This window comes from Bombina bombina, chromosome 1, assembly GCF_027579735.1.
Source record: "Bombina bombina isolate aBomBom1 chromosome 1, aBomBom1.pri, whole genome shotgun sequence".
NCBI classification, from domain to species: Eukaryota; Metazoa; Chordata; class Amphibia; order Anura; family Bombinatoridae; genus Bombina; species Bombina bombina.
The window spans coordinates 353,513,919-353,802,276 of NC_069499.1; the positions used below are offsets into that span (position 1 = coordinate 353,513,919).

Sequence of the window (288,358 nt, forward strand, 5' to 3'; positions counted from 1 at the left end):
GGGAAGAACTGAATAGTCTCTCAGTTAGTAAGTAAACACTTTGTGAGTGACCAAAACCATTGTAAAAAATGTATAGAATGAGTTTTCAGGACTATATGGAAGCCAAACCAACTGGTGGAGCTGGCTTTCCAACAAATCTCAGATACCTTAAAGGGACATGAAAACCATTTTTTTCTTTCTTTCAGGATTCAAATAGAACATATGATTTTAAAACAACTTTCCAATTTTCTTCTATTATCAAATGTGCTTCATTCTCCTGGTACACTATGTAGAATGAGCAGCAATGCACCACTGAGAGCTAGCTGAACACATCTGGTGAGCCAATGATGAGGCATGTGTGTAGCAAATATATAGCAGCTATCTCCCAGTAGCTTTTCAACAAAGAATATCAAGAGAAATACATGTAATAGAAGTAAATTGTAAGTTTTGTTTTGACTTTACAGTCCCTTTAAGCAATGACTTTCTTCAATAAACATGTATTCATTAAAATTTATGGTGGAGATTAAAGCATGAGATTAAAATCCTCCATTTCATAAAAGTAAAACAACAGAATTATCGCACAGGCAATTAGCACATCTAGGCAAATATCCACAGTTGCCTTTACCCAGAAATACCCCGTATACTATGTTAACAGTACACCAGAGGTTTCTGGGTAAGATATGCAAATTAGATATGCAACATTTCAGTCTTTTTGCTTATGATAATGTGTCAAAACACAGCAATCCTCTATTGTGGTAAGGCAGCAAAAACAAAACCACTTCTTGACAGCTGTTTCGTTCTCATTAGAACTCTTCAGAAGATAGGTTTTTGTGTTGATGCTAAGTAAAATGTGGTTCCAGGGCAAAAGCAATATTTTTGCTGCACTTTCTACAATAGGGAATTGTTGTGTTTTAACACAATATCAGAAACAAAATTCCTGAGATGTTGCATATCTAATTTGCAAATATTACCCAGAATCTTCTGGTGCATTGGTAACAGTGTATAACAAGGTATTTCTTGGTAAATGCAAGGGATACTTGCCTAGATGTGCTAATTGGCTGTTCAATAATTCTGTTGCTTCAATAAACATGCAAATTATGTGTTCTTTTAAAGTATCCTATCCTTAGATCAGAAACAAATAGAATGTTGCAGACATACCAAAGTGGTCATTTAAGTCATCTGAAGTGGGTGTTACATGTTTCCTGTTTAATCGGCCTGATCTTTCAAGACCAAATAAGCTAAATAAATACAAGTTAGCTCCTGAACGTAAGCAAGGTAAATCAATTACACATAGAATAAGCAGAGATCTGTTCCTGTATCTAGATATAGTGCCTTTGATTATTATTTTTTTCTTTCTAAAAACAGGGTCAGGTCTGGATAAATGGGTTTAATCTCGGGCGTTACTGGCCAGCCAGAGGACCACAGATCACACTTTATGTGCCAGAAGGTCTCCTTAGTTCAACAACCTACAACAATATCACTGTGCTGGAATTAGAAGGAGCCCCAGCTATGTCTGTAGTGCAATTTATAGACAAACCCATTCTGAATGGGACAGTTCGAGGGGTATAGGCGATCGTAATCCATATTATCAGCAACATTGGAAGGAGATGTAACCAGTTCAATTCTAAACAATGAAAAGGACATTAAGTTCAAGCTCATAAGATAAATAAACCTACAACAGAAGTCATACTGGACAGTCAAAGCTTTTGTATCTTAAACATTTGGTGGTCTGACTTGGTTCCAAAAGGTACTCACAAATCCTCACTCTCACAGTTAATAGTAGCAGAACAAATTCATAAGTAACCATCTATAGCAGTGATGGTAAACCTTGGCACTCCAGATGTTTCAGAAATACATTTTCCATGATGCTCAACTGGACTTCAGAGTGCCTAAGCATCATGGGAAATGTAGTTCTGAAACATCTGGAGTGCCAAGGTTCGCCATCACTGATCTATAGGAACCAACGCCCAAACATGTTCTTAATTATTAAATTCCTTCAAGTTAAAAGATTGAAATCATATTAAAGAATACTAGTATTCAAATTGAGTTTGTGACCTTAAAGGGACAGTATACATTCATTTTCATATAACTGCATGTAATAGACACTACTATAAAGAACAAGATGCCCAGATACTGATATAAAAATCCATGATAAAACGGTTTAAATACTTACTTAGAAGCTCTAGTTTAGTTCTGTTGAAAAGTTATTTGGAAAGCCCACTGCAAGTGGGAAATAAGACACTCCCCCCTCCCCCTTCTTTTGCATATGAAAAGACCCTTTACACAAACAGGAGCAAGCTGGAGAAGGTAGCCGACGGTATTCACATCAAACTTTGGGGCTTGTTTAGGAGTCTGAAAATTAGAGCAATGTTATTAAAAAATAAGCAACAATATACATTTTTTAGAAAATCAAACTTTATGGGCTATATAAATAGATCATCTACAAAACATATATGCAAAGAAAAAAAATGAGTGTATAATGTCCCTTTAAAAAGGAAAATTAAATCAATATTGGTGGCTGCATCTGCAGAAACACAAAACCAAACAGTAATGTTAAAATGATCTTAACCCCTTAATGACCACAATGTACCCTGTATGTCACTGGTCGTTAAGGGTTTTTTCAGGACATAATAGCACAAGTCTAGAAAGAACACGCTATTAATGCCCTCCCTCCAGCAGGCTTTGTGGAATAGAGCAGTCTCAACGCTGGTGGAAAGACCGCGCTATAAAACAATCAAGTCCCAAAAAAAGGCCAGTGACATACAGGGTATGTCGCTGGTCCTTAAGGGGTTAAATACAACAAAAATACTTTAATGTTTCTAAGCCAGGATTTCCCAATTCCAGTTCTTGGGACACATAAACAGGCCACAGTTTAGGAAGCCTTAAATGGACAGTCAAGTAAAAAAAAAAAAATGTAAAAAAATTTTAAACAACTTTCCAATTTACTTTTATCAACAATTTTGCTTTGTTCTCTTGGTATTCTTAGTTAAAAGCTAAACCAAGGAGGTTCATATGCTAATTCCTTAGACCTTGAAGGCCGCCTCTAATCTAAATGCATTTTTACAGTTTTTCACCACTAGAGGGCGTTAGTTCATGTGTTTCATATAGATAACATTGAGCTCATGCACGTGAATTTACCAAGGAGTGAGTACTGATTGGCTAAAATGTAAGTCTGTCAAAAGAACTGAAATAAGGGTTAGTCTGCAGTGGCTTAGATACAAGGTAATTACAGAGGTAAAAATGTGTATTATTATAAATGTGATGGTTATGCAAAACTGGGTAATGGGTAATTAAGGTATTATGTATCTTTTAAATCAACAAACATTCTGGTGCTGATTGTCCCTTTAAGCACAGATGATAAAGTAGCTGCTCAGTAAATGTGATTATCCATGAAAAGTGTATATAGGAGCGCCTACAGGCTAAGGTATATCACAGGGCTAGAAATAGGTCAAAGATTGATAGAAAAATAGAAAAAACAACTAGAAAAGTAAACCAATTCTGACCAAATGTTACGTTTGAAATCGTTTTAATCAATAAGGTAATAAACAATTATCTCATGTATACCGATGATACTTAAAAATGTAGACAAATTAAAATAAAATAAAATACAAAATAAAATACAATAAAAATATAATTTAGTGAAATACTCGATACGGTATAGATATGGATTCCATATCTATACCGTATCGAGTATTTCACTAAATTGTATTTTTATTGTATTTTATTTTGTATTTTATTTTATTTTAATTTGTCTACATTTTTAAGTATCATCGGTATACATGAGATAATTGTGTATTACCTTATTGATTAAAACGATTTCAAACGTAACATTTGGTCAGAATTGGTTTACTATTCTAGTTGTTTTTTCTATTTTTCTATCAATCTTTGACCTATTTCTAGCCCTGTGATATACCTTAGCCTGTAGGCGCTCCTATATACACTTTTCATAGTAACTACCCACCAGATCTGATAGGGGATCTTCCTTATAGTGAAGCAGGTATCAGTTTTTTAGGCGCTGGATACTTAATCTTTGTTGTTTAAAATGTGGTTATCCAACCTGTTCCTATCCAGGATAATCAAGAAAACAGTCCTGTTATGTTCCAGTTTTCAGGACCCACTTTTAATCTCTGTTGACCAGAAATCAGAATTAATGTCAAGAAAAAGTTAATAAAGTTAATTTAAAATGGACATTATTTTTTTTAATTTATGAATCGGAACTTATTCACTGCATTGCAACAGATCTGCACGATAAATAAACGTTCTGAAAGCATTTAAATTTTATTTTGTTACAAATACAACATTGTTTATTTTACTTTCCTTAGCTATGGCCAATTAGGGACAGATATAAATAAGCTACAGCACATATCAACCAATGACTGAGTAGCATGTAGCATGGTCATGGTTCTGCATTCCACAGAATACACTCTAGCCTCTCTATATAAGAAAAGAAGCTATGATATAAAAACAACACTTAAAGTATGACAGGTTGCACCAGAGCTAAAGAAATTGCTTTTATTTTTGTGTGTATATCACGTGTGCACTTCTAGATGTTTCAGATTAATTACATATACCAATAATACTGTGTATCAACCTAGCAGATTGCAACAAAGTATCAACAGATAACAGTAATTGCTGCTAGTAAGAACAAGGTAAAAGCTTGAAACGCATTCATATACCTAAACACAGAGGGCTAGAATAATTGCTACAGAGAGCACATAATGCCACTGCACGCTCTCAAAGTAGCAAACATATCAGTCCACAAAGAACGGAAAAAAAAACAAAATTTATGCTTACCTGATAAATGTATTTATTTCCGGATATGGTGACGTCATCAATTACTGTTGGGAATATCACTTTTGGCCAGCAAGAGGAGGCAAAGAGCACCACAGCAAAGCTGTTAAGTATCATTCCCCTTCCCACAAACCCCAGTCATTCGACCAAAGGGAAACGGAAAAAGGAATAACACAAAGGTGAAGAGGTGCCTGAGGTTTAGACACAAATAATTGTCTTAAAAAAAAGGGGTGGGGTCGTGGACTCACCACATCCGTAAAGAAATACATTTATCAGGTAAGCATACATTTTGTTTTCTTTCCTAAGATATGGTGAGTCCACAACGTCATCAATTACTGTTGGGAATCAATACCCAAGCTAGAGAACACAAATGACTAGGGAGGGAAAACATTACAGGCAGACCTAAACAGAAGGCACCACAGCTTGAAGAACCTTTCTCCCAAAAGAAGCCTCAGCCGAGGCAAAAGTATCAAATTTGCAAAAAGTATGCAGGGAGGACCAAGTAGCAGTAGCCTTCTGACCTTTACGCTTTCCAGACAAACAAACAAACAGGGCAGAAGACTGGCAAAAATCCTTAGTCGCCTGTAGATAAAAATTTTAAAAATGCACAACATCCAACTTGTGCAACAAACGTTCCTTAGGAGAAGGAGGATTAGGACATAGTGAAGGAACAACAATTTCCTGATTAATATTTCTATCCAAAACCAGACGCTAGTGTAACAAAATAGATAATGCAGAAATCTGACCCTTCAGAGTACTGACTGATAAACCCTGGAGAAAAGACAGAATCCTAGGAATCCTTACTCTACTCCAAGAGTAGCCCTTGGATTCACACCAATAAAGGTATTTACGCCATACCTTATGGTAAATCTTTCTAGTAACAGGCTTGCAAGCCTGAATCATGATCTCAATGATTGACTCAGAAAAACCACGCTTAGACAGAACTTAGCGTTTAATCTCCAAGCAGTCAGCTTCAGAGAAATGAGATTTAGATGAAGGAAAGGACCATGAGTTAGAAGGTCCTTCCTCAGAGGCAACGTCCAAGGTGGAAGAGATGACATCTTCACTAGGTCTGCATGCCAGATCCTGCAAGGCCATGCAGGAGCTATTAGAATTACCGATGCTCTCTCCTGTTTGATACAAGCAATGACACGTGGAAGGAGAGCAAACGGATGAAACAGGTATGCTAGACACTGTACCTTGGAAGCTTGGCGTTCCGCCAAGACACCATCAGATCCAACTCCGGCATCCCCCATTTGAGTGTTAACCTGGAGAACACTTCCCGGATGGAGAGCTCACTCCCCGTGATAAAATGGATGTCTGCTCAGGAAGTCCGCTTCCCAGTTGTCTACTCCTGGAATGTGGATGGCAGACAGCAACTGTGAGCTTCCGCCCACTGAACAATCCGAGCCACCTCCTTCATGGCTAAAGGAACTCAGAGTTCCTCTCTGGTGGTTGATGTAAGCCACTGAGGTGATATTGTCTGACTGGAACCTGATAAACGGGGCTAAGGACAACTTAGGCCAAGCCATCAGAGCATTGTAAATCGCTCTCAACTCCAAGATATTTATGGGGAGAGCAGACTCCTCCTGAGTCCATAGTCCCTGCACCTTCAACAAGTCCCAGACTGCTCCCCAGCAGGCTGACATCCGTGATCATAATCACCCAGGAAGGTCTCCGGGAAGCATGTGCCCTGAGACAGATGCTCCTGCGAAAGCCACCACGGAAGAGAGTCTCTTGTCACCTGATCTAGATCTAACCTCTGAGACAGATCTGACTGGTCCCCGTTCCATTGTTTGAGCATGCATTACTGCAGAGCTCTCAAATGGAATTGAGCAAAGGGAATGATGTCCATGGAAGTGACCATCAGACCGATTACCTCCATTTATTGAGCCACTGATGGTCGAACAGTCGACTGCAGAGAGAGGCAAGAGGAAAGAATTTGGGATTTTCTGACCTCTGTCAGAAATATTTTCATAGATAGGGAATCTATTATGGTCCCTAAGAAAACTACCCTTGTAGCTGGAACACGGGAACTCTTTTCCAGATTCACCTTCTATCCATTAGAACGTAGAAAAGACAACAAGATCTCCATATGAGAGGTTGCTTGTTGAAAATATGGAGCCTGAACCAATATGTCATCCAGGTAAGGTGCCACTGCAATTCCCCAAGACCTGACCACTGCCAAGAGAGCCCCCAGTACCTTTGAAAAAATTCTAGGAGCTGTGGCAAGGCCAAAAGGAAGAGCCACAAACTGAAAGTGTTTGTCTAGAAAGGCAAATTTCAGGAATTTGTGATGATCCCGATGGATGGGAACATGAAGATACGCGTCCTTCAGGTCAATGGTCCCCATGAACTGACCCCCCTTGGACCAAACGAAGAATGGAACAAATGATTTCCATTTTGAAGGACAGTACTCTGAGAAACTTGTTGAGACATTTTAGGTCTAGAATAGGACGAAAAGTTCCCTCTTTTTTGGGAACTACAAACAGGTTGGAATAGAATCCTAGACACTGTTCCCTTACAGGAACTGGAACTATCACTCCCAGGAAGGAAAGATCCTGAACACATTTCAAGGACGCCTCTCTTAACTGAGAAAGTCTGCCCACCACTTGATCCGATCCCGGATCTGGGGCAAACCCTTCATGCTGACTTAGACTCCGCTGCAGTTTCTTTGATTGCTTCCCCTTGTTACAAGACTGATTGGGTTTCCAACAAGACTTGGACTTTTCCTGGTTGGAAGAGGACGGGGAGGACTTTCCTCTGAAGTTAAGAAAGGAACGAAAATTACTCTGACGTCCTTGTCTTTCTTGTCTTGTGGTAGAAAAGACCCTTTTCCACCAATAATATCAGAAATTATTTCTGCCAAACCAGGTCCAAACAAGGTCTTACCCTTGTAATGAATCGCCAGAGGCTTGGACTTAAAGGGAACATTGGCTGACCAAGATTTCGGCCACAATGCTCTGTGCACTAGCACAGCAAAGCCAGATTATCTTGGCTCCCAGTTTAATAACCTGCATTGAAGCATCAGTTATAAAGGAATTGGCTATCTTAAGAGCCTTAATCCTGTCTTGAACCTCCTCTAAGGGAGTCTCTACCTGAAGAGAATCAGACAGGGCGTCGAACCAATAAGCTGCAGCACTTGTCACAGGGGCAATACACACTACAGGTTGCCATTGGAGACCTTGATGAACATACATTTTCTTCTAATAAGTCTCCAGCTTTTTATCCATTGGATCCTTAAAGGAGCAGCTAACCTCAATAGGAATAGTAGTTCTCTTAGCCAGAGTAGAAATGGCCCCTTCAACTTTAGGCACCATTTGCCATGACTCTTTAATGGAGTCAGCTACAGGAAACATCTTCTTAAAGACAGGAGACAGGGAAAAAGGAATCCCAAACTTCTCCCATTACTGTGCTATAATCTCCATAGCATGGTCTGGCAAGGAAAAACCTCCACAGAGGAAGGAACATCAAAGTATTTATTAAGTTTACTAGACTTCTTAGGGTTGACAACGACAGGAGTATCTGAGTCGTCCAAAGTAGCCAAAACCTCCTTTAACAGTAAAACGGGGGTGATCAAGCTTAAATCTGAAGGAAACAACTTCAGCATCAGAAGAAGGAATTATACTGTCTGAATCTGAGATTTCACCCTCAGAAGCTACCGGCGTATCCTCCTCATCAGAATTATGAGGAAGGTCAACATGGGTAGCAGAAGCTGGAGCAGAAACCTTACTTTCTTAATCTCTAAATTTTCCTCTTGCGTTTCCCCTGTAGTATGGGAGTGGCAGCTAATGCCGCAGAGGATACATGGGCAGCAATTTCTGCTTGCAAATAAACTCCTCCAGGAGATTGAGAGGAACCGCAGGGCACTGCATGTGACACCATTAAAGGGACAGTTCACCCAAAAACTTTCTCCCCTTTAAATTATTCCCAATGATCCTTTTTACCTGCTAGAGTGTATTAAATTGGTTGCAAGTAGCTCCTTTACCCCTCTTTTGGCATTTGAAATAGCTGATTTAGCTTGTGGTTTCCCAACCTATACTGAAAGTTTTGATACTGGCGTATACGCTATTGACAAGCCTAAGTAAACACAGCCAGCAGAAGAAGTTACACTCTGTGGGATACAGGATAGTTAAGTAATAAAATGATAATTTCCCATTGTTCTCTCTATGTATTGAGCTTTGGTGTTCCAGACAATTATAAGATAAGGAAGCCAGTCTGTGTACATAAAAGTGATAACATAATGATATTACCTTAAAGGACCAGTCAACAAATTAGATTTGCATAATCAACAAATGCAAGATAACAAGACAATGCAATAGCACTTAGTCTGAACTTCAAATTAGTAGTAGATTTTTTTATAACAGATGTCAAAGTTATTTATATTTCCACTCCCCTTGTACCATGTGATAGCAATCAGCCAATCACAAATGCATATACGTATAGTCTGTGAATTCTTGCACATGCTCAGTAGGATCTGGTGACTCAAAAAGTGTAAATATAAAAGACTGTGCACATTTTTTTTAATGGAAGTAAATTGGAAAGTTGTTTAAAATGACATGCTGTATCTGAATCATGAACATTTAATTTAACCTGCGTGTCCCTTTAAGTTCAACCCCTTGTAATAGGCTGTGGTTTAAAAGCACAAAACCAGCTACTTCATATACACAAATAAACCTGAAAATGCAATTTTTCAAATATTTTATACTCTGCAGCTGGTATAACAAGTCATTGCAAATACATTAATGGAAAATTTTTTTACAGTGTACTGTCCCTTTAAGGCTTGGGACGGTTGAAGAGAAAGCTGTGGCAATGACTGAACAGCATCATCCTGAGAGACGTTTGGCTCAGAGACAAATAGTTTATCTTTATGTTTTAAAGTCCTATCTATACATGAGGAACAAAATTGCAAGGGTGGCACAATTGGATTCTCTAAACAAAGCAGGCACCTGTCCATAGGAACAGGATCCTGTTCCATTATGCAGAAAACTTGGTTAGCAAAATAAAAAATAAAAAAAAACACGGTAGTGTCTTGATCTAGAAAAAACAAACCACGTACACCAATATACAGAGTTAATGCTTTATCTTATGATTTAAAGACAATCACTCAAATATTTTGCCCTTTATAAGTCTATTACTGAGGTGCCTACCTGCCCCCTCGTTGCGATCGAGCGCAAGGATAGATCCGACACAGCCAGAGAAGCAGTCGCAACCGCTCCGTATGTCTCCAAAGATCGAAACTCAGAGGTCACGTGACCGGCCTGTAAAGCTGCGCCACTACTCTAAAGCGCATTTCAAGCCAGAAAAGGAGCGTAATAAAATGAAGCCATTTCCTGTAGCTCATAACTAAGTCTAAGACGGCTTAAAGATAATAATAATAATAATCAAAGTGCCCCAAAACACCACGCATAAACTCATGAGCCAAAATAAGTGGTTAACTCCTTCCTTTCCATAAAGAGGTTAACCCATGTCTCCAGGTTACATGCACAAAGTGCCTGCCTGGTGCCATAAATAACCCTGTACAGAGGATTCTAGTCCCAAGTATATTGCAGTCTTAAGGTTAACCCCTTCAGTGCCAGCCTCCTAGCCCCAGAAGACAAAAGGCACTTACCTGCACATCTAGCTGTCCGGCAGGACGACAGCTCACATGGTATGAAAGGACACCACTCCTTACAGACCAACCTGTGGAAAAAAGAAAGAACAGAGTAAACCTACTCTGGCTTTCTATACAAGAGCAGCAAATATGTTAGGAAAACACAGCGAGGCCCACCTCACAAGTTCCTAACTGCTTTTAAGCCACCACTACCCTAGTGAAGAGATTAACGTGGAGTACGGCTAGACCCAAAAACTTGATTAAAGCGAAGGAAATTAAATTTTCTTCAGACACCAAAACTTCACCTCCTCCATGCATCAAGGCAAAGAAAATGACTGGGGTTTGTGGGAAGGGGAGTGATACTTAACAGCTTTGCTGTGGTGCTCTTTGCCTCCTCCAGCTGACCAGGAGTGATATTCCCAACAGTAATTAATAACGTTGTGGACTCACCATATCTTAGTAAAAAAAAAAGGGAAAGTTTGCTTATCTATTAATGCTATTCAATAATATACAAAATATTAGTAAGGTGCTGCCCGGAAACGATTTATATATAGAGATTGTATAAAGAAATGTGGATGGACCAAAATAAGGGGCATCCAAAAGACCAGGGGTATAGCACACCGACTATGTAATCATGAATATAAAAATTGTAAGAGGCATATATACAAAAACATCAAGACAGACAAACAAACAAACAAAACATATGGGCCCCTCACAAAAGAGCATAACTAGCCGGCATAGAGAGTTTCATATGGTGCACCATAGTAATTAGAGTTCAGCAAGCAAGCTGTTAGTAGCATTAGCATTTAGCACTCAAATCAAGCGAGTAAGTACTCAAAATGTAAGCTCCGTTAGTATAGACCAGACAAAAAGTGTCCACATGAGCACCAAGGGAGACCAACAGGATAATGTCAGGCAGACCACTGTTGACAACGCCAACTCCACCGGTCAGACCGCTGTCAGCACATAGCCAACTCCACCGGTCTAGGATGAAATACCTGTTCCTTCACTTATATCTGGTGTCCCAAGGTATCACCGCTCACTCCACTTCAACACGGTCACCAATTATGGATCTGGAGACAGTAAGGGGACCGACAGAATAAGAGCTGCACACCTACGCGTCCTTTAGCTCGTTTCGCTCCTTTCAAATTGCAGCTGGGAGCTTGCTTTGAGTGCTAAATGCTACTAGCATCCAGCTTGCTTGCTGAACTCTAATTACTATGGTGCACCATATGAAACTCTCTAAGCCGGCTTGTTTTGCTCTTTTGTGAGGGGCCCATGTGTTTTGTCTGTCTTGATGTTTTTGTATATATGCATGTTCCAATTTTTATATTCATGATTACATTAAGTATATGAGGGATATCTATCAAGCCGTCAACCGCAAATACGCTGGAATCTTGCAGCGTAATTGTGGCGTGCTTGATTCAACCTATTTATCAAAGCCTACAGACCACCAAAATTTGAAATCTGTGACTTAACATACGATCTGCCGGTCTCAATCCGACACAGATCAATGCTTACGTCATTACAGATGTTCCGAATACACATTTGGCACTATTTTACACTTTTTAAAAGTTATCAAATAGTTAACCGGTATGCTCGCGGAGGTGATTTTCAGTCGGCTACCCTGGAGGCCGCAGATGCCATAGGAATAAATGGGAGTCTGAAAGCAGCGAAAGCTTATGTTCGATGCTGCCAGATATCCCATTGATTTCTATGGTAGAAAACCAGTAATGTTTACACCTAACACCCTAACATAAGCCCCGAGTCTAAACACCCCTAATCTGCCGCCCCGACATCGCAACCTAAATAAAGTTATTAACCCCTATCCCGCCGCTCCCGGACCCTGCCGCAACTAAATAAATGTATTAACCCCTAAACCCCTGGCCTCCCACATCACTACCACTAACTAAACCTATTAACCCCTAAACCGCCAGCCCCCCACATCGCCATAAACTAAATTAAGCTATTAACCCCTAAACCTAACAACCCGCTAACTTTACATTAAAATTACAACATCCCTATTTTATAATAAATTAAAACTTACCTGTAGAATTAAATAAAACTATATTAAACTATTAATTAACCTACCCTAACTATTATACTAAAATTACATTAAACTACCAATTAAATTAAACTATATTACATATAAAAAAACCTCTAACCCTACTCAAATTATTTAAATATACTATTAAAAATTACTAAGTTACAAAAAACAAACAAACACTAAGTTACAAAAAAAACAACACAGTATCAAAAATAAAAATTAATTACACCTAATCTAATAGCCCTATCAAAATAAACCGCCCCCCCAAAATAACAAAACCACTAGCCTACAATAAACTACCAATGGCCCTTAAAGGACCTTTTGCAGGGCATTGCCACAAAGAAATCAGCTCTTTTACCTGTAAAAAAAAATACAAACACCCTCAACAGTAAAACCCACCACCCAACCAACCAACCCCCCCCCCAAATAAAAAACCCTATCTAAAAAAACTCCCCATTGCCCTGAAAAGGGCATTTGTATGGGAATTGCCCTTAAAAGGGCATTTAGCTCTTTTACATTCCCAGACCCTACTCTAAAAATAAAACCCACCCAAAAAACCCTTAAATAAACCTAACACTAACCCCCGAGGATCCACTTACAGTTTTTGAAGTTCCGCTTGAAAAAACCATCCAGCCAGCAAGAAGTCTTCATCCGGGCGGCAAGAAGTCTTCATCTGGGCGGCCTCTTCCATCTTCATCCAGCCGGAGAAGTCTTCATCCATGTGGCCTCTTCTATCTTCATCCATCCAGCGTGGAGTGGGTCCATCCTAAAGACATCCGGCGCAGAGCGGGTCCATCCTGAAGACATCCGGCGAGGAGCTCCCCTTCAATACGGTCTCTGTCGTAAACTGGATCTTGAATGCAAGTGACGTCATCCAAGATGGCATCCCTTGCATTCCTATTGGCAGAAAGGTTCCAATCAGCCAATAGGATTAGACCGGCTAAAATCCGATTGGCTGTTCCAATCAGCCAATAGGATATGAGCAGCTCTAATCCTATTGGCTGTTCCAATCAGCCAATAGGATTGAGCTCTCATCCTTGAGAGCTCACCATTGAGCTGCAAGGCTTTGATGAAACCTACAAGGAGCTGCACACACAGATAAGTGATTCAGGCATAACTGGCAGGGATGAAAACATCAACCGTATGGTCAGTGATTATAAGGTATCCTGTTCTCATGACAGCGGATGAGCTGTAAGCATACAAGATGAAGCAGCATTGTCTGCATTGTTTTGTAAAAGAAAGGAAAGTCCTGTTTACACTGACTCTTTAAAGTTGCAGTAACCCTGTGAAACTGGATAAGCATTTGCCTGCTTGCATTGCCACAGTTTTGGAGGATTCTGGAGCATGTTGTTAAAACTAAGTGCCCAGTGACTCTGAGTGGACTGATATGTTTGCTACTTTGAGAGCGTGCTGTGTCATACCTGTGTCATACTTTATGCATTGATTTTATATCATAGCTTCTTTTCTTGTATAATAATTTTTAATAGTATTTATTTTAATACATAAAGTGCTTGTCGCTGTTGCATATGCAAACATGTTATACAGTCCAGCACAATGTGATACGAGTGGTGGTGCAAATCTTGCTCATATCTCAATCCAAGATTTGCAATGTCCCAAAACCCAGCAGCACTCACCAATTTTCAACATAAGATTTATTTTTATAATTCCAAGGTACATGCAGATGACAGATCTTCTGCATGTTCCTTGGGATTGTGAAAGCAAAACTTGTTGTTATGTTTGAACTTTGGAGAGCGATACTGGGTTTTGAGATATCGCATATACATTCACTGACAGATGGCAGAAAACGGAAGTATGATTACTAGACCTTTTCTATAGGTTTCTTTAGATTTAACTACAGGTAAATTCCAGAATTCCAAACTCATTCTAAAATCCTAACATTATTTATTTATTTTTTAATATAATTTTTATTGAGGTTTTATGCTTTGGCATACAAACAAGGTATTACAGAGAAAAATACAGTCATATTTTGCATGTTGAACAAGCTGTTATCAATAATATAGACAAGGAACAATAGTAAATAATTTCAACGAAACAGAAAGACATGCCAATAAAGCTATGGACCTTCCCACCCACTCATGAGGCCACTTTTGGACCTTATAATATATAGAATCAATAAGAACTATAGAAGGTATGTTGATATAAAGGAGACCACTCATGGTCTCAAATTATCTGTTTTTTTGTTGTTGTTTTTTTAAGTGTGATATTGTTAAATATCCCCATTAGATTATTGGCATTAGTATTATAAGAAATCCCTACCACGAAAAGAAGTGGAAATAACATTTTGCAGTGTCTGAGTAAAATTAAGATAAAGAGAAAAAAAATAAAACAAACTGTTGCGCGACATTAGCACACTTGACTACTACCTCAGAGAAAACAAGCATTCTTACTTAAGTTACTTAGACCTAACATTTTTTGAGATGCAGGTTATGGGTATTAAAATGGGAGGGTAAGGTTGATAGGGTCAAACAGTTATAACTCCTCTATACAGCTTATAATGCTTAATGGGCTGGAGGAAATGTCAAGAGATCACCATAATTGTCTTGTATCTTTCAGTAAAGCTGCTTTAATAATAAGAAATGTAAATGTGCTAAAGTAGTTAAGTAGTGAATTGGATGTGTCAGTTGGATACTAAACCCATAAGTTATGGACATCTTGTATACAGGAAACCATCGTTCTGAAAGTCAGAGTGAACACAATCTATGGTAGCAAAACATTTTGATATTAGACAGACATTGAGTTACCTAGGTACAGTGTTATACAATTATAAACAGAAAGGATCCCCATATTGTAAATACAGGTGACCCTCGTTTTACAACGGTTCAATTTACACCGTTTCAGAATAACAACCTTTTTTTCCAGTCATGTGACTGCTATTGAAAAGCATTGAGAAGCAGTGCATTTATTAAAATAGCCAGTAGGTGGAGCTGTCAGCTTGTGTTGCAGCAAAGCCAAGTAAGCTGAAATTAATCAGTTTAACCAGACCTGAGCTATCGAGCAGATTTCAAAAGGAACAAGATCTTCCTGTCTATAAATCAGTACAGATTGGAATGCATAGAAAGAACTGTTTGCAGAAAAATGCAAATGAAGTCTATGTTGTGTGATTATTTTATTAGGTTTATAATGCTGTTTAGCAAATGTTTTTGTTCATTTAACTTAGTTTAATTATATATTCTGTGTTGTGTGATTATTTTATTAGGTTTATAATGCTGTTTAGCATTTAAAGTCTTAATTTCAAAGCTTTAAAAATAATGTATTAGGTGTTACTTATGACAATTGTGAGAGGGGACTGGAACCTATCTCCCTCACTTCCCATTGACTTACATTATAAACTGGGTTTCAATTTAAAACGGTTTTGATTTACAACCATTCCTTCTGGAACCTAACCCCGGCGTAAACTGAGGGCTACCTGTACAATTAAAGTACGCTGCTCCGGCTGCAAGCAGCGCTGCTCCAAAACTAATGGGAAAGAGAGATAATCTCTATCTAGTATGTGATTTATGCGGAGCACAGTTACTTGTATTACTATGTAGTGACAGTAATATCACACAGATAGTTGTATTAGTGGTAGAAGGCAACTCTAATGTGTGCAGATGATATGTAGTGACTTGCAGATCTCCCATGATGTCCTTAATGGGCAGTATTGTCTAAAAATATAGAAGGAATCAAATAATATGGGAGTGGAAGTGTTAAGACAATGTTACTTCTATGGTACTCAAAATGTTTGCAGGAGCTAATAGCTGCAAGGGAGAAAAGGGAAAAGAAGAAAAAAAAGAAAAAAAAGTGTTCCAAGCTAGTGTCACTGTCTATAATGTAATTGTTAAGTGAAAATGAAAACTATAGCAGAGATACATATAATAAAGTGAGAGTGACCATTATAATGGGAGACATAGACACTAACACAATAACAGTCCTCATATAGAGTTCCCACAAGTACATTCACATATAATTATGATGATAAAGCAATGATAATTACAATTGTTTTGTCTGTATGGAACGTTTAGATAACTATGCCATATACAAAGCAGCCATTGGAACTAATAGGGCTACTAATAAAGGTTTGAATATGTACTGACATAGGTCCTTCACGGAAAGTATAGCAAGTCTCTCAGACTATTCCTAGACATTGGGAAATGCTACCTGCTGTATTGTGTGCAGTTATGCCGATCTCCATGTACACAGGAAAGCAGACCTGAGAGAGGGTATCTTGGTGGTGGAGAATCGCATCGCTATTAGACATTGGCCATTTTTGCATCTGTCTTCTGGGCGTTGTCACAAACGGCCTTCGTTGTTCTGGAAAATCTGGCTCATCAAGGAACAGAGCAAGGTGCTGGAGCTGCATGTTCGCTGCAAGATCTTTTCCTCTATTGTGAATTGCAGCAACTGGACACTACGTTAAAGAAACTGGCTCTGTCAGGGCGTCATCCAGGAGCGAGGTGAAGTGTAGATGGGTTTTTGCACTAACATAGCAGACACGATTTTTACATCCAAGAACTCCATTACACTCGTGCGATGGGAGGTAAGCACTGGGTGAAGCCCTCCATTGCTTGTATCGGTAGCCACATCCGGTGCTCCCTTTATTGCTGAAAAAAAACCCTGACCCCACATACATAACTTTCTGGAGTTTTGTTAGGGTTCCATCCAATGTTTTAACTTCGCTATCATCATATTGATTACGCTCAGGAACAGTCAGATAATTGCTCATGGAGGAAACATCTAAGGCAGTTTGAAATGCTTCTCTAAGGGTATCTGAGAAGGCCTTTCGGTAATCTTAGAGCAAACTGCTTATTTCACTCAGCAAGTGAACAGCTTCCATAGTGGGTATGTCCGTATCGGGGATACTCAGCTTGTAATGTATGTTATGAAGTTTCTGCAGTGATTTGCAAGATAACACTGCAGCTTAACGACAGACACAATGGTGTTCTCAGCCGGGGGGTTATGCAAAGGCAGGAGACCCAAAGTTTCCGGAAGGCTCAAATCTACATCAAACTTGAGATGAGTAGCTTCATTAGAGAGCGTTTTCTTCACTGTTAATAATATAATACAAGTCTGCCTTTGATGGGATATAAAATAGTAGATTTTCTGTAGATTAATGTTAAGGTCTGAAGCAGCTAGCTGTCTTGCGACCTGTCATGGCCGCCGCATGGAAGTTCCCCCCGAAATCCAAACTTTTTTAATTGATATTTTTTTTAAAAATCAAAATTACTTTTTTTTTTTTTACACCAAAAACATGTAAGTCACAATCTTCTCTGCCTGTGTCTTTGGTTTAATTTTGTGATCTAAAATGCAAATAATAGTCTATATTTATTTAAAACAACAACTATTACCTATCTGATTAGAGTTTTGTATACAAAAGTATTACAAATGATATAAAACTACCTTTAGGTTACATGTTTAGGCTGTATGATGACGACATGTAAATATTGCCTAATGACATGTTTTTTATGCTTGCTTCCATCTCCTCTCCAAAGTGTCCCATTTTACAAATATTACGAAATGCAAATCTTTTCCATTCCCAAGCAGTTTGGATAAAAGGTTTCTACTTGTACTAAGCAATAAATTGGATTATTTACACTCAAATGGCGACATATTCAGGCACTAGTGGGGTCTATACTAAAGTATATAAAGGATAAGGTGGAACAAAAAGTAAAAAATCGGCAAGCCCTGCCTTCCTAAAGCTGTCACTGAAGATGCAAGTGAATTGAAAGATACAACTAGAGAGAGTATGCAGTTATTCTTGAATTAATGTTCTGAGAATTTATCCAACTTTGGAAGATGAATAGTGTTATCTTGATAAAAATTCAGATAAGGTACAGAAAGTTGCACACAGAGGTCTGATGCACATCTTGCTGAAGAACAAGTTATCAGCAAAAAGGTCTTAAAAGGTCACCGGTCAAATACACCCTGAAAAACAGGTTCAAAAGAAAGGCAACAGTAAAGTTCAGTAGGCAGGTCAGACAGCCTGAGGTATAGTAGATCAGACTAGCAGGATTAAGTGACTTAGGCAGGTTGTACTCACAGGCAGTTAAGGGGTTACTCCAGCAGGCAGGACTGACAAAGGTTGCAGAGTTCAGACAGGCAGAGGTTAAATAGTTTAGGCAGGTTGGTACTCATTGGCAGTTAAGGGGTTACTCCAGCAGGCAGGACAAAGGTTGCAGAGTTCAGGCAGGCAGAGGTTAAGTAGTTTAGGCAGGTTGGTACTCACAGGCAGTTTAGGGGTTACTCCAGCAGGTAGGATTGGCAGAGAATGGTTGCAGAGTTCAGGCAGGCAAGACTGAGGTACTCACAGGCAGAGAGAGGGTAGGTCAGCTAGTAGATTTGGAAGGAGCCACAGAGTAGTCAGCAACAAGCAGGCAACAAGGATCCACCGGCCTGAGAGTAATAAGACTACCTGACATCACCAGAGTGGCCAGTGAAAGACATATGTCAAGTTGCCTAGCAACATGATACTGTGCAATGGCCGCACGGAGTGGCGGATGACACCTTGGCCAACTTGGATAAGTGTTTTTGGTTATTGTCATGCTGAAATTCCTTTTCATCTTTTTGACAGAGACCAGCAGGTTTTTTGCCATAATATCTTGATATTTGGAGCTACTTATTATCCCATCTATCTTGACAAAAGCCCCATACCCAGCTGAAGAGAAGCAGCCCCAAAGCATGATGCGATCACCACTATGCTTCAAAGTGGTTATGGTGTTCCTTTGATGATGAGCTTTATTTAGCTTTGCAACAAACATACCTTTATTTTTAATTTAGGCTGAAAGGTTTACCCTTTGCAAAGATCAGGACAACCCTCCAAAGTTGATGCCAGGACGAGCAGAAAACTTATCAAGAAGTCAATGTCTCTGTGTTACATTTTCTCCACTTATTTAATGAAGGTTTTGACAGTGTTCCATAGAACATACAGTTTCCTTTGATATTCTTTTATATCCCTCTCATGGTTGGTACTTTTTAACCATTAGCTCTTGCAGTTTCTTTGGCAACTCATTGCAGACCATGGCTCTCCTGGTAGTATGCAACCCCAAACATTCACGCAAATCTTACAGTTGACTTTAATATGGGATAATCTGAATCAATTGGGTTAATCTGAATAAGTTTCATTGGTGGAAAGTGTATACTATTTTCCTACAGTCATGATTTAGAATGTGACTGGTTAAAGTTATTGTAAATTTTAATGAATTAAAGCCCCTTTTCTCTTGTTAAGTGTATCCAGTCCACGGATCATCCATTACTTATGGGATATTAACTCCTCCCCAACAGGAAGTGCAAGAGGATTCACCCAGCAGAGCTGCTATATAGCTCCTCCCCTAACTGCCATTACCAGTCATTCTCTTGCACCCAACGAATAGATAGGATGTGTGAGAGGACTGTGGTGATTATACTTAGTTTCATACCTTCAATCAAAAGTTTGTTATTTTATAATAGCACCGGAGTGTGTTATTCCTTCTCTGGTAGAATTTGAAGAAGAATCTACCTGAGTTTTTCTATGATTTTAGCCGGAGTAGTTAAGATCATATTGCTGTTTCTCGGCCATCTGAGGAGAGGTAAACTTCAGATCAGGGGACAGCGGGCAGATTAATCTGCAAAGAGGTATGTAGCAGCTTATTATTTTCTGACAATGGAATTGATGAGAAAATTCTGCCATACCGATATAATGTAAATTCAGCCTTAAATGCAGTAGCAGCAACTGGTATCAGGCTGTCATGTATGTATATTTTACAATTCAGTATTCTGGGGAATGGCACTTCACTGGAATTATACTGTATGCATAAAACTTTAGCCTAATTTGCAGGGACTAGCAACAGGCTTTTTAATAACACTCAATTTATTAATGTTAAACGTTTTTTGCTGGCATGTAAAATCGTTTAATTTTCTGAGGTACTGGGTGAAAAAATGTTTTGGGCACTATTTTTTTCCACTTGGCAGTCGTTTTATTTAATTTATGACAGTTTACTGATCTCTCTCACTGTTATGTGTGAGGGGGAGGGACCTTTTTTGGTGCTTTTGCTACGCATCAAAAAATTCAGTCAGAAGTTTATTGTCTTCCCTGCATGATCCGGTTCATCTCTACAGAACTCAGGGGTCTTCAAAACTTGTTTTGAGGGAGGTAATCACTCACAGCAGAGCTGTGAGATTGTAGTTGACTGTGATAAAAAAACGTTTATTTCTGTATTTTTTTTTTTTTTTTCTGCTATCAGGGTTAGTTATCCTTTGCTAATGGGAGCAATCCTTTGCTAAAATTGTGTTTTTTACAAAGATTTGATGCTATAACTTTTCAGTTTATTAATTTTCAACTGTCATAACTTTTTCTGTGCTTCTTATAGGCACAGTACGTTTTCATATTATAGTAAATTACTTGAAAAGTATTTCCAAGTTGCTAGTTTATTTGCTAGTGTGTTAAACATGTCTGATTCAGAGAAAGATATCTGTGCTATATGTGCTAAAGCCAAAGTGGAGCCCAATAGAAATTTATGTACTAGCTGTATTGATGCTACTTTAAATAAAAGTCAATCTGTACAAATTGAACATATTTCACCAAACAACGAGGGGAGAGTTATGCCGACTAACTCGCCTCACGTGTCAGTACCTGCATCTCCCGCTCGGGAGGTGCGTGATATTGTAGCGCCGAGTACATCTGGGCGGCCATTACAAATCACATTACAGGATATGGCTACTGTTATGACTGAAGTTTTGGCTAAATTACCAGAACTAAGAGGTAAGCGTGATCACTCTGGGGTGAGAACAGAGTGCGCTGATAATATTAGGGCCATGTCAGACACTGCGTCACAATTTGCAGAACATGAGGACGGAGAGCTTCATTCTGCGGGTGACGGTTCTGATCCAAACAAACTGGATTCAGATATTTCAAATTTTAAATTTAAGCTGGAAAACCTCCGTGTATTACTAGGGGAGGTGTTAGCGGCTCTGAATGATTGTAACACAGTTGCAATACCAGAGAAAATGTGTAGGTTGGATAAATATTTTGCGGTACCGGCGAGTACTGACGTTTTTCCTATACCTAAGAGACTTACTGAAATTGTTACTAAGGAGTGGGATAGACCCGGTGTGCCGTTCTCACCCCCTCCGATATTTAGAAAGATGTTTCCAATAGACGCCACCACACAGGACTTATGGCAAACGGTCCCTAAGGTGGAGGGAGCAGTTTCTACTTTAGCTAAGCGTACCACTATCCCGGTGGAGGATAGCTGTGCCTTTTCAGATCCAATGGATAAAAAGTTAGAGGGTTACCTTAAGAAAATGTTTGTTCAACAAGGTTTTATATTGCAACCTCTTGCATGCATTGCGCCTGTCACGGCTGCAGCAGCATTTTGGTTTGAGTCTCTGGAAGAGACACTTGAATCAGCTCCATTAGATGAGATTACACACAAGCTTAAAGCCCTTAAGTTAGCTAACTCATTTATTTCAGATGCCGTAGTACATTTAACTAAACTTACGGCTAAGAATTCCGGATTCACCATTCAGGCACGCAGAGCACTGTGGCTAAAATCCTGGTCAGCTGACGTTACTTCTAAATCTAAATTGCTTAATATACTTTTCAAAGGGCAGACCTTATTCGGGCCCGGGTTGAAAGAAATTATCGCTGACATTACAGGAGGTAAAGGCCATGCCCTGCCTCAAGACAGAGCCAAACCTAAGGCTAGACAGTCTAATTTTCGTTCCTTTCGTAATTTCAAAGCAGGAGCAGCATCAACTTCCTCTGCACCAAAACAGGAAGGAGCTGTTGCTCGCTACAGACAAGGCTGGAGACCTAACCAGTCCTGGAACAAGGGCAAGCAGGCCAGGAAACCTGCTGCTGCCCCTAAGACAGCATGAATCGAGGGCCCCCGATCCGGGAATGGATCTAGTGGGGGGCAGACTTTCTCTCTTCGCCCAGGCTTGGGCAAGAGATGTCCAGGATCCCTGGGCGTTAGAGATCATATCTCAGGGATACCTTCTAGACTTCAAATTCTCTCCCCCAAGAGCGAGATTTCATCTGTCAAGGTTGTCAACAAACCAAATAAAGAAAGAGGCGTTTCTACGCTGCGTACAAGATCTTTTATTAATGGGAGTGATCCATCCGGTTCCGCGGTCGGAACAAGGACAAGGGTTTTACTCAAATCTGTTTGTGGTTCCCAAAAAAGAGGGAACTTTCAGGCCAATCTTGGATTTAAAGATCCTAAACAAATTCCTAAGAGTTCCATCGTTCAAAATGGAAACTATTCGGACAATTTTACCCATGATCCAAAAGGGTCAGTACATGACCACAGTGGATTTAAAGGATGCTTACCTTCACATACCGATTCACAAAGATCATTACCGGTATCTAAGGTTTGCCTTTCTAGACAGGCATTACCAGTTTGTAGCTCTTCCATTCGGATTGGCTACGGCTCCGAGAATCTTCACAAAGGTTCTGGGTGCTCTTCTGGCGGTACTAAGACCGCGAGGAATTGCGGTAGCTCCGTACCTAGACGACATTCTGATACAAGCTTCAAGCTTTCAAACTGCCAAGTCTCATACAGAGTTAGTACTGGCATTTCTAAGGTCGCATGGATGGAAGGTGAACGAAAAGAAGAGTTCTCTCTTTCCACTCACAAGAGTTCCCTTCTTGGGGACTCTTATAGATTCTGTAGAAATGAAGATTTACCTGACAGAAGACAGGTTAACAAAGCTTCAAAATGCATGCCGTGTCCTTCATTCCATTCAACACCCGTCAGTAGCTCAATGCATGGAGGTGATCGGCTTAATGGTAGCAGCAATGGACATAGTACCCTTTGCACGTCTACATCTCAGACCGCTGCAATTGTGCATGCTAAGTCAGTGGAATGGGGATTACTCAGACTTGTCCCCTACTCTGAATCTGGATCAAGAGACCAGAAATTCTCTTCTATGGTGGCTTTCTCGGCCACATCTGTCCAGGGGGATGCCATTCAGCAGGCCGGACTGGACAATTGTAACAACAGACGCCAGCCTACTAGGTTGGGGCGCTGTCTGGAATTCTCTGAAGGCTCAGGGACAATGGAATCAGGAGGAGAGTCTCCTACCAATAAACATTCTGGAATTGAGAGCAGTTCTCAATGCCCTTTTGGCTTGGCCCCAGTTAACAACTCGGGGGTTCATCAGGTTTCAGTCGGACAACATCACGACTGTAGCTTACATCAACCATCAGGGAGGGACAAGAAGCTCCCTAGCAATGATGAAAGTATCAAAGATAATTCGCTGGGCAGAGTCTCACTCTTGCCACCTGTCAGCAATCCACATCCCGGGAGTGGAGAACTGGGAGGCGGATTTCTTAAGTCGTCAGACTTTTCATCCGGGGGAGTGGGAACTTCATCCGGAGGTCTTTGCCCAAATACTTCGACGTTGGGGCAAACCAGAGATAGATCTCATGGCGTCTCGACAGAACGCCAAGCTTCCTCGTTACGGGTCCAGATCCAGGGATCCGGGAGCGGTTCTGATAGATGCTTTGACAGCACCTTGGACCTTCGGGATGGCTTATGTGTTTCCACCCTTCCCGATGCTTCCTCGATTGATTGCCAGAATCAAACAGGAGAGAGCATCAGTGATTCTAATAACGCCTGCATGGCCACGCAGGACTTGGTATGCAGATCTAGTGGACATGTCATCCTGTCCACCTTGGTCGCTACCTCTGAAACAGGACCTTCTGATCCAGGGTCCCTTCAAACATCAAAATCTAATTTCTCTGAAGCTGACTGCTTGGAAATTGAACGCTTGATTTTATCAAAACGTGGTTTTTCTGAGTCCGTTATTGATACCTTAATACAGGCTAGGAAGCCTGTTACCAGAAAGATTTACCATAAGATATGGCGCAAATACTTATATTGGTGCGAATCCAAGAGTTACTCATGGAGTAAGGTTAGGATTCCGAGGATATTGTCTTTTCTACAAGAAGGTTTAGAAAAGGGTTTATCCGCTAGTTCCTTAAAGGGACAGATTTCAGCTCTGTCCATTCTTTTACACAAACGTCTGTCAGAAGTTCCGGACGTTCAAGCTTTTTGTCAGGCTTTAGCTAGGATCAAGCCTGTGTTTAAAACTGTTGCTCCACCATGGAGTTTGAACTTAGTTCTTAATGTTTTACAGGGGGTTCCGTTTGAACCCCTTCATTCCATTGATATCAAGTTGTTATCTTGGAAAGTTCTGTTTTTAATGGCGATTTCCTCGGCTCGAAGAGTCTCTGAGTTATCTGCCTTACATTGTGATTCTCCTTATCTGATTTTTCATTCAGACAAGGTAGTTCTGCGTACTAAACTTGGGTTCCTACCTAAGGTGGTCACTAACAGGAATATCAATCAAGAGATTGTGGTTACATCTTTGTGTCCTAATCCTTCTTCGAAAAAGGAACGTCTGCTACACAATCTAGATGTAGTCCGTGCCCTGAAATTTTATCTACAGGCAACTAAGGATTTTCGACAAACGTCTTCCCTGTTTGTCGTTTATTCTGGTCAGAGGAGAGGTCAAAAAGCTTCGGCTACCTCTCTCTCCTTTTGGCTTCGTAGCATAATACGGTTAGCCTATGAGACTGCTGGACAGCAGCCTCCTGAAAGAATTACAGCACATTCTACTAGAGCTGTGGCTTCCACTTGGGCCTTTAAGAATGAGGCTTCTGTTGAACAGATTTGCAAGGCTGCAACTTGGTCTTCTCTTCATACTTTTTCCAAATTTTACAAATTTGACACTTTTGCTTCTTCGGAGGCTGTTTTTGGGAGAAAGGTTCTTCAGGCAGTGGTTCCTTCCGTATAAAGAGCCTGCCTGTCCCTCCCGTCATCCGTGTACTTTAGCTTTGGTATTGGTATCCCATAAGTAATGGATGATCCGTGGACTGGATACACTTAACAAGAGAAAACATAATTTATGCTTACCTGATAAATTTATTTCTCTTGTAGTGTATCCAGTCCACGGCCCGCCCTGTCACTTTAAGGCAGGTAATTTTTCCATTAAACTACAGTCACCACTGTACCCTATGGTTTTCCTTTCTCTGCATGTTTTCGGTCGAATGACTGGTAATGGCAGTTAGGGGAGGAGCTATATAGCAGCTCTGCTGGGTGAATCCTCTTGCACTTCCTGTTGGGGAGGAGTTAATATCCCATAAGTAATGGATGATCCGTGGACTGGATACACTACAAGAGAAATAAATTTATCAGGTAAGCATAAATTATGTTTTTAGCATCCAGTTAGAGGAAGCCAGATTTATCATCCATATCCTAAAGAAAGCAGGAGATGTGGGCGGAGGATCAGCGTTATGGTTACCATAACGCAAAGGTAAGTATTTTTAAAAATAAGCTTCTTTGTAAACTTTAAAGTGCTCCTGTTTAAGATTATTTTTTGATCCTGGGCTTTAATTCATTAAAGTTTACAATCACTTTAACAGTGAACACATCTAGAGCCCTCATACTGAAAGGGTGTGCTGACTTATGCAATCAGGGCATTTTATTTTATTTGTATTTAAAATGTTCCTAATCATTAACTATTTGGTTTTTTTCCCCCCTCTGATTTTTTTTGTGTGTAGACTTTTTATATCCACTGTAAATGACTAATATTTCTGGCCCACTATATAGGCATATCAATTACTTCTGGGATATGCCAGCATGAAGTATCATCTTCTGCTTAGTTCATTAGATCTTCTGAACAACACAGGGAAACAGAGGCATTCAAGGGAAAATGTAAGCCAGATTGGAAAAAAAACCCTATATAAGGAATAGGGAAAACAAAGAATGTTCTTGTTGGGATCCCCTATATTGGGGTAGAGAAACTGTTTTGTTAGGGTCGTAGTCCCCTTCCCATCCTTCCCCCCCATATCTTGAGCAACAATATAATTAAGGCTAAATTAGTTCTATAATAATCATCAACAACAGAGTGCAAATTAAAAAAAGAACGGATGCCCCTGACGCAGCCGCGTCTCACTTTATGCTTCCTCAGCGGGGTCCCTGAGGAAGCGTAAAGTGAAACACGACTGCGTCAGAGGCATCCGTTCTACTTTTTAACTGCACACCGTTATTGAAGACTATTATTATAGAATAAAATTAGCTTTAATTTAATTGTTGTGCAAGATATGGGGGGGGGGGGGGAAGGATGGGAAGGGGACTACGACCCTAACAAAACAGTTACTCTACCCCAATATAGGAGATACAGGACACTGATCCCAACTAGAGGCTCTTTCTATTACAAAACTTTAAAACCGCATCTTTCCTAAATCAAATATAATATCCCATTATACCTATTTAGGGCTCTGCAACAATGTAATTTCTTGCTCACACTTATTGCAACAAGTCTTTTTCAACAGCGCTGTGTTTTTAAAAGTTTTCTTTCTGGCACACCTAAATAATCAATTCCCACATTATTATTAAAGCTGTCATTTTATTCAAACATTAGTAAAAGTTATATTTTAACCTTTGTTAACAAATTTAAGTGCCAAAAGAACATTCTTTGTTTTCCCTATTCCTTATATAGGTTTTTTTTCTGAGTACATTAATTAGTAAATGCTCAAGGCACACTTCTGACTGCTAACCTCCTTAAATACATTCAAACAAGGTCAGTCAGGAGACAACCTCTTTTCTCTCTCTCATAGGACCATTGCTTGTTTTCTGTTGTAAGCCAGATTGAGTCAACAAGGTATTACTGTTGGATCTAAAGCAAATACATAAGCCCAGAGGATTAGCATTTTTTAGCAATAAAGTATTTTTTAATTAAAAGGTACAGTATCTCACAAAAGTGAGTACACCGCTCACATTTTTGTAAATATTTTATTTTATCTTTTCATGTGACAACACTAAAGAAATGACACTTTCTACAATGTAAATTAGTGAGTGTACAGCCTGTATAACAGTGTAAATTTGCTGTCTCTTCAAAATAACTCAACACACAGACATTAATGTCTAAACCGTTGGCAACAAAAGTGAGTACATCACTAAGTGGAAATTTTCCCTCCCCGGTGTCATGTGACTCGTTAAGTGTTACAAGGTCTCAGATGTGAATAGGGAGCAGGTGTGTTAAATTTGGTGTTATCGCTCTCACACTCTCTCATACGGGTAACTGGAAGTTCAACATGGCACCTCATGGCAAAGAACTCTCTGAGGATCTGAAGAAAATAGTTGTTGCTCTACATAAAGATGGCCTAGGCTATAAGAAGATTGCCAAGACCCTGAAACCGAGATGCAGCACGGTGGGCCAGATCATACAGCAGTTTCACAGGACAGGTTCCACTCAGCACAGGCCTCGCCATGGTCGACCAAAGAAGTTGAGTGCCCGTGCTCAGCATCATCCAAAAAAACATAATTTATGTAAGAACTTACCTGATAAATTCATTTCTTTCATATTAGCAAGAGTCCATGAGCTAGTGACGTATGGGATATACATTCCTACCAGGAGGGGCAAAGTTTCCCAAACCTCAAAATGCCTATAAATACACCCCTCACCACACCCACAATTCAGTTTAACGAATAGCCAAGAAGTGGGGTGATAAGAAAAAAGTGCGAAAGCATAAAAAATAAGGAATTGGAATAATTGTGCTTTATACAAAAAAATCATAACCACCACAAAAAAGGGCGGGCCTCATAGAAATGAATTTATCAGGTAAGTTCTTACATAAATTATGTTTTCTTTCATGTAATTAGCAAGAGTCCATGAGCTAGTGACGTATGGGATAATGATTACCCAAGATGTGGATCTTTCCACGCAAGAGTCACTAGAGAGGGAGGGATAAAATAAAGACAGCCAATTCCTGCTGAAAATAATCCACACCCAAAATAAAGTTTAATGAAAAACATAAACAGAAGATTCAAACTGAAACCGCTGCCTGAAGTACTTTTCTACCAAAAACTGCTTCAGAAGAAGAAAATACTTCAAAATGGTAGAATTTAGTAAAAGTATGCAAAGAGGACCAAGTTGCTGCTTTGCAAATCTGATCAATCGAAGCTTCATTCCTAAACGCCCAGGAAGTAGAAACTGACCTAGTAGAATGAGCTGTAATCCTTTGAGGCGGAGTTTTACCCGACTCGACATAGGCAAGATGAATTAAAGATTTCAACCAAGATGCCAAAGAAATGGCAGAAGCTTTCTGGCCTTTTCTAGAACCGGAAAAGATAACAAATAGACTAGAAGTCTTTCGGAAAGACTTAGTAGCTTCAACATAATATTTCAAAGCTCTAACAACATCCAAAGAATGCAACGATTTCTCCTTAGAATTCTTAGGATTAGGACATAATGAAGGAACCACAATTTCTCTACTAATGTTGTTGGAATTCACAACTTTAGGTAAAAATTCAAAAGAAGTTCGCAACACCGCCTTATCCCGATGAAAAATCAGAAAAGGAGACTCACAAGAAAGAGCAGATAATTCAGAGACTCTTCTGGCAGAAGAGATCACCAAAAGGAACAAAACTTTCCAAGAAAGTAATTTAATGTCCAATGAATGCATAGGTTCAAACGGAGGAGCTTGAAGAGCCCCCAGAACCAAATTCAAACTCCAAGGAGGAGAAATTGACTTAATGACAGGTTTTATACGAACCAAAGCTTGTACAAAACAATGAATATCAGGAAGATTAGCAATCTTTCTGTGAAAAAGAACAGAAAGAGCAGAGATTTGTCCTTTCAAAGAACTTGCGGATAAACCTTTATCTAAACCATCCTGAAGAAACTGTAAAATTCTCGGAATTCTAAAAGAATGCCAAGAAAAATGATGAGAAAGACGCCAAGAAATATAAGTCTTCCAGACTCTATAATATATCTCTCTGGATACAGATTTACGAGTCTGTAACATAGTATTAATCACAGAGTCAGAGAAACCTCTTTGACCAAGAATAAAGCGTTCAATCTCCATACCTTTAAATTTAAGGATTTGAGATGCTGATGGAAAAAAGGACCTTGCGACAGAAGGTCTGGTCTTAGCGGAAGAGTCCACGGATGGCAAGAGGCCATCCGGACAAGATCCGCATACCAAAACCTGTGAGGCCATGCCGGAGCTACTAGCAGAACAAACGAGCATTCCTTCAGAATCTTGGAGATTACTCTTGGAAGAAGAACTAGAGGCGGAAAGATATAGGCAGGATGATACTTCCAAGGAAGTGATAATGCATCCACTGCTTCCGCCTGAGGATCCCGGAATCTGGACAGATACCTGGGAAGTTTCTTGTTTAGATGAGACGCCATCAGATCTATTTCTGGAAGCTCCCACATTTGAACAATCTGAAGAAATACCTCTGGGTGAAGAGACCATTCGCCCGGATGCAACGTTTGGCGACTGAGATAATCCGCTTCCCAATTGTCTATACCTGGGATATGAACCGCAGAGATTAGACAGGAGCTGGATTCCACCCAAACCAAAATTCGAGATACTTCTTTCATAGCCAGAGGACTGTGAGTCCCTCCTTGATGATTGATGTATGCCACAGTTGTGACATTGTCTGTCTGAAAACAAATGAACGATTCTCTCTTCAGAAGAGGCCAAGACTGAAGAGCTCTGAAAATTGCACGGAGTTCCAAAATATTGATCGGTAATCTCACCTCCTGAGATTCCCAAACTCCTTGTGCCGTCAGAGATCCCCACACAGCTCCCCAACCTGTGAGACTTGCATCTGTTGAAATTACAGTCCAGGTCGGAAGCACAAAAGAAGCCCCCTGAATTAAACGATGGTGATCTGTCCACCACGTCAGAGAGTGTCGTACAATCGGTTTTAAAGATATTAATTGAGATATCTTTGTGTAATCCTTGCACCATTGATTCAGCATACAGAGCTGAAGAGGTCGCATGTGAAAACGAGCAAAGGGGATCGCGTCCGATGCAGCAGTCATAAGACCTAGAATTTCCATGCATAAGGCTACCGAAGGGAATGATTGTGACTGAAGGTTTCGACAAGCTGAAATCAATTTTAGACGTCTCTTGTCTGTTAAAGACAGAGTCATGGACACTGAATCTATCTGGAAACCCAGAAAGGTTACCCTTGTCTGAGGAATCAATAAACTTTTTGGTGAATTGATCCTCCAACCATGATCTTGAAGAAACAACACAAGTCGATTCGTATGAGATTCTGCTAAATGTAAAGACTGAGCAAGTACCAAGATATCGTCCAAATAAGGAAATACCACAATACCCTGTTCTCTGATTACAGACAGAAGGGCACCGAGAACCTTTGTAAAAATTCCTGGAGCTGTAGCTAGGCCAAACGGCAGAGCCACAAACTGGTAATGCTTGTCCAGAAAAGAGAATCTCAGGAACCGATAATGATCTGGATGAATCGGAATATGCAGATATGCATCCTGTAAATCTATTGTGGACATATAATGCCCTTGCTGAACAAAAGGCAAAATAGTCCTTACAGTTACCATTTTGAACGTTGGTATCCTTACATAACTATTCAATATTTTTAGATCCAGAACTGGTCTGAAGGAATTCTCCTTCTTTGGTACAATGAAGAGATTTGAATAAAACCCCATCCCCTGTTCCAGAACTGGAACTGGCATAATTACTCCAGCCAACTCTAGATCTGAAACACAATTCAGAAATGCTTGAGCTTTCACTTGATTTACTGGGACACGGGAAAGAAAAAATCTCTTTGCAGGAGGTCTCATCTTGAAACCAATTCTGTACCCTTCTGAAACAATGTTCTGAATCCAAAGATTGTGAACAGAATTGATCCAAATTTCTTTGAAAAAACGTAACCTGCCCCCTACCAGCTGAGCTGGAATGAGGGCCGCACCTTCATGTGGACTTAGAAGCTGGCTTTGCCTTTCTAGAAGGCTTGGATTTATTCCAGACTGGAGATGGTTTCCAAACTGAAACTGCTCCTGAGGATGAAGGATCAGGCTTTTGTTCTTTGTTGAAACGAAAGGAACGAAAACGATTATTAGCCCTGTTTTTACCCTTAGATTTTTTATCCTGTGGTAAAAAAGTTCCTTTCCCACCAGTAACAGTTGAGATAATAGAATCCAACTGAGAACCAAATAATTTGTTACCCTGGAAAGAAATGAAAAGTAGAGTTGATTTAGAAGCCATATCAGCATTCCAAGTTTTAAGCCATAAAGCTCTTCTAGCTAAAATAGCTAGAGACATAAACCTGACATCAACTCTGATAATATCAAAAATGGCATCACAGATAAAATTATTATGAGAATCATGATCTGTTACTTGTTGCGCTAAAGTTTCCAACCAAAAAGTTGAAGCTGCAGCAACATCAGCCAATGATATAGCAGGTCTAAGAAGATTACCTGAACACAGATAAGCTTTTCTTAGAAAGGATTAAATTTTCCTATCTAAAGGATCCTTAAACGAAGTACCATCTGACGTAGGAATAGTAGTACGTTTAGCAAGGGTAGAAATAGCCCCATCAACTCTAGGGATTTTGTCCCAAAATTCTAATCTGTCAGACGGCACAGGATATAATTGCTTAAAACGTTTAGAAGGAGTAAATGAATTACCCAATTTATCCCATTCTCTGGAAATTACTTCAGGAATAGCATTAGGAACAGGAAAAACTTCTGGAATAACCACAGGAGATTTAAAGACCTTATCTAAACGTTTAGAATTAGTATCAAGAGGACCAGAATCCTCAATTTCTAAAGAAATTAGTACTTCTTTAAGTAAAGAACGAATAAATTCCATTTTAAATAAATATGAAGATTTATCAGCATCAATCTCTGAGACAGAATCCTCTGAACCAGAAGAGTCATCAGAATCAGAATGATGATGTTCATTTAAAAATTCATCTGTAGAAAGAGAAGTTTTAAAAGATTTTTTATGTTTACTAGAAGGAGGAATAACAGACATAGCCTTCTTGATGGATTCAGAAACAAAATCTCTTATGGTCTCAGGAACATTCTGAACCTTAGATGTTGAAGGAACTGCAACAGGCAATGGTACATTACTAAAGGAAATATTATCTGCATTAACAAGTTTGTCATGACAATTAATACAAACAACAGCTGGAGGAATAGCTACCAAAAGTTTACAGCAGATACACTTAGCTTTGGTAGTTCCAGCACTAGACAGCGATTTTCCTGAAGTATCTTCTGACTCAGATGCAACGTGAGACATCTTGCAATATGTAAGAGAAAAAACAACATATAAAGCAAAATTGATCAAATTCCTTAAATGACAGTTTCAGGAATGGGAAAAAATGCCAATAAACAAGCTTCTAGCAACCAGAAGCAAAGAAAAAATGAGACTGAAATAATGTGGAGACAAAAGCGACGCCCATATTTTTTAGCGCCAAATAAGACGCCCACATTATTTGGCGCCAAAAATGACGCCACATCCGGAACGCCGACATCTTTGGCGCAAAAGGACGTCAAAAATGACGCAACTTCCGGCGACACGTATGACGCCGGAAACAGAAAAGATTTTTTGCGCCAAAAAAGTCCGCGCCAAGAATGACGCAATAAAATGAAGGATTTTCAGCCCCCGCGAGCCTAACAGCCCACAGGGAAAAAGAGTCAAATTTTTAAGGTAAGAAAAAATGATTGATTCAAATGCATTATCCCAAATATGAAACTGACTGTCTGAAAATAAGGAATGTTGAACATCCTGAGTCAAGGCAAATAAATGTTTGAATACATATATTTAGAACTTTATAAACAAAGTGCCCAACCATAGCTTAGAGTGTCACAGAAAATAAGACTTACTTACCCCAGGACACTCATCTACATGTTTGTAGAAAGCCAAACCAGTACTGAAACGAAAATCAGCAGAGGTAATGGTATATAAATAAGAGTATATCGTCGATCTGAAAAGGGAGGTAAGAGATGAATCTCTACGACCGATAACAGAGAACCTATGAAATAGACCCCGTAGAAGGAGATCACTGCATTCAAAATAGGCAATACTCTCCTCACATCCCTCTGACATTCACTGCATGCTGAGAGGAAAACCGGGCTCCAACCTGCTGCGGAGCGCATATCAACGTAGAATCTAGCACAAACTTACTTCACCACCTCCATAGGAGGCAAAGTTTGTAAAACTGAATTGTGGGTGTGGTGAGGGGTGTATTTATAGGCATTTTGAGGTTTGGGAAACTTTGCCCCTCCTGGTAGGAATGTATATCCCATACGTCACTAGCTCATGGACTCTTGCTAATTACATGAAAGAAATACGTATGACTGTTGCCAGCATTGCTGCAGAGGTTGAAGGGGTGGGGGGGTCAGCCTGTCAGTGCTCAGACCATACGCCGCACACTGCATTAAATTGGTCTGCATGGCTGTCGTTTTAGAAGGAAGCCTCTTCTAAAGATGATGCACAAGAAAGCCCGCAGTTTCCTGAAGACCAGCAGGCATGGAACCATGTCCTCTGGTCCAATGAGGCCAAGATAAACTTATTTGGTTCAGATGGTGTCAAGCGTGTGTGGCAGCAACCAGGTGAGTAGTACAGACAAGTGTGTCTTGCCTACAGTCAAGCATGGTGGTGATGGGTGTCATGGTCTGGGCCTGCATGAGTGCTGCCGGCACTGGGGAGCTACAATTCATTGAGGGAACCATGAATGCCAACATGTACTGTGACATACTGAAGCAGAGCATGATCCTCTCCCTTCGGAGACTGGGCCGCAGGGCAGTATTCCAACATGATAATGACCCAAAACACACCTCCAAGACTACCACTGCCTTGCTAAAGAAGCTGAGGGTAAAGGTGATGATGGACTAGCCAAGCATGTCTCCAGACCTAAACCCTATTGAGCATCTGTGGGGCATCCTCAAACAGAAGGTGGGAGAGCGCAAGATCTCTAACATCCACCAGTTCCGTTATGTCGTCATGGAGGATGGAAGAGGACTCCAGTGGCAAACTGTGAAGCTCTGGTGAACTCCATGCCCAAGACGGTTAAGGCAGTGATGGAAAATAATGGTGGCCACACAAAATATTGACACTTTGGGCCCAATGTGGACATTTCCACTTAGGGGTGTACTCACTTTTGTTGCCAACAGTTTAGACATTAATGGCTGTGTGTGGAGTTATTTTGAGGCAACAGCAAATTTACACTGTTATACAGGCTGTACACTCACTACTTTACATTGTAGCAAAGTGTCATTTCTTCAGTGTTGTCACATGAAAAAACATAAATTATGCTTACCTGATAATTTTCTTTTCTTCTGACAGGAAGAGTCCACAGCTGCATTAATTACTTTTGGGAATATAGAACCTGGCCACCAGCAGGAGGCAAAGACACCCCAGCCAAAGGCTTCAAATACCTCCCCCACTTCCCTCACCCCCAGTCATTCTGCCAAGGGAACAAGGAACAGTAGGAGAAATATCAGGGTGAAAAAGGTGCCAGAACAAAAATTTACTGCCGCCTCAGACAAAATGCAGGTGGGAGATGTGGACTCTTCCCACAAAAAAATTAATCAGGTAAGCATAATTTATGTTTTTCTTCTTAAACGGGAAGAGTCCACAGCTGCATTAATTACTTTTGGGAAAACAATACCCAAGCTAGAGGACGCTGAATGCAAACAAAAGGGTGGGTACAAAAAAGGCGGCCCCTTCGAAAAGCCAACATAGCCTGAGATTACCCGACACCCTATACAAAATTATAAATGACACGGGTAAAAAAAAAAACAGTTACATAACCTGCAAAGCCGTGCTAGAGACCAGTCAGACCCAGAGTCTGCTAAGCACAAAAGCCTCCGAGGAGCCAGCCCTGCGGCTCGACTCCCACGAAAAGTACCCCCCGACCTAAATGTCAAGAACCTCTATCTACCCCCGAGAGGGAGAATAGATAACCCCATAAGAGATCCAAAGGACCATCCAACACGGGCTCAAAACAAACTTAGAGCAACTAGGGAGACGAACTCCCTAGAAACACAAGGACCAGAAAAGAAGTCCATACTCAGGATACAAACATCACTAAGATGACCCAAGGGCCACCCTCATATCCCTGACACAGCACCATACCACATAAGGTGCTCCAGAAAACCGCAAGTTCCCTGTTGCATCATAGTCAAGTCGAAAACCGACAGGCTAGACAAGCATAGACAGCAGAGAAAGGACAACTATCCCAGCAGCTAACAAAGAGCTCTCCAAGAGAACACCAAGCCACCTGAAACAAGAACTCGCAATGACCAGCCTCCAGGCAGCAAAGCTGACCCTAAGCCACCGTGGGACTCAACCCACCGAGTAACGCTCAAAAAACTCAACAGGTAAAAATTAGCTACCAATTTTTACCTTTTTAAAATAAAGTAAGTTTGCTATACTAACCACTTGCTGCCATACATCATCTTTATTTGACCATCAATATTTCCTGGATTGCTGGGAATTCCTGTGTCGATTATCAGTCTACTTGGCGACTGTGTGATCCCAGTTCGGTTCTAATGCACCAAGGAAGGTGCTCCAACAAATGTGAGTGTAATTTTACCACACTACACCTCTCCTGTTTAAACAATACTAGGCCATATTGGCACCCTTGTTGTTTTTTGTTCACACCACCTACAGATTAATAAACATCTACCAGAGGTCAGTCTGCTGGGTGACTGAATTAGATCCCAGCCTACTCCATCTGCACCACTAGGGGTGCTTCACCTAATGTGAGTGTATCCTTTACACATAAATTCATTATTGTATCAAACAATATTGGGCCATGTGGCGCTTCTGTCTTTTTATGTTATCTACAGATTAATGATCCTGGATCGTGGCCTTGATCCCCATACAGACAGCTGCCTTGACCTGAACCAATTACCATTTATGGTAACATCTCCATTAATTATTGGGACATTATTATTGCTCTCTCTATACTATTACAGTATTTGATTTGTATAGTTGAACCTGTTTAATTTGTTTAGCTGAACTTGTTTCTGTTTAATGAGATAGTACTGTTGTGATACATTTTGTGAGACATATGATACTCAGCTCTCTATTAGAATCTAGGTAAAGGTACTCATTGTATCATATGTTAATACATCTGACTTTTAGCTATATAGCACATATATTTTTATTTGATATACCAAGGGCGCCCCTATATACATTTCTATTTTGTCACCAAAAGAGAGATTGACATCAAAAGTCCTTCCAGGGAGGACAGAGTCAAGAAAAGAAAACGGTCAACACTGCATAGAGCAAAGAGTTACCCGACCTTCCCTCCAGGGTAAATGGTCTCATCCCAAAAGCTAGTTAAAGACCGAAGACAAGAGTGTCCCAGACCTCTGGAAGAAAAAGGATGGATCTACAAGGAAGCAAAACCCCCAAGAAGAACTCTGACCGCTACTAAAACCGGCATGCTACCGTGAGTCACGACAGGAACTTCATGCTCAGGTTTGAGAAACCCTACACTGCTGTCTTCCATAAAGAGAAAAACTTCCCAAGGGAAGAGAGTACTCAGACCCCCAGCATCCAAATACCAGAATCCAGCAGATAACAGGAGCCTTACCTGGGTTCAAACCCACAACCTCCTGCTTCAGGGACGGTGGAGCCAACCACTACTCCCCAACTCCCTATTACAAGATTCTGAGTATGCAAGTAAGGGAAAAACCACTACAAGGCAAGAAAAACCAAGGACCCACTGGTCGTCAAAGATACTGAGGTATCTCCAAATCAAGAAGAACACACAATAACCCATCCCCCACCCTAGGTGAGAAAAGAGGAACTAAGCAATGGAAACCACCCTACCAATAGAGGCGAGACCCTTCGGCCAATATCGCCAACCCAGTTGAAACGACACCTGGAGTCTACAAGGAAGCATCAGATGCCCCAGAAGACCAGTAGGGACCCGTCAGAGAGACCTTAAACTTAAGCCTCAAGCAGATATGAATCTCCCATGAGAGACAGAAACCCTGCCCCCTTCAAAGGGACACGCAGGAATCCAAACCCTATGTTTAAGCAGAACCGTCCATGCCCAATCCAAGGAAGAGTCATGGTCCTAAAGCCAGAGTCCTCGGAAAACGGAGTAGGAGCGCACCCAAGAGTCTGAAAGAACTCCTGACCAGTTTAAAGGGACACTCAGGCTTTATTAAATTTTCATGATTCAGATAGGGCATGCAATTTTAAACAACTTTCCAATTTACTTCCATTAAAAAAAATGTGCACAGTCTTTTATATTTACACTTTTTTTGAGTCACCAGCTCCTTCTGAGCATGTGCAAGAACTCAGACTATACGTATATGCATTTGTGATTGGCTGATTGCTATCACATGGTACAGGGGGAGTGGAAATATACATAACTTTAAAATGTGTTAGAAAAGAATCTACTACTCATTTGAAATTCAGAGTAAATGCTATTGTATGGTCTTGTTATCTTGCATTTGTTGATTATGCAAATCTGCTGTGTTTACTGGTCCTTTAAGAATTAGGCACCCAGTACCCCTGGATCGCAAGGTAAACCCTTGTAGACAAGGGTAACTACCTGATCCACATGCTGGTGAGGATAAATGGTCATCTTCCTGACCCCAGAAAGGGGAAAGACCGTAACCGACCTCGGACCTCCACTCTCAAACCCGAAGGCAAGATCTGAAACGAGGTCGAAGGGCAACACCCTAGCGTCGAAAGACCAAGGTATGACCAAGGGTAGATCCTATATGGAGGAGAAGAAGACAGTCTACAGAGATCCTTGCAGGATCGGTCTCCCGAAAAACCTTTCACAGGGCAAAGGCTGGGAGCCTCACAGCTCCTCGCAGAAAGGCACGATAACCCCTGCACTCCACATACTAGAGCAAACGCAACGCTGAGCAAAGGAAGAACATGCTCACACTTCCAGAACAGATGACCCAAACCAAGACGGGAAGGAAAGACTCCGCAACCGCAAAAGTAATGCTATTAGGCTAAAAGCGTCAACCTCCTGAAGAAACCGCAAGTGAGGACGCAAATAGTTCACTACTCAGAAAACTAGACCACGGAGGTCATTCACCTCTCCCAACTCCAGAGGAATGGAACTACGGTTCCAGGTTCCCAGGGACCTTTAAGAACCATGACGACGTTTGAAAAAGTCAGACCGGTATCCCAAACGAATAGCCAGAAAAGGCCAACTTAGATCAGAACTTACAACCCTCCGTCCAGAAGTGTTAGAGCTACACACTGGGACCCATACTTCGAAGTAGGATCCGAGCCCGGAGTCCACCAATAGGCCAAAGTGACATTCAGAATCCGCATGATTCAATCAGCACCACGAGGGTGACATGAACCCAAGTAACAGCAGAAAGCGCCCGACCAGTACCTGACTGGTATAAGGACACTCCAGAACTGTCTAAGGTTCAAGAAAAATCGACCCGAAGGTTCGATAATATGAACTAGAAAACATAACTTTGTTATTCAAAAGTACGCAACTTCCGGGGAAGTGTCCATGTGACCACAAAATCGCAAGTATCGGTTCCAGAGAAAGAACGTTCCCAAAACGGAATTATATCAGACGTGAGCTTATTAAAACAAATCAAGCACATCCTATACGGATCAAAATAAAAGTAAGGTAGCACCCGCGGGTGAACGCCCAAGGTGAATGAATATGCCAACGGAACCAGCCGATCAGAGGCCCCATTCACCGAAGCTCAGAACTGGAACCGAAACATAAAAGAAAGAAAAATGGAGAAGTCAAAGAGATTAGCTTCATCCCCAACGTCTAATCCAGCATCTAAGGCCTCAGATCCCTCGGCCCACTAGGACTGGAATCCTCTAGCACCACCAAAACATGCCTTAAAAGGACACGAATACGTGCCAGCCTATAATAGAAGGCAAAAATCATCCCTCGCCGGATCAATCAACAACCCTGGCCCCAAGGTTGGGGCCCCTGAAGCCTCAGAGGCCAACGCTTCCCCATGAGGCCGAACTGAATCAGGCGATCCCACGCCCGACGGGCCCTTGTTAACAGAACACTGACAGTATCTTAAAAATATTTTACTTGGAACATATAAATGAGCCAGCGCCATTGAAATGGCCATGTGGAATCGTGCCGTAACCTCTGGAGGAAACAAGCCACCTTCCGGAGAAGGAGTAAAGGCCATAGGGACACGTGCTTGCATAGCAAAGGTAGGTTCTGGGGAACGCTCCTCATGGGACATGGAATACTCGGAGGCGGATGGCTCAACGCACGCTAAGGTCCCTGAATCGGGAGAAGAGAGTACGCTAGAACGGCAATTGGAACAAAACTGATGGGCATGGATAACCCGGGCCATTTCATATTCATCACAAGACATTTTCCGTATCGGAGACATCCGTGTCTAAAAAATCCTAACTGCCACTCTTTTTACACACCCAATGGCTGGGGCACTCACCACCTCCTGTGAACCAAACAACCAACGAGCAGACTCTGTCGCCACACAGTCAGCATACGGAAGAGAAAAACAACGTAATCGCTCCCGGTCACGAGGTGCACCATGGCAGTCACAAAAACATAAATTTATGTAAGAACTTACCTGATAAATTCATTTCTTTCATATTAGCAAGAGTCCATGAGCTAGTGACGTATGGGATATACATTCCTACCAGGAGGGGCAAAGTTTCCCAAACCTTAAAATGCCTATAAATACACCCCTCACCACACCCACAATTCAGTTTAACGAATAGCCAAGAAGTGGGGTTATAAGAAAGGAGCGAAAGCATAAAAAAAATAAGGAATTGGAATAATTGTGCTTTATACAAAAAAATCATAACCACCACAAAAAAAGGGTGGGCCTCATGGACTCTTGCTAATATGAAAGAAATGAATTTATCAGGTAAGTTCTTACATAAATTATGTTTTCTTTCATGTAATTAGCAAGAGTCCATGAGCTAGTGACGTATGGGATAATAAATACCCAATATGTGGAACTTCCACGCAAGAGTCACTAGAGAGGGAGGGATAAAATAAAGACAGCCAATTCCGCTGAAAAAATAATCCACAACCCAAATCAAAAATGTTTCAATTTTTATAATGAAAAAAACTGAAATTATAAGCAGAAGAATCAAACTGAAACAGCTGCCTGAAGTACCATTCTACCAAAACTGCTTCTAAAGAAGAGAAAACATCAAAATGGTAGAACATAGTAAAAATATGCAAAGAAGACCAAGTCTTTGCTTTGCAAATCTGATCAACAGAAGCTTCATTCTTAAAAAGCCCAGGAAGTAGAAACTTACCTAGTAGAATGAGCCATAATCCTCCGAGACGGGAATCCACCCGACTCCAAATAAGCATGATAAATCAAAAGTTTAAGCAAGATGCCAAATAAATGGCAGAAGCCTCTTGACCTTCCTAACACCAGAAAAGATAACAAATAGACTAGAAGACTATCTGAAATCTGAATAGCTTCAACATAAGATTTCAAAACTCTTACAATATCCAAAGAATGTAAGAATCTTACCAAAGAAGTCTTAGTAAAAGACAATAATTCCTCCCTAATGTTGATAGAAATCACAACTTTAGGTAAAAAATGAAATGAGGATAGCAAAAACCACCTTATCCTGATGAAAAAGAGAAAAAGGAGACTCACAAGAAAGAACAGATAATAAAAAATTGTTCTAGCTGAAGAGATGTCTAAAAAGAACAATACTTTCCATGAAAGTAAATAATGTCTAGAGAAAACATATGCTCATATAGAAGAGCCTGTAAAGCCTTTAGAACCAAATTAAAACTCCAAGGAGGAGAAATTGGCTTAATGACAGGTTTGATAAGAACCAAAGCCTGAACAAAATAATGAATAACAGGAAGGAATACTGCCTTACCCTGATGAAAAATCAGAAAAGGAGATCCACAAGAAAGAGCAGAAAACTCAGAAACTCCTCGAGCAGAAGAGATAACCAAAAGGAACAATACTTTCCAAGAAAGTAATTTTAATGTCCAGAGAACGCAAAGGTTCAAACGGAGGAGCCTGTAAAGCCCTCATTACCAAATTGAGACTCCAAGGAGGAGATATTGACTTAATGACAGGCTTGATACAAACCAAAGCCTGCACAAAACAATGAATATCAGAATGAATAGCAATCTTTCTGTGAAAAAGAACAGAAAGAGTAGAGATTTGTCTTTTCAAATAACTTGCAGACAAAACCAACCTGAAAAATTGTAAAATTCTAGGAATTCTAAAAGAATGCCAAAAGAATTTATGAGAAGAACACCAAGAAATGAAAGTCTTCCAAACTCGATAATAAATATTTCTAGAGACAGATTTACAAACCTGTAACATAGTATTAATCACTGAGTCAGAGAAGCCTCTATGACTTAAGAATCAAACGTTCAATCTCCATATCTTCAAATTAAATGATTTGAGATCCTGATGGAAAAATGGGCCTTGAAATAAAAGGACTGGTCTTAACAGAAATGTCCAAGGTTGGCAACTGGCCATCCGAATGAGATCCGCATACCAAAACCTGTGAGGCCATGCTGGAACCACCAGCAGCACAAACGAATGCTCCATTAGAATTTTGAAGAACTAGAGGCGGAAGATATAGACAGAATGATAATTCCAAGGAAGTGTCAAAGCATACGCTACTTCCGCCTGAGGATCCCCGGACCTGAAATAGGCCCCTGGGAAATTCCTTGTTAAGACGAGGCCAACAGATCTATTTCTGGAAACCCTTACATCTGAAAAATTGAAAAACATATCTGGGTAAAGACCATTCTACCGGATGTAAAGCTTGAATAACAGAGATAATCCGCTTCCCAAACGTCTATACCTGGGAAAAGGACCCCAGAATTTAGATAGGAGCTGGATTTAGCCCAAGCAAATATCTGAGATACTTTGTCACAGTCTAAAGACTGATAGTCACACCCTGATGATTGACATACACCACAGATGTGATATTGTCTGAAAAACAATAAACGTCTCTTCCTCAAAAGAAACTAACTGAAAAACTCTGAGAAAACACGGAGTTCTAAAATATCAAATGGTAATCTCGCCTCCTGAGATTTCCAAACCCCTTGTGCTGACAGAGATCCTCAGACAGCCTCCCAACCAAAAAGACTCACATCTGTAGAGATCATGGTCCAGGTTGAACTAAATGATGGTGATCTTAACCACCAAATCAAGAGAGATAAATATTAGGATTTGAAGATTTAAAATGCGAAATCCTAGAATCCCTGCACCATAATTCAGCATAAAAGACTGGAAAGGTTCTTTCTATTGAAAATGAGCAAAGGGAATTGAATCCAATGCTGTGGCCATAAGACCTAAAACTTCTATGCATATATAGCAACTGAAGGAAATAATAGAGACTAAAGGTACCGTCAGACGGAACCCAATAAAATTGTCCCTTGTCTGATAGAGACAAAGACAGAGACACAAACTATCTGGAAACCCAAAAAAAAGGTGACCCTTGTGAGAGGAATCAAGAGCTTTTGAAAGAAAGATCCTCTAACTATGTCCTGAAGAACAAAGTGAATCATATGAGATTCCGCATCCTCAGAAAATAATCTGAATGAATACAGAAAAAATATGCATTTATTGTATCTAAAGAAAACAAATAATGCTATCACTGACCAAAAAAAGGCAGAATAGTCTGAATAAAAACTCAAACTCAGTTCCTAAAAATGGAACTGGAAGAAATACCCCAGAAGATTCCAGGTCTGAGCAGCGCTTGAACCCCACGGGTGACTAGCCATGCTCCAACAGTACCCAAAATAAATAGGACCGAAACACACTTAAAGAAAGTGTTAGCCTTACTGGAATAAAATCAAAGAAATTTGGACCTGAAAAGAACCAAATAAATTTCAAAAAAGTCTTAACCTGCCCCTTGCCAGCCAAGCTGGAATACGGCACATACATCGCAATTTAAGGGAGCTGATTTTGAACGGAAAAAAATTCCAATTAAAAACATGTTACTTGGGAAAGAATTCAGGAATTCATTCCATAATAAGAACAACCAAACTAATGTAAGCTTAAAGTTTTAGTCTTAGAACTCAATCTTGAAGCCCAGAGTAACAGTTAAGAATTGAATCCAATCATAAAACAAATAATTGATTATCTTAGAACAAAAGAAATATGGATTTTTAGAAATCACAAAATTTTTCTAGCTCAAACAGCTAAAGACATAGATTAAACCTCATTTGCGAAAATATTCAATAAAAAGAAGACACAAATGAAATTATTAGCATGATAGTCCAGTTAAAGGACCAGACAATACAGTGGACTTGCATAATCAATAAATGCAAAACAACAAGACAAATGCAACAGCACCTAGTCTAGTAAATTGTGTCCCTTTAACAATGCTAAAATAAATCATAATCTGATACTTGAACTTAAAGTAAACAGAAAAAAAGAAGCAATTGCAACATCCAAATAAATCATAGGTCCAAGAAAAGTACCTGAAACTAAATAATTTTCCATAAATAAGATACAACCATCTAAAGGAAAATAAACACTATTTTGCTATAGAAATAATAGCATAATTAGTAGGAGTAGAGATAGCCCCAATAAATTGGAGAACCATCCAAATTGAATTAAACTGCCGGCAAAGAGTATAGTTTAAAACCTTTGAAGAAGAAATAAAAGAAAATTCTCAGCCTATTCCATTCCCTAGTATAAGGAATTGGAAAAAAACCTCTGAAAACACAGAAGAATAAATAAGCAGAAATAGTGTTAGCTAGTCTAGAAAAAGAACTAGTTACCTTAATGTAAAATAATCAACACCTTTTCAACAAAGAACAAATGTACTTTAATAAAAAAGTAGATTTGTTAGAGTCAATATCTGATGAAGAAAATTCTGAATGAGAAAAAAACATAATCAGAGAAGGATAAATCAGTATGTTGTTGGTCATTTGAAACTTCAATAATTAAAAGAGAAGTTGAAAAAGACCTACATTTTTTTATTAGAAGGCACAAAGTCAGACAAAGCCTTTAAAATAGAATCAGAAAAATATTTCTTAAAAATCTTCTAAATATTTCTTGTACATAAGATGTAAAAAGAATGGCAATATATAAAGCATAAATACTAATGGATTCTGCATGTAAAAGTTTATCATGATAACCTATTACAAACCATAGCTAAAGATAAACATTCATAACATTTAAAATAAATGAACTTAGCTTTGGTAGGACTGAACTCAGTCAAGCGTTTTTCCAGAAGTAGCTTCTGATCCAGGGAAAACAACGTATAAAGCAAAATCTATCAAATTCCTTAAATGACAGTTTCAGGAATGGGAAAAAAAATGCCAATGAACAAGCTTCTAGCAACCAGAAGCAAATAAACAATGAGACTTAAATAATGTGGAGACAATAATGACGCCCATATTTTTTAGCGCCAAAAAAGACGCCCACATTATTAGGCGCCTAAATGCTTTTGGCGCCAAGAATGACGCCACATCCGGCGACGCCGAAATTTTTGCCGCAAAACGTCAAAAAAATGACGCAAACACAAACAACTTCCGGCGACAAGTACGACCCCGGAAATGACAAAGAAAATTTTTTGCGCCAAAAAAATCCGCGCCAAGAATAACGCAATAAAATGAAGCATTTTCAGCCCCTGCGAGCCTAACAGCCCACAGGAAAAAGTCAAATTTAAGGAAAGAAAAAATGTATTATTCAAATGCATTATCCCAAATAATGAAACTGACTGTCTGAAATAAGGAATATTGAACATCCTGAATCAAGGCAAATAAATGTTTAAACATATATATTTAGAACTTTATATAAAAGTGCCCAACCATTGCTTAGAGTGTCACAGAAAATAAGACTTACTTACCCCAGGACACTCATCTACATGTAGTAGAAAGCCAAACCAGTACTGAAACGAGAATCAGTAGAGGAAATGGTATATATAAGAGTATATCGTCGATCTGAAAAGGGAGGTAAGAGATGAATCTCTACGACCGATAACAGAGAACCTATGAAATAGACCCCGTAGAAGGAGATCATTGAATTCAAATAGGCAATACTCTCTTCACATCACTCTGACATTCACTGCACGCTGAGAGGAAAACCGGGCTCCAGCCTGCTGTGAAACGCATATCAACGTAGAATCTAGCACAAACTTACTTCACCACCTCCATGGGAGGCAAAGTTTGTAAAACTGAATTGTGGGTGTGGTGAGGGGTGTATTTATAGGCATTTTAAGGTTTGGGAAACTTTGCCCCTCCTGGTAGGAATGTATATCCCCTACGTCACTAGCTCATGGACTCTTGCTAATTACATGAAAGAAAAGAGCGCGCAATCTCAAGAGATCGCACCAATTGATGATAAGGCCGTTATGTTCAGAAAAGCCATGAGCCTAAGTATTACTACACATTAGCAGATAGAACCATATAACAAACATGATTAAAGTCCCGCTTGTTCAATAACCCCCCTCAGGAGATATTAACCTGTGATTCCTATTTTAAGATAAAAGGAGTCCCACTGGGACCCTACCCTCTCTCGTTAACATCACATTCACATAATGAAATAAAATGAAACGATCTTACAGGAATAAACGCTGTGGAACAGGAACGCGGCCCTTCAAGTGTGACAGATAGTAGCCTCACTTCTGACATGGACTTGAGTGATTAAAGGCAGGCAGCAAAACTCGTCAAAGCTAATTGCCAAGGAGCTGTTAATATGAGTCGGGATGGTTTCGCAGAAAGACTCTCCCTGCATCTCTGGACTCTAACCTTCATCCGTGCTCTCACTGAGAGGCTGACAGGATTACTTAAAACTCCAGTCCCATTTCAAATAGTACTACCCTCCATAAGAGACTATCTCAAACTTCTGACACTTCTCTGCCAACCTCCTGTGACGAAAGGCAAAGAATGACTGGGGGATGAGGGAAGTGGGGGAGGTATTTGAAGCCTTTGGCTAGGGTGTCTTTGCCTCCTCCTGGTGGCCAGGTTCTGAATTCCCAAAAGTAATGAATGCAGCTGTGGACTCTTCCCATTTAAGAAGACAAATATAATAAAATATTTACAAAAATGTGAGGGGTGTACTCACTTTTGTGAGATACTGTATGGGTTTACCTTAAATGTAAACCCAAAAATAAAGAACTTACAGCCTCATTTTGAGAGGGTTGTGGCTGGAGCAGACACATTACAGTTCATCCATCCCCTGTGGGTATCAAATGCTCTTGCATGCCAGCCTACAAGAAGCCCTGCCTGAGGTCAGGAGGAGACTGGAGACCTGCAGTGGGGACCATGCTATTCCTTTTTTATGCAAAACAACAAAGTCTACAACTGCTCTTGCTCTACCTATCTTTTTTTGGAAACAAAAAACAGGTATATATTGAAGGAGGTGTAATGAAGTCTTCTAAGGTTAGCACCTACTCAATAACAATCAACAATGCACTATAACCCACTAGTAAATATATGGTCACCACAAGAGTGCAAGGAAAATACAACAATTTCAGACTAATAAACAGACCAATGAATGCCTCGCTGTACAGAGCAACCAGACCTAGAAATATTACACTTGCAAAGACGTGCTGGATGAGTCGAAGCTGTAAGATATGGCTGTGTTGATGACAGAACTTTATTTAAGCAGCTCTTAGTCTAGCCCCTGTAGAAACTATTGGTATCATACAAAAATATACTTCAATAGTAATGAAAACAGTGCTTTAATGACCACACACTATTAATGTACAAGGTTATAATTGCTTAGTATTGCTTCAAACTAATTTTAGGTTGTGAAACATAAGAGATTAAAAATACACAGCACTCATTTTTAAAATTGTGGATCCTCAAGGTGTCTGCAGAGCTGGCTCTTTTATCAGATGATATAGAACGAGGAAATGAGCAACAATTTGTTATATTGTCCAATAAGTAAATCTTCTACACATGGATGTTATGGAACTGCTAACAAACCTTTGTCCAAACCAAGTGTATACACCTCTACTTAAGGTTAGATTCCACACATAGCTCCATTTGTTATTAAGATTTTGCAGCATTGGTCCTACGGTGATCCTGTAAACAGCGGGTAGTGCAGAATGAAAAGTTAAAGTATTCAAATGGTACTTTTCCTGAAAGAGATTCCCCACACTGCCAACAACGTCTACTATAATAAAAAAAAAAAAAAAAGAATAAAAAAAAAAGAATTAAACAAAATAATAAAATTAACAGCCACTACACAATGTTTTAGCACAAATCTTTTGAGACTATAAAGATACTTCATTTGATTTAATGGTTTGTTTCACTGCTGAAGTTGAGAGCTATATATTTTTTGTGACCTGTTTTACCTGACATTGCCTTCCATCTCTATGATGTGGTCCCGCTGAGCAGCTAGTCTGCGCTCTGCAGCAACAGCTCTCTAGATGCATTAAAGACAGAAAAGGAAAATGGTAAGAAGCCTAAGCCTTGCATGGACACAAAATAAAGATGGGAATTAAGAGCAACTAAAGTGAAGGGATATTAGGAAGTTGGAAAAAACAAGAGTGTTGGTATGGCGAGGAGTAAAGTAAAAGCTTTTAAGACCACTTGTGTGCAATTTTTTTTTCTCTGTATGATGTATATTTTTGAACATTAGGTGAGTGCACTTTTTAAACCCTCATGAGTGCTGGTTTACCAATACAACACCACTATCCAAAGGCTAAGGCAAACCAGAAGCCATACTACTAGCCACACTGGCTAATTGCAGGGAGCCCTCAGCAAAATCTGACATTTAGCACATACACTATAGCCTCAGTAGACCTATCACAAACATGAAAGTAACCTGCGAATCACATGACAGCTGAAGTATCACTATATACTAGTGCAATATGTGCAAGAATATGATGCTGAGAAGCCCAAACAAAACAAAACTAAAAACATTTTCCTTGTTCCGACACGAGGGAGCAAACGGCAAGCACCACAATTATGTTATACACAACACTATGGCTCACATTAGATATTATTCTACTTTGCGTACAAATGAGTTGTATCACATGTGAGCCATAGTGCTGTACAAACAATTTAGGTTTCCCTCTTGAGCTTAGAATAATAATAATAAAATAAAAAAACACACAAACACATAACAAGTATTCTAGCAAAGACATAAGAACTAGTAAGTATTAAATCTCAAGCTTTCTTGGGTCTCACCGTTTACTTTCTTGTTTGTGACAGGTCTATCAGGCTACAAAGCTAAATGACAGACTGATGCATCTATAGTAGGAATGCTCCCTGCTCTTTGTCAGTGAGACTGGTGTACAGCTTCTGAGTGTCTGTAATGCTGGTCAACATTATAAAAACTACCTAAGCTATGGATCAACCATCCTGTACATGGAAACTGGCACCCATGTAGTTAAAAAATGCATTCACCTTTACCTTGTGCAGTGCAATGTACAAAATACATATATATAAAAAAAAAACAGTGGCCAAATCTAAGATTCAGTGACCATGATAATGTATCCTTAAAAGGAATGGAATTCATGTCTTATTTCTTTGTATTGATTTTGTAAAAGATTCCCAACTGACAACAGAAATATCAAATTATTAGATATCACAAAAATGTTACAAACTCATAAATGTAACTTGATATTTCTCAGAATAAAAAGAAATCTTGTAAGATAAATAAAATCCTTTTCTATGTCCCCACTCAAGTGCAAATGATTTTATCTATACATGCAAATAATACAAATGCATTTGGAGTTATGATAAACAGTCAAAAAAAACATTGTAAAGTAAGTAATTGCAATATTAAACTAACAAACTACTGTATACATTTCCATTCTAACCAGAGGGAAAAAGGAATACTAACACTATCTTTCTCACTCCCCTTTTTATTTCATTAAATATCTGACATAGGGGTTACTTACAATTTATTGGCTCCCGAAAATGATTTTTTCATATTGGCCGAATTTGGAGATGAGTTTCTTGAGTGATCACAATACAACATTGTATCGTTAGTTAAAAACTCTATGCTGCTAATAAGCTTTCAACCGAAAAGACACAAAGAGACAGCTTGTCAGTCCTCGCTAGGTATGCACATAAAGCACTCTAGGCCCTGACTATAGGGCAGTGAAATTCCAAAACAGCTTTTATTAAAATTTTACTTTTATTAATCACGAAATAAAAATACATAACACACCAATTAAAAAACGTCACAGACAATGGTTACGACTCTAGATAAATAAAAGTAAACTTAGGGATAAAAGTATAAGCTTATCAGGCCTCTAAATAACTTAAATGAATGTTATCCCTCAGTATTTGTAATAAAGTAGCTCTCTAACAGATAAATGGATCACCCAATCTGGGTATATAAATCAACCACTATAGTGTGCTTAATAGGTTAATAGTGTTCTATCAATGTGTCACTCAGGGTCCCTATAATCTTAATGTGACCCACTCATCTGCATAAAGATCACTGGCAGCTTAACTACTGATGATACACTAGGCGATAGGACACCAAAAATAATAATAGCATTAAAAATTCAGATATATTAATCCAAGGTGTAATATATACACCCTTATCTACTATCTTATGGATTTATAAACTGTGTAGTACCCTCAGTTTAAATTCTATAGGGTCCCCAACCAACCTCTGTGCAGTATAACATAGTAGTTTAAAATAACATGAGCGTAAACTCGCTCACAGCTCTCCCCTTAGGGGAGAGTTTACGCTCATGTTATTTTAAATTGCCAGACTCTGGTTATTTTTTCATTTGCTCTCTGACATGCCACTAGAGTTAACTATGTTACACAGTCTGGGTTGTGCCAGACTTACAAAGTGTAACGAGTCACTCCTTAGTAGTCCTGCACGTAAAAGTATAATCACATGTAACGGTCACTTTGTTACCTAATCCAATACAAGTTGCTTCTTTGGTTGGAGGTTTACAGCAAGCAGGGTCTGTTATATAAATGGCCCTAGTATACATATGTAATTACAAGCAAACTGTACTACTTTGAACCTATTTGACCAAGGAATGTCTGGGTCAGGAGTTATTTGTGCTTTTTTATAGAGGGGCAATAGGGATTCTACTACAACAAGGGTTGGATGTCAATATAGAGAATGGATGCATCTCATATCCCTCTGCTGCAAATCAGTTACTAACTGTTTCAGTGTATCATTGTGTAGCACTAGCTACATATATTTTCGTGCAAAATTCAGTCTCCAGTTACAATACAAAATTTGCTATAGCAACACGGGAATACGTACTGATTCAGCGATTAATGCTATTAATAGTTGCTAGTGTCTAACATATATTATCTGTCCAGCATTTTTTACGCACATATGCGAGACTTGCTGTACATTGAACAAGTGATTGCAGTATAAAATGAACTTGACTATAGCAATACAGGAGTCAGTACTGATTAAAGCCCTCTAGAGGTATCATTAAATCCGACTCAGAGTAAACTTATGAATTCCTGTTATGACAAGTGACTTTAATTCTTACCAACCTGATGTATAATATCACTGACCATAAGAAATAAAGTCAGAATAATGGAATATACATTCTTTATGACTAATACTAAGTTCAGGTTATAACTTGAAGCTTTATTACTGGAGAATCATCAGTACTGATGAATAAACTACTATGTTATACTGCACAGAGGTTGGTTGGGGACCCTATAGAATTTAAATTGAGGGTACTACACAGTTTATAAATCCATAAGATAGTAGATAAGGGTGTATATATTACACATTGGATTAATATAGCTGAATTTTTCATTCTATTATTATTTTAGTGTCCTATCGCCTAGTGTATCATCAGTAGTTAAGCTGCCAGTGATCTTTATGCAGATGAGTGGGTCACATTAAGATTAGAGGGACCCTGAGTGACACATTGATAGCATGTGATAGTATGTGTTTCTGGGACCCTACATGTGAGAAATAAAGGTTTTTTATTGATTGTGGGGGCTGGAATCTTTTTTGAATTTTGTGGCTATTGAAGTGGACCTGGTAAGTCTAGTATTCCGTGCCCCATACAGAGAAGAAAGGTGTGCTGTTTTCCACGATTTTTGGGAAGTCAATTGACACATTGATAGTACACTATTAACTTATTAAGCACACTAGTGGTTGATTTATATACCCAGATTGGGTGATCCATTTATCTGTTAGAGAGCTACTTTATTAAGAATAAAGATGGATAACATTCATTTAAGTTATTTAGAGGCCTGATAAGCTTATACTGTTATCCCTAAGTTTACTGCAGTCAATTCAAGAAATAGCAGCACCTTAATGCATAACGTAGCTTTTATTGCAGACACAAAATTGCAACGTTTCGGGGGGTCAGCCCCTTAATCATGCATATAAATACATCAAATCCTGTATGCCTTAAATAGCCAACTGACTAGGTCTAAAGACACTCCCATTCACCTGTGCACACCTGAGTATGCTACCCCCTAGTGGCTATTATTATGTATAACATAATCAAAAAGTAAACCAAAATAAATACATAGATAAAGTGACATAATGGAGCAGCTTTCCACTTTCAATAAATCAGAATGTGATATCCTCCTTACACAATCCAACAGAAGATATATTCCTGTTACACCACACAGTATGTTATACAAATTCAGAGAAAAATAAAATGGATCTATTTTAGTAAAATACTGAACAATCGATCTCTTTATTCATGCCTTTTGGTGACAGTGTATCTAATTTAAAGATCCAAAATGCATCTTTTTGCTTAAGTCTCAAGTCCCTATTCCCACCCCTTCGAGATCTCTCAATATGGTCAATAATTTGAAAACGCAGCTGACTGATTGTATGTCCTGCGTCTAAAAAATGGCTAACAGGAGATGTTATAACCTTACGTCTGATGTTGCTTTTGTGTTCTACAATCCTTTCTCTGACCATCCTTGTGGTCTCGCCGGCGTAGCCCCGCCCACATGGGCATTTAATGAGATTTATAGCGTATTTCAAATTACATGTGTAATACCCTTTTATGTTAAATTTCTTCCCAGTGAGGGTGTGTGAGAATTGGGACCCCTTGATCATAGAATTACAATTTGAACATTTTAAGCATGGAAAACATCCTTTCTTTACCTCAGAATAATAATTTGTGTGATAAGCTTATCAGAGCAGACTTACTTTTCAGTTTGTATGCAGGCATGGGCATGTTAGTAAATTCCATAATACCTGGATTGCATTTCTTTAAAACAGGCCAATGCCTACGTACAATTTTTTGTATTTCCAAACTTTGTTTGGAATATTGTGATACAAAGATAATTCTTTCATTTTTCGTTTTTGGCTTATCATGCTGTATACATAAAGCACTCCTTGGAATCATCAACACCTTCTCCATCTCACCTGATATAAAATCCCTAGGGTAACCCCTATCAATAAATTTCTGGCTCATCTCAAGTAGTCTAAATTTAGCTCTATTCTCATCAGTGACTATTCGCCTAACTCGCAAAAATTGACTCCTTGGGAGGGATTTAATCAGTGTGGGATTATGAGCACTGGTATAGTGTAACAAATTATTTCTATCTGTATCTTTGCGGTATAGATCCGTGGTCAGTATATTCCCATTCTTAAGAACCGTTGTATCCAAGAAATTAATCTTATGTTCACTCCAAGTAAATTTTATGTGATTGGTCATTCTGTTAAGATCAGTCACCAAGTCTGTCAGGGTTCCAATGTCGCCCAACCAAATACCAAAAATATCGTCAATATAGCGCCACCAAGTGGCGCCATACCGAAGATACAATGGATGTTCAAATACAAATTTCTCTTCAAAAACACTCATGTATAAGTTCGCATAATAGGGGGCGACATTGGAACCCATAGCAGTACCCAGTAACAGCACATAGGAGTCTTCAAACAAAAAGAAATTGTTATATAGAATTAGTTCCAACAATTGTAGAACAAAATGGATTTGAGGCATATCAAGTTTGTTATCTGAATATAAGACAGATTTGATTGCAGCTAGACCACTCTCATGTGTTATTGAGGTATACAAACTTGTGACATCAAGACTAAATAATACATATTTGTCATTTTGAAATTGTAAACATTCCAATTTAGATAGAAAAATATGGGCACATGAATTTTGCAATGTAACTAATGTAAATAATGAGAGCTATGATCCATTTAATATTAAAACATTGGGTTTACGTAATAAGAGTAATTTTTGCCCCTCTAATGTAAATGCGAGTGTAAATACATTTGAAAAATTAGTACTTGCTGATATATCTACTTTACAGTCGAAAGTGTATAAAGGTACGAGGTCTCTTGGTATACAAGATGTTAACTACACTAGAAGAGATGGAGAGGCATTAAAAAGCTTAGCATCTAGACATGATTTGATATTGAAACAAGCCGACAAGGGCGGAGCAACAGTGATTCTTAATAAGGATTACTATAAAGAGGAAATAATTCAACAGCTATCTGACCGCAATGTATACAGAAAAGTGAATTTTAATCCCTTGTTTAATATTCTTAAAGAAGTTGATAAAATTCTAATGTTTGTCAAATTTCGAGGTATAATAGATGCTAATACAGCAACATTTTTGTTGGTAGAGGATAGTGTAATTCCAGTCTTTTATACCTTACCAAAAATACACAAGTCTCTTTATTCTCCTCCGGGACGCCCTATTGTGGCAAGTACTAACTCTGTCTTTTCTAATATTGCTGTGTATTTAGATAAAATTTTACGACCTCTTGTAACACTCTCAAGCAGTTATCTTAAGGATACAGGGGATTTTCTATCTAAATTGGAATGTTTACAATTTCAAAATGACAAATATGTATTATTTAGTCTTGATGTCACCAGTTTGAATACCTCAATAACACATGAGAGTGGTCTAGCTGCGATCAAATCTGTCTTATATTCAGATAACAAACTTGATATGTCTCAAATCCATTTTGTTCTACAATTGTTGGAAGTAATTCTATATAACAAATTCTTTTTGTTTGAAGACTCCTATGTGCAGTTACGGAGTACTGCTATGGGTTCCAATGTCGCCCCCAATTATGTGAACTTATACATTTTTTTTGAAGAGAAAACATAATTTATGCTTACCTGATAAATTTATTTCTCTTGTGGTGTATCCAGTCCACGGATCATCCATTACTTGTGGGATATTCTCCTCCCCAACAGGGAGCTGCAAGAGGATCACCCACAGCAGAGCTGTCTATATAGCTCCTCCCCCAACTGCCACTCCCCAGTCATTCGAGCGAAGACAAGCGAGAGAAAGGAGAAACTATAGGGTGCAGTGGTGACTGTAGTTTAAAAATAAAAAACACCTGCCTTGAAATGACAGGGCGGGCCGTGGACTGGATACACCACAAGAGAAATACATTTATCAGGTAAGCATAAATTATGTTTTCTCTTGTAAGGTGTATCCAGTCCACTGATCATCCATTACTTGTGGGATACCAATACCAAAGCTATAGGACACGGATGAAGGGAGGGACAAGGCAGGCGCTTAAACAGAAGGCACCACTGCCTGTAAGACCTTTCTCCCAAAAATAGCCTCCGAAGAAGCAAAAGTATCAAATTTATAGAATTTAGAAAAAGTATGAAGCGAATACCAAGTCGCCGCCTTACAAATCTGTACAACAGAAGCCTCATTCTTAAAAGCCCCTGTGGAAGCTACCGCTCTAGTAGAATGAGCCGTAATTCTTTCAGGAGGCTGCTGGCCAGCAGTCTCATAAGCTAAGCGGATTATACTTCTTAGCCAAAAAGAGAGAGAAGTTGCCGAAGCCTTTTGGCCTCTCCTCTGTCCAGAGTAGACAACAAACAATGCAGATGTTTGACGAAAATCTTTAGTAGCTTGTAAATAAAACTTTAAAGCAAGAACCACGTCAAGATTGTGTAATAGACATTCCTTCTTCGAAGGAGGATTAGGACACAGTGACGGAACAACAATCTCCTGATTGATATTCTTATTAGATACCATCTAAGGTAGAAAACCAGGTTTGGTACGTAACACTACCTTATCTGCATGGAAAATGAGATAAGGGGAATCACATTGTAAAGCAGATAACTCCGAAACTCTTCGAGCTGAGGAGATAGCTACTAAAAACAGAACTTTCCAAGATAAGAGCTTAATATCTATGGAATGCAAAGGTTCAAACGGAACCCCTTGAAGAACTTTAAGAACTAAATTTAAACTCCATGGTGGAGCAATAGGTTTAAACACAGGCTTGATTCTAACCAGAGCCTGACAAAACGCCTGAACATCTGGAACCTCAGCCAGACGTTTGTGCAAAAGGATAGACAGAGCAGAAATCTGTCCCTTTAAGGAACTAGCTGATAAGCCCTTCTCCAATCCTTCTTGGAGAAAGGATAATATCCTAGAAAACCTGACTTTACTCCATGAGTAACCCTTGGATTCACACCAATGAAGATATTTACACCATATCCTGGTGACAGGCTTTCGCGCCTGTATAAAGGTATCAATGACCGACTCGGAGAAACCACGCTTTGACAAAATCAAGCGTTCAATCTCCAAGCAGTCAGACGCAGAGAAATCAGATTTGGTTGGTTGAAAGGACCCGGAAGTAGAAGGTCCTGTCTCAGCGGCAGAGTCCATGGTGGAAAGGATGACATGTCCACCAGATCTGCATACCAAGTCCTGCGTGGCCACGCAGGTGCTATCAAAATCACTGAAGCTCTCTTCTGCTTGATCTTGGCAATCAGACGAGGGAGCAGAGGAAACGGTGGAAACACATAAGCCAGGTTGAAGGACCAAGGCGCTGCTAGAGCATCTATCAGTGCTGCCTTGGGATCCCTGGACCTGGATCCGTAACAAGGAAGCTTGGCGTTCTGACGAGACGCCATGAGATCCAGTTCTGGTTTGCCCCAAAGTTGAATCAACTTTGTCAACACCTCTGGATGGAGCTCCCACTCCCCCGGATGAAAGGTTTGTCGACTTAGAAAATCCGCCTCCCAGTTCTCTACTCCTGGGATATGGATAGCTGATAGATGGCAAGAGTGAATCTCTGCCCATCGAATTATCTTTGAAACCTCCAACATTGCTAGGGAACTCCTTGTTCCCCCTTGATGGTTGATGTAAGCTACAGTCGTGATGTTGTCCGACTGAAATCTGATGAACCTGACCGCAGCTAGCTGAGGCCAAGCCTGAAGAGCATTGAATATCGCTCTTAGTTCCAGAATGTTTATCGGAAGGAGTGCCTCCTCCTGAGTCCACGATCCCTGAGCCTTCAGGGAGTTCCAGACTGCACCCCAGCCCAGAAGGCTGGAATCTGTTGTTACTATTGTCCAATCTGGCCTGTGGAAGGTCATACCTTTGGACAGATGGACCCGAGATAGCCACTAGAGAAGAGAATCCCTGGTCTCTTGATCCAGATTTAGTAGAGGGGACAAATATGTGTAATCCCCATTCCACTGACCGAGCATGCAGAGTTGCAGCGGTCTGAGATGTAGGCGGGCAAATGGCACGATGTCCATTGCCGCTACCATTAAGCCGATTACTTCCATACACTGAGCCACTGTATGGGAGAAGTAGAATAAAGAACACGGCAGGAATTTAGAAGTTTTGACAACCTGGCCTCTGACAGGTAAATCTTAATTTCTACAGAATCTATCAGAGTTCCCAGGAAGGAAACTCTTGTGAGAGGGGACAGAGAACTCTTTTCTTCGTTCACTTTCCACCCATGAGACCTCAGAAATGCCAGAACAATGTCCGTATGCGACTTGGCAATTTGAAAATTCGATGCCTGTATCAGAATGTCGTCTAGGTAAGGGGCTACTGCTATACCCCGCGGCCTTAGGACCGCCAGAAGTGACCCCAGAACCTTTGTAAAGATTCTTGGTGCCGTAGCTAACCCGAAGGGAAGAGCTACAAACTGGTAATGCCTGTCTAGGAAGGCGAACCTGAGAAACCGATGATGATCTCTGTGTATCGGAATGTGAAGATAAGTATCCTTTAAGTCCACGGTAGTCATATATTGACCCTCCTGGATCATAGGTAGGATGGTTCGAATAGTCTCCATTTTGAAGGATGGGACCCTGAGAAATTTGTTTAGGCTCTTGAGATCTAAGATTGGTCTGAAGGTTCCCTCTTTCTTGGGAACCACAAACAGATTTGAATAGAATCCTTGCCCCTGTTCCTCCCTTGGAACTGGGTGGATCACTCCCATAACTAGGAGGTCTTGAACACAATGTAAGAATGCCTCTCTCTTTATCTGGTTTGCAGATAATTGTGAGAGGTGAAATCTTCCTTTTGGGGAAGAAGCTTTGAAGTCCAGAAGATACCCCTGGGACACAATTCCCAACACCCAGGGATCCTGGACATCTCTTGCCCAAGCCTGGGCAAAGAGAAAAAAAAGTCTGCCCCCTACTAGATCCGTTACCGGATCGGGGGCTAATCCTTCATGCTGTCTTAGAGGCAGCAGCAGGCTTTTTGGCCTGCCTTCCTTTGTTCCAAGCCTGGTTAGGTCTCCAGACCGGCTTGGACTGGGCAAAATTTCCCTCTTGTTTAGTATTAGAGGAAGTTGATGCTGCGCCAGTCTTGAAGTTTCGAAAGGCACGAAAATTAGTCTGTTTGGTCCTTAATTTGTTGGACCTATCCTGAGGAAGGGCGTGACCTTTTCCTCCAGTAATATCAGAAATTATCTCCTTCAGTCCGGGCCCGAATAGGGTCTGTCCCTTGAAGGGAATATTGAGAAGCTTAGACTTTGAAGTAACGTCAGCTGACCAGGATTTAAGCCATAACGCCCTACGCGCTTGAATAGCAAAACCTGAGTTCTTAGCCGTTAGTTTGGTTAAATGAACAACGGCGTCAGAAACAAATGAATTGGCTAGCTTAAGAGCTTTAAGCTTGTCAAGTATATCATCCAATGGGGTTTCTACCTGTAGAGCCTCTTCCAGAGACTCAAACCAGAAGGCCGCAGCAGCAGTGACAGGGGCAATGCATGCAAGAGGCTGGAGAATAAAACCCTGTTGAATAAACCCTCTAACTTTTTATCCATTGGATCTAGGAAAGCACAACTGTCCTCGACTGGGATAGTTGTACGCTTCGCTAGGGTAGAGACTGCTCCCTCCACCTTATGGACCGTTTGCCATAAGTCCCATGTAGTGGCATCTATGGGAAACATCTTTTTAAAAACAGGAGGAGCACGGTACACCTGGTCTATCCCATTCCTTAGTAATAATTTCTGAAAACCTCTTTGGTATTGGAAAAACATCAGTGTAAACAGGCACTGCATAGTATTTATCCAATCTACACAATTTCTCTGGGACCATAATGGTGTCACAGTCATTCAGAGCAGCTAAAACCTCCCTGAACAACACGCGGAGGTGTTCAAGCTTAAATTTAAATGTAGACATATCAGAATCAGGTTGAATTATCTTCCCTGAGTCATAAAAATCACCCACAGATAGAAGCTCTCCTTCCTCAGCTTCTGCATATTGTGAGGGAATTTCAGACATAGCTACTAAAGCGTCAGAGTGCTCTGTATTTTTCCTAGTCCCAGAGCTGTCTCGCTTTCCTTGTAACCCTGGTAGTTTGGACAATACCGCTGTAAGGGTATGATCCATAACTGCCGCCATGTCTTGTAAGATAAACGCTATGGGCGCGCTAGATGTACTTGGCGCCTCTAGAGCGGGTGTCCCTTGAGCGGGAGTCATAGGTTCTGACACGTGGGGAGAGTTAGTCGGCATAACTTCCCCCTTGTCAGTTTCCTCTGGTGATAAATCTTTTAAAGCCAGAATATGATCTTTATAGCTTATAATAAAATCAGTGCATTTGGTACACATTCTAAGAGGGGGTTCCACAATGGCTTCTAAACATAATGAACAATGAGTTTTCTCTATGTCAGACATGTTTAAACAGACTAGTAATGAGACCAGCAAGCTTGTAAAACACTTAAATAACTGAACAAGCAAAAAATAAAAATGGTACTGTGACTTTAAGAGAAAAAACCAATCACAGAAACTGCAAAACAGTGAAAAAAGCAGTACATTTTACAAAATGTTTACAGTGTGTATAATAGACTTAAATAGCATTGCACCCACTTGCAAATGGATGATTAACCCCTTAGTTTCAAAACCGGATCAAAAAAACGATATAAACGTTTTTAAACAGTCACAACCAACTGCCACAGCTCTGCTGTGGCCCTACCTTCCCATACGACGACTTTGGAAGGCACAAAAACCCTTTAGAGAGGTCCTATATGTTCAGTGGACTCCTTCAGGGAAGCTGGAAGTCTCAAGCTGCAAAAACTACTGCACAATTTAGGCCTGAAATTAGGCCCCTCCCAACCTTTACTCACAGTGAGAGGGCCATAAAAAACTATCCCTAGGCAAAATCTAGTCAGCCATGTGGAAAAACTGGGCCCCAGAATAAAGTTTTATCACCATTTGTAATAAACGTTTATATACATCAAGCAAACGTTATATCTATTCAGTAATGAGAGTAAATAACAAAAATATTACCCTTTACAGCAAGCATGATACCAGTCGTTATTAAATCACTGTAATCAGGCTTACCTTAAATAAATCAGGTACTGTCAGCATTTTCTAGCTTATCCTCTCTCTAGAAATTTTTTTAACTGCACATACCTCAGAGCAGGAGACCCTGCACGCCATTCCCCCAGCTGAAGATACTCATCTCTTCAGTTATGTGTGAGAACAGCAGTGGATCTTAGTTACAAACTGCTAAGATCATCAAAAACCTCAGGCAGACTCTTCTTCAACTTTCTGCCTGAGGCTAAAATAGTACAACTCCGGTACCATTTGAAAATAATAAACTTTTGATTGAAGATAAACTACATTAATGCACCACATCTCTCTAGCAACTACCCATGTCGAGAGCTGCAAGAGAATGACTGGGGAGTGGCAGTTGGGGGAGGAGCTATATAGACAGCTCTGCTGTGGGTGATCCTCTTGCAGCTAGCTCCCTGTTGGGGAGGAGAATATCCCACAAGTAATGGATGATCTGTGGACTGGATACACCTTACAAGATAAATTTGTATTTGAACATCCATTGTATCTTGGGTATGGCGCCACTTGGTGGCGCTATATCGACAATATTTTTGGTATTTGGTTGGGCGACATTGGAACCCTGACAGACTTCGTGACTGATCTTAACAGAATGACCAATCACATAAAATTTACTTGGAGTGAACATAAGATTAATTTCTTGGATACTACGGTTCTTAAGAATGGGAATATACTGACCACGGATCTATACCGCAAAGATACAGATAGAAATAATTTGTTACACTATACCAGTGCTCATAATCCCACACTGATTAAATCCCTCCCAAGGAGTCAATTTTTGTGAGTTAGACGAATAGTCACTGATGAGAATAGAGCTAAATTTAGACTACTTGAGATGAGCCAGAAATTTATTGATAGGGGTTACCCTAGGGATTTTACATCAGGTGAGATGGAGAAGGTGTTTATGATTCCAAGGAGTGCTTTATGTGTACAGCATGATAAGCCAAAAAAGAAAAATGAAAGAATTATTTTTATATCACAATATTCCAAACAATGTTTGGAAATACAAAAGATTGTACGTAGGCATTGGCCTGTTTTTAAGAAATGCAATCCAGGTATTATGGAATTTACTAACATGCCCATGCCTGCATACAAACGGAATAATAATTTGCGTGATAAGCTTATCAGAGCAGACTGATTCCTCAATATCTTCAAGACAAACTTACATTTCAGAGGTAAAGAAAGGATGTTTTCCATGCTTACAATGTTCAAATTGTAATTCTATGATCAAGGGGTCCCAATTCTCACACACCCTCACTGGGAAGAAATTTAACATAAAAGGGTATTACACATGTAATTTGAAATACGCTATAAATCTCATTAAATGCCCATGTGGGCGGGGCTACGCCGGCGAGACCACAAGGATGGTCAGAGAAAGGATTGTAGAACACAAAAGCAACATCAGACGTAAGGTTATAACATCTCCTGTTAGCCATTTTTTAGACGCAGGACATACAATCAGTCAGCTGCGTTTTCAAATTATTCACCATATTGAGAGATCTCGAAGGGGTGGGAATAGGGACTTGAGACTTAAGCAAAAAGATGCATTTTGGATCTTTAAATTAGATACACTGTCACCAAAAGGCATGAATAAAGAGATCGATTGTTCAGTATTTTACTAAAATAGATCCATTTTATTTTTCTCTGAATTTGTATAACATACTGTGTGGTGTAACAGGAATATATCTTCTGTTGGATTGTGTAAGGAGGATATCACATTCTGATTTATTGAAAGTGGAAAGCTGCTCCATTATGTCACTTTATCTATGTATTTATTTTGGTTTACTTTTTGATTATGTTATACATAATAATAGCCACTAAGGGGTAGCATACTCAGGTGTGCACAGGTGAATGGGAGTGTCTTTAGACCTAGTCAGTTGGCTATTTAAGGCATACAGGATGTGATGTATTTATATGCATGATTAAGGGGCTGTCCTCCCCGAAACGTTGCAATTTTGTCTCTGCAATAAAAGCTACGTTATGAATTAAGGTGCTGCTATTTCTTGAATTGGCTGCAGTATTAAAGGAGTTGGCCAGTGGCTCCTTTTAGCCTGCACCTTTTGATTAATTGGCTGCCGGACCTATCGAGTGTTTGCTGATCCCTAAGTTTACTATTATTTATCTATAGTCGTAACTAGCATCTGTGACGTTTTTAATTGGTGTGTTATATATTTTTATTTCGTGATTAATAAAAGTTACATTTTAATAAAAGCCGTTTTGGAATTTCACTGCCCTATAGTCAGGGCCTAGAGTGCTTTATGTGCATACCTAGCGAGGACTGACACGCTGTCTCTTTGTGTCATTCCTCTTTTGTGTCTATATTATTTATTGATGCACTAGCACCATTTTCTCTTTAATATTTGGGGGATCTATTACTAATACTCCCACACATACATTATTTATTGAGAAAAAGCCAGAGTAGTGCCATTGTTCTTGTGTTGTAACGTATTCAACCAAAAAGGAGTTTGAGCATTAACTGCCTGTTTTTGTTTGTTTTTTAAACACCACTTAAAGGGACAGTCTACACAAGAACTTTTATTGTTTAAAAAGATAGATAATCCCTTTATTACCCATTCCCCAGTTTTGGATAACCAACACAGTTATATTAATATTTGTTTTACCTCTGTGATTACCTTGTATCTAAGCCTCTGCAGACTGCCCCCTTATTTCAGTGCTTTTGACTGACATGCAGATTAGCCAATCAGTGCAGACTCCTAAATAACTCCACGGGAGTGAGCATGATGTTTATCTATACGACACACGAACTAGTACTGTCTAACTGTGAAAAACTTTCACAATGCTCTGAGCTAAGAGGCGGTTTTCAACGGTTTTGAAATCAGTTTGAGCCTTCCTAGGATAAGCTTTTCAAAAATACTATAAAGGGAGCAAAGCTAATTTAATGATAAAAGTCAATTGGAAAGTTGTTTAAAATTTCCTGCCCTATCTGAATCATGAAAGTTTAATTCTGGCTAGAGTGTCCCTTTAAGGTTACAGAAACGGCTCATTGTTCACCTGTTGTCAAAAGACACCCTTAACACTCAGTATGCCACTCATCCATATGTATATATGCAGGATGAACTTCTACAGACACATCTACAAATGGCGTGATTTTATATTTCATATCTGAATGTATTTCTACCTTACAGCGGCGTGATTGTCACAAACAGTGACATGCGTTATTAAAATTGTTTTTACAGGAAATCGCATAATCGTGACTTTCAGAGTTAACTATTGCAATCCTTTTCCATCTGCACCACTGCTACCTCATCTAAATGCATCTATTATTAGGTTGCTTGTATGAGCAGACTGTGCACTGTTTATCAATTGCTATATGGGAGTTAAAAAACAAACAAACAAGCTTATTTTACAACTTTCACAAGCATTGTTTTTAGTTTGTTAAAGACCAAATTCCATTTTGGTGTGACCTGTACACAACATGGCAACTGCGAGTTTCTATGTAAAAAAAACCCAAAATGTACACACACTTAGTGTGCATGGATATTTATTCTCTCTCTCACTCTCTCTCTACAAGATAGGACTTAGTGTGCATGGATGCTCGCCCTCTATAAAAAGAAAATTCATGATTGCCCAATCTCGTTTATGAGTCTCTCAGAAATATAATAAGCAGCAAGTGGTCGAGATTAATAGTTTCAAAGTGAAAATCTTGTAACAAAAAACCCCATAATTTATACTTACGTGATAAATTCTTTCCTTTCCTGGCATGGAGAGTCCACAAATTCATTCAATTACTAGTGGGAATTCAACTCCTGGCCACCAGGTGGAGGCAAAGAACACCCCAGCAAAGCTTCAAGTATCCTCTCACTACCCACAATCCCCAGTCATTCAGCCGAGGAATTATGGAAAGAGAAGAAGACACAAAGGGTATAGAGGTGCCTGAGGTTTAGAAAAATGACAAAAGCCATCTTAAAAATAAGGGCTGGTTGTGGACTCTCCATGCCAGGAAAGAAAATAATTTATCAGGTAAGTATAAATTCTGTTTTCTTTCCAATGGCATGGAGAGTCCACAAATCCATTTAATTACTAGTGGGAACCAATTCCAAAGCAAGAGTCCACAGAATGGAAGGGAGGAATACACAAGACAGGCAAACCTAAACAGAAGGCACCACCACTTGAACTTTCCTCCCAAAAGAAGCCTCAGTTGAGGCAAAAACATCAAATTTGGGAAAAGTATGCAATGATGACCAAGTGGCCGCCTTGAAACGCTGTTCCATAGAAGCATCATTCTTAAAGGCCCAAGAGGAAGCGTCAGCCCTAGTGGAGTGAGCCGTAATTTTCTATGGAGGCTGGTGTCCAGTTGTCTCATAAGCCAATCGAATAACACATCTCAACCAAAAGGAGAGAGTAGAAGAAGTGGCCTTCTGACCTCTCAGTTTACCAGAAAAGACAACAAAAAGAGCAGAAGATTGACTAAAATCTTTCGAAGCCTATAAATAGAACCTTAAAGCATGCACAACCTCCAGATTAGGCAATAAACGCTCCTTCTTAGAGGAAGGTTTAAGACAAAATGGGGAAACAACAATTTCTTGGTTAATATTGCGTTGCAAGACCACCTAAGGTAGAAATCCTAATTCAGTACGGAGAACCTCCTTATCCGCACGAAGAATAAGATAAAGAGAATCACACTGTAGAGCTGAAAGCTCCGAAACTCTACGGGCAGAGGAAATTGCCAGCAGAAACAAAACCTTCCAGGACAATAACTTGATATCAACAGAATACATAGGCTAAAATTGAGCCTGCTGCAGAACTTTAAGAACCAGATTAAGACTCCAAGGAGAAGCAATTGACGTAAACACAGGCCTGATTCTAACCAAAGCCTGGACAAAGAAGGCTTGACAGAACCGAAATCTGACCCTTTAGGGTACTGACTGATAAACCCTTCTCCAGGCCCTCCTGAAGAAAGGACAGAATACGGGAAATTCTCACCTGACTCCAAGAAAAAACCCTAAATCTGCACCAATGAAGGTATATACCTCATAGTAAATCTTGCGAGCAGCAGGCATACAAGCCTGAATCATAGTCTCAATAAATTTCACAGAAAAACCTCGTTTGGACAAGACTAAGGCCCCAATTTATCAAAGTCTGGCAGACCTGATCCGACAGTGCGGATCAGGTCCGCCAGACCTCGCTAAATACGGAGAGCAATACGCTCTCCGTATTCAGCATTGCACCAGCAGCTCACAAGAGCTGCTGGTGCAATGCCGCTCCCTGCAGACTCGCGGCCAATCGGCCGCCAGCAGGGAGGCGTCAATCAACCCGATCGGGTTGAATTGCGGCGATGTCTGTTTGCCTGCTCAGAGCAGACGGACAGGTTATGGAGCAGCAGTCTTTAGACCGCTGCTTCATAACTGGTGTTTCTAGCGAGCCTGCAGGCTCGCCAGAAACACGGGGCTTCAAGCTCCATTTGGAGCTTGATAGATAGGCCCCTGTGTGTTCAATCTCAGAGCAGTCAGCTTCAGAGAGACTAAGTTCGGATGGAGGAAGGGACCTTGAAGTAGAAGATCCTTCCTCAGAGGCAATTTCCACGGAGGAAATGACAACATCCCTCACTAGGTCCGCAAATCAAGTTCTGCGAGGCCATGCTGGAGCTATTAGAATCACCGAAGCCTGCTCCTGATTAATAGGAGCTATCACCCGAGGAAGGAGGGCAGCCGGAGGAAATAGATAAATTAGACCGAAACACCATGACACTGCCAGGGCGTCTACGAGAGCTGCTTGAGGATTTCTTGAACTTGCTCCTTATCTTGGAAGCTTGGCGTTTAGACGAGATGCCATCAGATCCAGCTCCAAAACTCCCCACTTGAGGTTTATTATTGAGAAAACTTCCGGATGGAGAGCCCATTCCCCTGGATGAAACGTCTGCCTGGTCACATAATCCGCTTCCCACTTGTCCACCCCTGGGATATGAATGGCAGAGAGATGACAATTGTGAGACTCTGCCCACTAAAGAATGCGAGTCACCTCCTTCATAGCCAACAAGCTCTGAGTTCCTCCTTGGTGATTGATATACGCCACCGAAATGATGTTGTCCAATTGAAATCTGATAAACCGAACTAAACTCAGTTGAGGCCAATGAATTATCCCAGGTGGGGATAAAAAAAGCGCGCTGAAAAAAAGTGTAAAGCATAAAACATATCTTAGCAAACAAAGTCACTGTGCAACTCTACCGTAAAACCGGTTAGTGATTATGTCCTTGATAGAAAAGGGATTCCTGTAAGTTCGTTTCAATATTTTTCTCCCCTTTCAGAAAAAACGATGGTAGATGTGTTTCTTCTGAGATGAAATGGTAGCGTGAATGCAGGCAGCTCCTCTTGGTCCCAGAGAGTGGGGAATATACTAGTGCAGGAAGGAAAATTGAGAGGGCGCCCAATAGCGTAATATTGTCTGGTATTGTGAGCAAACATATATAGACAAATGGTGTGCTTACCAGAACAAGAGGCACTGTGCTGTGACCAGTGCGTGATAGCTTGCTAGCACTTAACAGTGGCTAGTACACTGGATGGATAGCGTTCCTTGGAGTCTTTGCTGGTACCCCCTAGGCAACCTTTTTCTTAGTACTGGTGATTTCAACTGGAATATGGAATTTGGTGTGTTGTTGTATGGTATTGGAATACCACAAGGCTTAGACAACTTCTTGTAATAAAAAGCTTTAATATGACGCGTTTCTCAACCCCAACTGGGTCGTTTCCTCAGATAAAAGCTTTTATCTGAGGAAACGACCCAGTTGGGGTTGAGAAACGCGCCACAGATCTTGTGCTGAATCAGCTACAGTAAACATCTTTTTAAACACAGGAGACGGGTTAAAAGGAACACCCAGCTTCTCCCATTCCTGAGATATGTCAGACATGTGATCTGGAACAGGAAAAGCCTCCACAGATTTAGGTTTGATATCAAATACTCTATTCAGTTTATTAGCCCTTTTTAGGAGCCTCTGCAACAGTTTCAAAGTCATCCAAAGTAGCTAAAACCTCCTTCAAAATTAAACTGAGATGCTCCAGTTTAAATCTAAAATTAACCTCCTCAGAACCTATTGTACTAGGAACTGCAGATTCTGAATCAGATCTTGCCCTCAGAAGCTGCAGATGAATGATCCCTGCTAGATAACTGAGAAAGACTAACCAAATCAGTCTTGGCAGAATCAGAATCCATAGAAATATTTTTAGATTTCCTCTTTCCTTTACCAGTACTAGGTAAAGCACTTAGGGCTGCAGAAATCAACTGTGCAGCAAAATCTTTAGGCAAACAAACACTCCCAGAAACTGTCTGAGAGGAACCGCAGAGCACTGCATGTGAATCTGTCAAAGACTGGGACATGTTAGAAGAAGGCTGAGACAACCCCTGAACAGCATTATCCTGAGAAAAAGAAGGCTCCGATAAGGAATCCTTATACTTCGATAATAAAACCTTATTAAGGCAAGGGGAACAAAATTGCACATGAGGTATAACCTGGGCATCTGCACAATAAAGACATTTATCAAATGACAGAGAAAGCTTGGGATCAGATTCCATAGTAAATAAAATAGCCTTTTATTTCCCTTATACTCTAATTTCAATATAAAAAATTAGAATAAAATTCTAAGCATAGATAAATAATTATTAAAACCGGCACCTCTACACCCCAGCCATGTTGGAGAGACTCACCCAACCGGTAACCAGGAATACAATCCACACCAGCAGAAAAATCCTGTTCAAAACGGCAGATCCTAGAAAGCTACAAACATCAGAGAGAAGAGACAGGCAGGAAAAACAACACAGGCAAAGAATGACTGGGGATTGTGGGTAGTGGGAGGATACTTGAAGCTTTGCTGGGGTGTTCTTTGCCGCCACCTGGTGGCCAGGAGTTGAATTCCCACTAGTAATTGAATGGATTTGTGGACTCTCCATACCATTGGAAAGAAATATATATTTTAAGCGTTTTACATAGAAACTTGCAGTCGCCATTTTATGTACAGTTTACTCCAAAATGGAACTAGGCCTGTAACAAACTGTAGGAAAAAAAATAAATCTTCTTTAAAAACAATTGTTGTGAAAGTTGTCAAACGCCAATATAGTGCACAATCCCCATACCAGCAACCTAATAGCATTTAGATAAGTTAACAGTGGTGCAGATGGAAATGGATTGCAATAGTTAACTAATTATGCAATTTCCTGTAAAATAACATGCGATCTCCTGTAAAAAAAAAAAACAACACAATTTTAAATAACGCCTGTACTCTTTGTGACATTCATGAAAGTGAGATTGAGAAATACAAATCAGATGTGAATTATAGAATCACACCATTTGTAGATGTTGGTGTCCTGAAGTGAGCTGTACATATCACGTAGCCACCACATGTACATATGTATACATGCCTATACATATAAATGTGTATCCTTTTGACTGTATATAGCCTCTCCAATATAGATTAATGAAGGTTTAATTAATGGAAACCATGTATGTTACAAAAACCTCTAGAATGTCTTTAGTAACCATTTTTAACACAGGTGCAATGTAAAGGACTGTTTGAAAATAGCTGTAAAAAAAGAGATGGCCAAAAAACCTTCCAAGGACTTATCAAGGTGTTGAATGCGAAAAGCCAAAAATGGTCTTGAAAAGTAGTTGAAAAGTGAGCTGAAAACATATTGTGATCGTATTTCTGCTCTATACTGTAAATAGGGACTTTTCAAGCAGGTGAAAATCCATTTGAGAGTGTGAGTTAGTCAAAATCATACTAAATCAAAAAAGGAAATTTATGCTTACCTGATAAATTTGTTTCTTTTTAGATACGATGAGTCCACGGATTTCATCCTTACTTGTGGGATATCGCCTCCTGGTCAGCAGGAGGAGGCAAAGAGCACCACAGCAGAGCTGTATATATAGCTCCTCCCTTCCCTCCCACTCCAGTCATTCGACCGAAGTTAGGAAGAGAAAGGAAAAGCCAAGGTGCAGAGGTGACTGAAGTTTAACAAAAATAAGACCTGTCTCATAAAACAGGGTGGGCCGTGGACTCATCGTATCTAAAAAGAAACAAATTTATCAGGTAAGCATACATTTCCTTTTCTTTTTAAAGATACGAGGAGTCCAAGGATTTCATCCTTACTTGTGGGATACAATACCAAAGCTATAGTAAACGGATGAAAAGGGAGGGACAAGACAGGGACCTAAACGGAAGGCACCACTGCTTGAAGAACTTTCCTCCCAAAATCAGCTTCACCCGAGGCAAAGGTATCAAATTTCGAAAATTTGGAAAAAGTGTGAAGAGGCGACCAAGTCGCAGCTTTGCAAATCTGTTCAACAGAAGCATCATTTTTGAATGTCCATGAGGAAGCCACAGCCCTAGTGGAATGAGCCGTAATTTGTTCAGGAGGCTGCTGTCCAGCAGTCTCATATGCAAAACGGATGATACTCCTCAGCCAAAAAGAAAGAGGTAGCCGTAGCTTACTGACCCCTACGTTTCCATGAAAAAACAACAAACAAGGAAGACGATTGACGAAAATCCCTGGTCGCCTGTAAGTAGAACTTCAAAGCATGGACCACGTCCAAATTATGTAACAGACGCTCCTTCGTAGAAGGATTAGGACACAAGGAAGGAACAACAAATTTCCCGATTAATATTTTTATTGGAAACAACCTTAGGAAGAAAACCAGGTTTGGTTCGTAATACCACCTTATCCGAATGGAAAATAAGATAAGGAGAATCACATTGTAATGCCGAAAGCTCAGATACTCTTCGAGCAGAAGAAATAGCAACCAAAAATAAAACTTTCCAAGATAATAACTTAATATCTATGGAATGCATAGGTTCAAACGGAACCCCTTGAAGAACTTTAAGAACTAAATTCAAACTCCAAGGAGGAGCAATTGGTCTAAATACAGGCCTGATTCTAGTCAGAGCCTGATAAAAAGATTGTACATCTGGAACATTTGCCAGTCGCTTGTGTAACAAAATAGATAAAGCAGAAATCTGCCCTTTTAAAAGGAACTTGCTGACAACCCTTTCTTCAATCCCTCTTGGAGAAAAGACAAAATCCTGGGAATCCCAACCCTACTCCATGAGTAGCCCTTGGATTCACACCAATAAAGATATTTACGCCATATCTTATGGTAAATTTTCCTAGTAACAGGCTCACGTGCCTGAATCAAGGTATCTATGACCGAATCAGAAAACCCTCGCTTAGATAAAATTAAGTGTTCAATCTCCAAGCAGTCAGCTGCAGAGAAACTAGATTCGGATGATGGAAGGGACCCTGAATGAGAAGGTCTTTCCTCAATGGGAGCTTCCACAGTGGCTGAGACGACATGTCCAACAGATTGGCATACCAAATCCTGCGAGGCCACGCAGGTGCGATGAGGATCACCAATGCCCTCTCCTGTTTGACTCGAGCAATCACCCGGGGAAGGAGAGCAAATGGAGGGAATACATAAGCTAGGCTGAAAGACTAAGGCACTGCCAAGACATCTATCAGTTCGGCCTGGGGATCCCTGGACCTGGACCCGTATCTCGTAAGCTTGGCAACGAGATGCCATGAGATCCAACTCCGGCCTGCCCCATCTGAGAATCAGGCTGGAAAACACCTCCAGATGGAGTTCCCATTCTCCCAGATGAAACGTCTGTCTGCTCAGAAAATCTGCTTCCCAGTTTTCCACCCCTAGTATGTGGATTGCTGACAGATGGCAAGAGTGAGACTCCGCCCACTGTATTATCCTGGCTACTTCTGTCATCGCCAAGGAACTCCTTGTTCCTCCCTGATGATTGATGTAAGCTACAGTCGTTATGTTGTCCGACTGGAACCTGATGAATTGGACCGAAGCCAACTGAGGCCAAGCCTGAAGCGCATTGATGTTGCTCTCAACTCTAGGATATTGATGGGAAGGAAAGACTCTGCCTGAGTCCATACACCCTGAGCCCTTAGGGAGTCCCAGACTGCTCCCCATCCTAACAGGCTGGCATCCGTCGTCACGATCACCCATGAGGGTCTGTGGAAGCAAGTCCCCTGGGATAGATGATCCAGCGACAACCACCATAGAAGAGAGTCTCTTGTCTCTTGATCCAGATTTATTTGAGGAGACAAATCTGAATAATCTCCATTCCACTGCCTGAGCATGCTTATTTGCAGAGGCCTGAGATGAAAACGAGCAAACGGAACGATGTCCATTGCCGCCACCATCAATCCGATTACCTCCATGCACTGAGCCACTGACAGACGAGGATTGGACTGAATGAGTCAACAGGCACTCAGACTTTTCTGACCTCCGTCAGAAAAATCTTCATTGAGATAGAGTCGATTAGAGTTCCCAGAAAGGGTACTCTTGTCTGAGGAACCAATGAACTCTTTTCCAGATTTACCTTCCACCCGTGGGTTCTTAGGAAGGAAAGCACAATGTCGGTATGGGACCTTGCCAGTTGAAATGAGGACGCCTGGATCAGTATATCATCCAGATAAGGCACCACCGCGATGCCCCGCGGTCTTAGAACCGCCAATAAAGACCCCAGAACTTTTGTGAAAATTCTGGGCACCGTGGCCAGACCGAAAGGGAGAGCCACAAACTGATAATGCTTGTCCAGAAAGGCAAACCTCAGGAACTTGTGATGATCTCTGTGGATAGGAACATGAAGGTACGCATTCTTCAGTTCCACCGTTGACATAAACTGACCTTCCTGGATCAATGGAAGAATGGTACGAATGGTTTCAAATATTGAAATATGGAACCCTGAGAAACTTGTTTAGACTCTTGAGATCTAAGATAGGTCTGAAGGTTCCCTCCTTTTTGGGAACTACGAACAGATTTGAATAAAACCCCTGTCCTTGTTCCTGAACTTGAACGGGACAGATGACTCCCATGGAGGAGAGGTCTCTTACCCAGCGTAAGAACGCCTCTCTTTTTATCTGGTCTACAGACAATCAAGAAAGAAGAAACCTTCCTCTGGGGGAAGAATTTCTGAATTCCAGCTTGTATCCCTGAGACACTATCTCTAATGCCCAGGGATCCTGAACATCTCTCATCCAAGCCTGGATGAAGAAAGACAGTCTGCCCCCTACTAGATCCAGTCCCGGATCGGGGGCCAACCCTTCATGCTGACTTGGGAGCAGCAGCAGGCTTCTTGGATTGTTTACCTTTGTTCCAAGACTGATTGGGTCTCCAAGAAGACTTGGTTTGTGAATAGTTACCTTCCTGTTTAGAGGAAGAGGAAGGGTGGATTCCCTTGAAGTTTCGAAAGGAACGAAAATTACCCTGTCAACCTCTCTGTTTCGATTTCTTATCCTGAGGGAGGAGATGACCCTTGCCTCCCGTGAAATAATTTCCTTCAAGTTAGGTCCAAACAGGGTCTTCCCCTTGTAAGGAATAGCCAAAAGCTTAGACTTAGATGACACATCTGCAGACCAAGATTTCAACCATAAGGCTCTGCGTGCTAAGATGGAAAATCCCAAACTCTTAACCGCCAATTTGGAAATCTGCAAAGAAGCATCTGTAATAAATGAATTAGCTAATTTAAGAGCTTTAATCCTATCCTGTATTTCTTCCAAAGAAGTCTCAGTTTTAAGAGATTCTTCCAAAGACAAACCAATAAGCAGCCGCAGTCGTAACCATAACAATGCAGGCCGCCGGTTGCAATAGCAACCCCTGATGAACATATATCTTTTTAAGGAGACCCTCCAATTTCTTATACATAGGGTCTTTGAAAGCACAACTATCCTCGATAGGGATAGTAGTTCATTTAGCCAAGGTGGAAATAGCTCCCTCCACCTTAGGGTACGTCTGCCAAGAGTCCCTAATGGCGTCAGCTATAGGGTACATTTTCTTGAAAACAGGAGAAGGGGAGAATGGAATACCCGGTCTTTCTCATTCTTTAGCAATAATTTCTGAAGTCCTCTTAGGAACTGGAAAAACATCAGAATAAGAAGGGACCTCTAAATATCTGTCCAACTTACTCAATTTCTCTGGGAGGAACCACAATTGAATCACAGTCGTCCAGAGTCACCAAAACCTCCATTAGCAACAGGCGGAGGTGTTCAAGCTTAAACCTGAAAGACACCACATCTGAATCCGTCAGAGGTAAGACACTTACTGAGGCAGAAAGTTCACCCTCGGATAGTACCTCCATACCCTCCAATTCAGAGCCCTGGGAGGGTATATCTGAGATCGCCATCAAAGCATCAGAAGATGTATGGACCATGTGGTTATCCTTCCTACTGCGTTTGCCTTGAAGTACTGGAAAGGCAGATAACGCTTCTGAAAGTGTAGATGACATAACTGCAGCAATGTCCTGCAGTGTGATCGCAGCAGAAGCTGTCGAGGAACTTAGCGCGGCTTGAGCGGGCGTTAAGGGCTGTGACGCTTGGGAAGAAAGGTGCGGCATACTCTGAATCTCCTCAGCAGAACCCTGAGAAGCATCCGCTTTTGACAAACTTTTATTAAAGAAAATTTGCTCTCTAAACTGTAATGCCCTCTCAGTGAATGAGGGACAAAAAGTAACAGGGGGTTCCACATTGGCATTCAAACATAAGGAACATGTAATGCTCTGAAGATCCTCCATGACAATAAAGAAGCAAAAACAAAATTTATGCTTACCTGATAAATTCATTTCTCCTGTAGTGTGGTCAGTCCACGGGTCATCATTACTTCTGGGATATTATCTCCTCCCCTACAGGAAGTGCAAGAGGATTCACCCAGCAGAGCTGCTATATAGCTCCTCCCCTCTACGTCACCTCCAGTCATTCGACCAAAGGACCAACGAGAAAGGAGAAGCCCAAGGGTGTAGTGGTGACTGGAGTATAATCCAAAAAATTTTTTAGCCTGCCATAAAAAACAGGGCGGGCCGTGGACTGACCACACTACAGGAGAAATGAATTTATCAGGTAAGCATAAATTTTGTTTTCTCCTGTTAAGTGTGGTCAGTCCACGGGTCATCATTACTTCTGGGATACCAATACCAAAGCAAAAGTACACGGATGACGGGAGGGACAGGCAGGCTCTTATACGGAGGGAACCACTGCCTGAAGAACCTTTCTCCCAAAAACAGCCTCCGAAGAAGCAAAAGTGTCAAATTTGTAAAATTTGGAAAAAGTATGAAGAGAAGACCAAGTTGCAGCCTTGCAAATCTGTTCAACAGAAGCCTCATTCTTAAAGGCCCAAGTGGAAGCCACAGCTCTAGTAGAATGAGCTGTAATTCTTTCAGGAGGCTGCTGTCGAGCAGTCTCATAGGCTAATCGTATTATGCTACGAAGCCAAAAAGAGAGAGAGGTAGCCGAAGCTTTTTGACCTCTCCTCTGGCCAGAATAAACGACAAACAGGGAAGATGTTTGACGAAACTCCTTAGTTGCCTGTAGATAAAATTTCAGGGCACGGACTACATCTAGATTGTGTAGCAGACGTTCCTTCTTCGAGGAAGGATTGGGACACAAGGATGGAACAACAATCTCTTGATTGATAATCCTGTTAGTGACCACCTTAGGTAGGAACCCAGGTTTAGTACGCAGAACTACCTTGTCTGAATGAAAAATCAGATAAGGAGAATCACAATGTAAGGCAGATAACTCAGAGACTCTTCGAGCCGAGGAAATAGCCATTAAAAACAGAACTTTCCAAGATAACAACTTGATATCAATGGAATGAAGGGGTTCAAACGGAACACCCTGTAAAACATTAAGAACTAAGTTCAAACTCCATGGCGGAGCAACAGTTTTAAACACAGGCTTGATCCTAGCTAAAGCCTGACAAAAAGCTTGAACGTCCGGAACTTCTGACAGACGTTTGTGTAAAAGAATGGACAGAGCTGAAATCTGTCCCTTTAAAGAACTAGCGGATAACCCCTTTTCTAAACCTTCTTGTAGAAAAGACAATATCCTTGGAATCCTAACCTTACTCCATGAGTAACTCTTGGATTCGCACCAATATAAGTATTTACGCCATATTTTATGGTAAATCCTTCTGGTAACAGGCTTCCTAGCCTGTATTAAGGTATCAATAACTGTCTCAGAAAACCCACGTTTTGATAAAATCAAGCGTTCAATTTCCAAGCAGTCAGCTTCAGAGAAGTTAGATTTTGATGTTTGAATGGACCCTGGATCAGAAGGTCCTGTTTCAGAGGTAGAGACCAAGGCGGACAGGATGACATGTCCACTAGATCTGCATACCAAGTCCTGCGTGGCCATGCAGGTGCTATTAGAATCACTGATGCTCTCTCCTGTTTGATTCTGGCAATCAATCGAGGAAGCATCGGGAAGGGTGGAAACACATAAGCCATCCCGAAGGTCCAAGGTGCTGTCAAAGCATCTATCAGAACCGCTCCCGGATCCCTGGATCTGGACCCGTAGCGAGGAAGTTTGGCGTTCCGACGAGACGCCATGAGATCTCTCTCTGGTTTGCCCCAACGTCGAAGTATCTGGGCAAAGACCTCCGGATGAAGTTCCCACTCCCCCGGATGAAAAGTCTGACGACTTAAGAAATCCGCCTCCCAGTTCTCCACTCCCGGGATGTGGATTGCAGACAGGTGGCAAGAGTGAGACTCTGCCCAGCGAATTATCTTTGATACTTCCATCATTGCTAGGGAGCTTCTTGTCCCTCCCTGATGGTTGATGTAAGCTACAGTCGTGATGTTGTCCGACTGAAACCTGATGAACCCCTGAGTTGTTAACTGGGGCCAAGCCAGAAGGGCATTGAGAACTGCTCTCAATTCCAGAATGTTTATTGGAAGGAGACTCTCCTCCTGATTCCATAGTCCCTGAGCCTTCAGAGAATTCCAGACAGCGCCCCAACCTAGTAGGCTGGCGTCTGTTGTTACAATTGTCCAGTCTGGCCTGCTGAATGGCATCCCCCTGGACAGGTGTGGCCGATAAAGCCACCATAGAAGAGAATTTCTGGTCTCTTGATTCAGATTCAGAGTGGGGGACAAATCTGAGTAATCCCCATTCCACTGACTTAGCATGCACAATTGCAGCGGTCTGAGATGTAGGCGTGCAAAAGGTACTACGTCCATTGCCCCTACCATTAAGCCGATCACCTCCATGCATTGAGCTACCGACGGGTGTTGAATGGAATGAAGGACACGGCATGCATTTTGAAGCTTTGTTAACCTGTCTTCTGTCAGGTAAATCTTCATTTCTACAGAATCTATCAGAGTCCCCAAGAAGGGAACTCTTGTGAGTGGAAAGAGAGAACTCTTCTTTTCGTTCACCTTCCATCCATGCGACCTTAGAAATGCCAGTACTAACTCTGTATGAGACTTGGCAGTTTGAAAGCTTGAAGCTTGTATCAGAATGTTGTCTAGGTATGGAGCTACCGAAATTCCTCGCGGTCTTAGTACCACCAGAAGAGTACCCAGAACCTTTGTGAAGATTCTTGGAGCCGTAGCCAGTCCGAATGGAAGAGCTACAAACTGGTAATGCCTGTCTAGAAAGGCAAACCTTAGATACCGGTAATGATTTCTGTGAATCGGTATGTGAAGGTAAGCATCCTTTAAATCCACTGTGGTCATGTACTGACCCTCTTGGATCATGGGCAGAATTGTTCGAATCGTTTCCATCTTGAACGATGGAACTCTTAGGAATTTGTTTAGGATCTTTAAATCCAAGATTGGCCTGAAAGTTCCCTCTTTTTTGGGAACTACAAACAGATTTGAGTAAAACCCTTGTCCTTGTTCCGACCGCGGAACTGGATGGATCACTCCCATTAATAAAAGATCTTGTACGCAGCGTAGGAATGCTTCTTTCTTTATTTGGTTTGTTGATAACCTTGACAGATGAAATCTCCCTCTTGGGGGAGAGGATTTGAAGTCCAGAAGGTATCCCTGAGATATGATCTCTAATGCCCAGGGATCCTGAACATCTCTTGCCCAAGCCTGGGCGAAGAGAGAAAGTCTGCCCCCTACTAGATCCGGTCCCGGATCGGGGGCCCTCGATTCATGCTGTCTTAGGGGCAGCAGCAGGTTTCCTGGCCTGCTTGCCCTTGTTCCAGGACTGGTTAGGTTTCCAGCCTTGTCTGTAGCGAGCAACAGCTCCTTCCTGTTTTGGTGCAGAGGAGGTTGATGCTGTTCCTGCTTTGAAATTACGAAAGGAACGAAAATTAGACTGTCTAGCCCTAGGTTTGGCTTTGTCCTGAGGCAGGGCATGGCCTTTACCTCCTGTAATGTCAGCGATAATCTCCTTCAACCCGGGCCCGAACAAGGTTTGCCCTTTGAAAGGTATATTAAGCAATTTAGATTTAGAAGTAACATCAGCTGACCAGGATTTTAGCCACAGTGCTCTGCGTGCCTGAATGGCAAATCCGGAATTCTTAGCCGTAAGTTTAGTTAAATGTACTACGGCATCTGAAATAAATGAGTTAGCTAACTTAAGGGCTTTAAGTTTGTCTGTAATCTCATCTAGTGTAGATGATTGAAGTGTCTCTTCCAGAGACTCAAACCAAAATGCTGCTGCAGCCGTGACAGGCGCAATACATGCAAGAGGTTGCAATATAAAACCTTGTTGAACAAACATTTTCTTAAGGTAACCCTCTAATTTTTTATCCATTGGATCTGAAAAGGCACAGCTATCCTCCACCGGGATAGTGGTACGCTTAGCTAAAGTAGAAACTGCTCCCTCCACCTTAGGGACCGTTTGCCATAAGTCCCGTGTGGTGGCGTCTATTGGAAACATTTTTCTAAATATCGGAGGGGGTGAGAACGGTACACCGGGCCTATCCCACTCCTTAGTAACAATTTCAGTAAGTCTCTTAGGTATAGGAAAAACATCAGTACTCGCCGGTACCGCAAAATATTTATCCAACCTACACATTTTCTCTGGTATTGCAACTGTGTTACAATCATTCAGAGCCGCTAACACCTCCCCTAGTAATACACGGAGGTTTTCCAGCCTAAATTTAAAATTTGAAATATCTGAATCCAATCTATTTGGATCAGAACCGTCACCCACAGAATGAAGTTCTCCGTCCTCATGTTCTGCCACCTGTGACGCAGTGTCTGACATGGCCCTAATATTATCAGCGCACTCTGTTCTCACCCCAGAGTGATCACGCTTGCCTCTAAGTTCTGGTAATTTAGCCAAAACTTCAGTCATAACAGTAGCCATATCCTGTAATGTGATTTGAAATGGCCGCCCAGATGTACTCGGCGCTACAATATCACGCACCTCCCGAGAGGGAGATGTAGGTACTGACACGTGAGGCGAGTTAGTCGGCATAACTCTCCCCTCGTTGTCTGGTGAAATATGTTCAATTTGTACAGATAGACTTTTATTTAAAGTAGCATCAATACAGTTAGTACATAAACTTCTATTGGGCTCCACTTTGGCATTAGCACATATAGTACATGTATCTTCCTCTGAATCAGACATGTTTAACACACTAGCAATTAACTAGCAACTTGGAAATGCTTTTTTAAGTAATTTACAATAATCTGAAAACGAACTGTGCCTATAAGAAGCACAGAAAAAATTATGACAGTTGAAAATAATTAAGTTATAGCATCAATCTTTGTCAGAAATATACAATTTTAGCAAAGGATTGTTCCCATTAGCAAAGGATAATTAACCCAGGCAGCAGAAAAAATACACAAATAAACGTTTTTTATCACAGTCAACTACAATCTTCACAGCTCTGCTGTGATGATTACCTCCCTCAAAAAAGGCTTTGGAGATCCCTGAGTTCTGTAGAGATGAACCGGATCATGCAGGAAGAAAATTAACCTCTGACTGAGTTTTTTGATGCGTAGTAAAAGCGCCAAAAATGGCCCCTCCCCCTCACACATAACAGTGAGAGAGATCAGTGAGCTGCTTTAATTTAACCAAAAACTATTGCCAAGTGGAAAAAATAGTGCCCAAAACATTTTTTTCACCCAGTACCTCAGAGAAATAAACGTTTTTACATGCCAGCAAAAAAACGTTTAACCTCAATAAATTAATTGTTATTTAAAACCTATTGCAAGTCCCTGCAAATTTGGTAAAATCTATGCATACAGTATAAATCCAGTGAAGTACCATTCCCCAGAATACTGAAGTATAAAATATACATACATGACAGCCTGATACCAGCTACATCTACTGCATTTAAGGCTGAGTTTACATAACGGTATGGCAGGATTTTCTCATCAATTCCATGTCAGAAAATAACAAACTGCTACATACCTCTTTGCAGATTAATCTGCCCGCTGTCCCCTGATCTGAAGTTTACCTCTCCTCAGATGGCCGAGAAACAGCAATATGATCTTAACTACTCCGGCTAAAATCATAGAAAAAAACTCAGGTAGATTCTTCTTCAAATTCTACCAGAGAATGAATAACACACTCCGGTGCTATTATAAAATAACAAACTTTTGATTGAAGGTAATAAACTAATTAAATCACCACAGTCCTCTCACACATCCTATCTATTCGTTGGGTGCAAGAGAATGACTGGAGGTGACGTAGAGGGGAGGAGCTATATAGCAGCTCTGCTGGGTGAATCCTCTTGCACTTCCTGTAGGGGAGGAGATAATATCCCAGAAGTAATGATGACCCGTGGACTGACCACACTTAACAGGAGAAAACTATTTTGATTGTGGCACTGTTAAATATCAAATGTATTTAAACCCTCAAAAATATGAATACAGCCTAATTTGACTGTTGACAAAATCTAAGAAAACATAGTGGAACTGAGTCTTTAAGTATAAAATACCCAAATTTTACTGCCCCAAATAAAGAGAAACTGTGATTGCAATAATAATAACAATTCACTTTAAAAGACTTAAACAAACAGTCCACCTCCTCGCCACAGCTCTGCTGCGGCGCTTACCTGCCCATACGGTATACCGACCACTGCCTGCTAGTCTCCTGAACGCCTAAGACCGCCTGCTTTAAACTTCAACCATGCGGTCTTAGTGAACGTCTTGAAGTGCCAAAATCCTCTGCCGGGTGTCAGACGTCGGAAAACAAATGCGCAGCTTCTAGACACATCCGTTCTAAAGCGCACGAAGCTAACCCCGCCCTTCATTGGCGGTAAGACAGTGATCCTCCGGCTAAGAAATTAATATGCGATCACCAGGAAAAAACAAATAAATTTACCACGTTGCTGGATTGTGAACCCTGCTTAATAAACAAGCCCGTCACAGAAAACCTTCACAGCCCTATATCGGAGCCTTCCTAGCTCCGTAACAAGTGTCCCCAGCGTCTTCACAGCACCATAAGAAATAAAGTCAGTAGTCACAGTAGGAGCCTAATTTAACAAAGTCCCTAGTCGTGACATACACCCACTACATGTCCAAGTGTCCCCTTGAGCCGAGTGGTACATAGTACTAAGGGTAGCCCTTGCTCCAGAAGGTCTATATCCCCGACTATTCAAAAGGCAACAGCTACAGCCTTTTCTGAGTTAATTAATGTCCCAGAATATAAAAGCTGCCCATATCTTTAAGCTGAGCGACAGCATGATCAGTCCCACATTCAAGAGGTCGTCCTTTCCTCCTGTAGTTCTGTGGAGACATACAGGGTCTTAGTTAATATTTGCCAAGACCATCATCTGAAGGGCAGCACTCAGTATGGGAGGAGCAGTGAGAAGTGAATCCCACCAGTTCCCATTGCTTTAAAGCCACCTGTAGCTCTACTCTAGAGGCTGACAAGGAATACGGCTACACCCTAAATAAAATAGCACTCACTGGTACCAGTTTAAAAAAAAACAAAAAAAAAACTCTTGATTGAAGAATCTAAACTAACACCTCACTTTACCTCTTCCTATCACTAACACAGGCAAAGAGAATGACTGGAGTGGGAGGGAAGGGAGGAGCTATATATACAGCTCTGCTGTGGTGCTCTTTGCCTCCTCCTGCTGACCAGGAGGCGATATCCCACAAGTAAGGATGAAATCCGTAGACTCATCGTATCTTTAAAAAGAAAGTAGCCTTTTTTCAAAAACAGACGAAAAATGAAGCTCTGAATAGATTGTGATCAAGGCCATACTACGATTGTTCCTCAAAAATATATTGTGAATTTCTAATCAATATATTATCTGTTTATGTAAATTCCTGGTTGTATTTGAATAAAAAACATTCCCAATTTGCGGGGGGGTGGAGCCAACTTCCAAATCGGCAGGACGCGTCTCATTGAAGCTCCTGGCCTTAAACTTATTTTACCTCGGGTATTAATACAATTATCCAGCCAACTGTACTTCATCAAGTGAGGATATCTATAGCTATATTCTAGCAAGATCCTGGAGCTGATTTTCGACTGCAACCCTGACCTATGCTCTTTGGAAAGCCACGCGGACCTGCATTTGCCTAGATCCTGAAGCTTTGAGTACTACATTCAGTCTACCGCGTGTCTGGGGCTACCGGATGAAACACCCCCCAGGGTCTGGGTTACAAGGTAGTTCATAACTACCACATCTGAGACCTTCCTATTTCAGCACAGAGGGAACCATCTATCCTGAAAACAAGCGTTAACACTTTCGAGCCGATTAAAACCTGCTCAAAATATAAAGGCTCTGGACAATTGGGAAAGATGATACAGCTAATAGAAAACCATTATAAAAGTCTAAAACTTGAGTTAGGCAACTTACTCCTAAAACAAAGGCCTATACATATCGTTAGATCAACAAAGACGAGCGAGCCGATGAAGGAATATCATGATAGCTCTTTGCTGACAATGATGGCACACCAGAGAGCAGATCTGACGCCAATGGGAGCCCTGACAAATGGACAAAAATCTGATGCCGATCGGGAGCTAATCATACATCAAAGTGGCATTGCGGTGAAGTCCTCCCCTAACAATCTGGAAGAGAATTTTCTCATTTGTGACTCCTACCCTACCACAACACCTGACACCAGGAATCGGAAAAGGGTTCCTATTAAAACCTATGCCCTGATGTTACGCAGTCTAAAGAATAGGACTGGTCTTGCTTACCAGAATCTTCCTTTTCTGGACACTCGTAAAACGAAAGGCGATGGGCTATACCACGCTCCTAGGATGCAGAGATAGGTGTATGTAGGCGGACCCCTGGTGACTCTTAGCAGGCAGAGTTATCATAAAGAGCAAAGCAATCCAGCTAATGCCCACCTGCTTCCACAACTTGGGGTGGGATAGAACCAGCTGCCCTTCACCAATGGAGACGGTTACTCTATGCACTGTGAGATCTATTTGTCTACAACTGACACCGGAGGAATAGGCTCCATACCTTAGAGAGAAAATGAGCGTCACGAAGTGCAAAGGGTGAGATGCGAGTTCTATTATTCAGGACTCATAGTCGGAAATGCTCAACTTGAGCAAAGCCAGCGCAAGCTCCTACTATTATTTAAAATAGAACTTGGTGCGAGTGACTACACTAATATGTTCATGATGACTCTGTCTGAGACATAGATAATAGATTTAGATCACTCCAGATATCCACCTAGACATTTTGTCCCCATGCATTACTTGTACCTCTTGGCTTCAGCGGACTTAAGTGCATTTTGTCATCCACATGCTTTTTCTTTTTTTTTTTTCTACTCTCATTGTTTGTGATTAAGTTTGTTGAAATATATTTATAATGCTATCTGTTCCCCAAGTCCTTACAAATGACTTCATACCCATATATAAGCAAAAACATAATTTATGCTTACCTGATAAATTCCTTTCTTCTGTTGTGTGATCAGTCCACGGGTCATCATTACTTCTGGGATATAACTCCTCCCCAACAGGAAATGCAAGAGGATTCACCCAGCAGAGCTGCATATAGCTCCTCCCCTCTACGTCAGTCCCAGTCATTCGACCAAGAATCAACGAGAAAGGAGTAACCAAGGGTGAAGTGGTGACTGGAGTATAATTTAAAAGATATTTACCTGCCTTAAAACAGGGCGGGCCGTGGACTGATCACACAACAGAAGAAAGGAATTTATCAGGTAAGCATAAATTATGTTTTCTTCTGTTATGTGTGATCAGTCCACGGGTCATCATTACTTCTGGGATACCAATACCAAAGCAAAAGTACACGGATGACGGGAGGGATAGGCAGGCTCATTACACAGAAGGAACCACTGCCTGAAGAACCTTTCTCCCAAAAATAGCCTCCGAAGAAGCAAAAGTGTCAAATTTGTAAAATTTGGAAAAAGTATGAAGCGAAGACCAAGTTGCAGCCTTGCAAATCTGTTCAACAGAGGCCTCATTCTTAAAGGCCCAAGTGGAAGCCACAGCTCTAGTGGAGTGAGCTGTAATTCTTTCAGGAGGCTGCTGTCCAGCAGTCTCATAGGCTAAACGTATTATGCTACGAAGCCAAAAAGAGAGAGAGGTAGCAGAAGCTTTTTGACCTCTCCTCTGTCCAGAATAAACGACAAACAGGGAAGAAGTTTGGCGAAAATCTTTAGTTGCCTGCAAGTAGAACTTGAGGGCACGAACTACATCCAGATTGTGTAGAAGACGTTCCTTCTTTGAAGAAGGATTTGGACACAAGGATGGAACAACAATCTCTTGATTGATATTCCTGTTAGTGACTACCTTAGGTAAGAACCCAGGTTTAGTACGCAGAACTACCTTGTCTGAGTGAAAAATCAGATAAGGAGAATCACAATGTAAGGCTGATAACTCAGAGACTCTTCGAGCCGAGGAAATAGCCATTAAAAACAGAACTTTCCAAGATAACAATTTTATATCAATGGAATGAAGGGGTTCAAACGGAACACCCTGTAAAACGTTAAGAACTAAGTTTAAACTCCATGGCGGAGCAACAGCTTTAAACACAGGCTTGATCCTAGCTAAAGCCTGACAAAAGGCCTGGACGTCTGGATTTTCTGACAGACGCCTGTGTAACAAGATGGACAGAGCTGAAATCTGTCCCTTTAATGAACTAGCTGATAAACCCTTTTCTAAACCTTCTTGTAGAAAGGACAATATCCTAGCGATCCTAACCTTACTCCAGGAGTAACCTTTGGATTCGCACCAGTATAGGTATTTACGCCATATTTTATGGTAAATCCTTCTGGTAACAGGCTTCCTAGCCTGTATCAGGGTATCAATAACCGACTCAGAAAAACCACGTTTTGATAAAATCAAGCGTTCAATTTCCAAGCAGTCAGCTTCAGAGAAGTTAGATTTTGATGTTTGAATGGACCCTGTATCAGAAGGTCCTGTCTTAGAGGTAGAGACCAAGGCGGACAGGATGACATGTCCACTAGATCTGCATACCAAGTCCTGCGTGGCCATGCAGGCGCTATTAGAATCACTGATGCTCTCTCCTGTTTGATTTTGGCAATCAATCGAGGAAGCAGCGGGAAGGGTGGAAACACATAAGCCATCCCGAAGTTCCAAGGTGCTGTCAAAGCATCTATCAGAACCGCTCCCGGATCCCTGGATCTGGACCCGTAGTGAGGAAGTTTGGCGTTCTGGCGAGACGCCATGAGATCTATCTCTGGTTTGCCCCAACGTCGAAGTATTTGGGCAAAGACCTCCGGATGAAGTTCCCACTCCCCCGGATGAAAAGTCTGGCGACTCAAGAAATCCGCCTCCCAGTTCTCCACTCCCGGGATGTGGATTGCTGACAGGTGGCAAGAGTGAGACTCTGCCCAGCGAATTATCTTTGATACTTCCATCATTGCTAGGGAGCTTCTTGTCCCTCCCTGATGGTTGATGTAAGCTACAGTCGTGATGTTGTCCGACTGAAACCTGATGAACCCCCGAGTTGTTAATTGGGGCCAAGCCAGAAGGGCATTGAGAACTGCTCTCAATTCCAGGATGTTTATTGGAAGGAGACTCTCCTCCTGATTCCATAGTCCCTGAGCCTTCAGAGAATTCCAGACAGCGCCCCAACCTAGTAGGCTGGCGTCTGTTGTTACAATTGTCCAGTCTGGCCTGCTGAATGGCATCCCCCTGGACAGGTGTGGCCGATAAAGCCACCATAGAAGAGAATTTCTGGTCTCTTGATTCAGATTCAGAGTAGGGGACAAATCTGAGTAATCCCCATTCCACTGACTTAGCATGCACAATTGCAGCGGTCTGAGGTGTAGGCGTGCAAAAGGTACTATGTCCATTGCCGCTACCATTAAGCCGATCACCTCCATGCATTGAGCTACTGACGGGTGTTGAATGGAATGAAGGACACGGCATGCATTTTGAAGCTTTGTTAACCTGTCTTCTGTCAGGTAAATCTTCATTTCTACAGAATCTATAAGAGTCCCCAAGAATGGAACTCTTGTGAGAGGAAAAAGAGAACTCTTCTTTTCGTTCACTTTCCATCCATGCGACCTTAGAAATGCCAGAACTAACTCTGTATGAGACTTGGCAGTTTGAAAGCTTGAAGCTTGTATTAGAATGTCGTCTAGGTACGGAGCTACCGAAATCCCTCGCGGTCTTAGTACCGCCAGAAGGGCACCCAGAACCTTTGTGAAGATTCTTGGAGCCGTAGCCAATCCGAATGGAAGAGCTACAAACTGGTAGTGCCTGTCTAAGAAGGCAAACCTTAGATACCGGTGATGATCTTTGTGAATCGGTATGTGAAGGTAAGCATCTTTTAAATCCACTGTGGTCATGTACTGACCCTTTTGGATCATGGGTAAGATTGTCCGAATAGTTTCCATTTTGAACGATGGAACTCTTAGGAATTTGTTTAGAATCTTTAAATCTAAGATTGGCCTGAAAGTTCCCTCTTTTTTGGGAACCACAAACAGGTTTGAGTAGAACCCTTGTCCTTGTTCCGACCGCGGAACCGGATGGATCACTCCCATTAATAACAGATCTTGTACACAGCGTAGAAACGCTTCTTTCTTTATCTGGTTTGTTGACAACCTTGACAGATGAAATCTCCCTCTTGGGGGAGATAATTTGAAGTCTAGAAGGTATCCCTGAGATATGATCTCTAGCGCCCAGGGATCCTGAACATCTCTTGCCCAGGCCTGGGCGAAGAGAGAAAGTCTGCCCCCCACTAGATCCGGTCCCGGATCGGGGGCTCTCGGTTCATGCTGTCTTTGGGGCAGCAGCAGGTTTCCTGGCCTGCTTGCTCTTGTTCCAGGACTGGTTAGGCTTCCAGCCTTGCCTGTAACGAGCAACAGCTCCCTCCTGTTTTGGTGCAGTGGAGGTTGATGCTGCTCCTGTTTTGAAATTCCGAAAGGGACGAAAATTAGACTGTCTAGCCTTAGCTTTGGCTTTGTCTTGAGGTAGGGCGTGGCCCTTACCTCCTGTAATGTCAGCGATAATTTCTTTCAAACCGGGCCCAAATAAAGACTGCCCCTTGAAAGGTATATTAAGTAATTTGGACTTAGAAGTAACATCAGCTGACCAGGATTTTAGCCACAGCGCCCTACGTGCCTGTATGGCGAATCCTGAGTTCTTAGCCGTAAGTTTGGTTAAATGTACTACGGCCTCCGAAATGAATGAATTAGCTAGTTTAAGGACTCTAAGCCTGTCCGTAATGTCGTCTAGCGTAGATGAACTAAGGTTCTCTTCCAGAGACTCAATCCAAAATGCTGCCGCAGCCGTAATCGGCGCGATACATGCAAGGGGTTGCAATATAAAACCTTGTTGAACAAACATTTTCTTAAGGTAACCCTCTAATTTTTTATCCATTGGATCTGAAAAAGCACAGCTATCCTCCACCGGGATAGTGGTACGCTTAGCTAAAGTAGAAACTGCTCCCTCCACCTTAGGGACCGTTTGCCATAAGTCCCGAGTGGTGGTGTCTATTGGAAACATCTTTCTAAATATTGGAGGGGGTGAGAACGGCACACCGGGTCTATCCCACTCCTTAGTAACAATTTCAGTTAGTCTCTTAGGTATAGGAAAAACGTCAGTACTCGCCGGTACCGCAAAGTATTTATCCAACCTACACAGTTTCTCTGGTATTGCAACGGTGTTACAATCATTGAGAGCTGCTAAGACCTCCCCTAGTAATACACGGAGGTTCTCCAATTTAAATTTAAAATTTGAAATATCTGAATCCAATCTGTTTGGATCAGAACCGTCACCTACAGAATGAAGCTCTCCGTCCTCATGCTCTGCAAGCTGTGACGCAGTATCAGACATGGCCCTAGTATTGTCAGCGCACTCTGTTCTCACCCCAGAGTGATCACGCTTGCCTCTTAGTTCTGGTAATTTAGACAAAACTTCAGTCATAACAGTAGCCATATCTTGTAATGTTATCTGTAATGGCCGCCCAGATGTACTAGGCGCCATAATATCACGCACCTCCCGGGCGGGAGATGCAGGTACTGCCGCGTGAGGCGAGTTAGTCGGCATAACTCTCCCCTCGCTGTTTGGTGAAATTTGTTCAAATTGTACAGATTGACTTTTATTTAAAGTAGCATCAATACAGTTAGTACATAAATTTCTATTGGGCTCCACCTTGGCATTGGAACAAATGACACAGATATCATCCTCTGAGTCAGACATGTTTAACACACTAGCAATAAACTTGCAACTTGGTTATAATCTTTTTTAGCAAAAACGTACTGTGCCTCAAAGAGGTACTAAACGATTAAATGACAGTTGAAACAATGAACTGAAAAACAGTTATAGCATCAAACTTTAAAACAACACAACTTTTAGCAAAGGTTTGTTCCCATTAGTAAAATAACAATAATTAAATTTGACATAAAAATTACAGAGCAACGTTTTTATTCACAGTCAATATAAAATTCTCACAGCTCTGCTGAGAGAATCTACCTCCCTCCAAAGAAGTTTGAAGACCCCTGAGATCTGTCAGAGATGAACCGGATCATGCAGGAAATATAAGAGTAACTGACTGGAATTTTTTGATGCGTAGCAAAGAGCGCCAAAAACGGCCCCTACAGCAGTGAAGAGAAACGAAACTGTCACAATTAAAACCAAACAACTGCCAAGTGGAAAATAATGCCCAAATATTTATTCACTCAGTACCTCAGAAATGTAAACGATTCTACATTCCAGCAAAAACGTTTAACATGATAAATACTTATTAAAAGGATTAGTGACTTTTAACAGAGTAGTTCCGGTGAAATACCATCCCCAGAATACTGAAGTGTATACATACATGTCATTATAACGGTATGGCAGGATTTTCTCATCAATTCCATTCAGAAAATAAAAACTGCTACATACCTCAATGCAGATTCATCTGCCCGCTGTCCCCTGATCTGAAGCTTTTACCTCCCTCAGATGGCCGAGAACAGCAATATGATCTTAACTACTCCGGTTAAAATCATAGTAAAAAACTCTGGTAGATTCTTCCTCAAACTCTGCCAGAGAAGTAATAACACGCTCCGGTGCTATTGTAAAATAACAAACTTTTGATTGAAGTCATAAAAACTAAGTATAATCACCATAGTCCTCTCACACATCCTATCTAGTCGTTGGGTGCAAGAGAATGACTGGGACTGACGTAGAGGGGAGGAGCTATATGCAGCTCTGCTGGGTGAATCCTCTTGCATTTCCTGTTGGGGAGGAGTTATATCCCAGAAGTAATGATGACCCGTGGACTGATCACACATAACAGAAGAAATCATTTATATTTAAATATCTAGATGTTGGCTTATAATAGACAGTATATATAATGCTTCAATCCCATTTAATTCCAAACTTTAATACAGACCTTTAATACAGACCCGTGTGAATTATACCTGAATACACTAATAAGTGGAACTCTATCACCTTAACCCCTATTCCCTAACTTGACTCAGTAGTATACTTCACCATATAGCATATTATTAATATACTTCTATATTGTGAGGACGTTCAAAGTAGTTCAAGCCGATCCCTTAAATCACTGCATATATTATACAGTACCTGGTGTGGTATTAGGGGTTTAACTACCTCACATCGCAGGTAGGGACTTTTAAAAAGGGCACTCTAACTCACCCTTTTCTGGTGGGGTGCTGTCTGCGGCCAAGACAGCATTTCACAATACTACCCTAGTGATCCCCATTTTTTTTTTTTAATATTACTAAGTAATAACCTGCTTACTAGAGTGTTTGTTATTCTGAGTTCTTGTGCCCTTCAGTGTTTTTTTAAAATAGATTATATACCTGCAGACTCAGGGATATTATGTATTTTAGTGTATCTGCAACAATAACTGTTTGTTTGTTGGACATAGAGGTATATCTAAAACTAAATATTATTATGCTCTCCTCTCTTTTCGTCTCCTTGTCCCTCATAGTGATATTAGTACTTACATTTTAATCCATATGCTTAACTCAAATCATCGGCAATGATGGTTCTCTTATTATACCTCTCAATTCCAGATAACGGGTCCAAAAGTGGCACTTCCATTCTTTCCCCCTCACACACCCCTATCCAATCCCTCTCTGTAAAAAGCGGGCTAAGAGCGGCCAGTATATTTCAATATGGGGTATTTATACTTCGATCAGCCTTTCAATATAAAGGGAAAATATTACCCAATTAAAAACTGTATTTACCATGTATTTATGTACTTGGACCTGCGAATCCATCCTTCCACTTTATGCCTAACTTTGTTATATGACAATCTTGTTTAAATAACATTTTGAGAAAAAAAACAAAGAAAACAAAAAAAAACACACCATTCCCAATTTTCATATAGGAGTCACATACAGAACCCTGCACAGTGAGATAAACATCTCTCAAACGGTAAAATGTGTAAATTTCCTACTGACGAGACTTCTTAGATCATCTCACATGAATGGAGAGCTTTAGATCACCAGGCCCCAAGTCACAGCTGAGTTAGAATGTAGATGTATGGGGTATATATATATATATATATATATATATATATATATATATATATATACATATACATATATATATATATATATATATATATATATATATATATATATATATATATATATATATATATATATATATATATATATATATATATATATATATATACAAAATACAGCGCTAAATATCTAAAGTATTTATCCTGGCCAATCCCACATCCACTTTCCTTAAAGTGGAAGTAAATGCATAAAGATATTTATAGAATGGATGAGATGGCGCTAAAAAAGCTGCATATAACACCACACCTATTTCTAAAGTGTAAATATATAAAAATCTGAATTGTGAACAAATGTATAGAACCACTGTGTTAATATTATAAAATTATTTATTATTTAACATAAAATCAAATGAATTATATCGTATACAAATAAAATATCTAGAGAATCACTTAATTATAGTAGGGACGTCTCCCCAATTGTAACCAAATTGCCACCTTAATATCCGTTATGGGAATCCGTTTCAACTTTATATTGTGTTATTCCCAGATAAACAAGGTCTCAAACTGTTTCAAAAATGATGATTAAAAGGCTTCAAATACTATACTAGTAGACAAATATTAAAAACAATCCCAGGATAATTGAGGATGTCCTTGAGTTATAAACAGCCAAAAATGACCAAGTTCACAAAGCTTCAATAATAGGGCACTTTCTCCGCTCAAAGGTCAGGAGCTGATCTTACCTGCATCCAGCAGGTCCGTTCTTATGGCTCTGATGGCTGCTCAAAAACAAATTGTTACCTTTTAGATTCTTAGCGTGTGTCCGTGACTATCGTGGTCCAATCTGTATCTGGCGTTACCTGCGTCTGTTGCAGGTCTATCCTTTCAACTCAGTTGTGATCTTTTAGAAGGCTCAGAAGCCCGGTGGTCTGTGTCTGGTATTTACCTGCGTCTGTAGCAGGTCTGTCCTCCCAGCACAGCTATATTCTTGTAAAAGGCGCAGAAGCCCGATGATCACCGTGGGCTTGTATGTATCTGCTTTTGTGAAAAGAAAAGTCCCGCACTTAGCGTGTATCACGCGCGGTCCAGCTAGGTACCTAGATACAAAATAAAGCAGAAAAAGTTTGTTCTTTTAACAGGATAATCAGCTGTTTTTTCTACGTGTTTCACCCGTTCCTCTGGGCTTTTTCAAGATATTCTAGCTGAACCGCGCGTGATACACGCTAAGTGTGGGACTTTTCTTTTCACAAAAGCGGATGCATACAAGCACACGCCCACGGTGATCATCGGGCTTCTGAGCCTTTTACAAGAATATAGCTGTGCTGGGAGGACAGACCTGCTACAGACGCAGGTAAATACCAGACACAGACCACCGGGCTTCTGAGCCTTCTAAAAGATCACAACTGAGTTGGAAGGATAGACCTGCAACAGACGCAGGTAACGCCAGATACAGATTGGACCACAATAATCATGGACACACGCTAAGAATCTAAAAGGTAACAATTTGTTTTTGAGCAGGCATCAGAGTGAAAATTGCACCGTAAGAACGGACCTGCTGGATGCAGGCAAGATCAGCTCCTGACCTTTGAATTAGACCGATTATTGAAGCTTTGTGAACTTGGTCATTTTTGGCTGTTTATAACACAAGGACATCCTCAATTATCCTGAGATTGTTTTTAATATTTGTCTACTAGTATAGTATTTGAAGTCTTATCTATGCCTTTTAATCATCATCTTTAACCCCTTAATGACCGGACCATTTTTCAATTTTCTTACCCTTAATGACAATGGCTATTTTTACATTTCTGCAGTGTTTGCGTTTAGCTGTAATTTTCCTCTTACTCGTTTACTGTACCCACACATATTATATACCGTTTTTCTCGCCATTAAATGGACTTTCTAAAGATACCATTATTTTCATCATATCTTATAATTTACTAAAAAAAAAATTATAAAATATGAGGAAAAAATGGAAAAAAAACACACTTTTTCTAACTTTGACCCCCAAAATCTGTTACACATCTACAATCACCAAAAAACACTGATGCTAAATAGTTTATAAATTTTGTCCTGAGTTTAGAAATACCCAATGTTTGCACGTTCTTTGCTTTTTTTGCAATTTATGGGGCAATAAATACAAGTAGCACTTTACTATTTCCAAACCACTTTTTTTCAAAATTAGCGCTAGTTACTTTGGAACCCTGATATCTGTCAGGAATACCTGAATATCCCTTGACATGTATATATTTTGTTTTAGAAGACATCCCAAAGTATTGATCTAGGCCCATTTTGGTATATTTCATGCCACCATTTCACCGCCAAATGCGATAAAAAAAAAAAGTTCACTTTTTCACAAATTTTGTCACAAACTTTAGGTTTCCCACTGAAATTATTTATAAACAGCTTCTGCAATTATGGCACAAATGGTTGTAAATTCTTCTCTGGGATCCCCTTTTTCAGAAATAACAGACTATATGGCTTTGTGGTTGCGTTTTGGTAATTAGAAGGCCGCTAAATGCCGCTGCGCACCACACGTGTTTTATGTCCAGGAGTGAAGGGGTTAATTAGGGAGCTTGTAGGGAGATTGTAGTGTTAATTTTAGCTTTAGTGTAGTGTAGTAGACAACCCCAAGTATTGATCTAGGCCCATTTTGGTATATTTTATGCCACCATTTCACCGCCAAATGCGAGCAAATAAAAAAAAAAAAACTTTACATTTTTCACAATTTTAGGTTTCTCACTGAAATTATTTACAAACAGCTTGTGCAATTATGGCAGAAATTGTTGTAAAAGCTTCTCTGGGATCCCCTTTGTTCATAAATAGCAGACTTATATGGCTTTGGCGTTGCTTTTTGGTAATTAGAAGGCCGCTAAATGCTGCTGCGCACCACACGTGAATTATGCCCAGCAGTGAAGGGGTTAAATTAGGTAGTTTGTAAGGAGCTTGCAGGGTTAATTTTAGAGATCAGCCTCCCACCTGACACATCCCACCCCCTGATCCCTCCCAAACAGCTCTCTTCCCTCCCCCACCCCACAATTGTTCCCGCCATCTTAAGTACTGGCAGAAAGTCTGCCAGTACTAAATAAGAGTTTTTTTTTTTTTTTTTTTAAATAAAAATAATAAAATATTTTAGTTGTGATGAACCCCTTCCTTAGCACCAACCTCCCTGATCCCCCCCTCCAGCTCTCTAACCCTCTCCCCTACCTAATTACCGCCATCTTGGGTACTGGCAGCTGTCTGCCAGTACCCAGTTTGGCCCCACAAACCAAAGTATTTTAATTTTATTTTTAACTTTTATTTTTAATTATTTCTGTAGTGTAGCAGCCCCCCCACAATACCCCCACCCCCTCCCCCTCCCAGATCCTTTTATATGGAAAAAAAAAAATTTTAACTTTTTTTTCCCCCTTCCTAACTTCATTGGTGTCAGTGTGGCTAATGCGTGCACGTGCGTCCTCGTGCACGCGCATCGTGCACACGCGCACACGCTCCCTCCTCCCACCCGGTCAAACGGCACCATCGGCACCATCGCTACCAGTGCAGAGAGGGCCACAGAGTGGCTCTCTCTGCATCGGAAGCTTGTAAAGGGGTATTGCAGGATGCCTCCATATCGAGGCATCACTGCAATACCCTCAGAGCTGCTGGAAGTGGTTGTGATCACTTCCAGCACTCTGTTAGACAACTGACGTACCAGGTACGTCCATTGTCATTAACTGCTTGTTAATGCATGACGTACCTGGTACGTCAGTTGTCATTAAGGGGTTAAAACAGTTTGAGACATTGTTTATCTGGGAATAACACAATATAAAGTTGAAACGGATTCCCATAACGGATATTAAGGTGGCAATTTGGTTACAATTGGGGAGACGTCCCTACTATAATTAAGTGATTCTCTAGATATTTTATTTGTATACGATATAATTCATTTGATTTTATGTTAGATAATAAATAATTTTATAATATTAACACAGTGGTTCTATACATTTGTTCACAATTCAGATTTTTATATATTTACACTTTAGAAATAGGTGTGGTGTTATATGCAGCTTTTTTAGCGCCATCTCATCCATTCTATAAGTATATATACATATGCTCTGTGCACAGTAAATGCAAACACACACACTTTAAGACCCATCTTCCCTGGCTATGAAACTGTAGATGCTTCTATTGGAATAGACTGTCTGCCTTTCTCACCTTCTCACGGTCACTCAGAGCTGCAAACCTTTTCTTTTCAGCTTCTTCTTTTTCTTTTTGTAAGCGCTGTTCTTTTTCCTCTTTTTCCCTTTGTTTCCTCTGCGCTTTCTGGGCCCGCTTCTTTTCAGCCCTTCGATTCTCTGCCTCCACAGACACAGGCTCAGGGATCTGAAAATAAAATTGGATGGTGTGACCTAAAGGCCGGGCTTATAAAGGAAGAAAAGAACAATTACTGTTTGAATAGAAACCCAACATTTTTCTTTTATAATTCAGATAGAGCTTACAATTTTAAACAACTTTCAAATTTACTTCAATTTTTAAATCTATTTCATTTTCTTAATATCCTTTGTCAAAGGAGCGGAAATGTACTACTGGAAACTAGCTGAACACACGGGCTGAGCCAAGGACAAAAGGCATATATGTGCAGCCACCAGCTGCTCCTCAGACTAGGTATGCTTTTCAACAAAGGATACAAGCTAAAAAAAAGAAAATTAGAAAAAAGAACTAAATTGCAAAGTTGTACAAATTGCATGATCTATCTGAATCATTAAAAGTGTAATTTTAACTTCCATGTCCCTTAAAGGGACAGTCAACTCCAGAATTTTGTATTGTTTAAAAAGACAGATAATCCCTTTATTAACCATTCCCCAAGTTTTGCATAACCAATACTGTTATATTAATATATTTTTTACCTCTGTGATTGCCTTGTATCTAAGCTTCTGCAGACTGCCCCCTTTTTCAGTTATTTTGACAGACTTGCATTTAAGCCAATCAGTGCCCTCTCATAAGTAACTCCTTGGCTTGAGCACGTTATCTATATGGCACACATGAACAGCCTCTAGCTGTGAAATTAAAATATGAGCCTACCTAGGTTTAGGTTTCAACTAGCCAAGAGAACAAAGCAAATTTGATGATAAAAGTAAATTGGAAAGTTGTTTAAAATTACATGCCCTACTATAAAGAGTTGCAGATGTAGTAGAACAGGGGAAAATAATGATCTTTGTACAACTAAGAGATACAACTAGACCCAATAGGCTTACATTGGTACTTGTACCTGCAATTAAACTCAGATTTTAAAGAATATGTCTCAGACACCAAACTGGGAACCCCAAACACTCTAGAGAAAATTTGTAGTTCCAAAACTAGACTCAAAAGAACGATTACCAAATTATACATTGCAATTCAAGCTGTGAATGACAGTGATAAATCAAACCTGCTAAACAGATGGGAAAGAGACTTAAGAATAGAACATGACACCAAAAAATGGAAGGATATTTTTTCTCAATCACATAGAGGATTACTCAGCGCTGACATGAGGGAAAACACTATTAAAACAACATTCAGATGGTACCTTACACCAATTATTACCTCCCGCACTAAAACCAACAACTCACGGCTTTGCTACAGAGGCTGAGGATTAGAAGGTACATATCTCCACAGGTGGTGGGATTGCTACAGAGGTTGAGGATTAGAAGGTACATATCTCCACAGGTGGTGGGAATGCTACAGAGGCTGAGGATTAGAAGGTACATATCTCCACAGGTGGTGGGATTGCTACAGAGGCTGAGGATTAGAAAGTACATATCTCCACAGGTGGTGGGATTGCTACAGAGGCTGAGGATTAGAAGGTACATATGTCCACAGGTGGTGGGATTGCTACAGAGGCTGAGGATTAGAAGGTACATATCTCCACAGGTGGTGGGATTGCTACAGAGGTTGAGGATTAGAAGGTACATATGTCCACAGGTGGTGGGATTGCTACAGAGGCTGAGGATTAGAAGGTACATATGTCCACAGGTGGTGGGATTGCTACAAAGGCTGAGGATTAGAAGGTACATATCTCCACAGGTGGTGGGATTGCTACAGAAGTTGAGGATTAGAAGGTACATATCTCCACAGGTGGTGGGATTGCTACAGAGGCTGAGGATTAGAAGGTACATATGTCCACAGGTGGTGGGATTGCTACAGAGGCTGAGGATTAGAAGGTACTTATCTCCACAGGTGGTGGGATTGCTACAGAGGCTGAGGATTAGAAGGTACATATCTCCACAGGTGGTGGGATTGCTACAGAGGCTGAGGATTAGAAGGTACATATCTCCACAGGTGGTGGGATTGCTACAGAGGCTGAGGATTAGAAGGTACATATCTCCACAGGTGGTGGGATTGCTACAGAGGCTGAGGATTAGAAGGTACATATCTACACAGGTGGTGGGAATGCCAAGATATACACAGGATCTGGAATAGATTGTCAAATTTCTTAGGCAGACTATTAGACGAGCCGATACAATTGACTGCGCCACAAGCATTACTGCATGAAAAGATCCTTAAATATAATACCCATATTAATCAATTCTTAAGAATCACCTGTACAGCTACAAGAATATGCATTGCAAGATTCTGAAAAGGGCCTGGGTAGAATAAAAATCATCTATAAAATGTCAGAACAAGTAGCTTGGCTACAAAACACATGGTTTTATTGGATGCAATATAATATTATATAGCCCTAAATGAAGAAACATTGCCACCCCTTAATGAGACTTTCAATATAGCAGACAACATATGATTTTTGTACATAAAGATAACCATGAGACTTCGGCAAACATACCTCCTGTTCAGATAACCTGATCATCCGACGAGACAACATCCTCCCCCTCCCCTTTCTCTTCGTTATTTTTTCTCCTCTCTTTATTTTTATTAAATTTGTGTTGACATACATCACGTTCTAGACATTGTCTACAATCATACAATTTATTTTCTTATTATAAGAATTGGAGCTAGATATAACTGATAACCTCTCTCTCTCCCCAAGATAAAGAGGTAAGCAATAAGACTCCTACAGGCAATGACTTTGTATTATACTTGGAAATTACTTAAATGTTTTGTATTCTATTCAACAGTTATTGTAAAATGGCACACTTATAACTTAATAAAAATCATTTAAACATAAAATGACATGCCCTATCTGAATCATGAAAGTTTAGTTTTAACTAGACTGTCCCTTTAACTGCATACCTGGGATTTACTGTAGTTATATCTCTCAGGATGTTCTTCACGATAATTGCGAAACCAGTTCCTAGTAACTTTATCTGGACACAGAGAGTAAGGAGTGTTTGCGGCCGAGTCCCTGGGAAGGAGATTCATTTTAGACTTATCCAATTGTAGAGTACATACTCCTTAGATCTTTACTAACACAAATAACTTTAATTAAAAAAGTTCATGTGCTATCTGTATTCATAGCAGCTAATAATTCTACGGAGTACAATCAATTAGTCTCCATCATACTTACTATGGTTTGGTTTTGGCTTACTTTTCTATGTTATTACGATCCACTAGAAGTGTTTCTGGTAAAATTATCTACCTGACTTATGGTATTACAGAAATATGGATTTAAAAAAAAAAAAAAAAAAAAAAAAAAAAAAAAAGAATAAAAAAAATATAAGAAACAGGTTTCTGGGTTTTTGTTAGTTTTGGTGTCTAGAAGTCTAGAATAAATGTACTAAACGGAAGCTAATTATCTTACTAATGATAACTAGATTTGTGCTATTAATTTGATATGATTTCATTTTCTAATTGATTTTTTTTTATAAAATCTAAACAAGTAACAATAATAATAAATGGAAATTCTGATAATTGTATTTTCGTGGTTTAAAAGCTATATAATTTAAATAGTATTTTTCTTTTACTTCTTTATGAAACCAGAAAACAATTTTGTTTATTAGTTTGTTAACATCAAGAATATGAGACAACGAACAATTAAAGAAAACTGAAGTAACAAACCAAAAGGGGGATTCATCTGGTGCTAAAAGCGTTTGGTACTCACAATGAAAAGTATTTGTATTGGTTTATGTAGAAAACAAGAACAAATCTTTAGGAAATCGTAGGTTTTCTTGTGGACTTGTATGCCCTCAAAATTTGAAAATCCTGTGAAAAATTTCTTTGCATGGATCTTTTAATAAGCAGACCCCAATAAATACTGATTTAAAAGGACCAGTCAACACAGTAGATTTGCATAATCAACAAATGCAAGATAACAAGACAATGCAATAGCACTTAGTTTGAACTTGAAATGAGTAATTTTTTTCTGACAATTTTAAAAGTTATGTCTATTTCCACTCCGCCTGTACCATGTGACAACCATCAGCCAATCACAAATGCATACACGTACCATGTGACAGCCATCAGCCAATTACAAATGCATACACGTTTATTCTGCACATGCTCAGTATGAGTTGGTGACTCAAAAAGTTTAAATATAAAAAGACTGTGCACATTTTGTTAATGGAAGTAAATTGGAAAGTTGTTTAAAACTGCATGCTCTATCTGAATAATGAAAGTTTAATTTTGACTTGAGTGTCCCTTTAACTCTTCCAGTATTTCAAATGTCCTTAATATACATAATGAGCTAAACCAGTGTGTAAAATTACCTAAGTGCAGGATCCCAGCCAGCATCCATTAGTAAACAGGCCACCTCCCCATGTCCCGCAGATGCCGTCACATGTAGAAGGGTGCGCTGATCTATAGGGAGACGTTCATTCACAAGTCTGAGCGGTTGGACTGCAGCACAAGATTCTGCTAAATAGGGATGTGGAACAGAGTTGGGGAAAATATTCCACAGGATTTGCTTAGCAGTTTCTGAATCCCCTGTCTTGCAACAAGTGAACAAGATATTCCGAATCCTGGAAAGTTCATCACCTACAGAACAGAACATCATAACATTGTCTACAAGTGTAAAGCAAAACAAGCCTATGCATTCTAGAATGTTTCTACTGTTGCAATAGTATATACCCATATAGTGATTTAAAAAAAAAAAAAAAAAAAGGGTGTAGAACTTGGAAGCCAGAGGATGGTCCTACATTTAAACAGAAATAAAAATCAAAATGTACATAAATAGAACAGACCTTTTAATAAGAGGCCAGACAAAAAGCCTTAAACCTAACACATTTTTAGGTTGGCATAAATCTCCTAACATTCTTGATAATACCATCTTGGATGAAAAGCAGAATTATAAGAGAGTAGCACTTACCAACAAATATTTACCAAGAAATAGAACACACAAGGACAGGCAGAAACCAGAAATATACCAAGGAACAAATCTTGCAGATAAAGTTGATTTTTAAAGGGACACTGAAGTCAAAATTAAACTTTCATGATTCAGATAGAGCATGCAATTTTATACAACTTTCCAACTTATTTCCATTAACAAAATGTGCACAGTATTTTTATATTTACACTTTTTAATTCACCAGCTTCTTCTGAGCGTGCGCAATAATTCACAGAGTATACTTATATGCATTTGTGATTGGCTGATGGCTGTCACATGATACAGGGAGTGTGGAAATATACATAACTTTGAAATTTGTCAGAAACAAATTTACTACTCATTTGAACTTCAGACTAAGTGCTATTGCATTGTCTTGTTTTCATGCATTTGTTGATTATGCAAATCTATTGTATTGACTGGTACTTTAAGCCAGCACAGAATGCACTATCCTAACTTTGGTCTCAGCAGAGGTACGAACATCCAATTTAAAAGTACTTATAGGGACAGTCTACTCCAGAAGTTGTATTTTTAAAAAGATAGATAATCCGTTTATTACACATTCCCCAGTTTTGCATAACCAACACGCTTATTTAAATATACTTTTTACCTCTATGATTACCTTGTAGCTAAGCCTCTACAGACTGTCCCCTTATTCTAGTTCTTTTAGCAGACTTGCATTTTAGCCAATCAGTGCTGATTAATAAATAATTACAAGGGAGTGAGCACAATAATATCTATATGGCACATATGAACCAGCGCTGTCTAGCTGTGAAAAACTGTCAAAATGCATATACGTATATACTGTGTGCTTTTGCACATGCTCAGTAGGAGCTGAATACTCAGAAATTGTGCACGTTTTGATAATAGAAGTTGTTGGTTTTTTTTAAATTGCATGCTCTCTTTCTGAATCATGAAACTTTAATGTTGACTTTATAAAAATTTACCAACTAGCAAGTGGTCAATGTTACGAGCCAGAGAATCTATTTTCCGCATGCAGGGTGAGCAGGGCAGCCCCTACAGTTATCGTTGCACAAGAATTTAATTGTGCAGCCTTACACCCTGCTCTTGCACAACCAATTGTGCAAAAAGCTGTGCTTGTCAATCATCTTGGACATATCTGTCTAGGATGTTTAACATCTGCCACTTCTGAGGTGGTAGAGAGGGTAGGAAGTAGTGGTTATAAGGGCATGAGCAAACAAGCGCTTTAAGGGCTACAAAGCTGCACCCAGAGCTTATTTAATGGAGCCTATATAATACTATGCTGTTAACGTGTACTCAAGCAAAAATATAGAAATTTACTTTAAATTAAAAAAAATTTGTAAAACTGAATACAAGATATCCCTATGCAGGGAACAATGTGAATAAGGTTAAGTCTCACCTTCCCCCGAGGACACTGAAGGATGTTCAGAAGTTTCTAGTTCCAATTCCTCATTTACATGTTGGTCAGAAATAACTTTACAACTAGTTTGCACTTCTAATGTGGCCTGATCAGGAGCAGATTCTAGAAAGGAACAGATTTGCAATTATAGTTCACATTCCTCTAGAAGTACTGCATATAATAGGGAGTCATCTAACAAATGTTCTCAGTAATCAAAAAGGTGCAAATGCTATAGCCATAGTGCCCATGCTATTATCCTTTATAAAAGTTCCTTCATTAGGGCTTAATACCTTGGGGGAGCACACGTATAGTAGGCCACAAGCATTTGGGAGCATGCTGGCTCAGGTACTACAGTCTGAAGAGAAAAAGCACAAATTGGGCCTTCCTGAAGGCTGCAGAAGTACTGTCATTTTCTTTTAAAATAAGAATGAAAATATATGCGGTCCCTCCTAGGGAGTTTGAAGTGAACAATTAAAAACATTGCAAGTCCCATTAAATTCTAATTCCTAAAACATTTGCATAGCACTACATGATGCATACCATCAATAATTCATAGTATAAGGACAATATTTGTACATTAGCTTAGATGAGTTTGTATTTAAGCTCCTTTGGCTGGCAATGCCATTATGTATATGCCATAGCATCTGGCAATCTCTGTTCTGATTAACCCCTTAATGATCACAACGTAGCCTGTACATCGCTGTTTTTTAAGGTTTTGTTGACCCATAATAGTGTGTGTAATAGTGTGGGTCTCGCCGCCAGCAGCATGACCGCTCTATTAAAACCTACCTCCCCTCCTGCAGACATCCTATTATTATGTGGTCTCGCCGCACTTTTAAAAAAGCAAGCCCCATTAAAAGACCAGTGATGTACAGAGTACGTCGCTGGTTATTAAGGGGTTAATTGTGAAACCCACCGCTATGCATTTACATTCAGCTTTTTTAACCCATGAAATACTTGCTTAAAGAGATCCTTTTAATCTGGCCTGTTGGGTGCAAAGTGGCAATGGCAATAGCACTTCTGTTATTATAGCTATTTCAACTTGCCGCTAAAAAACTAATATGATGACTTTGTAACATAAAATGAGTACTGTGACCAATTTTATGTTCGTTGGAAAATAAATAAAAAAAAAAAAAAGTCTGAAGGTAATTTAGCTTCATCCTTGACTCTATAGGCCACAGCTAAATATTTGATTACAGGTGATTTTTCCAATATATCCAATTCTCAACAATGGAGCAATTAGCAAACAAAACTAAACTTATGATTATTGAAAAGTTTTACCTGATCCCAATACGTTTTTACTTTTTTTCTTTTTCTTTGTTCGTTTCCTTTTGGGCTGCATCTCATACTCTCTTAGGTCGAGTGTAGATAGTGTCAACTCTTCAGTTGTTAATTCTTCTGGTACAGAATCCTCATTCTCCTCTTCAGAAAAATTAGTACTGTCTAAGAGACAGAAACAATCAGCAAGAGTATAGTACATTGTGTATACACTCACATTACAGATAATTAGCCATAGCTTTCACTGGAGTGTAAATGCCCTAAACCTTATTCTCTATGCAGCAAATATAAATCTTTAATATGTTGATAAGGTTTAACTAAACAGCTGACTACATGACTTCTTTATATTGTGCTTCAAATCCCCACTATGATTAATGCTACCTATAGAAGCACTGCACTGAACAATGCTATGCAAAAGATTAGGCGCTATAAAGCTATTTTTATATCTAAATCCTTTGCTCCAGTGGACAACAATTGAGATGTTCTGTAGGAAAATGTGCCTATGAACAATACAGTTATCTACTGTGTATCACTATACCATAGTGTAGGAGCAGTTAGCATTGCACCCAAAGACATGTGTTACAATTAATTCCCTAAGAGGCAAGAAGAGACAAGTTTTAAAATGCATGAGGTAACTGGTTAACCTCTTTCCTCTATTTTTTTTTTCTTGGTTGAAATATATATTTGATCATCTGTACTAAATTAAGGAACCACGCCTGTAACCTGGATACGTTACCAAATTAAATTACATAAGATTACAGGAATTGAATACCTTTTTCTAAGAGGAAAATTATTTGAATCTAGGGAATCTTACTAAAGCTTTAGAAAATTTTAAAAGGCACAGTAAAGTCAAAATTAAACCGATTGGATAGAATATGACATTTTTTCTTAGTTCTCTTGGTATCCTTTGTTAAAAGGGTAATCATAGACGAGCTCAGGAGTGTGCATGTGTCTTTAGTCATGTGCTGCCATAGATTGCTACGTTCACACTCCTGAGCTCCTATTAGCCTCCCTAGACTTGCGTAAAAAGACATGCTCTATGTGAAAAATGAAAGTTCAATTTAGTCACAATGGCATAGGAAACGTTCTTACCTTCTATTTCATCACAGGGTTCTTTTTTAACAGTTCTTTTTGGTTTGGCTGGTCTCATTCGACCTCCTATAACTTGTGATAGTGGCACATCTTTTTCTGTTGTAAAAATATATATACGATTTTCTTTAAAATCAGATACAATGAGAAGCATGACTGCCAAATATTATATGGAACAATATAAATTAAAAAATGCAAAAGACATCTGCATTTAAATATTAATTAATGAATACTTAGAGAAAGCCATAACACCTGCCCCCAGACCTCACCATACACCTGTAGTGTGAAGAGTTTTGTATGCACACGTTGCACCTCTCTAAATGTTGCTCTTCGAGTAATAAAGGGGATTCCATGGACCCTAGAATCATTCTTTGAAATAGGGGAGTTGCGCCCAAGAAAGAGAGTCCGATCAGAACGAGGAGCCCTCAGGAAAATCCCCCACGCCTCATTTATATGCTCTGCCCAACTTTGCAATAACTGATTGATGTCCTGTCAAGATTAGGAATGCGTGTTACACACGGAAGTCATTATTTGAGTAGTAAGATAAGGCTATGTTCTAAACCACCAACTAGTAAAATTCTGTTGATTTGAGAAGACATTTACTATTATCAAACACTTCTTAAATTTGATTACAAAACAAACCCCACAACAACAAAAAACACATCTCCTGCAATATCCTCATCATTGTAATGTAATTGTTTTTCACTTAGATATAAATGAAGAGTATATCTTGATGTCTTTGCGATTTGGACACAAGGTAAAATATCATGTTGGTGTGACAGCTGGGTTGCCATTTCTGTGCTGAAAATATTTATTCTAACTCACCATGATCAGTGCAGCTTGGTTATATCGTCTTAAAGCAGCCCCAGCTGACTTTGGCATATGACTACGGTTTTGAGCATCATGTACTGACTGTGAAGTTCCTCTTTTAGCTCGAACAGTGTATCTATGGAAGGTCTTATGCATCAGCACCTCTTTCCTGTAAAATATGAAAACAATGCATACATGAATTATGAATATAAGGTATACAATAGAATTATAAAAGTATGCAATTACACATTTGTTCATTTATAAAGATTTAAAAATCAAATTTCCTATAATTCAGTTGAAAACAATTCTTGACAAATTTATTTAAAAGAGACCCAAAGGAAAAATAATAGTTCTGCTTCACATGCGCCTTACAAGTAGTGCACAGAAATGTTATAATATTCTTTTTCACCACTTTGCTGTACTATTCCACGTGACCCTTTAACTAGACTGCTCTCTGACAGCATATCTTAAATTATCCTCACCCTCTGAAGACAGCTCCAGCAAAATGCCCCCCACCAGCCATAAGAATGATTGTGATTGGCTGCTCCTGCATGGTATTTATGCATTTTAAAAGGTGCTCTGGTTTTATATCTGTGTTCTGTAACAGAAGAAATAAATCACACTTTGTTCAGGAGTAGAAACATCACTCACAATGACTACAAAATTCACAGTACAAAGCCTGAAGCAAGGGGCTACAGTACATTCACCTTCTTTGGGCTGGGGATATACTCCTGACTCTTTTTATTCCATGAAATTGTCCCCTCCCTCCTTTTACCCCTTCAAATTTGCTGCAGCATCAGTAATCAACAGGCTTTACATATTACATGATGTTGCTGCTTCCCTGTACATGATTTGGGCCATAATCATGTATTGTACATTCTGTACAGTTAACATTGGCCTTGTAAACCAGTTACAGCCATATCACCAGGCTTAATGAAGGGAGTGGAAATGTGTTAATTTCAAAAGATATGTATTCATATTTATTCAATTATTAAATTCATTCTAATGGTGAAGTATATTACACATACACTATACAAAGATGAGTAGCGTGTTCTTCTTTTTAGTCTAACTAGAATATGCAATTCTTATCATCCCTAACCTCTAATATTAAGCAGGGCTTGCCCGGTTATATTTGTAAGTGCTCACCTTAGATTCTGCTAACACACAGCGATACACAGATAGCAGATACCCCTGGTTGTTTCTGAAAAGTACTCGTTGTGAGCGAATCGACTGATCAGAAATAGGTATGGAAGCCAAGTCAGCACTAGACAAATTAGAAGAGTCTAATTCTCCATCATCAGAGCTCTCTGAATCAGAGCCAGATATGCTAGAAAGATCTCCTAAATGAAAGATGAAAAAACAGTTGCAATTTCTCAGGTTTTTCTTAATGGTTTCAAGGGAAGAATCAGCAAGCTAAGGGCCCTATGATCTGTGGTCAGATCAGATAACCTAAATGATCCTCCAGCACTGCAAAATCTCAAAAGATTCTAGAAAGGTAAATTTTTCTACACTTCTCTAAGGGATGTTCCCTGCTTTTCTTTATGTGAAGGAGAGACAAGTTGAGCTGCAATATAGCACTGCATGACATGATAATTTTGTTACAATTACACTTTGTGCTTTGTATTTTATATTACTTTGCACTTCAGATTTTGTCCTTTAAGTTTTATTACATTTAAGCTTTTCACTTTCTATTTTGTAGTTACAGCAGTGTATTTTGCCGTTTACAGCAGTGTATTTAGTAGAGCTGCAACAACTAATCGATATAATCGATTATGAAAAGTTGTCAACAAATATCATAATCGATTAGTTGGTTTGTAATTAGTTGGTCTGTGCACAGCACCAGCTGCTTCACTCCAATGAGCTCCTGCACATGGTATTGTGTTTTATGGTTATGCCTTTAGCCTAAAGGATGTGTACAGACTATTTTTTTACTTTTCTGAGTAATGAAAGTTTAAAATTGACTTGAGTGTCCCTTTAAGTTTACAACTACTCCTAGTTTATGTACAACCTAGAAATAATATGAGTCATCATTTTCATTGTTAATTTTAGATCAGGTGATTTGGGACTATGCTTTACATGATATAGTGCGGAGCTTGTTATTTTCACCTAGCCCTAGATTGATGGGAGTTATTATTTTAATTGATGTGCACTATTATCTGTTTGCACAATTATTAGCACATCTCTTGCTATTGCTGATTATATGTACTGTATAGATAATTGTGCTAGGCTTTTTTTTTGTTTTTTGTTTTAAATTTTTAATCAATTGTAATATGTACCACAGTCAACCTCTAAGTATATATCTGCTATTTTAGAGCGAACAATATATTTTTCCCTAACCTTATAGCTGGTTATTTACCATTGCATATAGATTTTTAACATATTTTTTATGTTTGAATAAAGGCTAGGTTTACTTATAAGTGGCAACTTGCATTGGTGGAGAGTTAAAAAAGATAAATATCCCACCTTGGTGAAATGGGAAAACCTTACTTATGCATCTCAGGCAACTCACCATCTGAGCGCCTCTTCTCTTTTGCAGGCAAAATAGCTTGGATTTTTTTGTAAATATAGGGGGAAAAAATATATTTTTTCCTTTTTGTCCGATTAGTCGAAAAAATAAATTGGCAGATTAATGGATTATAAAAAAATAATAATTAGTTGCAGTCCTAGTTTTTAGGATTGTGATTTAACAAATTCTGATTATGCTTTGAAAGTTTCCGTATCAATTTAACAAATTAAGATCATACTCAGTATATTTCTGTGTATCTCACAAATTAAGTTATATTTTTTATTTGCTCTATGTAATATAAAACGTAGGCGGAACAGGGGTGTTCCCAGCGTGCCTCTGCATCTCTCTCACAATTCACATGATATGCTCTAAACATTAAAGTTTGCTCAAAATGTAAAATACACTTATTTAACTGACAAAAAGGGTAATGTATACTAGCAAATGCAAGTTAAAATGTAGTGAAAATATTTCAGTTTAATTTGTATTTGCTGCAAACTGAGACTTTATATCAGTATCAGGTGCATTCCTGTTAACTTCACTCTCCTCTGAGATTCTGTATCCCAGAGAGCTTCATTACTTCTATGGGAGGAAGCTCACATCTCTCTGGGACTATAATTTCTCTTAAAGCTAGATAATCTTTAATCATTGGACCTTAAGAGTGATTTTATATGCTCTCTTAAAATGTTTGATCCTAAGAATTTTACACTTGAATTTGTGACATACTTCAAATGATGCTTACAAAATGAAACTATATTATTTGCATTTTATCACCTGAATTTGTTTTGTCCTGAAAATCTTCTGCACTTAGTAAAGAAGCTCCTTTAATCCTGCGCTTTAAGTTAAACCGATGCCAGTCTAAAGTGTAATGCTCCTTCTGAAATAGAAACCAAAAAAAAAAAAAAAAAGGTTATGGGATGTGTGTGTATATTATATAGATTTTTTTTTTTTTAAATTATATAACAGTCTGTAAACAGCCCACTCTCACCCACAAAGTTTAAGAGACCAGGGTGAAATAAAAAATAGTAATATCCTGCAAAGATGATCCAGAGAGTGCTATCATCTTTGAAGGATAGATATATATATAAAAAAAAAAAAAAAAAAAAAGCCCAAAGAGTAATTTTAGCGTAAATCATTTTACAGATAATGCAGGTGTGACACATAAGATGGTATTTAATTTATTAAAAAAGTTGTGGAAATGTGTATTTCATGTAACAGGCTCAATGTCTTGGTATTTAGCTTATTAAAATGGCTGATGGGGACGTGCATCTGAGGTCGGATTTGTTTTTAATTATTAAAAGGAATTGGCTAAAAAGTTAAAAAAAAAAAAAAAAAAAAGTTAAAATTAGCTTAGCAGTTATTTTTGTGAATATATATATATATATATATATATATATATATATATATATATATATATATATATATATATATATATATATATATATATATATATATATATATATATATATATACACATATATATATATATACATACATACATATATATATATACACATATACACACACACACACAAATATACACACACCAGTATCAATCTTAGTGCACTCACTGTTACTTTAAACATCTGCCAGGGTGCTGCGTGAGAAACATGTAGCAATAACAATCAACCCCATAGAAAGGAAGAAGGAACGCTTCACTCTCCGGTCTGTTCACAAGAAGGATTTATTACATCTTCATATATCAATAACACAACCCAAACGTTTCGATACCGGTTGGTATCTTGTTCACTGGGTGCTGCAAAATGGTTGTGTCCCAAAAAATGGTTGTGTCCCAAAGCCGTTTTGGGACACAACCATTTTGCAGCACCCAGTGAACAAGATACCAACCGGTATCGAAACGTTTGGGATGTGTTATTGATATATGAAGATGTAATAAAGCCTTCTTGTGAACAGACCGGAGAGTGAAGCGTTCCTTCTTCCTTTCTATGGGGTTGATTGTTATTGATATAGATAGATACACACACATACATACACACATACATATAATGTAATAGGGTATATTTTTTTCCCCTTTTTTGGTAATAATTATTCTTTTTGACTTACTTCTAAAACATGTTCCACCCTTTACTATTCATCCCCTAAAACTTTATTATTGATCCATTCTGAGAGCTCAACCCTTTATCTGAATTACCCTAGAACTTACCTGATCTTCTCTGCTGTCAAATATGCACTGGCAAGAGGAGCAGCGCATGCAGTCTGAAACCTCCAAGATACTGACATCTCTATTATTTTCAGGTTCCTCTAAATGAAGAAGGGCAGATCTTGTAAGTCATGAATTTCTAGTAATAGATCTCTTTTGTGAGGTATTAAAAAGATTGATACTCATCTGAAGCCAAAACCTTATCTGCATTAACAATAATTAATAGATCTGTAAACTGACAGAGATAAAGTAGTTTCTTTTAGCAAACGCCCTGTACAATTTGTTTTACCACTTATAGGGTGCCCTCGTTTTACAACTGTTTGTTCTACCCTGACGCACAATAAAAATCTATTACATCACTGACAGCATACACCCAAAAGTGGGAAAGTAGAAAATTATATATAGTACTTCATGAAAGGATAAAATACCAGTGCTACATACATATTTCAAACTTTGGAACAGACAATTTTTGAGGAGAGAAATTGAAGAGACTGCAACTAAAGGGACATAATTTCAACATTTTGATGATCAAAAACTGCTGACATTGAGAGAAAGCATGCAAAGAATAACAACTCTTCTTTTATATTTTATCACCCAAATGATTTTTTATAATAATAGTATGCATGCTGCAACTTTAGATGTTATATTATTTATGTCAGTTTTGAGAGGTGCCTGAAACACAATTGCATTAATTAAAGGGACACTGAACCCACATTTTTTCTATTGTGATTCAGATAGAGCATGAAATTTTAAGCAACTTTCCAATTTACTCCTATTATCAAATTTTCTTCATTCTCTTGGTATCTTTATTTGAAATGCAAGAATGTAAGTTTAGATGCCAGCCCATTTTTGGTGAACAACCTGGGTTGTTCTTGCTGATTGGTGGATACATTCATCCACCAATAAAAAAGTGCTGTCCAGCGTTCTGAACCAAACAAAAAGCCTAGATGCCTTCTCTTGCTATCTTTATTTGAAAAAGAACGAAGAAAGTTTGATAATAGGAGTAAATTAGAAAGCTGCTTAAAATTGCATGCTCTATCTGAATCATGAAAGAAAAAAATTGGGTTCAGTGTCCTTTTAAGGGCCACATTACAAATGGAGCGCTAAATATCGCTTTAGCAAAAGCGATATTAGTACTCCACTAAGTAATACCAGCGCATGCTAATGTGCGCTGGTATTACAAGTTGAGCGCAATGTGAATGCAAGCTTGCGTTCGCATTGCTAGGAAGCATTGCGCTCAAGAGACTACACTTCCCATAGGCTCCAATGGAAGCCTCGTTCTCATGCCATGATAACCTAGCACAGCGAAGGAGGTAAGTAGCACAGCGATGGCCAGCAATTTTAAAATGTATATGATTACATACATATATATTTATGTATTAATATGTGTATATACACATAAATATACAGTATTGTGGAAAAGTCTTAGGCCACCATTAGATTTGTTGTTTTAGCAATGGTATAATGATCATATATAATTATTTATTTGTCTCTTTAATCGACTACAACCAGAAAATACAGGATGTTTGTATGCAGTATTAAAAAACAAACTAAGTCAGAAAAAACAGCTTCTATAGTCTAAAGTGACAAGTATTTAGTGTAGTGTGACCTCTTACACTTGAGCAACAGCAGGAACCTGGCTCTCGTAAACCTAATGGAATGAATGGAACCCTAATTAATGTCATTGCTAACACCAGTATTTGTCCTACTATTTCATGTCAAAATGACTGCTGTGCTTGAGCATTACATACACATGTGGTATGAGTTTAATCCATTGAAAGCCTGCTAATAAGACCAACTTTCAATCACATCAATCCGTTCAAAATGAAAAAGATCACAGAAATTGACAGACATAAAAAACATAATTTATGTAAGAACTTACCTGATAAATTCATTTCTTTCATATTAGTAAGAGTCCATGAGCTAGTGACGTATGGGATATACATTCCTACCAGGAGGGGCAAAGTTTCCCAAACCTCAAAATGCCTATAAATACACCCCTCACCACACCCACAAATCAGTTTAACGAATAGCCAAGAAGTGGGGTGATAAGAAAAAAGTGTGAAGCATAAATATAAGGAATTGGAATAATTGTGCTTTATACAAAAAAAAAAAAAAAAATCATAACCACCACAAAAAAGGGTGGGCCTCATGGACTCTTGCTAATATGAAAGAAATGAATTTATCAGGTAAGTTCTTACATAAATTATGTTTTCTTTCATGTAATTAGCAAGAGTCCATGAGCTAGTGACGTATGGGATAATGACTACCCAAGATGTGGATCTTCCACGCAAGAGTCACTAGAGAGGGAGGGATAAAATAAAGACAGCCAATTCCGCTGAAAAATTTCCATACCCAAAAATAAAGTTTAAATCTCATAAAGAAAAAAACTGAAAATAAGAAGATTCAAACTGAAACAGCTGCCTGAAGTACTTTTCTACCAAAGACAGCTTCAGAAGAAGAAAACACATCAAAATGGTAGAATTTAGTAAAAGTATGCAAAGAAGACCAAGTTGCTGCTTTGCAAATCTGATCAACCGAAGCATCATTCCTAAACGCCCAGGAAGTAGAAACTGACCTAGTAGAATGAGCTGTAATCCTTTGAGGCGGAGTTTTACCCGACTCGACATAAGCATGAAGAATTAAAGATTTCAACCAAGATGCCAAAGAAATGGCAGAGGCCTTCTGACCTTTCCTAGAACCGGAAAAGATAATAAATAGACTAGAAGTCTTTCGGAAATTCTAAGTAGCTTCAACATAATATTTCAAAGCTCTAACTACATCCAAAGAATGCAATGATTTCTCCTTAGAATTCCTAGGATTAGGACATAATGAAGGAACCACAATTTCTCTACTAATGTTGTTAGAATTCACAACCTTAGGTAAAAATTTAAAAGAAGTTCGCAACACCGCCTTATCCTGGTGAAAAATCAGAAAAGGAGACTCACAAGAAAGAGCAGATAATTCAGAAACTCTTCTGGCAGAAGAGATGGCCAAAAGGAACAAAACTTTCCAAGAAAGTAATTTAATGTCCAATGAATGCATAGGTTCAAACGGAGGAGCTTGAAGAGCCCCCAGAACCAAATTCAAACTCCAAGGAGGAGAAATTGACTTAATGACAGGTTTTATACGAACCAAAGCCTGTACAAAACAATGAATATCAGGAAGAATAGCAATCTTTCTGTGAAAAAGAACAGAAAGAGCAGAGATTTGTCCTTTCAAGGAACTTGCAGACAAACCTTATCCAAACCATCCTGAAGAAACTGCAAAATTCTCGGAATTCTAAAAGAATGCCAGGAAAAATGATGAGAAAGACACCAAGAAATGTAAGTCTTCCAGACTCTATAATATATCTCCCTAGATACAGATTTACGAGCCTGTAACATAGTATTAATCACAGAGTCAGAGAAACCTCTTTGACTAAGAATCAAGTGTTCAATCTCCATACCTTTACATTTAAGGATTTGAGATCCTGATGGAAAAAAGGACCTTGCGACAGAAGGTCTGGTCTTAACGGAAGAGTCCACGGTTGGCAAGAGGCCATCTGGACAAGATCCGCATACCAAAACCTGTGAGGCCATGCTGGAGCTACCAGCAGAACAAACGAGCATTCCTTCAGAATCTTGGAGATTACTCTTGGAAGAAGAACTAGAGGCGGAAAGATATAGGCAGGATGATACTTCCAAGGAAGTGATAATGCATCCACTACTTCCGCTTGAGGATCCCTGGATCTGGACAGATACCTGGGAAGTTTCTTGTTTAGATGAGAGGCCATCAGATCTATTTCTGGAAGTCCCCACATTTGAACAATCTGAAGAAATATCTCTGGGTGAAGAGACCATTCGCCCGGATGTAACGTTTGGCGACTGAGATAATCCGCTTCCCAATTGTCTATACCTGGGATATGAACCACAGAAACTAGACAGGAGCTGGATTCCGCCCAAACCAGAATTCGAGATACTTCTTTCATAGCCAGAGGACTGTGAGTCCCTCCTTGATGATTGATGTATGCCACAGTTGTGACATTGTCTGTCTGAAAACAAATGAACGATTCTCTCTTTAGAAGAGGCCAAGACTGAAGAGCTCTGAAAATTGCACAGAGTTCCAAAATATTGATCGGTAATCTCACCTCCTGAGATTCCCAAACCCCTTGTGCTGTCAGAGACCCCCACACAGCTCCCCAACCTGTAAGACTTGCATCTGTTGAAATTACAGTCCAGGTCGGAAGAACAAAAGAAGCCCCCTGAACTAAACGATGGTGATCTGTCCACCACGTCAGAGAGTGTCGTACAATCGGTTTTAAAGATATTAACTGAGATATCTTTGTGTAATCCCTGCACCACTGGTTCAGCATACAGAGCTGAAGAGGTCGCATGTGAAAACGAGCAAAGGGGATCGCGTCCGATGCAGCAGTCATAAGACCTAGAATTTCCATGCATAAGGCTACCGAAGGGAATGATTGTGACTGAAAATCAATTTTAGACGTCTCTTGTCTGTCAAAGATAGAGTCATGGACACTGAATCTATCTGGAAACCTAAAAAGGTTACCCTTGTCTGAGGAATCAATTAACTTTTTGGTAAATTGATCCTCCAACCATGATCTTGAAGAAACAACACAAGTCGATTCGTATGAGATTCTGCTAAATGTGAAGACTGAGCAAGTACCAAGATATCGTCCAAATAAGGAAATACCACAATACCCTGTTCTGTGATTACAGACAGAAGGGCACCGAGAACCTTTGAAAAAATTCTTGGAGCTGTTGCTAGGCCAAACGGCAGGGCCACAAACTGGTAATGTTTGTCTAGGAAAGAGAATCTCAGAAACTGATAGTGATCTGGATGAATCGGAATATGCAGATATGCATCCTGTAAATCTATTGTAGACATATAATGCCCTTGCTGAACAAAAGGCAGGATAGTCCTTACAGTTACCATTTTGAATGTTGGTATCCTTACATAACGATTCAATATTTTTAGATCCAGAACTGGTCTGAAGGAATTCTCCTTCTTTGGTACAATGAAGAGATTTTAATAAAACCCCAGCCCCTGTTCCAGAATTGGAACTGGCATAATTACTCCAGCCAACTCTAGATCTGAAACACATTTCAGAAATGCTTGAGCCTTCGCTGGGATTACTGGGACACGGTAAAGAAAAAATCTCTTTGCAGGAGGCCTTATCTTGAAGCCAATTCTGTACCCTTCTGAAACAATGTTCTGAATCCAAAGATTGTGAACGGAATTGATCCAAATGTCTTTGAAAAAACGTAATCTGCCCCCAACCAGCTGAGCTGGAATGAGGGCCGCACCTTCATGTGGACTTAGGAGCTGGCTTTGATTTTCTAAAAGGCTTGGATTTATTCCAGACTGGAGATGGTTTCCAAACTGATACCGCTCCTGAGGATGAAGGATCAGGCTTTTGTTCCTTGTTGTGACGAAAGGAACGAAAACGATTATTAGACCTAAATTTACCTTTAGATTTTTTATCCTGTGGTAAAAAAGTTCCTTTCCCTCCAGTAACAGTTGAGATAATAGAATCCAACTGAGAACCAAATAATTTATTACCCTGGAAAGAAAGGGAAAGCAGAGTAGACTTAGAAGACATATCAGCATTCCAAGTTTTAAGCCATAAAGCTCTTCTAGCTAAAATAGCTAGAGACATATACCTGACATCAACTCTAATGATATCAAAGATGGCATCACAAATAAAATTATTAGCATGTTGAAGAAGAATAATAATGCTATGAGAATTATGATCTGTTACTTGTTGCGCTAAAGCTTCTAACCAAAAAGTTGAAGCTGCAGCAACATCCGCTAAAGATATAGCAGGTCTAAGAAGATTACCTGAACACAAGTAAGCTTTTCTTAGAAAGGATTCAATTTTCCTATCTAAAGGATCCTTAAACGAAGTACCATCTGCCGTAGGAATAGTAGTACGCTTAGCAAGAGTAGAGATAGCCCCATCAATCTTAGGGATTTTGTCCCAAAACTCTAATCTGTCAGATGGCACAGGATATAATTGCTTAAAACGTTTAGAAGGAGTAAATGAATTACCCAAATTATTCCATTCCCTGGAAATTACTTCAGAAATAGCACCAGGGACAGGAAAAACATCTGGAATAACTACAGGAGATTTAAAAACCTTATCTAAACGTTTAGATTTAGTATCAAGAGGACCAGAATCCTCAATTTCTAATGCAATTAGGACTTCTTTAAGTAAAGAACGAATAAATTCCATTTTAAATAAATATGAAGATTTATCAGCATCAACCTCTGAGACAGAATCCTCTGAACCAGAAGAACCATTATCAGAATGATGATGGTCATTTAAAAATTCATCTGAAAAATGAGAAGTTTTAAAAGACTTTTTACGTTTACTAGAAGGAGGAATAACAGACATAGCCTTCTTAATGGATTTAGAAACAAAATCTCTTATGTTATCAGGAACACTCTGAGTATTAGATGTTGATGGAACAGCAACAGGTAATGTAACAGTACTAAAGGAAATATTATCTGCATTAACAAGTTTGTCATGACAATCAGTACAAACAACAGCTGGAGGAACAGATACCATAAGTTTACAGCAGATACACTTAGCTTTGGTAGCTCCAGCACCAGGCAGCGATTTTCCAGAAGTATCTTCTGACTCAGTTTCAACATGGGACATCTTGCAATATGTAATAGAAAAAACAACATATAAAGCAAAATTGATCAAATTCCTTAAATGACAGTTTCAGGAATGGGAAAAAATGCCAGTGAACAAGCTTCTAGCAACCAGAAGCAATAAATAATGAGACTTAAATAATGTGGAGACAATAGTGACGCCCATATTTTTTTAGCGCCAAAAAAGACGCTCACATTATTTGCGCCTAAATGCTTTTGGCGCCAAAAATGACGCCACATCCGGAACGCCGACACTTTTGGCGCAAAAAACGTCAAAAATGACGCAACTTCCGGCGACACGTATGACGGCGGAAACAGAAAAAAAAAATTTGCGCCAAAAAAGTCCGCGCCAAGAATGACGCAATAAAATGAAGCATTTTCAGCCCCCGCGAGCCTAACAGCCCACAGGGAAAAAGTCAAATTTTAAGGTAAGAAAAAATTGATTTATTCATATGCATTATCCCAAATATGAAACTGACTGTCTGAAATAAGGAACGTTGAACATCCTGAGTCAAGGCAAATAAATCTTTGAATACATATATTTAGAACTTTATAAAAAGTGCCCAACCATAGCTTAGAGTGTCACAGAAAATAAGACTTACTTACCCCAGGACACTCATCTACATAGAGAACCTATGAAATAGACCCCGTAGAAGGAGATCATTGAATTCAAATAGGCAATACTCTCCTCACATCCCTCTGACATTCACTGCACGCTGAGAGGAAAACCGGGCTCCAACCTGCTGCGGAGCGCATATCAACGTAGAATCTAGCACAAACTTACTTCACCACCTCCATAGGAGGCAAAGTTTGTAAAACTGATTTGTGGGTGTGGTGAGGGGTGTATTTATAGGCATTTTGAGGTTTGGGAAACTTTGCCCCTCCTGGTAGGAATGTATATCCCATACGTCACTAGCTCATGGACTCTTGCTAATTACATGAAAGAAACATACTTTTGCATCAGCAAGGCCACACTCAAAGGGAAATCAGCAAACAAACTGGATATTCAAGATGTGGTATTCAAGTTGTTTAAAGGACAAAAAAAAAAAAAATAGTGTACTGGAAGGCCAAGAAAACTTTTAAAATCTGATGAGAGTTTCTTCTTTGAGACCGGAAAAAGTCCAGCAAGGACCTGGCTCAGCATCTGGCAGCTTCAAGTTGACCCTTCTACAGGCCGAAGAAGCTTGTTTAGGAATGGTCTTTGTGGAAGGGTAGCAGCCAAGAAACCACTTTTTCAGGAAGCGGAACAGTGTGAAAAGGCTAAGTTATGCTAAAGCTCACAAAGATTAGAATAAAGATTAGTGGAGAAGAGTATTAAAGAATGACATATAAAATATAAAATATATTCATCGCACTTAAAGGGATAGTAAACCCCAAAATTTTCTTTTATGATTCAGATAGAAGATACAATTTTAAACAACTTTCCAATTTAATTCTATTATCAAATTTTCTTCATTCTCTTGTTATCCATTGCTGAAAAGACAGCATTGCACTACTGACAGGAAGCTGAAAATATCTATTTAGTCAATCACAAGAGACAAAATGTGTGCAGGCACCAATTAGCAGCAGCTCCCACTAGTGTAGGATATGTGCGTATTCATTTTATAACAAGGGATACTAAGAGAACAAAGCACATTTGAAAATAAAAGTGAATTTAAAAGTGTCTTAAAATGACATGCTCTATCTGAATCATGCAAGTTTAATTTTGACTTTCCTATCCCTTTAACTCACTTTTTGATACTAATTAGCAAATTGTGGAGCTGTTTATATAAATTGCAACATTATGTGTCAGATAGCGTGCTATTTAGTAGATAACATAGAATGTAAAAGAAAAATCCTGATCTATATCTTTATATCTATTTTTTGTTATCTTATTAAATATCCTTTATACCAGTATTGATCTCATTAGAACGGTTTATAGAGAAGAGAACTTTCCATCTACATTTGAATATTGTGTAATGTATAAATGTACTATTCTCATTTATCTAGTAGCCGTATTCTGCTTTAGGGTACTTTTTGTTTTTATTATGCATAATTTATGGGGTATCCCACAAGTGGGTATTTAAATCCTCCAAATGCCTTGATATGTCTATCATAGGTTAATGTGCCTTTAACATGATATCACATGTACTTTTATATGCGTCTTACAATGACTGCAAGTATTACCCTTTAAATTGTGTTGTACGACATAACCTTTTAACTATGACTAAGTGCCTGTTTGCGGCGTGAAACGCGTCAGCTTCTTTCACCTCCTGGTGTATGTTTTAATTTTTCCAATAAAGTGTGGTTTTCTTTTTTAACGTTGCCCTGTTGCAGCCTTTTTCTCCTATTTTGTGTACACATTTCCTGTATTTTCTGTTTGTATCTTAAAGACATAGTAAACCCAAAATGTTTCTTTCATGATTCGGATAGAACATACAATTTTAAACAACTTTACAATTTACTTCTATTATCAAATTTACTTCATTATTTTGTTATCCATTGCTGAATGAACAGCATTGCACTACTGGCAGAAAGCTGAAGACATCTAGTTAGCCAATCACAAGAGACAAATGTGTGCAGGCACCAATTAGCAGAAGCTCCCACTGGTCTATGATATGTGCATATTCTTTTTTAACAAGGGATACTAAGAGAACGAAGCACAATTGAAAATATAAGTGAATTTAAAAGTGTCTTAAAATGACATGTTCTATCTGAATCATGCAAGTCTATTTTTGACTTTCCAATTCCTTTAATAAAGGGAATAAAAAAATATTGGTGGTCATTAAAACTTTGCTGAAACGACAAATCTAATGGTGGCCTAAGACTTTTGCACAGTAGTGTATATGAGCATATACATATATATTTACAGGGAACACACAGTTCGCATAGACCGCAATGTAAAGGCACGTTATTTATCACGCACCCGCAAATGGGCAAATGTACCCGTTTGCGGGCGTGCGTTAAATTAGAGCTCCACTTGCAATGTAGCCCTAAGTAGGTTAATTTAACACAGATTCCATGTGTTCCTCTAGGAATGGAACCTGTACGTTTCAAAAAGTAAACAAATTATACAAGTTGAGTACAACATTAAAAGGGACAGTAAAGTCATAATTAGACATTAATGATTTAGACAGAACATACAATTTTAAATAACTTTCCAATTTACTTCTATTAGTTAATTTGCATCCTTCTCTTGTTATCCTTTGCTGAAAGGTTTTTCTAGGTAAGCTCAGGAGCAGCAAATAACCTAGGTTCTAGCTGCTAATTGGTGGCTGCATTTATACGATTGTCATTGGCTCACCCATGTGTTTAGTTAGAAAACAGCAGTGTATTGCTGCTCCTTCCATAAATGATACCAAGAGACTGAAACAAATTTGATAATAGAAGTAAACTGGAAAGTTGTTTAAAATTGTATGTTCTATCTAAATCATGAAAGAGATTTTTTTGTTTCATGTCCCTTTAAGTCATTGCTGTCCAATGATAACATTAGATTACTCATTGGCAATATTTGACTGGTGTGCCGAAACCTTGAGAAAATCGTGAGGAGTAATCTTTTGTTTTCTACTTGGATTAGATATGAGTTATTGTAAGAATATTATATTATGTATACTATATTATACTTTGTATTTTATAAGTATGTATCCTTATTTACTTTTAACTATAACTATATATGTATTGTTATTGTATCAAACTTAATACTAGAATTTGTTGTTATTCATGAACTCTGTATAAATACTATACATGTACTGTTGAACTTTTAAGCCACATGCAAGGAATGCTGACCACACAGACAAAGGCAAAAGGAGATCTATACATTACAAGTGTATTACAGGATTCCTATTTTCTCTGTTGTAATGTCAAATCTACTTTTAGAACTAAAGCTATCACAAACGCTGAGTAAGATACATCTGTTGTTATTCAACCTTAAGAATGAGCTAAAGGATTATGTGTTTCGCTGTATTGCTGAATAGTATTTAAACTCCATGTGTCTCTAAAATAAACAGAGCTGTTTACACTACTCATGAGTCTCTGTGGGTGTGTGTGAGAATGGTTCTCCAAGCGCTTGATGTTTTCAGAGTGCCTTGTCAGTGTCCAGCAGGAGAGAGAGAAAGAAAGAGAGAGAATCCTGTTGCTACAGTTGTAAAGGGTCCCTGGTATTAGAAATAAGCCTTAACAAATTTGGTGTCAGCAGTGGGATTTTGGCACAGGGTGAGTAAACACTTTTATTCTTTGTCTTTACTCCCCTCTGTCAATTTCTAGACCCAGAAACAGACCATACCCTTAGGGTTTGAGTGGTATTCATTTTACCTGTGGATTTTCTGATCACATCTTCAGGGAATTCTTCCTTCACATTGCCAATATTCAGTGAAAGGCCAAACAAAAGAGGGTTTCCTAAACTCAGTTCAAATAGTTGGCAACTCTGTGTAGAAAGGCAACTGGGAAAGGACAAAACAGCATGTAAATACAATGAAGTCAAACAACCATAAAAACAAGATTTAAAAAATGATATACAAAAAACTTTTTTGAAGTCGTCCAAAAAACAGTTGTAGTTACATACACTTTTATATTTCATAGCAAAACAAGTATTACAAATTAGCCAAAACCTATTGGATAAGGATGTAAAAATACTTTTAAAATCTTTGGGTTTTAGTTATTTCTATCTTGGTTACTTTCTGGGGCTCAGTGACCAATAAGCTGTAAAAGAGGTGTAGAGGATAAAAATGAGCACAATTATGTTTAATGTGCATGGATGCATTTTAATTTCAAATATAAGCATTTTTGCAATATATTTTTATTAGAAAAAATGCTTATAGTAAAAGGTATTCGTGATTTCAATGGCATACGCACATATCCTTCGATGCCAATGCATCTGTATTCAGTCACCGCACCTTCTCAGAGATCCAGCAGTGGCTTGTATGACACAAATAATGTCTACAGAAGCAATGCAAACCACTGCCATCTTTCTCAACAAGCATGGTGCTTGAATACTGGAAAATGGGCCCTCACAGGTTATGTGCGTATGTCGCAGAAAAACTGTAATAACTTTTACTAGAAGCATTTTTGCTGATGAAAGTATATTACAAAAATACTTCTATTTTAAATTGACACGCACAATTAATTGTTTTACCTTTTTAGCCCTTTAACCCCTTAGTGACCAGAGCACTTTTCCATTTTCTGTCCGTTTGGGACCAAGGCTATTTTTACATTTCTGCGGTGTTTGTGTTTAGCTGAAATTTTCCTCTTACTCATTTACTGTACCCACACATATTATATACCGTTTTTCTCGCCATTAAATGGACTTTCTAAAAATACCATTATTTTCATCATATCTTATCATTTACTATAAAAAAAATTATAAAATATGAGGAAAAATGGAAAAAAACACACTTTTTCTAACTTTGAACCCCAAAATCTGTTACATATCTACAACCACCAAAAAACACCCATGCTAAATAGTTTCAAATACCCAATGTTTACATCTTCTTTGCTTTTTTTGTAACTTATAGGGCCATAAATACAAGTATTTTCAAACCATTTTTTTTTCAAAATTAACGCTAGTTACATTCGAACACTAATATCTTTCAGGAATCCCTGAATATCTATTGACAAAGTATTGATCTAGGCCCATTTTGGTATGTCAGATAGAATTCCCCAATTCCTGTTAAAGGCTCCGTAGAGAGGCCCCACACAGCTGATAATTAATCTCAATGGAGGTTTATACAGTAGAAAGCTATTCGTGTTTTAAGACTAGCGCTAGAAGTCTAGCTAAGAGGAGGTACAACAATGTATAGAATCAAGTAAACAGTAAACAGATAAAATATATAATATAAAATCGTTGTTCTTGACGCGTTTCAAAGGTTGCTTTCAATAGTTCCTTCTTCTTCAGAGGGGTGTATACTGCTGAGCCGTAATCGCTATTTTTGTATGCTTCGGCCGGCGGCACGCCCTCTGCGTATGATAGGTCATACGTGCCAGCGTCTAGTGACGTAATTCGTGCATTTGGCAGCGTGTCTAATTATAGGATGTTATAGCACAAAGTAGATGATAGGATACGTTATGTGTCATGTGACCTGACGTAGTTGCATGCTGATTTGTTAGAATAGACTAAGGCTTCTGGGATATGTAAAAAAACTACATATCCCAGAAGCCTTAGTCTATTCTAACAAATCAGCATGCAACTACGTCAGGTCACATGACACATAACGTAACCTATCATCTACTTTGTGCTATAACATCCTATAATTAGACACGCTGCCAAATGCACGAATTACGTCACTAGACGCTGGCACATATGACCTATCATACGCAGAGGGCGTGCCGCCGCCCGAAGCATACAAAAATAGCGATTACGGCTCAGCAGTATACACCCCTCTGAAGAAGGAACTATTGAAAGCAACCTTTGAAACGCGTCAGGGAACAACGATTTTATATTATATATTTTATCTGTTTACTTGATTCTATACATTGTTGTACCTCCTCTTAGCTAGACTTCTAGCGCTAGTCTTAAAACACGAATAACTTTCTACTGTATAAACCTCCATTGAGATTAATTATCAGCTGTGTGGGGCCTCTCTACGGAGCCTTTAACAGGAATTGGGGAATTCTGACACCCACTCGTGGAGGGACCTATTAAGGTCCTATATGCTATATACATACATACCTCATTTTGTTTGAGGATGATAAATGTGAGTGCTATGTGAATTGCATTTTTTAACCTTGCTGTGAATAAAACTGTATTACACTATATACTCTCTCTTGTTTCCCTGGGTATCCTTACGCTGGAGAAAGTTTATACCGAGACGGAGAAGCACCCCAAGAGGCTAACCACAAATCTACACAGGAAGCTTAAGGGATACCTTCACCATCAGAAGCACATCCCTACATACTCCAGGAGGCTAACGAAACTGGAATAGCCATCTTATTCGGATGCAAGGAGGAGATCCAACTATCTACACATACCCCCAGTGCGGCATACTTACCTCATCAGATTGGGGTAATATCTGGTAAGGGTATTGAATACCACCTATTACTTTATATCAGCTGTATTTTGGAAGATTCACCACGGATTGAATACACCCTAAGAACTTACATGAACTGTTCAGTTTATTATTTTTCATTTACATTTATATACATAGCTTCTGCCATAGTGGATATACAGGCGCTGCAAAATCTTTGTACCAATATTTACTCCTACTGACTGGGGTTACTCAACTCTTCCAGTATCTGTCTTATATAGCTGCCTTCAATATCCTACTCCTTTCTGACTAGCGCCATTTATAGAGTATCGCTTGTGTCTACTCAGAGTCCTGAGTGGCCGCATTCTACTTGTACCTTCATATATACACACATATTATATATATATATATATATATAATACCAATTGGTATCTTTGTCAATGGGTATTTAAAACATATTCGTCCCAAGAAAAGGTTCCTAATCTACCCCAAAACAACTCACCTATAAGTACCCGTAATGTGTCTCTGTCACTTCCGGTGTATCGGAAGCCGCCCCCGAGCGCGCACGTCCGGCCTTGCACTGGCCACATGGCTAATTACCATAGATCAACTCACGTGATGACGTTTACGCTTCTGTCACACGTAACACCTCTAGACAACGCGCATATCGGGTGACGGTAGTTCCGATAACATCGGACTAACTATTCCAAGTACCATAATTCTAAACACCATAGTGAAGTATCCCGTATACCACAAATGTTTTAAAAGAGTGTTAGCATCACACTACTTGAGATCCCAAGCGGATCGTATACCTGTACCCTTAAAGCTGCATTAACTTTCAAGCAGCACCATCTTTCAAATACATTACTCAACATACGACCCATATTGTAATATTATAAATAGCTAGAATAATAACATCAATTGTTGTCAAATATTCTGAATAGATAAATGCATCAAGTTACATTCATTGATAACTCATGTATGTTATTCATGTCTGGTGGAGTATAGTGAGAAACAATATTCAGGCCACAGCAATACACTGAACACAGTTATTATGGAGACTTTGTATATATATGTAACAAAGGACAAGTCCATCCTTTTAATATCGATGACCTAGACCGATTAATCATAGACATCCCATTCAAAGAAAGACATTAAAGTCCAATTGCATATTTAGTCCCTTCGGGGCCACCGTATCTAGACGGTAAATCCAAGAGGTCTCAAACTGTAATAATTTCGTATTTCTGTCACCCCCCCTCCGTAGGGGGGGCACGTGATCAATAAGCATAGTCCTCAGGCTAGCCGCTGTATGTCCTGCCTGGAGGAAGTGTCGGGCAACGGGTTGGTCAGCTGTTTTCTTCTCTATCGCCTGTCTAATTGCATGGCGATGATTAGCCATCCTCTCACGAAATGTAGTGGAGGTCTTACCCACGTACATCAAAGAACATGGACACATCGGTATGTAGATCACGTAGGTGCTCATGCATGATAATCTGTGCAGGATCTTAAACTTTCTCCCAGTATGTGGGTGATGAAAAAACATCCCTGTTAGCATACTATTGCACGTCGTGCAATCTCCACATCTGTAGCAACCTACTTTCCTCTTTGTGTCCAACCACGTGCTTTTTTCATAGCACTTTATAGGGTCATTGTGCACCAAGTGACAGAGACACATTACGGGTACTTATAGGTAAGTGGTTTTGGGGTAGATTAGGAACCTTTTCTTGGGACGAATATGTTTTAAATACCCATTGACAAAGATACCAATTGGTATCGAAACGTTTGGGGGACTTCTTTGAATGATGTTGTAAATCGAATTAAAAGTTTTTGCAAAGACCGGAGAGTGAAGCGCCTTTTCTTCCTTTTGGGGTTGATTGATATCACTGTATGTTTTTCACGCAGCACCCCGGCGGATGCCCTAAGTAACAGTGAGTGCACCTGTTGTTGATATCTATAAATTAGTATTGGAGTTGCACCCTGCACATTGTGGACTTTATCTCATGAGATTGAATATAATTGACTTTGGTTACTACTATCAACTACATTACTGCTTTTGCCTAGTATGTCCCTGTGAAGTGTTGTTTTTTCACTTGCAGCTATACTGATTTTTAAAGTTAACTGCTTGTTGTTTGTTTTTAAAACACATGGTGTTTATGAGATATTACCTAGGTGTTTCGATAGACCTGTGAACCAATAGAGACTGCTGAATATATAGTGGTTACATACATTTGATCAGCCATCATGGAATCTCTGGGATCCACTGCTGTTGATATACCTACTACAGGGGATGATACCATAAATAGAGAATCTTTTATATTTACTGAAGCAGATGCAGAGCGCATCCTTGCAAGTACTGACTTGCGTGAGTTGAGGGGGGAGACACCTCTTGATGTATACCACAAATTACTTAACCTACAGAAAAGAGAGGTAGACCATCACCTGCATACAGTTTACCTGTCTAATTATCATCGTAATAAAAATATACCACGTGGTTTTCGTATTAAGAACACACCCACGATAGGTAGGTCTAACCCAGAATTTTGTAGGAAATGGTGCTCAATATTAAATAAATGCTCGTATGACCTGATTTTGTTGGTGATTGAAGAGTCTAAAAGGTTGTTACATCTAATTAGAGTTGAAATTAATGAAGTCAAACAGATGAGTTACCAGATTCTAATTGAGGATACAGGTGAAGATTGGGTTAAAAAATTACAGGGACAAGTAAACAAATATAGGTATGATCTACTTACTTTTAAAAATAACAAATTGATTACTGTAGAGACAGATTACAGGGAAAGAAGAGTTTATAGATGGCTCTATGGGAAAGAGGATAGTAGACCCCAATATAGACGTAGAAGACGATTTAATAATAAAAACATTGCTGATACATCTGAGGCTGATACTGATGAAGCAATTACAAATGAGAATACTGGTCACCCTTTAGGCGGGGTAAGTACCAGGTCCTCCAGAAAACCTCCACTACCTGTAAAACAAAACGAGCAAGACCCCACACGAGGAGGGGAGGATTTAAAGAAAAAAACAAGCAAGAAAAAGTAGATATTATCTACAATCTAAGTGATAGACCTCTAAGTTTGGATGAGAAAAGTTTGCTGAATAAGGGCCTGTCTTTTGTCCCCACACCAGCTGTGGACAAATTTAAAATGAATGTAGAAATTTATAAATTGCAAAGGCAGCTTAAAATCAAGGATTTTTTTAAAAACAGTGAACTAACCACATTTAGCAAATTTAAGAGTCAGAGTAAGTTTGACCCGATTAACCCAAACCCTTCAATCCGCAGTTTTTCTCGCATGATTAGTGACACGTGTGAACAGGCTAAAGTGGAAAATGTTTTTCCTAACCTCACAAAGGGAGAGAAATTGGCCCTTAGCAGTTTAAAGAATGATAACACGATCATTATTCATGCGGCGGACAAGGGGGGCTCAATCGTGGTTCAAAATTATTCTGACTACAGAGAGGAAGCCTACAGATAGCTAACTGATAATCGAATCTATTGTAAACTTAGAGGGAACCCTATGAACTTGTTTAAGAAAGAATTAGATCTAATACTGAAATGTGGGCTGGAATCAGGTATGATTGATGAAAATGAATTTGAATATATGACTACAACATTTCCGGTTATCCCGGTGTTATATCTGTTGCCCAAAGTACACAAGACTTTGGTAAAAACCCCTGGCAGACCAATTGTGTCTGCAAGGGATTCTTTGTGTTCTAATGTGGCCATTTTCATAGATCACCACCTTCAACCAGTAGTAAAGGAATCATACTCCTTTATACTCGATTCCCCCTCACTCATTCGTAGGTTATTGGCTTGGAATGGCCTTGGCCCTGAGGATCTACTCGTTACAATGGATGTTGATAGCCTGTACACCGTCATCCCTCATGATGGCGGTGTGCAGGCAGTCAGATCCATGCTGAGTGAATCATTGGCGTATGCGGGACCACCAATTGAGTTCCTATTGGAACTACTTAAGTTTTGTTTGGAAAAAAACTTTTTCAAATTTGAAAAGGAGTTCTTCTTACAAGTGTCAGGAACTGCAATGGGTTCAAATATGGCTCCCGCATACGCCAATCTATACATGTCCTGGTATGAGACTATGGTTATGCAGATTCGTATGATAGAAAACATCAAATTGTATGTAAGATATATTGACGATGTGTTTATGGTATGGCGAGGGTCTGAAGAGTCTTTAAAGCAGTGGGTTGATAGCCTGAATCAGATTGAGTCTACTATTCGCTTTAAGGTTGCCCACAACAGAGTGAGCATACCATTTTTAGACTTAAATATATCTGTCTATACTGATGGTGAATGTTACAAATTCTCCACTTCTCTATATTCCAAACCCACTGACAGAAATTCATTATTAGTGTCCACAAGTTTCCACCCGGAACATCAGAAAAAGAGTGTTGTCTCCTCTCAACTCACGCGAGTGGCCCGCAATAATACACTAAGAGAGACGAGAAGATTACAGGAGGATGAAATGATTATGAAATTGGAACAGCGAGTATACAGAAAGAAGTTGATAACACAGGTGCACACCAACTTGGCCCAGGATGATCAGATGACCCTGCTGCAACCACGAGAGTTGATTGACAAGGTGGAAAACAAAGGTGATAATATTAATTTTGTAACTACTTTCAACCCCATATCTAAGGCACTGTCTGAGTCTGTAAAGAAGAATTGGGAGATCATCAGTACTGATAAAACATTACCATTCTTACATACAACTGCTCCACGGATGGCTTACAAAAGAGCACCTAATCTGAAGGATCTCTTGGTCCACAATGACCCTATAAAGTGCTATGAAAAAAGCATGTGGTTGGACACAAAGAGGAAAGTAGGTTGCTACAGATGTGGGGATTGCACGACGTGCAATAGTATGCTAACAGGGATGTTTTTTCATCACCCACATACTGGGAGAAAGTTTAAGATCCTGCACAGATTATCATGCATGAGCACCTACGTGGTCTACATACTGATGTGTCCATGTTCTTTGATGTACGTGGGTAAGACCTCCACTACATTTCGCGAGAGGATGGCTAATCATCGCCATGCAATTAGACAGGCGATAGAGAAGAAAACAGCTGACCAACCCGTTGCCCGACACTTCCTCCAGGCAGGACATACAGCGGCTAGCCTGAGGACTATGCTTATTGATCATGTGCCCCCCCTACGGAGGGGGGGTGACAGAAATACGAAATTATTACAGGTTGAGACCTCTTGGATTTACCGTCTAGATACGGTGGCCCCGAAGGGACTAAATATGCAATTGGACTTTAATGTCTTTCTTTGAATGGGATGTCTATGATTAATCGGTCTAGGTCATCGATATTAAAAGGATGGACTTGTCCTTTGTTACATATATATACAAAGTCTCCATAATAACCGTGTTCAGTGTATTGCTGTGGCCTGAATAATGTTTCTCACTATACTCCACCAGACATGAATAACATACATGAGTTATCAATGAATGTAACTTGATGCATTTATCTATTCAGAATATTTGACAACAATTGATGTTATTATTCTAGCTATTTATAATATTACAATATGGGTCGTATGTTGAGTAATGTATTTGAAAGATAGTGCTGCTTGAAAGTTAATGCAGCTTTAAGGGTACAGGTATACGATCCGCTTGGGATCTCAAGTAGTGTGATGCTAACACTCTTTTAAAACATTTGTGGTATATGGGATACTTCACTATGGTGTTTAGAATTATGGTACTTGGAATAGTTAGTCCGATGTTATCGGAACTACCGTCACCCGATATGCGCGTTGTCTAGAGGTGTTACGTGTGACAGAAGCGTAAACGTCATCACGTGAGTTGATCTATGGTAATTAGCCATGTGGCCAGTGCAAGGCCGGACGTGCGCGCTCGGGGGCGGCTTCCGATACACCGGAAGTGACAGAGACACATTACGGGTACTTATAGGCGAGTGGTTTTGGGGTAGATTAGGAACCTTTTCTTGGGATGAATATGTTTTAAATACCCATTGATAAAGATACCAATTGGTATCGAAATGTTTGGGGGACTTCTTTGAATGATGTTGTAAATCGAATTAAAAGTTTTTGCAAAAAAAAACACGGGTGGGGTCAGCACAGGGAAAATTCTGAAAAAATTATTATTATTTTATTATTATTTTTTTGTAATTTCCCCTGTTTGGGCCTTGCACCCAGGCCTGTCTGTTGTTAACTGCCTGTGACTCTGGTGACAGTGCAGCTTCCGGAGTATTGTAACATGCACAGCCCTGGGTGCAAAACAGGGTCATAGGATGTGTACCCGGTCCGGCCTGAGAGTGCTGACCCCACCCGTGTTTTGTATATGTTTGGGGAGATTACATAAGCCTGTACACCCGCCATTTTTTCACAGTTGTTTGAATGTGAGCCTGCATTGTGTGGCTGTTTAGGGACCCAGGTTTTCGGAAGAGACCTTGACAAGGTGCCTGGGCTTTTCCCATTTGGCCAGATGCGGTAACTAACTCTTCCATTGCTGCTTTTTATCTTAGTTGAGAGCTTGTGAGTGAGTGCTGGACTTTCTCTGTGTGATATATTAAATTTGTATATATGTGTGTGTTTCGAGGCTGGACTGACCTTACTTGGCGGGATCAGACTAATATACTACAGGAAAGTTTTCCTCTGTGAAAAGCACACTGGTCTAAAAGAGGTTGCTCCTGGGTGGTAGATCGCCATAGAACTAGCTGATGAGCGGTTCGTTCCTGGTAGAGTGGTTCTCTCTTCCTATGCAAAATTATATATATATATATATATATATATATATATATATATATATATATATATATATATATATATATATATATATATATATATATATATATATATATATATATATATATATATATATATATATATATAAAAATGGTAATAGCCCCCCTGGTACTGTTGCAGGGTCCAAGCTGCTGGCCCACGGTGCCCTGGGTGCACTCCAAAGGTAAATACAAAATGATTGAAGGAGTTACTCACAGGGTCTTGTATCCAAAAATACCAATGTATTTATTGATAATAAATACATTGGTATTTTTGGATACAAGACCCTGTGAGTGACACATTAAATTATATATATATATATATATATATATATATATATATATATATATATATATATATATATATATATATAAATAATATTGCATATGACAGTGAAATAGTGGCATGAATTATACCAAAATGGAATGGGACTCACCCACCACCTAGTCCTAGGGCAATAACGCATACAGCGGAGTGCGAGAAAATCGAGACCCATAGAACTCTCCCTTATGTTTACTGGAACATCTGGGCTACACTGCTAGATACCATAACTAGCTCAGAGAGTTGGATCCCCAAGTTAGTACATAAGAAGAGGGCACAAAGTAGACCACCTACCATATCCGACTGTATGGATGACTGCATAAATAAAAAGAGAGAAGTGCTCAACCTGGGAACGAACAATAGCATAATAGCTTGTTCTATGGCTAGTTACCACCCTAGAAGCAGCCTCTTTTTGCTCAATATGTGCCTTTCACAGAGAAGACCTTTCCTGTAGCATATCAGTCTGATCCTGACTTCACAGTACAGTCCAGCACCGAAATACCAGGCAATCCCGCTCTGAACGAGAGAAACGGCAAAACCCCAGACATACGTTTCGGCCTATTATGGGCCTCGTCAGTGAGGTGCAGCCATATCCCTCTAGGCACACTGAGCAATGGATGACTGCCCTACGTGTAGTCTTTTGCTTTCATAGCTCTGCAGAGGGTTACAACTGTAATGGGAAATACAGAATCTTCAATACCTTCTTGAAAATTGGACTAAGCTTATTATGGGCCGAGTGGAACTACATTGAGTTTACTTATACTCTCACTAGGGACATGCAGCATAATACTTTATTCCTATTAAAAGAGGAGTTCTAACAAACTAGGATTTGAGTTGGAGTGAGTAGCTTTTTCATATTTACAAGTAGACTCTTACAACAGTGACACTTTTGACGTGCTCTATATTGCTATATTTGCATTCTTCCCTTATTTAATGTTTGTCACCAATCATCATATGTTTTCAAATAGATTTTTACTTCTTTGGTTGACAGCAGTTTAACTAAGCTTAAGGATATAGGCTTAAGAGTAGGGATCAGATAAATAACAATGTATTAGTCTTGCTGTGCATTTTTCATAACATGGTATTTAAGCTTATCCCTATAACTCCTGAATGAAGACGGGTTAAATTTAATTACTCCTTAGCATGCATCAATATACAGATTTATGCAATTGTTGTGGTCTAGAGCTATAATTTATTCCCATACTAATCTTTGGTATATCTGGTTACACATATTCATTTTAGCTGGCAGTCATATTCAATTGAGACCTCACAGTAGCCTGTTATATCTCCTCCCCCTAGACTATACCCTCTTTTATGTATCTTTAGGCTTTGAGAGGCCCAAAAGCGGATAGGTCAGCCATATATGGGATGCCTTTTACTATGTCATAATTACTATGTCATCAGTGGATATTTGTGGCTTTTACCACATACTATAACTACTGCACGTATGGCTGTAATCTCTTATGTATATTTAACCCCTTAAGGACCAGCGACGTACCCTGTATGTCGCTGGCCTTTTTTTGGGACGTGATTGTTTTATAGCGCAGTCTTGCCACCAGCGTTGAGACTGTTCTATTCCACAAAGCCTGCTGGAGGGAGGGCATTAATAGTGTGTTCTTGCTAGACTTGTGCTATTATGTCCTGAAAAAACCCTTAACGACCAGTGACATACAGGGTACATTGTGGTCATTAAGGGGTTAAAAAGCTAGTATCAGTTATTAAAGCTATAAAGTATAACTTTTATCTCCTTATGGTCCATAAGTGACCAATCAGAATATCTAGTTCCCCCCCCCATGTATTGTATGAGTATATATAGGTCCAAAAGTGACCTCTTAAAGGTAAGGTAAAGTTGACACCAGTACTTAACGCTATTTGTACGATAATAAAAAATAAACATAAGTTTCATTCATCAATTCACAAATATCACGCATAAATCTACCTTTCTGTACCTGTTTTTTATGTCCTGTGTACAATATTTCGTCTGCCCGACATTTTCCTTTATTTGATTGACATCCGCTTTCAATATAACCCTCCAATTGGCATTTTCCCCTTCAGGGGTTTAGCCCATCAATCCCGACGTCACTCGTCTATTGAGCGCATGCGCTGGACTAGACTCAAGCCTCTTCAAACTGTGCTCGTTCGCGAGTAGCGCATGCGCAGTGCTAGCGGTGTAGCGATCACTTAGTTTGCTTCTTTCTAACCAGGGGTGAATTTGCGCATGCGCATAAGATAGTGCCTCTGTGAACGCGCATTGACCTGACTAAGACAAAGGGGTGAGAACGCTTCCTGTAATAACAGCGATAAAGACGGAAGTGGCATGGGGGAGGAGGATTGAATATAACGGCTGCATATACAAAGATTGGATTACAGGTAAAATAAAGAATGTAAAGCGAAAAAAAAGTTAGCGACTACCTTATTATTGATATTTATTTTAAATAAATGAGGTCAATAAATATAAACTTTACCTTACCTTTAATCTTTAGAGGGATATTATATCATAAAATGAGGTTTCATGTTTATATGTTTATCCTCTTACAGGCCTATATGTCTGTAAAAATCACTTTAAGACGTCCGAAATTTAGAGCTAACCATTCTTATTAGCTATTGTACAGGGCACTAATATGCTTATTGCTATAACCATTGCATTCTAAACTTCTTATAATGTAGAATTATTTTGTGGTCAATAGACCTATAGCTTTGTAACCTCATTTGCTAGTTTGCAATCTGTTAGTCTGATATTGTTGTTGTGGCTAAACAAGCATTGATTGTACATTTCAACAAAAACCTCAATAAAAGAACATTTAAAAAAACAAGGCTCTATTTGTGTCTAAATGGAATGATGGCAAAAATGCTAAAAATTCTCCGGTATTTTGGACAAGTTCATCTATGAAAGTCCCGGTAGCGAAAGGGTTAAAAACCAACCTCATCCCTAACTGATCTGATTGCTGAAATTATTATGGCAATGTAATGTACAGGATATGTTTCTGCAGAAGACATTATGAAGGCTGTCATAACTAATTATGTCTTAATGTTTGATACAAGCCTCAGCATATGTTAGCTACACTTTTTATTTTTTCTTAAAAGTGATCAACTAGTAAATGAATATATATATGTCGCATATATTACAGGAAGTTAAACATGTAAGGATAATACTTGAAAAACATAAAAGCAATACATGACAGCATTGTAGTCGGGAATTAGCTATTAGTAAAAGTACACATCCAATGTTGATTAATCAACGAACAGCTAGTGTGTGTGTTTAATTATTTTAAGCTGCATTTTCCTCAATTTTTTTTTAAAAGAAAAATATGGAATAATTCGGATTGGTTTAACACGAATCACTTAAATGCAATACCATTTTACAATGTTTCAAGAATATAAATATATATGCTAGATACCACTGACATTTACTACACTTTACATACTACTCGAAATATATACTGTACAGCATACAAGAAAAGAAAAATAGAATAAAGAATACACAATATTAAGTATGCAATTTATCTCACCGCTCCATAATGTCCACATGGAACTCACTACCGCCTTCTCTTCCGCATACATACGTCACTTCCTCTCTTTGACAGCTCGCGTCTCTTCTTTGCTAAGTCTAACCAAAAACAAACATTTATTTCCCTCCCACCATAACTCCAATTGGCTATCACGAAAACACCAAGCACACCCGCTTTTTATGGTTGGTTTAGAAATACTCATATCCCAATATCTCGCTGTTGATTGTCTCATGGCGATGTCACTACACTAGAGTGACAGGATTTGCTACCTTCACTGAGGTACCGACGGGTCACAGAATCTGAGAGAACACCTGATAGGCGAGTGTAACCCAGGTAACGTTTTGGGAAAGCTGGACTCATCTACGGGGGTGGGTGAATACAGATATGGTGGTGACCGGAATAAGTGAGACACCGCCCTTCACTAACTCTGGCTTTCACTATTTATTTTGTAGTTACCATAACACTGTACAGTACAGTATATAGATATTTTACATATATAGATCTATAGCTAATATATACGTGTGTCTGTTATGTGTGTAGAATGCATTACAACACCATATACACATCAAAACAAAAATAGATCTGGGGATGCTTGTTCCAAAAATACATAATGAAGCAATAGCATTACTAGGCATAAATATTCTGTGCGTATGTTATAACTCAGTATATATACTACTTAAAACCCACACATTAGTATTCTATATATATATATATATATATATATATATATATATATATATATATATATATATATATTGTTAAATAGATATATATGTTACCTAGATTACCACTGACTGTCTGCCATGCAACTTCCTTGTCCTGTTCAAATGTACCTTTTTCTTCTATTAAACCTTACTTTTTTTTACCATAAAAGTATGTTAGATAAGCATGCATAATATGTCAAAATATTTGAATAAAGGCATAAGATATTGACACTGGCATTGAAGATTTTAACTCTTGAGAGTAAGGTTGCTACTAGTTGTGTACTACTGTATGACCTAATTTGTTTGTGTTTACCTGACAAACATATTATTATTTTTTAATATGGATGTGTAGACTTGAGGAAGGGCGAAATATGTTTTTAATCATCATTTAAGATGTTAAAATGGGACATACGGGATTTACTAGCACCACATAATTTATCATGAGGCTGAAGTTACCATCTTTTCTGATGAGACACAAGTGTTACAGTACTTATTTGTTGGATGTCTGGTGTCTGGCATTATAGTCCTCCATGATACCTCTCTTATGTGTGACTGAGTTTTACCCACTCTTTTTTTTAATATGACCCCATAAAGCTATGGTAATACAGAAGGTAGACTATGCATGTTTATTTGGTTTATATTTACATTTTCTCTTAACAGAGCTATAAGAGACAGTAAGAGAATAAAAAGAGCAATGTCTTAGATCAGTGGCTTTAAACAAGGCTTCAGAGGCAGAGAAATAAGACTTTAATTAATCTTTTGCAGCCAACATAAGGTGCCTTTTAATCATCATTACTTTTGGTTTCACTTTAGCCATTCATATCCTGCCTGTAGTGTAGATAAAAGCTCCCAAACATCCTCTGCATTTAAACTAAACAGCACAATGCAAAATGAGGAAAGGGACCATTAACACATTTCTTCTGTTTTGTTTTGAGATAAGTGAGGACAGTGAAAGCAAGGCTTTACCATAGCTCCTTCATTTCTTTAGCATCTAATTTTCTTAATCTGCACAAATACCACTAGAACCATGAGGGGAAGTTCTGCTTGAGAATCAGCACTGAATTGAGATGACAGTCACATACTTTTGGGAGTGTTTCAAGTAAATGTCAATATAAATGTTGGCATCAGCAGCATTTCACAACTCCACACTATTTCAGTGCTAATCCCCAAAGTTATTCCTGTGTCACTAAAAAAATACTATTTGGTGAGAGACAACGAGTCATCACATGTGGGAGAGTAAATCTCCCGTGGGAGTTTGTTACTTGCCTGCCACAGGTGAAGCTGGGACTCGTCCTGCAGCCTCCTCCTGTTGGCCTCATCTAAGTACTCCTTCCTTAGAACCTGTGTCAGTGCATACTACACAAGATGGGCTCTTCTACTGGAAGCAGGTAGCCTGCACCTTCATATGCACGGTAGAGTGAGTGCTGACTAGTAACTAGGTACTTGCACTCACATAGCTCACAGATTTTTAGCGTGGGGATGTACACATGATTCACAAAGACTGGGGACATATTTACATACACTAGATAACACTACATACAGTTTTAGGCACTTGTACACATTTACAGTAAAATTAATGTATTGTTTCACTAAATTTGTTTCTAGTATTGAGTATATACCAGAGCTCTGTTCCTCATTCTCAGTAGGCTCTCAGAGAACCAAGAACATTTCTGTAGCTGGAGTGCTAATTTTCAGAAGTTTCTGAGTTTCCTTCTGTGCAGAGATGGTTGCATCTTTGATGACACACTGCTATTTCTCCTCAGACCTTTAGCGTTGTAAGCACCCTTAATAGCTAGAGTTTTGCATAAAGGTATATTTATTTAACCCTTTATTGACTCAAACTGTATTTTTTCTTTCTTTATATTTTTATTCAGTGAAGGAAGTAATACAGATACATTCTAAAACAAGTCAAATCAAATTGGGGCTCGATGATAAGCATATCACCCCACAAAGCGTATGTGAAATGACTCAATTTATAACGTGACATAAACAAAACATACTCTATCTTAGTTTTAGAAAAATATAGAGTTGTTGTAATTGTACAAATGTGTGAATTAACAATAAACATAATAACATTACAACCGACTGAATAATTTGAAAGAGAAGAAAGAAAGAAATTAATAGAAAAAAAGGATATCTCACTTCCTGCTTGCCTAAAGGACTCAAGAACAGGCAAGAAAGAAAAATAAAATTGATGACTTGCTTAACAGAAGTGATCCAGTAAGGTTTATATTTCGTCATCTAATCAGCCCAAATTATCTCAAAAAGATGGCATAAAACGAGTATTTATAATAAATACAAAAATCACAATAATGTGGTTAACACAGATAATAATATAAACTAAAAATAAAATGTGCAACAAACACACACAAATAGTGATAATAATACAGACTAGTATGCAGGAATATATCCAAAGTGAAAAGAGTCTTTAATGGCAACAGTCCCACAAATACTAATAGTTAAAACGATGTTCCTCAAAAGGAAGAGAAAGAAACACATCATAGCATAATAATGAGTACATTTTCACTTCCCAGATGGAAGGCAAACCGGACAAGTACCTCTTCTTGTGACCAATTTGAGCAATTGTTGAAAAAGTTAACAGCAGTTGGTGAAACGATCATTGGAGTCATTTAAGCATTTTTCAAATTGGTCACAAGGAGGGGTACTTGTCTAGTACAGAAAGACTACAGATACAGATTCATGCCGTCTAACAACGGACTACTACACACAATATCCTTGTATGTTTGTACCTTTTACCCTCAGTGATCTAAAATAACTTTGGCTTTTGTTTTTAATAAATTGTACATTTGCTTTAAGCATTTGTCATGATCTGTATCCAGTCTGCCTGGGGTCTGCACAATAGAGCTAATTATCTCGAGCTGTTGAAGCTCTAACTAATGTGGTCCTCAATTTGGGTCTAGTCCACCAAGTATGCAGAGAGTCTCCCACCACCCCACATTCCATCGTGACACAGAATTATTCAGCTTGAACAACTTAAGGGGATGATATACCAGTTTGCTAAAATTTCATAGTAACTTTTATACAAAGTGATGTAGTGAAGGGCTCTTTCAGTGATATTAATGGCCTGTTGCCAATTCCGTAAAGGTATAGTTAAATGCAGAATACTGCTAACTAAATTAAATAATCACAGAGTTTATCCCAGGAAAAGAAGGTAGAAAACTTGGCCAAAAATTCTAATGTGTTTTTTTCTCTTTTTGTCCAAAATTAGCCATCTTCAGCAGGAAGGGGGATGAGAAGAGAACTAATTTGGTTTTCCAGTTTTATGCACAATACAATAGGGAGTGATCTATCATATGCCATTCAAATGATATATGGGAGTAGCCTTAGAGTAGGAATGTGTGTTTTAATTCCAGGGATAAAATCTCTAAGATATACCACCACGCTGGTTTGGCTCCTTCCATCATAGAGCAATGTAAAGATAAGGGTCCACCGTCATGCAATTTAGGCTCCCAAACTGTTTTAGCTCTAATGGACGTGGGGTGCAATCCCCAACTAATCAATACACTTTTTAGATGTACATATTCAAAAATTATAAGTGTAGGTGGGGAAGGATCTACACAAAGCATCTCTTAAGGTAAAAGCATCCTGGGAAACTAAATCTGAAAACCCCGCCCCATGCAAGACCACATGTTAGCATGAGTCCGGTAGACCAACCAATAAACCTCTAATATAATGAGATGTGGGGCTTCATCAGGATCATGTCTAATCTGGTCCCATAATCAAAGACTTTCTTTATGATGACATCTCCAAAGTCCTGCGGCAATGATAAGAAATAAGACAGGGAAGCATGTTTACTATCTCACCATCCTCAAGCACGTTGGAATACTCCCCATTGGGAAATGTGTCAGCATAGTGGCCTCATAGTATCTAGTAAACAAAGAGGAAGCAACCCCACCATGTAAATTTAACCCCTTAAGGACCAGCGACGTACCCTGTATGTCACTGGCCTTTTTTGGGACTTGATTGTTTTATAGCGCGGTCTTGCCACCAGCGTTGAGACTGCTCTATTCCACAAAGCCTGCTGGAGGGAGGGCATTAATAGCGTGTTCTTGCTAGACTTGTGCTATTATGTCCTGAAAAAAACCTTAACGACCCAGTGACATACAGGGTACATTGTGGTCATTAAGGGGTTAAGTATTGTAAGGTTCTATATGCTATCCTTGGGCGCCTCCCCTGCCAAATATAACTGGGCATGATACTGTGGAATTGGAGAAGTCAGTTTTTTGGAAGATGAAAAGGGAGACCTTGAAATAGGTAGGTGGGTTTAGGCAGGAAACTAATTTTTAGGGCAGCTGTTCTACCCAATCTCGATATGGAGGGAACATTCCACTTGTTCTTGACTTGCCTCAACTCATGTAGTAGTGGGACATAGTTGTCTTGGATCTTCCTGGGGATTTCGTTAGATATAACTGCGCCCAAATATTTCTGTGAATAAGTGGACCATTTAAAAGGAAATGTCTCCTGTAAGGAATGAGTATAAGTATGTGAAAACCCCCACATAAAGGCTTATGTTTTCAAATAATTTAGCTTGTAGAAGGATAAATCTCCAAACTGTGATAGAGTTTGAAACAAATTGGGGAAGGCTCTCTAAAGGGTCTGGAAGGAAGATAGTGTTTTTGTCGGCAATATGTGATTTTATCACATTTTGTTAGTGCCAAATCATGTGATACCATCAATATTCTGATTTTTCTGATAATTGCTGCTAAAGGCTCAATGGCTAAACAAAATGCAGGAGGGACAAAGGGCACCCCTGCCTAGTTCCATTAGATACCCGAAATGTTGGTGAGCAGAAATGTAGTCCTTGCACTTGAGCAAGTGCCATAATCGCCTTCTTAATATAACAAGGGAACCCAAAAACCTCCAATGCTTCCCATAGATAATCCCAACTAACTCAAACAAAGGCTTTTTAAGCGTCTAAAGAGATCACAGAGAGAGGCCTATGAAGCCTGGTAGTTTGAAGAAAGATTTAACCACTGGGTTTAATCTGGGCATTCTCTATTACAAGTAAAACCAACTTGGTCCAACTGTACCAGGGAGGGCAAGAGAGCGGCTAATAGTTTAGCTAATGTTTTAGAGAATATTTTAATGTCGACATGGATCAAATAAATAGGCCAGTAGCTTTCACATATAGAAGGATCTTTCCCAGGTTTAGGGATAGTGATTAAATTCCTGATCAAAAGAGCCCTTCTCACTAGCCTCGTGGAATATCATCAATAATAAGAGTTCCGAGCAGAATGTTTTATAAAACACCTCACTATAGCTATCCGGACCGGGGGATTTAAGGGGTTTCAGATTCTTTACTACAAATATATCATTAATAATAATAAGGGCAGTTAGAGACTCCCTTTGCTCCTAAGTAAGGTGGGGTAATCTTGATGATCAGCCCTCTACTCCTTCCTTTACTCCGACATATGTTTCACTACTGCCCTGTAGCTTTTTCAAGGAGACTTTACTTGTATGTGGTATCCAATATCCTGTTTAAAAAGCCCACTGTCCATCGCTATTGTTGTGAACCCCAAGAGAATAAATTAATTAGGTTTTTTTAATTATATATTATTATATATGAACCTTTTGACTATGAAGTGTTAATGTAACTTGTAATTCCTTTAAAAACTTGTGGTTTAATAGTATGTTTTATGCTTAAGAGGATGCAATCCGGGTTAAATTCCGGTATTAGGCATTGTTTTTAATTACATTTTAATATGAGGTTGTTTTAATTATTCTGTGATTGTAATAAAGATGTTCAAATTGATTTTATATACTTTGTAAATAAGATATTTTTTATGAGGTTGCTAATTCTTTGTTATTATATTTTTACTTACCGGATATATGCTCGCAAATGAACACTCATGAGTTAAAGGATTGTACCAATATAGATGGCCAATGGGCTTTATAAACAGGATATTGGATACCACATACAAGCAAAGTCTCCTTAAAAATCTACAGGGCAGGAGCAAAACAAATGTCGGAGTAAAGGAAGGAGTAGACGGCTGATCACCAGGAAGGGTGGGACACTGTTTAACAAACGCTGTTTCTAAAACTACGAATTGTAACACACTTTTAGTGTTTTGATGCTAAACTGTTATGTTTACCTTAAGTGATCGCAAAGCCTGATACTTTGTATACTGCAATAAAAGTTTGTTTTATTCATTTTATCCAGTATCCGTGAGGAGTTCTTTATATAAAGAGCAATACCCAAAGCTGTTAAATCTCTGGGGTATGTGAGTATATTAACTCACGTTTATTGAATCAAGCAAGTTTTAACAGTTTTACACTATGGTCCTGCTTTCTTTTCTCTTTTGAGGAATCTTAACTTCCTATATAAGACTGCTAAGGACTGTATTATTTTCATCAGTTCATTCTTACACTGATATTGCCAATTTTGGTTTATATAGTAATATTGATTCACTATTGGCCTTTTTTATTTTTATAGATATATATTTTACCAAAAAATAATAATAAAAAATATATAAAAATTTTATATATATATATATATATATATATATATATATATATATATACAGGGAGTGCAGAATTATTAGGCAAATGAGTATTTTGACCACATCATCCTCTTTATGCATGTTGTCTTACTCCAAGCTGTATAGGCTCGAAAGCCTACTACCAATTAAGCATATTAGGTGATGTGCATCTCTTTAATGAGAAGGGGGGTGGTCTAATGACATCAACACCCTATATCAGGTGTGCATAATTATTAGGCAACTTCCTTTCCTTTGGCAAAATGGGTCAAAAGAAGGACTTGACAGGCTCAGAAAAGTCAAAAATAGTGAGATATCTTGCAGAGGGATGCAGCACTCTTAAAATTGCAAAGCTTCTGAAGCGTGATCATCGAACAATCAAGCGTTTCATTCAAAATAGTCAACAGGGTCGCAAGAAGCGTGTGGAAAAACCAAGGCGCAAAATAACTGCCCATGAACTGAGAAAAGTCAAGCGTGCAGCTGCCAAGATGCCACTTGCCACCAGTTTGGCCATATTTCAGAGCTGCAACATCACTGGAGTGCCCAAAAGCACAAGGTGTGCAATACTCAGAGACATGGCCAAGGTAAGAAAGGCTGAAAGACGACCACCACTGAACAAGACACACAAGCTGAAACGTCAAGACTGGGCCAAGAAATATCTCAAGACTGATTTTTCTAAGGTTTTATGGACTGATGAAATGAGAGTGAGTCTTGATGGGCCACATGGATGGGCCCGTGGCTGGATTGGTAAAGGGCAGAGAGCTCCAGTCCGACTCAGACGCCAGCAAGGTGGAGGTGGAGTACTGGTTTGGGCTGGTATCATCAAAGATGAGCTTGTGGGGCCTTTTCGGGTTGAGGATGGAGTCAAGCTCAACTCCCAGTCCTACTGCCAGTTTCTGGAAGACACCTTCTTCAAGCAGTGGTACAGGAAGAAGTCTGCATCCTTCAAGAAAAACATGATTTTCATGCAGGACAATGCTCCATCACACGCGTCCAAGTACTCCACAGCGTGGCTGGCAAGAAAGGGTATAAAAGAAGAAAATCTAATGACATGGCCTCCTTGTTCACCTGATCTGAACCCCATTGAGAACCTGTGGTCCATCATCAAATGTGAGATTTACAAGGAGAGAAAACAGTACACCTCTCTGAACAGTGTCTGGGAGGCTGTGGTTGCTGCTGCACGCAATGTTGATGGTGAACAGATCAAAACACTGACAGAATCTATGGATGGCAGGCTTTTGAGTGTCCTTGCAAAGAAAGGTGGCTATATTGGTCACTGATTTGTTTTTGTTTTGTTTTTGAATGTCAGAAATGTATATTTGTGAATGTTGAGATGTTATATTGGCTTCACTGGTAAAAATAAATAATTGAAATGGGTATATATTTGTTTTTTGTTAAGTTGCCTAATAATTATGCACAGTAATAGTCACCTGCACACACAGATATCCCCCTAAAATAGATATAACTAAAAACAAACTAAAAACTACTTCCAAAACTATTCAGCTTTGATATTAATGAGATTTTTGGGTTCATTGAGAACATGGTTGTTGTTCAATAATAAAATTAATCCTCAAAAATACAACTTGCCTAATAATTCTGCACTCCCTGTATATATTCAGGGAGTGCAGAATTATTAGGCAAGTTGTATTTTTGAGGATTCATTTTATTATTGAACAACAACCATGTTCTCAATGAACCCAAAAAACTCATTAATATCAAAGCTGAATAGTTTTGGAAGTAGTTTTTAGTTTGTTTTTAGTTATAGCTATTTTAGGGGGATATCTGTGTGTGCAGGTGACTATTACTGTGCATAATTATTAGGCAACTTAACAAAAAACAAATATATACCCATTTCAATTATTTATTTTTACCAGTGAAACCAATATAACATCTCAACATTCACAAATATACATTTCTGACATTCAAATACAAAACAAAAACAAATCAGTGACCAATATAGCCACCTTTCTTTGCAAGGACACTCAAAAGCCTGCCATCCATGGATTCTGTCAGTGTTTTGATCTGTTCACTATCAACATTGCGTGCAGCAGCAACCACAGCCTCCCAGACACTGTTCAGAGAGGTGTACTGTTTTCCCTCCCTGTAAATCTCACATTTGATGATGGACCACAGGTTCTCAATGGGGTTCAGATCAGGTGAACAAGGAGGCCATGTCATTAGATTTTCTTCTTTTATACCCTTTCTTGCCAGCCACGCTGTGGAGTACTTGGACGCGTGTGATGGAGCATTGTCCTGCATGAAAATCATGTTTTTCTTGAAGGATGCAGACTTCTTCCTGTACCACTGCTTGAAGAAGGTGTCTTCCAGAAACTGGCAGTAGGACTGGGAGTTGAGCTTGACTCCATCCTCAACCCAAAAAGGCACCACAAGCTCATCTTTGATGATACCAGCCAAAACCAGTACTCCACCTCCATCTTGCTGGCGTCTGAGTCGGACTGGAGCTCTCTGCCCTTTACCAATCCAGCCACGGGCCCATCCATCTGGCCCATCAAGACTCACTCTCATTTCATCAGTCCATAAAACCTTAGAAAAATCAGTCTTGAGATATTTCTTGGCCCAGTCTTGACGTTTCAGCTTGTGTGTCTTGTTCAGTGGTGGTCGTCTTTCAGCCTTTCTTACCTTGGCCATGTCTCTGAGTATTGCACACCTTGTGCTTTTGGGCACTCCAGTGATGTTGCAGCTCTGAAATATGGCCAAACTGGTGGCAAGTGGCATCTTGGCAGCTGCACGCTTGACTTTTCTCAGTTCATGGGCAGTTATTTTGCGCCTTGGTTTTTCCACACGCTTCTTGCGACCCTGTTGACTATTTTGAATGAAACGCTTGATTGTTCGATGATCACGCTTCAGAAGCTTTGCAATTTTAAGAGTGCTGCATCCCTCTGCAAGATATCTCACTATTTTTGACTTTTCTGAGCCTGTCAAGTCCTTCTTTTGACCCATTTTGCCAAAGGAAACTAAGTTGCCTAATAATTATGCACACCTGATATAGGGTGTTGATGTCATTAGACCACACCCCTTCTCATTACAGAGATGCACATCACCTAATATGCTTAATTGGTAGTAGGCTTTCGAGCCTATACAGCTTGGAGTAAGACAACATGCATAAAGAGGATGATGTGGTCAAAATACTCATTTGCCTAATAATTCTGCACTCCCTGTATACATACATACATATATATATATATATATATATATATATATATATATATATATGTGTGTGTGTGTGTGTTTGTGTATTTAAGAATAAATCCTATATAATAAAAGGCCAGGTATGTTTGTCAGATGCAGTCATTTGCAGTAGAGACTGCACAAGGACAAACACACCTGGCCTTAACCACAGCGTGGCACGAGCCAGCTCCAGGAAGCTCCAGCACTCTCAGCTGTTATGTTACAGCCGAGAGCTGGAACTCCTGAAGCTTCAGGCATCTGCCGCATATGAAGCCGGAGTGGGATTGGTGCTCTGCCTCCATATGGGGGCAGATGCCTGATCGTTACAGACGGTGACACTGTGGGTGTCACCGTCTGTAACGATCTTCTGCTGGTGCCAGTGGGAGGTGTGGCGGGTGGGCGGCTCAGCAGCGTGGGGGGAGGGCCCTACACTACAGAAAAAAAGGACAGGGAGGGAAGGGGCAGCTACACTACAGAAAAGGGTTTGCTACTAAAAAAAAAAAGGGACAGGGAGGGATGGGGCAGCTACACTACAGAAAAGGGTTTGCTACTAAAAAAATAAAAGGGACAGGGAGGGATGGGGCAGCTACAATACAGAAAAGGGGTTGCTACACAAAAAGGGACAGGGAAGGATGGGGCAGCTACACTACAGAAATGGGTTTGCTACAACAACAACAAATAAAAATAAAAGGGACAGGGAGGGATGGGGCAGCTACACTGCAGAAAAAGGGGTTGCTACAGAAAAAAAGGGACAGGAAGGGATGGGGCAGCTACACTACAGAAAAGGGGTTGCTACAGAAAAAAAAGGGACAGGTAGGGATGGGGCAGCTACACTACAGAAAAGGGGTTGCTGCAGAAAATAAAGGGACAGGGAGGGATGGGGCAGCTACACTACAGAAAAGGGGTTGCTAAACAAAAAAAAAGGGACAGGGAGGGATGGGGCAGCTACACTAAAGAAAAGGGGTTGCTACAGAATAAAGGGTCAGGGAGGGATGGAGCAGCTACACTACAGAAAAGGGGTTTTGGGGTGTGGGGATATTAAATGGCGATCAGAGGAGGGGGAGGTGGTGGGAGCACTACACTACAGAAAACAAATTAAAAAAAGGGGTTTATAGGTACTGGCAGACAGCTGCCAGTACCTAATATGGCGGCAATAGTTAGAGGGGGAGGGTTAGAGAGCTGTTTGAGGTGGGTGGGGGGGTTATCAGGGAGGTTGGATGCTTAGGGGGATCCTACACTACAGAAAAATAAAGATAGAGGGATAGGGATGAGGATAGAGGGATAATTTTGGAGGGATAGGGATAAGGATAGAGGGATAGGTATATTTCTTTCATTAAACATTTTTGCCCGTGTACACGGGCTTTAGCACTAGTAGAACATATTCTTCTATGTGAAGAACATTTGAATCTGAAATATTCATATTTCATATCGGATTAGTGCACTTTAGTTAAACCCTATCGTATTTGTAGTTCCTTTTTTTTTCTTTTTTTTTTTCACTTAACGCAGTTGCAATATTCAAAGTTTGGATTTCTCTGCACATCAGGTTAGCGTGCATGGAAAAACTTTTTACTTTCAACTTGTAATACGCTCGCTACCCGACGTGTTCAAAAAGCTTACTTTTAGCAAAGTAAACTCCCTTAGTGAACTAAACATAAATAATTTAGTAACCAGCTGAGGTTTAGGTCAGTCAGCTAAACAGAATTAGATTTGCATGATTCAGATAGAGCATGTCATTTTAAGACACTTTTAAATTCTATTTTCAAATTTGCTTTGTTCTCTTAGTATCTCTTGGTAAAAAAATGAATACGCACATATCATACACTAGTGGGAGCTGCTGCTGATTGGTGCCTGCACACATTTGTCTCGTGATTGGCTAAATAGATGTTTTCAGCTTCCTGTGAGTAATGCAATGCTGTCCCTTCAGCAATGGATAACAAGAGATTGAAGAAAATTTAATTGGAAAGTTGTTTAAAATTGTATGTTCTATCTGAATCATAAAAGAAAATGTTGGGGTTTACTATCCCTTTAATTATGGCCTTCCTTTTTATTGGAGAGGTTATGCCGCCCACATTCCAAGACACGAGATTAAGGGATTTTATCGCCATCTTTGACTAGTAGAGGGGAGCGAGAAGGGATAGAAAAGAGAAAAAAAAGGGGGGGGGGGAATAAAACACGTCACAAAATGTGATCAAAGTTAAAAACAAACATATATACATTTGAAACTCCATTACTTATCTAGACTCTGGGTAATTAGGTATTGACATTTTAAACTATTGTTTAGAGTAGTCCTGCTACCTTGCAAAAAGAGGCCGCTTCTGTAACATTATTGAGGGTGTGGAGGGTCCCCTCCCTAATCACTATCACTTTTGCAGGATATATCAATCTGACATTGTAGTCAGCTTTCATTAATTTGACAAAGAAAGGAGACATCTCTCTTCTCTTTGCCAGGGTTTCAGAATAAAAATCCTGGAAAATCATGATCTTATGTGATCCAACTAGAAAGGGATTGAACTTCCTATAGTGTTTAAGATATAAAATCTTATCTTGAAAGTTGACAAATTTGATTATGATAGGTCTCGGTTAAGCATCTTCTGAATTCCCTCGCATGGGGTCTATTCTGTGGGCTCTTTCTATTCTAAGATTGTTGCACCTGGAGTGATCCTCCAGGTCTTCGATTCTGGCCTGTAGTAGAGAGAGAGTGTTGGTGTGTGCTATAGGGTCTTGTAGATTAAACCTGTCCTCCAGTTCAGACACTCTTGTCTCAACTTCAGTTAGCCTGGATGAAAAATGTCTAACTTCATTAGTCAAACTAGAGATTTCCGATTTAATTTCCTGTTTAATCAAATCTAATTGGGGCCTGATCATTTTAGCTATCTCAGAGGCTAATTCTGACATATCACAGTTGGAGGTATTAGAGACCCCCCCCCCCCCAACCCCCCCCCCCCCCCCCCGCTCTTGTGAAGTATCAGGAGAAGGTACTGATGTCTTATTGAAAATTAATCCATCTCCATCCTCATAGTAGAATCCACATCGGAGCTTTCTGCAGAATCTACTTGCCATTCTGGGGGAGAGAGAGGAAAAGATAGAAGGAGAAAAATACACCTTAAAGTTCCCTTTCAGACTCCATTAAAAAACGGATGAGTTCCGGTGTTGGCTATATACTTACCTCATTTGATTGAGGTGAAATCTGGTGAGTACCCATCTACAATCAGATACGAATAGAAAGATCTGCACATTTGATTATCCATACATATTGACTTTTAGTGTACTTCACTACAGAATTTTATTCTCTGGATTATAGACGCTGTATTTTGTTTCTGCAACAGTACTATTTCTAACAACGTATATTTTAAATTTTGTTGTATTTTTTCTGGACTTTTATACTTCTACTACAGACTGTATTGGAGATATCCATAATCTACGAGATAACCTAGTTGCATATACTGTCTGCTGTATTTATATTCATGCGGTCTAACATTTAACTTGATTGCATTGATACTATATTAAAATCAGTGTTCCACAGCCCTCACACACACTGTGGTGTAGCGTCACCTGGTACCCTTAGGTGATTATAGGAAGTAGATTTTATGCGCTTTAATCACAATACCTTGCTTTTGAGATATATATATATATATATAATTACTGGATCACAAACATCTACAACTTTAATTACAAGAAATTAAGCATCTTAACCCCAAAATAAGATGTAAATTTTAACAAAATTTTTTACAATCTTATGGAATGTGTATACAGAAAAAAGAGAACATTGGGGATGAAAAGCGGTAATTCTAAAATTTAGACAAATGTGTATAAAATATGCTGTACATAAACAATGCTGTATAAAAGATTTTAACCACAAATGCTAGGATATCATGAATGGATTTCCTGGTTTATGGTTTTTGAATAAATATAAACCAGCTTAATATCTGGTAGGTGTATATACGCACACAACAAAGATTAAATATAGACAGAAGATCTAATGTTTCTATATACAGTTCATATGTAGTTGGTAAAACTTCCAAGAAGTAAATTAGTATAGGAAAATCCCAGAGGTGTACTTCTGGAATGCCTACTTACAGGATCTGTAAAAAACGCTACTCCAGCAGGCAGGGTGTGAAGGTTCTTTTTGTGAGCACGGGTTCCGACGCTGTTGTTGCGTCACTTCGTCATCTCCGTCGCCTCCGGGACACGTCGCCTCCGGGAAACCTGGATCCAACCAGGGAGCGTGGCCAGCCGTCATGGTAGACTCCCACCACAGCCAACCCTCGTCCCGACTTCAGAGGTTCGGCGCCATACTATGAAGAGGCGCAATGGCGATTTTACTGTCACAGAGAGTCGGGTAAGGAGGTAGAAAGACCAAGCGTCTTGATCCTAGCAGTCAGGGAAGCAGAGGGCCACGGGATTTGCCCGTCCCTTTGTTAGCAAGCCACATTTAGTCAAGTGACTGTGAACAGGTCTTCCGATGTAGGCTCTGGAGCCAGAATTTTTTTTTTTTTTTTTAATACAACAAGTAACTAAGTATACAAGAAACATACAACAACAGTTTTGAATAGTATATAACAAATAACAAGTTAAAGACAATATCTGTATAAACAACATGAATTACATCCTGATTTGAACATCGGGGTAGACTACCCTAGTCCACAGTGACCATGGGATTATTCTGCCCATACTTCCGGTCACTGCTCTAACTAATATTAATCCCGATATCGGGCTGGAAGTTTCACCACTCTTCCGTTTGATGTAACTCAACATGAACTGTCCTCTGATGCAGAAGAAGGTGATTGAGAGTCTGCTGGAGGCAAAGACATATCCCCGCTGTGATCTTGCTGAGCGGAAGGCACCCCTCTTAAAACAGGGGATCCCACCGGCGGTGGTACTGAGGCATCCAGTTCCAAACTCTCAGGTACAGGCTGAAGATGTTTTCGATTTCGACGTGTGACTGTCCCTCCATCAGTAAGGACTACATAAGACCTTGGTTTTGGAGAGCGTCCAATTACCATAGCAGGCGTCTTCCATTTCTTCTCATCATCCAGTTTAATTCTGACACTTTGCCCCACATTCAGCTCCTGCAAGGGCCTCACAGAATGTCTCCTGTCGTAGAAGAATCGATAGCCCCTTTTTGCCTCTTCATCCCTCCTAAGGACTTCTTCCTGAGGAATAGAGCTAGTTGGCTGGAAGGCACCCACAGAGAGTAAGGTGGTGTGAATCTGGCGTCCTAGCATCAGCTGTGCTGGGCTAAACCCTGTAGCATGAATGGGAGTCGCCCTATAGGACAAGAGGGCCAGGTACGGCTCAGATTGCTTCAAAATGAACTTTGTTGTTTGAACTGCCCTTTCAGCCATTCCATTGGCCTGCGGGTAATGTGGACTTGACGTGGAATGTACAAAATCATATTCTCTGCTGAAAGAACTGAACTCTGTGGAAGCGAACTGCATCCCGTTATCACTCACCAACTCCATTGGTATGCCCCACTGGGCAAACAAGCTCTTGAGACGAGTGATAACAGCTTGACTTGTGATTTCATTCAAAGGTGCAATTTCCAAATACCTGGAATAGTAATCAATCACGACTAGGTACTTTTTCCCGTGCAGTTCGCACAAATCAGCAGCTATTTTCTGCCACGGGCCTGCAGGCAGCGGAGTAGAAATCAAGGGCTCCCTTCTCTGAGTAGGCCGGCGTTCCCGGCAAAAGGCACATTTTGACACATGGCTTGCAATGTCGGAACTGATCCCAGGCCACCATACTGCCGTAGCTGCCCTTTCTCTGCACTTTGTTATGCCTAAGTGGCCATCATGAATCCTGCTTAACATCTCCTGCCGCATGCTAACAGGAATAACAATGCGGTCCTGGAACAGCACCAACCCATCCAGCTCCGTGAGCTGCAACCTTTCTGACTAGTAAGAACTTAGACATCCAGACTGCCCGACTCTCGGGCCAACCTTCTTTTATGTACTTTATAACTTCTTGAAGGTCTGTATCTAAATATGTATCTTTCTTTATTTGTTCTAGCTTCCCTGAAGAAATGGATTTGGAGGCCAGAATTGAATCTACATACACTTTCACATCTGATTCCTTTGAATTCTCTTCAGCAGCAGCCAGCGGGAGCCTGGATAGTGTATCTGTGTCATGCTTTCACCTATCCTTGCTTTCCCTTTAATAGGAGGTGTCTATCATCAGGTATAAAAGTTCCTCCCACAGTCTAATAGTTGCTTGATTATTTTGTTCTACTAGCTCAGAATTATCCAGCTCCTGCATATTCTGGTATCTCTGTTGTGCAGACCTCACCTCTCTCACCAGCTATCACCTTTTGAGCATCCGCTCTCACTTACCATCTCATTGGAGTAATTTCTAAGGATCAATCTGTCTCCCTGAAACTCCTGCTCTCCCAGAGCTGACAGTTTCACACTTCCGGTTTCGGTAACACTGCAGGTGTGACGTCACACGCCGGAGCTGCACACAGACTGTCTCAACTCCAAAGGATCTCCTCCTGTTACAGAGTATCTGGACTTCCACTAAATAGTAAGAATTCTTACCTAAATACTCCTCTCTAATGTTAATAATTACCTGGTACCTAAACTATAACTTGTTAACAATCTTTACTAATATTGTGCTGCATTTGTCTGTATCTTTTATATTGGTGTCCTACACTTAGTATCTCTGTCATAAGCTGCCATCCTCCTGACTATAGATTTACTTGTGTAGATTTCCACCATATATCAATGCAAGGTTTATTTCTAATTATGAACAAGTTTTCATATGTTGCCACCTATTATTTAGGAATAAATCTTCTACACACCTATTAAACAAAACTCATAGAAATCCTTATTAGTTAATTTATATTCTACTACAGTTGGATTCAACTAAAGGATAAATATTTCTTCCTACAGGAATTAGGAAATTCAGCAATTCAGGTGAATATCCTGACATAATAATCAAGCCCATAATGAATCCAGTAGACTTAGTTACTCATGTGCAGACCTTAACAGACAAGGTAGAAAACATTACTCAAGCCTTAAACTCACTCCAGCAAGAGAACACCACTTTAAAAAATTATATTAAAGAGATTGCTGAAAAACAAAAGGTATCCCATACCATTGAACCTAATGTAAACCCACCTGATGTCTTTTCAGGGGATAGAAAAACATTCAGGGAATTCAGAAATGCCTGTTATCTGCTCTTTACTCTTAAGCCTCACACTTATCCTACAGAGCAGGTAAAAGTCCTTACAACAATCTCATATCTTAAGGGTGAACCCCGCAGTTGGGCTAACAGTTTCTTTGAAACTAACGACCCCATTCTACAGTCCTTGGACACCTTCTTTCAAACCATGTCTCAGCTATATGATGATCCTTATCTCCAGTTAACTGCTGAGAATTCAATGAGAGCCATGAGACAGCATAAGAAACCTGTGGAGGACTATATAGCTGAGTTTAAGAGGTGGTCCAAGGATAGTGGATGGAACGAGTTATCCTTAAGAAACCAATTTAGGTTAGGTTTGTCTGACTCACTCAAAGACGAGTTAGCGAGAGTTGAGTTACCCCACACATTAGATGCATTAATTAATCTAAGTATTAGCTTAGATAGGCGTCTTCGTGAACGAAGGCATGAACGAGGCTCAGTTGAATTCACTACAAAACGTCCCATCACATCTGGAGCCTCACATTCTTACAATAGACCAGTACCACAGTCTACTCCTGAAGCTATGGACATTGGCGTAATAAGAGGTCCCTTGAACCCACAAGAAAAGCAAAGAAGAAAAAATAACAACCTCTGCTTGTACTGTGGTGCCGCTCAACACACTGTCAAGGACTGTCCTCTTCTGATTCGTCAAAGGAAGGGTAAGAACATAGACATTACCTACTGTTGTAGTTCAGAACAATCTTCAACCACTCATTTCCTCTTACCCCTTGTTTTACAGTGGGAGAACCATCGGCTAACCAGTCAAGCGATTATTGATTCTGGAGCAAGCGCTAATTATATTGATTCACATTTTGTCACTGTAAATAAAATTCCACTAATTAAAAAGCAGAATCCTGTTTTAGCTCGTGTTATTGACGGAAACCCTATTTCCTCTGGTCCAATTCTTTTTCAAACCATTCCACTGTTGTTAGCCATACAATCCTCACACATAGAATATGTTTCTTATGATGTAATCGACTCCCCGCTTTATCCAGTAGTTCTGGGATTCTCCTGGTTAAAATTGCATGATCCTGTAATATCTTGGTCTAATTCTACTATTCATTTCACATCACCTTATTGCACTACAACCTGTAACACTAGCCATCATATATTACATACTCAAGAAAACAAAATACCCACAGAGTATTCAGATTTCAAGGATGTATTCTGTAAAAAGGAATCTGAAAATCTTCCCCCACATAGGAAGTATGACTGCCCGATAGAGTTAATTCCAGGTGCAGACATCCCTTGTGGGCACATTTTCCCTTTATCCAAAGTTGAACTTGATTATTTAAAAAGTTATCTTGAAGACAATTTGAGAAAGGGCTTTATCAGACCCTCCTCCTCTCCTGCGGGGGCTGGTATGTTCTTTGTAAAGAACAAGGATGGAACTATCCGTCCCATAGTGGATTATAGGGAGTTAAATAAACGCACAGTAAAAAATCGCTACCCCCTTCCACTTATACCCGAGCTTATTGAACGTCTAGAGGGAGCTACTTGTTTCACTAAGTTGGATCTAAGAGGTGCATACAACCTCATTAGAGTTAGAAAAGGGGACGAATGGCTCACGGCATTCCGTACTCGTTATGGTTTATATGAGTATGTCGTGATGCCATTCGGCCTCTGTAATGCTCCAGCAACGTTTCAATATTTAATTAACGACATATTTAAAGACCTATTAGATGTATTTGTCGTCATCTATCTAGACGATATCCTTATATATTCAAAAAATCAGACCGATCATATTAAACATGTAAGAACAGTACTCTCTAGATTAAGACAACATCACTTATACGCTAAGCCTGAAAAGTGTATATTTAATTCTAAAACCATCACATTCTTGGGTTATGTAATTTCAGCAGAAGGTATTAACATGGAAAATTCTAAGATAAAAACTATCCTTGACTGGCCCGTACCCACTACCAAGAGACAAATACAACGCTTCATGGGTTTTGCGAACTTTTACAGAAAGTTCATCAAGAACTTTGCTCAGTTAGCAAAACCTCTCACTAATCTAACAAAAAATAACGTTAAATTCCTTTGGACTGAATCAACTCAGGAGGTATTTGATATATTGAAAGAGAAATTCACAACAGCTCCCATATTGTCCTACCCTGATCCATCACTCCAGTTTGTCTTGGAAGTAGACGCCTCAGACCATGCTGTAGGAGCGGTACTTTCCCAACGTAAAACCTTAAAGCATCCTCTCCATCCAATTGCCTATTTCTCCAGAGTTATGAATAATGCAGAGCTTAACTATGCAATTGGGGAAAAAGAACTCCTGGCGATAAAATCAGCATTTGAACACTGGCGACACTTATTGGAGGGAACTGAAATTCCTATATTGATCTATACAGATCACAGGAATTTAGAGTTCCTGAAAACCAATCGCACCTTAACATCCAGACAGGTGCGCTGGAATCTTTACTTTAGTAGATTTAATTATGTCATCACTTATAGGCCGTGTAATAAAAATCAAAAGGCAGATGCCTTATCTAGAATTTATGAAAAGCCAATGGAAATTCAAGGTCCCCAAACTATCATACCAGCTGAACATATTATAGGTCTCACGGATGACTCCGTAACACTCTTTAAAAGACACCAACTAAGTGATAATGAAATACCATCATCTCAGGTATCTCTATCCAATGATGGCCTTCTTTATCATGGACAATTAGTTTATGTTCCAAAAACATTAAGGTCTCAAATTCCTAAAACCAACCATGACAACCCCTTGGCTGGACACCCAGGAATAAAAAAGACCTCCGAAATGATAGGCAGATACTTTTGGTGGCCTAATATTAACAAGGACATCAAAGAATACGTCCTATCCTGTAGAATTTGTACTGTGTCAAAACCCAGACACCAAAAACCAGATGGTGAGTTACAACCTCTACCCACTCCTAAACGTCCTTGGACGGATATAGCTCTCGACTATATAGTGGATTTGCCTAAATCATCAAGTTATACTACTATTATAGTTGTCGTTGATTTGTTCAGCAAGATGGCTCATTTTATTCCATCAACCAAACTACCCACAGCTTCTGAAACAGTTCATCATTTGATTCAACATGTCATAAAACTTCATGGAGTTCCTCTCAGTATAACCTCTGATAGAGGCTCCCAATTCACTAGTAGATTCTGGAACCAACTCTGTAAAGCACTTAATATACAAAAACGCCTAAGTACCTCATTCCATCCTCAGTCGAACGGACAGACGGAACGAACCAATCAATGGTTAGAACAATTTCTACGCTGTTTTACTAACGAACACCAGGATGATTGGTCGTCTTTACTTCCATATGCAGAATTCTCTTACAATACCTCCGTACATTCCACAACTAAACATTCTCCCTTCTATATCAACTATGGATTCCACCCCCACTTCCACTATGACGCTCTCAAGAATGGTTCAAGTCCTCTAGTCAACCAATTTGTCAACACCATTGCTGACACCTTTATTTCTATTGAAAATAATATCAGACAGACGAAAGAATATCAAAAGTTTTATTATGACCTCAAACATTCACCTTCTCCTTCCTATGCCATAGGTGACAAAGTATGGTTGTCAACAAGGAATCTTCGACTTCCTTACCCATCACGTAAGTTGACTCCTCTGTTTGTTGGACCGTACGAAATTGAGTCAATAATCAATCCAAATGCTGTTAAGCTTTCCTTACCGGAAAACTTCAGGATACACCCGACATTTCATGTCTCTCTTTTGAAACCGTTTATACCTATAAGGGAGCAGGAAACCCCCTCTGTATCAGTCCCTTCACCTCAGTCCACGGAACAGGAATATGAAGTAGGGTCTATTAAGGATTCTAGATGGATGAATGGCACTCTCCAATATCTGGTCCATTGGAAAGGTTTCCCAGCTGAAGATGATACTTGGGAGCCTGCCTCTAATTTATCTGCCAGACGTCTGGTTTCTCGTTTCCATCGTTCTCATCCTGATCGTCCTGGACCTTGATCCTCGGTGTGGATCCTTGGGGGGGGGGAGTACTGTCATGCTTTCACCTATCCTTGCTTTCCCTTTAATAGGAGGTGTCTATCATCAGGTATAAAAGTTCCTCCCACAGTCTAATAGTTGCTTGATTATTTTGTTCTACTAGCTCAGAATTATCCAGCTCCTGCATATTCTGGTATCTCTGTTGTGCAGACCTCACCTCTCTCACCAGCTATCACCTTTTGAGCATCCGCTCTCACTTACCATCTCATTGGAGTAATTTCTAAGGATCAATCTGTCTCCCTGAAACTCCTGCTCTCCCAGAGCTGACAGTTTCACACTTCCGGTTTCGGTAACACTGCAGGTGTGACGTCACACGCCGGAGCTGCACACAGACTGTCTCAACTCCAAAGGATCTCCTCCTGTTACAGAGTATCTGGACTTCCACTAAATAGTAAGAATTCTTACCTAAATACTCCTCTCTAATGTTAATAATTACCTGGTACCTAAACTATAACTTGTTAACAATCTTTACTAATATTGTGCTGCATTTGTCTGTATCTTTTATATTGGTGTCCTACACTTAGTATCTCTGTCATAAGCTGCCATCCTCCTGACTATAGATTTACTTGTGTAGATTTCCACCATATATCAATGCAAGGTTTATTTCTAATTATGAACAAGTTTTCATATGTTGCCACCTATTATTTAGGAATAAATCTTCTACACACCTATTAAACAAAACTCATAGAAATCCTTATTAGTTAATTTATATTCTACTACAGTTGGATTCAACTAAAGGATAAATATTTCTTCCTACAGGAATTAGGAAATTCAGCAATTCAGGTGAATATCCTGACAATCTGCCACAACCAGTTGTTTCCCCGGCACATGCACTGCCTGAACGTTGAACCTGAGCAGCCTCATTGTAAGTCTCTGGCATCTTAGGGGTGTTTTGTCAATATCATAAGAGTTGATTAGAGGGACTAGCGGTTTATGGTCAGTCTCCAGACTAAATTTCTCTAAACCCACTAGGTTACGCTGAAAGCGCTCACAGGTCCATACTGCAGCCAGGCACTCTTTCTCAATTTGGGCGTATTTTGACTCAGCAGCCGTCGGTGTACGAGAACAGTAGGCGATGGGCTGTAGTTTGTTTTCATTCAACTGCAGGAGGGCGGCCCCTAACCCATAACTGCTCGCATCAGCACTAACCACAGTCTTTTTGGAAGGGTAGTAGAACCCCAACACTGGGGCAGACACCAGCAGGGACTTGACCTGCATAAAAGAGTCTTCCTGTGAAGGTCCCCAGACCCAAGCAGCATCTTTCTTTAGCAACTCTGTGATAGGGTGTAGCATTGTGGATAAATCTGGAAGGAACCTGCCCAAATAATTTACAAGGCCCAATATTTGCTCATGTACATCAGAAGGACTCATCTGTTCAATAGCACAAATTTTCTCAGGGTCTGGCTTGATGCCATCCCCATTGATGATATGCCCAAAGTAAGTCAGCCTCCAACTGTAGCTTCAGTGAGACTTCAGCATCTGCAATTCCTATGACTATTCTGTCTCTGATTTGCTCCACTTTAGCAACACCAAACTCACAGAATTCAGCTAGTTCATACAGGCTGCGCACAAATGACTCCACAGATTCTCCCACACGCTGAGCACGTTTGTGAAAACAAGCCCTCTCATGAATCGCATTTCTTTTGGGCACAAAGTGGGCACTGAGTTTATTCATAACTATTTCAAAGTCAAATTCTTCCCCTTCTTGGAAAGTAAAGGCATTGAACACTGGCTCCACATCTTTCCCCATAGAGTATAAAAGAGAATTAACTTGTACTTCACCACTCTCCTTGCCCAGCTTGGAAGCAATCCTGAAGCTCTGAAACCGCTGACGCCATGTGGGCCAAGCTGCAGGCTGAGAAAAATCAAAAGGCTCAGGTGGGGTAAACTTCGACATCGTCATCAATCAGGAAACAGATGCACAGGCAAGAACTTCAGACACCATGTCATGAGATGCAGGACACAGCAAAGATGGTAAAACACTATTTTATTGCAGAGCATGGAAATATACATCTGGTAGCATTGATCTCACTTAGTAACTGCGACACAGACAAACGGGCCTAAGCCCCGCCCCCATCCGGTGATGTCACTTCCCATTCTCATCACACTTACTCTTTCCTTCCTAAAGTTGTTTCTTCTAAAAACATCAATTAGGAAATTTTAGTCCCATCTTTCTGTCCAGCGTTACTATAAAAAAAAAAAAAAGGCCAAACCTAAAGAGAGATTACTTCGTAACTTGGATGTAGTTTGGGCATTGAAATGATCTATTTGACACTAAAAAATTCTGAATGTCTTCTTCCTTGTTTATCCATTCCTTAGGTTCCACGCAAGGGACAAAAATCTACTGCCATCTCTTTGGCGGGAAGGCTTAAAGCTTTGATTCCAATAGTGTACCTTGTTGCGCTGAAGTCTCCCCAGTCTGAATTAATTACTGCTCATTCTATCAGAATAGTCATCACTTCTTGGGTTTTTAGAACAGTAGAGGTGTTGAAAATAATCGTCATCACGATGTGGCCTTGAATAATGCTGCATCGATGCAGTGAAGCTCAGAATCGATTCTGGGGTCAGTGTCGTCATGGGCAAGGGCTTTTAGTTAGTGCTGACTGTTAATAGAAGGACACAGCGCAGCACAGGAGTGTTAAATCAATTTTGTGCCCTCACTGTTATGTGTGCGTCCTGCCTGCCTTATTATGGCGGCGTCAAACCCTTGCTTCGGAAACGCTTACATTTTCAGAGTATTTTATGGAGGGGGTAATATTATATCTATTCCATGAGCAAGGAGGGTTGCGGTGGCGGACTTTATTGATCAGCCTGTTCTCTGGTATGTTATGGATCCTTTTTAGCAGCGGTATAACCTCGAGGACACAGTAATTCCATTTGTAAAGAGGTATCTAATTGTTTATTTACTTAGGTAATCAACTTAGTAACATTTTTAGTAATTAGAAAAAATGGTTAAGCAAGACAATAAAGTCTTGTGTGTGTCTTTTTTTTGGATAGACTTGTTTGTGTGAGTTTTCTTATTTTATTCTGAGAGTTAATATCCAAAAGTGTGCTGTAGCATAGTAATGTATTAACATACAAAAATAACCTATTGATAGGTACACAAAGAAAATGCTAACAGCACGTGAGATTAAAGTACGTTTGAAATTTAACTTTTATTAAATGATCTTATTAAAAGACAGCTGTGATAAGGAAAAGAGCTGCCAAACAATTTTAAAAACACTTTCTCTGCCGGACAGTCACAGGTTAATGTGTCATTGAATGTTTCTGTTGCTGCTATATTTTAGCTTGCACAAAGGGGTAGTGAAGGTGGTGTGAGCAAAGAATATATGGTAAATCCTCTTCGTTTAGAAATCAAAGGTATAATCTGGACCAACGACTCACATTTAAGTACTAGCTAGAGCGGTTTGAATCACTGAGTAATTTACCCACAAAAACCTCCCTTTTAACCCTTTCCCATTTTTGGACGAAGAAAACAGATAACATATTTTTAAGACTAGACACAATCCGAGCAGAGAGCTCATTAAAATACAGACAGACACACACACACACACACACACACACAGAACCCCTGACGTGGTCGCATTTCACATTACACTTCCTCAGAGGGGGTGTGCAGGGCGGCAAGTTTCCAATATTTATGAGAGCATTGAAAACACCTACTTGGGGGTCAAAACCCTATTGAGAGTTGGGATTGGCTTACATGTTATTGTGTTGTTTCAATCAGAGATCTGCTTTTAATATCTTCATTGTAGTAACAAGTATATACATGCAGTGAAAAACGACACACCTCTGAATAACGTCTTTGGATGCAAAGTGTGGATTGGTTATGTTATTGCTTTAATAATTACTACTAGCGCTTGTAATAGATGTAAAGGCTTGTATATATTGGATAAGATGCTCATTTCAATTATTGAGAATACATTTAATATATTTATTTTGGTTTAAGTCTGTTGTTTATATGTTTTTGTTGTGTATGACTAGTTTTATCCTCATTGTTGTATAGGGCACTGCACTGCAACCCCTAAATTAAGATTTCTTTTTTTTCTGACAGTAATTTTTGTCTTTTCCATTATACCAAAGATATATTCAGTAACCCCCCTCTTATTGGCATATGGGAACACCTCTGTGCATGCTAGGTAACCAAGCTGGTGTGCCAGGAAATTCTCTAATGTAAACAAACAGTACAATTTAAGGTCTACACTGGGTATAATTATGTAATATTACTATTGTGCTACTGGATGTGGTATAATGGAAGTGAAGGTTATACCATTAATGTTTTTATTAGAAGTGTTGGACAAAGTAAAAATAGCAAAAGGACATACAGCCTCCAATGTTTGTTTTTTTTCTTCTTAAAGTTTAGGGACCCCATTACATATTTTTAAATTAAAGACCCTGCTATTGTATAGTGCTTTATATCCTAAGGAGACAAAGAAGACGAATAATATTGATTGAAGAAGAAATATGTCTTTTTACATTTTATGATTTGCTATACAGGGTACCAATCAGCATAGCGTAAATTACAGAGAATGGTAAAATGGAACCCACAATATTCAACTAATAATGTAAAAAGAAAGAAAGCAGTAAGTATTTGCTGCTCTATGGTAAATGCTTTTCAGTGTTAGCAAATGAAGACCTTGCCTAGAATACATACAGTATGCTAGGATTAATGTGTAGAGAGCAGGCAATGTTATTACTAATTTATTTTTAAAGAGACGTTCTCTGTTGACCTCTGGCAGTGCAATGTAGCATTTCTGTAGCAGTCTGGGCAATATCAGTCACTGGCTAGGCTTGACCAATTTTATCAGAATCTTGTGTACAGTATTCGGGTGCAGCCGTCTTTCTCACTTTTTACGCCATTCCAGACAATCTGTTACACCTTACCTCTGACCTGAATGACAAAGTCGTCCTGATTTATTGCTGACAGTATTTTAGTGAGATTGGGGTTTGTGGATGCCAAACCGTTGGCTTATATTTGTTGGGCAGGGGTGGCCAAAAAGTTTTAAATTTGATCATAAAATTTGTTTCTGCAGGAACAGTGTATAGGACAATCAATATTACTGGAATCTGTTTTTGTTTCTGAATCTTTTATATTTTCTATTTGAGCAAGTTTGTGTTTATAAACTCTTTCAGCCCTGAGGCCCATGTTTTTTAAACAGTGTAACTGTTCTTTTTAGCGTTTGGAAGGCAGCCTTATGGTTGTCTGTAAGGTCTTTAATTATAGCTAATATCTCATCGGTGAGCACATTTTAGGAGAAACTCCCCTGGTTTCAAAGCCTAGGTGCAAAGCAGTTTTGCTGTCAATATATTTGGTGACCTTTTTAGAAACAGATATTTTAAGGGGACATTGTAGTAATTTAATTTGTTTTCTTTGTTTCATCTAAAAGAGAACATTTCAAATGTATTTGTTTTTTGGAAAATGCATGTCTTAAATGAACTAAAATGTTTTCTTTAAAAAAAAATATATATATATATTTATTTTCTTCAATCAGGGGAGTATTATGATAATCTCTCATAAGATAGTGCTCCCAAAAGACTAAGTGCTTTTGCATTTAATGATGATGCTATTCTTCTGTGTTTCGTAGTACTTTACGGGTATTACATGTATAAATCTTTGTAAGTCTATACTGTTATCTACCTTTTGAGGTTTTATACAGTGTCGTGTTTTTCTATGGGGCAGACTGGCACTGCTATAAGTTCTCTATTTTTCTACAGTGCAGTTTAGTTCACCTCTTCTCTGTCTTGGATGCACTGTACTGTAAACCAGTCATATATGGTATTAATTGGCCCACCCTGTTATATGCTATAGGGTGCACAATAGGTAAAGGGTTTTTGTATAATATAGTGCTATGATAATTATTTTTGCTAAGATACTTTATTATATTTAATAAATGTGCTGTCTTGCTCACTCTGTTGCATGTTTTATGGGCACAATAGGTAAGGATTTTATGCACTATGGAGCACTGCTGATCCTTCCTACTATAATACTTTATTTTAATTTTTCAAGGTACGCCTTGCAGGTCTATTCTCCTGCTTGGCTTTGCAGTGTTTATTTCATTTTTTTTTCTGTCTCATATGCATAGTTTCTGTTTGTCCACTGTCAGTGTATAATACTCAGGGTGGCGTTAGAGACTTCCCTTTCAAAGCCTGCTATTTAGCATGTTACGGCAGTTATGCCTCTCTTTAGTAAGTTAATTGGATGTATCTACCTTACTGTTAAGGTAGAACATTTATGCTTCTCATTTAAAGGGCCATAATACCCAAATGTTGAAACACTTGAAAGTGATGCAGTATAGCTGTAAAAAGCTGACTAGAAAATATCACCTGAACATCTCTATGTAAAAAAGAAAGATATTTTACCTCAAAAGTTTCTCAGTAGCCACATGCCATTGTAAAGGACTTCTAAGCAACAAATCAGTATGTCTGTCCTAGGACAGCAGAAGGAGCGAGCTTACGTGCACTCTCATCTTATTTCCATATTCAGCTTAAGGAAGTTTACAATTAAATCTCATGAGAGTTAAGTCAAATCTCATGAGATCACAGTAATAGAGTTCATGACCTCAGCGCTGTTGATGCTGATTGGCTGCTGTTCATTTCTTCATATTTTTTTTTTTACTCTGCTGAGCTGAGGAAATTGTGAGGTAAAATATCTTCCTTTTTTACATAGAGATGCTCAGGTGATATTTTCCTGTCAGCTTTTAACAGTTATACTGCATCACTTTCAAGTGATTTAGCATATGAATATTATGTCCCTTTAAGATGGTTTTGCAGTCTTTAGGGATCAGGTCTTTAAACATTCGGAGATTAAGGCTTTAATCCATTTGGATATTTCTTTTAAACCCAAATATGTCAGTGGCTACTTTTTCCAGTGGTCTCTTTGGCAAACCATTCCTAGACAGCACTGGGTTTTTCTCATCATTATTTAGTCTAACAAGGTTTTTCTTGAGGACTGCTCCTGCAGAAGAGTCTTTTATTCTATCACGCTGTGAGTATGGTTTGAGTTACAGGTGCTGTGTTCGCATGTTCCTTTTTTCTGACTGAGTTTCAGAAGTATCGCCATTGAGGATTTCAGAAACACTTTCACAGTTTGCTAACGGCACTTTCCTTTATTAGTAATGCCATCAGTAATGTTAGTCGTATCTCTGTCATTCGGTTTCAGTCCTACAATATTACGGCAGTAGCCTATATCTATCTTCAATGTGGTACTAGCAGAGTTCTAGCGATAACAGAGTTTTCTCACGCAATAAATTGGGCAGCGGTTCATCTCTGTTCCATCTCAGCCTCATGTGCCACCCTTTCTTCACCATGGTTCACTCTATGACGTGTTTTTTTTTCTAGTATTCTGTGTCTGTGTGTGTATATTTGTGATCCCATAAAGATTTACTCAAGGTTTTAAGCTTCAATTTATGATTTATTCTGCCAAGGCTTTTCCTTCCTTTTAATGGTGGCTTCAGTTACCTTGTTTGGAGTACAGTTTTAGTATTTATTCAGTTCACACAATAGGCTAGGCCTAACCTATACTATTTATTTCTGTTTACAATTAAAGGTAATGGTAACTTTTGTGTTAACTTTTTGATATTATGAACAAGTAAACAACACTTACAGGTGTGCTGTAACCTCACCTGTATGTAAACATCTACAAAACAGAGCACTTCCTGAATGGCAAATATCACAGTGAATCTGGAACACACACAGTAAACATTACAACAAGTAGCATTGATCAGAACTACTAGTTCTGTTCAATGCTACTTGTAATGTCTACTGTGTGTCTTCCAGATTCACTGTGATGTTTGCCAATCAGGAAGTGCTCTGTTTTGTAGAGGTTTACAGGTTACAGCACACCTGTAATTTATTGTACCGCATAAGGGATTTATGTTTTGTTTTGTGAGGATGACTATTTTCAGACTAATAATATAGGTGGCAAGTTTGAACTCTATTTTGGTTTTAATTTAATGTTTAGACATTTATTAAATATTTTCTTTTATGAAGAAGTGCACTGCACCACTACTTAACAGTTTGATGCTATTTAGTATTTACTGTTCTAAATAAATACTGTTGTTTTCTGCTGTGTTCAGACTTTGCTACATGCAGGAAGTGTCCTTTTTTTTTTTTGTTTTTTTTTGGGTTTTTTTTTGAGCAGATAAAATAAAAAAGGGAGTCCTGGCTGCTTCAATTTGTTGATGAAACCCATCGGCAGTAATCGTGATGCATCGCGGAATCGAATCGTTGACAGGATAATCTTAATCAAATTGTGAGACCAGTGAAGATGCGCACCCTTAACAGATGTGCAAGGCACATCTTGACAAAAATACTTTCAACTATACTTTTTTATTTTTTTTATTTAATACTGACCTTACATTTCCTAAAATAGATTTGTTTTTCTATGGAACATACATACATAAAAAAAAAAAAAATGAATGCTGGTATTCCATTTATTTTTTACCTACACATAAATACATATTTCTTAAATAAGGTAACTTGAAGCACAGCTTTGAAGGGAGATGGGATATGGATAACTGAGGTTCTTCAGTGTGGCTTTTTTAAAGGTTCTGTATGCTAAAATAGACTGAGAAGCGTTATTCTAGAGCCTAACCTTGTCACATATCTCTATTCCTTTATTGGCTTGAGTAAAAATATGATAAGGAACTACAAAACAATGGATATGTTTCTAACAAAAAGCTGTTGGCTCCAATAACTAATCTGTATTGCCTCCTGCAAATAAGATAAGTGTTGGGTGAAGTTTGGCTGTTGAAAACAATTGCAGATTTGCATACCCCCCAACTGTCCCGATTTTTGCGGGACAGTCACGATTTTAGGGGTCTGTCCTGCTGTCCTGGGCTGCTTGCCATCTGTCCCGTATTGCCCCATGCATTTTTTTTTTAATTCTATTGGGCCCATACTCAGAAGCAGCTGGCTTTTCTCTCCCAGAGTTAGATACCTGTTAGATTCCCCATGGAAAAGGAATGGTGTTTGGGTTAATCGGAAGCAAGAAGACTGTATACCCTCTGTCCTCAGGTAATGGTGACCTCTAAGCTAGCATGATAATACTAGCATGCCTTCAGTTTTATACGATGAGCATTGCTAACACCAGGGTAACGAACTGTGGCAGCCTCAGACTGTCAGCTAATGTGCTTGCCAACCCCAGGACCCCATACAATGAATAACAGAAACCCAAATATGATGTAGTGTGTGTGTGTATCTATATGTTTAAGTGTGTGTATCTGCATATATAAGTGTAAGCTATGTAGTGTGTGTATCTGTATGTATAAGTGTGTGTGTGTGTATGTATCTGCATCTATAAGTGTATGCTATGTAGTGTGTGTGTATCTGCATGTATAAGTGTAAGCTGTGTAGTGCGTGTGTGTGTGCATCTGCATGTATAAGTGTATGCTATGTAGTGTATGTATCTGCATGTATAAGTGTAAACTATGTAGTGTGTGTATCTGTATGTATAAGTGTAAGCTATGTAGTGTGTGTATTTGTATGTATAAGTGTTTAGTTGTATCTGCATGTATAAGTGTAAGCTGTGTGTGTATCTGTATGTATAAGTGTTTGTGTATCTGCATGAATAAGTGTATGCTATGTAGTGTGTGTATCTGCATGTAAAAAGTGTAAGCTATGTAGTGTGTGTGTGTGTATGTGTGTGTATCTGCATGTGTAAGTATATGCTATGTAGTTTGTATTTCTGTGTATTTGAGTGTGTGTACATACAGTATATATGTGTAGCTTGTGTTGCTGTGCATTTTTGCTGACTTTAAAGGCCAGAATCTAGAATGTTAATGGGGAATGCAGAGAGCAGTTTTAAAGAATATATTATTAAATGTCCAATTAAGATAAAAATATTTAGCACTGTCTCTGAAAAAGCCAATTAAATAAAGAGCTCACATAGCTATACCAGTGGTTTGAACTTGTGTTTGATTTGCTGCCTAAGATATGACTTTATTTAGAATTGTATTTATATTACTTTTTTTAAGCCCCATCCCCGCTTCTGCCCAACATATATCACACTTTTAATGCGGGGGGGGGTGCTCTCCCTCTTTTGAATTTTGAAATGTTGGGAGGTGTGGATTCCAGGATGAGCCGAATGAAAGTCCAGATCTTTGTGTGTTGCTCTTTCACAAGTAAAAATCAGTTTCTAAAAAGAGCCTAATGCTGCTGCCGGCGGCCATATTCAGCATTCAATGCTGAACGAAAGCAACAAATGCCCTTGACCAGTGTTCACTCTGAGGCCAGTTTTGCGAGCGACCCAGCTGGGAAACCAAACCGAACTTGCATTGTGTATTGTTTGCTAATTGCTCTAATTAACTGTTTCATTGCTGGGTCGCTCACAAAACTGGCCTTAGAGGAAACACTGCACATGACTAGTTTACCTGCTTTAGGTCCTAAGCTTCCATTGAGTGCAATTACTTTACAAATAAACTGACAATATTCTTAATTGAATGCTAATTATTGTATTGTTTGCTTTGTATTCCATGTTTTTCTGCTACCACTGTTGCTGCTTCCCGGTTCTCACTATTTGCTATGTTATGCAGAGCCACCAGCTATTATAATTATAACAAAACAGTCTAGGATTTTATATGGTAATGGATATATTTTCTATATTTATGGATTGTGCGGTTATCTATAGCTGTTTTAACACATCTCTAGAAGCTTTTTTATTAAAAAGCAACAAAGGCATGGTATGTATGTATGGGGGGGGGCAGCAAAATGGATGTTTACCTGTGTAGCCAAAAAACCTAGCACCTGCCCTGGTTTGCTGGAGGAGGGATAATGATCTAGGGCTGTTTTTCAGAGTTTGGGCTTGGTCCCATAGTTCCAGTAATGAGAGCTACAAAATACAAAGACATTTTAGACAACTGGGTGCTTCCAAATTTGAGGAAGGTCCTTTCCTGTTCCAACATAACTGTGCCCCTGTGTACAAGCGAGGTCCATGAATTAAAGGGACAGTCAAAAAAAAACTTTTATATTTCAAATAGGGCATGTAATTTTAAACAACTTTCCAATTTTTTTTTATCACCAATTTTGCTTTGTTCTTTTGGTATTCTTAGTTGAAAGCTAAACCTAGGAAGGCTCATATGATAATTTCTAAGCCCTTGAAGGCCGCCTCTTATCACATGCTTTTTTATTTGCTTTTCACAACAGGGGAGAGCTAGTTCATGTACACCATATAGATAACATTGTGGTCACACCTGTGGATTGTGGCAGACACTGCACTAGTTGGCTAAAATGCAAGTCAATAGATAATAAATAAAATGGCATGTGATCAGGGGGCTGTCAGAAGATGCTTAGATACAAGTTAATCACAGAGGTAAAAAGTATATTAATATAACAGTGTTGGTTATGCAAAACTGGGGAATGGGTAATAAAGGGATTATCTATCTTTTAAAACAATAAACATTCTTGTGTTGATTGTCCCTTGACAGGGTTTGATGAGTTTAGTGTGGAGGAACTCAAGTGGCCTGAATAGAGCCCTGACCTCAACAAGCACCTTTGGGATGAATTGGAATGCCTAATGTGAACCAGACCTCATCCAACATCAGTTCCTAGCCTCACAATGCTCTTTTGGCTGAATGGTTACAAATTCCCTCAGCCACACTCCAAAACCTTCCCAGAAGAGTTGCAGCTGTTATAGCCTGCAAAGGGGCGGGACACGTCTATATTAATGCCCATGGTTTTAGAATGGGGTGTGAAAGTCAGCTGTCTAGATACTTTGGCAATATATAGTGTGTATATCATTATATATTAGAGAGTGCACAAGACACTTATGGGTGCCCCCACTTTACCCGCCGGCCGCAAACAGCCACATTTAAAATTTAGCTTTTTGCTGCTGAATCCCACATTGGAATTTGTACACTCACAATAATTAGTTTACATAAATAATACATAAAATAATAGTAAATAATTAGGTACAAATTCCAGTGTGTGTGTGGTATCCTTGGATTTCTATACATTACCTGTACCCTGGTGGATGCTGAGCTTAAAGTGATGAAAAGTTTAATAAATACGTGCCGGTATCTAAAAAATAATCTTAAAAACAGGTTGATCCTCCGCCTGCAGCTTCTGCTTTCTTTAGCAGAACGATGACGAATCTGGCTTCCTCCAATCATAGTGTGCCCCCTTTGGCGTCCAGCTTGTGGGCCATGCAGCGATTGAAGGAAGCCAGATCGTCATCGATATGCTAATTAAAGCAGGAGGAGGATCGGCGTTATGTTAACTATAACGCAAAGGTAAATATTTTAAAAAAATAAGCGTCTTTGTAAAATGTAATGAATGAAAGTGCCACTGTTTTTAACATTAATTGTAGATACCGACCACTTATTTGTTAAACTTTACAATCACTTTAAGTGAGAGCACAGATCTACTCTAAGGAATATATATATATATATATATATATATATATAAAATTAGTAACAAGGGAGAGCACTCTCACTCAGTATAACAACTGCCAGGGTGCTAGTGTAATTAAATATAGCTGAACACAAAGCTGGCACTCTCTGGTCTTTCCAAAAACAATCTTTTACTGTGAAAGTAGTGACGTTTCGGGGACAAACTATCCCCTTCCTCAGACACAGTGTATACAAAGTGCACACAATATAACTACAGATATTTTCGATACTTTGTGACACTTTTAAACATTTACAATTACACTCTTATATGTTGAATGTATTATCACTTATCCATACCATATTTTGGTTTGGTCTTGATTTTTGCACACGGTCACTAGTGATTGGTGGCAACACAGGGGAGGGTCAGAAGACCCTGTTAGTTTGTCAGAAGAAGGGACAGCTTTGGTCCCGAAACGTTACTATAATAAAAATGTTGCACTTGTTGTCAGAAGTCCAGAGAGTGCTTGAAATTATTTGCTACAAAGTGCAAACAATATATAACAAACATTACACAAACCCCACCCCCCCAATTAGGACCAAAAAGCCGCCAAAAGGTAGTTATGGTAATCACCCAATCACATAGTAAACAAATATAGTGTGTAGTTAATTACAGCAAAACTAATGCACAAATCTGTCTGTACTTGGATTATGTTTTCTGAAGTAGAGCCAGGTACCATAGCATTGGAGGTCGTACACCCTGCACACCTGAAACAGCACTGTTTTTTATTTCGTTGGAGCCTATTCATTTTCTTATAGCAATGGGAAGGGTCAGTAATCATTAGATTGTCCTTTAAATTGTTATTCCTTTTGTAACCCACTCTAGGGTGTTGCCATTGATTAAATGGTAGAGATGGATTACTTTTGATGATATTCCAATGCTGGTTAAGACTCTTGTCCAAATTACTGGTGGCAGGACAATATGTAGTAGTGAACGTTAGGAGTGGAATATTATCCCTAACTTTATTAGTAGCTGTGAGTTCGGATCCTTCAACCATTTTTTTACTTTGGTCAATGAGCCTTGGATTATAGCCTCGCTGGGTAAATTTACAAGCCATGTCAGACAGTTGAGACTGTCTCAGCGATGGTTCACTGTTATTTCTGGCTATCCTAATCATCTGAGCTTTAGGAATTGCGTTCAGTAGGGATGTCGGATGATTACTTGTCGCATGTAACAGTGAATTTCTATCTGTGGGTTTACAGTAGAGAGAAGTACCCAATAAGTGTTTTGTTCTTTTTTGAAAATCTTCAAATCTAGAAATTCAATTGCTCTTTCATCATAACTCAGTTTGAACTTCACTGGGTTGTCAAGGGCATTCAAGTGATCAAACCAACTCCTCAGTTCTTCCCCAGTGCCACTCCATACAATGAAGAGATCGTCAATGTAGCAACGATAAAACCTTACCTCAGGTTTATTGAAGACGCCCATTACTGTCATCTCATACTCCTCCATGAATATTGTTAGCTGTAGGGGGCACGTTTGACCCCATGGCCGTCCCTGATACCTGTTGGTAAGAACTGTGTTCAAAGCGAAAATAATTAAGCCTTAGGCTTAAATCAAGCATCTGGATGAGGAAATCAGTGGAGGGACCGATATACGGATATCTATTTAAAGCCTCCATCACACATTGTTTGCCACTTTCATGTGGTATGATGGTATATAGGCTAGTGACATCGGCAGTCACAAGAATCCCTGTGTCTTCAACGTGTAGTTTCACCACTTCATCAATCAGCTGTGAAGAATCACGTACATACGATTGAATATTTCTTACTAGGGGTTGTAAAAAGTGGTCCACAAAGACAGCCAGTCTTGAAGTGATCGAATTTCGGACTGAGACAATGGGTCTCCCCGGGGGTCTTTCCATGTTCTTATGAATTTTCGGCAACGTATAGAGTATAGGGCAGGAAGGAAAATCTAACTTCAAATACTTAAGAGTATTCTCGTCAATCCAACCAGAATTATAGCCCTGTAGTGTCACTTCATCAATGATCTACTTAAATTCCCCTGTTGGATCACTCTTAAGTGGCACATAGGTGGTTTCATCCTTCAACTGCTGGAGTATTTTATCCCGGTAATAGGAGTAATCCAAAACTACCATGGCACCCCCCTTGTCCGCTGTCCTAATGACAATGTCTGGATCAGAGGACAAGGATGTAATGGCATCTTTTTCATCTGCTAAGAGATTATTATGGTATTTCACATGTTCCATACCCTTAAAGGGACAGTCAACCATAGAATTGTTATTGTTTTAAAAGATAGATAATCCCTTTATTACTCATTCCCCAGTTTTGCATAACCAACAGTTATATTAATGTACTTTTTACCTTTGTGATTACCTTGTATCTAGGAACCTTCTTCCAGCCCCCTGATCACATGACTGTGACTGTTTATTATCTATTGTCTTAAATTTAGCATTGTATTGTGCTAGATCTTAAATAACTTTCTGTGCCTGAACAGTGTTATCTATATGGCCCATGTGTACTTTCTGTCTCTTTGTGTTGAAAAGAGATTTAAAAAGCATGTGATAAGAGGCAGCCCTCAAAGGCTTAGAAATTAGCATATGAGCCTACCTATGTTTAGTTTAAACTAAGAATACCAAGAGAAAAAAGCAAATTTGATGATAAAAGTAAATTGGAAAGTCGATTAAAATTAAAAGTCCTATCTGAATAATAAAAGTTTAATTTATACTTGACTGTCCCTTTAACATCCTGGGACACCATGCTCATGAAAGTCTTTATACTGTGATTCAAGCTATGTGGATCAAAAGTACTTGTACATTTAAAAAGATGTGCTGAAACCTGAGTATCAGTATTTTTAAAAAATTCCTTTAGTCTCAATGATCTTTGGAATTTCTGACAATCAATGTAGGTATCAAATTCGTCACTTCTTCTAGTAGGGACAAAACTAAGGCCCTTGTTGAGCAGACTGTGTTCAGCAGAGGTGAGGGGCCGGTGACTGATGTTCACAACCAAATCCATCCCAAAAACTTTGAATCTGTGTTACCTGGGAGGTAGCGGTGGTTTTCTCTCTCCAGCCCCCCTGCCGTATGTGGGGCCTCCCCCTTGTTTTCTTTGGCCAGCTCTTGTAGTGTGCTTGTAGTGTGCTTCCAGATGCATTATCAGGGCCACTGCCACTCTGAGGCATATCACTGTCAGAGCCTGAACTGCTGTCTACGGTTTGGAGTGATTGTTTGGTGTAGTAGCGTTGTCACCTCCTCCTCTCTGTGTATGTTCCCCTGGTATTGCCCCCTGTCAGCCAGCGATACACACTTTTATCCTTGTGGTCCTCGCATACGGTCTGCAATTTCCTATTCTTAAACAACTGGATAAGGTTACCCTTATATTCCTTAACTTGAGTAGCCAGCTTCTCCAACCATGTTTGTAAAAGAAAAGGTGCCGGTACTCAAAAAAAAAAAAAGGTGCAATACTCATTGATTATTGATTGATAAATTCTGCTCAGTAACTTTGAGAAAAGTAAAGGGACAATATTATTTACAGTATTTGATGTATTCTGCAGCCCCCTCTTATGAAAACTAGAGCATTTAAATGATGATTACAAATATTACCTGTTATGAGTTGGCAGAGGTACTCAGTACAGATGAGTACCCCCACAAAAAAGCCCTGTGTATGTGTCTGTGTATATATGTGTGTGTGTGTGTGTGTGTGTGTATGTATGTATATGTATGTGTGTGTGTGTGTGTGTGTGTATATATATATATATATATATGTGTGTGTGTGTGTATATATATATATATATATATATATATATATATATATATATATATATATATATATATTTTAGTTATTACATTTTGCATTTTATATCATTGTAAAATTTTAGTGATAGGATTCATTACATAACAAAAAAAATATCAAATATCTAAACAAACATTTGTTTTTGAGGAAAAAAAAACATTATTTGTTTTCAGTATGGAAGAAAGGTGGTCACTAGAATGGTTAACTGCATAAAATATTAATAATGACTATGTTTAAATAAAAGACATAGGGGGGAGGAGCCAACCACTATCGAGACAAGACGTGCATCTTAGGAGCTCCTGCTATGTACAACATTTATAAAGGCTTTAATATCACTTATAACCTTTTGTTGGAGATGTTTGGGGAGTACTGACTTTTTATTGCATCCTGAGAACTCCACAACAATTATTAAAGATCTGCAGCCCAGACTTCCCAGTTTGTATCGGCCTAAAATAGAGGCGCGAAAATCATGGCCGCGCTTTTATGGAGGCAGATAACTGACTTACTGCAACACCATAACCAAGCCCTCCTAGATGTAGGGGATGCAGCTTTCAAATCTCTTACCACTCAGGCCGCCTTATCAACTACCCTAACTACTTGTGAGAAGGAGCGTGGTGACACGGAGGGTACACCAGATCCCCGGCAGCCGCCATCTTTAACCCCTGGACCGGCACTCACTTTCTTATGCTATGATGCGGTGGCGGCGAGAGAGACTACTATCCCAGATGGGGAACGGGAGTCAGATGCCGACATGTGTGGCTCGCAATTGGATACACTTCACAAAAATCTGGGAGCAACACCGCATCTCCCAACGCATGAAGCGGTGTCTGACACACCATACCAGTTTATGCCGGCTCACTCTCCCACTGCACCGTACGCAGACCCTATATCAGCATTAATATATTCTGCACTGCAGGAGCGGGTAGAACTGTACACCTCCACACCGCCAGTAGCTTTGTTTCCATGGCACCTCAATCCAGTATGGAGATACGGGATATGGACGCTCAGTGCTGCTGCATCTGTAGCCCTGTCGGACCTCTGCTTTGGATCCTGCCCTTTGAGGGATGTCAGTAGGTGGACATGCTTATGGGGACATACCAGAGTTGGAGTGGGCTAAACACAGAGAGAAGGCCAACCTTAAAATAGACATTAGCTAACCTTGCTGTTGAACTGCGCTCCACTGTTATTTTTGCCTAGCAGTTGATTAAATATGAGGACGCTCTTGATGAATACATAATGTGGCTTTTTCAATCCCTGTTATATTTGTAGATACATATCCTTATAGCTCAAATTAGTTCATGTTATATATATCCTTTAAAGCTAGACGGTTACTCATGGCCACTGTATCTGGAATTGCCCCCACAGTTTTGTTGCCGCCAGTTAAAGCACCAGGGCTCCCTATAGCAAACGAGAGACATCAGCTTCATTTATTTTAGATTTTATCATACCGATATTAAAACCTCATAGAAGTATGCTAATGCCACCCTTGTTGTTCTGACATATATGGACAATAATAATGCTGCTGGTTGACGATGCTGCTGATTAACATATGTTTAAACGCTTGATAAACCTCTTATATGCCTTTGTATCTCCAACTCCTTGAATTGATGTATCTCATGTATGTTGGGCCTTTAGTAGCAGCATAATACTATAGCATGTTTGTCACTTTATTGAGCAATTTGTGTGTGAACTTTAATAATTTCAGTTAGCTAATTTCTCTGCTATCTCCTAGCTGAGCTTTTGCTATGTCTAAATATATATGTATTTATAATGCAATTGTGGCTTCCCAGACTGCCCTCCTTCACTTCTTTGAACCTCCATATCCCACGCTTAGCTGACCATGCTGTTCAATGTATTGTATGGCCAATACTTATGTAGTCCTCATCTCTGCTCACTAAAATAGGTCTCGCTGTGCCGTCTGCGGCCGGGACGGCTCGGCTAAGACTTCCACCTAATAATTTATTAATGTACATATTGTTTTAGAACATCTGTCATGTCACCTGAGAGGGATAGACCCACATTGCTATTTTTCCTGGTGGTCTCCCCTACATATAGAACCTTGCTTAAGCCATGTTTAAACAATAGATTTAGTTCTTCAAGCTTTAACGGGCCAAACCAGATAGAGGCCTAGCAGGAAGCCAACCCTTTTGTATTAGTCCCTTCGTAGCCCTTATGCTCCTGAAAGCAATACTGCAGCTCGTCCCAATTTTGAGCCATTGTAACATAAGTTATCCTGTTTCTATACCATACTCTATACAACCACCTCCTCCCCCTCCCCCAACAATAATGTATCACCTAGTTTGGGTGACTTAAAAACACGGTTTTCTAGTCTATACCGTATCCTAAAACCAACTACTTTATCCAGCGCAATAATATATACTTAACAGATTTTATAAAAAGACATATGTTAAGATATACTTTTATACATAGCATACTCACTTAATAACAATAATTTACTCTTATATATCTCGTTAGACAGATATTCTATCATACTTATATATCATACCACACTATGCTTGTACCGCACCTTGCTTACTTTCATATCCATATATCCTGCAGTGCAATCCGACAATGACCATGTTTTTCCTCCCCAGCTTTGCAGGTTTGTCTAGCATTTTTTCTTGTTAATCATATAAAATTAAAAGAGTAAAATAAGGTTTCTCATCTGAGATCCAAAACTATTTAAATTTCCCTACTATAACCATACCCATATTACATTATTATAAGGCCCTGAAGTGGTCCGCCAAATTGTTTAGTGGGGTTTAAAGTTTTAAAGGCAATTGTTGTGTACTTCAAGATTATGTTATGTCATGCAATGTAACCATACACTGTATTTGTACTTTTTCCAGTGACATTTCTTGTATGTTTGCCTTATTTGAAGCCTCAATAAAAAGTATTTATAAAAAAATAAAAATTAAAAAAAAAAAAATAAAAGACATAGAGATTAGATATATAAATGTGCATATATCACAGTTTATTATTTATTGAGGTGTTTTTGTTTTCTTTAATTATAGGTGCACTATTAAGCCTGATTGCTGCTGACAGAGATATATCTGTTTGACAGGAACAACAGATATCACTGGTGAAATGGTGCAGAGACAACGAAATTCACAGCTGGACTTTCATCCCCCCAGAGAGGATCCTGGAGCTTCTTCTATTCACTGTACATATCTCCCAAACATTATCTGCCTTATGGTTCTCATTATATTTAACTTACTGATTGTATTGTGTATTACAAAACCAGGATTAGTGCTGCACACATTGGTGTGAAGGCAAACAGTTTTGTTTTATCAAGCCACACCTACTGGCAGGTCTAATCATTTCCAAGAAGCAAACTGACTTTGGACTTCTCGTCTGCTCGTGCTCATAAGTTTCATTTACTGGCTGCAGATTGCAATTAAACCTTCTGCTCCTGGTACATGAAAACAGTATTTCCAAAACAGGGAATCATGCAAAGCTTCAAATGTCTGAGTATTGAAGGTAATTTGTCAGTTGTTTGCTGCAGGTGCTATGCAATTTTCCTGTCATTTGCTGATCTATTTTATTTTAGTTCTTTCATACCAAATGAGCTTTGTGACTGGATCAGATTGTATTGTTTATCTTATTATTAGACTATACTATATATCATCATTTTTATTTTGCCCCCTTTTCATGTAATTATCTCTAAAAATGGTGGCTTCTCTTATACTTGAAACTGACAAAGCACATAGTAAATAAGGACTGCAAAACAATGCACTTTATACTAGTATAATGACTGGGTCTAGTCTTGTTAGCTGTAGGGGCCGATTTATCAAAGGCCCAACGGCCCCTGATGCCCCTGGCAGTTATGAAGCAGCGGTCTTAAGACCGCTGCTCTTTAACTGGTCCACCTGTTCTGAGGCTGGGGACATCAATCCGCCTGATCTCATACGATCGGGCTTATTGACATCCTCTGCTAGCAGCCGATTGGCCGTGAATAGCAGGGGGTGGCATTGCACAAGCAGTTCACAAGAACTTCTTGTGCAATGATAAATGCCAGCAACGTATGCTGAGCGGATCATGTCAGACAGACCGATGATAAATCGGCCCCTGTAGACTCAAGCACAGATTGACTCCTACAAATAAGTCAAGCAGTGAATGGAGTTTGGCTACTGAAAAACAATTGCAGCAAACGATGTTAATTTGTTTTGAAAATGTTTAGACTTGGCCAGTATGTTGTTCTATAGCACAACATAAATGTCTTATGTCAAGATATTTACTGTCATTTTAATTTGTGAAGAATACAGGGATAGCTGATGTCATTTTTGTGTGATTTATCTTTTCAATACACTATTTGTAGCATAGATTCCCACTGACGACAGTTTAGAAGTTGGTTACCCATAATGTTATTTCCTGAAGATTAATTGTTTATGATAACCATGAGTTACATTTAATTTGTCAGGAGAGGTTTGTCAGACTTGTAGTTTTAGATATTGCTCTTTATGGTACTGTAGTCTGGAAGGCGTGAAGAAAGCAAGTCCCTGCAATCGTGTGCATGTTTTTTTATAATCACAAACAGTAAAAATCATGGAAATTCTGACATTGAATAATGTTATATTATTTGACTGGGGATATTAAATGGACATAACATTATAAAAAGAAAATCCTCTGATGTATTAGGCAATGTTATTATTGCCCCATTGTTTGCTCTACATCAGGGGTGTCCAAACTTTGCTCTCCAGAGGTTTTGGAACTACATTTCCGATGATGCTCAGCCAGCATTTTATCTAGCTGAGCATCATGGGAAATGTAGTTCCCAAACCTCTGGAGAGCAAAGTTTGGACACCCCTGCTCTACATAGTTCAAAAATCAGTTTAGGAGAGGAAGTTAAGAGTCATTTTTAACCTTCTCCTCTTCTGCTATTTATCTACCAAGTACCTGTACTTAAAGGGACAGTAAAGTTAAAATGTTTCAGATAGAACATTTAATTAAAAACACTTTAAAATTAACTTATTTTATCAACCTTATTTTGTTCACTTGGTATCCTTTGTTGAAAAGCATATGCACATATTCTCAGCAGCAACAATGCACTAATGGGAGCTAGCTGTTGACTGGTATCTACACACACACACGCATTTTGTCATTGGGTTAACACGTGTTCAGCTAGCTCCCAGAGGTGCATTGTTGCTCCTTCAACAAAGGATACTAAGAGAATTAAGCAGATTTGATAATAGAAATAAATGGGAAAGTTGTTTAAAATTGTATTCTCTATCTGAATCATGAAAGAAAAGTGTTGCATTTCCTGTCACTTTTCAGTAAGAAGTAAAATATAAACTGATCTGAAAAAAACAGGAATAAGTGTCTATAAATCAATTATAAACCCCATATAGACTCTTTTTCATTGAGGTTGGCATTTGCAGGTTTCTCTGGATTTCTAAGGACATGTGTAATGCAACAGAAAAGCAATGAATGACCTAACTTGTTATCGTTTGATTTACCATGTTATATACATCCTTTATATTGGCACAAGCCTGTTAAAGCTAGGCAACATTTAAAGGGACTTAAAAAAGTAAATGCTATATATTATATACAAGTAATTGAGCAATAATAAAAGGCTCTAACTGTAAATGGGTTAAACACATAGTTAAAGTTATATCCAGAGCAAAAATGCATTACAGGGAACTAGCTGAGCACACCTCATGAGCCAATGACAAGAGGCATATGTGAGTAACCACCAATCATTTGAAAAGTCTATTAAAAATGCATGCTCTATCCGAACCATTAAAGTTTAACTTTGAGTTTGATGTCCCTTTAATTTTCAGGCTTTTTTTTTTTTTTTTTTTCATTGTAGGTATACATGTGTGTAACTGAGATATACATACATTCCTTATTCGTATAATCTAACAGAACATGAGAACCCCCTATACTTTTTTAATTCAACCGGGAGGGGGGTAAGGAATGAAACGGCTGTTTCTGCTACTTTTTAATAAATCATTTGTGGCATCCTCCCTCCCCCTACCCCCCCCCCCCCCCCCCCCCGGAGCGCTCAACCCCTTTTTTTCAACAGCATGCGCTACTTCTGCGCATGCGTTAGAAGATAATTTCCTGTTTCTGAAGCGATGCACGTCCATGCAACGCGCATGCTCTATAGCACTGCATTGGAAGGTAAGGAAACGGTTGGTAAACGCATGAGTAAGTAGTTATTTTTTTAATGCATGTGCATAGTAAGGGCTCCACTGGTGCGCACTTCAGAGATACATATAGAGCGGGTGGGAGGAGTTAGACCTCGAAACGGAGAAAAGTTCGTATTTAAATAAATGATAAATGCTTTATATTTAAAAAAAAAAAAAAAGTAGCGGCTTGAATCAAGATGTATAACAAATGTATTAGGAGGCTTCAGTAGATGTAAAATGTACATTCACTTTAATTGTGTTGTGGAAATTTCTCTCCCTATAAAGTAGACAAATCTAAGACCATAATTCGAAAAACATATTTATTTATAATTACATAAATGTAAGACCACTTTAGCTACTCATCTATTGTAAAACCTCTAACAATATTATGGGAACCAGGTTTTGTATGTTTCTAATAAGCGTTGTATGATATTTTTTCCTCTTATTTCCTTTCACACCTTCTCTTATGAAGTCTAAGAGCTGGACATAAAGTTGTAAAGGACATGGCTGTGTTTGACACTCCGTACCAAAGGCTAGAGGCATCTTACACTGATTCTCCTCTGGGGGAAGAAGATCTCCTGGTTCATGTCCCAGAGGGCAGTAAATGTATGTATTTTATTTCCTTAGTGTCAGAAACTTAACTTTATTCCTGTTGTCAGTCAAAGTAAAGTTTTTCATTTTTACTTTTGGTTCATCTGGTTTGACTGTAGAACAGGTACAAAATCCGAATCCAGAATTTCAAAATCCAAACTTATTCTGAAATCCAAACTATTAAATTAATATATATTTATTTTCTCTACCTGTGTCTATGGTTTGTTTTTTGTTCTAAAATGCAAATAATATTCTATATTTATTTAAAACAACAAATATTACCTTTCTGATTACAGTGCTGTACTACTTATATGATGGTACCAAGTATACAAAAGTATTAAACATGATATAAAACTACCTTTAGGTTGCATGTATAAGCTATATAATGAAATGTAAATATTGCCTAAATGACAAGATATTGTTGTGTACACTTGGTCCCATCCCCTCTCAAACTGTACCATTTTAAAGATGCCAATATTATGAAATCCAAACATGTTCCTGTCCCAAGAGGTTTGTTAAAGGGATTTCTCTTTAAAATGCAAACACAGGCACTAGAGCAATGTAAATCCATATACAGTTCACAATATAATCTCTTCTTTTTTGCTAAAAAAAAAAAAACTGTTTAAAAAGTGTTTGCTGATGAACTGGAGTAATGCTATTGAGCCACTGCAAAAATACAGAATTCATGGGTTTCTTCAAATGGATTAGAGTGGGCTAGAATTTGAAAACCCCACTAAAAAGCCATGTAAGAGATTCCTCCCATGTAATGAATTTGACAAAAGCATTACAGCTCACATGTGCATTTAATTTGAATAACTTGAAAACTAATAATGTGGTGTGGGTTATTTGCGTTCAGTTCCGTTTTAATTGTAAACATTTGGTGCTTAGCTGTATTATTTATCAATGGTTTTTCCAGTATTGCCGTTTTCACGATATGTATAAATATGTTGTTTTTACTCTTACTAGCTCCTTGGCATCATATTGAGAATCTTGATCTCTTCTTCTCACGAGTATCCTTTATTGTTTTACCACTATCATTTGATAGCATAGTGACATAAAGGGATATTGGTTAAAGTGAAACGCAAGTTCATTTAATTATTTATTTTCTTTGCACTTAACTTAAACTTGATCTGAGCTTTCACTAAGTTACTGGGACCTCAACCGGAGCCTGTTACTGAAAATTAGACAACCTTTCAATTTACTTCCATTATCAAATTAGCTTTGTTCGTTTGGTATCCTTTGTTGAAAGAGCAACAATGTACTACTGGAGCTAGCTAAACACATTGGGTGAGACAGTGACAAGAGACTTAAATGTGCAGCCACAAACGAGTAGCTAGCTCCCTGAAGTGTATTGTTGCTCCTCGGCCTACCTAGGTATGTTTTTATTTTAACAAAGGATAGAAAGAAAAGGAAGCAAATTAGGTTCCAGAATAAACTGGAAAGTTGTTTAAAATGCTATGCTCTATCTGAATCATGAAAGAAACATTTTGGTGTTCATGTCCCTTTAAGGCCTGATGATCAGAATGTCATCAGCATGGAGAAAAATAATGCAAAATAACTGGGATTTTGTTTTGATCTTATATTGTAATGTCTGTGTAGCAAGAAGCATTTCTCAAGCTAAACGTCCGCTTTATAAAATTATTTGAGGGCCCTCGCCATACTGACAAGTTTTGTTAAATCCTCTTACCTGAACAGAGATCTTTAGCTCAATGGACCCATAATGAGATCTTTACCTTTGCTCTATTAGTGCTCTAACGTTCTGTTGTATTACTCGATTAGTGTTCTTAAAAGCCTCATATGGTTAGTTTCCTTAACTTCCTAACAGGTTTATAACTTGCACCAGAAGAATGGCTTTACCTGCATGCTGATGGGAGAACTCTTTGAGTTACTGTGAGTTTGCATATAGTGTACACATCTCATGTATCCTGGATTGCCAGGTTTAGTTTTATTAAACTGAAGAACATCCTGAATGAGGAAACAATAAATTTATAAAAGTTCTTGAAAGCTGATTAATATGAGCTATGATGTATTGATTGAGATATTGTGTTTGACCTTTATATCTTTCCCGTCTGTATTTTCATGCTTTCCATAAAGACCATTGATTGATTTTACTGTTCTAATTTCATTATACAGGCAATTTATATTTGTTGTCAGCTTCACCACTTTCCTTGTGAGTTGTGTGGATTATGACATCCTGTTTGCCAATAAGATGGTAAGCCCTAGTCAGGGTGAACATGTCAAAGTGACGTTGCCTGATGCCTTCCTTCCCCCTGCAGTCTGCAGAGACAGGTAACGTGTTACCTCCTTCAGAATGGAACATTTTATCTTACTGTCTCAATACCACAGAAACAACATATAAATGAAGCGGTCTGAAAGTGAAGCTTATAGTATAATTAACAATAATTTACATTTGATACTTCAGTGTCATATCAATACTCCAAGAAATCTAAAGCAATATATATATAAAAAGTTTACACACCCCTGTTAAAATTTCAGGTTTCTGTGATGTAAAAAAATGAGGAGAAAAAAAATAGTTTCAGAACTTTTTCCACCTTTAATGTGACCTATAAGCTGTACAACTTAATTGAAAAACAAACTTAAATCTTTTAGGTGGAGGGAAGTAAACAAAAAAAACTAAAATAATGTGGTTGCATAAGTCGAGAAGTAGCTGTGTTCAGAATTAAGCAATCACAGTCAAAATCATGTTAAATAGCAATCAGTACACACCTGCCATCATTTAAAGTGCCTTTGATTAACCCCAAATAAAGTTCAACTGTTCTAGTAGATCTTCCCTGACATTTTCTTAGTTGCATCCTACAGCAAAAGCCATGGTCCGCAGAGAGCTTCCAAAGCATCAGAGGAATCTCATTGTTAAAAGGTATCAGTCAGGAGAAGGGTACAAAAGAATTTTCAAGGCATTAGATATACCATGGAACACAGTGAAGACAGTCATCATCAAGTGAAGAAAATATGGTGCAACAGTGACATTACCAAGAACTGGACGTCCCTCCAAAATTGATAAAAAGACGAGAAAAAAATGGTATGTGAGGCTGCCAAGAGGCCTACAGCAACATTAAAGGAGCTGCAGGAATATCTGGCAAGTACTGGCTGTGTGGTACATGTGACAACAATCTCCCGTATTCTTCATATGTCTGAGCTATGGGGTAGAGTGGCAAGACGGAAGCCTTTTCTTACAAAGAAAAACATCCAAGCCCGGCTAAATTTTGAAAAAACACATCTGAAGTCTCCCAAAAGCATGTGGCAAAAGGTGTTATGGTCTGATGAAACCAAGGTTGAACTTTGTGGCCATAATTTCAAAAATATATGTTTGGCGCAAAAACAACACTGCACATCACCAAAAGAACACCATACCCACAGTGAAGCATGGTGGTGGCAGCAGCATCATGCTTTGGGGCTGTTTTTCTTCAGCTGGAATTGGGCCCTTAGCCAAGGTAGAGGGAATTATGAACAGTTCCAAATAACAGTCAATATTGGCACAAAACCTTCAGGCTTCTGCTAGAAAGCTGGACATGAAGAGGAACTTCATCTTTCAGCCCAAAGCATACATCCAAATCAACAAAGGAATGGCTTCACCGGAGGAAGATTAAAGTTTTGGAATGGCCCAGCCAGAGCCCAGACCTGAATCCAATCAAAAATTTGTGGGGTGATCTGAAGAGGGTTGTGCACAGGAGATGCCATCACAATCTGACAGACTTGGAGTGTTTTTGCAAAGAAGAGTGGGCAAATCTTGCCAAGTCAAGATGTGCCATGCTGCTAGACCCATACCCAAAAAGACTGACTGCTGTAATACAATTAAAAGGTGCTTCAACAAAATATTAGTTTATTAATATTAAAAAAATATTAGTTTTTGCAAACTTATGCAACCATATTTTTTTTAATTATTTTTACTTCCCTTAACCTAAAAGATTTCAGTTTGTTTTTCAATTGATTTGTACAGTTTATAGGTCACATTAAAGGTGAAAAAAGTTCTGAATTGATTTATCTTTGTCTCATTTTGTTAAATCACAGAAACCTGACATTTTAACAGGGGTGTGTAGACTTTTTATATCCACTGTATATTAGCACACACATGCAGTGGATATACAAGAGAAAGGCTTGAAAAATTTGTTTTAAATCTAAGAGCAAGCCAACTTAGGTGCCAGAAATGTTATGAGTAAGTTCAAAGGGAATGAATAAGTCACCTTACATGCTGTTTTTTTATATTTGCCGTTAGAAACAAACATATAAACCTAATATTGTGTGCCATTATGCAGTTTAAAGGGACATTATACAGTAAAATGATTTTTCCCTTAATGCATTTCCAATGACTTGGACTTGTTATACCAGCTACAGAGTATAACATATATGAGAAATTGCATTTTCGGGTCTGTTTGTGTATATGAAATAGCTGGTTTTGTGCTTTGAAACCACACCCTATTAAAATAGGTTGAGCTTGCAGGTAAATCTGTACTAAGAGGTGAGACTTCAAGGCACTGACCCATTACTTCACAAGAGCATTAACTGCAAAGCATTAGCGCCAGTCTTCCACATGTCTGTCTGGCAATCACTAGGAAACGAGCTAAAAGTTACACAAGTACAGGTAGCTATGTCTCCTTTGGATTGCACAGTTCCATAGTAATGTGGCCCAGTCTTCTGGCAGCCAGAATGTTTACACAGTCTCTTTTTACCTCTACTCTTCCCTCTAATGTCCCATCTCTGCATCATCACAAGGTTGCAGTGCTACAGGTAGAGAAAGTACAGCTGGGTGAAAATAAGAATCAAATGACACATTGGTAGAAAGAAGTGGTATACGAGAGGCTGTAGTTAGCAGTACATCAGTTCTAGTCGCCATGGCAACTTAGAACTCAATTTTTGGGGGCCTTGCTGTAAAGAACTTTTTACTGATACAGGATACGTTGGATATTAAAGTAAGTTCTGGGGGGCGGAGCAAGCTCTGCATCTGAGCGGTCGCACAATACATCAGCTCCGGATATATACAGAAAATGTAAGCATTTCCGACCGCTCAGAGCAGTGGTGGCTGATTACTGGGGGAACAATATCAGGCAACTGCAACTGAGAAAGCTGCTTGATTAATGGCACCCACCAGCTTTTCTACCCACAGAGATCACCGCAGTGAACACTAGGAAGCCGTCATCTTCTTTCACTTCCGTGACGCACTGACTTCTGCCTGCCAACGGCCCCTCAAAACCTCTGGGGAAACTGTTCAATAAGCGGGCAAACAACACAGAGGATTATTCTCAGCAGTGCCCTTACCTCACACAGGAAATCATAGAGGTGCTGCACCACGCTGACTCAGCCAGACTAGGCAGCGGGGGTGAATCAGCTGTAGAACTGCGACGGAGCAGCGCAATCCGTGGCCTAGTTTCAGACTCTGCATCGCCCGTCCTATACATGACACTCCTGCAAAAGATCCTGACGTGGCTCATACGCATCAGATATCTGCAGACACCCCAGGATCTCACTGGAAGACAGAGGTAAACCTTCTACACACTCACATCTTCCCAGGCAATTTAGCAGACTCCTGTTTAACCGATAATAGAACCTGACACTGCCCCTCTCTACAGCTATAGCCACAAAAATATACAATTTCATCTCTCTCTCCAATCTCTATATGGTCTTATAAAGGGACTATGAAACTTTGATCTGCCTAGGGGGCTAATATAAGCCATGTGAAGTAGTGGTCTCAGAGGAGTGTCCCAGGCGGTGGCTATGTCCAAGCCGCAAAATCAGAGGTTCTGTCTGAGATTTGGACAATTTGCTGATTATTTAGGAAAGTTTGTGTTAGGAGTTGATTGAAAATATAGATTTTCAAGCATACTCCTATCACAAGCTTTCCTAAATATTAATTATGGAACAGTTGTGGCATCAGTCTACCCAACTCTTTTGCATCTGGCATTGATGGAGGCTCTGAATTGGACAGCTGAAAGTTTACTAATTATACATTATGCACCCCCCCCCCCCCGGTAATCCGGGTTACGAATGTGAAATCTACTAACTAGCAATACTAGTAATTTTCAACTGAGAGTAGCTCATCCGATGTTTCAGCCTATAGGATCCCCTCAATATGGATGGACATACAAACTATACAGCTATCAAAACCCTATTAAAGGATTTCGAACAGAAAATGGATAAGTCCTTGGAGACCTGCTTCATTCGCTATACCTAGGGCTCACAAACAGTGAAACTAGATCCGGGGAGCTTGAACTCGAGATAAATCTACAGAATGCCATCCCTGGCTCTCACACCCAGGCGCTAAACGATCCACTAACAAGACCAACAACAGTCTCTATTTGTGATACTGGGAAGGTGAATGCATTAAACCTTAGCTTGACAGACCATTCTACCCTAACAGCATTTAAAGCGCATAAATTGGCACTACAGCTGCCCTCACAGTCACATAGAGTCTCTAGTCAAGTCAATAATGCTGCATCTTGGAGGTACAATAACTTTGAGGAGAACTCCTCCAAAGAGTAATGATGTACATTTGTACAACCACATGTGCCTAAATGATGTCAATGTTGAATGGATACCTTCAGAGACTCCATTTTATCTGACCTGGAGAGCAATGTGTCCTGGAACAGTCTGTTTACCATGTCACATATGCCCACAGAAAATAGGGATTGGGGAATTAGCTATTTATCTCCATCTGAAAGTTAAGGGTGATCCTAACTACAGTAACTTTGTCATATAGTATATTCTTCAGTTCTCAGCTATGTTTATTTCCTCAGTTATGTATTTGCCCTATATCCTATGTTATTGATATCCTCTGTGATTACTCTTGTTATGTATATAACCATTTTTGTATTCTATTCATCTATATAGTAGTTAGACACTTAGTATTTATTCCTAGTAGAGATACAGCTCTCTAAATTTTAATAGACTGACCAGATTCCCCTGCAAGTCACCAGTTACATGTATGCTCACCATGGGAGATATAATAGCTCACACCTCAAATCTTGGCGATTTCTTAGCACTAGGTATTCCAAGTGAAATCGACATGTTTAGGACTGAGGGACTTAATTTCCCTAGATAACAAAAGGTATCTACCTTAGCCTACTGGGCTTATACCTATTCAGCGTTCAAGGTAATGTTAGTATCTCGGTTATTCAGTTGGCAGACTTTTTGAATTGTTAGCCTGGTATACCTTGATTGAAAGCTATTTGAAATAGATATACTAAATACTAAACTTTTAAGGGTAATACACTTGGAGTACCTGTCTGTATATATGTATGTACGTGCATACAGTTATGTGGGTGTGTACATATATGTGCCCCTCACAGAGGCTTCATAACAATGTTCAATGGGTCTGTTTATATATAATTTAAAAAAACATACATTTTAAGAGAATAAGTTATGATCCTACTACCTCAATATATAGTCCCTGTTTTAATCCTTATAGCCTGTGGAGCTGTTATTTTTATTGGATGAGCTATTCTCTTAGATCTCAGTTATACATTATACTATAATATAGTATTGCTAATCTACTTTATACTACATCACTACAAGCAGTGTTTACCTGCTGCCAAACTCTTGTCAGTCTCATATATATTGTATTTTTATATTAGTTTTATCACATGCTTAGTCTACTAATTAATCAAGTGGCCCAAGAGTGGCCTCTCTAACTACCATTTAACGTAATTTTACTATACCATATGGTGTAAGAGTGACCAGAGTAGTAGTTACCTCATAATAATACTTTAAAAGGAAAATGAGGTTTAATTTATGTTTGTTCAATTTTTCTTTTAACATTTCAGACATTTATTGTTACTAGTTTATGCATTGTACTGCAAACAATACACACCTGTGAGACTTAATGTTTTAGATACATAAGATACCGTGTATACTTCTTAATTTTGTGATGGACTGTAAACATTTTATTTGCTCTAAATTTGCAAAAAATAAAAAATGGATACATACCTTAGAAACTTAAGTATTAGAGCTTGTTTGTCATTTTTACATTTAAGATATTACTATTTATAATTGAGAATTAAAAATAACTTTTTTTGTCACCTTTTTTACATGACATCCTCTAAGATATTATTGAGTATTTCTATGACACCTCTGGTACCACATTAACATTCTAAAATATTGAATATAATGATTTTTCAAATATGTTGTTTTAAAATAGTAGTTCAGAGTTATTAATATGAATTTGTTTTATTTATATCTATATAACTGAAACATTCTGGTCATCCTGTAAGCTTTTTAGGCGATTTAGTAGTAATATATATTTAATTTGGTTGATAGTTCTGTTCATTTTTCACAGTATATTGATGAGGTAATGAGGTGGTAGTGGCACACATTAAATTTGAGTATGTTTTTACTATCTTGTTTCTATACAGAATACAAGGAAATGGATTTCTCACCACTCTTCTGGTCATCGCTGGTGTTTTTTGGATTCATAGACTCATAAAATTTGTGTACAACCTTTGCTGTTATTGGGAGATCTACAACTTCTACATTCATGCTCTACGCATTCCCATGGTTAGTATTTTTTCATGTTATGTCAAAGACATTCTACCTGAGTTTTTATTTATTATTTTAAGAATGCTTCAGATTATTCATATACTTTTGATTTTAGGGCTGATTTGTTTGTATATTTCCTAGCATTAGTCACTCTGCAGTCCACTGTCTAGACAGTCTGTAGTTCATTGCTATATTCTAATGACTCTAAAGCATATTGCAAGACCTCTGTATGGCCAGCAGCATTGCATCAGTTATTAGAAGTTAATATTTGGTGTGAGGAAGACCTTGATAATGGTAACCATAAACACAAGTAAAAGGTAAGGTGGTACTTCATTAGATAAGATACATTTTGAGTGCATTCTTAATATGTGTGGGAAACAAAATGTGAGTATTACAATTTTAAAAGCCATATTATCTGATTTTCTATTTTAATTTCATTTTGCCTTATGTGTAGGGGACATAAAATCAATGATTACTGTAAGAAATTATGTTAATAGACGTTTTACACTAGTTCATGGGTTAGTTGCTCTTTTTCAGACTCTTAAGTTATTTCATCACAACAGTCAACCTTAAGTTCCCTATTTATCCACTTTACTGTTTTTACCTGAGGTTTTTCTTTGGAGTGTAAAACTTTAATTTTCTGCTTTTTGTGAAAGTCTGACCGGACCATGGAGCTGCCTGGGCTTGTCGTTCCCTATCTCTAAGAATACTACTTGTGAAGAGATTTTATTTCCTATTTTTATATACTTTGTTTCATTTTGTATATCGAGTTATATACTAATTAGTTGTGCCAGCTTATTGACAAGAGCACCCTTTACAGATTTGATATCTTGTCTGTTTTAACTTTACTTTTGTGCCATTCACTAAAATCATAGTAGTCTTCATATTTTGCATTAGTGGCGTTGTCATTTGCATTTTACCACATCTGAATGATATTCTGGTCAGGTCACATTACATCGGTTATCTAGTTAAACATGAAATGGATAAATTAAATGATATCACAGAGGATATATCTAAAATGAGCGAGGAGTTTAAACTTTATGAAGTTAAAGAAGACTGCCAAAAATCCTACACAAAGATAAAAGGGGAAGTAGAGAAATTTGCTAGATACCTCTCTGAAAGAAAGGAGAATAGACAGAGATTTATCAGATTATGCAAATAGGAATGTCTACCTTTGGTGGACCAAAAAAAAAATCACTAATACTGACTCTGATAAAGAAGTTGAGACCACAGATACAGAAGTATAAGATAATGAAAAAAGACCCAAATATGTCCTTAAAAATAGGATTAAACCCACTATAATATACCGAATGTCCCTTTAGGAGAAGAACAAGAAGGGGAAGGAAAAAAAACCTGCGCACACAGACAATTGAGGTTCAACCAGAAACCCTAGAACAAGACAGAATAACTAATTCTAAATATAATTAATCTTTCTGATAAAACACTTTCAGAAATTTCAATCCTTAGAAAGGGATTGTCATTTGTTCCTACCACCCATAAAGTATTGCTAAAAAACTATTATTCCGAAAATAGCAGTAATTATGATACTTTGAACACTGCGGATCAACAAGCTGTAGATGATTTAGATCAATGAATACACCCTCTGAGACTGGCGTACAATTTTGAATTTACAATCTCATTTGTTCCTCCTAGTAATGTATTTCCCCAAACAGTGACCTTCTTAGACATGGTCTGTAAGGATATTCTATCCATTAATACTGATAAAGACTTGATTGGAGGTAATCTCACAAGACAAAAGAGAGTAGCATTAATTGAGGCCCTTAGACACATACGGCTAGATTTAGAGTTGGGCGGTAGCCGTGAAAACCAGCGTTAGAGGCTCCTAACGCTGGTTTTTACCACCCTCTGGTATTTGGAGTCAGTCAGGAAAGGGTCTAACGCTCACTTTGCAGTCGCGACTTTTCCATACCGCAGATCCCCTTACGTCAATTGCGTATCCTATCTTTTCAATGGGATCTTTCTAACGCCGGTATTTAGAGTCGTGGCTGAAGTGAGCGTTAGAAATCTAACAACAAAACTACAGCCGCAGAAAAAAAACAGGAGTTAAGAGCTTTCTGGGCTAACGCCGGTTTATAAAGCTCTTAACTACTGTGCTCTAAAGTACACTAACACCCATAAACTACCTATGTACCCCTAAACCGAGGTCCCCCCACATCGCCGCCACTCTATAAATTTTTAACCCCTAATCTGCCGCTCGTACACCGCCGCCAGCTAAATTATCCCTATGTGCCCCTAATCTGCTGCCCCTAATACCGCCGACCCCTATATTATATTTATTAACCCCTAATCTGCCCCCCCCAACGTCGCCGCCACCTACCTACACTTATTAACCCCTAATCTGCCGAGCGGACAGCACCGCTACTATAATAAGTTATTAACCCCTAATCCGCCTCAATAACCCTATAATAGAATAGTATTAACCCCTAATCCTGCCCTCCCTAACATCGCCGACACCTAACTTCAAACATTAACCCCTAATCTGTTGACCGGAGCTCACCGCTATTCTAATAAATCTTTTAACCCCTAAAGCTAAGTCTAACCCTAACACTAACACCCCCCTAAGTTAAATATAATTTCTCTTGTTAAGTGTATTCAGTCCACGGGTCATCCATTACTTATGGGATATATTCCCTTCCCAACAGGAAGTTGCAAGAGGATCACCCAAGCAGAGCTGCTATATAACTCCTCCCCTCACATGTCATATCCAGTCATTCTCTTGCAACTCTCAACATAGGAGGTCGTGAGAGGAGTGTGGTGTTTTATACTTAATTATTTCTTCAATCAAAAGTTTGTTATTTTTAAATGGCACCGGAGTGTGCTGTTTTTTTTTTTTTTTTTTCTCAGGCAGTATTTAGAAGAAGAAATCTGCCTGCGTTTTCTATGATCTTAGCAGAAGTAACTAAGATCCACTGGCTGTTCTCGCACATTCTGAGGAGTGAGGTAACTTCAGAAAGAGAATAGCGTGCGGGGTCTCCTGCAAATGAGGTATGTGCAGTAAAATATTTTTCTAAGGAATGGAATTGACTAAGAAAATACTGCTGATACCGAAGTAATGTAAGTACAGCCTTAAATGCAGCGGTAGCGACTGGTATCAGGCTGACTAAATGTATGTGCAGTAATGTAATTTTCTAAGTAATGGAATTTGACTAAGAAAATGCTGCTAATACTGAAAGTAATATAATGAGCCTTAACTGCAGTAGAAGCGACTGGTAGCAGGCTTATACATAACAATACATACTCTTTAAAAAGGGATCTTGAAAACGTTTACTGGCATGTTTAATCGTTTTTGTGAGGTACATTGGTGATAAAACTTATAGGGGCATGAATTTTTCCACATGGCTGACTTATATTTCTGCATAGAAACAGTTAACTGAGGTTTCCCACTGCTGTAATAATGAGTGGGAGGGGCCTTTTTTAGCGCTTTTTTGCGCAGTAAAAATTCAGTCACAGTCTTCCTGCTTCTTCCTGCAACGACCCAGGACGTCTCTAGAGAGCTCAGAGGTTTTCAAAAGTCATTTTGAGGGAGGTAATCAGTCACAGCAGACCTGTGACAGTGTGTTTGACTGTGTTAAAAACGTTTATTTGCATATTGATTATCCGTTTTTGGGTATTAAGGGGTTAATCATCCATTTGCTAGTGGGTGCAATGCTCTGCTAAACTAATATATTTACTGTGAAGATTTGGTTGCTATAACAGATTTGGTTCATTGTTATTTCAACTGTGACAGTTTTTTTGTGCTTCTTAAAGGCGCAGTAGCGTTTTTTATATTGCTTGTAAATTTATTTTAAAGCATTTTCCAAGCTTGCTAGTCTCATTGCTAGTCTGTTTAAACATGTCTGACACAGATGAATCTGTTTGTTCACTATGTTTGAAGGCCAATGTGGAGCCCCATAGAAATATGTGTACTAAATGTATTGATGTCACTTTAAATAATAGAAGTCGGTCTTTATCTGTAAAGGAATTATCACCAGACAACGAGGGGGAAGTTATGCCGACTAACTCTCCTCACGTGTCAGTACCTTCGCCTCCCGCTCAGGAGGCGCGTGAGATTGTGGCGCCAAGTACATCAGTGACGCCCATACAAATCACGTTAGAAGACATGGCTACTATTATGAATAATACCCTGACAGAAGTGTTATCTAAATTGCCAGAATTAAGAGGCAAGCGCGATAGCTCTGGGATAAGGACAGAGCGCGCTGGTGATATGAGAGCCATGTCTGATACTGCGTCACAGTTTGCAGAACATGAGGACGGAGAGCTTCATTCTGTGGGTGACGGATCTGATCCGGGGAAGCCGGATTCAGAGATCTCTAATTTTAAATTTAAGCTTGAGAACCTCCGTGTATTGCTTGGAGAGGGTTTTAGCGGCTCTGAATGACTGTAACACAGTTGCAATTCCAGAGAAAATGTGTAGGCTGGATAGATACTATGCGGTGCCGGTGTGTACTGACGTTTTTCCCTATACCTAAAAGGCTTACAGAAATTATTAGCAAGGAGTGGGATAGACCCGGTGTGCCCTTTTCCCCACCTCCTATATTTAGGAAAATGTTTCCAATAGACGCCACTACACTGGACTTATGGCAGACGGTCCCTAAGGTGGAGGGAGCAGTTTCTACTTTAGCTAAGCGTACCACTATCCCGGTGGAGGATAGTTGTGCTTTTTCGGATCCAATGGATAAAAAATTAGAAGGTTACCTTAAGAAAAAGTTTGTTCAACAAGGTTTTATCTTACAGCCCCTTGCATGCATTGCGCCTGTCACTGCTGCTGCAGCATTCTGGTTTGAGTCTCTAGAAGAGGCCATTCGCACAGCTCCATTGGATGAAATTATGGACAAGCTTAAAGCACTTACGCTAGCTAATGCATTTGTTTCTGATGCCGTTGTACATTTAACTAAACTAACGGCTAAGAACTCCGGATTCGCCATCCAGGCGCGCAGAGCGCTATGGCTTAAATCCTGGTCAGCTGACGTGACTTCTAAATCTAAATTGCTTAATATTCCTTTCAAAGGGCAGCCTTATTCGGGCCCGGTTTGAAAGAAATTATCGCTGACATTACTGGAGGTAAGGGTCATACTCTTCCTCAGGACACCTCAGGACAGGGCCAAATCAAAGGCCAAACAGTCTAATTTTCGTGCCTTTCGAAACTTCAAGGCAGGAGCAGCATCAACTTCCTCCGCTCCAAAACAGGAAGGAACTGTTGCTCGTTACAGACAGGCCTGTAAAACTTACCAGTCCTGGAACAAGGGCAAGCAGGCCAGAAAACCTGCTACTGCCCCTAAGACAGCATGAAGAGAGGGCCCCCTATCCGGAAACGGATCTAGTGGGGGGGCAGACTTTCTCTCTTCGCCCAGGCATGGGCAAGAGATGTCCAGGATCCCTGGGCGTTGGAGATTATATCTCAGGGATATCTTCTGGACTTCAAAGCTTCTCCTCCACAAGGGAGATTTCATCTTTCAAGGTTATCAGCAAACCAAATAAAGAAAAAGGCATTTCTACGCTGTGTACAAGACCTCATAGTAATGGGGGTGATCCACCCAGTTCCGCGGACGGAACAAGGGCAAGGATTTTACTCAAATCTGTTTGTGGTTCCCAAGAAAGAGGGAACCTTCAGACCAATCTTGGACCTAAAAATCTTAACAAATTCCTAAGAGTTCCATCATTCAAAATGGAAACTATTCGAACCATCCTACCCATGATCCAAGAGGGTCAGTATATGACCACAGTGGACTTAAAGGATGCCTACCTTCACATACCGATTCACAAAGATCATTATCGGTACCTAAGATTTGCCTTTCTAGACAGGCATTACCAGTTTGTAGCTCTTCCCTTCGGGTTAGCTACGGCCCCCGAGAATTTTTACAAAGGTTCTGGGCTCACTTCTGGCGGTGCTAAGACCGCGAGGCATAGCGGTGGCTCCGTACCTAGACGACATTCTGATACAAGCGTCAAGTTGCCAAGTCTCATACAGAGATAGTTCTGGCATTTCTGAGGTCGCATGGGTGGAAGGTGAACGTGGAAAAGAGTTCTCTATTACCACTCACAAGGGTTCCCTTCCTAGGGGACTTCTTATAGATTCAGTAGAGATGAAAATTTACCTGACGGAGTCCAGGTTATCAAAACTTCTAAATGCTTGCCGTGTCCTTCATTCCATTCCACGCCCGTCAGTAGCTCAGTGCATGGAAGTAATCGGCTTAATGGTAGCGGCAATGGACATAGTACCATTTGCGCGCCTGCATCTCAGACCGCTGCAATTATGCATGCTAAGTCAGTGGAATGGGATTACTCAGATCTGTCCCCTCTACTAAATCTGGATCAAGAGACCAGAGATTCTCTTCTCTGGTGGCTTTCTCGGGTCCATCTGTCCAAAGGGATGACCTTTCGCAGGCCAGATTGGACGATTGTAACAACAGATGCCAGCCTTCTAGGTTGGGGCGCAGTCTGGAACTCCCTGAAGGCTCAGGGATCGTAGACTCAGGAGGAGAAACTCCTCCCAATAAATATTCTGGAGTTAAGAGCAATATTCAATGCTCTTCTAGCTTGGCCTCAGTTAGCAACACTGAGGTTCATCAGATTTCAGTCGGACAACATCACGACTGTGGCTTACATAAACCATCAAGGGGGAACCAGGAGTTCCCTAGCGATGTTAGAAGTCTCAAAGATAATTCGCTGGGCAGAGTCTCACTCTTGCCACCTGTCAGCGATCTACATCCAGGCGTGGAGAACTGGGAGGCGGACTTTTCATCCGGGGGAGTGGGAACTTCATCCGGAGGTCTTCGCTCAACTGATTCATCGTTGGAGCAAACCAGAACTGGATCTCTCTCCAGAACGCCAAGCTTCCTTGTTACAGATCCAGGTCCAGGGACCCGGGAGCGGCGCTGATAGATGCTCTAGCAGCCCCTTGGGTTTTCAACATGGCTTATGTCTTTCCACCATTTCCGCTGCTACCTCGACTGATTGCCAAGATCAAGCAAGAGAGAGCATCGGTGATTCTGATAGCGTTATGCGTGGCCACGCAGGACCCTGGTATGCAGACCTAGTGGAATGTCGTCTGTCCACCATGGTCTCTGCCTCTGAGGCAGGACCTTCTAATCAGGGTCCTTCTCAACCATCCAAATTAATTTCTCTGAGGCTGACTGCATGGAGATTGAAGCCTTGATCCTATCAAAGCGTGGCTTCTCGGAGTCGGTTATTGATACCTTAATTACAGGCTCGGAAACCTGTTACAAGAAAAATTACCATAAAACTATGGCGTAAATATTTATATTGGTGTGAATCCAAGAGTAATCATGGAGTAGTACAGGTTAGGATTTCCTAGGATATTGTCATTTCTACAAGAGGGGTTTAGAAAGGGCTTATCTGCTAGTTCGTTAAAGAAGGACAGCATTTCTGCTCTGTCTATTCTTTTACACTAACGTCTGCAGAAGTTCCAGCGTTCTGGCTTTTTTGGTCAGGCTTTGGCTAGGATTAAGCCTATGTTGCTCCGCCGTGGAGCTTAAACTTAGTTCTTAAAGTTCTTCAAGGTGTTCCATTTGAACCCCTTCATTCCATTGATATTAAGCTGTTATCTTGGAAAGTTCTGTTTTTGATGGCTATTTCCTCGGCTCGAAGAGTCTCTGAGTTATCTGCCTTACATTGTGATTCTCCTTATCTGATTTTCCATTCAGACAAGGTAGTTCTGCGTACTAAACCTGAGTTCTTACCTAAGGTAGTTTCTAACAGGAATATCAATCAAGAGATTGTTGTTCCATCATTATGTCCTAACCCTTCTTCAAAGAAGGAACGACTTTTGCATAATCTGGACGTAGTCTGTGCCCTGAAGTTCTATTTACAGGCAACTAAAGATTTTCGTCAAACTTCTTCCCTGTTTGTCATTTATTCTGGTCAGAGGAGAGGTCAAAAAGCTTCGGCTACCTCTCTCTCCTTTTGGCTTCGTAGCATAATACGTTTAGCCTATGAGACTGCTGGACAGCAGCCTCCTGAAAGGAATACATAGCTCATTCCACTAGAGCTGTGCTTCCACTGGGCCTTAGAAGATGAGCCTCTGTTGAACAGATTTGCAAGGCTGCGACTTGGTCTTTCACTTCATACTTTTCAAAATTTTACAAATTTGACCACTTTTGCTTCTTCAGGAGGCTGTTTTTGGGAGAAAGGTTCTACAGGCAAAGTGGTTCCTTCCGTTTAAAGTTCCTGCCTTGTCCCTCCATCATCCGTGTACCTTTTGCTTTGGTATTGGTATCCCATAAGTAATGGATGACCCGTGGACTGAATACACTTAACAAGAGAAAACATAATTTATGCTTACCTGATAAATTTATTTCTCTTGTAGTGTATTCAGCTCCACGCCCGCCCTGTCTTTTTTTTTTAGGCAGATCTAAATTTTAATTAAAACTCCAGTCAACCACTGCACCCTTGGTTTCTCCTTTCTTGTCTGTTTCGGTCGAATGTACTGGATTTGACATGTGAGGGGAGGAGCTATATAGCAGCTCTGCTTTGGGTGATCCTCTTGCAACTTCCTGTTGGAAGGGAATATATCCCAAAAGTAATGGATGACCCGTGGACTTGAATACACTACAAGAGAAATAAATTTATCAGGTAAGCATAAATTATGTTTTAAATCTAACAAAATAAATTAACTCTTATTATATAAATTATTCCTATTTAAAGCTAAATACTTACCTGTAAAATAAACCCTAATATAGCTACAATATAAATAATAATTATATTGTAGCTATTTTAGGATTAATATTTATTTTACAGGCAACTTTGTATTTATTTTAATCAGGTACAATAGCTATTAAATAGTTAATAACTATTTAATAGCTAAAATAGTTAAAATAATTACAAAATTACCTGTAAAATAAATCCTAACCTAAGTTACAATTAAACCTAACACTACACTAACAATAAATAAATTAAATAAACTACCTACAATTACCTACAATTAAACCTAACACCACACTATCAATAAATTAATTAAATAAAATACCTTCAAATAACTACAATTAAATAAACTAACTAGAGTACAAAAAATAAAAAAGAACTAAGTTACAAAAAATAAAAAAAATATTTACAAACATTAGAAAAATATTACAACAATTTTAAACTAATTACACCAACTCTAAGCCCCCTAATAAAATAACAAAGACCCCCAAAATAAAAAAATGCCCTACCCTATTCTAAATTAAAAAAGTTCAAAGCTCTTTTACCTTACCAGCCCTGAAAAGGGCCATTTGCGGGGCATGCCCCAAAGAATTCAGCATACATACCCCCCCCAACATTACAACCCACCACCCACATACCCCTAATCTAACCCAAACCCCCCTTAAATATACCTAACACTAAGCCCCTGAAGATCTTCCTACCTTATCTTCACCATGCCAGGTTCACCGATCCATCCTTGGAAGTGTTGATCCAAGCCCAAGCGGGGGCTGAAGAGTGGCGTCCATCCTCCGGCTGAAGTCTTGATCCAAGCGGGCAGAAGAGCACATCCGGACCGGCAAACATCTTCTTCCAAGCCGCATCTTCTATGTTCTTCAATCCGATGACGACCGGCTGATCTTCAAGACCTCCAGCGCGGATCCATCCATCTTCACCGACGACTTCCCGACGAATGACGGTTCCTTTAAGGGACGTCATCCAAGATGGCGTCCCTCGAATTCCGATTGGCTGATAGGATTCTATCAGCCAATCGGAATTAAGGAATGAGCTTGCATTCTATTGGCTGTTCCGATCAGCCAATAGAATGCGAGCTCAATCTGATTTCGAGGGACGCCATCTTGGATGACGTCCCTTAAAGGAACCGTCATTCGTCGGGAAGTCGTCGGTGAAGATGGATGGATCCACGCTGGAGGTCTTGAAGATCAGCCGGTCGTCATCGGATTGAAGAACACAGAAGATGCGGCTTGGAAGAAGATGTTTGCAGGTCCGGATGTCCTCTTCTGCACGCTTGGATCAAGACTTCAGCCGGAGGATGGACGTCACTCTTCAGCCCCCGCTTGGGCTTGGATCAACACTTCCGAGGCTTGGATCAAGACTTCCGAGGGCAGATCGGTGAACCTGGCATGGTGAAGATAAGGTAGGAAGATCTTCAGGGGCTTAGTGTTAGGTTTTTTTAAGGGGGGTTTGGGTTAGATTAGGGGTATGTGGGTGGTGGGTTGTAATGTTGGGGGGGGTATTGTATGTTTTTTTTTTACAGGCAAAAGAGCTGAATTCTTTGGGGCATGCCCCGCAAATGGCCCTTTTCAGGGCTGGTAAGGTAAAAGAGCTTTGAACTTTTTTTAATTTAGAATAGGGTAGGGCATTTTTTTTATTTTGGGGGTCTTTGTTATTTTATTAGGGGGCTTAGAGTAGGTGTAATTAGTTTAAAATTGTTGTAATATTTTTCTAATGTTTGTAAATATTTTTTTAGTTTTTGTAACTTAGCTTTTTTAATTTTTGTACTTTAGTTAGTTATTTGTAGGTATTTTATTTAATTAATTTGTTGATAGTGTAGTGTTAGGTTTAATTGTAGATAATTGTAGGTAGTTTATTTAATTTATTTATTGATAGTGTAGTGTTAGGTTTAATTGTAACTTAGGTTAGGATTTATTTTACAGGTAATTTTGTAATTATTTTAACTAGGTAGCTATTAAATAGTTATTAACTATTTAATAGCTATTGTACCTGGTTAAAATAAATACAAAGTTGCCTTTAAAATATATATTAATCCTAAAATAGCTACAATATAATTATTATTTATATTGTAACTATATTAGGGTTTATTTTACAGGTAAGTATTTAGCTTTAAATAGGATTTATTTAATAAGAGTTAATTTATTTCGTTAGATAAAAAATTATATTTAACTTAGGGGGGTGTTAGTGTTAGGGTTAGACTTAGCTTTAGGGGTTAATACATTTATTATAGTAGCGGTGAGCTCCGATCGGCAGATTAGGGGTTAATTATTGTAGGTAGCTGGCAGCGACGTTGTGGGGGGCAGATTAGGGGTTAATAAATATAATATAGGGGTCGGCGGTGTTAGGGGCAGCAGATTAGGGGTACATAACTATAATGTATGTTGCGGGGGTGTACGGAGCGGCAGGTTAGGGGTTAATAATAATATGCAGGTGTCAGCGATAGCGGGGGCGGCAGATTAGGGGTTAATAAGTGTAAGGTTAGGGGTGTTTAGACTCGGGGTACATGTTAGAGTGTTAGGTGCAGACATAGGAAGTGTTTCCCCATAGAAAACAATGGGGCTGCGTTAGGAGCTGAACGCTGCTTTTTCGCAGGTGTTTTTTTTCAGCTCAAACTGCCCCATTGTTTTCTATGGGGGAATCGTTCACGAGCACGTTTTTGAAGCTGGCCGCGTCCGTAAGCACCGCTGGTATCGAGAGTTGCAGTGGCGTTAAATTATGCTCTACGCTCCCTTTTTGGAGCCTAACGCACTGAAAACGCAGCCATTCTGTGAACTCTAAATACCAGCGGTATTTAAAAGGTGCGGGGCGAAAAAAAAGCACGCGTAGCTAACGCACCCCTTTGGCCGCAGAACTCTAAATCTAGCCGATAATGAATTAAAATAACTATAAAAGCTTATTGGGTGATCCAACAAACTTTTTTTTTCAGTAAATACAATTAATTAATATCTGCAGCTTTTGATGATGGATTGATAGATTCTACTGAAAAACAGTTCCTAGAAGTTACGAAACCTAAAATAGAAACCTTTTACCTGTTACCTAAAGTCCATAAAAATCTAGATAGACCACCTGGGAGGCCCATAGTCTCAGAGATAGATTCCTTAACAGAAAAAGCCAGCAGATACCTAGATGCTAGGCTGAGGTATATAGTGCACACACTCCCATCCTATACCAGGGATTCAATGCTTATTTTAAATAAAATCCAAACACTCACTATTACCCCTGATACCGTATTGGTTATTGTTCTATACCAGTATTCAATTGAAATGGGGTAAGGAGGTGGTATCACATTTTCTGTGAAAGGACACAAATATCAATGATGAAACTAAGGATTTTTTGCTTAAGCTATTAAGCTTTGTTCTCAGCCACAACTAGTTTGTGTTCAATAATACATTATTGTTACAGATAATGTGGTAACGCACTTTTTTGTGCACCAACCTATGCAAATATCTACCTTGACTGGTGGGAGTAGACCATTGTCTTTCATGAATCACTACACAAGTATACCCAATTTATACAACATTGGTTTAGGTACATTGATGATATTTTCTTTGTCTGGCAGGGATCTAAAGAACTTCTGAAGGAATTTATCAATATCGTAAACAATAACCCCCTTGGTTTATACTTAACCTATAATGTCAGATATATATATATATATATATATATATATATATATATATATATATATAAATAATTGACATTCCAATGTTCTTCACATAGAATATGTTCTATGTACTTGTCAATAGATATTCCATTATCTCTCTCTTTCTTTCTTTCTTTCTCTCTCTCTCTCAATATATATCTCTGCAAAAAAAGACATCACAGAGAGAGAAATATGTATTTATTTCCATCTAAGGGGGTAAGGAGAGTCCACAACTTCATTGATTACTATTGGGAATTAAGAACCTGGCCACCAGGAGGATGCTTAAATACCTCTCCCACTCCCCTCATCCCCTAGGTCATTCTTTGCCTTTCATCACAGGAGGTGGCAGAGAGGTGCCGAAAGATTCAGAGGTTCTCTTATGGAGGGTATTACTCTTTGAAATGGACAGGAGTTTTAAGTAGCCATATAAGTCTTCTAGTGAGGGCTTGGGTGAAAGTTAGAGTCCGGAAATGCAGGGAGAGTCTCTTTTGCAAAACCATCCCGACTCATATTAATAGCTCCTACAGCAATCAGCATTGACGAGTTTCGCAGACTGCTTTCTTCTCTCAAGTCCATGTCAGGAGCGCTACCATGACCTGTCACACTTGAAGGGCCTTGTCCTGTTCTAACGGCGTGGATTCTTGGTAAGATCGTTTCATTTTACAACAATATTAACATAGAAGACAGGGCCACAGTGTGGCGCCTTTTATCTTTACAGAATCCTGTTAGGGGGATTATTGAACACGGGGGGGTTTATACATGATATTGTTTATTGTGTCATTGCTGCGCTGTGCAGGATGAGGCTCTGGAAATGTGTGGAACTATCAGGTTCTTTTCCTGGAGTTTTTGCACAGCCTTTTTTTGGCGCGTTTTCTCCTTTAGGCAGGGGCGGTCCTGCGAGGCACCCATGTGACCGGGTGGGGCTCTTCATTTCCGGTCTGATCTGCGACGGAGGAGACAAAGCGGTTTCTGTAGTCGGATCATAGGAGGTGGTCAGTGCCCCAGCCATTGGCGGCTATAAAGGTGCCTGTTAGTTTCTCTTTTATTCTATTCTCTTTTATTGAAAAAGTCTCATACCTGTGTTTATTGTGAGGTTCTGTTAGACCAGCCTGTCCAATTATGTTCCAAATGCCTTGAGAGGGTCGAGACATCTAAGACTAAGCGAATGTCTAGTACCACTGAGCCGTCCACCTCTGAGGGTTTCTCCGTCCCGTGAGATGCGTTCCTGAGTTGAGTCCCCCTATTGCACATTGCAGTGCCGACTGTTGCTTCCTTCTGGAGAGATATGTTGGCCGCCAAATTTTGCGGATCAACTGACCGACGGCGGTTTCTAAAGTGCTAAGCACAAGCATATGGCCCTTCAGAAAGCCGGCCCGGACTCAGGACTTGTCTTCATTGGATGCTCCTGCGGAGTGGTTCGATTAAGGGGCCCACTCCGAGCTTCGGAGGGGACTCCTTCTCGGTCGGAATCTGTGTCATCTAAAGCTCCAGCAGAGGACCCTGGCTATAGGTTTAAGATGGAGAATTTCCGTTTTTTTGCTAAAGCAAGTGCTTGCTACTCTAGAGGTTCCGGAGCCTAAGCTTCAGGAGGAACCTTCTATCCCTAAGCTAGATAAGGTTTATGAGGACAGGGTGGTACCCTAGACCTTCCCGGTTCCTATAAAGATGGCTTACATTATCAAGAACGAATGGGCTTGATTAGGTTCTTCCTTTTCCCCTTCCTCGTCCTTTAAGAAACTTTTCCCCGTTCCGGAGGCTCAGTTGGAGCTGTGGGGGACCATTCCTAGGGTGGATGGAGCCATCTCCACGCTCGCTAAGTGAACGACTATTTCCCTAGAGGATAGTTCGTCGTTCAAAGAGCCCATTGATAAAAAGTTGGAGAACATGCTGAGAAAGATGTTTCAGCACACAGGATTTGTTTTTCAGCCGGCAGCAGCCGTAGCCGCGGTTTCTGGAGCTGCTTCATATTGTGTGATTCTCTGAATAAATGATTGAGGGTGAACCCTCTTTCAAAGAAGTGCAGGGAAAAGATTAAGGCTTTTAAGGTAGCCAATTCTTTCATTTGCGACGCCAATATGCAAATTATTCGCCTGAATTGCTAGGTGTCAAGAGTTTTCGGTTTTAGCATGCAGGTCCTTGTAGCTAAAATCTTGGTCGGCGACATGACCTTTAAATTGAGGTTGCTGTCCCTGCCTTTTCAAAGAAAGATTCTGTTCAGTCCAGGCCTGGACTTGATCATTTCCACGGTTACGGGAGGCAAGGGTGCCTTCCTACCCCAAGATAAGAAAGGATCTACTTTTCGTCCCTTTTGTGGGGATAAGGCCCAGCGCCAGCAGCCCGCCGTGAAAGCAGACCAGTCCAAGGGAACTTGGAAGCTTGCTCAGTCTTGGAACAAGTCCAAGCAGAACAAGAAGCCCACAGAGACCAAGTCGGCATGACGGGGCGGCCCCCGACAGGTCTACAGACCGAGTAGGGGGCAGGTTATCTCTATTCTTCAAAGGGTTACAGGATAGGATTCAAGTCCTGCCCTCCCAGGGGCAGATTCCTCGTGTCAAACTTGTCATTGAGGCCAGAAAAGAAAGAGGCCTTTCTAGGATGTGTGAGGGATCTTTCCTCTCTAGGTGTTATCGTACCAGTACCCCTTGCAGAAAGGGGTCTAGGGTATTACTTAAACCTGTTCGTAGTTCCAAAAAAGGAGGACACGTTCCACCCGATTTTGGTTCTGAATTTTTTAAACAAGTTTTTGTCCGTTCCATCATTCAAAATGGAAACGATCAGGTCCATTTTGCAGCTAGTTTAAGAGGGGCAGTTCATGACCACAATAGACTTGAAGTATGCCTACCTTCATGTTCCAATTCACAGGGACCACTTCAAGTTCCTAAGATTTGCATTTCTGGACCAGCACTTCCAGTTTGTGGCCCTTCCTTTCGGTCTAGCGACAGCCCCAAGAGTTTTCACGAAGGTTCTCGGGGGCCCTGCTTGCTGTAGCCAGATCCAGGGGCATTGCGGTGGCGCCCTATCTAGACGACATCCTGGTTCAGACGCGGTCCTTCAGTCAGGCAGTGGACCATTCAAGGTCTCTGCTCCTGTTACTTCAATCTCATGGTTGGAATATAAACTCTGGAAAGAGCTCCCTGGTACCCAGCACCAGGGTGGAGTTTCTGGGCACGATCACGACTCGGTGTCCATGAACATTTTTCTCACAGGGAGGTGATCGGGCTCATGGTCTCCGCATAGACATCATTCCATTGCCAGGTTTCATCTCAGGCCTCTTCAGTTATGCATGTTGAGGCAGTGGAACAGCGATCATTCAGATCTCTCACAGCTGATATCCATGGATGTACGGGCTCGACCTCACTCTCTTGTGGATCCGCCCGGAACAACTGTCCATGGGGACATCCTTCTTGAGACCGTCCTGGGAGATTTGTGACCACGGACGCGAGTTTGGCGGGATGGGGAGCGGTTTGGGGTGCCAGACTCGCACAGGGGAAATGGTCTTGGCTGGAGTCCCCTTACCAATAAATATCCTGGAACTTCGAGCGATCTACAATGCTTGAAGGCGTGGCCCCGCCTGGGGCATTCAACTTCATAAGGTTTCAGACGGCCAACATTACCGTCGGTGGCTTACATCAACCATCAGGGGGGTACGAGGATCCGCTCGCAATGAGGGAGGTGTCTCGGATACTGGAATGGGCGGAGGACCACAACTGCTCACTTTCGGCAATCCACATCCCGGTGTAGACAACTGTGAAGCGGACTTTCTCAACAGCAAACATTCCATCCGGGGGAATGGTCTCTTCACCCCCAAGGTGTTTGCGCAGATTTGTCTCAGATGGGGGACCGCCGGAGATAGATCTCATGGCGTCCAGACTCAATTGCAAACTTCCTTGTTACGGGTCAAGGTCGAGGGGACCCCCAGGGCAGACTGATAGATGCATTAGCGGGTGCCTTGGGGGTTCGATCTAGCATACATATTTCCTCCCTTACCACTTCTACCTCGTATAGTGGCACGCATAAAGCAGGAGGAGAGCATAGACAATTCTGATTGCTCCTTCGTGGCCGCGAAGACGTGGTTTGCGGATCTGGTGGGGATGTTATCCTCTCCGCCGTGGAGGTTACCCTGTTGCAGGATCTGCTGGAACAGGGTCCTTTCCAACTTTAGAATCTCGATTCTCTGAGGCTGACTGCGTGGTTATTGAACGCTTAGGTCCTAGCCAAGAGAGGTTTTCTGAAGTGTGATTGACACTCTAGTTCAGACAAGGAAGCCAGTCACTCGGCGCATCTACCATAAGATGTGGAGGACTTACTTGACCTGGCATGAGAAACATGGATACCTTGGCACAAGGGTGAGGGTTTCCAGAATTCTGTCCTTTCTTCAAGAGGGTTTAGAGAAGGGGGACTTGCCGGTAGTTCCTTAAAGGGGACAGATTTCTGCATTATCTGTTTTGTTACACAGGAGATTTGCTGAGCTCCCTGACATTCAATCCTTTGTCATGCTTTGTCCTCGAATCAGGGCCTGTCCTTTAGGGCAGTCTGCTCCCCCGTGGAGCTTGAACTTGGTCCTTATGGGTTTTGCAACAGGCCCCATTTGAGCCAATGCATTTCCTTGACATTAAGGTTCTGTCCTGGAAGGTTCTCTTCTGTTGACAATTGCATCGGCTCGCAGAGTATCTGAACTGGCGGCCTTGCAACATGGGGCCACCTTAAACAAGTGGGGGGAGGGGGTGCGCTCAACTACAGAGCTGTGAGTGGGACTTTATCTATTGTGTATGACTAATATATATTTAGGCAACCTAGTTTAGGAACATATATTATCGTGATACGCATCTGATTGTGATATTTCTATTTATTTATAAATATATTCTACCCGTGGTAGCATATGATTATATGGTGGAAGGATATTAGATGTGAATCCTTATAGAATAAGATACAAGTGTGTGGTGCAATGATTGTTACAAATAGTGATACAATATGTTGCAATATGTTGCAAGGAACAATGCTTGAAGTGCAATATGTGCAATGCATACGGTGAAAACAACCAACAATATGTGGTGGTATAAAAACAGATACTTCTTAATTAAAACAAAACAAATGTACAATTGAATTATTATTCAGTTTTATAGATATAAGCAAATAAAAACAAATAATAACAAATAAAATGGTCATATCATTGCAATGAAATTATAACTACTAGTTCACTGAGTGGTGTCGTAAAAACTGACTTATCATCATAGACAAAAGTTACTGGCATTGGTCAATAGAACACTTTTAGACAAAGTAAGCCTTGAAAGGATACGATGATTATAGGTTCAGCGTAAAATATAAAAATTAAAAGTTAAAAGTTGTGGCCACAACTATTTGTTAGGGATCCAAAAAGCTCCAATGGGCTGTTTCCTGTTAGGATAAAGCTTATGTAGCTTGTAATGTCCCGTTGTAAAAAAGGAGTATACGAAGTTCTTATGATGCTCACCCCTACGGACTACCGATATCCCTTACTGACCAATGCCAGTAATTTTGTCTATGCTGATAAGTCGAGTTTACCGACACCAACTCAGTGAACTAGTTGTTATATTTCATTGCAATGATATGACCATTTTATTTGTTATTATTTGTTTTTATTTGCTTATATCTATAAACTGAATAATAATTCAATTGTTACATTTGTTTGTTTTAATTAAGAAGTATCTGTTTTTATACACCACATATTGTTGGTTGTTTTCACCGTTATGCATTGCACATTAGTGCACTTCAAGCATTGTTCCTTGCAACATATTGCAACATATTGTATCACTATTTGTAACAATCATTGCACACACACTTGTATCTTATTCTATAAGGATTCACATCTAATATCCTTCCACCATATAATCATATGCTACCACGGGTAGAATATATATATAAATAAATAGAAATATCACAATCAGATGCTATCACGATAATATATGTTCCTAAACTAGGTTGCCTAAATATATATTAGTCATACACAATAGATAAAGTCCCACTCACAGCTCTGTAGGATGAGCGCACCCCTCCCCCACTTGTTTTAGACTTTAACTTTCTGATACTGGGAGCATATCAGAATTAGTGGCTGCATAGTTGAGTCCTGCACATATATCACCACACATCTTACTAGCACTTGCAACATGGGCCACCTTATTCTGTTTTTTCATTCGGATAAGGGCTGTTCTTCACAGCGGCTTGGGATTTCTTCCCAAGTGGTGTCCAATCGTAACATTAATCAGGAAATAGTTGTTCCTTCTCTGTGCCCTAACACTTCCTCTTCTAAGGAGCGTTGCTTCATAATCTAGATGTGGGTCCGTGCCTGAAGATTTCTATCTTCAGGCTACAAAGGACTTTAGACAATCTACATCTCTTTTTTCATGTATTCAGGGAAACGCAGGGGTCAGGGGGCTTCTGCTACTTCTTTGTCTTTTTGACTGTGGAGCTTGATCCGTTTGGCTTACGAGACAGCGGGACATAAGCCTCCTCAGAGGATCACGGCTCATTCCACTAGAGCGGTGGCTTCATCTTGGACCTTCAAGAATGAGGCCTCTATGGAGCAGATTTATAAGGCGGCTACTTGGTCTTCATTATATACTTTTTACGAAGTTTACAAATTGACGTTTTTGCTTCTGTGAAGCAGCTTTGGGAGAGAGGTTTTACAGGCTGTGGTGCCCTCAGATTAGGGTCCGCCTTTACCCTCCCGGTTTTCATTCAGTGTCCCTCTAGAGCTTGGGTATATGTTCCCAATAGTAATGAATGAAGCCGTGGACTCTCCTCCCTTTAGATGGAAAACAGAAATTATGCTTACCTGATAATTTCATTTTCATCGTGGGGAGGAGAGTCCACGGCTCCCGCACGTATCTCCGGTGGGCGGACCTAAATTTAATTTATCTTCTGACACCATTTATACCCTGATGTTTCTTCTACTGATCTTGTTCCCCTCGGCAGAATGACTGGGGGATGAGGGGAGTGGGAGAGTTATTTAAGTCTTTGGCTGGGGGTGTCTTTGGCCTCCTGCTGGTGGCCCTGTTCTTAATTCCCAATAGTAATGAATGAAGCCGTGGACTCTCCTCCCCACGATGGAAATGAAATGATCAGGTAAGCATAATTTATGTTTTCACATTCCAAATGTTTTGCACATAGAAGAATATGTTCTAGTTATTAATTTTCATTTTTCATGTTGGGTTAGCGCACATGAGAATATGCGATCAGGTTTGTGTGAGAGTGGGGTGTTAGTTTCCCCCCCCCACTTTTATCTCCATTGACTTCATGGGGGGAATATGTGAAAACGCTTGTGATATTCTAACTTTGGCTTTTTATCGATGGAACGAAAAAAGTTTACTTACTGTAAACCGTTTAGTACGAGCGCAACCGCTTACTTCTAGCGCAATTAATGTTCGAGCAGGAGCTTAATTCGAGCTCCACTTGTAATCTGGCCCTTAGATAGATATTTCAAGTACTGTTTTGTCTAATAGGAGACTTTAATTGGATGAATTGGTTTTATATGAGTGGGTGATTGTGACAGTGTCGGTGCTATTTGCTATTTTCAGTGCTATGAAGTTTGATGTGAAAATGTTAAGTGACAAGGTGGCAGGTTATTGATTTCATGCCAGTTATGTGTGACAGCCACAATAAGAGAAATGTAAAGCTATGATAATAGATGCACTTGATGTTTAAGTAAAAGAGCTGAAATAATTTCCAGTAAAAAAAAAAAAAGTTTTTATATTTTGTTACTTACTGTCTCCAAATCCAATACAGAGTGACTATATTTTGTATAAAATACAAATTTAATTTCCAACCAGGTCATCCTTGAAATTCAGTTAAGTAGAGAAGAAGTTTTCTCACCCCCCCCCCCCTTATAAAATGACATTTTTAATGGAAATGTTAATGCCACATTTAATGAAACATATAAGTCAAAAATTAAAGTTTCATGATTCAGATAGTGTGTGCAATTTTAAATGGACAGGAAACCCCAAAATGGTCTTTCAAGATTTGGATAGAACACACAATTTCTCCTGTTAAGTGTAGTCAGTCCACGGGTCATCCATTACTTATGGAATATATCTCTTCCTAACAGGAAACTGCAAGAGAATTACCCAGCAGAGCTGCTATATAGCTCCTCCCCTCACATATCATACTCAGTCATTCTCTTGCAGCCTAACTAAAAAGGAAGCTGTGAGAGATCTGTGGTGTTTTTTAACTTAGTTTATTTCTACAATCAAAAGTTTGTTATTTTTAAATGGCACCGGAGTGTGCTGTTTATTCTCAGGCAGCATTAGAAGAAGAATCTGCCTGGGTTTTTTTCTATGGTCTTAGCAGACGTAACTAAGATCCACTGGCTGTTTCTCATCTGAGGAGTGAGGTAACTTCAGAGAAGGGGAATAGCATGCAGGGCTCCCCTGCAACAAATGAGGTATGTGCAGTAATTTATTTTCTGAGGAATGGAATTGACTGAGAAAATACTGCTGATACCATTGTAAAGTAAGTTCAGCCTTAAATGCAGTGATAGCGACTGGTATCAGGCTGATGTGTGTGTGTGTGTGTACACTGAATGTATTTTTCTAAGGAATGGAATTGACTCTGAAAATACTGTTAATACTGAAATAATGTATGAGCCTTAACTGCAGTAAAAACGACTGGTAGCAGGCTTATTAATAATAATACATAACTTTCAAATGTATGTTTAAAACGTTTACTGGCTTGTTAATCGTTTTGTGAGGTACTTGGTGATAAAACTTATAGGGCATGATTTTTACCACATGGCCTTTTTGTTTTCTGCATAGAAACAGTTTCTGAGCTTCCCCACTGTTGTAATATGATGGGAGGGGCCTATTTTAGCGCTTTTTTGCGCAGTAAAAATTCAGTCACAATCTGTCCTACTTCATCCTCCATGATCCAGATCGTCTCTAGAGAGCTCAGGGTCTTCAAAATCCATTTTGAGGAGGGTAATCAGCACAGCATCCTGTGACAGTGTATTTGACTGTGAGAAAAACGTTTATTATATAATTGTTATCCGTTTTTGGGTACTAAGGGGTTAATCATCGCATTTGCTGGTGGTGCAATCCTTTGCTAACTTAATACATTTACTGTGAAAATTTGGTTGCTATAACTATTTTGGTCATTGTTATTTCAACTGTGTCATTTTTTCTGTGCTTCTTAAAGGCACAGTAACGTTTTTTATATTGCTTGTAAATTAATTTTGAAAAAGTATTTCCAAGTTTGCTAGTCCCTCATTGCTAGTTTGTTTAAACATGTCTGACTCAGATGAATCTCTTTGTTCACTATGTTTAAAGGCCAATGTGGAGCCCAATAGAAATTTGTGTACTAATTGCATTGATGCTACTTTAAATAAAAGTCAATCTTTACATGTAAAGAAATTATCACCAGACGACGAGGGGGAAGTTATGCCGACTAACTCTCCTCACACGTGTCAGTACCTTCGCCTCCCGCTCAGGAGGTGCGTGATTTTGTGGCGCCAAGTACATCAGGGAGGCCCTTACAAATCACTTTGCAAGACATGGCTACTGTTATGACAGAAGTATTATCTAAGTTGCCAGAATTAAGTGGCAAGCGCGTATGAGCTCTGGGTTAAGGATAGAGCGCGCGGGATGAGATGAGAGCCATGTCAGATACTGCGTCACAGTTTTGCAGAACGTGAGGACGGAGAGCTTCATTCTGTGGGTGACGGATCTGATCCAGGGAGACTGGATTCAGAGATTTCCAATTTTAAATTTAAGCTAGAGAACCTCCGCACATTGCTAGGGAGGTATTAGCGGCTCTAATGATTGTAACACGTTGCAATTCCAGAGAAATTTATGTAGGTTGGATAGATACTATGCGGTACCCGGTGTGTACTGACGTATTTCCTATACCAAAAAGCTTACAGAGATTATTAGCAAGGAGTGGGGATAGACCGGGTGTGGCCTTTTACCCCTCCTCCCATATTTAGGAAAATGTTTCCTATTGACCCGACCACACGAGACATATGGCAGACGGTCCCCTAAGGTGGAGGGGAGCAGTTTCTACTTAGCTAAGCGTACCACTATCCCGGTGGAGGATAGTTGTGCCTTTTCAATCCAATGGATAAAAAAATTAGAGGGTTACCTTAAGAAAATGTTTGTTTCAACAAGGTTTTATTTTACAGCCCCTCGCATGCATTGCGCCTGTCACTGCTGCGGCAGCATTCTGGGTTTTGAGTCTCTGGAAGAGGCCATTCGCTCAGCTCCATTGGATGAAATAATCAACAAGCTTAAGACACTTAAGCTAGCTAACGCATTTGTTTCTGATGCCGTTGTGCATTTAACCAAACTTACGGCTAAGAACTCCGGATTCGCCATCCAAGCGCGCAGAGCGCAATGGCTTAAATCCTGGTCAGCTGACGTGACTTCTAAATCTAAATTGCTTAATATTCCTTTCAAAGGGCAGACCTTATTCGGGCCCGGCTTGAAAGAAATGATTGCTGACATTACGGGAGGTAAGGGCCATGCTCTACCTCAGGACAGGGCCAAATCAAAGGCCAAACAGTCTAATTTTTGTGCCTTTCGTAACTTCCAGGCAGGAGCAGCATCAACTTCCTCCGCTCCAAAACAGGAAGGAGCTGTTGCTCGTTACAGACAGGGCTGGAAAGTTAACCAGTCCTGGAACAGGGGCAAGCAGGCCAAGAAACCTGCTGCTGCCCCCAAAACAGCATGAAGAGAGGGCCCCTATCCGGAAACGGATCTAGTGGGGGGCAGACTTTCTTTCTTCGCCCAGGCTTGGGCAAGAGATGTCCAGGATCCCTGGGCGTTGGAGATCATATCTCAGGGATATCTCCTGGACTTCAAAACTCTCCTCCACGGGGGAGATTTCATCTTTCAAGGTTATCAGCAAACCAAATAAAAGAAAGAGGCGATTTCTACACTGTGAACAAGACCTCTTACTAATGGGGGTAATCCACCCAGTTCCGCGGACGGAACACGGGCAGGATTCTATTCAAACCTATTTGTGGTTCCCAAGAAAGAGGGAACCTTCAAGCAATCTTGGACTTAAAAATCCTAAACAAATTCTAAGAGTTCCATCATTCAAAATGGAAACTTATTCGAACCATCCTTCCCATGATCCAAGAGGGTCATACATGACCACAGTGGATCTAAAGGATGCCTACCTTCACATAACCGATTCACAAGGACCATTACCGGGTATCTGAGATTTGCCTTCCTAGACAGGCATTACCAGTTTGTAGCTCTTCCCTTCGGATTAGCTACGGCTCCAAGAATCTTTACAAAAATCCTAGGATCACTTCTGGCGGTACTAAGACCGCGAGGCATAGCGGTGACTCCGTACCTAGACGACATTCTGATACAAGCGTCAAGTTTTCAAACTGCCAAGTCTCATACAGAGATAGTTCTGGCATTTCTGAGGTCGCATGGGTGGAAGGTGAATGTGGAAAAGAGTTCTCTATTACCACTTACAAGAGTTCCCTTTCTAGGGACTCTTATAGATTCTGTAGAGATGAAAATTTACCTGACAGAGGCCAGGTTATTAAAACTTCTAAATGCTTGCCGTGTCCTTCACTCCATTCCACACCCGTCAGTAGCCTAGTGCATGGAAGTAATCGGCTTAATGGTAGCGGCAATGGACATAGTACCATTTGCGCGCCTGCATCTCAGACCGCTGCAATTGTGCATGCTAAGTCAGTGGAACGGGGATTACTCAGATTTGTCCCCCCTACTAAATCTGGATCAAGAGACCAGAGATTCTCTTCTATGGTGGCTTTCTCGGCCACATCTGTCCAAGGGGATGACCTTTCGCAGGCCAGATTGGACGATTGTAACAACAGACGCCAGCCTTCTAGGCTGGGGAGCAGTCTGGAATTCCCTGAAAGCTCAGGGATTATGGACTCAGGAGGAGAAACTCCTCCCAATAAATATTCTGGAGTTAAGAGCAATATTCAATGCTCTCCTAGCTTGGCCTCAGTTAGCAACTCTGAGGTTCATCAGATTTCAGTTGGACAACATCACGACTGTGGCTTACATCAACCATCAAGGGGGAACCAGAAGTTCCCTAGCGATGTTGGAAGTCTCAAAGATAATTCGCTGGGCAGAGTCTCACTCTTGCCACCTGTCAGCGATCTACATCCCAGGCGTGGAGAACTGGGAGGCGGATTTTCTAAGTCGCCAGACTTTTCATCCGGGGGAGCTTCATCCGGAGGTCTTTGCTCAACTGATTCGTCGTTGGGGCAAACCAGATCTGGATCTCATGGCGTCTCGTCAGAACGCCAAGCTTCCTTGTTACGGATCCAGGTCCAGGGACCCGGGAGCGGTGCTGATAGATGCTCTGACAGCCCCTTGGGTCTTCAACATGGCTTATGTGTTTCCACCATTCCCGATGCTTCCTCGTTTGATTGCCAAGATCAAACAGGAGAGTGCCTCGGTGATTCTGATAGCGCCTGCGTGGCCACGCAGGACCTGGTATGCAGACCTAGTGGACATGTCGTCCTGTCCACCGTGGTCTCTGCCTCTGAGACAGGACCTTCTAATTCAGGTTCCTTTCAAACATCCAAATCTAATTTCTCTGAGGCTGACTGCATGGAGATTGAACGCTTGATTCTATCAAAGCGTGGCTTCTCGGAGTCGGTTATTGATACCTTAATACAGGCTAGGAAGCCTGTTACCAGAAAAATTTACCATAAGATATGGCGTAAATATTTACATTGGTGCGAATCCAAGAGTTACTCATGGAGTAAGGTTAGGATTCCTAGGATATTGTCCTTTCTACAAGAGGGTTTAGAAACGGGCTTATCTACTAGTTCGTTAAAGGGACAGATTTCTGCTCTGTCTATTCTTCTACACAAACGTCTGGCTGAAGTTCCAGACGTTCAGGCTTTCTGTCAGGCTTTAACTAGGATTAAGCCTGTGTTTAAGTCTGTTGCTCCGCCGTGGAGCTTAAACTTAGTTCTTAATGTTCTTCAAGGCGTTCCATTTGAACCCCTTCATTCCATTGATATCAAGCTGTTATCTTGGAAAGTTCTGTTTTTGATGGCTATTTCCTCGGCTCGAAGAGTCTCTGAGTTATCTGCCTTACATTGTGATTCTCCTTATCTGATTTTTCATTCAGACAAGGTAGTCCTGCGTACTAAACCTGGGTTCTTACCTAAGGTAGTTACTAACAGGAATATCAATCAAGAGATTGTTGTTCCATCTCTGTGTCCTAACCCTTCTTCAAAGAAGAACGACTTTTGCATAATCTGGACGTAGTCCGTGCCTGAAATTCTATTTGCAGGCAACTAAGGATTTTCGTCAAACTTCTTCCCTGTTTGTCGTTTACTCTGGACAGAGGAGAGGTCAAAAGGCTTCGGCTACCTCTCTCTCTTTTTGGCTTCGTAGCATAATACGCTTAGCCTAGTGAGACTGCTGGACAGCAGCCTCCTGAAAGGATTTACAGCTCATTCTACTAGAGCTGTGGCTTCCACCTGGGCCTTTAAAAATGAGGGCCCTCTGTTGAACAGATTTGCAAAGGCTGCGACTTGGTCTTTCGCTTCACACTTTTTCAAAATTTTACAAATTTGACACTTTTGCTTCGTCGAGGCTATTTTTGGGGAGAAAGGTACTTCAGGCAGTGGTTCCTTCTGTTTAATGTTCCTGCCTTGTCCCTCCCTTCATCCGTGTACTTTAGCTTTGGTATTGGTATTCCATAAGTAATGGATGACCCGTGGACTGACTACACTTAACAGGAGAAAACATAATTTATGCTTACCTGATAAATTCCTTCTCCTGTAGTGTAGTCAGTCCACGGCCCGCCCTGTTTTTACGGCAGGTCTAAATTTTAATTAAACTCCAGTCACCACTGTACCCTATGGTTCCTCCTTTCTCGTCTGCTTTGGTCGAATGACTGAGTATGATATGTGAGGGGAGGAGCTATATAGCAGCTCCGCTGGGTAATTCTCTTGCAGTTTCCTGTTAGGAAGAGATATATTCCATAAGTAATGGATGACCCGTGGACTGACTACACTACAGGAGAAAGGAATTTATCAGGTAAGCATAAATTATGTTTTTAAACATATTTTCCAGCACTGCACTACTGACAGCTCACTGAACACATCCAGATAGCCAATCACAAGAGACAAATGTGTGCAGGCACCAATCAGCAGCTAGCTCCCACTAGTGTAGGATATGTGCATATTCTTTTTCAACAAGGGATACAAAGAAAACGAAGCACATTTGAAAATAAAGTGGATTAAAAAGTGTCCTTAAAATTAAATGCTCTATCTGAATAATGCAAGTTTAATTTTGACCTTCCTGTCCCTTTTTAAGAGACTTTTCAGATTACTTATAATGAAATGTATTTCATTCTTTTGGCATCTTCTTTTCTTCTGTTGAAGTGTGATCAGTCCACGGGTCATCATTACTTGTGGGGATATTAACTGCTCCCTACAGAAGTGCAGAGGAATCACCCAGCAGAGTTGCTATATAGCTCCTCCCTCTACGTCACCCCCAGTCATTCTCTTGCACCCAACGACTAGATAGGATGTGTGAGAGGACTATGGTGATATATTTAGTTTTTATATCTTCAATCAAAAGTTTGTTAGTTTATAATAGCACCGGAGTGTGTTATTCCTTCTCTGGTAGAATTTGAAGAAGAATCTACCTGAGTTTTTCTATGATTTTAGCCGGAGTAGTTAAGATCATATTGCTGTTTCTCGGCCATTCTGAGGAGAGGTAAAACTTCAGATCAGGGGACAGCAGGCAGATTAATCAGCAAAGAGGTATGTAGCAGTTTATAATTTTCTGACATGGAATTGATGAGAAAATCCTGCCATACCGTTATAATGTAAACTCTAGCCTTGAATTGCAGTAGAGGTAGCTGATATCAGGCTTGTCATGTATGTATATTTTACACTTCAGTTTTCTGGGGAAATGGTACTTCTCTGGCTTTTAAAACTGTATACATAGACTTAACCTATTTGCAGGGACTTGCAATAGGTTTTTAAATGACAATTAATTATGAGGTAAAACGTTTTTTTTGCTGGCATGTAAAAACGTTTTTTTCTCTGAGGTACTGGGTGAAAAAATGTTTTGGCACTTTTTTTACACTTGGCAATAGTTTTGATTTAAATTAGAGCAGTTCCACTGATCCCTCTCACTGTTATGTGTGTGGGGGGAGGGGCCATTTTTGGCGCTTTACTATGCATCAGAAAAACTCAGTCAGAGGTTCATTTTCTTCCTGCATGATCCGTTCATCTCTACAGAGTTCAGGGATCTCAAGAGTCTTTTTTGAGGGAAGTAATCATTACAGCAGAGCTGTGCTGATTGTATTGACTGTGCTATAAAAGAACAAAAAACGTTTATTTGTGTATTTTTTTTCTGCTGCCTGGTTAGTTATCATTTGCTGAGGGGAACAATCCTTTGCTAAAACTGTATATTCTGACAAAGATTGATGCTATAACTTAATTATTTTATCTGTTTATAATATTTTTCTGTGCTTCTAAAGGCACAGTTTCGTTTTCATATTATTTGTAAATTACTTTGAAAAGTATTTCCAAGTTGCTGTTTATTTGCTAGTGTGTTAAACATGTCTGATTCAGAGGAATATCTCGGTGCTATATGTGTTAATGCCAAAGTGGAGCCCAATAGAAAATTTATGTACTAAATGTTATTGATGCTACTTTAAAAAATAGTCAATCTGTACAAATTGAACATATTTCACCAAACAACGAGGGGAGAGTTTATGCCGACTAAACTCGCCTCACGTGTCAGTACCCTGCATCTCCCGCTCAGGAGGTGCGTGATATTGTAGCGCCGAGTGCATCTGGGCGGCCATTACAAATCACATTACAAGATATGGCTACTGTTATGACTGAAGTTTTGGCTAAACTACCAGAACTAAGAGGTAAACGTGATCACTCTGGATGAGAACAGAGTGCGCTGATAATGCAAGGGGCCATGTCCTGATACTACTGCGTCACAGTTTGCAGAACGTGAAGACGGAGAGCTTCATTCTGTGGGTGACGGTTTCTGATCCAAATAAACTGGACTCAGACATTTCAGTGAATTTCAAAGTTTAAATTAAGCTTGAGAACCTCCGTGTGAGTTACTAGGGGAGGTATTAGCGGCTCTGAATGATTGTAACAACAGTTTGCAATCCCAGAAAAAAATGTGTAGGTTGGATAAATATTTTTGCGGGTACCTCGACGAGTACTGATTGTTTTTCCTATACCTAAGAGACTTACTGACATTGTTACTAAGGAGTGGGATAGACCCGTGTGCCTTTCTCACCCCCTCCTATATTCAGAAAAATGTTTTCCAATAGACCCGCCGCCACACGGGACTTATGGCAATGGTCCCTAAGGTGGAGGGAGCAGTTTCTACTTTAGCTAAGCGTACCACTATCCCCAGTGGAGGATAGCTGTGCTTTTTCAGATCCAATGGATAAAAAATTAGAGGGTTACCTTAAGAAAATGTTTGTTCAACAAGGGTTATATTGCAACCTCTTGCATGTATTGCGCCTGTCACGGCTGCAGCAGCATTTTGGTTTGAGTCTCTGGAAGAGACACTTCAATCATCCACACTAGATGACATCACACACAAACTTAAATTCCTTAAGTTAGCTAATTCATTTTATTTCAGATGCCGTAGTACAGTTTAACTAAACTTGCGGCTAAAAATTCAGGATTCGCCATTCAGGTCACGCAGAGCTCTGTGGCTAAAATCCTGGTCAGCTGATGTTACGTCTAAATCTAAATTGCTTAATATTCCTTTCAAAGGGCAGACCTTATTCGGCCCGCGTTGAAGAGATTATTGATGACATTACAGGAGGTAAAGGTCATGCCCTGCCTCAGGACAAGGCCAAAGCCAAGGCTAGACAGTCCAATTTTCGTTCCTTTTGGTAATTTCAAGCAGGAGCAGCATCAACTTCCTCTGCACCAAAACAGGAAGGAGCTGTTGCTCGCTACAGACAAGGCTGAAACCTAACCAGTCCTGGAACAGGGGGCAAACAGCCAGAAAACCTGCTGCTGCCCCATAAGACAGCAATGAATTGAGGGGCCCCCGATCCGGGACCGGATCTAGTGGGGGGCAGACTTTCCCTCTTCGCCCAGGCTTGGCAAGAGATGTTCAGGATCCCTGGGCGTTAGAGATCATATCTCAGGGATACCTTCTGGACTTCAATCCTCTCCCCCAAGAGGGAGATTTCATCTGTCAAGGTTGTCAACAAACCTAACAAAGAAGGAAGCGGTTTTCTACGCTGCGTACAAGATCTTTATTAATGGGAGTGATCCATCCAGTTCCGCGGTTGGAACAAGGACAAGGGTTTTACTCAAATCTGTTTGTAGTTCCAAAAAGAGGGAACCTTCAGGCCAATCTTGGATTTAAAGATCCTAAACAAATTCCTAAGAGTTCCATCGTTCAAGATGGAAACTATTCGAAACAATTTGCCCATGATCCAAGAGGGTCAGTACTTGACCACAGTGGATTTAAAGGATGCTTACCTTCACATACCGATTCACAGAAGTCATTACCGGTATCTAAGGTTTGCCTTTTTAGACAGGCATTACCAGTTTGTAGCTCTTCCATTCGGACTGGCTACGGCTCCAAGAATCTTCACAAAGGTTCTGGGCACTCTTCTGGCGGTACTAAGACCGCGAGGAATTTCAGTAGCTCCGTACTTAGACGACATACTGATACAAAGCTTCAAGCTTTCAAACTGCCAAATCTCATACAGAGATAGTACTGGCATTTCTAAGGTCGCATGGATGGAAAGTGAACGAAGAGAAAAGTTCTCTCTTTCCACTCACAAGAGTTCCCTTCCTGGGGGACTCTGATAGATTCTGTAGAAATGAAGATTTACCTGACAGAGGACAGGTTAACAAAACTTCAAAATGCATGCCGTGGTCCTTCATTCCATTCAAGAGACCAGAAATTCTCTTCTATGGTGCTTTATCGGCCACATCTGTCCAGGGGAATGCCATTCAGCAGGCCAGACTGGTCAATTGTAACAACAGACGCCAGCCTACTAGGTTGGGGGCGCTGTCTGGAATTCTCTGAAGGCTCAGGGACTATGGAATCAGGAGGAGAGTCTTCTTCCAAATAAACATTCTGGAATTGAGAGCAGTCCTCAATGCTCTTCTGGCTTGGCCCCAGTTAGCAACTCGGGGGTTCATCAGGTTCCAGTCGGACAACATCACGACTGTAGCTTATATCAACCATCAGGGAGGGACAAGAAGCTCCTAGCAATGATGGAAGTATCGAAGATAATTCGCTGGGCAGAGTCTCACTCTTGCCACCTGTCTGCAATCCACATCCCGGGAGTGGAGAACTGGGAGGCGGATTTCTTAAGTCGTCAGACTTTTTCATCCGGGGGAGTGGGAACTTCATCCAGAGGTCTTTGCCCAAATACTTCGACGTTGGGGGCAAACCAGAGATAGATCTCATGGCGTCTCGACAGAACGCCAAGCTTCCGCGCTACGGGTCCAGATCCAGGGATCCGGGAGTGGTCCTGATAGATGCCTTGACAGCACCATGGACCTTCAGGATGGCTTATGTGTTTCCACCTTTCCCGATGCTTCCCTCGATTGATTGCCAGAATCAAACAGGAGAAAGCATCAGTGATTCTAATAGCGCCTGCATGGCCACGCAGGACTTGGTATACAGATCTGGTGGACATGTCATTCCGTCCACCTTGGTCGTTACCTCTGAAACAGGACCTTCTGATTCAGGGTCCTTTCAAACATCAAAATCTAACTTCTCTGAAGCTGACTGCTTGGAAATTGAACGCTTGATCTTATCAAAGCGTGGTTTTTTCTGAGTCAGTTATTGATACCTTAATACAGGCTAGGAAGCCTGTCACCAGAAAGATTTACCATAAAATATGGCGTAAATACCTATATTGGTGCGAATCCAAAGGTTACTCTTGGAGTAAGGTTAGGATTCCTAGGATATTGTCTTTTCTACAAGAAGGTTTAGAAAAGGGGTTATCCGCTAGTTCCTTAAAGGGACAGATCTCAGCTCTGTCCATTCTGTTACACAAGCGTCTGTCAGAAGTTCCAGACGTTCAGGCTTTTTGTCAGGCTTTGGCCAGGATTAAACCTGTGTTTAAAGCTGTGGCTCCACCATGGAGTTTAAACCTTGTTCTTAACGTTTTTACAGGGTGTTCCGTTTGAACCCCTTCATTCCATTGATATAAGTTGTTATCTTGGAAAGTTCTATTTTTAATGGCTATTTCCTCGGCTCGAAGAGTCTCTGAGTTATCAGCCTTACATTGTGATTCTCCTTATTTGATTTTTCACTCGGATAAGGTAGTTCTGCGTACTAAGCCTGGGTTCTTACCTAAGGTAATCACTAACAGGAATATCAATCAGGAGATTGTTTGTTCCATCCTTGTGCCCAAATCCTTCTTCGAGGAAGGAACGTCTTTTGCACAATCTGGATGTAGTTCGTGCCCTTAAATTTTAGTTACAGGCAACTAAAGATTTTCGACAAACGTCTTCCCTGTTTGTCGTTTACTCTGGTCAGAGGAGAGGTCAAAAAGCTTCTGCTAACCTCTCTCTCTTTTGGCTTCGTAGCATAATTCGTTTAGCTTATGAGACTGCTGGACAGCAGCCTCCTGAAAGAATTACAGCTCATTCCACTAGAGCTGTGGCTTCCACTTGGGCCTTTAAGAATGAGGCCTCTGTTGAACAGATTTGCAAGGCTGCAACTTGGTCTTCGCTTCATACTTTTTCCAAATTTTACAAATTTGACACTTTTGCTTCCTCGGAGGCTATTTTTGGGAGAAAGGTTCTTCAGGCAGTGGTTCCTTCTGTATAAAGAGCCTGCCTATCCCTCCCGTCATCCGTGTACTTTTGCTTTGGTATTGGTATCCCACAAGTAATGATGACCCGTGGACTGATCACACTTAACAGAAGAAAACATAATTTATGCTTACCTTATAAATTCCTTTCTTCTGTTGTGTGATCAGTCCACGGCCCGCCCTGTTTTTTAAGGCAGGTAAATATTTTTTAAATTATACTCCAGTCACCACTACACCCTTGGCTTCTCCTTTCTCGTTGGTCCTTGGTCGAATGACTGGAGGTGACGTAGAGGGGAGGAGCTATATAGCAACTCTGCTGGGTGAATCCTCTTGCACTTCCTGTAGGGGAGCAGTTAATATCCCACAAGTAATGATGACCCGTGGACTGATCACACTACAGAAGAAAGGAATTTATCAGGTAAGCATAAATTATGTTTTTTTTTTTTTTTTTTGTTTTTTTTTTTTTATAAAAAGCATACCTAGAGCAGCAATTAATTACTGGTAACTAGCTGGTAATTGGTAGGCTACATGCATTTGCTTCTTGTCATTGGCTCAGCAGTGGCTTCTTGTCATTGGTAAAATAATATGCTTTGTCTGAATCACAAAATACAATTTTCGGGTTTTCATATTCCTTTTAACCTATGTGTTTAACCCATTTGCAGGGGAGCAATAATACAATCCTCTAAAACCTTTTCTAATCAAATCAAACTTTGCGGCTCCTTATGTTCACACTGTCTCTCTTTCATACAGTCAGATCTTCCATATTACACCTGGGAGGAAGTCCAGAGCCGCATTGTCCAGATCCAGAAGGAGCACCAGATCTGTATCCATAAGAAGGAACTTTCCGAGTTAGATGTCTCTCACCGAATTCTGCGTTTTAAAAATTACATGGTGGCCATGGTGAACAAGAACCTGCTACCTCTGCAGCATAAACTCCCACTGCTGGGTAACACTGTATTTTATACACGTGGTCTCAAGTACAACTTCCAACTTATATTCTTCTGGGGCCCTGGATGCCTTTTCCAAAATGAGTGGAGCCTTAAGACTGAGTACAAGCGAGCAGGAGCACGTCTGGAGCTGGCTGAGAAACTTTCTCAACGTATTCTGTGGATTGGATTAGCAAATTTACTGCTTTGCCCCTTGGTCCTAGTCTGGCAAATTCTTTATGCCTTCTTCAGTTACACTGAGGTTCTCAGAAGAGAGCCTGGCAGCCTAGGCGCACGGTGCTGGTCACTGTATGGTCGCTGCTATTTGCGCCATTTCAATGAACTGGATCATCAACTACAGGCGAGGCTGAGCAGATCTTACAAGCCAGCTAGCAAGTATATGAACTGCTTCTTATCCCCATTGCTTGCAGTCGCTGCAAAACACTTGGGCTTCTTGGCAGGCTCCATACTGGCTGTGCTCATAGCACTCACAGTCTACGATGAAGATGTGTTGGCAGTAGAACACGTGCTAAGCACTGTCACGCTGCTAGGAATTGTAGTAACCATCTGCAGGTCAGATTAATTGCATGGGGACTTGTTGAGCTGACAGAGTGACATCTAGACAAAGGCAGGGTACTGTGAATATAGACATTTTACACATCGCCAGAGATAGGCTGTTAAAGAGAGAAGGCATAGGATATGTCTTAGTAAAACATATGGCATAGGCAGAACAGAAATATTTTTAATAACCGAAAATGTCAGTGACTGATAATGTGTATGTGATGGGAGTTGTACAAAATGTGAATAATTGTTGCATGTTCTATTGCTGCTTCTCATACATTATTGTTGCTGCCCTTCAGGTCCTTCATTCCTGACCAACACTTGGTGTTCTGTCCAGAGCAGCTTATGAAGGTGATTCTGGCACATATTCATTATATGCCGGACCACTGGCAGCGCAATGCTCACCGTTCAGAGACACGAGGAGAGTTTGCACAGCTCTTTCAGTATAAGGCGGTGAGTGACCATACTGAGCATGCCTTTCAATTGACTTCTCTTTTCAAATTTACTTTGTTCTCTTGGTATCCTTATTGAAAAGCATACCTAGGTAGGCTCAGGTGCAGCAGTGTACTGCTGAGAGCAAGCAGGAAATTGGTGGCCAAGTCATTGGCTTACAACATGTGTTCAGCTAGCTCCCAGTAGTGCATTACTGTTCTGGAGCTGACTTTACCTATTTGCTGAACCCCTTTGCAGGGTTTAACACATAGTTATATATGAGCAACAGTACAATAGTAAAATGTACCAACACATTTAGAGCATTTTTGTTTTGAATTTTTATGTCCCTTAAGTTTTATTGGATAGCACATAGATTCTCACTACAAATATTATCTATACAAAAAAACACATTCAACTCTAGGTAAATGGCCACACCATACAACCTGGGCAGAGGAACATAGGATCACAACAGAAAATATTTAATCTCAAGGACGTTAAGTCATTCTTCTGTATGCATAGTATATTTATCAGAAATTACTGCTCTGTAAAAGATCTACATACAAAATACATTTAAAAATTATTTAAAGCGGTTATTTATTAGCAAAATGTTGATTTGCTTTGCAGTTTGTGGAAAAACACCTTACAACTCTTATCACCTTTGCTTTTGCCAGTTAGGGACAGATATAAATAAACCCCAACACTGAACATAAACAATCAGTGTCCATGATGTTGTACGGACAGGGTTCACAATCCTATAGGATGTTTTCCATCCTCTCTAAGGCAGTGGATAAATCACAGGATAATAAAAATAAGGTTTATATTAAACTGTGGTATACATTTTCCTTCCCTCAGGTATTTATCTTAGAAGAACTCCTTAGTCCACTCCTAACACCTCTTGTTCTGATTTTCCGTCTGCGCCCCAAGTCATTGGAGATCATTGACTTTTTCCGAAACTTCACAGTGGAGGTAGTGGGAGTCGGAGACACATGTTCTTTTGCACAAATGGATGTTCGTCAGCACGGTCATCCTGCGGTAAGATCTGGTCAAACAAAAAAGCACTAAAGTCATATTATTCATGTTAAGAATATAAAAGTATTGCTGCCTCTACAAAAGAGAAATCCTGAAACCTTGGCAGCACCAATAGAATACAATGTACCTGCTCAACCATTAGAAATATCATTACACCAGTTTTGGGGGAGAAATAATCAAATTATCTATTTACATTTTAGTAATAAACTAGTTGAACAGGGGTGTTGTAAATGTAAAGTTAGCCATAATGCCATCTTGTGCTTACAAAACAGTGCATAATAAGGAAACAGGTTGACAACTACTGTAATAGTTTTCTATAGCCATATATTATATAATTAGGTGTTTGTACAAAGGCTGATTAATCCCAGGCCGAGAGCAGAAATGTGAAGGAAAGCAGCCTGCTAAGAATGAGTCATCTCATCTATACTATAATTGCGTTTGTAACGCGTCCATTGCCAGTTGCGCATGCATCCTCAAAGGAATGTTGGCTGCACGCGCAGCCAAAAGAATCCACCTGGATGCAGTGTAGGCAAACCTGAAGCCTTAAAAAGAAAAAACACGCAACCACCCGCACGAAATAACTAAAAAACACTTAACCGCACGCAAGAAATAAAAATAAAAACACGTAACCGCCCACACGAAGTATAACAAAAAAACCTAACCTCCCGCACAAAGTACGACAAACACCTAAACCGTCAACACCCACATCGCAAAATAATAAAGTAATTAACCCCTAATCCGCAAATAACATAATTCAAATATTATCCCCTTAACCTCTACCCACATCGCAATAAACCTAATTATTATTATATAATTACTATTAACCCCTAACCCGCCAAGCCACCACATCACAATAACCCTAATTTACCTATTAACCCCTAAACCCCCACATCACAATAACCCTATGTAACCTATTAACCCCTAAACCGCCAAACCCCCACATCGCAATAACCCTAATAAACCTATTAACCTAACGCGCCCTAAAATAACCCCAATTACTACTAAATTACAAAAAATAAAAAAGTCTAACATTACAGAAAAAAATAAACAACATTAACAAAAATATTTTTTTTATACCTAATCCCTATGAAAATAAAAAAGCCCCCCCCCCCCAAATAAAAACACCCCCTAATCTAAACTACCAATAGCCCTTAAAAGGGCCTTTTGTAGGGCATTGCCTTAAAGGGACATGAAAACCAAAAAATTTGATTCAGATATAGAATACAATTTTAAACAACTTTCTAATTTGCTTCTATTATCTAATGTGTTTAATTTTCTTGGTATCATTTGTTGAAGGAGCAGCAATGCACTACCGGTTTCTAATTGAAGACATGGGTGAGCCAATCACAATCTGAATTTATATGCAGTGACCAATCAGCAGCTAGAATCTAGGTTCTTTGCTTCTCCTGAGCTTGCCAAGATAAACCTTTCAGCAAAGGATAACAAGAGCAGGAAGCAAATTAAATAATAGAAGAAAATTAGAAAGTTGTTTAAAATTGTATTCTCTATTAAATCATGAAAGAAAAATGTTGGGTTTAATGTCCCTTTAAGTTAAACAGCTCTTTTACCTCTAAAAATACTAAGTCCCCCCTAACAGTAAAAACCACCCACCCACCAAACCCCCCAAAATAAAAAGCCTAACACTAAAAAAAACTAAACTATCCATTGCCATTTGTATGGGCATTGCCCTTAACCCCTTAAAGGGACATGAAGCCCAAAAAATGTATTTCATGATTCAGATAGATGATGCAATTTTAAACAACTTTCTAATTTACTTCTATTATCTAATTTGTTTCCTTCTCTTGTTATCCTAGGCTGAAATATTTATCTAGGCAAGCTCAGAAGCAGCAAAGAACCTAGATTATCGCCGCTGATTGGTGTGTGTGTGTGTGTGTATGTGTATATTGGTGGCTGTGTGTGTGTATGTGTATATATATAATGTGTGTGTGTGTGTATGTGTATATATATATGTGTATGTATGTGTATGTATATGTATATATATATATATATATATATATATATATATACATATATAGATTGTCATTGGCTCACCCATGTGCTCAGTTAGAAACCAGTAGTGCATTGCTACTCATTCAACAAATGATACAAAGGGAATGAAACAAATTAGATAATAGAAGTAAATTAGAAAGTTGTTTAAAATTGTATTCTCTATCTAAATCATGAAAGAAATTTTTTGGCTTTCATGTCCCTTTAAGGACCACAGCACTTTTCCATTTTCTGTCCGTTTGGGACCAAGGCTATTTCTGCAGTGTTTGTGTTTAGCTGTAATTTTCCTCTTACTCATTTACTGTACCCACACATATTATCTTTAGAAAGTCCATTTTATGGCAAGAAAAACAGTATATATCATTATTTTCATCATATCTTATAATTTTACTATAAAAAATGGAAAAAAAACACACTTTTTCTAACTTTGGCCCCCAAAATCTGTTACACATCTACAACCACCAAAAAACACCCATGCTAAATAGTTTCTAAATTTTGTCCTGAGTTTAGAAATAACCAATGTTTACATGTTATTTGCTTTTTTTGCAAGTTATAGGGCAATAAATACAAGTAGCACTTTGCTATTTCCAAACCACTTTTCTCCAACATAGGTGTGTCCGGTCCACGGCATCATCCTTACTTGTGGGATATTCTCTTCCCCAACAGGAAATGGCAAAGAGCCCAGCAAAGCTGGTCACATGATCCCTCCTAGGCTCCGCCTACCCCAGTCATTCTCTTTGCCGTTGTACAGGCAACATCTCCACGGAGATGGCTTAGAGTTTTTTAGTGTTTAACTGTAGTTTTTCATTATTCAATCAAGAGTTTGTTATTTTTAAATAGTGCTGGTACGTACTATTTACTCAGAAACAGAAAAGAGATGAAGAATTCTGTTTGTATGAGGAAAATGATTTTAGCAACCGTAACTAAAATCCATGGCTGTTCCACACAGGACTGTTGAGAGCAATTAACTTCAGTTGGGGGAACAGTTTGCAGTCCCTTGCTGCTTGAGGTATGACACATTCTAACAAGACGATGTAATGCTGGAAGCTGTCATTTTCCCTATGGGATCCGGTAAGCCATGTTTATTACGATTGTAAATAAGGGCTTCACAAGGGCTTATTTAAACTGTAGACTTTTTCTGGGCTAAATCGATTGATTATTAACACATATTTAGCCTTGAGGAATCATTTTATCTGGGTATTTTGATATAATAATATCGGCAGGCACTGTTTTAGACACCTTATTCTTTAGGGGCTTTCCCAAAGCATAGGCAGAGTCTCATTTTCGCGCCGGTGTTGCGCACTTGTTTTTGAGAGGCATGGCATGCAGTCGCATGTGAGAGGAGCTCTGATACTTATAAAAGACTTCTGAAGGCGTCATTTGGTATCGTATTCCCCTTTGGGTTTGGTTGGGTCTCAGCAAAGCAGATACCAGGGACTGTAAAGGGGTTTAAAGCTTAAAACGGCTCCGGTTCCGTTATTTTAAGGGTTAAAGCTTCCAAAATTGGTGTGCAATATTTCAAGGCTTTAAGACGCTGTGGTGAAAATTTGGTGAATTTTGAACAATTCCTTCATGTTTTTTCGCAATTGCAGTAATAAAGTGTGTTCAGTTTAAAATTTAAAGTGACAGTAACGGTTTTATTTTAAAACGTTTTTTGTACTTTCTGATCAAGTTTATGCCTGTTTAACATGTCTGAACTACCAGATAGACTGTGTTCTGAATTGTGGGGAAGCCAGAATTCCTATTCATTTAAATAAATGTGATTTATGTGATAATGACAATGATGCCCAAGATGATTCCTCAAGTGAGGGGAGTAAGCATGGTACTGCATCATTCCCTCCTTCGTCTACACGAGTCTTGCCACTCAGGAGGCCCCTAGTACATCTAGCGCGCCAATACTCCTTACTATGCAACAATTGACGGCTGTAATGGATAATTCTGTCAAAAACATTTTAGCCAAAATGAACCCTTGTCAGCGTAAGCGTGGCTGCTCTGTTTTAGTTACTGAAGAGCATGACGACGCTGATATTAATATCTCTGAAGGGCCCCTAACCCAATCTGAGGGGGCCAGGGAGGTTTTGTCTGAGGGAGAAATTACTGATTTAGGGAACATTTCTCAGCAGGCTGAATCTGATGTGATTACATTTAAATTTAAATTGGAACATCTCCGCATTTTGCTTAAGGAGGTATTATCCACTCTGGATGATTGTGAAAATTTAGTCATCCCAGAGAAACTATGTAAAATGGACAAGTTCCTAGAGGTGCCGGGGCTCCCAGAAGCTTTTCCTATACCCAAGCGGGTGGCGGACATTGTTAATAAAGAATGGGAAAGGCCCGGTATTCCTTTCGTCCCTCCCCCCATATTTAAAAAATTGTTTCCTATGGTCGACCCCAGAAAGGACTTATGGCAGTCAGTCCCCAAGGTCGAGGGAGCGGTTTCTACTTTAAACAAACGCACCACTATTCCCATAGAGGATAGTTGTGCTTTCAAAGATCCTATGGATAAAAAATTAGAAGGTTTGCTTAAAAAGATGTTTGTTCAGCAGGGTTACCTTCTACAACCCATTTCATGCATTGTCCCTGTCACTACTGCCGCATATTTCTGGTTTGATGAACTGCTTAAGGTGCTCGATAGTGACTCTCCTCCTTATGAGGAGATTATGGACAGAATCAATGCTCTCAAATTGGCTAATTCTTTCACTCTAGACGCCTCTTTGCAATTGGCTAAGTTAGCGGCTAAGAACTCTGGGTTTGCTATTGTGGCGCGCAGAGCGCTTTGGTTGAAATCTTGGTCGGCTGATGCATCTTCCAAGAACAAGCTACTAAACATTCCTTTCAAGGGGAAAACGTTGTTTGGTCCTGACTTGAAAGAGATTATCTCTGATATCACTGGGGGTAAGGGCCACGCCCTTCCTCAGGATCGGCCTTTCAAGGCAAAAAATAGACCTAATTTTCGCAGCCCAAGGTGCTACGTCCTCTAAGCAAGAGGGTAATACTTCTCAGGCCAAGCCAGCTTGGAGACCAATGCAAGGCTGGAACAAGGGAAAGCAGGCCAAGAAACCTGCCACTGCTACCAAGACAGCATGAAATATTGGCCCCCGATCCGGGACCGGATCTGGTGGGGGGCAGACTCTCTCTCTTCGCTCAGGCTTGGGCAAGAGATGTTCTGGATCCTTGGGCGCTAGAAATAGTCTCCCAGGGTTATCTTCTGGAATTCAAGGGACTTCCCCCAAGGGGAGGTTCCACAGGTCGCAGTTGTCTTCAGACCACATAAAAAGACAGGCGTTCTTACATTGTGTAGAAGACCTGTTAAAAATGGGAGTGATTCATCCTGTTCCATTAAGAGAACAAGGGATGGGGTTCTACTCCAATCTGTTCATAGTTCCCAAAAAAGAGGGAACGTTCAGACCAATCCTAGATCTCAAGATCTTAAACAAATTTCTCAAGGTCCCATCGTTCAAGATGGAAACCATTCGAACTATCCTTCCTTCCATCCAGGAAGGTCAATTCATGACCACGGTGGATTTAAAGGATGCGTATCTACATATTCCTATCCACAAGGAACATCATCGGTTCCTAAGGTTTGCATTCCTGGACAAACATTACCAGTTCGTGGCGCTTCCTTTCGGATTAGCCACTGCTCCAAGGATTTTCACAAAGGTACTAGGGTCCCTTCTAGCGGTGCTAAGACCAAGGGGCATTGCAGTAGTACCTTACCTGGACGACATTCTGATTCAAGCGTCGTCCCCTTCCTCAAGCAAAGGCTCACACGGACATTGTCCTGGCCTTTCTCAGATCTCACGGCTGGAAAGTGAACGTGGAAAAGAGTTCTCTATCCCCGTCAACAAGGGTTCCCTTCTTGGGACCAATTATAGACTCCTTAGAAATGAGGATCTTTCTAACAGAGGCCAGAAAAACAAAGCTTCTGGACTCTTGTCGGATACTTCATTCCGTTCCTCTTCCTTCCATAGCTCAGTGCATGGAAGTGATCGGGTTGATGGTGGCGGCGATGGACATAGTTCCTTTTGCGCGCATTCATCTAAGACCATTACAACTGTGCATGCTCAGTCAGTGGAATGGGGACTATACAGACTTGTCTCCGAAGATACAAGTAAATCAGAGGACCAGAGACTCACTCCGTTGGTGGCTGTCCCTGGACAATCTGTCTCAAGGGATGATGTTCCACAGACCAGAGTGGGTCATTGTCACGACCGACGCCAGTCTGATAGGCTGGGGCGCGGTCTGGGGATCCCTGAAAGCTCAGGGTCTTTGGTCTCGGGAAGAATCTCTTCTACCGATAAATATTCTGGAACTGAGAGCGATATTCAATGCTCTCCAGGCCTGGCCCCAGCTTGCGAGGACCAGGTTCATACGGTTTCAATCAGACAACATGACGACTGTTGCGTACATCAACCATCAGGGGGGAACAAGGAGTTCCCTAGCGATGGAAGAAGTAACCAAAATTATTCTTTGGGCGGAGTCTCACTCCTGCCACCTGTCTGCTATCCACATCCCAGGAGTGGAAAATTGGGAAGCGGATTTTCTGAGTCGGCAGACATTGCATCCGGGGGAGTGGGAACTCCATCCGGAAATCTTTGCCCAAGTCACTCACCTGTGGGGCATTCCAGACATGGATCTGATGGCCTCTCGTCAGAACTTCAAAGTTCCTTGCTACGGGGCCAGATCCAGGGATCCCAAGGCGGCTCTAGTGGATGCACTAGTAGCACCTTGGACCTTCAAACTAGCTTATGTGTTCCCGCCATTTCCTCTCATCCCCAGGCTGATAGCCAGGATCAAGCAGGAGAGGGCGTCGGTGATCTTGATAGCTCCTGCGTGGCCACGCAGGACTTGGTATGCAGATCTGGTGAATATGTCATCGGCTCCACCTTGGAAGCTACCTTTGAGACGAGACCTTCTTGTTCAGGGTCCCGTTCGAACATCCGAATCTGGTTTCACTCCAGCTGACTGCTTGGAGATTGAACGCTTGATTTTATCGAAGCGAGGATTCTCAGATTCTGTTATCGATACTCTTGTTCAGGCCAGAAAGCCTGTGACTAGAAAGATTTACCACAAAATTTGGAAAAAATATATCTGTTGGTGTGAATCTAAAGGATTCCCTTGGGACAAGGTTAAGATTCCTAGGATTCTATCCTTCCTTCAAGAAGGATTGGAAAAAGGATTATCTGCAAGTTCCCTGAAGGGACAGATTTCTGCCTTGTCGGTATTACTTCACAAAAAGCTGGCAGCTGTGCCAGATGTTCAAGCCTTTGTTCAGGCTCTGGTTAGAATCAAGCCTGTTTACAAACCTTTGACTCCTCCTTGGAGTCTCAATTTAGTTCTTTCAGTTCTTCAGGGGGTTCCGTTTGAACCCTTACATTCCGTTGATATTAAGTTATTATCTTGGAAAGTTTTGTTTTTAGTTGCGATTTCTTCTGCTAGAAGAGTCTCAGAATTATCTGCTCTGCAGTGTTCTCCTCCTTATCTGGTGTTCCATGCAGATAAGGTGGTTTTACGTACTAAACCTGGTTTTCTTCCAAAAGTTGTTTCTAACAAAAACATTAACCAGGAGATTATCGTACCTTCTCTGTGTCCAAAACCAGTTTCAAAGAAGGAACGTTTGTTGCACAATTTGGATGTTGTTCGCGCTCTAAAATTCTATTTAGATGCTACAAAGGATTTTAGACAAACATCTTCCTTGTTTGTTGTTTATTCAGGTAAAAGGAGAGGTCAAAAAGCAACTTCTACCTCTCTCTCTTTTTGATTAAAAGCATCATCAGATTGGCTTACGAGACTGCCGGACGGCAGCCTCCCGAAAGAATCACAGCTCATTCCACTAGGGCTGTGGCTTCCACATGGGCCTTCAAGAACGAGGCTTCTGTTGATCAGATATGTAGGGCAGCGACTTGGTCTTCACTGCACACTTTTACCAAATTTTACAAGTTTGATACTTTTGCTTCTTCTGAGGCTATTTTTGGGAGAAAGGTTTTGCAAGCCGTGGTGCCTTCCATTTAGGTGACCTGATTTGCTCCCTCCCTTCATCCGTGTCCTAAAGCTTTGGTATTGGTTCCCACAAGTAAGGATGATGCCGTGGACCGGACACACCTATGTTGGAGAAAACAGAATTTATGTTTACCTGATAAATTTCTTTCTCCAACGGTGTGTCCGGTCCACGGCCCGCCCTGGTTTTTTTTAATCAGGTCTGATATTTTATTTTCTTTAACTACAGTCACCACGGTACCATATGGTTTCTCCTATGCAAATATTCCTCCTTAACGTCGGTCGAATGACTGGGGTAGGCGGAGCCTAGGAGGGATCATGTGACCAGCTTTGCTGGGCTCTTTGCCATTTCCTGTTGGGGAAGAGAATATCCCACAAGTAAGGATGATGCCGTGGACCGGACACACCGTTGGAGAAAGAAATTTATCAGGTAAACATAAATTCTGTTTTTTTCAAAATTAGCGATAGTTACATTGGAACACTGATATCTGTCAGGAATCCCTGAATATCCATTGACATGTATATATTTTTTTTAGTAGACATCCCAAAGTATTGATCTAGGCCCATTTTGGTCTATTTCATGCCACCATTTAACTGCCAAATGCGATCAAATAAAAAAAATCGTTCACTTTTTCACAAATTTTGTCACAAACTTTAGGTTTCTCACTGAAATTATTTACAAACAGCTTGTGTAATTATGGCACAAATTGTTGTAAATGCTTCTCTGGGATCCCCTTTATTCAGAAATAGCATACTTAAATGGCCTTGGCTTTTTGGTAATTAGAAGGCCGCTAAATTCTGCTGCGCACCACACGTGTATTGTGCCCAGCAGTGAAGGGGTTAATTAGGTAGCTTGTAGGGAGCTTGCAGGGTTAATTTTAGCTTTAATGTAGAGATCAGCCTCCCACCTGACACATCCCACCCTCTGATCCCTCCCAAACAGCACCCTTCCTTCCCCCACCCCACAATTGTCCCTGCCATCTTAAGTACTGGCAGAAAGTCTGCCAATTCTAAAATAAAAGGTGTGTTTTTTTGTTTTGTTTTTTAAATATCTATTCAGCTATGATGGACCCCCCCCTTAGCCCCCAACCTCCCTAATCCCCCCAAAAAAGCTCTCTAACCCTCCCTCCGCTACCTATTTGCCGCCATCTTGGGTACTGGCAGCTGTCTGCCAGTTCTCAGTTTGCCCCCCAAAAAGTTTTTTTTATTTTTTAAATGATAGATGTTTCTGTAGTGTAGCTGCCTCCCCTCAATACCACCTCCCAGATCCTTTGATATTAATTTTTTACACTTTCCTTCTCACTCTTTGCACTTCAAGGATCATTGGTGGCAGTGGTTGCTGCGCGCGTGCGCCCCCGCAGGCCCCCCCGCACGCTCCCGGCACCCGGCGTGCACTTTGCACATACAGGAACCACCCACCCGCCTCCCTGCTAAGCAAACACACACCAACCAACGATCGGCACCATCGCTACCCGGTGCAAAGAGGGCCACAGTGTGTCTCTCTCTGCATCGGATGCTTGAAAAAGGGTATTGCAGGATGCCTCGATATCGAGGCATCACTGCAATACCCTGAGAGCTGCTGGAAGTGATCGCAATCGCTTCCAGCACTCAATTAGACCAAGGACGTAACAGGTATGTCCATTGTCACTAACTGGCAGTTTTTGCAGGACGTACCTGGTACGTCCTTGGTCGTTTAGGGGTTAAAAGGGCAATCAGCTCTTTTTCAAGCCCAAAAAACCCTAATCTAAAAAAAACACCCCAAAAATTAAAAAAGCCTAAACCCAAAATAATTTTTTTTACTACAAATAGGTACTCACTGTTCCTAAAGTCCGGCGGAGAAGGTCTTCTTCCAGACGGTATCCATTATCTTCTATCTTCATCCAGCGCAGAGCGGAGGTGTGGAGCTGTGTTCCCAATGCCTGGATCCTCAACGGCGGTGGTCCTCAGCGGCGTGGAGGCTCCTCTTCATGCGATCGTCCGTTGCACACTGAAGATTAAATGCAAGGTACCCCATATTTATTGGGGTACCTTGCATTCCTATTGGCTGAAATTTTGAGATCAGCCAATAGGATGAGAGCTACTGAAATCTATTTGGCTGATTTGAACAGCCAATAGGATTTCAGTAGCTCTAATCTTATTGGCTGATTTCAAAATTTCAGCCTATAGGAATGCAATATACCCCAAATTGATTGCAGTACCTTGCATTCAATCTTCAGTGTACGACGGACATCGGTTGAAGAGGAACCTCCATGCCGCCGAGGAGTGTCACCGCCGCCGCCATTGAGGATTTCAGACATCGGGAACACAGCTCCGCACCTCCGCTCCATGCCGCATTCACTCCGGATGAAGATATAAGATGATGGATCCGTCTGGAAGAAGACCTCCGTCAGACTTCAGGAACAGTGAGTACCTATTTGGGGCTTAGGTTTAGGCTTTTTTATTTAAATTTTTGGGGTGTTTTTTTTTTTTTTAAGATTAGGGTTTTTTGTGGTTTGCCTTTTTAAGGGCAGTAAAAGAGCTGAATGCCCTTTTAAGGGCAATGCCCATACAAATGCCCCTTAAAGGGACATGAAACCCACTTTTTTCTTTCATGATTTAGAAAGAGAATGCAGTTTTTAACATCTTTCTAATTCACTTCTATTATCTCATTTGTTTTATTCTCTTGATATTATTTGCTGAAAAGCATATCTAAATATGCTCAGTAGCTGCTGATTGGTTGCTGCACATAGAAGCCTTGTGTGATTGGCTCACCCATGTGCATTGTTTTTTCTTCAACTAAGAATATCCAAAAAATGAAGCAAAATAAATAATAGAAGTAAATTGTAATGTTGTTTAAATTTGTATTCTCTATCTGAATCGTGAAAGAAATATTTTGGGTTTAGTGGCCTTTTAAGGGGCAATGGATAGCTTAGTTTTTTTAGTGTTAGTTTTTTATTTTGGTGGGTTTGTTGGGTGTCTTTTTTTTACTGTTAGGGGGGACTTAGTATTTTTTAGAGGTAAAAGAGTTGTTTAACCTAGGGCTATGCCCTACAAAAGGCCCTTTTAAGGGCTATTGGTAGTTTAGTATTAGATTAGTTTTTTTTTTATTTTGGGACAATTTTTTATATTTTTATAGGCGTATTAGTTTAGGTTTCATTTTTTTTATTTTGGATAGCTTTCTTTATTTTTTTCTATAATTTTACTTTTTTATTTTTTGTAACTTTAGTTTGGGGGTCTGGGCAGGCTTATCTCCTAGTAGTATGAATAAAACTCTTCTTTCCTATTGGCCTTAAACAGAAACTCTAAATACTAAACTGCATCTAACTATTATTCTGATTACTCGCACGTTATGATTAATATAATACAATTTTATAATCCTATTTTAATATGCTGCATATATGATGTGTATAACTATGTGACTGATGTATTTACTTTCATTTGTATTGCATTGACACAATGCTTCTCTTCAAACAGTGGATGTCTGCAGGGAAGACAGAGGCATCTGTTTATCAGCAAGCAGAGGATGGAAAAACCGAGCTCTCTCTAATGCATTTTGCAATCACTAACCCTCGCTGGCAACCCCCACGCGAGTGCTCGGCTTTCCTGAGCCAACTGAGAGAGCGAGTACAGCGAGATAGCACTGGATCCACATCTAAAAAAGCAGGACTTACCCATCTACTGCACTGCTCTGGCCTTTCCATACAATCAGATACCGAGGTGTGGATAATTCACTTCCTGTTGCGCATTGTAAATCTCAGTGATATCCATAGCAACTAATTAATCTTGTTTTAGGGAACACATGCCCAAATAGTTTTGTAATTTGAGGCCCCAAATGTTTAGATGTCTTTTTAACACAGTGCCAATAGTTTTATAAAGATACACCCTTCTCTGTCATCTTTTGTTAAAGCTTTTGTTATTTTCACAAGGCATCTAATTTCTTTTTTTCAGCCCCACAGTTTGATGGCAAACATGTTCTCAGAGATATCACCTATGGGTCTCCCATCTCAGTCTAATGTTCCTTGTTCTGCTCATGTCTCTGCTGCATCTGAGGTCGCCTCTGCCTTGCGCTCCTTGTCACCACTACAGTCTTGTAACCTAGCACAGAGTGGAGCAGGGTGAGAAATTGGCCACAACTTCAGCTTATTAAATTGCAAGCACACAAATGTTAAACATCAAAACCATAAGAACATTTTTATCCAAGCTTATAGGTGTTTTCAGTATTTATGATAATGACAATTAGAGTAAAAACAGTATTTTCCTCATAACTAGCATTGGTATGTTTATCATACCTTGTGTAACTTTCTTAGAATATACATTTTCTGATTTTAAAAAAAATGACCCGTTGTACAATCCTGATCTCAGCCACAGTACACAGATGTATTCCCTTTTACACACTATTGTTTCTTTGTTTGACCTTCAATGTTCAAGTTATTTCTTAATTAATTAATTTTATTAAATGAATGAAAAACATGTTTACTGTTTTAGATGTATTTACATTTTAAAGGCATACCCTTTATCTCATCAACATGTAGTGCAGAGTACAGGACTAATAGCTTTAGCAGCAGTGTCTGGGAGGGGCCCATGAATAGCGGTACCCTGTCTGAGTATGCATCAACTGAGATGAGCCTGCATGCACTGTACATGCACGAAGTAAGTACTTGTTTGCTGACCCTTTTTTGAGTAGTCTTAATTTAGGACTTAAATATTTATAATAACTCTGAAAGATACATTTGAATTATAGAAAATATTTGAAGCACTATGATATACATTTTGTTGCAGTTGAAAAACATTTCATTTTATTTTTATTTAGGATTGTGTCTTAAATAAGTTTTTCAAAAATACTCTAATCTGTGCATAAACTAAGTATATGAGGCTAGTCTTTTTTTATTTATTTAGAGAATCATCTTATTGAGTACTATTCAAAGTATATGTGTGTGTTAACCAACCTTTTCTTTCCTTTGACATGGAGAGTTCACAACATCATTCCAATTACTAGTGGGATATTCAACTCCTGGCCAGCAGGAGGAGGCAAAGAGCACCCCAGCAAAGCAGTTAAGTGTAACTTCCCAGTCATTCTCTTTGCCTCTGTCAATAGAGGTTGTACAAAGTTGGTGTCTGAAGAAATTAATCTTTTTATGGGTACTTTTCCCTGCATGCAGGATTCTGTAGTGGTGTCTTTTAGCAGTTAAAAGGCGGCGAGGAAGTATTTGCTTTACTTTTAACACTTTGTAGAAAGCCAGAGTTGGTTACTCTGTTCTTTCTTTTCTACCCAGGTCCCTGTTGGTGAGCTGATGAAGCCGACTACACCTGGAGGTGCTCTCTCTGCTCTACAGCAGAAGACCGTGGAGGGTAAGTCCTTTTTATATTTCTTATATTCCCTTCCCTTGGCAGAGAAGTTGTTACTGTCATCAGGGACAGGATGGACGGTTAACGTTGACCAGCTGGCACCTTCCATTGCCCTAAATATGGGTCTGGGGATATCAGTGATTTAAGAGCAATCTGAATCTATCCGACATCTCCTTAACAGGATCGGGTTCCCCCATTAAAGTCTTTTTATTAGTGGGGAAACTTTTATATGGAGTATATACAGTTAACTCCATTACACTTTTCACTCCGTTCCTCTTTTTGCAGCAGCGGCACCTCTGGACATAATGACAGGAGAATGCTGCTGACTGTGTTATATTATTTGAGGAAATACTCCTATTGTGGGGTTGATTTATACATTCCCCCTCCTGCTAGAGCTTTTGTCGGCGTGACAGGTAGCCGATGCTCTTTTATCCTGCTTATTTATGCTGTTATTTGAGGATATGGAGCGTGTGACCATTCAACAGTTTATTATGCTATACTCCTATTGTGGGGTTGATTTATACATTCCCCTCCTGTTAGAGCCTTTGTCAGTGTGACAGGCAGCCGATGCTCTTTTGTCCTTCTTATTTGGATATTAATATTTAGCGATCTTTTCTAAGTATGTAACTTTTCTCTGCATGAAACAGCAGATAGTTACGCAGCCGAGAATAGATTGGCGCCATTCGTCTTTTCCCCTCTGTAGCGCCTCACAGGGAGATAGCGCAGACAGAATAGTGGACAGTGTATCTATTCTCTCTTCATGAGCGATAGCATCACGGTTTTTCAGAAACGCTGTATGAGGGAATTATTTTTCTTTCTAATGCACTTTTATGTTTAATATGGCGACGCCAGTTTTTTTTCATGACAGTTAGGCTGTAGTCATGGCAGCTTGTGTTGCGATGTCATTTGATCGTGTCACTCATTGCAGCTCTTAAGTCTTCTCACTGCAATGTGATGTTGAGACTTTGCTTTTCCCTAGATGTATTAGAACAGCGGAGAAACTGTTTTTACACAATGATGTTTCTAGTGGATTTTATCAGTTCACTCTAGAGTGCAATGAGAAATGTTCGTTTAATCTTAACGATCTTTAGATATAAATGGGGGCTGGGAAATGCTGAATGTCAGTTTGTCCGCCTTTTAATTTCCTGCCCTCATTAGTATTTTACATGGCATGAAGGAATATATGACTCTTTTATATATGTCATGGTGCATTGCCGCCATCTGGTGGCAGTTCAGTAAAGGATAATCACATTTTTAACTCGGCTAGATTACGAGTTTTGAGCGCTATATGGATTTTAACGACCGCCACAAAAGCAGCTTTATTTCACCTCCCTATAGTGCTGCTATAACAAGTTTTAAAAAAGCAGGCTTGTGCGGGCTAAATGGTTGCGTTGAGCTCCATACCGCACCGAAATCAAGCGCTGCTTTGACGTGCTCGTGCACGATTTCCCCATAGACATCAATGGGGAGAGCCAGCAAAAAAAAAGCCTTACACCTGCGATCGCGGAATGAAAATCTCCGTAACGCAGCCCCATTGATGTCTATGGGGAAATAAAAAGTTAAGTTTAACCCTAAAAACAAACGGAAGAAGGCGTTTCAATGGTGCAGTATGTTACAACAAAATAAATTCAAATCAAACCCAAAAACACCCTCTCTATAAGTAGGTACTCACAAAGAGAGCGCTTTATGGTACAGTGCTATTCAAACAGGCTGGATAGATCAGAGCCCACCAGCTAGCTCCCACAGGATTCAGTGTATCCTTAGTCTTGTAATGATGGAAAGGAAGACAGGGGAGGGGGGCAAAATACTCCAATAGTGCAGATGGTCACTTTTAAAATTCAATGCTCCCAATAATAATTCCCCGCTGGCTCACTCCAGAACACAGGAACCACGGTCCACAGAAGGAATAAATCCCTCAAATAAAGCTCACAAACCATATAAAATAAATATCCCAAAGTATGGGATATATTTTAGTAAAAGATAAGTTAAAATCAATACAATAAAACTGCTACGCGTTTCAAGGTGCTAGTGGCACCCTTTCGTCAGGCAGTGATAAGTGAGCTATACAATAAACAACTTATATATATATATATAATATATATATATATATATATATATATATATATATATATATATATATATATATATAGCATAACAATATACAATAATTAGAATTACATTAGATACACATGTTGGAATCAAGACACGGATGGTCTATAGCTGATTAGAGACAACACAAGAAAAACTTGGTACACTCCCCCCTTCACAGGCACAGATTGATAAAAGATATAAATATATCTATTGCCTCTACATAAGACCATACACCGATCATAATCAATGAATAAAATATTGGCAGTGTTTACAAAAAAATCCAAACATCCTGATATGGGGAAAGAGTGCACAAAACAGTCACAATTATCTAATGATAGCCATTGCAAATTCCCCTATTACAAGATGTTTAAGTTAAAGGATCAAAAATGTAGACAAAAGTAAAGCAAATTGTTCCCCATTTCAGCAGCCATCCATATTATTAATTTCATCAGCCAATAGGATTAGAGCTGCTAAAATCCTATTGGCTGTTCCAATCAGCCAATAGGATGAGAGCTCAATCCTTTTGGCTGATTGGAACAGCCAATAGGATTTTAGCAGCTCTAATCCTATTGGCTGATTGAAATCTTTCAGCCAATAGAAATGCAAGGGACGCCATCTTGGATGACGTCACTTGCATTGAAGTTCCAGTGTACGGCGAAGACCGTATGAAGAGGATGCTCCACACCGGATGGATGAAGAAAGAAGATGCCGTCTGAATGAAGACTTGTTGCCTCCTGGATGAGGACTTCGCCGGCTGGATGAAGATCAAAGAGGCCGAATGGATGAAGAGATTCTTGCCACATGGATGATGACTTTGCCGGCTGGATGGATGCTTCAAGCGGGACTTCAATTACTGTAAGTGGATCGTCGGAGGTTAGTGTTAGGTTTTTTTAAGGGTTTTTGGGTGGGTTTTATTTTTAGTTTAGGGTCTGGGCATGTAAAAGAGCTAAATGCCCTTTTAAGGGCAATGCCCATACAAATGCCCTTTTCAGGGCAATGGGGAGCTTAGGTTTTTTTTAGATAGTTATTTTATTTGGGGGGTTGGTTGTGGGGGTGGTGGGTTTTACTGTTGGGAGGGGGTGTTTGTATTTTTTTTTACAGGTAAAAGAGCTGTTATCTTTGGGGAAATGCCCCATAAAAGGCCCTTTTTAAGGGCCATTGGTAGTTTATTGTAGGCTAGGTTTTTTTTTTATTTTGGGGGGGCTTTTTTTTAAATTTTGATAGGGCTATTAGATTAGTTGTAATTCTTTTTTATTTTTGATAATTTTTTTCTTATTTTTCTAATTTAGTGTTTTGTTTTTTTTGTAATTTTTTTTTGTAATTAGATACTTTTTGTAATTTTTAGAGTAGTGTTAGGATTTTTTTAATGTGTAGTTTAGTTTAATTTAATTGGTAGTTAGTTTAATTGTAGTTTAATAATTATCTTAGTTTAATTGTTAGTTTAAAATTAATTTAATTTGACAGGTAAGTTTTAATTTAATTTAAGATAGGGAAATTGTAATTTTAATATAAAGTTGGGGGGGCGTTTGGTTTAGGGATTAATAGTTTATTTTAATATATTTCGTTGTGGGGCCTTTCGGTTTAGGGGTTAATAGTTTATTTAAGTATATTTTGTTGGGGGGGCTTGCGGTTTAGCGGTTAATAGGTTTATTATAGCAGCGGTGTGAGCGGACGGCAGATTAGGGGTTAATTATATTTAAATAGTGTTTGCGATGCGGGAGGGTGGCGGTTTAGGGGTTAATAGGTTTATTATAGTGGCCACGATATCAGGGAGCGCGGCGGCATAAGGGTTAATACATTTTAATAGTGGCGGCGATGTCCGGAGCGGCAGATTAGGGGTTAATACATTTATTATAGTGTTTGCGATGCGGAAGGGCCTCGGTTTAGGGGTTAGTAGGTAGTTTATGGGTGTTAGTGTACTTTTTAACACTTTAGTCATGAGTTTTATGGTACAGCTTTGTAACGTAAAACTCATAACTACTGACTTTAGATGGCGTTACGGATCTTGTGGTTATAGAGTGTACCTCTCACTTTTTGGCCTCCCAGGCAAACTCGTAATACCAGCGCTATGGGAGTCCCATTGAAAAAGGACTTTTTTAAAAGTGCGGTACTGACGTTGCGTGCCGGGCTAAAAGGTGTGCGGTACACCTATACCCACAAGACTTGTGCGTTAGGGAAAATGAAGCTTTATGGGCCATAACGCTGCTTTTTCAATCATAAAGCCAAACTCGTAATCTAGCTGACTGTTTTTTATGTGTATTCCTTTTGCATGGTTTTTTTTTCATATGGAAATTGATACGCTATGGGTTGCATGTCAAAGTTTTACTATTGCATCTCATTTATTTGCTATTTTTATCATCCTAGCGTATATATAAATGCATAATATGTTACCCTGTCTGGTATAGGGGTTCCATGTATTATTCGCCCTCATATTGAGGGGACTTTCATGAGCTTTTCATATATTCTATTTTATATATGGGGAATTCTTTTTCATCATAGATTATTTTATGTATCATAATCTATTTCTAGGTTTTATTATGTCATGCATTTATAATTTCCCTCTTTTGGAGGGATACTTGCTGACTATGTTATGACATGTATAGTTCATGTCTCCTAGTTGGTGTGTTTTTTATCCATATTGTATTTGTCTCTATTTTATTATAGATATACAATATTATATTCTCCTTCAGATTTCTGTTAGCTTTCTTGTTATCCTATGTTGCCTTAGGGACCTTTTCTTTCATAGAGGTCCCGGTCTGGCTGAATTTTTTTTCAAGTGGTAGGAGTCCTATCCCTCGGGAGGTCTCAGCCTTGGAGTAGGAGTTTTGCAATCTACGTTCTTTCCTAGCCAGCTATAGTAGCCTGATGGTTAGCTTAGCTGTCTAGCAAGGGTTTGCTGTTTTAAACTAGCTGCAGCTACTTACACCTTGAATGTGTGTGCGCAAGCTGTTTTCTGTTTCTCTTAGAGGCAGGTCTTGGATTATTTAGGGAGCTGACTGTTCTATTTTCCTTCAGGCTTGGATCTACGTTGTACAAGATCATTGGACCATGGAAATAGTATTCCAAAGATAGAAATTTGGGTTCTAGTCTTGTCTCCCTTAGGTTATCTGCAATCCAGGTAAAGAGGTCTTTTTAAGCTGCGTAAAGGACCTATTTTTCCCTGGGAGTGATTGTTCCAGTTCCCGTGGTGGAACAGGGTCATGCATTCCTTTCCCAATAGAAGAGGAAATTTTTCATTCCATTCTAGACCTGGAGTGTCTCAAAAGATTCCTCAAGGTTATGTCCTTCAAAATGGAATCTATTTGTTTCATCCTATCCTTGGTTTTGGGAGGTTAGTTTTTGAATATCATATTTCAGAAGGATGCGTATCTGAATGTTCCCTTTTTCAGGGAACATCATTAATTCCTTCGGTTTGCATATCTGGACAAACATTTCCAGTTTGTTACCGATCCCTTTGGTCTTGCCACAGCTCCTCCAATCTTTCCAAAGGTCCTAGGGGTCGTTTTGGTGGTGGTCAGATCTCAGGTAATAGCGGTGGCATCTTATCTGGGCGACATCTTGGTTCAAGTGCCATCTTTTCAATTTGCAGAATCTCATACAGAGTTGTTGTCTATCCTTCTTTCCAAAGGGTGGAAGTGTATCTGTAGACAAGTTCCCTAGTACCAGTCACAGGGTGTGTTTTCTTGGGAACGATTCTAGATTCTCTGTCCATGAAGATTTTTCTGACAGAGGTCAGAACATCCAAATTTCTCTTCAGTCCTCTGCCCATCCATCTGTGGCTCAGTGTATGTCAGTATTTGGTATGATGGTTACTTTCATGGACATCATTCCTTGGCTCGGTTTCATCTGGGATCACTGCAGTTATGCATGCTCAGAAGATGGAACAGAGACCACTTGGACCTATCTCAGAGGATAACTCTGGATCCCTTATCAAGAGATTCTCTATCTTGGTGGATCTCGCAGGACCATCTATCTCGGGGCACATACTTCCTGAGACCTTCCTGAGCGATTGTCTCCACGAACGCCAGCATGTTAGGCTGGGGAGCAGTTTGGGGCTCTTTAAAAGCTCAGGGTCTGTGGACTCAGGAAGAGTTTTCTCTGCCCATAAATCATCTTAGTGTTGAAAGAATCTCTGTAGCTGTTTTCTTAGAAATTGAACGTCTAGTCCTGTCTAGATGTGGTTTTCTGAGGCGGTCATTGATACTATGCCTCAGGCTCGTAATCCTGTTTCTCGCAGGATTTTCCATAATATATGGAGAAAAACCCTCTGACGCAGGAATTGAAAAACAGGATGGGAACCAGGAGACCCAGGTTCAGATCTGGGCTCGGCTGTGACACTGTCTGTGCCACTGGTACCTGTTGATTCCAAATTTTAAACATTATTGGTTTCTCCCTTCTTTTTCTACTATTTGAAAATGCGGAAGTCTCTGCATATCATGAAGACCTCATGATTTTAAGAATCTAGGATCTCTCCTGGAGTCGGGTGAGGATTCCCGGAATTTTTTCTTTTCATCAGGATGGCCTGGAGAAAGGTTGTCAGTCAGTACTCTGAAGGGTCAGATTTCTGCCCTGTCCTGTCCAGATTTACCAGTTGTTCAAGTTTTTTGTACAGGCCCTGGTCAGAATCGGGTCTCTGTTTAAACCTGTTGCTCCCCAGTGGAGCCTTGACATAGTGTTTTTAGAGTTTTTTGCAGCAGGCTCTGTTTGAGCCGATGCATGTTGTAGATATGAAGTCATTATCTGGGAAGAGTTTGATTTCTCCTTGCTTTTCCCCATGCCTTATTTTCATGCAGATAAAGCGGTCCTTCGTACTAAATTGGGATTTCTCCCTAAGGTGGTGTTGGATAGACATTTTTATCAGGAAATTGTTTGTTTTTCTTTCTTTTTGTCCTAATCCTTCTTCTCATAAGGATCGTCTTTTACATAACTTGGATGTTGTGCGTGCACTAATATTTTCCTTCAAGCTTCTAAAGGTTTTGGAAATCTTCTGCCCTGTTTGTTGCGTTCTCTGGAAAGCATAAGGGTCAGAAGGCTACTTTTTCTACTCTTTCCCTTGGTTAAGAAGTATGATTCGTTTTGCTTATGAGACTGCTGGTCAGCAGCCTCCTAAGAGAATTACGGCTCATTCCACTAGGGCTGTCTCCTGTTCTTGGGCTTTCAAAAATGAAGCTTCTGTGGAACAGATTTGCAAGGCGGCAACATAGTTCTCTGCCTTCTTTTTCTGAATTCTACAAATGTGATACTTTTTCCTCAGCTGAGGCTTCTTTTGGGAGGAAGGTTCTTCAAGTGGTGGTTCCTTCTGTTTAGGTCCTCCTGCGTTTTTTCTCCTTCCCTCTTCATTCCATGTCCTCTAGCTTGGGTATTGGTTCCCACTAGTAATTGGAATGACGTTGTGGACTCTCCTTGTCATAGGAAAGAAAACAAAATTTATGCTTACCTGATAAATTTCTTTCCTGACATGGAGAGTCCACGACCCCGCCCTCTTTTTAGATTATAATTTGGCAGTTTTTTTTAGTAAACCCTTAGGCACCTTTTCACCCTTGTGTTTCTTCTTTTTCCATTTTCCTTCGGCTGAATGACTGGGGATTATGGGTAAGGTAAGTTACACTTAACAGCTTTGCTGGGGTGCTCTTTGCCTCCTCCTACTGGCCAGTAGGAGTTAAATATCCCACTAGTAATTGGAATGACGTTGTGGACTCTCCATGTCCGGAAAGAAAGAAATTTATCAGGTAAGCATAAATTTTGTTTTTCTACAGCTGCATCAACAACATGCGCGTGTGGCATCTGGACGACACATTTGGCATCGGCAGGAAAGTGATGACAGTGGCGAGAGTGTGCATGGTGATGCCATTGTAAACACTACATCCAACATACCAACGTCTACCAGCTGCCCATCCCCTGCTTCCCTACTACATGAGGGCGGGCTTTCCCCACACAGATTCAGTGCCAGTACAGGTAGTTTGTTTCAGTACATAAAAATAGTGTTGGGTTTTTAGCAAATCCAGTAAATAATTCTACAGAATTTTGGGTACTTTTTTGCAGAATTTATTTTGATGTTTCTACTAGGTAGTCTATAAAGACCAAGGGGTAGATTTATTAAATGTCGGACTCGACATTGCTAAATGCTGACAGCATACACTGTCGGCATTTAACATTGCACAAGCATTTCTATTGAAATGCTTGTGCAATGCCGCCCCTTGCACATTAGCAGGTGGTGTCAATCATCCCGATCGTATCTGATTGGGATGATTGCTGTCCGCTACGAATGAGTTAAGGAGCAGCGGTCTTAGACTGCTGCTTCTTAATTTTGTTTCCGGCATGCCTGCTATAACCTACAAGATCTGTGAGGGATTTTTAAGACATTGATCAGAGATGACAAACCAGAAAATGCATTTTACGGATATATATATATATATATATATATATATATATATATATATATATATATATATATATATATATATATATATATATATATATATATATATATATATATTCTCTTACCTCTGGTATTCTTTTCTTAAAAGTGATGTCTTTTAGAATGTGATCATGTTTTAATTTTCTTCATGCTGTCAAATATGCTTTACCTACCTAAGATCTTGGATCCATGCAAAGATCAGCATCCTGCCTTGCTCGACAACCAATGGGAGGGTGGAGTGAGGATGCGCCATCTACCAGACTCCCAGAAACAGTGCCAGAGGAAGGATCTGAAGATGAGCTCCCACCCCAAGTTCAGAAGGTAATGTTTCTGATACCTATGGGTCTTTTAGCAGATATGGAAGGCTGCAAATTGTGTATTTTGTGCTTGCTTTATGTGATTCTGCCAAACACCATATATTTCCTTGCAGGTGTAAAAGCAGCCAACTTTTTTACAGAAGAGTGTGTCACAAAGTCACTAAAAACCACCTCATGACAAACTGGAAAGAAAAGTAGAGAAACCTGATGTGTGCATCCTTTTAGTATATGGTCATCTCAATTCCTTCCATGAATGTGTATGTTATGTTTATATATAAATATATATTTATACATGTATATCTGAGTGTCTTAAATTTTTGCTTGAATACTGATGTGGTTTTATACTTGGCAGCCAGATATAAAAAGAATAAAAAATAGATTTCCAGAATGTCCAAAGTGAGATTTGTGACAAGGATATACGTAGCACTGAGATACATATCCAAGTATCACTTATGACGTGATCTGAATCTGTTCTTCATAAGCACTGAACGTTTATGTAGGAGTGAATTCCTAAACTTTATAGCACCAAGAAATGCAGGCATGCATCCCATATGTTCCTTATGTTAACCTATCAGTGAGAATATCAGTGAGAATAAAACAAATTATGTTAGACAGAAAAAGGTGTCTTATTATAAACTACTGTGCAAAGCATTTAAATGAACATTGTACTATTGTTTTCTTTCTTCCATTTAAACAAAGGCATTGTTAAATGTTTTAGAATTTTTGTTTTTGGAAAAATGGGTGTTCCTATTCTTAATAAATATTTTTTTTCTTGTTGGGCATGTGGAGTATAATTCTCCTCCACCAATAGACCAATAGGGACAGTGAGCATTAACACAGCAGAAGCATTTGTGCACAAACGTGTATTTCCTTCTAGTTTAAATTTTTAAACTTTTTTTTTTATGCAAAATGTATACATTTGTGAGTACAATGTCCCTTTAAGGCTTGCAGAGTTGGTGCGGGTGAATAAAAAGCACTGCTAACCTGAGTGTTTGTGGAAGGATGTCCTGTCTGCTGAATTTCTCTGTGGTTATCTATGTACCTCTGACATCTGTTTAAGAAGGGATATTGCTTCTTGCAAGGTTTTGTATAAAAATGTATAGTGCATATTTTGTACAGTTGTGTAATTATGAATAAAAAACAACTTGTCTGTAACTTTTATAGAGCACTAAGTCTTTTTCAAAAAGTATCAGTTGAAAATCCATCAAAACATTCAGTTTATGCTAAACTCAGAGATTTAGGGTGGAATATACAAATACACTTTGAATAAACAAATCAGAAGCATTAAATGGCTGCCAGGCATACTTTTTCTTTTTTTTTTTTAATCTTTTTATCAATTAGAAAATGGGGAAAGAATTACATTACAACAACATAAAACAACTGTTACATCAACAAAATAAAGATTGTTCAACAAATAAAAAAATACATAACCAAAGTAATAAAAATGATTTAACCACATTCAACTACTTAACTTATAGACCTGTGTCTTGGGGAATCCATTTCTAGAAAAAAATATGAAACCTAAAAAGTGCAATAAACACACATGTGAATCATAAGAGTATTTATATTATGGGACTCTCTGGTCCTTCCATTAAGGGGAAAAAGTGCTATAAAGTCACACATATCAATTATCGGACTATCTGGCCCTTCAAGTGGGGGGGGAAAAATCTTTAAAAAACTAATATATAGGGGGTGGAGTTAACTCTGGAGCTAAACGGTCGCACATCACAACAGCTCCAGCTATATGTTATATAAAAAACAAGCTTGGCGACCGTTCAAGCCCAAATATTCCACCACTAATGAAAACTCATAAGCTCAGACTATCTTAAATTTAAAGACAGGAACAATAGATAGACAGCGCCTCACTGTCCTGGTGCCTATCTTGCTGATAAGAATCTTTGAGAGCGGCTATCTTCTAGCCCACGTGGAAACCAGTGTGCTGAACGAGATTGGCTAATGGCTAATTTATAGCCTTTGATAGAGGTACATACTGCAGAATCATAATATGGAAGCTGCAGCATACATCATAGAGGAGATCAGCAACCTTTTAGAGGACTGCCGTGCTATGTTTGAGCACACAGTCAAAATTGCGTCCCAACCGGCTGAAGCAACGTTTGAGGGACTTGATGCCTTTTGGAGTCATCCCCATGGCTACTTACAATAGCGGTGGCGCTCTGGGGCCCCAGCGCACACCACCTACTCGGCATGACATAGGGAATGATAGGGGAACAGAGTCTACAGGGGCAGCAACCCAAATAGATCGGAATTGCAAAATCTAAGGCAGAGAATCTACCCCATGTGCTACATACGGAGCATCAGATAGAATAATCTCCACCTTTCAAGCTATAAACTCGACTGCTGGGATACCTATAGCAAAGCTACGTCCTCAGTCAGCAAAAGAGTTACTTCTCAAGAGGAACTATCAGCTGGTGTCCTGCGGGTGGCAGCGAAATAGATCCGGAGCACTCCCTCATAGTGAACAAGCATGGGAAGAGAGAGACAGGATTCCCACAGCATTGCTTGGGACACATTGTTCAGGAGAGCTGCAGGAGAGATTGGAGAATCTATGCTTTGCTGCTTGGAGTCAGTATGCAAGGTTGCGGGCGCAATGTAATTATATGAGACGCTGGAGGGTAATATTTGCATGTAAAGCTGGTGTAGGCTAGTCTTACACAGACTGATAGGATTCCCTTACTACGGACCTAGCTTGATCTATCAGGTCAATCATTTAATGGTCATTCCTCACAACTATGCTATTTCATATTATATTGTTTAACGCTGGCAAAAGCGGCTTTTGTACATTGTATAATACTAGATGGAGTGATGATACTATTGAAAATGAAGATCCACAGATTTGAGACAACAAATAGTATCATCTGAGATTGGTAATTTGCCAGTTTTGTATTTGATGTTCTCTCTATTAATGAGTCATATACTCAAATGCTGTACTCTATTTAACCTTAAATACCCTAGCCATTTTGCAAGTAAAGTCCCATTGCTGTTTTATTATGTCAGCGTATCCTCTAGGTTCTGAACCCAAATCTATTCTTTGGGAAAGGCATCTTTATTTTCGGTATTGAACAATACTTTCTTTAACCTGTTGAGTGCTATTTTTATGGGTCTAGTTGTTAAGCATATTATATTGACCACAGTTAGCGTTTAGTTTTTAGTACTAGGTCTGATAGGATACCTTGGATCAGTCATACAGTTAAGCTCAATTATAGCACAAACTTAACAATTCACACCAACAAAAGATATGCGTAAATTGAAGTGGCTTTTGTATTGGGACATAGCATCACTCTTTTATCTATGCTATGGGACTTTCTGCGGCCAGGGCAATCAAACAAAGCTCCACAGATATATATATATATATATATATATATATATATATAAAACACGGAAGGGAACTGCACTCTCATACCGGACCGGGTACACATCCCATGACCCTGCAACATGCTCAGCCCTGGGTGCCACTGGCACTCACAGGAAGCTGTGCTGTCCCCAGAGCCACAAGCAGTTAACCCCAGACAGGTCTGGGTGCAAGAACCATAGGGAAAATTACAAAACAAATTAATACAACACACAGAGAAAACCCAGCACTCACTTACAAGCTCTCAGCTAAGATTTAAAAGCAAAAATGGAAAGGTTAGTCACCGCATCTGGCCAAATGGGACAAGCTCAGGTACCACGTCAAGGTCCTCTCCAATACCTGAGACCCTAAAACAGCCACACAATGCAAGCTTTCAAATCCAAACAAACTGAAAACAAGGGAAGGGTGCACAGGAATATGTAACCACCCTAGACATATACAAAACACGGAAGGGAACTGCACTCTCATACCGGACCGGGTACACATCCCATGACCCTGCAACATGCTCAGTCCTGGGTGCCACTGGCACTCACAGGAAGCTGTGCTGTCCCCAGAGCCACAAGCAGTTAACCCCAGACAGGTCTGGGTGCAAGAACCATAGGGAAAATTACAAAACAAATTAATACAACACACAGAGAAAACCCAGCACTCACTTACAAGCTCTCAGCTAAGATTTAAAAGCAAAAATGGAAAGGTTTTATATATATATATACTTGCAGAAATGATGGAGACCGCACTCATGGGACTTTAAACATACACCTCAGTGATATTTAATAACGTTATTAAATATCACCGAGGTGTATGTTTAAAGTCCCATGAGTGCGGTCTCCATCATTTCTGCAAGTGTATCTATTTATATGCACCGCACCTGGGCAGATGATTTAAACAAACGAGAGTGCTTGGTGACAAACATTTGGATATATATATATATATATATATCTTCATATACAGGTACACGTCCCGTACAAAGCTAAGCTAAGCCCCTATAGCCTACATATGCTAAATCTTTTGCTGCAACATATTTACATAAGCTATACGAGCAGTTAAAATAATTAGCAGTTAGTAAACACTATAGGTAAATTCTAATATTGGACCTCCTATCAACCTGCCACTAATAAATTTATCTTGTTATATCTACTGTAAACGCCCCCCTATATGTTATGGGTACCTTTAATGTATATCCTTTATAGCTGAGACACAGACATATGCATTCCACCTCTCTCTATTTGTTGACCCCACAATAAATGCAATTCCATTCTTTAAGATATCGAACCCTGTAAAATGAGCAACAAGCCTTCTGCAGCACGGTTGGCTCTGTTACCCCCCACGTGGCTTACGTGATAAACTAGGGAAAATATATCCCACAATGTTCTATATCCCCAAAGATTCTTATGTATGTTTAACCATAGAAGTAACTGATAAACCCTCCCCTAATCTTTACATTAAAATGTAGGTTTCTATCATATAAACCTATGTAAACCATATGAGCAATTTGTATAAACAGAAGATGAATACAACCACTTTGACTCTAACTTCAGCCATTCTCATAAGTATACATTAGCGGCAATCATTTGTACTATAACTGGTGTTTTAAGCTTGTTTTCTTCTTAAACGGGAAGAGTCCAAACCTGCATTCATTACTTTTGGGAATTCAGAACCTGGCCACCAGGAGGAGGCAAAGACACCCCAGCCAAATGCTTCAAATACCTCCCCCACTTCCCTCATCACCCAGTCATTCTTTGCCTTTCATCACAGGAGGTTGGCAGAGAAGTGTCAGAAGTTCGAGATCGTCTCTTATGGAGGGTAGTATTCTTCGAAATGGGACTGGCATTCGAAATGGGACCTGTCAGCCTCTCAGTGAGAGCATGGATGAAGGTTAGAGTACGGAGATGCAGGGAGAGTCTTTCTGCGAAACCATCCCGACTCATATTAACAGCTCCTTGACAATCAGTGTTGACGAGTTTCGCTGCATGCCTTTATTCCCTCAAGTCCATGTCAGATGCGAGGCTACTATCTGTCACACTTGAAGGGCCGTGTTCCTGTTCCACGGCGTAGATTCCGGTAAGATCGTTTCATTTTATTTCATTATGTGAATGTAATGTTAACGAGAGAAGGTAGGGTCCCAGTGGGACTCCTTTTATCTTAAAATAGAAATCATGGGTTAATATCTCCTGAGGGGGGTTATTCAACAGGGGGGACTTTTATCATGTTTGTTATGTGGTTCTATCTGTTAATGTGTAGCAATACATTGGCTCATACCTTTCAGAACATAAACGGCCTTATCATCAATTGGCGCAATCTCTTTAGATTTGCACGCTCTTTTTGTGACTGGCCCGGTGCACCTCGTGATCGGGTGCGGTTGCGTTGTTTTCCACTTCCGTATGCTGACTGTGTGGCGACAGAGAGAGTCTGCTTGTTGGTTGTCTGGTTCACAGGAGGTGGTGAGTGCCCCAGCCATTGGGAGTGTAAAAAGGGTGCCAGTTAGTGTTTGTCATTTTTGTAATCCCAAGATTATGGAGGATTCAGATTTTTTAGACACGGATGTGCGGAGAATGTGTCTTGTGATGAATATGAAATGGCCCGTGTTATCCATCAGTTATGTTCCGATTGCCGTTCTAGAGTACTCTCTTCTCCTGACTCAAGGACCTTAGAGTGCGTTGAGCCATCCGCCCCAGAGGATTTTATGTCCGGTGAGGAGCGTGCTCCAGAAACTTCCTTTGCTACGCAAGCAGGTGTCCCTATGGCCTTTACTCCTTCTCCGGAAGGTGGCTTGTTTCCTCCAGAGGATACAGCATGGTTCCGCATGGCCATATCTATGGCGTTGGCTCACTTATATCTCCCGAGTGAAATATTTTTAAGGTACTGTCCGTGTTCTGTCAACCAGGGCCTATCGGGCGTGGGATCGCCTGATTCAGTTAGGCCTTCTTGCTTCAGGGGACCCAACCTCGGGCCGGGGTCGTTTATCGATCCAGCGAGGGATGATTTTGCCTTCCGTTATAGGCTGGCACGTCTTTGTGTTCTACTAAGGCATGTTTTGGCGGTGCTAGAGGATTCCAGTCCTAGTGGGCTGAGGGATCCGAGGCCTTAGATGCTGGATGGCAAGCTGGGTTAGACTTTGGGAATGAAGCTAATCTCCTTGACGTCTGTTTTTTTTTTTCTTTTATGTATCGGTTCCAGGTCTGAGCTTGGGTGAATGGGGCCTCTGATCAGCTGATCCTGTTGGCGAACCCATTCACCTTGGGCGTTCACCCGCGGGTGCTGCCTTGCATTTATTTTTATCTTTATAGGATGTGCTTGATTTGTTTTAATAAGCTCACGTCTGATATAATTTCCGTTTTGGGAATGTTCTTTCTCTGGACCTGATACTTGCGATTTTGTGGTCGCATGGGGGCTTCCTCGGAAGTTACGCACTTTTGGTTAGGAACGAAGTTATGTTCTAATTCATATTATCGAACCTTCGGGTCGATTTTTTTTAGACCTTAGACAGTTTTGGGGTGTCCTTGTACCAGGCAGGTACTGGTTGGGCGCTATCTGCTGTTCCTTGGGTTCATGTCACCCTTGTGGTGCTGATTATCCTGTCAGATTCTGAATGTCACTTGGCCTATTGATATGGACTCCGGGCTCGGAGCTTACTACCTGATATGGGGCCTAGTGCGTAGATCCAATGCTTCTAGAGGAAGGTTGGGAGTTCAGATATAAGTTAGCCTTTTTAGGGGCCTACGGCCACTCCACCCTGAATGTGCCTGATCTCGGAAGCTGAGCAGGGTTGGGCCTGGGTAGTACTTTAATGGAATATCAGGTGCTACAATTTGCTTGAGTTATGTGACCAATTTTTTTCAAGACGTCATTGGGGTTCCTAAGGGTCCCTCGGGACTCGGAACCATAGTTTTCCACTCCTGTAGAGTTTGGAGATGTGAATGTCCTCCGGAGGTCTGGTATTCCGGGTGTTGGACAATTTCCATCTTCACAATTAATAGAGGAGCCAACTAGGAGTAAAGCTATATTGGATTTAGTGCTAGCAAACAATACAGATATAATATCAAACATAGAAGTCGAAGAACATTTGGGTAACAGTGATCATAACATGGTCACATTTGAAATCTCTTTTCATATGCAGTGTCTTAAAGGTTTAATTAAGACTTTTAACTTCAAAAAGGCAAATTTCAACGATTTAAGGAAATCATTAAATAATATAAGTTGGGACAATGTATTTTCTTATAAAAATACAGAGGATAAATGGATAATATTTAAAACTTTGTTAAATAAATATACATATCAACAAATACCATATGGTTATAAAAAAAAAAAAAAATCAAAGCCGTTGTGGATAAATAAAAATGTGTTAAGAGAAATTAGGAAAAAACGTAGGGCATTTAAATTATTCAAAGAAAATAATACAGACTCAACATACAATTTTTATAAGGAATGTAACAATGCATGCAAAAAAATCAAATTAGCCAAAATTGAAAATGAAAAATTAATTGCAAAGGATTCTAAGTCTAACCCTAAAAGGTTCTTTAAGTTCATAAATAGCAAAAAATATAAGAAGGATAATATAGGTACATTAAAATGCGTGGAGGGTAGCATGATAAATGACAGGGAGAAGGCTGAGGTACTAAACCAGTTTTTTTCTTCAGTATACACGAGAGGAACCATTGGATGATACTTTGGAACAAAATAGAACATGCCAGTCCATACCATTAACTGGGTTATGTTTAGAGGATATCAGGAAAAAGCTGGATAATATTAAGGTAAATAAAACTCTAAACCCAGATGGAATACACCCAAGGGTGTTAAAGGGACAGTCTAGGCCAAAATAAACTTTCATGATTCAGATAGAGCATGTAATTTTAAACAATTTTCCAATTTACTTTTATCACCAATTTTGCTTTGTTCCCTTGGTATTCTTAGTTCAAAGCTTAACCTAGGAGGTTCATATTCTAATTTCTTAGACCTTGAAGGCCACCTCTTTTCAGAATACATTTTAACAGTTTTTCACCACTAGAGGGTGTTAGTTCACATATTTCATATCATAGATAACACTGTGCTCGTGCACGTGAAGTTATCTGGGAGCAGGCACTGATTGGATAGACTGCAAGTCTGTCAAAAGAACTGAAATAAAGGGGCAGTTTGCAGAGGCTTAGATACAAGATAATCACAGAGGTTAAAAGTATATTAATATAACTGTGTTGGTTATGCAAAACTGGGGAATGGGTAATAAGGGGATTATCTATCTTTAAAAACAATAAGAATTCTGGTGTAGACTGTCCCTTTAAGGGAACTTAGCACTGTTATAGACAAACCTCTACTCTTCATTTTTCAAGACTCATTATCCTCATGCATGGTACCCCAGGATTCCCGCAAGCTGATGTGGTGTCACTCTTCAAAAAGGGAAGTAGGGATGATCCAGGAAGCTATAGACCAGTTAGTCTGACATCAATAGTGGGGAAGATATTTGAAGGGATTATAAAGGATTATATTGATGAGCATATTTGTGTAATCTAATTAGATTCTATGAGGAAGTAAGTAAAAATATAGATAAAGGGGAATCAGTTGATGTGATATACTTAGATTTTGCAAAGGCATTTGATACAGTGCCACATGAGAGATTAATGCACAAAATTAAGGGACTGGGAATTGCTGAAAATGTTAGCTCATGGATTAATAACTGGATAAAAGATAGGGAGCAACGAGTAGTAGTAAATGGATCATACTCAGATTGGACAAAGGTAATCAGTGGAGTCCCCCAGGGATCAGTACTGGGCCCCGTTCTTTTTAATATTTTTATAAATGACTTGGAGCAAGGATTAAATAGCGACATCTCTATTTTTGCAGATAATACAAAGTTAAGTAAGGTTATTAGGTCAGAGCAGGATGAACTTTCATTACAAAGGGATCTGCAAAAATTAGAAGTATGGGCAAGTAAATGGAAAATGAGATTTATTACAGAAAAAGGCAAGGTTCTACATTTTGGAAGTAAAAATAAGCAGGCAAAGTATTTTTTAAATGGGACAAGACTTAGCCAAACAGAGGAGGAAAGGGATTTGTAATACATAACAAGCTAAAGATGGGTGCACAATGCAGGGCAGCGGCTTCAAAGGCTAATAAGATACTAGCATGTATTAAAAGAGGCATTGATTCAAGGGAGGAAAGCATAATTCTGTCACTATATTAAGCCCTGGTAAGACCTCACCTTGAGTGCAGTTCTGCGGACCGATCGCAAAAAAAGATATTGCAGAACTAGAAAAAGTTCAGAGAAGAGCCCCAAAGCTAATAAGGGGATTGGAAAAATTAACCTATGAGGAGAGGCTAGCCAAACTGAGTCTGTTTTCTTTAGAAAAAAGGCACTTGATAGGTGACATGATTACTTTATATAAATATATCCAAGGCCCATATTCAGAGATGGCAGAAGCTCTGTTTATTCCTAGAAAATTGTTTCTGACAAGAGGTCACAATTTAAGGTTGGAGGAAAGGAGATTTAATCTCCTGCAACGGAAACATTTTTTTCACTGTAAGAGCAATAAAATTGTGGAACTCATTACCAAAGGAGGTAATGAATGCCAATACCCTAGATACATTTAAAAATATTCTGGATACATTTCTGTATAAAAACAAAATTAATGGATATGATTGCTAGTACTAAATGAGTCACCTTTTAGTGGGGTTATTTAAGCTTAACTGGAGCTTTTTGTATTTTAGATTTGTATAGGTTGAACTCGATGGACTTCTGTCTTTTTTCATCCTTATCTTCTATGTTACTATGTTACTTGCGGTATCTTCTGGATGTCGACTCTTGTTACCTAATCGCATTCTTTGCGGGCGGAGTTTTCTTTCCTTCCCATTTTGGGTTGGATCATCTGTTCTGGAAATGCGGGCATGTCCTTCTTCCTTTTTTTTCTCAGTGTTTCATTTGCTCCAGTACGTGGAGTGCAGGGGTCACCCTACCTTTTCTGCCAGGAGCTGCGAGGCTCCCATTATTATTCCTGTTCCAGGGATTTCGGGAGACCGATCAGGTAAGAATTTCTGGAGAATGTTGTCTTCAATCTAAAAACTGCCCCTTGTCATACCATGGTCTTTAGACTCTTGGGTGCTATCCTTCGACCTTATGCAGATCTAGCCTTTTGGGCTTGAGGATTAGAGGTCAGTCACATTTTCTGGGGTCTGGGAAATGACCTTCCTCTTCACCAGCATGTGGATCAGGTCGTTCGGCCTGACTACAGAGGATAGCCTTGCGATCCAAGGGTACTGGTTGCCCATTTTTTCAACTGGTCAAGAGTCTTTTCAAACTCTTGTGTTTGAGGCTGTTGCTAGGTAATCTACGTCTACGGACTTTAGATGGTGGCAGGCTCTGTCTTGAGTGCTCTCCTACCATGGGAGGCAGTTAGATCTTTCGATCGGTTCTGTTTTTTGAGGACTCTGGCTTAGGACCAAATCTCTTGCCTGGAACAGGCATGAACGGTTCTGCTTAACCTTTGGGTTTGGTTCCCCCGCATGTACTTTGAGGGCAGGATTTTTGACTCTCATGGGAGATTACTGTCTGTCTGAGGCTTATGTTTGAGGTTTCTCTGACGGGTCCCTACTTGTCTTCTGGGACATCTGTGCTTCCTTGTAGACTCCAGTTGTCGTTTTAACTGGGCTGTCGATATTGGCCGAGGGGTCTCGCCTATATTGGTAGGGTGGTTACCGTTGCTTTGCTCCCTTTTCTTCTCACCTAGGGTGTGGGATGGGTTCTTGCGTGTTCTCCTTGACTTGGAGATACCTCAGCATCTGTGAAGGCCCGTGGGTCCTCGCTTTTCTCGCCTTGTAGAATTTTTTTCCCTTTCTGGCATATTCAGAATCACAGAACTGGATTCTAGTCTTAGGATGCTGGGGGTCAGAGTACTTTCTTCCCTGGGGGAGTGTTCCTCCTTCTAGAAGGCTGCAGTATAGGGGTTTTCTGACCCGAGCACGAAGTTACCTGTCATGACTCATGGAGCATGCCAGTTTATGTAGCGGTCAGAGTTCTACTCTGGGGTTTTGATCCTGGTAGATCCATCCTTTTTTCTTCCGACGGTCTGGGACTCTTCTCTTAGGTCTTTAATTAGCCTTTGGGCTGGGACCGTTATACTGGTGGGAAGGTTGAGGAATGGTCTGCTCTGTGCAGTGTTGACCGTTTACTATTATTGAGTTCGTCCTCCCTTTCGGTGAGGGACTCTTGGTACCCATCTCTCTACTGGTGGCGTCTGCTGCTGGGATGGGACGCTCCTTGGAGCCCGGAAATTTCTGGTCGCTGTTGTCGAGATTTTGACTTGGCTATGATGTAATAGGGAACTCACTGCCTTTTGGAATACCATATGTGGTATGGTGCTGTGTCAGGGATATAAGGGTGGCCTTCTAGTCATCCTTGTGACGTTTTTCCTGAGTATGGACTTATTTTTCTGGTCCTTGTCTCCCTGGGAAGTGGTCCTGTGGCAAACTTGGGTTGCTCTAAGTTTGATTTGAGCCCATGTTGGATGGTTCTTTGGATCTCTTAAGGGGTCCTCTATTCTCCCCCTCGGGGGTAGATGGAGGTTTTTGACTTTTAGGGATACTTTTCGTAAGAGTCGAAAGCCGCTGGGCTGGCTCCTCGGATGCCTTTCTGCTCAGCAGACTCTGGGTCTGAGTGGTCTCTAGCACGGCTTTGCTGGTTATGTAACTGATGAGCAGTTACCTAGCCTTCCGGTTTTTCCCTTGTCATTTAGAGTTTTTGTAGGGTGTTGGGTAATTTCAGGCTGTGGTGCCTTTCGAAGGGGCTGCCTTTTTGTACCCGCCCTTTGTTGCATTCAGTGTCCTCTAGTTTGGGTATTGTTTTCCAAAAAGTAATGAATGCAGCTGTGGACTCTTCCCGTTTTTAAGAAGAAAAACCTAAATTATGCTTACCTGATAATTTTCTTTTTCTTCTGACGGGAAGAGTCCACAGCTCCCGCCAGCGTTTTATCTATGAGGCGGCAGTACATTTTTTTGTTCTTCTGGCACCTTTTTCACCCTGATATTTCTCCTATTGTTCCTTGTTCCCTTGGCAGAATGACTGGGGGATGAGGGAAGTGGGGGAGATATTTGAAGCCTTTGGCTGGGGTGTCTTTGCCTCCTCCCGGTGGCCAGGTTCTGAATTCCCAAAAGTAATGAATGCAGCTGTGGACTCTTCTCGTCAGAAGAAAAGAAAATTATCAGGTAACCATAATTTATGTTTTAATACTATGTGGATGCCTATATTTTGTACACTGTCTATATTTGTGAAGGAACATGTTTTCTATCCTGTATGTTTATAACAACCTCAATAAAAAATCTTTAGAAAAATCCCACAAATATATATATATCCTAGAAAGGGCCGTTAAGCACACATGTCAATCATAGAAATGTTATATTATGGGACTCTCTGGTCCTCCCAGTGGGGGGGGAGAAGAACATGTGATAAATACCTTAATCACACTTGTAGAGTACTTTCATGTGCAAAAAATAATATATATATATGTATATGTATATATATATATATATATATATATATATATATATATATATATATATATATATATAATTACATTATGCTACAATATATGATTCCATTCCCCCTTAATTGAGCTTCCTCCGTATATCTAGATTTCATTAATGGATCAAGAATTTGTTTTTGAAATTTGACATTTTTGTTTTTTTAACATTGTTCCACATTTTCTGATATATTTGCTTATTCTTTCCTTCAAATTTAGCAATAATTCTCCAAGTTCAGAAATAATTTTTGATATGTCCTTAAACAAAGAATGAAAAAAAAATATAAGGTTGTGTGGAAATACCTTAACTTTTTCCAACTCTTGTAATGTGTAGTGATTATTTTTTGCTAGCCAGTCAAATGCATACTTGCTAAGAGCTGGCCAATTATATTTTCCCAAATCTGGCAGTTAAAAGCCTCTATTACTAGGAAGAAGTACATTTTCAAATAGAATTTTAGCTTTTCCCCCCTCCATATGAATGTATCCAAGATTTATATACAGTGCCCTCCACTAATACTGGCACCCTTGGTAAATATGAGCAAAGAAGGCTGTTAAAAACTGTCTTTATTGTTTAGTCTTTTGTTAAAAAAAAAAAAATACACAAAAATACTCTGCTCTCATGGATATTAGACAATTGCAAACACAACACAGGTTTATCCAAAAAAAATATCTTTGTTAAATATATGAGTGCCACAATTATTGACACCCCTCATTTGAAGTATATTCCTATTGATATTTTACATTCTTTAGTACAACTGGGAAACTAAGAACAGGAAATTATTCAACCATGACTTCCTGTTTCACAGGGGTATAAATATCAGGTAACACATAGGCCAAATTCACTTAGTCATTCATCACAAGAAATATAGCTGTGTTGTACAGTAAAAGGTTGTTGAGCTTCACAAAATGGGAAGTGACTATAAGAAAATAGCAAAAGCAGTGAAAATGCCAATTTCCACCATTAGGGCAATAATTAAGAAGTTCCAGTAAACTGTAAATATTATGAATCAACCTAGAGAAGACGTGTCTATATTGTCTTAACGCACCATGAAGAGGATGGTTTCAGTGGCTAAAATATCTCCAAGGATCACAGCTGGAGAACTGCAGAAGTTAGTTGCATCTTAGGGTCAGAAAGTCTCCAAATCAAAAATCCAACGTCACCTACATCACCACAAGTTGTTTGGAAAGGTTTCAAGAAAAAAGCCTCTACTCTCATCCAAAAACAAACTCAAGCGTCTTCAGTTTGCCAGACACTACTGGAACTTCAAATGGGATCGGGTTCTATAGTCAGATGAAACTAAAACAGCTTTTTGGCAATTAACACCAGAGGTGGGTTTGGTGCACAGAGAGAGGTAGCCATATGGAAAAGTAACTCATGCCCATAGTTAAATATGGTGGTGGCTCTTTAGGTTTTGGGGCTGTTTTTCTGACAGAGGACCTTGACATTTTGTTAGGATACATGGCATCATGGACTCTATAAAAATATGAACAGATATTAAATGAACACCTGACTGCCTCTACCGTAAAGCTTAAAATGGGCTGTGGTTGGATCTTTCAGCAGGACAATGATCCAAGCTACATCAAAATCAACACAATAACAAAATCAAGGTCCAGCCATGGCTATCCCAGTCCCCTGACTTGGACCACATAGACAATCTGTGGGGTGAATTGAAGAGGAGAGTCCACCAGCGTCAACCTCGAAATTTGAAGGATCTGGAGAGATTTTGTATGGAGGAATGGTCTCAGATACCTTGCAGTGTATTCTCCAACCTCGTCAAACTTAGAGCTGTTATCTTGGCAAAGGGAGTTAGCACAAAGTATTGACTAAAAGGGTGCCAATAATTGTGTCACACTTATATTTAACAAAGATTTTCTTATGAACCTTTGCAGTTTGATATCCATGAGAGCAGAGTATTTTTGTGAATTTTTTGAGCAAAAGATCAAAAGGTTAAACAATAAAGACCATTTCTCCAACATAGGTGTGTCCGGTCCACGGCGTCATCCTTACTTGTGGGATATTCTCCTCCCCAACAGGAAATGGCAAAGAGCCCAGCAAAGCTGGTCACATGATCCCTCCTAGGCTCCGCCTACCCCAGTCATTCTCTTTGCCGTTGTACAGGCAACATCTCCACGGAGATGGCTTAGAGTTTTTTAGTGTTTAACTCTTCCACTAGGGCTGTGGCTTCCACATGGGCCTTCAAGAACGAGGCTTCTGTTGATCAGATATGTAGGGCAGCGACTTGGTCTTCACTGCACACTTTTACCAAATTTTACAAGTTTGATACTTTTGCTTCTTCTGAGGCTATTTTTGGGAGAAAGGTTTTGCAAGCCGTGGTGCCTTCCATTTAGGTGACCTGATTTGCTCCCTCCCTTCATCCGTGTCCTAAAGCTTTGGTATTGGTTCCCACAAGTAAGGATGACGCCGTGGACCGGACACACCTATGTTGGAGAAAACAGAATTTATGTTTACCTGATAAATTACTTTCTCCAACGGTGTGTCCGGTCCACGGCCCGCCCTGGTTTTTTTAATCAGGTCTGATAATTTATTTTCTTTAACTACAGTCACCACGGTACCATATGGTTTCTCCTATGCAAATATTCCTCCTTAACGTCGGTCGAATGACTGGGGTAGGCGGAGCCTAGGAGGGATCATGTGACCAGCTTTGCTGGGCTCTTTGCCATTTCCTGTTGGGGAGGAGAATATCCCACAAGTAAGGATGACGCCGTGGACCGGACACACCGTTGGAGAAAGTAATTTATCAGGTAAACATAAATTCTGTTTTTTTCACAGCCTTTGCTCATATTTACCAAGGGTGCCAATATTAGTGGAGGGAACTGTTTGTATTTAAAGTGCTGTAGCAGGACTCAAATCAATGTGTGTGTGTGTATGTGTATATATATATATATATATATATATATATATATACACACATACACATATACACACATTAATTTGTAAAGCAGCAACATATGTTGCAACACTGGGAACATTAGGTACATGATCACATGGTAAAAATGTACTAAAGACAATTATGAAAAAAAAATAAGGATAGGATAGAGGGATGTATACAAATAGTATATAAATTAATCCAAAATGTTAGGAGCCAGGAGTAAAACATTAGGAGCCATGGCTCTCTGTCTCCTTAAACCACCTTATTACCTATTATGTTGCATAATAATCTCCACTATGCCTAATATAACTTCTAATAGTTTGCCTTCATTGTTAAAAATCGGTAATGTACAATGGCATTTAATTTAGCCTTGGTCACCAAATAATCTATGTTTTTTTTAAAGACAGGAGGCGACTTGCCTCAGGCGAGTATTTTGCATTAAGTTCTTTATTGAATCCTAACAGCAGCAAAGACAGTGTATCATAACAGCAGGAAAAAAATAACCATCAATACCCTCACTGTAACTAACTCAAGGAACACCGTCCCTACTTCCTCTTTTTTTTTTTTTTTTTTTTTTGCGACACCATTACCCAGTGGCAAGAGGAGACCAAAACCAAGCAAAAAAAAAATCATAATAGGTCAAACTTGAAGATGAGAAACTCTGGATGGAACATTAATGCCATAAGGAACAGGCAAACAGACAGACCAAGAAATTGAGGCATTCCAGGCTGGAACATTCATTCAGAAACAAAATTTATATGAACCAGGAAATTTATGAAATTTGCACTGAAATAATAAATGCTATAGATAGGGCTGTAAGGTACAAGAAGATTGGGATCCAGAGAAAAAACAGCAATAACAAGGAATAGTAAATACAATATATACATATAAACTATAGGAATAGAAAAAAACTAAATTATACTTTTCTGCTATATGTTGTCTGGGAGGGTCCACTAAAAGGTACCATAGGGAGGGAAATATTTGCCTCATGTCTTTAATAAAATCTAGATTATTTGGTTACCAAGGCTAGAATCATCCCAGGAAGATTCATATTTTCTTATTTTAAAGCAGAAAAAAACTAAGTATATAAGAAAAAGGAATGATGCTAAAGGAATTTTCAGCTTGTAGGTGAGACATTCCTACTGGTCCGCTAGAGTTCCTAACCCTATTTGGGGGAGTGAGTCAAGATAGTTAATAAGCTTATATGCAAAAGGGGAAAGTTGAGAACAAAGGCGTAAATAAAAACCTTAAAGCCCTAGTGAAAGAATCCTCCCCCTACCAAAAAAGCATGATTTTGATATATTTACTTTTTCTTTTTTTTTCTTCTTGCAAACAATCTACATTACAAACTAAATGCGTTTCATGTCTCTTTAAAGGAGCATGAAACCCATTTTGTTTCTTTCAGGATTCATATAGAACATACCATTTTAAACAACTTTTTAATTTACTTTGATATCCTTTTCTGAATGAGCAGTAATGCACTATTTAGCGCTAGCTGAACACATCTAGTCAGCCAATCACAAGAGAAAAATGTGTGCAGGTACCAATCACCAGCTACCTCCCACTAGTGTAGGATATGTACATATTATTTTTCAACAATGGATACCAAGAGAACAAATTATATTTTTAAACAAGTGAATTTAAAATGACATGCTCTATCTGAATCATGCAAGTTTTATATTTTGTCTTTCCTCTCCCTATTTGTGTTGGAGGTTAACAAATTGCATGCTGTAACTCATTAGACCATGTAATTTTAATACTAGCAAACCTGCAATGCTATTGCAAAGGGGTTAAATACAGATTACTGCTGGTCTGGACATAAAAAAACTGATGATCATCCAATCAGCAGCGCTGGTAATCACAACTACTCATTGGTTCAGGGCCATGTCTGTTCTGGACAAGCAGTACTCTGTGGCTCCAGAGTGGTATTTTACCTATGTATTTAACCCATTTGCAGAAGTTAAACACAAATTGTTGGAGGATAGCTGGTGTTAAAATGACATGCTCTAACAAATTAGAGCATGTACTTTTAGCATTATAATGGCCATTTAAATACATACAGGGAGTGCAGAATTATTAGGCAAATGAGTATTTTGACCACATCATCCTCTTTATGCATGTTGTCTTACTCCAAGCTGTATAGGCTCGAAAGCCTACTACCAATTAGGTGATGTGCATCTCTGTAATGAGAAGGGGTGTGGTCTAATGACATCAACACCCTATATCAGGTGTGCATAATTATTAGGCAACTTCCTTTCCTTTGGCAAAATGGGTCAAAAGAAGGACTTGACAGGCTCAGAAAAGTCAAAAATAGTGAGATATCTTGCAGAGGGATGCAGCACTCTTAAAATTGCAAAGCTTCTGAAGCGTGATCATCGAACAATCAAGCGTTTCATTCAAAATAGTCAAAAGGTTCGCTAGAAGCGTGTGGAAAAACCAAGGTGCAAAATAACTGCCCATGAACTGAGAAAAGTCAAGCGTGCAGCTGCCAAGATGCCACTTGCCACCAGTTTGGCCATATTTCAGAGCTGCAACATCACTGGAGTGCCCAAAAGCACAAGGTGTGCAATACTCAGAGACATGGCCAAGGTAAGAAAGGCTGAAAGACGACCACCACACACAAGCTGAAACGTCAAGACTGGGCCAAGAAATATCTCAAGACTGATTTTTCTAAGGTTTTATGGACTGATGAAATGAGAGTGAGTCTTGATGGGCCAGATGGATGGGCCCGTGGCTGGATTGGTAAAGGGCAGAGAGCTCCAGTCCGACTCAGAGGCCAGTAAGGTGGAGGTGGAGTACTGGTTTGGGCTGGTATCATCAAAGATGAGCTTGTGGGGCCTTTTCGGGTTGAGGATGGAGTCAAGCTCAACTCCCAGTCCTACTGCCAGTTTCTGGAAGACACCTTCTTCAAGCAGTGGTACAGGAAGAAGTCTGCATCCTTCAAGAAAAACATGATTTTCATGCAGGACAATGCTCCATCACACGCGTCCAAGTACTCCACAGCGTGGCTGGCAAGAAAGGGTATAAAAGAAGAAAATCTAATGACATGGCCTCCTTGTTCACCTGATCTGAACCCCATTGAGAACCTGTGGTTCATCATTAAATGTGAGATTTACAAGGAGGGAAAACAGTACACCTCTCTGAACAGTGTCTGGGAGGCTGTGGTTGCTGCTGCACGCAATGTTGATGGTGAACAGATCAAAACACTGACAGAATCCATGGATGGCAGGCTTTTGAGTGTCCTTGCAAAGAAAGGTGGCTATATTGGTCACTGATTTGTTTTTGTTTTGTTTTTGAATGTCAGAAATGTATATTTGTGAATGTTGAGATGTTATATTGGTTTCACTGGTAAAAATAAATCATTGAAATGGGTATATATTTGTTTTTTGTTAAGTTGCCTAATAATTATGCACAGTAATAGTCACCTGCACACACAGATATCCCCCTAAAATAGCTATAACTAAAAACAAACTAAAAACTACTTCCAAAACTATTCAGCTTTGATATTAATGAGTTTTTTGGGTTCATTGAGAACATGGTTGTTGTTCAATAATAAAATTAATCCTCAAAAATACAACTTGCCTAATAATTCTGCACTCCCTGTAGTTACCAATGGATATTAGTTTAACAATCTAAGACATTTTACTATTCCACTATCATGTTCCTTTAATTATGCTTATATTAATAATAGCACATCACATATTAGGCCACAAACATCATTGGCAATAAATATGTTTGTGCAATTAAATTTCTAGTAAGTAACCATTTTTACTGTTAGTTACAAGGAGTAAAATGCACTCTTTTACACATAAATATCAAAATGTATGCTTACCTGATACATTATAAATTCCTAGTCCATGGGAATTCTATAACATGTGGAATATACTTCCCGCCACTAGAAGGAGGCCCAAAGAACCCACACATGAGATTTAATCCCTTGCCACCTCTCCTCAGTTTAACATATATAGCAGAACAGAGAAAAAGAAACAGATAGGTAGGAAAGACAAAAGCAGGGACTACAGAGGTGCAAATTAGAACTGTCGCTCATAAATTGAAACGGGCGTGACCTATGGACTCTTTATCATCATGAAAGAAAAGAATTGATCAGGTAAGCATAAATTTTGTTTTCTTTCGTATGATGATAGAAGTCCGTCCATAGGAATTCCATAACATGTGGGATTTAATACCCAAGCTGAGAGTCTATGTTAAGAAAAGGAGGGGACAGATTAAGGCAGTTCCTATAGGGAGGGACAGAATAAGGCAGTTCCTATTTTGCCGGACCCTGAGGCCTGAAGGAGTTTCCTGACACAAAATTGTTTACCAAAAATAAAAAAAACATCAAAACAGAAAATCTTTAAAGAATGTGTGCAGAGAAGACGTTCCAGATTTACTAATCCACTCCAATGGATGGATAATTTATGATAACCCAGGAAGTAGCAACTGAACTGGAAGAATGAGCTGAGATATGCCTAGGAGGAGACTTCCTTGCCACCAAGAGGTTCACTTGATAGAACCAAAAGCTAGAGCTACCAGTAACCTGCTTGCCTGTACAGAAACCAGAATAGAGAACCAACAAACTGAACTTTATTTGAAATCCTTAGTAGCTTAAAGAAATGTTATTAACACCAGTGGTGTCACTAGGGTTGGTGTCACCCGGTGTGGTAAGTTATGGTGTCACACACACACACACACCCCCCCAGTAATGTTTTTTTTTTACTGCAAAAAGAGGATTTCATAGAAAAAGCAAACTTCTCCAATGGACAGAAAGCAGACACAAAAACACAGGCACACACACATACAAGCACTCAGACACACACACAGTCAGACACACATAAAAACACACTCAGGTGCACACAAAAACACTCAGAAACACACTCAGGTGCACACAAAAACACACAGACACAAAAACACTCAGGCACACACACACAAACACTCAGACACAAAAACACTCAGGCACACAGACACAAAAACACTCAGGCACACACACATACAAAATATGTAAACTGCACTGCATTCATTATAAAGCTCATGCCTAGAGCTGCTCCCTGGCTCAGCAGAGCATCAAATGAAAGATAAACAGTGCTCTCTAAAAATAAATCACTAAAGAAAAGGTTTAGGCGTGCAAACTTTGAAAATTCTGCTCTCTGTTCCAAGTCTGTCAGTGCACAGCCCCGGGCCGCGTGCCTACCGCTTCCTATGGCCAATCACCTCTGCACTCTGCCCATCCCCAGACCCCCGCCCGCCCTCCCCTCCTACCTCTTCAGTGTGCACTTAGTGTACTGTACCGGTCTGGTGGGCATCATACGTGGCTCCACTTTAGAGACAGTGTCAGACAGTCATGCGGTCAGGTGCCAGGCATTCCCCTCATGATTTCCCGGTTCACGTTTAGAGAGACAGCACAGCAGTGAGTGACTCCAAACGTCACTGAGCAGTGAGCACAGATAGGCAGGCAGGTTTAGGCTTGCAGCGCAACTTTGCAAGCCCCACGGCAGGCCCACAACATTCATAGTGAAATTGGGCAGGGGAGGAGTAAAGTACAAACAAGCAAAAGCAGCCGGGAAAACTATTTGTGGAAATTGCAGCGCAGGCTCAAGAGGCAAAAAAATGTAGTGTGTCTACAACTTCCCCAATCTCTCTAATGTTCACAACTGCTGGCCCCTCAAATAAAATCTATACATTTTTGAATTTCAATTAAATTTAAAAAAATTTTTTTTAAAAAACCCTGGAGGGTGTCACCCGGGTGCGGCCCGCACCCCCTAGTGACGCCACTGATTAACACTCTAGACTAGAGGATTAATAGAAGGTATAACCTTGTTTGAAATTTTCTGCAAAAACAAATTTTAGAGAAAAAAGATTCTAGGTATCTTATATTTCAGTGACGTGCAGTAATAGGAGGCTGGGGAGGCAGTGCCTCCCCTGTCCAATGAGGAAAAAAAGATTTAAAATAATATTTAATAAAAAAAAAAAAAGTGGTTTTTATTTTATTTATTAATTTTGGCCATTCCCACCTACGTCCCAAGGGTACCCCCCCCCTTACTTTATTTCCAGTAATATGTAGTAACTGTAGTTCATGTAATGTGCGACTGCGTTGAACGTACACTCACACTGCGTTGTGCGCTACTGCGCTTGCGCTGAAAAAGTGAAGACAGTAACAACACAGATTCCAATGTTGCGCAATTAGGAGGCAGTGAGCCAGTCCGCTGCCATCCATTGAATTGCGCAACATGGATCAAAGTGTTGAGTCTGCTTCACTTAGCTGCTGCGCCACCTACTGTTGACTCACCGGGCACTTTACAAGCTCAATGGAGGCGGTTCTCAAAACCGCCTCCATGATGAGCTAGTGTTCACTGACCCAATCAGCATTCAGCAGCACTGTGGGGAGACGTGCCTGGGCTGCTGAATGACAGGTGGGTCATGTGACAGTTTGTGACGTCGGCGACGCGCGCAAAGAGACAGACTGGTGGGAAGAAGAGTTGTGGAGGGAGTTCCTGAGCTGCTCTGCGTGCTGCTGCCTAGTGTGCCACAGTCTGCCTAGGTGTTGTGGCTGCCGCTGACTTTATTTAGGAGACGTTTGCCTGCCGGAGGAGAGGACAGGACTGTTTGCTGCGCTACCGTAGTGGCTCTGTGCTGCCTGGAGGAGTGTGGACTGAGAGGGTGCCGGGACTCTCAGAAGTTCAGAACTTCTTCTAGGAGCGAGGGAAACAGAAACTAGGAGGAGCCTGTCAGCCTGCTGCCGGTGAGAAGTGGAGACTGACTTAGAGTTAAGAAAAGTCAGACAGGAGCCGGAGGAAAACTTTGCCAGATAAAGATAAGTGCATAATTGCAAATTAATTATTACAACATACTCAGATTCAGAATCGGCAGCAGTAAAGGGGGGATCTGAGGCTGTTTAATATGGCCCGTGTTAGCTGCACTTCAGTGCACTGAACAGTGGTGTGGGTGGGTGAGGGGAGTGGGGAGGACTGAACTTGTTTGCTCCGTCTCTGTCCCCATGCTGCATTCCTTAAGAACGGTTAGCTGCTGTGTGCAGGCTAGGGAATTCAATAATGAGGTACGTGTGTGCTGTGTGGGGGGTGGTAAATCACACTACTGGTCTGGAATACTTTAGTATATAAAAGTGTCAGTGCAGTGTTCTACTTCTACTGGTTTTTAGCTCTTTAGTTTTCCAATTCCAAATGTCATTTTCATGCCTCCTTTTTTTTCTCAGCCTGAGAAAAAAAAAGGAGACATCAAAATTACATTTGGAATAATTGGAAAACAAAAGTGCTAAAGACCAGTAGGACTAGTACACTGCACTGACACTTTTATATACTGTTGCTCCTTTCCCTGATAACCCCTTCCTCCCTGTTTTTTTTTTTTCCTTTGACCTTCATTTCCAATCCACAGGTCCTCTCAGCCTCAGACAGGGATACATTGTAAATCTGTCTTTTTAAACATGCTCATCCTCGGCTGGGCTAGGAAGGGAGCGAGGTCTGTCTGTTCAAGGTTTGTTTATTTTTACAGGTCCTCAAATGCTTTCAAGCAAATACCCCATCCTGTGTCAAATTGCAAAGTTTTTTTGCAGTCAGACTCAGGATGGAGGAGAGGATGAAACACTGGCAACTGACCTCTGCTGTATAATATATTACTAGTACAACACTATGCTTCATCCCTCCCCCATGGTGACCCTGCAGACCCACTGAACTTCTGCTGAATCAAGTAAGTCTGTACTGCACGGGTGAGTGTATGGCTCTCCAGGGAATTTATTTTGTGCACTCTGTCTCCCTTCTTTAAAATACACAAAACAGTCACATCTTTATTGTCATCACAGGCCATATTATGTTTGTTGGGGGAGAACAGGGAAATACAGCAAGCAAGGCAGTTATTTAATGAGTAAAACATTTTTTATTGAAAAACATGTTGTTTATAATAATGGCAACTGTAATGTTCATCATATACATACTGTACATACACATTCTCACACACACATATACATACACTCACTACACAAACATACAGTACATACATACACACACACATACTACACAAACATAATTTAAAATAATATTTAATAAAAAAAAAAAAAGTGGTTTTTATTTTATTTATTAATTTTGGCCATTCCCACCTACGTCCCAAGGGTACCCCCCCCTTACTTTATTTCCAGTAATATGTAGTAACTGTAGTTCATGTAATGTGCGACTGCGTTGAACGTACACTCACACTGCGTTGTGCGCTACTGCGCTTGCGCTGAAAAAGTGAAGACAGTAACAACACAGATTCCAATGTTGCGCAATTAGGAGGCAGTGAGCCAGTCCGCTGCCATCCATTGAATTGCGCAACATGGATCAAAGTGTTGAGTCTGCTTCACTTAGCTGCTGCGCCACCTACTGTTGACTCACCGGGCACTTTACAAGCTCAATGGAGGCGGTTCTCAAAACCGCCTCCATGATGAGCTAGTGTTCACTGACCCAATCAGCATTCAGCAGCACTGTGGGGAGACGTGCCTGGGCTGCTGAATGACAGGTGGGTCATGTGACAGTTTGTGACGTCGGCGACGCGCGCAAAGAGACAGACTGGTGGGAAGAAGAGTTGTGGAGGGAGTTCCTGAGCTGCTCTGCGTGCTGCTGCCTAGTGTGCCACAGTCTGCCTAGGTGTTGTGGCTGCCGCTGACTTTATTTAGGAGACGTTTGCCTGCCGGAGGAGAGGACAGGACTGTTTGCTGCGCTACCGTAGTGGCTCTGTGCTGCCTGGAGGAGTGTGGACTGAGAGGGTGCCGGGACTCTCAGAAGTTCAGAACTTCTTCTAGGAGCGAGGGAAACAGAAACTAGGAGGAGCCTGTCAGCCTGCTGCCGGTGAGAAGTGGAGACTGACTTAGAGTTAAGAAAAGTCAGACAGGAGCCGGAGGAAAACTTTGCCAGATAAAGATAAGTGCATAATTGCAAATTAATTATTACAACATACTCAGATTCAGAATCGGCAGCAGTAAAGGGGGGATCTGAGGCTGTTTAATATGGCCCGTGTTAGCTGCACTTCAGTGCACTGAACAGTGGTGTGGGTGGGTGAGGGGAGTGGGGAGGACTGAACTTGTTTGCTCCGTCTCTGTCCCCATGCTGCATTCCTTAAGAACGGTTAGCTGCTGTGTGCAGGCTAGGGAATTCAATAATGAGGTACGTGTGTGCTGTGTGGGGGGTGGTAAATCACACTACTGGTCTGGAATACTTTAGTATATAAAAGTGTCAGTGCAGTGTTCTACTTCTACTGGTTTTTAGCTCTTTAGTTTTCCAATTCCAAATGTCATTTTCATGCCTCCTTTTTTTTCTCAGCCTGAGAAAAAAAAAGGAGACATCAAAATTACATTTGGAATAATTGGAAAACAAAAGTGCTAAAGACCAGTAGGACTAGTACACTGCACTGACACTTTTATATACTGTTGCTCCTTTCCCTGATAACCCCTTCCTCCCTGTTTTTTTTTTTTCCTTTGACCTTCATTTCCAATCCACAGGTCCTCTCAGCCTCAGACAGGGATACATTGTAAATCTGTCTTTTTAAACATGCTCATCCTCGGCTGGGCTAGGAAGGGAGCGAGGTCTGTCTGTTCAAGGTTTGTTTATTTTTACAGGTCCTCAAATGCTTTCAAGCAAATACCCCATCCTGTGTCAAATTGCAAAGTTTTTTTGCAGTCAGACTCAGGATGGAGGAGAGGATGAAACACTGGCAACTGACCTCTGCTGTATAATATATTACTAGTACAACACTATGCTTCATCCCTCCCCCATGGTGACCCTGCAGACCCACTGAACTTCTGCTGAATCAAGTAAGTCTGTACTGCACGGGTGAGTGTATGGCTCTCCAGGGAATTTATTTTGTGCACTCTGTCTCCCTTCTTTAAAATACACAAAACAGTCACATCTTTATTGTCATCACAGGCCATATTATGTTTGTTGGGGGAGAACAGGGAAATACAGCAAGCAAGGCAGTTATTTAATGAGTAAAACATTTTTTATTGAAAAACATGTTGTTTATAATAATGGCAACTGTAATGTTCATCATATACATACTGTACATACACATTCTCACACACACATATACATACACTCACTACACAAACATACAGTACATACATACACACACACATACTACACAAACATACATATTCATAAACACGCATACACACACTACACAAACATACTGTACATATTCATACACACATTCACTCTACATATACACATTACACACACACACACACTACACAAACATACATATTCATACACACACTACACAAACATACTGTACATATTCATACACACATACACTCTACATATACACATTACACACACACACACTACACAAACATACATATTCATACACACTCTACATATACACACTACACACACACACACACTACACAAACATACATATTCATACATACATACACTCTACATATACACATTACACACACACACACACTACACAAACATACATATTCATACACACTCTACATATACACACTACACACACACACACACTACACAAACATACATATTCATACACACATACACTCTACATATACACACTACACACACACACACACACTACACAAACATACATATTCATACACACTCTACTTATACACACTACACACACACACACTACACAAGCATACATATTCATACACACATACACTCTACATATACACACTACACACACACACACACTACACAAACATACATATTCATACACACTCTACATATACACACTACACACATACACACACTACACAAACATACATATTCATACATACATACATACACTCTACATATACACATTACACACACACACACACACTACACAAACATACATATTCATACACACACGCATACACACACACTACACAAACATATATTAATACACACATACACTACACAAACATACATATTCATACACACACGCATACACACACACTACACAAACATATATTAATACACACATACACACACACACTACACAAACATACATATTCATACACACACGCATACACACACACTACACAAACATATATTAATACACACATACACACACACACTACACAAACATACACACACACACACACATATATATGTGTGTGTGTGTATGAGAAGATGTGCAAACATATGTGCATTTATGTAAAAAGATAGTGTGTGTGTTAGAAGATGTGCAAACATATGTGCATTTATGTAAAAAGAGAGTGTGTGTGTTAGAAGATGTGCAAACATATGTGCATTTTTGTAAAGAAAGAGCCATTGTAGCAGTGCTTGCTACTTTAGTGATTGTCAATTCCTTTGCAAACTTTTTGTGTTAATATATAGACCCCTACAAATCTATATACACATGAACATATTTCTATGATATTTTATACTTCTTTCCAAGAATGTAGATGTTTGTGCAGATTGATATTGTTATGTACACTACACTGACATTTTTAGATCACTCTAGTATATACAGTATGTTTGTACAAAAGCATCCTTATTGAAGTCCTCCTTGTACTAGTAAGTCTGCAGTGCACTGAAAATGTCTGCAAAATTTGATAGTGAATTGAATAAATAAATTAAGGCATTAAAGGTGAAGTAGAAAACAATTTGCAATTTTGGAAGCCTTTAAGTGGTTATATGGATCTGAGGTATTATCAGCTGTTTCAACTTGTCAGAATCCTTTGTCTACACTATTTTGGTGAAAAACATTTGACACCTTCAATTATTACAAACAAATAACCCATCTTTTAAGCAAACTGCTTGCTGGGATATTTCCACACACAACGTATTTTACACAAGGAAAAAGCTTAATTTTGTTTTAAAATGGCAGCCGGCAACTTGCATAAATGTTCCAAATTGGAAGCTCAAATCTGCTGTCCTTTTACTTTCTATTTATTTGTCATTAATTACCAATCAGTACAAGCAAATTGTTGGTATTTCTGGGTAAATGTTTCTTTACAAAAGACCACAAATTACAAATAAATAGAGGGTAAAAGCTCAGCTGATAATACCTCATATCCACATAACCACTTAAAGGGACACTAAACCCCAAAAAATTATTTCATGATTCAGGTAGAGAATACAATTTTAAATAACTTTCCAAATTACTTCTATTATCTAATTTGCTTCATTCTTTAGATATCCTTTGTTGAAAAATAGCAATGCACATGGGTGAGCCAATCACACGAGGCCTCTTTGTGTATCTACCAATCCGCAGCTACTGAGCATATCTAGATATGCTTTTCAGCAAAGCATATCAAGAGAATGAAGCAAATTAGATAATAGAAGTAAATTCAAAAGTTGTTTAAAATGGCATGCTCTTTCTAAATCATGAAAGAAAAAATTTGGGTTTCATGTCTCTTTAAAGGCTTCCAAAAATGCTAATTGCTTCCTACTTCCCCTTTAATGCCTTAAATCATTCAATTCACTGTCAAATCTTGTACAGATCTTTTCTTAACATTCAAGCATTCTAAGAATCCATTATTCTTTATTTAGCTTTTATATGAAACTATTCACACAGCTATCTACATATCTGCAGAGTTGAAGAAGAAAATGTATGCAAATATTTATATTAAAAACGGGAAACTGGAGTGGATGCCACAACAAATAACAAGCAACAGGATAATTTTTTTTAATTTTTTTTTTACTGATGTTAACGTATGGACGCAAATAGTAATCTGTCCTCTACTTAGTCGATCATTTCAAGTTAGTACCAATGGGCAAAATATATAGAAAAATAGCCATATTCTAACTATAGTTTTAATTTAGTTTGGCTGAAACCACGTAGATTAATCTGGATCAATAAGAGCTCTAGTTCCCATTAACTCTACAGACGCTGCCAAAGTCAGATCACAGGGACAGTTAACAAGACCTAGGAACAGCTGCTGTGCTATCTGTTACTGGCATTTATATGAGTTAAGCATAGCATATGAGATTATATATATATATATATATATATATATCTATATGTGTGTTTCCCGGGAGTATCAGCCAGTGCCTCACCAGCCTCTGACCTCACCGCACGTCACTGTTATATTTATGAAAACCCAGAAAAAAGGGAGTTTCACAGGAAAACAGAGAATTTGGAAATTATTCTAGCTGAGATAAAAATAATAGAAAGAACCTCCAATTGTCCTCTCTTGAACAAAGATATAAACACTAGAAAGACTAGCTAAATTCTTATGTAAAAGAACTGGGGGGGAAAAAGGCACAAATGGGGCCCTTCACAGAACTGACAATCCCTTGTAAAGACCACCTAGCAGAAACTGAAGAATCCAGCAGATCCTATAGAAATGCCTGGAAAAAACTTCCAAAAATGTGAAAAATTATTTGGGAAACTGGTTTCCTAGTTCCAAAGAGAGGCATAACCCAATCTGAGAAAACTCTATGGCCCCTATTTATCAAGCCGTCAAATACGCTGGAATTCCGCAGCGTAATTGTAGAGAGCTTGATTCGCCTTAGTTATCAAAGCCTACAGACCGGCAAAAGTAGAATTTTGTGACGTAACATACGATCCGCCGGTCTCAGTCTAACACAGATCGATGCTTACGTCATTACAGATGTTCCAAATGCAAATTCAGCACTATCTGACTACTTTTGCTAGTTAACAAATTCCTAGCAGGTACACTCGCCACTATTCCAGCCCAGCGTACCTGGTTTTCAATCCGCCTCCCTGGAGGCGGTGGATGCCATAGGAATCAATGGGAGTCTGAAAGCTTATGTTCGCTGCTGCCAGGTATCCCATTGATTTATATGGTAGAATAAAAGTTACGTTTACACCTAACACCCTAACATAAACCCCGAGTCTAAACACCCCTAATCTGCCGCCCCTACACCGCCGCCACCTACATTATACTTATTAACCCCTAATCTGCTGCCCGACACCACCGCCACCTACATAAAGTTATTAACCCCTAAACCGCCAGCCCCCCACATCGGCATAAACTAAATTAACCTATTAACCCCTAAACCTAACAACCTGCTAACTGTCGGCTAGATTTAGAGTTCTGCGGCTAAAGGGGTGCGTTAGCTACGCATGCTTTTTTTTCCCCGCACCTTTTAAATACCGCTGGTATTTAGAGTTCACAGAAGGGCTGCGTTAGGCTCCAAAAAAGGGAGCGTAGAGCATATTTACCGCCACTGCAACTCTCAATACCAGCGGTGCTTACGGACGAGGCCAGCTTCAAAAACGTGCTCGTGCACGATTCCCCCATAGGAAATAATGGGGCTGTTTGAGCTGAAAAAAAACCTAACACCTGCAAAAAAGCAGCGTTCAGCTCCTAACGCAGCCCCATTGTTTCCTATGGGGAAACACTTCCTATGTCTACACCTAACACCCTAACATGAACCCCGAGTCTAAACACCCCTAGCCTTACACTTATTAACCCCTAATCTGCCGCCCCCGCTATCGCTGACCCCTGCATATTATTATTAACCCCTAATCTGCCGCTCCGTACACCGCCGCAACCTACGTTATCCCTATGTACCCCTAATCTGCTGCCCCTAACACCGCCGACCCCTATATTATATTTATTAACCCCTAATCTGCCGCCCCCAACGTCACCTCCACCTACCTACACTTATTAACCCCTAATCTGACGACAGGAGCACGCCGCTACTCTAATAAATGTATTAACCCCTAAAGCTAAGTCTAAACCTAACACTAACACCCCTCTAAGCTAAATATAATTTAAATCTAACTAAATAAATTAACTCTTATTAAATAAATTAATCCTATTTAAAGCTAAATACTTACCTGTAAAATAAATCCTAATATAGCTACAATATAAATTATAATTATATTGTAACTATTTTAGGATTAATATTTATTTTACAGGCAACTTTGTTATTATTTTAACCAGGTACAATAGCTATTAAATAGTTAATAACTATTTAATAGCTACCTAGTTAAAATAATTACAAAATTACCTGTAAAATAAATCCTAACCTAAGTTACAATTAAACCTAACACTACACTATCAATAAATTAATTAAATAAATTACCTACAATTATCTACAATTAAACCTAACACTACACTATCAATAAATAAATTAAATAAAATACCTACAATTATCTACAATTAAACCTAACACTACACTATCAATAAATTAATTAAATAAAATACCTACAAATAAATACAATTAAATAAACTAACTAAAGTACAAAAAATAAAAAAAACTAAGTTACAAAAAATAAAAAAAATAAGTTACAAACATAATAAAAATATTACAACAATTTTAAGCTAATTACACCTACTCTAAGCCCCCTAATAAAATAACAAAGCCCCCCAAAATAAAAAAATGCCCTACCCTATTCTAAAATTAAAATAGAAAAGCTCTTTTACCTTACCAGCCCTTAAAAGGGCCCTTTGCGGGGCATGCCCCAAAGAATTCAGCTCTTTTGCCTGTAAAAAAAAAACATACAATACCCCCCCCAACATTACAACCCACCACCCACATACCCCTAATCTAACCCAAACCCCCCTTAAATAAACCTAACACTAAGCCCCTGAAGATCTTCCTACCTTGTCTTCACCATGCCAGGTATCACCGATCGCTCCAGGCTCCGAAGTCTTCATCCAAGCCCAAGCGGGGGCTGGCGATCCATCATCCGGCTGAAGTCTTCTATCAAGCGACGGCTGAAGAGGTCCAGAAGAGGCTCCAAAGTCTTCCTCCTATCCGGGCAGAAGAGTAGATCCGGACCGGCAACCATCTTCTTCAAAGCGGTGACAAGCGGCTCCATGTTGAAGACCTCCGGCGCGGATCCATCCTCTTCTTGCGAAGTCCGAATGAAGGTTCCTTTAAATGACGTCATCCAAGATGGCGTCCCTCAAATTCCGATTGGCTGATAGGATAGGATAGGATAGGATCAGCCAATCGGAATTAAGGTAGGAAAAATCTGATTGGCTGATGGAATCAGCCAATCAGATTCAAGTTCAATCCGATTGGCTGAACCAATCAGCCAATCAGATTGAGCTTGCATTCTATTGGCTGATCGGAACAGCCAATAGGATGCGAGCTCAATCTGATTGGCTGATTCAATCAGCCAATCAGATTTTCCCTACCTTAATTCCGATTGGCTGATAGAATCCTATCAGCCAATCAGAATTCGAGGGACGCCATCTTGGATGACGTCATTTAAAGGAACCTTCATTCGGACTTAGGACGTCGCAAGAAGAGGATGGATCCACGCCGGAGGTCTTCAACATGGAGCCGCTTGTGACCGCTTTGAAGAAGATGGTTGCCGGTCCGGATCTACTCTTCTGCCCGGATAGGAGGAAGACTTTGGAGCCTCTTCTGGACCTCTTCAGCCGTCGCTTGATAGAAGACTTCAGCCGGATGATGGATCTCCAGCCCCCGCTTGGGCTTGGATGAAGATTTCGGATCCTGGAGCGATCGGTGATACCTGGCATGGTAAAGACAAGGTAGGAAGATCTTCAGGGGCTTAGTGTTAGGTTTATTTAAGGGGGTTTGGGTTAGATTAGGGGTATGTGGGTGGTGGGTTGTAATGTTGGGGGGGGTATTGTATGTTTTTTTTACAGGCAAAAGAGCTGAATTCTTTGGGGCATGCCCCGCAAAGGGCCCTTTTAAGGGCTGGTAAGGTAAAAGAGCTTTTCTATTTTAATTTTAGAATAGGGTAGGGCATTTTTTTTATTTTGGGGGGCTTTGTTATTTTATTAGGGGGCTTAGAGTAGGTGTAATTAGCTTAAAATTGTTGTAATCTTTTTATTATGTTTGTAATTATTTTTTTTATTTTTTGTAACTTAGTTCTTTTTTATTTTTTGTATCTTAGTTAGTTTATTTAATTATATTTATTTGTAGGTATTGTATTTAATTAATTTATTGATAGTGTAGTGTTAGGTTTAATGGTAATTGTAGGTATTTTATTTAATTAATTTATTGATAGTGTAGTGTTAGGTTTAATTGTAACTTAGGTTAGGATTTATTTTACAGGTAATTTTGTAATTATTTTAACTAGGTAGCTATTAAATAGTTATTAACTATTTAATAGCTATTGTACCTGGTTAAAATAATTACAAAGTTGCCTGTAAAATAAATATTAATCCTAAAATAGCTACAATATAATTATAATTTATATTGTAGCTATATTAGGGTTTATTTTACAGGTAAGTATTTAGCTTTAAATAGGAATAATTTATTTAATAAGAGTTAATTTATTTCGTTAGATTTAAATTATATTTAACTTAGGGGGGTGTTAGTGTTAGGGTTAGACATAGCTTTAGGGGTTAATACATTTATTAGAGTAGCGGTGAGGTACGGTCGGCAGATTAGGGGTTAATGCTTGAAGTTAGGTGGCGGCGATGTTAGGGAGGGCAGATTAGGGGTTAATGCTATTTATTATAGGGTTATTGAGGCGGGAGTGAGGCGGATTAGGGGTTAATACATTTATTATAGTAGCGGTGAGGTCCGTTCAGCAGATTAGGGGTTAATAAGTGTAGGTAGGTGGAGGCGACGTTGGGGGCGGCAGATTAGGGGTTAATAAATATTATGTAGGTGTCAGCGGTATTAGGGGCAGCAGATTAGGGGTACATAAGTATAACGTAGTTGGCGGCGGTGTGCGGTCGGCAGATTAGGGGTTAAAAAATTTTAATAGAGTGGCGGCGATGTGGGGGGCCTCGGTTTAGGGGTACATAGGTAGTTTATGGGTGTTAGTGTACTTTAGAGCACAGTAGTTAAGAGCTTTATAAACCGGCGTTAGCCCATAAAGCTCTTAACTCCTGACTTTTTTCTGCGGCTGGAGTTTTGTCGTTAGATTTCTAACGCTCACTTCAGCCACGACTCTAAATACCGGCGTTAGAAAGATCCAATTGAAAAGATAGGATACGCAATTGGCGTAGGGGGATCTGCGGTATTGAAAAGTCGCGGCTGCAAAGTGAGCGTTAGACCCTTTCCTGACTGACTCTAAATACCAGCGGTAGCCCAAAACCAGCGTTAGGAGCCTCTAACGCTGGTTTTGATGGCTAACGCCAAACTCTAAATCTAGCCGTGTATATTAAATATTAACTCATCCCTATCTTATAATAAATTTAAACTTACCTTTAGATTTAAATTAAACTATATTAAACTATTAATTAACCTACCCTAACTATTATAATAAAATTACATTAAACTATATTAAATTAATAATTAACCTACCCTAACTATTCTGATAAAATTAAATTAAACTATATTAAATTAATAATTAACCTACCCTAACTATTCTAATAAAATTAAATTAAACTATATTAAATTAATAATTAATTAATCTAACCTAACTTTTAAACTAAAATTACATTAAACTATATTAAAATAAAAATTAATCTAACCTAACTTTTATATTAAATTACATTAAACTACAAAATTAAATTAACTATATTATATATTTAAACACGTAACCCTACTCAAATAATTTAAATCTACACTAAAAAATTACTAAAGTTACCAAAAACTAACAACTAAGTTACAAAAAATAACAAACACTAAAGGGACATGAAACCCAATTTTTTTCTTTCGTGATTTAGAAAGAGCATGTCATTTTAAACCTCTTTCTAATTTACTTCTATTATCTAATTTGCTTCATTTTCTTGATATCACTTGCTGAAAAGCATATCTAGATATGCTCAGTAGCTGCTGATTGGTTGCTGCACATAAGGCCTTGTGTGATTGGCTCACACATGTACATTGCTATTTCTTCAACAAAGGATATCTAAATAATTGAGCAAATTAGATAATAGAAGTAAATTGGAAAGTTGTTTAAAATTGCATGCCCTATCTGAATCATGAAAGTTTAATTTTGACTAGACTGTCCCTTAAGTTACACAAAAAATAAACACTAACTTACACAAAATAAAAAAGAAATTATCAAAGATTTAAACTAATTACACCAAATCTAAGGGCCCTATGAAAATAAACCCCCCACCCCCAAAATAGAAAATAAAACCTAACCTACAATAAACTACAAATAGCCCTTAAAAGGGCCTTTTGCGGGGCATTGCCCCAAAGAAATCAGCTCTTTTACCTGTAAAAAAAAAATACAAATACCGCCCCAACAGTAAAACCCACCACCCACACAACCAACCCCCCAAATAAAAACCTAACTAAAAAAACCTAAGCTCCCCATAAGGGCATTTGGATGGGGATTGCCCTTAAAAGGGCATTTAGCTCTATAGCAGCCCAAGTCCTAATCTAAAACTAAAACCCACAAATAAACCCTTAAAAAATCCTAACACTAACCCCAGAAGATTTACTTACAGTTTTGAAGATCCGACATCCATCCTCCAAGAAGCCGGGAGAAGTCCTCAACGAAGTGGCCGAAGTCTTCATCCAAGCCCGCAGAAGTCTTCATCCAGACGGCATCTTCTATCTTCATCCATTCGGGGCAGAGCGGCTCCATCTTCAAGACATCCGACGTGGAGCATCCTCTTCTTTCCGACGACTACCGCGAATGAAGGTTCCTTTAATTGACGTCATCCAAGATGGCGTCCCTTAGATTCCAATTGGCTGATAGAATTCAGCCAATCGGAATTAAGGTTGAAAAAATCCTATTGGCTGTTGCAATCAGCCAATAGGATTGAGCTTTCATCCTATTGGCTGATCCAATCAGCCAATAGGATTGAGCTCGCATTCTATTGGCTGATTGGAATAGCCAATAGGATGAAAGCTCAATCCTACTGACTGATTGCAACAGCCAATAGGATTTTTTCAACCTTAATTCTGATTGGCTGATAGAATTCTATCAGCCAATCGGAATCTAAGGGACGCCATCTTGGATGACGTCATTTAAAGGAACCTTCACTCTGAAAGAAGAGCATGCTCCGCATCGGATGTCTTGAAGATGGAGCCGCTCCACGCCGGATGGATGAAGATAGAAGATGCCGTCTGGATGAAGACTTCTGCGGGCTTAGATGAAGACTTCGGCCGCTTTGTTGAGGACTTCTCCCAGCTTCTTGGAGGATGGATGTCGGATCTTCAAAACTGTAAGTAAATCTTCTGGGGTTAGTGTTTTTTTAAGGGTTTATTTGTGGGTTTTAGTTTTAGATTAGGACTTGGGCTGCAATAGAGGTAAATGCCCTTTTAAGGGCAATGCCCATCCAAATGCCCTTTTCAGGGCAATGGGGAGCTTAGGTTTTTTTAGATTAGGTTTTTATTTGGGGGGTTGGTTGTGTGGGTGGTGGGTTTTACTGTTGGGGGTATTTGTATTTTTTTTACAGGTAAAAGAGCTGATTTCTTTGGGGCAATGCCCCGCAAAAGGCCCTTTTAAGGGCTATTTGTAGATTATTGGAGGTTAGGGTTTTTTATTTTGGGGGGCTTTTTTATTTTCATAGGGCCCTTAGATTAGGTGTAATTAGTTTAAATCTTTGATAATTTCTTTTTTTATTTTGTGTAACTTAGTGTTTGTTATTTTTTGTAACTTAGTTGTTAGTTTTTGGTAACTTAGTAATTTTTTAGTGTAGATTTAAATTATTTGAGTAGGGTTAGGTGTTTAAATATATAATATTGTTAATTTAATTTGTAGTTTAATGTAATTTTAGTTTAAAAGTTAGGTTAGATTAATTATTAATTTAATATAGTTTAATGTAATTTTATTATAATAGGGTAGGTTAATTAATAGTTTAATATAGTTTAATTTAAATCTAAAGGTAAGTTTAAATTTATTATAAGATAGGGATGAGTTAATATTTAATATAAAGTTAGCGGGTTATTAGGTTTAGGGGTTAATAGTTTAATTTAGTTTATGGCGATGTGGGGGGCTGGCGGTTTAGGGGTTAATACATTTATTTGTGGTGGGCTCCGGGAGCGGCAGGATAGGGATTAATGACTTTATGTAGGTGGCGGCGGTATAGAGGATGGCAAATTAGGGATTAATGAGTATAATATAGGTGGCAGTGGGCTCCGGGAGCGGAGGAATAGGGGTTAATACGTTTATTAGAGTTGCGGTGGTCTCCGGGAGCAGCAGGATAGGTGTCAGTATATGGCCGGGTTATAACACAATATATTTAATAATTATCCTTTAAACTGAACCCCAATAATATACATATACCAAGACAATAAAATTAATATAAATTCCTAAATTCTTTTTTATTAGTTAATATCTATAAACACATTGAAATTTATTCGTAGGAACCAGAATATGAGTCAAACTATACAGTGTTTAAATTATTATGATATGCTATACTCTTTACAAAGCAAACCAAATTGCAACTCTATAACTAGCCTTATTCCCAATATAATTTCATTCAATTAACACAATGAGACTACCAGATATTAGCTATTAACATTAAAGCAATACAATCAGCTATTTATAGCCACAATTGATTCTAATACAATTCTAATTTAAAACATCAAAATAGTATCTATTATTTGTGCAAAAACCAACTGTCCTTTGCTAATTTATCTAAGTTGAAATCAATTCTTAGTTACTTACAATTAAAACCAATTCTAAGATATATATATCTATATTTTGCAGAGATAAATTACTTAGCATTTAGGATTTGTTTAACAATACACAGGCTATGAAATACTAGTTTTAAAATACAATTTATTCCTTTAAGTCTGCTACCTACAGCAACAATGGATGTTTGTTTTAAATATTTAGCATACAAAAGGAAAGCTTAAAACTATTCAGGACTATGAAACACAAGTTTAAAATACTGAGTTCCCCTTTAAATCTATTAACTACAATTTGACTATGGTCTTACCAATTACCTTTGTTTAAAATATTCAAAATTAGAACAATCATACATCACCAATTTGAGCCAATTTGTAGTTCAGTCTTTTCCAAATATCTTTAGATCATCTCATTCGAAGGAAAGTTATTGCATAGATCAATGTTAATTTTCAGTTCCTTGATTAAATGATTGTGTCCCCAAGAGAATGGCCGCCAGTTATCAATCACTAGTGAAAGCAGGTCACCAAAAAAAAAACTCCCTTGTCTTGCATTTAGCTATTCCTTATATAATCATTGATAATCTTTTTCATTCACGCCCACGGTGCTTGTCCCTTCTCATTGGCTCTGTATGTTTCCTAATAGAAAATTAATTTGGCCGTCACACCATTCCAATCCCAGCAGACAACCAGCAAATACATCTCACCATCCAACACTGTCAACAATTTAATACATTCTTATAAAGTGATTATTTATCATACCATAACTTTTTGCATCAATCCATTACAACCTGAATTCCAGATAGGATAGCATCATGTCAATTTTCTGATTACCCCAATACCAAACACAGTGTGTTTTTAACATCATATTACATCAAAGCACTTCCTATACATTCATCTTATTATATTTTAAGAAATGTATTTAAAGTTTCATAAACATTTAGTGTATAACCATATGACATGACCCAGGTCATCCCATGCAGGCAATCCTATATTTAGCATCTTCTAGCTCCATCTGGAATACAGGAAAAACAACATGTTATATATATTTCAAAAATGGGATTATCACAATTGCCATTTAATCTATTACAAATTTGAATTTTATTTTCCATGTCCATATGTGTATATATATATATATATATATATATATATATATATATATATTCTTCAACAAACTACAAGAGGAGAACAAGGACCATCAAAAATTTCTTAAGGCCCTGTATAGATAGGGAATCAAGCACTCTTTTTTTATAAACAATAGCTCAAAAGTGTAGCTAAATTAAACAATTGGAATGAATCTCTGACCAGTACAATTACTGAGAACAAAAAATAATTTATTAATAGTACAGAAAGAAGTAAATCCTAACTGTCTAAACATAGCAATAGGCCAGTTGTGTGCTGGCCTCGGGTATATGTTAGCAACACAAAGTAAAGTATGTTGAACAAACAATATAGTACATGTGGCCAATTAAAACCCTGAAGATGTGCACATCATAATCATGATATTGGCAAAAATACAATCCAAAGACACCTAGTACACTGCTACACCCAAGCTGTACACGGTACCCAAGTCAATACAAGGGATTTAGGGATCTAAGTAGTGATAGGTGCTTTGTAAAGATTTCAGGAACAACAATAATGGCAGTATAGCAACAATTACAAAGAATTACATACAAGTATGAAGAATAGCTATTGCAATGGTTATTAGCAATAAGATAGATAGTGAGTTACATGCAAGTATGAAGAATAACTATTGCAATGGTTATTAGCAATAAGATAGATAGTGGAACATAGTAATACATCCTCCATAATGAATTGCCTCAGTACAGCAGTTACATAGAGACACAGCAGTTTACATAGAGATGCCTGCATATATTGAGATAAAATTCTCACAAGAGTGTATTGCTGAAGAAAACAACCAAATCACACCAGGATGATTTTCCACATATAGCGGTATTATCTTCAGCCAGACTTTAGCAAAATGGGATAAGTGCTGCCAAAGCTGCATGCGTGTTAGTAAAGCATAGTACTTCTTATTGCTGAAGATGTTGTGTGAAAGCAGCAAACAAGCCAAATGAGCAGTGGGAGTCAGTCCAGGCTAACCCCCATATTGCAAGTGAAAGCAGCTATATTCCTGTGTTAAACCATAAGCATGCACTTATCTGATTCTGGAGGTGTCCACAATTGAGGTCCGCTGTTTGTTACCGGTTGCCTCCTGAAATACTGGCTTGTAATTGAGTCCCATGAAACAGTTTGCTGAGCCAGTCGAATGCTGCACGCTGAGACTGCAGCGTGGTAAGACTGTGTGCTTACTTCCTGGTTGGTCACATGTGCGTCTGTGATCCAATGCCTACGATCCTGATCGTTTCACCCACAATGCCAAATGATAGGCGGGGCTTCCTCAGGGCGGATGGATTTTAGCCCTGCTGGGAGGGAATATATCCATAAAGACTCCTCCCAGTTTTAACCAATTATGTACCTTAATCTTGATGCTAAACAATGTGTAACATACATACCAAACCTAACTAATTCTAAAGAAGAAGGAAGTAACTAGCAAAAAAGTTGATGAGACATAATAAGTCAAATTAGTTAATGACGTTCATAGTTGCAAATAAAAAAAAAAAAAATTAAAAACAAAAGATAAGCAAAAGAATGAAATAAGTAGTCTTTAATTAAAATTGAAACTAAAATTAGAAACTCAGGGAGCAAGTAATGATGTTAGAAAGCTATTCATATTCATAACATCCAAATACTCTAATATACATGAATATTATAATAGAAAGGGGCTTTTTTAGATGAAAATAGCCATATCCAACTTTTCATTAAGACCAACTGGCGAAAGAGTGTTCAAAGTAAATATCCACTTACACTCTTTTTGGAGCAGACATTTATCATTGTCCCCCCCTCTTCCATGCACAATACCTTTGTCTATACCTGTAAAGCGTAGACAACCTGGGTTGCTGTTATGTACAGCTTGATAATGTCTCGCAATGCTGCTAGATTGTATTTTACCTTTTATATCGTCCCTATGTTCCTTTATACGATCTTTAAAGATACGTTTCGTTTTGCCCACGTAAAACGCCGGGCAAGAACATTCCAGGAGATACACAACCCCCTCCGTATTGCAATTGAAGAAGTAATTAATCTGAAAAGATTTTGTACTATTGCCAGAAAATGTCTTGGTCCTTTTCATAAAATCACATGTCACGCACTTTCCACAAGGAAAGTTGCCATTAGGAATGTGCTTCTTAAGCCAATTTCCTTCTTTTTCTGTGGGTTTAAATTGGCTCGAGACCAGGTTATCTTTGAGATTTTTTGCTCTTTTTGCTGTAAGGCTGGGATAAGTCCCAACTTCTTCAGCAATGTTGCCATCACTTAAAAGGATTGGCCAATGCTTATTAAGAACTGACTTAATGGTTTGCCAATGACAATTATAAGTCGTGGTTAATCGTATTACTGACTTTGTTTGTTTAGTCCTCTTGAACAGGAGATCATCTCTATCAATTTTTCTTGCGTGAATCATAGCTTTTTTAATCTTACGCCGTGAATAGCCACGTTCAAGAAACCTATATTGCATGAGCTTTCCATGTTACTCAAATTTCTCTTTCGACGAGCAATTGCGGCGTAGCCGAAGGAATTGTCCTTTAGGAATTCCTCCTATAAGGTGTCGGGGATGGTGACTGCTTGCCATTAACAGGCTATTAGTAGCCGTAGCCTTTCTAAAATTTTCAGTGACCAACATATTGTTCACATTTTTTACCTTAATGTCAAGAAAATCAATCTCAGATTTACTAAAGTGCATAGTAAGTCGTATATTTAGATCATTTTGGTTCAAACTATTGACAAACTGAAATAATTCCACTTGATCACCCTCCCAAATGAGGAATACATCGTCCACATATCTCAGCCAGAAATTGACATGTTTAGTGAACAAATCATATTGATAAACTGAATCCATCTCCCATTTGCCTAAATGTAAACAGGCGTATGTGGGGGCACATGTGGCCCCCATGGCTGTTCCTCTCAATTGTTTGTAAATTCTGTTATTAAACATGAAAACATTGTTATTGAGAATGAATCTCTAGGTCAACAATGAGCTCAGTATGTTTGGAAAATTTTGTACCTCTGCTTGACAGGAAACTTTCACAGGCTTTTTTACCAGTATCATGTGGGATACTGGAATAAAGTCCCTCTACGTCCATTGTCACTAAAAGTGATTCTTTGTCAACTGGCATCCCATTGATTTTTTTCAAAAAGTCAGTTGTGTCAAGAACAAATGACGGTAAAGTCACCAAAAAAGGACGCTTTCACACAACATCTTCAGCAATAAGAAGTACTATGCTTTACTAACACGCATGCAGCTTTGGCAGCACTTATCCCATTTTGCTAAAGTCTGGCTGAAGACAATAACGCTATATGTGGAAAATCATCCTGGTGTGATTTGGTTGTTTTCTTCAGCAATACACTCTTGTGAGAATTTTATCTCAATATATGCAGGCATCTCTATGTAAACTGCTGTGTCTCTATGTAACTGCTGTACTGAGGCAATTCATTATGGAGGATGTATTACTATGTTCCGCTATCTATCTTATTGCTAATAACCATTGCAATAGTTATTCTTCATACTTGCATGTAACTCACTATCTATCTTATTGCTAATAACCATTGCAATAGCTATTCTTCATACTTGTATGTAATTCTTTGTAATTGTTGCTATACTGCCATTATTGTTGTTCCTGAAATCTTTACAAAGCACCTATCACTACTTGGATCCCTAAAAATTTACCTGTCCGGTAATTATCCCTTGTATTGACTTGGGTACCGTGTACAGCTTGGGTGTAGTAGTGTACTAGGTGTCTTTGGATTGTATTTTTGCCAATATCATGATTATGATGTGCACATCTTCAGGGTTTTAATTGGCCACATGTACTATATTGTTTGTTCAACATACTTTACTTTGTGTTGCTAACATATACCCGAGGCCAGCACACAACTGGCCTATTGCTATGTTTAGACAGTTAGGATTTACTTCTTTCTGTACTATTAATAAATTATTTTTTGTTCTCAGTGATTGTACTGGTCAGAGATTCATTCCAATTGTTTAATTTAGCTACACTTTTGAGCTATTTTTTATAAAAAAAGAGTGCTTGATTCCCTATCTATACAGGGCCTTAAGAAATTTTTGATGGTCCTTGTTCTCCTCTTGTAGTTTGTTGAAGAATAATTTTTTTATAGGGTCTGCACCACATTAAAATTATAATCTAGCATAACATTAATGTTTTCTAAAGTTTGATAAAATTGTTTTTGGAAAAAGACATTTATAGTAGCCATTTGTCCTGTACCCTTTTTGTTTTTTTATATATATATATATATATATATATATATACAGTCTGAGGTATGTTTTACTGAAATCTAAATGCAAGTTGTATTTTAAACAGTGAAATTTTAAATTATAATGCAAGCCATGTGCTTTTGCTGTGTGTTATCCTCCCCCAGACGTATGTCTGAATTACGTATATTCAAGTGTCAGCAGTTATAATGAGTCTTTGCATCTCATTTGGCTTCAAACGAAAAGTTCCAGCTACCTTGCTTTTGTCACTCCAGGGATTCTTGTAATCCAGGCAATGAAACAGATGTTCTCTCTTTGAAATACTTAAATGTTATCTTAATTAGGAGAGGCGTATCTTATGTCTGATCTAAGACCTGGAATATACAGCTATCTTATCTTTTTGAAACAATGTCTTTCTTTGAAGTGACTGTTTAAATAGACCAAATGTCTCCTCTAAGAGTACTTTGAAAACAATTTCTTTTGATGAATTTGGACACAGGCCTGTGTTGCCAAACCATCTCATACTGAATTTTTGGCTACAAAAATGAAATATTAAATATCTGATATATTTGTAGCTTATTTCATGTTATTTACAGGTACCCTGACATAGGGGTTAATAACTTTATTTAGTTGCGGCGGGGTCCGGGAGCGGCGGGATTGGGGTTAAACAGTTTAGTATAGTGGCGGTGCTTAGTCAAAAGTATACAAATAAAGCTGGTAAAAAGCCGAAGAGCAGCAAGATCAATATCTGTTAGTTAACAACAGTCCGCTGCTCATCGCCCCGTGCTTTTTGACAGCTTTTTTGGTAACTATGGAGAGCGTATTCAGGTCAGCGGCAGCGATGTTAGGCGAGCGTATTGGTGACGTTGAATGCAAGTAAGTTGACGGCTTGATATGTAGGCCTCAATGTCTCAGAATTAGGCATTCAATCTCCACTTCGTTAATATTAGAGATTTGATATTAAAACTTCTTTTTTTTTTTTACAGCCTACTCGGGTATTGAACCCAGAACTGCAATCTTGAATTGCAGTCTGTCACTCATGAGACACAAGTTAGCGGCAACTGGCCATATGAACCAGGTCCTATTTAGGTCCAAGCTGGATCTATCAGGATTACTGAAGCAGACTTCTGATTCAAGCAAAAATTCTTGGAAGAAAACCAAATGAAAGAAAAAGAGATGAGATGGACAATAAATTCAATGGACTTTCTAAGGCATCAATCAATTGTTTCTTTAGGTCCCTGGATCTGACAAAGTACCTGGAAGGTCGCAGTTCAAGTGGAAAAAAATCTGAATATATCCAGGAAATGCCTGAGAGATTACTCCCTAATTATTCCCTGAACAGAGGAATGCTGATAAATCCACTTCCCAGTTCTACTCTTCTGGAAAGAGAACATCTGAAAGAAAACATTGAATCTGCTCTAGCTAAAAAGATTTAGAATACCTCTAGCATAGACAGGTGACTGATAGTGTGTCCATAATTATAATTTCTTTCTTTAGGAGGAGCAATGACTGAAGACTTGGAGCTTCTAGAAATAACCAGAAACTTCAAACTTCTAGCACAACTTGCAACTCCCAATCAGCACTCCCATCTAGAAACTGACAGCTGTATTGAGGAGCTTACCTTAAATGATTGATAATCAAAGTTGGTTCTGCATAAGAAAAAGGACATGTTATACAAATATATAAAAGACTAGCTTAAAAGTTAGAAAAACAGCACTCACAACTAGACCTAGTCTGCATACAGTGACTACCTACACATTTGCAGTCCTTGCTACATGTGTACAAATTTTATGCCTTGTGTACAGATGTACATGTTATAGGATACATTTTAGAGAAATCAAATCTGCATAAATATAAACTGATGCATACATTTAAAACACTGAGGGGTCAATTTATCAAAGCGTCAATCTCAATGCATTCGCCGGCGTCAATACGCTCGCCAGACATCGCTGACGTGGATCTGAATAAAATACCCTTATTTATAAAAAAAAGCCATAAAAAACTAAATTTATGCTTACCTGATAAATTACTTTATTTTACGATATGACGAGTCCACGGATTTCATCCTTACTTGTGGGATATTAACCTCCTGCTAACAGGAAGTGGCAAAGAGCACCACAGCAGAGCTGTAGATATAGCCCCTCCCCTTCCCCTCCACCCTCAGTCATTCGGCCGATGGTATAGGAAGAGAAAAAGGAAAGGCTGAAAGGTGCAGAGGTGACTGAAGTTTACAAAAATATAAAGAAAAACTGTCTTAAAAAGAACAGGGTGGGCCATGGACTCGTCATATCGTAAAAGAAAGTAATTTATCAGGTAAGCATAAATTTAGTTTTCTTTTACAAAGATATGACGAGTCCACGGATTTCATCCTTACTTGTGGGAAACCAATACCAAAGCAATAGGACACGGATGAAAGGGAGGGACAAGACAGGAACCTAAACGGAAGGCACCACTGCTTGAAGAACCTTTCTCCCAAAGATAGCCTCAGAAGAAGCAAAAGTATCAAATTTGGAAAATTTGGGAAAAGTGTGAAGGGATGACCAAGTCGCAGCCTCACAAATCTGTTCCACAGATGTATCGTTTTTAAAAGCCCATGTGGAAGCCACAGCCCTAGTAGAATGAGCCGTAATTCTTTCAGGAGGCTGCTGTCCAGCAGTCTCATATGCCAGGCAGATGATACTTCTCAGCCAAAAAGAAAGAGAGGTAGCCGTAGCTTTCTGACCCCTACGCTTTCCAGAATAAACAATGAATAATGAAGATGATTAACGGAAATCCTTAGTTGCCTGTAAGTAAAACTTTAAGGCACGGACCACGTCCAGGTTATGTAACAGATGCTCCTTCTTAGAAGAAGGATTAGGACACAAGGAAGGAACAACAATTTCCTGGTTAATATTCTTATTTGAAACAACCTTAGGAAGGAACCCAGGTTTGGTACGTAAAACCACCTTATCAGAATGAAATATGAGATAAGGCAAATCACACTGTAATGCTGAAAGCTCAGAAACTCTTCAAGCAGAAGAAATAGCAACCAAAAACAGAACTTTCCAAGATAATAGTTTAATATCTATGGAATGCATAGGTTCAAACGGAACCCCTTGCAGAACTCAAAGAACTAAATTCAAACTCCAGGGAGGAGTAATAGGTCTAAATACAGGCTTAATTCTAGATAGAGCCTGACAAAAAGACTGAACATCTGATACATTGGCCAAACGTTTGTGAAACAGAATTGACAAAGCTGAAATTTGTCCCTTTAAGGAACTTGCTGATAACCCTTTCTCCAATCCTTCTTGGAGAAAAGACAAAATCCTAGGAATCCTAACTTTACTCCATGAGTAACCCTTGGATTCACACCAATAAAGATATTTACGCCATATCTTATGACAGATCTTTCTAGTGACAGGCTTTCTAGCCTGTATCAAAGTATAGATGACTGAATCAGAAAATCCTCGCTTCGATAAAATCAAGCGTTCAATCTCCATGCAGTCAGTTGCAGAGAAATTAGATTTGGATGTTGGAAAGGACCTTGAAAGAGAAGGTCCTGTCTCAACTGAAGTTTCCACGGTGGCAGAGAGGACATGTCCACTAGATCCACATACCAAGTCCTGCGTGGCCACGCAGGTGCTATCAGGATCACTGAAGCTCTCTCCTGTTTGATTCGAGCAATCACGCGTGGGAGGAGAGGAAACAGCGGAAACACATAAGCTAGGCTGAACAACCAAGGTACTGCCAAGGCATCTATCAGTTCGGCCTGAGGATCCCTTGACCAGGATCCGTATCTTGGAAGCTTGACATTCTGACAAGATGCCATCAAATCCAATTCCGGTCTGCCCTATCTGAGAATCAATGAGGCAAATACCTCCGGGTGAAAATCTGCTTCCCAGTTCTCTACCCCTGGGATGTAGATCGC

General features: G+C 39.6%; 3 protein-coding genes across 11 annotated transcripts in view; 2 read left to right on the forward strand and 1 right to left on the reverse strand.

Moving 5' to 3' along the window:
- LOC128645308 (beta-galactosidase) overlaps nucleotides 1-1,673 on the forward strand; it is a 187,495-nt gene extending 185,822 nt beyond the window's left edge. For all 3 annotated transcript variants that reach the window (XM_053698186.1, XM_053698188.1, XM_053698187.1), the window contains one exon: nucleotides 1,345-1,673. In XM_053698186.1, coding sequence (XP_053554161.1) covers nucleotides 1,345-1,548 — 204 coding nt within the window. In that variant the 3' untranslated portion in view covers nucleotides 1,549-1,673. The remainder of the gene's footprint in view (nucleotides 1-1,344) is intronic.
- Nucleotides 1,674-46,808: 45,135 nt separating this feature from the next.
- On the reverse strand, nucleotides 46,809-131,904 carry ANKZF1 (ankyrin repeat and zinc finger peptidyl tRNA hydrolase 1). Of its 3 annotated transcripts, none has more exons than XM_053698200.1 (16): nucleotides 131,852-131,904; nucleotides 118,590-118,717; nucleotides 107,643-107,740; nucleotides 106,253-106,355; nucleotides 104,122-104,315; nucleotides 103,458-103,573; nucleotides 102,991-103,144; nucleotides 102,435-102,654; nucleotides 102,169-102,264; nucleotides 101,080-101,241; nucleotides 99,799-99,921; nucleotides 97,804-98,071; nucleotides 96,392-96,503; nucleotides 93,380-93,547; nucleotides 47,443-47,513; nucleotides 46,809-47,170 (listed from the first exon to the last, which is right to left on the reverse strand). In XM_053698200.1, the coding sequence occupies exons 1-16, from the start codon at nucleotides 131,857-131,859 to the stop codon at nucleotides 47,014-47,016; spliced, it is 2,178 nt and encodes a 725-aa protein (XP_053554175.1). In that variant the 5' UTR covers nucleotides 131,860-131,904; the 3' UTR covers nucleotides 46,809-47,013. The 3 variants fall into 3 exon arrangements, with proteins under 3 accessions (XP_053554175.1, XP_053554177.1, XP_053554176.1); XM_053698202.1 differs by having other exon boundaries at nucleotides 47,005-47,258; XM_053698201.1 differs by having other exon boundaries at nucleotides 47,005-47,261.
- Nucleotides 131,905-131,915: 11 nt separating this feature from the next.
- Nucleotides 131,916-243,142, forward strand: ATG9A (autophagy related 9A). 5 transcript variants are annotated; one of them, XM_053698196.1, is made up of 17 exons: nucleotides 131,916-132,184; nucleotides 145,261-145,431; nucleotides 172,589-172,737; nucleotides 176,178-176,311; nucleotides 177,263-177,306; nucleotides 178,122-178,186; nucleotides 178,430-178,585; nucleotides 184,660-184,801; nucleotides 217,635-218,383; nucleotides 218,671-218,824; nucleotides 219,656-219,835; nucleotides 231,290-231,532; nucleotides 231,764-231,930; nucleotides 232,348-232,465; nucleotides 241,009-241,207; nucleotides 241,849-241,991; nucleotides 242,101-243,142. In XM_053698196.1, the coding sequence occupies exons 4-17, from the start codon at nucleotides 176,209-176,211 to the stop codon at nucleotides 242,104-242,106; spliced, it is 2,469 nt and encodes an 822-aa protein (XP_053554171.1). In that variant the 5' UTR covers nucleotides 131,916-132,184; nucleotides 145,261-145,431; nucleotides 172,589-172,737; nucleotides 176,178-176,208; the 3' UTR covers nucleotides 242,107-243,142. The 5 variants fall into 5 exon arrangements, with proteins under 5 accessions (XP_053554171.1, XP_053554172.1, XP_053554169.1 ...); XM_053698197.1 differs by having other exon boundaries at nucleotides 145,264-145,431; XM_053698194.1 differs by lacking the exon at nucleotides 145,261-145,431.
- Nucleotides 243,143-288,358: the final 45,216 nt, after the last annotated feature.

Coding starts and splice junctions, on each gene's coding strand:
- ANKZF1 (XM_053698200.1), bottom strand. Junction 107,741..118,589: donor TGTGATCAGAAAATCCACAG/GTAAAATGAATA, acceptor TTCTTCATTTAG/AGGAACCTGAAAATAATAGA. Junction 103,145..103,457: donor GCTGGAGCTGTCTTCAGAGG/GTGAGGATAATT, acceptor CATATTTTACAG/GAAAGAGGTGCTGATGCATA.
- ATG9A (XM_053698196.1), top strand. CDS start 176,209: ATGGCTGTGTTTGACACTCCGTACCAAAGGCTAGAGGCATCTTACACT. Junction 178,586..184,659: donor CCTGCAGTCTGCAGAGACAG/GTAACGTGTTAC, acceptor GTTTCTATACAG/AATACAAGGAAATGGATTTC. Junction 231,533..231,763: donor CCATACAATCAGATACCGAG/GTGTGGATAATT, acceptor TCTTTTTTTCAG/CCCCACAGTTTGATGGCAAA.